General features: G+C 39.3%; 10 protein-coding genes across 11 annotated transcripts; 4 read left to right on the top strand and 6 right to left on the bottom strand.

The window, feature by feature from the left end:
* The first annotated feature begins 31,183 nt into the window (after positions 1–31,183).
* LOC149277624 (homeobox protein Nkx-2.3-like) lies at positions 31,184–32,981 on the top strand. Its single transcript, XM_089502665.1, has 2 exons — positions 31,184–31,547; positions 32,356–32,981. The coding sequence occupies exons 1-2, from the start codon at positions 31,184–31,186 to the stop codon at positions 32,979–32,981; spliced, it is 990 nt and encodes a 329-aa protein (XP_089358791.1).
* Positions 32,982–89,397: 56,416 nt separating this feature from the next.
* Positions 89,398–96,386, bottom strand: LOC149277623 (mitoferrin-2-like). The gene is made up of 4 exons (XM_089502660.1): positions 96,084–96,386; positions 93,334–93,562; positions 90,578–90,634; positions 89,398–89,918 (listed from the first exon to the last, which is right to left on the bottom strand). The coding sequence occupies exons 1-4, from the start codon at positions 96,384–96,386 to the stop codon at positions 89,398–89,400; spliced, it is 1,110 nt and encodes a 369-aa protein (XP_089358786.1).
* A 344-nt stretch (positions 96,387–96,730) lies between these two features.
* On the top strand, positions 96,731–115,274 carry LOC149277622 (ectonucleoside triphosphate diphosphohydrolase 7-like). Its single transcript, XM_089502672.1, has 13 exons — positions 96,731–96,761; positions 100,950–101,094; positions 101,299–101,481; positions 110,195–110,400; positions 111,207–111,357; positions 111,682–111,785; positions 112,268–112,327; positions 112,744–112,892; positions 113,002–113,168; positions 113,302–113,626; positions 113,708–113,793; positions 114,300–114,461; positions 115,043–115,274. The coding sequence occupies exons 1-13, from the start codon at positions 96,731–96,733 to the stop codon at positions 115,272–115,274; spliced, it is 2,001 nt and encodes a 666-aa protein (XP_089358798.1).
* A 2,985-nt stretch (positions 115,275–118,259) lies between these two features.
* LOC149277621 (V-type proton ATPase subunit e 2-like) lies at positions 118,260–120,286 on the bottom strand. The gene is made up of 3 exons (XM_089502657.1): positions 120,183–120,286; positions 119,258–119,305; positions 118,260–118,353 (listed from the first exon to the last, which is right to left on the bottom strand). The coding sequence occupies exons 1-3, from the start codon at positions 120,284–120,286 to the stop codon at positions 118,260–118,262; spliced, it is 246 nt and encodes an 81-aa protein (XP_089358783.1).
* Positions 120,287–124,605: 4,319 nt separating this feature from the next.
* COX15 (cytochrome c oxidase assembly factor COX15) lies at positions 124,606–128,131 on the bottom strand. The gene is made up of 6 exons (XM_089502653.1): positions 128,087–128,131; positions 127,457–127,624; positions 127,238–127,319; positions 126,877–127,031; positions 125,458–125,571; positions 124,606–124,737 (listed from the first exon to the last, which is right to left on the bottom strand). Exons 1-6 carry the CDS (start codon positions 128,129–128,131, stop codon positions 124,606–124,608), a joined length of 696 nt encoding a protein of 231 aa, XP_089358779.1.
* Positions 128,132–132,234: 4,103 nt separating this feature from the next.
* Positions 132,235–140,061, top strand: LOC149277619 (copper homeostasis protein cutC homolog). Its single transcript, XM_089502664.1, has 8 exons — positions 132,235–132,307; positions 132,809–132,868; positions 132,942–133,151; positions 133,390–133,425; positions 133,499–133,632; positions 134,466–134,493; positions 139,236–139,341; positions 139,950–140,061. The coding sequence occupies exons 1-8, from the start codon at positions 132,235–132,237 to the stop codon at positions 140,059–140,061; spliced, it is 759 nt and encodes a 252-aa protein (XP_089358790.1).
* A 4,394-nt stretch (positions 140,062–144,455) lies between these two features.
* On the top strand, positions 144,456–162,481 carry LOC149277618 (ATP-binding cassette sub-family C member 2-like). 2 transcript variants are annotated; one of them, XM_089502659.1, is made up of 31 exons: positions 144,456–144,497; positions 146,569–146,742; positions 147,173–147,319; positions 147,499–147,633; positions 148,378–148,488; positions 148,744–148,799; positions 149,143–149,371; positions 150,031–150,200; positions 150,719–150,896; positions 151,510–151,764; positions 151,907–151,972; positions 152,162–152,299; positions 152,651–152,797; positions 153,079–153,163; positions 153,323–153,389; positions 153,698–153,824; positions 154,755–154,931; positions 155,073–155,240; positions 156,351–156,534; positions 156,907–157,000; positions 157,126–157,237; positions 157,387–157,606; positions 157,903–158,057; positions 158,274–158,429; positions 158,781–159,107; positions 159,402–159,503; positions 159,627–159,770; positions 160,554–160,712; positions 161,297–161,463; positions 161,871–162,065; positions 162,352–162,481. In XM_089502659.1, exons 1-31 carry the CDS (start codon positions 144,456–144,458, stop codon positions 162,479–162,481), a joined length of 4,617 nt encoding a protein of 1,538 aa, XP_089358785.1. The 2 variants fall into 2 exon arrangements, with proteins under 2 accessions (XP_089358785.1, XP_089358784.1); XM_089502658.1 differs by having other exon boundaries at positions 156,883–157,000.
* A 4,683-nt stretch (positions 162,482–167,164) lies between these two features.
* Positions 167,165–196,081, bottom strand: LOC149277617 (dynamin-binding protein-like). The gene is made up of 16 exons (XM_089502671.1): positions 195,937–196,081; positions 195,437–195,559; positions 192,187–194,172; positions 175,045–175,241; positions 174,362–174,461; positions 173,912–174,059; positions 173,390–173,407; positions 173,078–173,277; positions 172,501–172,631; positions 172,218–172,322; positions 171,130–171,258; positions 170,052–170,384; positions 169,604–169,783; positions 169,181–169,379; positions 168,521–169,080; positions 167,165–167,350 (listed from the first exon to the last, which is right to left on the bottom strand). Exons 1-16 carry the CDS (start codon positions 196,079–196,081, stop codon positions 167,165–167,167), a joined length of 4,740 nt encoding a protein of 1,579 aa, XP_089358797.1.
* A 26,720-nt stretch (positions 196,082–222,801) lies between these two features.
* On the bottom strand, positions 222,802–233,685 carry LOC149277616 (carboxypeptidase N catalytic chain-like). Its single transcript, XM_089502670.1, has 9 exons — positions 233,463–233,685; positions 230,865–231,061; positions 229,586–229,741; positions 228,752–228,934; positions 227,942–228,053; positions 226,137–226,276; positions 224,466–224,565; positions 223,563–223,681; positions 222,802–222,930 (listed from the first exon to the last, which is right to left on the bottom strand). The coding sequence occupies exons 1-9, from the start codon at positions 233,683–233,685 to the stop codon at positions 222,802–222,804; spliced, it is 1,359 nt and encodes a 452-aa protein (XP_089358796.1).
* Positions 233,686–250,401: 16,716 nt separating this feature from the next.
* Positions 250,402–278,112, bottom strand: LOC149277615 (ectonucleoside triphosphate diphosphohydrolase 1-like). The gene is made up of 10 exons (XM_089502669.1): positions 278,016–278,112; positions 260,832–260,959; positions 258,904–259,021; positions 257,376–257,526; positions 256,547–256,706; positions 255,370–255,603; positions 253,504–253,764; positions 252,475–252,588; positions 251,092–251,229; positions 250,402–250,605 (listed from the first exon to the last, which is right to left on the bottom strand). The coding sequence occupies exons 1-10, from the start codon at positions 278,110–278,112 to the stop codon at positions 250,402–250,404; spliced, it is 1,605 nt and encodes a 534-aa protein (XP_089358795.1).
* Positions 278,113–288,358: the final 10,246 nt, after the last annotated feature.

The raw sequence follows: 288,358 nt of genomic DNA, 5'->3' as shown, positions 1-288,358 counted from the left end.
TTGTAATGTGTCTCAGTTCCTGATACTCTGGATGTAGTAACGGTATACAGAAAGTGCGACTGGGGAACAAAGAACACTATGAAAGCAAACACCAGAACATCAAAGTTACCAAGTATCAAAGAATTTAGAAAATTATCATCATGAATACTTCAGAGAGTAACCAAGAACCCCTCATTAGGTTCAGCATATTTCAATCTATTTTATTGGAGTAATCAGCCCTATTTATTTATTTATTTTCAAATGAAATATCAACATTGATTTGTTTCTTTTATTTCTAGAGTAACAAAGGCATTCCATGAAGAGCCATTCCTTCCCATTGCAAATAATGGAAAAAAATGAAATAATTTTCAGCAAACAGCAAGAATTGATTAGAAAGTAAGGATTATTTAACTTAGGCAAATGTGAAACTTATCCATATAGAAATTTTATATATTTTTTGCAACACAAATGTCATAGACACACACCTATCAAAATGACAACACAGCCTCCAAATGTACAATTAGAAGATCTTTATCTGATCTGGTAAATTTTAGAATTGGCTAAGCAATAGCTCGACTTCACCAAACCTAATGGCACCTGCCGACATAGCATAGGAAGTTCTCCAGCCCTTTATCCAGCATATGGTACGCATGATGTACCCCAAACATGATGTAGTCATACCACAGAACCATCTTAAATATTTGCCCCTTGAGATATTATAGAAGAACCATCTACATGGTGCAAAAACTACCCCATAAATACATAAACAAATAAGAAAAGTGGACTACAAAGAACTGAGCTGCCTTCACCACAGGACATATGCCCTATCTGATGCCTATTAGTAGCTGTCATCTGGCTGAGCTTTCTGGGAGTAATAGTTTAAGTAGTATCTGTTGCTCAGCCTGGCATTAGTGGGTTCATAGAAATGCCCACAAACATAATAGAAGGTATTTGTCTCGAGTGAATGGCGGGTCCGCATCAAACTAAATCCTTCACACATTGCACTACACGCTAAGAAACTGGCAATGCTTGCGATCGACCAGCAGGGAGAGTTAGCGTCTTTGTTCAGGGTATTTGCATAGTACTATAAAAGCAAATATATTTCAAACCTTCCAAGAGGATGAGGTAGATGTAAATTCTGCTAGCAGTAAACGTTTTAGTGCGGTTACTTTTCTGTTTACTATATTAATCAAAGAGAGATGAGTGTACAATGCCCACAGCACAGAAGAGCTTACAATCTAATAGCGATCTGTCAGTATTACAAAGAAAAGAATCCGCTGTGATGCGTATCTTCGGCTTTTCTATGTATGAAGGAGCCTAAGTGCAGTTGATAGATTGTCATAATAGATTTTTCTCAAAACCCATGACGTTGATCAATACCGTTGGCTTCTTCACTTTAAGGTGAACAATCGACCAGCTCCCACAGTTAACGTAAAACTCTGCAGATGAAATATTGGATTAGCTGATCTATTCTTTTGATGCTGGGGTTGGCTGCATTGTCGCAAAGTGCAAATACCAATAAAATGATCAAACTGCCACCACACAAGAACAAGATTCGGTGCGGGATCTTTCAAAATTCTTTTGAAACTAACGCACGCTGTACAATATGGGATTATTTTGTTAACCGCTTCTACTTCTTCATTTACCTTCCCACCTTCAGACTAGACGGGCCGAAGGAGTCTTATCTGCCGTCAAATTCTATGTTTCTAAAATTGTGGCCATTTGTAGGTCTTTGAGTTTATACTTTTGCAGTAAAGGATTATCAGGTCTGCAGCAAGTTTTATTTTTTTATCTTTTAAAACAAGGTCACTAAATGTCACTAAATGGTTGAAACTAAATAATCCATACATCATCATTCATTGTACAGCGCTGCGGAGTATGATTGTAGTATATCAATCAATAAATAATGGTGATAATCATCCTATAGTCCCCTTGGATGTAAGCCTGACCTGTGTAGGGGGTTTTAAAGTGCTGTAGCCACCTGTCCATTATAAGTGATATTCCAGTTTTGGTGGGGTCCGGCGTAGGTGCGTTATCATTCACGCTTACACCTTGCATTGTGCAAAATGAAAAAAGACCATAAGATTGGTGTAGAAACCCAAAGTCTCAAAGCCTGGGAGTTCCTAGGAATGTACTGTAAATGTATGACTATGGTCCTTGGATATACAATCCCTTCCTCTGTATACTGTATTTTGTTAATGACGTACATTTTTCTCAATTATACAACAAGCAGCTTTCAGGCTGTTGTTCTGGAGAAGAGACAGATGTTTGTGAAACGCTGATGTGGAAAGAGGTAAGAGCAGAGAAAGAGGGTTTGCACCAGGCGAGACTAAGAAATGTTTTCATTCCAAAACTGGAGGGTCAGGTCAGAGATTGTCGAAATGACCTTTGTTGTAATTATCAGATTAAGTGATCCCTAGTGGCATGTTCTCAAACAGCTCTTTTAACCTTACTGTTGCCCACCAAGATTTTTGGATTAAAAATGTATATTAAAATACAGATACTTATCAGCATTTTGACAAAAAAAGATTTCTGCTCTAAATCACACAATTTATGCGTGCTTCAATGATCTCTTTTTGCGTACACTACTTGAATGTGTAAGATCAGATTGCTCTTTAACTCGTAGCATGGCTTGTAATCACTCTGATGCCTAAAATATACCAGGCATTGTGGATCATGTGTAATGGATGTATCCGATTGTGTGTGTCGGGATTCATAGATGATGTACACCTAGGAACGGTCTTTAGCATCCCAAATCTCTTAGATCAGAATTGGAACCCCAGGGGTTAAACCGAAAAAATCATAAATGGCCACCTGTTAATTCTTCTTTGCCAGCGTTGGTTTGAGGCTAAATAGTTCATTCAGTGCCATTGGAGGGAGAATGCCAAGGGAATTGTGGCTGTAATTCCTTAACCTGTGCCATTTGGCAGCCTTTGTTTTCTAAGCCCACCAGGTGGTGACTGATCACCAACTCCGCATGCAGTATTTGTTAATAGTCTTATTTGCAATGAAGGTGTTAGGCATGTTTATTTGTCTACGCAGGCATGCATTCAAGTAGCCAACAAACAATCTCAGCTGGGAATGTTTTACATTAAAAAAGCTCCCTACATGTATCATATTACCACGCTGTGGGATATGATGGCGCTATATAAAACAATAAATAATAATAATAATAATACAGTGTTAGCGATATTCTGATTTGGTCAAAATGAATAAGTGAAAGATGACATAAACTGACTATGTTACTCCAAGCTCTTAGCATAAGGAAAACATATACAGAGATATGTCTGTCAGGACTTGATTGGAGATTGGTGTGGCAGGTCCTGGGATGCTTTACTTGGAGCAGATTGCCCTATTGGTACCAAAATCCCTGTGCCCCTCTTTCATCCTCTGATGTCCCTCATTTTTAAGAGCCTAGATTGTTTGGTGAGCATGAGGGTATCACATAAAATACCAGAATACTATCTAAAATGCAAAAAAAGATAAAAAGAGGGAGTCAAAGAGTATTCTCGCCATGGGTGACATTCGGTCTGGGATCAGCCTTGACAATGCTTAATGAATGTATATTGCAGCTAAGCAGTTCTGATTTAACTCAAAGCTATTTGTGGTAACAGTAATTAAAATTTAATTATTACACATACAAACGATTTTTGTCTGTGAGTAAAATCCATATTATTATTATTATTATTATTATTATTATTATTATTATCTTGTATTTATATAGTACCAGCTGTGCTTCTTGCAGTAAATACATTAAAAGGCTCTGACAAAACCAGAACTGACTGCATGAACATCTTTTCGTATGTATGTGCATGATTTTTGTGCATGAAAATGAGATCATATTCACCAATTCAATTACAAGCTAGTAAAAAACTATACATTTTTTGTTTTTCATGTTATACAAACCCTGGAGGTGGGTTGAAGATTGTTCACTTGTTGATATCTTGTACTTTATGTGAGTGCAACTATTAAAGATACAGACACATTTGGCTTGAAATACTACACTATATTCCTGTTTATTTTTTATCTACATATATGAATATTTATGAAGAATTTCTACCTGCAAATCGACATTTTATCCTTTTTTTCGGGTTATTATATTCCTGTATTTGAGGGTCACACTAAGTGCATGTATCACTTTTTTTTGTTAAAAAAAAGTTTAAACCCAATGTCGACTGTATTTGTTTTCTCTTGGACCTGGACCAACCATCGAAGGAGATATTATATTTAATCTACACACTAGCCAACAACGTTACATGGAACTGTGGCTTGAGTTATTTTTAAAACCTTTCACTTTTAGGGGGCCTGCCGACAATGAAATGGTTAAAGTGTCTACAAAAAAATGACCCATACAAGCATCTGTCAAAAATAACAATGTTTTCACGGGGTAAATTAATTCTTCCTATTGTACAGTATTGCAAAACAAGGGAAAGGAGATGGGAGGTTTGCACTTATGTCTGCTCCTGGAATAATTTGTTCCTGTGTTTGCTGATAAGGATAGTGGTGGAGTTTGACTCAGGAAACCTAACAAGATCCCAAATGATAAACTCTGTCTTTTAAGAATAAACAGCTGGGTGCGTGCCTGCAGCAATCATCAGGTTCTCAATGTACTCCAGAGCACATGCCACGTCTATTCATCCTTTGCAGTATTTATTCTCAGTAAGCCTTAAATTTGTTGAGACATTTTTAAGGCTGACATTCTAACAGATAATCGCTTTTACGCCAATGGCGTCTCCAGCAATCATATTTAGAAAGGGCACATGGAGGGACAGGGACAAAAGTTGGTGGGCAATTATACAATGGTCCAGCTTGCCTCCTTCCTATCTCAGTGAACCATTGTGAACCTTCTAACTATATTAATGGTGTTTGGTGATCTGAGCCCAAATATAATATATATAAGGGTCACACTCCACCACACATCCAATGAAGATCACTATTTAAGTACAAAATGATATAACACGTAATTGCATAAAGTAAACCCCAGCATACGCTAAAACAGCAGATAAGAAGGCATGACATACAGGGGATCTCCCAATATTTTGTTAACAAGGTTGTCTTTATCTGGCCCATTAGTCATGGTGCATCTCTTAAATCCAAGTGAACTGTGCACAATACCCCCACTGTATAACCATTGCTGAGTGTACCTAAGGATAATTGCCGTCCCATACTACGTTCTATTACCGGGCTATTGCCAAACATGTCCTCCATTAAGAAAAATAATAAGCACCCTCTTCACTACATCGTTCCTTATTACTACACTTTGAAAGAAAATAGAACTAAATTCTGGAGACAGGGAATACATGAAATTAGCTAAATTCTGCCAGATAGGGATATTGTTAATTTAAGTTTTAAGTATTTTATGCAGTATTACGGCCAAAATGTTACTTGAAGATAAGAGCCTGCTTCCACATTAGAGTGGTACGCTGTTATGAATGTCTGATTAATCGGTTGGTATATGCGAGTAAATCACACTTTATTTAGTATGCCATTGTTGCCGTCTAAGACTGTTTGTCTTTGGATTCTATTCACTGCCGCACAATTATTCAGTTTCCATTGTAAAGCAAGGATCAGAGATTTCTGGATGATACAATCTAGTCTCTACCACCTCTGCTAGAGGGTTGTTTCAGCATCTTACTGATGAGCGGTGCCGCTGCTGTACATGTGATGCTTGTATGTAGAAGGCATTGTTTTATTCTTTCATCTGAAAAGTCTCTTCACATTAAAACCAACACAGAAACCTTTTTTATAGTTTTTATGGAATCTATGAGTGTCACATGGCAATTAAACATTCCTGGAAACAAATGAATGAGGCAGCAATTGACATGATTAAAGAATTGTTTTTGGCAAAGATTTGGACCTTCAAGAGCAGTAGGTGTGATGGTAATAACGCTTCATTTAGTTACAAAAAATGCTAAAATCAGCACAGCAGATTGAATGGCACCTTAAAAATATCCAGCGCTAGAGGCGTGCTGTCTAATTCGACCAAATCCCAATATTATTAGGGTAAGGCTAGTGGTATACTGGCTGAGGTCCACCAGTTCCATGGAGCATCAGGTAACAGATGGTATTTTGCTCCACGGCAAGCCACTGCTCCATGGGTCGGTTGGGGGATCTTCCTTGGAACCAGCTTATATACACCACTACTAGACTAGCGGCACAGTCTCCATAGCAAACTGTGCCTCGTTATAATGGAACGCAACAGGATATGACATCATATCCTGGCGCTCACCATAAAAGACAGTGGGTTGCAGCTTGGAGCTACCCTAGGTCAGTCCTAGGGCCGTGGCCAGCCAATATACACCATAGTTAGAGGGTATGCCAGAATTAGTTTGACACACACAGCAGATACAAAGAGCTCTACTTAGTTTAGATGTTTAAATTGTGCCTTTATTGGATCTGATGCGTGCTTACAATGTTAAGTGTGTCTATGGGTCAAACCAAGTTGTTGTATTAGTCCATCATTGTACAAGGACTAGGTAGCCACAGCGTACAATACTTCAGCCAGTATTTCCTGCAGCGAAACTTATGTTCTTTATACCTAAAGATAAAAGAGCAGAGAGGGCACTTGATGATACATATGTAAAAGAGGCTGTTTAGTATATATTCTTTAGTCACAAAAACTACGTAACTCATTTGATTGAGAAAAGGAAGTAAGTGGGATAATCATAAAGATGTAAAATATTTTCCTGTGATTTACTGATAAAACGTATAACATTTTCAAACAATTGTATCTGCAGTCCTGTTCTGTTGAGTGCTCTTCTCTTTCCCATATCTGTCAGCTAAACTCTTGAGATTTTATTTTACAGCTTGGTTTGGAAAAAAAAATGTTCTTAGGATACTTAAGAGAAGAGAATATATATGTCACGTCTCCCTAGTGCTTAAACATACAATGACAAGGTAGATTTATATCAGGGATATGTCAGAAATGTCCTTATGTACAATGTGGAAGAATGGCTAACATTAACCAGGTAGATTGCATTATTGAACTTGATTTTCTATATCACCAGTATTTTTAGGTTTTTTTATTCTATGGGTTCTAGTTACTGGTGGCAGGATTTCTGGCACCCCTCTAGCCCCCATTAACGAACATACAGACTTCCACACAGACACATACGTACTGTCTATTGTACAGCACTGCAGATTATGATGGTGCCAAATAAATCAATCAATAAATAATAATACTAACACACAACTCACTAACACAAACAGTCACATACTCTAACACCACACACTAACATTTACACACTCTCTAACACTACATGCTTACACCATACTGTCGCCTTAGGGTGCCCCTGATTCCACTGCAGATACTATTATATAACCTTCAGATTCGGCAGAAGCGAATACAGTTGAAAACGCATTTTACACATTTAAAAAATCCATATTTTATGGTACATTGAAATGATTCAAAAAGGTCAGACACATGTCTTCTAACACTTGTGTCATGCCTTTTCTTGGCACCTATTTCAACATTTACTTTCATATCTCATGCCAAATCCTGTGCAAACCATCTGAGTAATTTATATTTTGTCTGAAGTACAAATATGGCAACAACAAATTCTCCTTTGCATAAACTTATAGTTTTTTTCGCAAGCAAATGACCAAGCCCTGAATATTTCAGCAGCGTTGTGACCGAAAACCCTTGGTGGTTTAGTGAAGTCTAGAATTAGGTTTCAGCCAGGAAAATAAATCAACGATCAGAACTATACTGAGCAATAAATAAACGGAACGTGTTTATCATGTGCTAAGACTGGTTTCTCTCATGAATTGTGACTCATACAGTGACCATCCAATGCCACGAAGACATGTGACTACCCATCCATCCGGCTGCTCCGAGGAAAGTGTGAATCATCAACAGGGCTTTCTTCGTCTTCTCTTATCACATGGGACGGAACACCTTAGTTATGAAAGAAGGCTAGAGAAGAATTTATTTACACTAAAAAAAAATATTATCATACAAATACATATGGGGACAATACCAGCCGCTCTCTGACCATTATTAGGACTGTACATAGAACAAGAGGTCATACATCAAGACTTGAAGAAAGGAATCGAGTCAAGAAGGACCTTTTCCACTTTTTTGAGGCACAACTGGAACTTGTATCTTCTTTCAACCTAAATTACTATGTTACTATACCCCCTACCCATTGTCACTAATTTCAATAGTTTGGATATATCGCTTCCCACTTCCTACTACTTAGCATGTAAGCTCTATGGGGCATTTTTACCCATTGTACCCAACGAAATTGTCTGCAGACACTAATTGTCCAATATTCTTTTTTATTACACTGTTAACTAGAAGGTGTTAAGCTCATCCACTCTAAGTATTTTTTTTTTGTATCTTACATTTAGTTTGGGAGTTACAGAGTTAATTTGCGTGGCGTGCAAGTAATTACAGATGATATCTCGTGAAGTGATTTGCACCTGGCGTCTCCAGAGTGTTAATTAGCTTGAAAGTGAAATGAAGCCCTTTAAAAATCCCGTCAGTCTGCAGTTTGTTGAGAATGATGTAAAGAAATGGCAATGAGAAGCCAACACTAATTCTTGCACACAAGAGTTGAAGGGGACAAGAATTCTTGTTCTTTTACTATGTAAAAAGAAAAAAGAAAATTGGGTGTCCAACATAGAGTATACTTGGTTTGTATCATTGATAAATTGTATACTATTTATTATTATATTAGAGGGCAAAACACAAATAAATGATGTGACAGCAGTTGAAGTGCCTTTTTTGGAAGGTTTTTTTAGGAATAATTTCATTTTCAAAGTAACAAGTGTCATCTCCATTCCCTCAGTCTTATAGCGGTCAGCTGTATTAAGGAGATCTACTTTCCCAATTTTACAAAAAGACGCATTAAAGGAAAGTTTGTGTTAAAGATCTGCTGATATTGAAATATTCCGACTTTTTGTTCATATAATGTATCGATATGTATCTGTGTTTAACACTTTTACTGCATTCACCACAGGGGCTCTATGTGCTACAGAGTCATAGAATACAGGTGGCATATGAATGAGTAGGGATTTAAATCATTCCGAAGGAAGCTTGTTAAAGTGTAAAGGATACTAAATCCTAAATCTAAAACAAGAAAAAAAAGAAAAATGTCAGCGCACTAAAATAATCCCAGGCTCTAAATCTAAAACATGACCAAGGATTGCTTAAATCTGAGTCTTTACATCAGGGAAAATGGGCAGACTACATGGGTATTTCCCATCAAAGTCTATGTTTATATATATTATATCCAAGCATTTTTATACTTACATTCCAACAACTAAGGGTACTAGTGCAGAAGAGTTGTTTTATTTAGATGTGGTTTAGAAGTTAACTTTATTATGCAGAGTAAATTTCAAGCCTCCTAAGGTCTGATATGATGAAGACTGCGGAGCCTTGTAAGTGATGATATAATTTAGAAATCAATGACAAGGCATATTTATTCTTAATATATAGTTATGTAGATTAAGATAGCTGTGTTAGTCCAGTAGTGTAAATTATATATAATTTAATATATTTCGTGGGCCTGTTTTCTGATACAAACAGTGGGAGAAGATTACCGGGAATCATACAGCATATGAGAGGGCTTCTTTTTGAACTTAATTTATAATATTTCGTGGGCCTGTTTTCTGATACAAACAGTGGGAGAAGATTGCCGGGAATCATACAGCATATGAGAGGGCTTCTTTTTGAACATGTCCAAGAATTCCCAATAGACATTAGGCACAATGGTTATAGGATCCACAACTGGTACCTCTATCATGGAATCTATGACTTAATGTTATGTATACATGATTAAAAACAGGTAGCAGTAAGATCCTCAGATGCCACTCAAATGTGAGGTGGGTGATTCACTTTGAATGGATAGGATCCTGTATGAACTATGCCAACTGTAACATGATGGTGAATCTGGGACATGTGGTAACCCTATTAGATCCTCCAGGGGCCCAGAGCACAGAGGCTTCCGTGACAAAGATTTTTGAGGGAAATTATGCCAAATTCCAATGGTTTGCCATCAGCTGCAAAGCAGATGGGGAAAGCTTTCTTTCTAAAGCGGCAACCTACATCCAAACCCCAGCAGCAATGGAATCAATGGAAGCCTAAGTGGTCACAATGTGACCTTCCCAACCATTATTCTCAACTAACTTATCAACAGTCCAAAATGTGGTCCATTGAGACCAATCATAATAGTTGTCATGGCAACCCTACATCCACATGTTTAGTGAAATCAACTTAAACTTTTCACCATACCTGGCATAAAAAAACTGCATAAAACAGCTTACATTATCTCCACATTTTAGCACCTTCAATAGACTAAATAGCCAATAGATTTATTTTTATGCCTAAACAATAAAGTATACACATAAGCCTAGAGTATATATATATCCTAAATATTAATCTATATATTAATTAATGATATATTTATATATATATATATCAACCTAGGATACCCATTACAATAATGTATAAAGCTGTTTTAATGCAAGATTAGATCCAGAATATCATTATATATATATATATATATATGTATATATATATATATATATATATATATATAAATATTGCACACAAATTATAGTAAAACCAAGAGTTTGGTAAATACATATTAAAAAGGTTCAAGAGGGTGTTTAATCCATGACATGTCCAGTTTCTATTGTATATACTTAAATAATGTCATGGATATATCTGACATGGCCCATTTACTTAATAATTACATATAGTGGTGGCTGGCAATGTAATAATGATCTACTCAAGCCTTTGGGGTAACCTTGACTCCATCCTCTAAACTGGAAAGCAGCAATGTGGTAATTATTATTATTATTAAAAATAAATACATGGTGTTACACATTTTTCTTGTGTTTAGTAATCGCACAATATGTCTCATTTTGACCAGCACTTAAAAAAACATGCAGAAGAACTGACTGCTTACACCATTACTTTTCACAAATTGACATCACAATGTTAACAAACCTTGTGTGCGGCCTCTGACGGAAAAGGGACTTTTTGTCTATATAATTTGTGATAACTCAATGTTTGTATGTTTAAGAAACAGAATCCCAAACAAATGAGACCATGTTATGATTCTAAAAAGGACTTTAAAAGACTGATGTGTATCTACATAGCCACAAAACAGGCAACATTTCTGATTGAAATCACAACTGTAAAGTTTTAAAGTAACAAGATTTACCATACAAATGTGTTCTTCCTAAGCCCTATACTTGGGTACTCTCGGGACTTGACCGCAACACCCATGGTGTAAACTACAGTCTCAGGTATGGTCAGATTCTGTGGGGTTCCTATCCTCGTGGTGTAAAACAATTCCGGAGAACAGTTATAAAGCAGGGGTGAAACTCCTTTACCACCGTATAGTCTTCTTTTGTCCAGTCTAGGCCAAACTAGAATAGTGGTTGGAGAGCAAATATGCAGCACTGATGATAAATAAATACATATATTCAGATTTCTCTCTGTTTTTGGGTACAATGTCAACATCCAATCAGATGTGTTCAATAGAATACAGTTACTGTGCACAACAGTGCGAGACTAGCTCAACCAATATTGGACAGTATTAAATAACATGAATTTTAGCTTTTACCATAAGGCACTAAGGAAGCAAAATGACCTAACAAGTTCAAATCTATATTTTGTCCTTTCCTGATTTTTTTGTTTGAAGCTCAAGGTACTGTACATGTGAAAACCTGGAGGTGAAATCCATGTGTCAAACAGTTCATTGAGAAGCTGTGGTGGACAACCAAGTCGCCATTCTTCATCTGTGGTCCCACTCCTCAGATGGAGATGCAGATGTCTTTGATATTTCAAGTGTACTGTTTTTATTGACTGTACATTGTGAGGTCGTAACATTGGTTTTTTTTGTCTCAACTAATCTGCCTGACGCTGGAACTCTTGAGTGCCTGGAGCCTTTATTTACCTTCTGGATGTTCTACACCTCAGCATGCTAGCATTTTGGCCTCTAGGTGAAGGATATTTTTTTTTATTATACCAGCTCGGGCTGGAAGTAGCACTTCTTTCTTTTGCCTTCGTGTATTGCATATTTGCACAAGTGGTTTCTCCCATTTTTTTTTGATTAAAGATTAATTTTATTGAACTCTTTGTTTTCTATGTGCACTTGGAATACCCCAGCGGAGCCGAGTCCTAGCTAAGAATACGGCTTTTTGGGGCAGTTGACGGACTGTCCTACTAGCATCAATCTTGCTTTAATGATTTCTGAGGTTTCACTCTTAAGGGGCTACGAAGATCCAGCCTTTTTTCCTAGAAAAGGAGGATGGGTTTTTTCACCTTTATTCTTGCTGGAGCTGGTCTCACACTTTATTATATGTTTTATCTTTCTGCGGATGAAGATTTCATCACCCTGACCAATATTGTTTTATTTTTTTTGCACTAGAATCTTGACTGAAATTTTTTTTTTATGTTTTTTAAAATAATTTGATTATTTTTTAAACGTTCGGTATGATAAAGGCTCTGCTTATTCCAGTCAATACATGCAACGATATTATCACATGCCCTCCAAATGCATACACATTCCTCCATGGAAACACTTCAACCTGGGAAATGTTTTGGTAATTTAACCACCATTCTTTCACTGTTGAGCAGATACGATCTTAAGAGCACGTTATGAATTGTTTCCCAGTGTGGAGGAATTTACGCCTGGCTTCTTAAAATAAAAATGAAAAGAAACGTACAATATGCTTCCTTTAAGTTTTCTGACATGATAAATGAAGTATTATTGGTTGACCGGATTTATGACATTTCATTGCTATTAACTCTTTGCATGCTAGAGGACCAGATCCCTTGGACTGTTCTGCAAAGCTCACAAATATTAGATTGTAAGCACTAATGGTCACTGCCCTAATCATCTTTAACAATTTTGTTTCAGCTGCTGAGGGCCCCCAGCCATCCAAGGGAACCCTTGATGCAGGTATCATCCTTTTCATCACGTGTATTTGTGATGGGACCCCTATAAAATGTTTTTCATGGGGCCCCTAGAGCTAGCTAAACCTAGAGCCGCGAGGAATGCATCCACAAAAGGCAATATAAAAAGCACAAGTGTTATGGCGAGCTGGCTCCTGGGATTGTTTTATCCCTGATCATCCATAATAAAAAGAACTTAATGCTCTCTGACACCAAGGGTTAAAAGCAACAGTCCAATAATGTCTCCTGACTTGGTTATATCGTTGTATAAAAAGTTTTGCGCACATGGCATATCCCATTGTAAGTTCATTGCCTCCTGAACCTTGAGCTGGTGTCAAAATCGTAAGGAATGGTAAAAAAAAAAAAAAACTGTCACGCAATCTTATAATAAAGAAAATGTCCTGTCAGAGGCACCTTGACCTAAAGTTTGGCATCTGGATACAGCCCCGTGTATCCACACCCATAACTGGTTTCTCCAATGATGTATTTCCATGCCGTTTTTAGACCTACATTTTGTTAGCGGCAGGAAACAGCCCCTTCCTCCTTATAAACACAAGACTAGGTCACTGGCCAGCCGCATTGCCAGAACCCAGCCACATTTGCATCCATCCATCAAACTTCGGTGTCAGTCCTGCTCTTTCCTCGTTGCCGTGGTCCAGCGTTTGTGAGAGGAGAGGGAAGTGACACACACGTACTTCACTTTAATTCCACGCCGTTGACTAATTCTTTGAATCCGACAGGATTTACAATGAACAGATTTATTCAAATGTCTTCATGAAAAACTGGAAAGGTCACCACAAGGTTGGACAAAGAAAGCATATATGGGTGTTAAGATGGAAGGCGGCCTTCAAATGTGGAGTGTGTGTTGTAGTGATATATTTGTAATAAAATAATTACTTTTTAGCTAACAATAATAATAGAAGTGTTGTATGTGTCCAAAAAAAAGCTTTGTGTCATTTTGTATATGCAATATCAATATAACTACTACTGGAATAGTTAATTGGTAGTATTTTATATTTTTTTTGTGACATAGCTATAACAGCGCACAGGAAGTACTACCATGGAGCCTGGGTCATCAAAGCCTTTTGGCCACCACCTTCCCTTGAAGGCTCCAGTGGTTCCCGTCTTCTGAGGGAGACATAAAAGGAAGATACCGCCTATAGCAAATATTGGCGAGTAGGCCCAGAAAAGGAAGATTGGAGATCATGGTCCACAGTGGCCTTAGATGGACATCAAGAAGAACCGATACCTAATTCTTCATTGTCTGATAGGAAGACCTGAAACTTGAAAACGCTTGCAGATATTATTAAACTACCATTATTTAGAATTGGCTGACTATAAATCATGTAGAGTGTCTTTTTACATTGTAAGGTGGGATACTAAAACGATCAGCGGTGCAATTTTCCACTCGTGGTATAGCAGGAGACAACCATACTGTTTTCCACTTGAGTTAGCTAAGAGCAGGAAACTCCCATTACAGTGGTCACCAAAGCACTGGAAATACAAAAATAAATTAGATGGAAAACATTGTATATTCCAATTAATCTTGTTTCCTTTTGGCCCGTGTTAGTAACAAGAACAGACTACAGTGGAATTTGTATGCGTGAATGGACTTTGGCTACCATGTGACAGCAATATGGGCTTGTCGAGGTCTTATCACAGAGGTCTATTGGCTAAACTGAGGGTTTCTAGGCAAGTTGAATATTTTATCTACTTCACAATGCATTATGAAGTTTACCTGCCGTTGGGCATCTCCTGAAAGAAGAGCTAAGCTAGTCATGCAAAATATATAGCTCTGGCAGTGAAAGTTCTTGAAAGTCATCAAGCAATAAGGCCACCTCAACTCTTGTGGAAGAGAATCTCTCTAGCATCACCATTTATAATTGAAGGTGATGTTGATGAGTTGAAATGCTCAATTTACACACTTCATTTGGTAAATGTTCCTGGTGGAGTATTATCCGTGTTTTTTCTTCATTAATACTTGTGCATTATTGTTTGAACAACAAAGTTTGTCCTCTCTCTCTCTCTCTCTCTCTCTCTCTCTATCTCTCTGTAAATTCCAGTGTCCATCAGAATTTGTATACTATGGAACAAAAGAGCATGTTTATTCTTCTTCAGTGGCCTCTTCATTTCTCAGATGTCCACCACACAGTGTGGTATGTTATGACAAAAGGATCACTCTATGTATATACTGTATCAAGAACCAGAATACTAATACTAACTGCCTATAAATCAATATATTACTCTAAAATCATAATCACATTGCTCAACAGCTCAATATCACTCAAATTATTCAGTTTTATTATCAATTTTGTCAACAACTAGGTTTAGTGGAAAGAGGAGTGACCTGCCCATGCATGTAAGCTAGGTGGTTCCCTTACACACGCTGCGTGGACGTCAGCTCTGCTAACTTCAAGTCCCATTTGTAACAGAACCTTGTGAGGAAGTTGGTGTCAATGATACCACTAATACATCCTACCCTAAGGAACTGTCATAATAGGAGGTCAGCACTGATCAATGAGTGGTCCATGGTACCCAACCAGATAGTGTATGTTTAGAACACCAATTATTACACCAATTATGTTTGTTGTTTCTTCTATGTACGTAGGTATAAAGATTAATCAGTTATTTTAAATTAAAAGTTACAATTATACAATGTTAGACAAGTTTATTGATTTTAGAGAAGTGCTGTATACTTATTTGTTTGTTTGTTTGTTTCTCGACTTTTTATTGTCCCTAATTAAAGCTGTCACTAAGGCATTGATTCCATAGGCTTTTATGGTCCTGTTCCATCTGGACTTATGCAAGTTTGCTTTTTTACCTTATAATGCAGTTCAATGGTACGTCGATTCACCCTGAACTACCTTATCATATAAATGAGCTACATAAGAAACCTTATGTATGTAAAATGACCCAGTGAGAGTGAGGGGTTATTTCTCTCCCTGGTGATATAATTGTCCATCATTTATCTTTAAATGAGCATCAGTTATCTGCATTCTTTTTTATTTTAAGCCCGAGGTGCCATAGGAGGTGATGTAGCCACAGGGTCCCCAGTATTCATCTTCTGGGGCCACACTCCCCAAAGGGTCAAAAGACCAGCACCCGGACCACTCTGTCTTGTCAACTCAAGACCAGAAAATGAAAGTTTCTACCACTTCATCTTTGCCAAAATGCCTCCAACCTTTAACAGCACCATTTTATGGTATTCCTAGGTATGAAAATATCCCATATTGTTATATCTAGGTGAAATAAATTGATACATACACTTGTAACTGTTGTTGCAGTAATTAGTAATTAGTCACATTTAACATTATCCGCTATCTACCCAGTCATCAAATGAAGTTTATCAGGCTGCCTTGGTGGGCTTTATTCAGCTAGGGATTTCTTTTGTGTTTTCACAAACATAATTTTGTATATAAATACTCTTTTTTTTATTACAAATATAACTATGTACAAAAATACACACAAATGTTAAAAACCAAGCTTATGTCAAAGAGTACACATCCTACTGAACATATAATAAAACTAAAATAATTTAATATGGAAAGTCACTTCTAATGAGAATAATATACATGGCTCAAGCATTATATTTATTACATAAACCTTCAAAACAACAGAAAATATAGTCATCCTTGCAATGGAGTCCAACCAAATGTGTAATATGTGTAGGATATCAGAGGCTCTCTTCTAGCATTTACCCCATATTGTTGTATATGCATCAGGAAGGGCTTCCCAACTTTCTATTATAGGGATATCAGCCCAAAAGTGCTGCTTGGATCCAGAATATAAGACAGGGGTCACAGGTGACAAAAAGGCAGCACTCAGCAGTTCTTCCATATCCACCATTAGAGTGCTTAAAGCTTTCTCATGTTTAAATGCTTTTGTTTAATGGTTTATCTAAAGCCAACTTCTGTTTCTCGTTCCTTGTCAAACGTTGCCCCAGCCTGGGATGAAAAATGTTCATTTTACAGGGAATGCAGACTGTCTGATTTATGTGGGAACTCAGCAGAGAAGAGCAGATGGGCTGGGGGCAGACTCTCCCTCACCAGCTCTCCTCCAGCTCCAGGGAACAACCAGGATGACCCACCCAACAGACACAGACTTACACAGTAAAGGGGTTTATAGGAGCCCGGGTCCTGTGCCTCTCACCCTGCCTGCAGACTGCTTTATGGCTCTAAAGTAAACACCATTATTTGTCATAACTGCTTGTTACTCCATTAACAATGTGAAGATTTCCGGAATTACAACTGGGAGAGGAAAAAACCAAAACAAATTTCCTTGTAAAAATTGCACACTATGGTGAGATAATAAAAACTGATTTTTCCTCCGGATTTCACTACGAACATCCCACTCACCCACTACCCCAAAAAAAAATGTATATATTTATATATATATATATATATATGATATGCTATAGAAAATTTGTAAAAAATAACACACACACAAACACACACATACATGTGTGTGTGTATGTATATTTTTTCATGCAGTTTGCAAATATAAATAATAGTTTATGAACTCTAAAGAACAGGCGATACATCGTATGATTATATTTTTCTGTCGAGCATGAGTATTAGGAAGGTGCTGCAAGGCTTGGGTGGGATGAAAACTAAAACTAAAATAAAAGTTTAATAAATAATTACCGGCAAACACCTATTGCTTTTGGTTGCTGATCATACTGAGGTAGCCAGGCTTCCTTGATATGAATTGTATAACAGTTAGAGCAGGACCATATGGCATGCTTCATGCTCTCAATGACAATGAAATTTACTGTTTAACTTAAATTATCAATAATTCATCATGAAGGAGCACGTGATGAAAGTAAATTTTTCTGATGATATTTATGATTTTAAATATTAGACTTCTAACAAGATAGTTTAAAAAATGTGTATCAGAGGTCAAGGTAAAGCCAATGTATTGTAGGGGTGGAGAATTTAGAGGCCATCAGCACTCAAGGAGTTAAATTCATAGCCCAGGTAAGATTCTGATCGCCTTGAGAAAGGATTTAGTAGTCTGTTTCTAATCCTACCTTGTTTTTCTGTTTGGTTATTTATGGTTTAAATACCCTTTCAGGTGTTGCCATTGCTTTGCAAATTTAAACAAAGAGTAAAGCCACTTGGAGCCAGTGATTTAAAGAGAAACCTATGTGATGGGGTAAGGGGAAGATGCTGTGGCTGATAGGGCTGAGGAAGTACCCCACCAGGTATGCAGTCAGTGAGCAAGCAGGCAGTAGATAGGCAGGAAGGGCAAGCAATGGGAAGAAGTCAAGGCTGGGAGCTCGGGGCTGGTTTGTTTGTTTACAGGTATTAACACGGCTAATTTACAAAGGATCCTTTTAGCTGCAATCAAGGGCCAGTAGGTGATACCCTGGGGACTAAAGGAGCCATTAGTGTCTTTGCTTGGCCAGTTTTTAAAACCAGTATCACTTCACTGAAACAAAAGAGGAGTTTAATGTCTATATTCATGTAACTTCCATTAATCTCTCTAGCACTTCAAAGCAAATAATTCACAATTAATTGACTCCTGTATTTTTTGTTTACTCTCATTTTTGTTTTATGTAAATTACTGTCTCTATAGTTTTAGTACATAGGCTATGTTAAAATAGTTCTTATTTAGTATTCATGGGATATATTTCAGGTTATGTAGAAACAGAATGTGATACAAATTTTTATAGGTGGTTTCATCCCCAACATAAGTAAAAGTAAGCACATTTTAGATAAATATCCCAACTGGATGTTAGAATGATTTTATTATGATAATATTGTGATACAATGCATGTCCCTTTGACTCCACTACTTCCCTAGATCTATATTTCATGTAATGTAATGTGTTCACAAAAATCCTCATTATATCTATGCCACTGGAGCAGTCATCAAAACTTCCTGTGCTTGGGACTTATTTTAAATAATTGTTCTTCACTATTAAAAACTGCTCCCGGGAGGGCAGCCATTGTCTTTCTGGGATAAGAGAGGAGTAAATTGTAGAACAGGTAACTGACAAATATGTAGGTGTTTTTTTGTTAATTTGTACTGTATACCTTATCTTCCCTAAGGTAAAAGGAACCCTTAATTTAAACCAAATATATATAAAGCAATTCCACCAGTATAACCCACTTTTAACCAATGCATTCAGTTATTCTGATCAAAATCAAAGATTTAAAGCCATAATTACCTTTCCTATAAGATAGAACCAGAGAGGGTTGTGAAAGTGGTATATTATATTTATATTATATTTATTAATATATAATATGTATAGCTTGGAGAAAAGAAGATAAAGATGAAATGTGATAGAAACGTTTAAATACTTGTTGAAGGTTTATTTCAGAGGAGACATGTTAGACCAAAGGGTCGTTATCTAAATCTAAAGGGTCAAGGGTTCAGATCTAATGTAAGAAAATTATACTTTATGGAGGGGTGGTTGATAAGTGGATCAGCCTTCCAGGAGAAGTGATAGAAGCTAATACCCAGAAAGAATATAAACATGCATGGGATAGGCATAAACCCCCTGAATTAAAGACCAGGGACAGATTAAAGTCTGAGTCTTTGCATCATGAAAAAAATGGGCAGATTATATGAGCAGAGATTATTAAATGCCATCAATTACTATGTGTCTATGTTTACATTTTTGGTTACTATCTGAAGCCAAGATTTGTGTTACCTAGAATATCAAGGAATTCAAGTATCTATTCTGCTATATATTTTAGATATCACCAATTCTATGGAGTGTGTTGAATGGGATGGTAGTGCACACTAGGCACAATGGTCCTGTCCCTCCAAGCCCCCAAACTTAATTATAATCCATGTTACCAAATGAGCAATTTCCATTCAGCACATATATATAAAACAAAGAGCTGTATTATTATTGGAAGCAATAGTCCTAGTAGATAATAAAGCATCCTACAATAGAAACACACAATTTATTTTAAGAAATCCTTGTATGAGAAAATACTAGTTTCAGATTATATTTCTCTAAATCAGGATAATGGCATTGACAGTCTTAACTGGGAAGAGAGACCAGGGTCTCTCCTGGACACCCATCCCCAATACTGCTAATGTGTGCTCTTCCATATTTCTGGTTCGAGAGCAGTAAGGAGACACATCCATTACCCTAATCCTCCTGTCTAAACATTCTGCATGAAGCAGGGGAGAAAACAAGGAGCATGGTGTAAACAGAGAACATGGAATTCATGTAATGATATAAATAAAATAACCATTAATATGGTAAATTATTGGATGCACTCTTTTGGGCAACACAGTCTGAGAGTGTATACATGGTTCTGGAATGAATATAGCTTTAAAGAAAGTTATAAAAAAAAAAAGGATAGGTGTTTATTTACAGCCCTGACATTAATTAAAGATGGGGAACTCGTGTGAACTTCACGATTAATTAGGAAACATTCGAATGTTAATAATTCACGGCAATCCTGGCAATAATATGCTTGTTAAGAGGCAGATGTTATCAGGTAATAAGATTTCCAGACTGTTGACGTCACTTCAGTGCAGATTGCATGTCCCTGTGTTTGCATATTGTGATTCTAAACAAAATGCATCAAGCAAATATCCTTAAATATGCTTCTAGGTCTGTGTTTAATGAATATCAGTGATCAGCATTAAAATGGTTACTATCAAACAGGCAGAATACAACTCCTATTAAGATCACCAAGCCACTGTTGTATGGCTTGTGGATGGTTAAGCATATTGGGAGTTATGCACTAAGCTTCAATGACAGTACCTGACTATGCCTGATTGATAGGATCATAGTGTAGTAAAAATGTACATGGTATGCAGTTTTAACTGTTGGAGTGCCAGAGTAGATATGCATAGTTAGCCTCAAATGGTTAACAAGCTACATCATAGGATCGTGGCATTGTGGTTTTCACATCGGTTTAATAAAAACATACATATATTATACACTCCTCTGCTACGTGGGATGTCTATATGTTTAAAGGGCCATATGGATTCTTAATACAGAACTATCATTTCACCTGCCATCCAAAGGTTTCAGCCTCTCAAACTGTAATCAATCAGATAAGATGCTGTCTGAAGATGTCACAACTAGAAAGCTAAACTCTGGACAGAATCACACGCACGTTTTTATATTTTGTAATTATTATTTTTATTTTATGAAGCATTAAACCATTTGCACAGTGCACTACAAGAAAACATCAAAATAGAATATTGATATTAGTAAATTATTTATATTGAGTCAAGACTCCTACTATATCGTGTTGGGTAAGATTGCCATCCCTTCGACATTTATTATTATCGAATAAATATATGCATCTAAAATAATAATATATTTGTAAAGAACTGGACAACCATAATATATCCAGAATTTATTTCATGCTTTCATTTCATAATATGATGCCGTTAAAATAATAATATTAATTATTAGATTTATGTATTATAATATTAATTATTATTATTATTATTTTCACACAATATTGCCATTCATAGGGTTAATAATCGGTGTAGCATTTTGGTTGTTACTATTTAAATGCATCCATTGACAAATTGAAAATACAGTTCATGGACTTTCTACTTATCCAAGATGTTAATATCGTTACGAAGCGCAAGTAAAATAGTTCTAAACAAAGAGGGGGAAAAGGTATTTCGCCTATAAATATTCCTATTAATAATAATATTTAATTATACTTTATTCTACTGGATCAAACTCTTTCAGTTGTGTCAGAGTGAACAAATCTCATTTTGTAATTAATATATTAATTTGACCTACAACTTTACAAATACTGCAGGGAAGACACTCACAATAAATGCAAAATACAGCATAACGTAAATATAAATAAAATCTGTTTATACTTTATCTAAATATATGTCATTTATTAATCAAAAGAAAATAACTCTTCAAACATTACACACACACATATATATATATATATATTATGTACATGCAATAGATACATACAATAAATCGACGTCTCAGTCCGGAGTGGGACCTTTAACAAGATTATATATATATATATATATATATATATATAATCTTGTTAAAGGTCCCACTCCGGACTGAAACGTCGATTTATTGTATGTATCTATTGCATGTACATAATATCGTTATATATATATATATATATATATATATATATATATTAGCAAGTTTTACAAATAAAATTATCCATTTGTTAAGTTAATTGTTATTATTTATTTTTGTATATATCATTTTTATTAGCAAGTTTTACAAAATTACCCATTATCACTGATCTCACTGGTAAAAGTGTATGCAAAAATATATAGCTTTAAGAGAGGCCAAAATATGCAATTATTTATTTTCGTACTTGAGTGAATTCCTGACATATATTTTTCCTGAAGTATTAGCAAGAGCAGAGCGGACTTATTTATTTTAACCACGCAGAGAAGACATAACCAAGATCCCCTGACAAGATGATAAGGGCAGATCCCAGGCCTTGGTGATCTGATCCCTCTGCTGATTTCTTGTTGATTAGAAGTACTTTACTCCATACTCTGAGTGCCTGTGAACTGTAGAAAAAAGAGAAATTCGTGAATATTTTATCTGGCTGCATGCTGATGATAAGACTTTTCTGCGATGACTTCTGGAAAAAGACACATACAAGCTACATACAAATTATTCATTCATTTGTTGGAGGTAAGTTGATTAGGTCCTGTTATTTAATCAATACATTTATAGGGGCACTTTGTCTTTTACCAAAAAAACTATTTTTCAAAACAACTAATTCTCGATAATAAAATGTTCGTAAATATGTCTGTGTTTCAATATATAAACTTATATAAATATATGTAATTTATATGATCCAAAATATTTTCTAAATATTAAAATTGGAAAACAAAATATAAAATTCAATTAATGCTTAATGCTTTTATTTATTTATGTTTTTTAAAAAAGCGAATTGGTGCATATTTTGGACTTACCCTAAATATCAAGAGCACTGAAATATACATAGGGGAAGCACGGTGTTGAACATTGTTCCAAATGAATTGTATCATGAGATGATCCTGGGACTGCTCCCAGCTAAGCAGCCAGCTCTGCCTGAGTCTGGATGGAATATGTTTACATTTAAGGAACATCTTGACTGCTTCTAGTAAACTCCATCAGCACAGAACATTCTTCACTCAGACTGGAGACAAACCGCCTGATTTTTACACTAGACAGGCAAAGACTACAAAAGAATGAATTTAAAACCCTTCAATATTTTCTGTATTAGTAATAGTAATCAGAGATCTGCCTAAATATTTGGGGTATAAAAATAAGAACAGAAGTTCCCATAAAGCATATTTTTAAATGACTTGTCTCTTGGCAAGACCTGCTTTGAGGATCAAAACTGGTAGAGTAATAATGTTAATCTCTACCCATTTGTACATACTTGTTTAACTAATTGGTCATAATCACCTTAATCTATATAAAAAAAAAAACTTTTATGTACTTGTTCTGTGTATCTCGATAGGCAGATGCATAACAGCATAGCTTTAAATATATACACACTTCTTTTCAGTTTTTATGATATTGTTCTTCCTAAAAAGAACTTAGATGCAGAAGCAAAACCTAAATTGAGTTTTTATCTATCTAGATATAGATAGTATATAAGATACCAATCTATCTAAATATAGAAGCAGAACATTGAGCATGACTATCTAGATATAGAAAAACATAAACAGATTAGAACTGTCTCATTATAGGGCTTTATAGTTTACACCTTATAGCATAAGGTATAGGTAAGTGAGTGTGTAAACCCCCGTGAACCTATATCTACATTTATACAGATACACATAAACATTCATGGGCAAACATATCTATGCTTTATATTTTTATATAATTATTTCATTTGCTGATCTGGAATTATTATGTCATATCATTTTTTTTTTCCAAAAAGTGTAATATAGAGATTGGTTAAATTGACGTCTTGCCTCATATTTCTGCAGAATGAATGTTAGCTGTCAGAATCCATCATTATTCTCTCGATATCACCGCGTTATTCTAGAGGTTTTTGTATATGATACATTTTCATATCTTTTCATTCCATCTAAGTAAAAATAGATCGTGCTTGGGTATGATCAAAATAAAAAAGTTCACAATGCGCATTTTAATCCTCATTAAACGATTAATAAAGGCTGCTTATACGTACTGATTTATGCATTTTATGATAATAATAATAATAATAATAATAATTGTTTTTATTTATCCTAACCATGCTACCAATGAATGAATGCAGTTTCGTTATACCATATATAATAACAATTATATATATGTATATATATATATATATATATATATATATTAGTAAAGAGGGTAGTAACAGATCAGAATTTAATACGGGCAGGAAGAAGTTAATTTACAGCATCCGTTCATTATTATTATTATTATAATTATTATTATTGTTGTTCTTGTTATTATATTACAAAATGATTATTGTACCATTTTTAATTGCACAAATGAATATGACATCATTTTGACATTCCTTTGGTAAAATGCAATACCTAGTTCAATAGTATTGAATGGGATCAAAAATATTGTAAGCGCGTTTGAGCAGGGCCCTCCTCACCTGTTGTCTCTGTAAGTCAATTTGTTATGTTGCATACTACTTGTCTACCCATTGTACAGCGTTACGGAATTTGATGGCGCTATATAAAACAATAAATAATAATAATATATCTACATGAAGACAGGTAATGATCATTAAGATATGTGGGAGAGGATGGACAGGTGACAGATTAGAGTGTCACATTATCTGCAGATGGAGGGTAGAGAGGTAGATACTTATCTGATCGCCTTACAATGAACAAGTAACATGCAGGTATTTGTCCCTGGCGCCTGGTCAGGACAGGACAGCAACACAGCAGACAGAGATGGACAATGGTATAAGAATATATACAAACATATACTAAGGTACACAAAGGGCTACTTTCCCTCATCCAGTTAACCAGGCAGAACAGGAGATTGAAATCCCTAGCATTAGAGTGCATTCCACTTATTAAGGATGTATATCCTTTTACTGCCCCTCTACCCCTGCAGGATTGAATGGGTCTGCCTAAACCTCTTTCCTAAATGTTTAATCCAAAAATCCGTTAAAGAGACTGAGCTATGTAAAATTCCCTTACATGCAATGGTCAGATCCAGACACATTGACTCTTTCTGTAGGATGAAATCTGGTAAAAAGCAAAACATCTACACAGAAATCCAGAAAAAAAACTGTCCTTGCAAGAATGAATGAGTTACCAGTTTACCATCAAAATGTTGAACATTTCCTTAATTGATTTTAGATTGTCACTACAATATACACAGTACAGTATTTTTATTATTATTATTTAACACATTGGAGAGTTAGATTCCTAAAATGATTTTTGAGATGACCAAGGGAATTGGTCAGGAATGTTTAATGTGCAAGAATTATATTATGAACCTGCAGACCTAATTACATTGAAAGCAGCCTTTAGTTTTATTATTCTGCAAGTACTAGTATTAACAGAACAAATTATCATTAATACATTCTAGTTGAAAATGTACCGTATATATAGTTTAAATATGACTGGTTGATCTGGTGGGATGTTGTTGGTTGTCCATAAAATATTTCTAATATAATATTTCTAAATATATGTTTTGTTCTCACTCCAATTTAATATATAAACCCTTTACACGTGAGAAAAAGACATTCCCATGATGATACAAATTGGACATAAATAACTGTACATACACACCACACAAATCCTGTGTTCTTTTATATGAATAGCAGCTGTTTCACTGTACACACAAAACTGGTTCCAATCAAGTTAGATACAATCTTGTATTTGTCAAAAGATACACTTCTTGTTTCATTTGACATTAAAATGATGTATCACCACTAACTCATGTAGCCCAGAAAAACCATAAAACAAATGATATGTTTTACTTTGTGACATAGGGAGCCTCCCATTTCCCTTTTGCATTCAGCACCAACATACAGATATCATTGCACTGTAAAAATTCAGGCATAACCTTAAAAAATATGCATTGTGTGTTTTTCACAAACAAACCATTTCTGTTTAGATGAATAGATGAACTATGACGTATCAGCAAATTGTCAAATTAAGAAAGAGATTTTTAAAATTGTAATAATTCAAGTTTATCCTTTTCTTTACCAGCTCCACAATTACAAGTGTTCCTTAAAATAGCAGATAAAACTCAGGATTTCTCTGAATTACGTTTCTATTTTTAAATTTTAAAGTAATCTAATGCAATATTTTAAACTTCAAGGAACTGGAGTATTATCAAAAAACGAAATAATAATGATTTTAGCAGTGTGATTGTACTTTTAATATTCCAGATAACAATGATTTATAGGTTTCCTTATCTTGGTTTTGAATAAAACCAGATTCTATTCACTGCTTTGCCATAAATTTGAAATTGGACAGTAATCTTCGTTATTATTTAGGATTAAGATGAAATTGTAAAAGGTGCACTAATCACTTAATGGACTAGCATTAAGGAAAATCTGGATTAATTTTGTAGGCGAAAACCTAGTCAAGATTTACGAAAACCTTGTTCAGATTTATACAAATCCGTTGACAGAGGGTGATTTCTATGAGTAGAAATATAACATTTATATATGTGACAAGCATTAAACAATTTCATGTGTAAATGTTATTGTCATTTGCATATCGCTATATCACTATATAAAAGCTTGTAATAAAAGCTATATATATATATATATATATATATATATATATATATATATATATATATATATATCGAGATACATAGATAGATACTTTTGTTCGTTCCATACAGAATTAACAGTCTCATATTTAAATATATATATATTGTTGGCGCTATATAAATAAAAGATAATAATAATATATACAAAATAGGACTCAGTTACTTTTTATTTAACTTTTAATTTAACTTCAAGGTATATGGATGTAAAAAATAAACTATTCTACCTAAAAAAAATAAAAAAACGGTAGTGCCTCTTGCTTGTAACAGTAATTACTAATTAATAATAACTGAACATAACAGAATATTGACATATACACACAAAATGCCTGTAGATCTCCACGAACTTTTCTTTATGATAAAGACGTCTTACAAGAAATATTATGGTAAAATATACAAAATCATGGATTTTATAGTTGTCTGCAAATACATTTCTGAATGCTGACAATGAAATCTACAGAATGTAGCCCAGTAACTTATATTTCTTTCAAATGTAGAATACTGATATTCCTGTTTATAATGTAATCACGTATTTAACAATCTATGTTGTCTTTAATATTCATCCCACCAAAACATTATATTTATATATATATATATATATATATATATATATAGATAGATAGATAGATAGATAGATAGATAGATAGATAGATACATATACATTTGTAAGTATATATAGTTTTGTATTATTACTCTTCCATGGCCTGGGGTTGCATTTATCTGCAGTTACAGGAACTACCCAAAGCTGCGAGGAAGGCCAGACAGCCCCAGAGGATGTAACACTGATAAGAACCTAATTGTTATCAAATATAGACAGAAGCCTGACAATAATGCCCCTGCCCCACATAAAGATAAAGCCGTCACATTCATACTGTCCTATCTGCCTCTCCCCATCACAGACACCCACTTGCCCCAAGAAGCGTTTCCGTTATTAAAGTGAAAGCCACACGATCAGTCCTCAGCCCTCACTGCCTCCATTCGGTACATCCAGACAATAAGGTTTGATACAAATCTCTTTATTATAAGTCAGGACTGGAAAGTAAAACATACAGGCAGGAGGAGGAAAAGCCTTGAGTAACTTACCTTTCATTGAAGATGCCACTTGATCACTCCCAGTCCACGATAAAGCTGGAAGCAGGTAGGAAGTACAGTGCCGGGTAACCTGCTGCCATGCCTTTTTGTTTGTTTTTATATAAAACCACATCACACAAAATGCAGCCCAACATCAATACTGAGATATATATATATATATATATATATATATATATATATATATATATATATATATATATATATATATATATATATATATATATATATTAAGCCCCAGCATAGTCGTTGAACTCTTTATATGTAAGAAGTGGGCCTGCTCCCAAAAGCTTACAATCTATTAGAAAAAAAAACGTGAGATACCAAAGGCACTCCTTTAATACCTGTGCACAAGTTGGAGTAATAAAAAGCCCCTAATGTGTATTGGAGTCAGGTCGGTTACAGGATTTGTGCATGTCATCTTAAATTAGGGATGGTTATAAATTATGCATTTGCCCGGGTCTTAGTTTTAATGCAGCCCTAAACACGTGTGAGTTTTAAAAAATATATATATGTGGGAGCAGTAAGTGTAAAGTGTTTTGTGAATAGTAAATGTACACATATTACTTACCAAGGACTCTTCAGGTAAAATTACAGTCTGATCGCTGTTCTTATAATTTTTATTTTATGGTTAGTACATTATTCTTTTTATTCATAAAATCACCAATATATTGTAGCAAATTATTACTTACAGTTCCTGTATTCATCGGGATTATCCATACACTAAACATAACATATGCCCAGATGAAGCTGTTCAACTGTTGGAAACGTTGGCCATTATTAAATATATCAATACATTAACAATAAATTACCTATAACGAATTTTGCGTCGTCATAACTGATACAGTGTTCCCCGTGTCCAGTTATTCACTACTACTATAATTGTTTGGGCTGATTTGTGTTATTAGTAATGCATTATTTCTTGGTTACCTTAAAATCTGCATGCATGGAAAGTTATAAGCCACAGTGGCTTCCTTGTCACTTTTTGCCCACTTCTAAATATAGCACCGGGGAGGAAGTGGGTTTTGGGTTATCTGAGGTCTCAGATTGTGTAATTGTCATGGAATCGTGTTCAGATTCCTCTTTGGTGTGGGGGGCCACAATCTGTAACCTGTCCTCAGTTGCAGAAGGGGAGGGTCCTACAAGCTACTTACCAAGTGATGTTATCTGCTGGTCACTCATGGCTGCTGGAATTTTAATGGCTGGTAAAGTAGTCGCTGTCGTCTTGATTGTGTAGATTATGCTAAATAATTACAGACTGTACAATTATATCTCTTGGGCTCTGAGACTGTGCCTTCCTGTCTTTTGTTCCTAATGTATCATACAAGGCTAATGCACTTGATATTGTGACAATATTAGATGATTTTAAATATGGTAACCCATCATACAGCGCTGTGGAATATGATGGCGCTATATACTACTACTACTACTAATAATAATAATAATAATAATAATAATCCCATTTACCTAACGATCTTATATTTGGAATGTATATATATTGAATGTAACAGAAGGAATTTCTGTAGCGCATGAAACATTGGATTAAACACAGTGTTTGTCATATTAGTTATTATTGTGGTAGCCAGCAGGCTAAAGCAATACCTTTCACCTGTCAGTTCATCCATAAGTGATAGTGTATGGTCACAAAATACCCTCTGGAATCCATTAGCAGACTAATTATACTTACACACATTAACAGATATGAGTGCCAGAGGGGGTACTTTGCCCATACATAGAAATAACCTTTATATGTTTACTCGTACAACCCTGCAGAATAAAAAGGTACTATATATATATCATGGTGGAATATTTTCTAATTAATGGCCAGCACTGTAAATTGCACGCACTGCCCTCTTGTACACAGAAGTCCTATAATAGTTAGATTATTATATTCACTGCACTAAGTGTATGATTTATACAGGCTTGTTTACTTTGCCCATGCTGTTTAAGCATGTATTATTACTGTGTGCTCTTGGCTAAGCAGATCATATCTCTTCACATGTTTCAAGTGGCATTTTATTTGATCGAACGATAAACAGTTTAATAGCCCCACGGTTCATTGTCTAGCAGTCACATACCTGGGTGGCAGGGTGACACCACTCACTCTCCTCATATATATTTCCAAGTATTACCTATGATTACTAAATTACTTATTAGATTTTAACTAGCGTTTAATTACTAATAACTACTCATAATGCAGGAAACAATAACTAAAATGTCAGATTTTAGAAGGCAGAGGTATTGCTAGTTCGGTCATTATGGAATATATTATTTCAGAGATTAGAGATTATAATGTTATTCCTGTAAAGAATAGAAAACTGAGGAGGGAATCGGTGGAAAAATATTGTAATAATAAAAATAATAATACATAAAGTGGTGGAAAAAACCCAATACAATGTATGCGTTATCACAGCTTTTCTTGAAGTAATCAGTAATCCTGATAACCTTATACACGTGTTAATGCCCATGACATCATTTCTAAAATTAAAAAGATTTTTAGCATTTTTAGAATAAGTGATTTTTGTTCTTTCTCTCTATGATTATAAGGTCTAAATTGAAAACAACGAGAAACATATTAACGATTCATTGCAATGAAGAAACTGCCTGAATACATTCTATTTTATTCATGACGATTGAATACCCTACAGAACAGATCGAGTCCTAAAATAATTTGTTTGCATGTCGAAACAATTACAATGCTCTAATTTCTACAGCACATTCGCTTTTAATTAGGACATTTTAAGTAAATCTTAAGCATTGTTGTACTTTTACCTAAAGGGTTAAATCTGCAGGTAAAACGACTATGCATTAGAAAAGATCAATCTTTTATTTAATAATTTAAACCACAAAAGATTAATTTAATTTTTGTGACTAAAGAGTTAAATTTGCATGTAAAATCCCCAATGTTTTAAAAAAAAAAAAAAGATCGGAATTTAAACCACAATAAATGTATTTTATTTTTACTAAAAGTTTAAATATACACGTAAAATCACAGACGTTAAAAAAAAAATCAAGATTTTATTTTAGACTTTAAACTATACAAAGGATTAATTGGTTACAAAAGGGTTAAATCTGCAGGCCTACATCTCCTGGAAGCCAACTCCATGGATTCTTCCTCCCCTTCATAGATTTTCTACAGACTCTTCCGGTAAAGGGACTGTGGGGAGGAGACTTTTACTTGTAAAACTCCAATTAGATGTGTTTTTTTTTTCTCTCCCGGATAAGGGAGACTAACTCTCCTTAACACTTAGCTATGACGCCATCAGGGGGGAGGGGCGTGAGGAGCAGGCAGTAGCCAACCCTTCAGCTGGTCTCTGCTCTGTCTGTAACAAAACCCAGACCACCAGACCCAGGGTAATGGAGGCTATTTAGACAGGAGCAGAAACTCTTGCATCGTTTATCAAAAAAAAACATCTTTTCACCATCACAGGAGACTCACACATTCCCAGCAGAGGGGAGCTCTGTCTACTCCTCCCTTCAGAGGATTTATTGATTATTTGTACTTGCAATTAAGTTCTCCTGATGATGTTACCAAGCCCAATCACTTCCACACCTTTCTCTGTCAAAGACATTCTAAAAAGGGACCACCAGGCTCAACAGCAGATATTCCACCACCATCAACCCCAGCAACAGCAGCAATTCAGGGCCCACCTAGCACAGGTTCTGGACCCTGAGTTCTCCTCATGCATGCCAGTAGCTGGAGAGAATTCTGCCTATACAGGTGGGGAGGATAAGCTGCCCTATTTGGATTCTACAGGGGCCCCTGGAGGACATGGAGATATTGGGGTCTCTCCTGAAGGATATGTTCATGGAGCCCTCAGAGATACTTGTGATCCTAAAGAGGAAGAAGAAGATGAAGAGGAAACCCAAAGGGACACTAGTCACAGTAAGTAGATACTGCATTTAACTGCTTTGACTGTTTTAGGGAACCACAAAGGCCAATATTTTTTATTTTTTATTTCTTGTATAACAAGCTTTACTACGATTACAAAGCACAAAAAGTTGGGCTTTTCATTACCTAGATTTTTAACTATGTGATTAATATGTTACAATCACCAAAAATAGATACATGTTAGAAGAATTGTATTTAAAAAGTAACTTAGGTAACACAAGAGTTACTTTGAGTTATTAAAAGGAAACAAAAAATACACCGATTTGGGAGTTTTGGATTAAAAAAAAATACTTAATCCTTCTAGTCGGGTTGGATAAATATTTGAATGATTTCGGGTGATATTTCTTAACGCGAATAATCGGGATTTTTTTTTTAAAAAAAAAGGAAAATAGTTTGGTTGGGATAAACAAGTGTTTTGTTTGCAATTTTTCAATGTTTCACGAAGAAAACATTTAAAATAGAAATTCTGTAAGTTATATGTGACATCTCTGTCTATTAAAATATTGAGATTTTAAATCCGTTTGAATAAAATATTGTAGATTGTCGTTAAGGCAAACAGGGTTTTAAGATGTAAACTATGGAATGTCTGTATCTGTATATTTTTAACTATATGTATGTATATATACACCCTATTACAGGCGGTAGTTTTTTTTAGGTTTCCTACATATATCACAGTCTATAAGTGATTAGTATTAACAGAATCATTAGGAGTGTCTCTGTTGTGACTGCTGTTCATAATGTATGTGGTCTGCTGGGAATGTCCTGCTCCTGCAATGAGTGTATATGATCTTTTTATATGCAGACACTTGCTTTATGAAGAAGTCTCCTGATAGTGATGAGAAACACGAGGACCCAGACAGGCCCAAACAGAGGAGCCGTAGGAAGCCAAGGGTTCTTTTCTCACAAGCCCAGGTCTTTGAGTTGGAAAGAAGGTTTAAGCAGCAAAGATACCTCTCAGCTCCAGAGAGGGAGCACCTGGCAAACAGCTTAAAACTCACCTCTACCCAGGTGAAAATCTGGTTCCAAAACAGGAGATACAAGTGTAAGAGACAAAGGCAGGATAAGTCTTTGGAAATGGGCAACCATCACCCACCCCCACCCCGAAGAGTGGCAGTTCCTGTACTGGTCAGGGATGGGAAACCTTGCATTGGGGGTGCTCAGGGTTACAACACAGCCTACAATGTGTCTGCCAGCCCTTATTCATATAACAGTTACCCAGCCTATAGCTACAACAACAGCCCTTCCTACAACACCAATTACAACTGCACTTATTCTGGAATACCTTCTATCCAACACAACGCAGGAGCAAATCCATTTGTGAACATGGGCAATTTAAGCCAGCTTGGAAACACATCCCAGCCTCAGAGTCACACAGGAACATCAGTACCAGCTTGTCAGGGAACATTACAGGGAATCCGGGCCTGGTAGGACTTACTAACATCCAGAATGAGCTGGGTGGTCTGAATATGACCAGCTCTCCTGTCTATAGAGGACATTGGTGGGAGCAGACGACAACCTAGCTTCAGGATCCAGCGGATGCAGGAGAGTCTGTACAGTTCCATCTGTAAAGTGCAAATCCCATCATCCCCAGACATCCTTTAGAGCTTCATTGGTTGGACTTAAGTGTTGTGTGGCCTTGTGTGGACAGTGCAAACGGTGGATTTTCTGTTATGCAGATAATGTGTATCTAGAACCACAGAAGATAAAGAATGAGACGCACTAAGGTATTATTGCCCCCAACGCCATTGAACCCTTTGCAGTAAAATCTGTTCCAACAGGGCTGAGCTGCTACGGACAGCAACTCCCGCTGTGATCTGCACGATGGGATTTGTAATCCACTGAAGCTGGGTTGACATTAAATGTACAATTCACTGATGTGTATAGATTCTGTAGGTATATATACTATATTAAATGTAAACTTGGATTAGGATCTGATCCAAAATGAGAGTATTTTTATACATATATATATATATAACGTCACTACAAAAAACAGATCTGCAGGTTAAAAAATGAGATGGAAATCTTATCTGTCTGCAGCTGCATGCAGATCACTGACGCACTAAACCCGATTTCAAGAAATACATTTATGGATATTCTGCAATACGACCTATATATCCTATGGGCACTCCTGCCAGGACATATATATTAGACTCTATTATTACAAGGTGACAAAGTGAGACCCTTTCATGCATTCTTTAATGAGTTGTGGTGCTATCTGTCTATTTTATGTGACATTTTGTGTTTTACATAAATACCAGAAAATTCACTAATGTACCTATAGCATTCTATGCTTAAAAGAAACACCATACATCTAAAGCATTATGGAATCAAAACACCCTATTGCATTTAAATACGATTTTTGTTTGCTCGAAACCGAGCAACTACAGGGTTAATTTAAGTAGAGTTAGTTTAACATAATGTAATGTTTTCCGTTAACATTAAAGGCACAAATTGTATAATCTTGCTAGGGTGTTTGGCATAAGCTAACTTGAAAGGTGAATCATTATGGTTATATTTTAAGAAACTCTGTGAACCTGAGGAAGCTTTATTAACTCTTTGATGATGCTTTGCTTAACAGTCTGAAGCTCATTGTGTTACAGCTTGCAAAAAATAGAAGGTCTAGAAGGTCTACAATTTGTTAATTATTTGTGAAGAACCATCATATCTACCTAAAACAGTTACTATTTCTCAAAAAGGGAGCATTTTCTTTGCTTGAACTATCCTTTAGCAATTGTCTCCTTCCCTACAACTATTAAAATGTGCCTGTTCCTTTAAACTGCACCCCTGATTGGAACCTGCTCTAGTTCTTGGATAAATATTAAATACCCTGCCGTATATTTTTTTAGATAACAGTTCCCCAATTTTAATCTGATTCTTCCCCTCAACCAAGAGTCAAATGAACAAATACTAACTGTAAAATGTATAGTTATTTTTGTACATAGTACCTTTGGCTATTATAATTTTTTCCATGCAATTGTATGTTTAAAGTATACGTTAAGTGCACTAGAATGTAATAAAAAAAAAAACTAAAGGTGCAATATTTTCCCTTCTATTTGATTGTGACAATTGTTTTGCAAGAATCATAATAAGGATCGCTATTTGTTGGATACTCTAGAAATTTGTGTATATTAATTACATATAATTTTGAAGTATTAAAGAAGAATATGAAATTCCAATTCATCTATCTTTTTTGCCATTGTGGCATATGTGTGTGTTTGATATTCGTATGTTATCTGCTTTGTAAAATTAATTATTAATTATTAATTTAAACAATTATCATTAAAGAATACTCCAGGTAACACAATTTTAAATTTTTTACTGAAATGTTTAAAACCTCAGATAAACTCGTGACCTAACACTTCCCCATGCAGTATTTTTTCACATAGCTTGTTTGTTTTGGTGCTTTTGTGGATTTCACTGCATATTATTCTTTATTACACTATATTTTTCTTTATTTTGGACACATATATCATATTATAGCAAATTTACAGGTTAACTAACTTGTAAGTGTGCAAAAGACTTATATATATATTCTACACTGAGGTCCTCCTTCTGGTTGAGGTCCTCCTTCTGGTCCAGAATCTCTTCTTGTTCATTGAGGCTCTCGAAATCCTTGGTTTTGTGTTTCTCTTGTCATTTAGTAAAATGTCTTCCAGGGGCTACTTGGAAAGGGCAGACCTGCCACACTCGGGCTGATTGTTAGTATGCCAAGGAGTGTGAATGAAAAACATGACAAAATAGGAGAGCTCAGAGAGGTGCCATTGTAGGAGCCGGGCTTCAAGTGAAAGGAATGGTCCGAGCTGGTAGGAAGGTGGGAAAGAATAGCTTTTTATTGGATTCAGGAACAAAAGGTGTGTGCTAGGAAGGCTAGCTCCTTAGCAGTAACAAAAACCCCCAAAGAGTCTAGATTGACGTTCCTCTATATCCCCCATTGATTCCCAAACCAAGGTTATTATTAAGCATTCTGGTTAACAGAGGGATTGATAATGTGTTTAGTTTGTTCCCTGTTCTGAGAGGGGAGAAAGAAGGAAGAGGGAGAAAAGGGGGTGGAGGTGGCTGATTAAGAAGGGGTTTTCTGACAAGGAATGTCCGAGCTGGGCTATTCAGCAGGAGGCTGGTGGTTTCAATGAGGGGTCATTATTGCAACATGTCTTGCAATTTCTCTGTGACAGGGAAAGGAGGGGGGGGGCAGGAAAGACAAGGAAAAAAGAAAGACCCCAATCTGTGTTACTACCAGCGAGTCACAGGCAATAGGGGTCCAGATCATTCTCACAAGTCATATTAAGATTCATTTTTCACAATTAAATAATCCATTATTTTGATACCCATCTGCCAATTCTCAAATGTCGATGGCTAATTTAAATATTTATAAAGAAGATTCGAAAAAGAGGTACAGAGTATCATGTAAGTGGGTTGTATTTAACCCATACAGTACTAGTTGCAGCGAATAGACCAACACCGTTTTGTATTTTTTTTCTTAACCTGCCCCTAAAAGGGTGGATGTCTGGGCAAGACTTAAATCAAGAAAATTATGTTGTGTTACTAATTTTGCCTTGGGCTGCTTTTGTAGAGTACAAAAAATCTCCGTTTATTTGACTTTTGCGAGCTCTCTTTAAAGTAATATTGTAGCTGAGTTCAAATCCCCAGCATATGAAGGATTTCTTAATAAAACCTTGTCACTGATTGGAAAAGTAGCATTTGTTATTAATTCAGAGAGTACATAAAAAAATATAAAAGGGATTTGGACTAAGCAAACCTTGGTTTATCAATTTGGCACAAAATGAAAGTCACATATTAGATCTTTTGTATAAGGTCCAATCCAGACTCACAGAGCTCCAGAGTAAAGCAAGGGTGGTCGCCGACCAACTTGGAAAAAACACATGATATTGTAATAGTGGCAACTGTCAGGTAAGGTTTGACATCACCGTCCAAAGGAGTGAATGGAGAGAATTACAAGAGGCAATAGACTGAAATCCCGTTGTCCGAATAAGACATGTATTATTTTCTCAAAAAAATGTAATAAAGCTCAGCAGAATGACATTATAACAATATCATTATAACCATATATTTTCTATTGCAGATTCCATAGACCTTCCTAAATAACAATAAAGCAGATATCACATTTTTTAAATTAAATAATTGTTGTTTTAATATGCCTCCAAAGAACATATATATATATATATATATATATATATATATATATATATATATATATATATATATATATATATATATATATATATATATATATATATATATATATAAGGTTAGTACAGCAGTGACTGATGTTTTTCAAATCTCCGACATCTGACAGATTTATCTCCAGCTCTGTGGCAGGTGTCAGGGCTGCCATTTAAAACGTTTATTGTACATCAGAAAGAAGACATTTAAATGTGAATTTCAATTAACCTATGAAAGAAAAATAATTTTTAAGGCAAAGCAGTTTTAAGGTAAAAGTGTATTTGTCAAATGTCTTTAAAACATTGGGATGTTAAAGGATTAATAAAGTTGGAGTCTGTATAATTGTCTCAAAGTGAACACACACACAGATCTGATTGAGGTTATTTTAGACAAAAATAAACAATCCTTGACATCAATGTAATAGTCAGGTTTTTAATTGATTTGGTCTTAAAGAGAGTTGCATACCCCTCACACACCCATAAATTTTTTTAAATTCAATCATTGGAGTCTATTGACTTTTAGAGAGGGGGGCTTCTGAGAAGGCCTCAAAAATAGGGGGCTTTTTTCAGATTAACATTATGACGCATTGAAAATTCCTGTTGTAAAAATAACCTATTCTGAGTCAAAATTGTACCAACATAACAATAAGAATAATTTGTTTTGGGTTATTGCAACTTTTCATAATAATAATGAGCTATTAGGCTTTTTAATAGTTAAAGTCAACTAAAACTTTTTTTTTTAATAACAGCTGGTAATTTCTATACTTAATATTAATGTCCACCAATTTTGTTCATATTTTTCATGTAAAATCTTCATATTCCCAAAAAACAAATGTTCTAGATATTACCACACTAATACTTTAATTTAAACATTAAAAAAAAAAAAAAATAACACTCTTCATACTAAAATATGTGTCAAAATGATGTGTATAGCTACTTGGCAGACATCAGGGCATTTAAAACAGTACTACTGATATAAGTCAATTTACCTTGTAAACTAATAAATGCTTATATATTTGACACAATTGCTCCTAGTTTAAGTCATTGCTTCCAATGCTTACAATCATTTACAGAGGGGTAAATACAATGCGAACTGTTTTTTCCCTGGTAAAGAATCTGCTTACAAGCATACAAAGGTTTCATGGCAAAAAGAGAATGTGGCCAATATCCCCATTATTATATATTGTATACCTGAATATCTTGCATGGTATCTACTGAAAGATCACAGACCACATCTTACTACTACAGGGATATTATAGGTAATTGGAGTTCCTCCTTGTAAGAGTTATTCAAAATATTTAACATTTAATGTCTTATCTTTTAATAAATGTATATATTTTTATTTTCAATGTTGCTCTCACATTGCCTTATATCTGCAGTCCCTTATAAAATATTTTATTTGCATTAAAAGTAGCCTTGTAAGTAACAAAAATATTGAAAATAGGGAAGAGAGATTATCTCTAAAAAATCATTAGTTGCGATTTATTACATTTTACACAAGTTATTTGTGTTTAAAAATGGTCATACCAACGTGATATAATTGTATTTGTTAGGTTATTTACAAATTTATATCAATAGCTCTCACGATATTAGTCAGAAAGCGTTATTATATTCCACAAAGTGAAATTATACAGCAGTATAATAAAGTCATCTTTATTGTACTGTATGGCACAAATGGTTCTGGAGACCAGGTAGACCATATTGTGTCTTCTCCGAAGGTTTTTTCGAGAAGAGGCAAACTTGATCTTTTAAAAAGCTGCAAGAAAGAGATGGGCTTTGATGCCCATAGACTACAAATCTTCCAAATCATATCACGCTCAACCAGGTCATGGACTTTCAGAACCATTATTTTAATTATTTTAACATATATACCCAGAGTACACCCTATTCAGGCTCCTTGGCACTTTGTCATCAGGAGAGGTAAAAAGATGCAGTGACTGGGTTTACAGAAGTGACTATATATATATATATATATATATATATATACATATATATGTTACATATTAATAAATACAGTGTTGAACCTCACTGGGCTTTTACCTGTGTCTGTAACTATGGGTGGATGTCTTACATGGAGATGAGTGATTATAAAGATGCCCTGCGGTTCAGCTTTGGTGTCTTCCAAGACAAACCAGTTCCTTTTATCCTATATCAGGTAACATTCTGAACTGTGGTACCTGCAGGAGTACTGGCAGCAGAATGACACTCCCTAACTAGCTGTCTTACCACACATGAATCACCATTAAGGCATTCTAGAGTAGAGTTAAGGAATTAAGGCCATTTCTAATGTGTTTCTTGAGAAGTGTAAACAATCAGCTCCTTCCTCTCCCCATCTTCATCCCCCAACAAATCTGTGTTACTTCTGCTTTTCCTAGTGGGGACATGTTTATTGTGTGAAGTGCCACAAACATCCTTTGATTGTACAGAAAGAAGCTGGAGACAGGGTGGCTTTGAGAATTCCTACCTGACTGCTGAAACACTTAAGATTGTATCACTTGGGGTTTGACTTTTCCATCATCTCATAACCTCCACCCAAACTATTGTCTCCTACTCTTGCACAATGAGAAGATATGGGAGGATCTTGAAATGAGATACAGCAAAATTATAGTCTCAAAATTTATAAGGAGTATTTCAGGATTGTTTCCAAAATAAAAAGGTTAAGAAGGAAGATATGAAAACCCCCCTTATATGGAAATGTATTTTTTACCAGTTATTCTGTGATACAAGATCATGTATCATATTGTAGCATCCTGTCTCATATTATGCCAGTTATAGAATTATTTTACTTATGATTTCTACTACCCAACCATCCAAGTTGAAGATGGTATAGAATTTAACTATTTTAGGTCCACATTCCCATGCATTAAGCATGCTTACCAAGTTAATTAGCTTGCTCAAAGAAGTTGAGAGCTGTGAATTCTAATTCAACTATACCATATACACTACATTCTGTACAACACTGGAGTCTTTCCAACTTAGATGATTTCCACATGATTTGGACACCATTATAGTTTATGGTGGAGTGTTTTGTTCCTTTATCATGACAGCACAGAAGATGGACTTGGCCCTTGGACATACTGGACATAGTAACATAGTAACATAGTTCATAAGGTTGAAAAAAGACCAAAGTCCATCAAGTTCAACCTATATACATATTGTGTCCCTACTGTGTTGATCCAGAGGAAGGCAAAAAAACCCTTATGAAGCAGATGCCAATTGCCCCATACCAGGGGGAAAATTCCTTCCCGACTCCAAATATGGCAATCAGAATAAATCCCTGGATCAACGTTCTGTCCCTATTAATCTAATATCCATAACTTGTAATATTATTGCTTTCAAGAAACACGTCCAGGCTCCTTTTGAACTCTTTTATTGAGTTTGCCATAACCACTTCCTCTGGCAGAGAGTTCCATAATCTCACCGCTCTTACTGTAAAGAACCCCCGTCTATGCTGGTGTAGAAACCTTCTTTCCTCCAACCGTAGAGGATGTCCCCTTGTTATAGATACAGTCCTGGGTATAAATAGGTCCTGGGAGTGATCTCTGTACTGTCCCCTTATATATTTATACATAGTTATTAAATCCCCCCTAAGCCGTCTTTTTTCCAAACTAAATAACCCTAATTCTGATAATCTTTCTGGGTACTGTAGTCCTCCCATTCCCCTTATTACTCTGGTTGCCCGTCTTTGAACCCTCTCCAGCTCCACTATATCTTTCTTGTACACTGGTGCCCAGTACTGTACACAGTATTCCATGTGTGGTCTGACTAGTGACTTGTACAGTGGTAGAATTATTTCCTTGTTGTGGGCATCTATGCCCCTTTTGATGCACCCCATGATTTTATTTGCCTTAGCAGCAGCTGCCTGACACTGGTCGCTACAGGTAAATTTACTGTTAACTAAAACTCCTAAGTCCTTTTCCATGTCAGTCGTCCCCAGTGTTTTCCCATTTAATACATATTCCCAGCCTGGATTTTTCTTCCCCATGTGCATAACCTTACATTTATCTGTGTTGAACCTCATCTGCCACATCCCAGCCCAAGCCTCCAACCTATGCAGATCCATTTGTAATCGTGCACTGTCCTCTATTGTGTTAACCACGTTACAGAGCTTAGTATCGTCTGCAAAGATTGATACTTTACTATACAATCCCTCTACAAGGTCATTAATAAATATATTAAAAAGAATAGGACCCAAAACTGACCCCTGTGGTACCCCACTAGCAACAGTAACCCACTCAGAGTATGTACCATTAATAACCACCCTCTGTTTCCTATCACTGAGCCAGTTACTTACCCACACACACACATTCTCCCCCAGCCCAAGCATTCTCATTTTATGTACCAGCCTTTTATGTGGCACCGTATCAAATGCTTTGGAAAAATCAAGATATACGACATCCAGCGATTCACCCCGATCCAGTCTTGAGCTCACCTCCTCATAAAAGCTGATCAGGTTAGTTTGACAGGACCGATCCCTTGTAAACCCATGCTGATATGGAGTCATACACTTATTTTCATTGAGATACTCCAAAATAGCATCTCTTAGGAAACCCTCAAACAGTTTACACACAACAGAAGTTAAACTAACAGGCCTATAATTCCCCGGGTCACTTTTTGTCCCCTTTTTGAATATTGGCACAACATTTGCTATGCGCCAGTCCTGGGGAACAGACCCTGTCACTATAGAGTCCTTGAATATTAGAAATAGGGGTCTGTCTATTACATTACTTAACTCCCTTAGAACGCGGGGGTGAATGCCATCTGGACCTGGTGATTTGTCTATTTTGATTTTTTTTAGGCGGCACTGCACTTCTTCCTGGGTTAGACAGGCGACATGTACTGGGGCAGTTATCTCATCCTGCTGTATATTACCTGGCATTTCATTTTCCTCTGTGAATACAGCAGAGAAGAATATATTTAATAGATTAGCTTTTTCCTGATCCCCGTCTATAACTTCTCCCTCATTACTTTTTAAGGGGCCAACGCTTTCATTTTTAACCTTTTTACTATTTATATAGTTAAAGAACATTTTGGGGTTTGTCTTACTCTCTTTGGCAATGAGTCTTTCTGTCTCCACTTTTGCTGCTTTTATCTGATTTTTACATATTTTATTTTTTTCCCGATAGCTTTTTAGTGCTTCCTCACTGCCTTCCTGTTTTAGTAGCTTAAATGCCTTTTTTTTGCCATTTATTACCCCCTTTACATTTTTATTTATCCACATTGGTTTTCTCTTGTTCCTGACTCTTTTATTCCCATACGGTATGTACCTTTCACAGTGAGAATTTAAGATATTCTTAAAAATCTCCCATTGAGTGTCTGTACTCTTGTTTTTGAGGACATTTTCCCAATTTACAGTGTTAAGGGCTTCTCTTAGTTGATCAAACTTTGCCTTCCTAAAGTTCATGGTTCTTGTGGCTCCTCTAAGAGTTCCCTTATTGAAGGACAAGTTATAATGTATCATATTGTGATCACTATTTCCTAGATGTCCCCTGACCTGCACATTAGTTACTCTGTCAGGTCTGTTGGTTAATATTAAGTCCAGTAGGGCGCCCCCTCTGGTCGGGTCCTGTACCATTTGGGACAGATAATTATCCTTACTTATAGTCAGAAACCGGTTTCCTTTATGAGATTCACAGGTCTCTGTTTCCCAGTTTATGTCGGGATAGTTAAAGTCCCCCATAATAACCACCTCATTGTGATTTGCTGCCTTGTTTATTTGCTTTAATAATTGATCTTCTGCTGCTTCCATTATATTTGGTGGCTTATAGCAAACCCCGATCAGTATTTTATTATTTTTCTTTCCATATATTTCTACCCATAATGACTCCACATTATCATTTCCCTCACATATATTCTCCCGCAGTGTGGCCTTTAGGCTGGACTTTACATAAAGGCAAACTCCTCCCCCTTTTCGTTTTTTTCGATCCTTCCTGAATAGACTATAACCCTGTATGTTAACCGCCCAGTCATAGCTATCATCCAACCATGTCTCTGTTATACCCACTATGTCATAGTTTTCTTCAGACATTATTAACTCCAGTTCGTCAGTTTTATTGGTCAGACTTCTGGCATTAGTAAGCATACAATTTAGAGGTGTATGGTTTTTTTCCCTATGAAGCCTATCCCTATTGACTATTCTAACCCCTCCCTCCGCTCCACCCCCAGGTACATTTATAAGCCCCAGCTTTCTATCTACACTATCTTCCCCTTCTATATTGTAGTTTCCCTCCCCCCCTTTACCTAGTTTAAACACTCCTCCACCCTTCTGGCCATCTTCTCCCCGAGCACAGCTGCACCCTCCCCATTGAGGTGCAGCCCGTCCCTACCGTAGAGCCTGTATCCGACAGAGAAGTCGGCCCAGTTCTCCATGAACCCAAACCCCTCCTTCTTACACCAGCTTCTGAGCCACTTGTTTAGCTCCCTAATCTCCCGCTGCCTCTCTGGTGTGGCACGTGGTACAGGTAATATTTCAGAAAATACTACCTTGGAGGTCCTTGCCTTAAGCTTGCTACCTAAGTCCCTGAAATCATTTTTAAGGACACTCCGCCTACCTCTCACTTTGTCATTGGTGCCAATGTGCACCATGACTGCTGGGTCTTCTCCAGCCCCCCCCAGTAATCTGTCAACCCGATCCGCGATGTGCCGAACGCGAGCGCCAGGCAGACAACACACTGTTCGGCGATCCCGGTCTTTGTGACAGATCGCCCTGTCTGTCCCCCTAATAATTGAGTCCCCCACTACCAGCACCTGTCTGGCCTGCCCTGCGCTCCTCCTTCCCTCCTTACTGGAGCAGACACCCCAGGCATTCCATTTCTCCTGAAAAACGTTATCTTATTTCACATAAACAGCTATGATATACCATATATATAATTCTCCCAACTCACAACTAATTTTTAACCCTTTATCTGAAGCTCTTAGAGCAAAAGTTGTGCAATTAATGCATCTCCATACTCCAACTGATGAATCCACAGAAGTCCAATTAATATAAACATATGAAGTTTATTGAAATGATAATAATAAAGCCAATGGAGAGAAGTTATATTAATTAGACTTCTGTGGATTCATCAGTTGGAGTATGGAGATGCATTAATTGGTCACACTTCTTTCTTCATTGCTGGGAACTGGGAACACCATAATTTTGCACCCAGCATTCAATGTTCAAGGCACCATTGTGGGATTTTTGCTCAGGTAATGTGACCAACCACACTGTGTTTTTCTATAAGAATGCAGAAGTAACCGATGGAGTTTCGGAAGGAGGAATTTCGCAGTGTGAATATGGCTTTAATTGATAGAAAAGGTGAGTTAAATGTAAAGACAAAGACTAGTTCATGAAAAAGGATACAAGATGGAGAAGGGTGAAAGGGAAATATATAATAATAAAGTGATATAAAAGAACTTGGGATAAAAATAGGAAAGAGGGAACTGAAAATGAAATGGCTGTTGGAATTATGAGAAGAAGGGAGGGCATTGAGGCTGGTAAGAAGGAAAGGGCATACAAAAAGAGTAGGATAAATATGTGAATGGACAACAAGCCGCTATCCTGTTGTGGACTAGGTCCCATCATGGTCCGCTAGCTAAAAGTTGTTTCCGCATGATGAGAGAAGTTATCTACAGTACATGGTGTGCCAGAGGTTGCCTATCCCTAGTTGATGCCCACAGGCAAGAAATCTTTTATCTAGTGAGAAGTGCTATTTGTTCTTATGATTTCCTTAAATCAATAATCTTGTTAAGTGATGTTCCCATAATCAGCAAATCTTCCTGCAGTCTAATATTATTCACCCTTAACCTGTCAGATATTAAGAAACTTGGAGGGTGGAGAACATGGCCCCACACATAGAACCTGAATCATTCAGTTCTGTCATATGTGCATTAGCTAAGACCTCTTCGACACTCTTAAAATTGCTGATGATTAGTGAATGAAAAGAAGGATATTCCTCACTAGAGCTTGAGAAATATAACATAGGAGAGCCATAATTATAGTTTCCATTGTTTGTTTGTGACTGGTAAAGATCTGTTCATATTAAATATCATCATGCTATTGCCCCTTAAATTGTTGGACAAAACACTTCCAACAATAACTAATTAGAACGTATCATTCTCTATAATTTTACAGGACAAATTAGTATACAGTAGTCACATAGAAATGTAATACATACCATACTGTACAATAAGCAAGTATTGCATCTATATTAAAGTTCCTTAATTAACATGTTTATACAATAAAGTAAATTCAAGTGCTTTAATTAGTTTTTTTAACGTATGCAAACCTGGTTATTTATTCTGTTCACTTGAATCAGGTGATGTGGGACTGTTAGATGACAGTGGGTCACGTTCCCCCTGGCTAAAGAAAACTGTCCCTTTATGGATACAGTTGAAGCTATAGTGTTAAGTGAATTACTACTTACATTGTTTCTGAGCACAAGATAAAGATGAGGCACAGAATTAGCAGCATTGTTAACTAGATGGGCCAATTGGCTCCTAATGAAAATCAAATACATTTTAGATAGCAGTCTCAGTCTGTGAAAATGTAAAATGGAAATCTCCACTGTGGCGTTTGCTTTAAATATAAGAGATGATTTCATTTTTATTCCTTGGTTCAGTTTTTGTTCTTTAAACAGTGTATAAAATAAATAAGTAAACATGTCTAGTTTTCCCAGGGCTGAAGACAGATGCAGTGATATATGAAGGATACAGGCACCAAGTTGGCTAGAAAGACCAGGGAAAACAGTTTCTGTTTGCTGGTGCAACCATGGAAAAACATGAATCTAAACGTATTAATCAGAGGACAGAGAACAAGCTCTGGCAGACCATGGAAAAGAGAGGTGGAGTTACTGCATCTCCTGATTTTAGACCAGGGGACATCAGGAGATGTTATTGTCTCTCAACAATCAAGTTTCAGATTAACTGCTTGTGTATTGAGCTTGAGCATCTCATAGAGATTTATTCACAGAACCATGAGTTGCAGTTGACCTGAGATGTCACATTTAATTTTGCAATCATAATTATTCATACAGAAGGGCCAATCATAGTAAGTTTCTCCTGTCTGTAAAGGACAAAGCTGGACCTACTTAGTGCATTGGTAGAACTGCTGAGAGTTCTTCAATAGCTATTCTTTACGCAGGGTCAAAACTTTTGTTGTTGCAGGAGAAAATGTATACAGGTCTTGCAATTTACTGGGCAAGCCACAATAACACAAGCCAAGCCATATAGAGACTCGGCTTACATAGCCAGCAAACAAATCAATTTGACTGACCCTTTGAAGACAGAGATCCAGGAAGGCCTATCAGCAAAGGGTATCTTTTTACTTCCACTCATCTACAAGGTACGGTTTAGGAACGAACCCGCACATTAGTAAAAGGTGTATTGGTTTGCAAGTGATCAGGGCTCTGTGGTCATTTCTCATGCAAGAGAGAGACAATAACTTTCAATGACTGCCATATACAACCAATGCAGAGATGAAGCACATCACCCACACAAAGCAGAAACCTAGACATGTCTACGAACACCATTAGACAAATGCTCTGTCAGGCAATCTCGATCAAGACAAACAGTCCTTACATTAAAATAATTCAGGATAATGTAAAGGTCACAAGAAAACAAAGTAGCAAAGCCTAGGTACCAACCAAAAGTTAGGGATCACAGTTATCAGGCATGTATGTACAAGCTAACATTAATGTCAAGAGATCAATCAGAGCATGAATGAAAAGTAATAGAAATATGTCAAAACAACTAATCACCTACTCAACTGAAGTAATCGTCCCCTACAAGATACAAAAAGGGCTACCAGGATACAGGAAGCAGAGAGCAACATCACAATGATTGATAATATAGTTACTTCTCCTCTTTAATAGAAAGAAGAAGACATGGCTGTGTTTAGCTCCATTAATGTAACCTTATATAAATATGTTCAAGTTTTGAGCTGAGATACCTTGTACTGATACAGAGGAGTAAGTAGGTACTGGCTGTGGTGACATAAGTATTGTTGTCAATGTTTTAGCCAGTTGAACTCTTCCTGTATTACATGTCTTTTGATACGTTAACGAGGGCACACCTACAGTGATTCAATATGCCTGTTGAATGCAAAATCTTCAGTTCAGTTTCTCTCTGCCCACCATCCTGCGTGGATGGGGTAATCGGTGGTGTGCTGGGTTATGTTGGACCTTTAGGTTGCAGGTTAGTCTTGGGAAGTGTTGCACTGTATGTTGGGCTGTCACTCATTTATTGTATGTTACTGTGTTTTTGTCTCTCATTAAATATCTGTTAAAGTAGACGAGCCTTTGTGAGATATATTTTTATATTTGGTTTAAACACCACACTGGCGGGCTAGTAGTATTGAGTTCCAAGAAAAACCTAAGTCTTGCATTTTGAGGTAATAACAACTCATACAAGTTGTGATTCCAAACAAGTCTAATTCCAAACAAAATGTAGCAGGATACTTATCCTGGCCTATATGTCTATACTGTAAATGCCTTAAAAATGTAAGTTAAAAATAGATTTAACCCTTATGCTGGAAGTAGTTATCCAAAGATGTCCATCTTCATATACTAGCTGGTGCCGTGCTGGATTATGTCACACAAGCCCTAGTGAGTGGATAGAGATCAGGGTTATTGTTGAGAATAATGGGGTTCTGCACAATCTTTCACCAGTGGCACTTAGGCAGATGAACCTGCCTTAGTGTGATGAAAGCGGGCATCTCTGCAGCTGCTAACATAGACAGAGCTTTAAGATCATTTTCATGGGAAATTGCTGGGTTTAACTCAAAGTCCCCAGGAAGCAACATTTCACCTAGCGATTACTGCCTAGACATTGTGCTGCCTGGGTCCAAGGATGAAACGCTGCCCCCCTCATCAAAATCACACGCCCATCCATTATGCTATATTACTCTCTCCTGCTCTCTAACACATTTTCACCATCAGGGGGTACAACGAATGCTGGCTTTCCAGGGGGCCTGCTTGGCTCCTGTGGCAGTCCCGCCGAGTTTGTGATCCCAATACCACAAGACCACTAATTAGAGGGAGCTGGAGGAGAAGCGCTCACTGGCAGAGGTGTCGCTAGTCTGCAGCGGCACAACGTGCGGCTGCAAACAAGGTAAGGTAAGGTGTATTCTGGGAAAAAATAATTACAATTTGTCTGTGCCATATTTGTCCTCAAGAAGCTTGTCTGTGGCATATTTTCCCCCAAAACGGCTTGTCTCCGTCACCTTTGCCTCAAACAGCTTGTTGGTGCCCCAAACACGTTATATGTGCCATATGGTCCTTCATACTACTTGCATGTACCATCTTTGTCTCCAAACAGTTTGTTTGTGCCATCGTTGCCACAAAACAGTTTGTCTTTGATTTTTTCTGATGGAGGCCCTGCTCTCACACTCACACTCATGCTTTCATGCACTCTCTCAATGTCTTCCTACATAATCCCTGTCCCTGTCTCCTTTCCTGCATGTAAAGGACTGCTCTGTAGACCACATCCCATAAAGTCTAACTGGCACTGGCAAAGGCCCTCCACATGGCTAGTCCTGGCACTGAAAGAAACTAGGAATGTTCCGTAGTCAATCATGGGAAGTTTTCAGGCATGGTCATATTCAAGCACTGTGTTTGTGGTGTGCTGGTGGTGTGCAGACGACAAAGAAAAAGCATTCTTATAAAGGTCTGTTCTGGTGGCTACACAGACCTCCACTATTCTGGTATCCTTACTATGATCAAGGTCACTAAGGTAAGCCTGAGCTTGGGGCAGTTGCTGTATTTCAACATAAAAGACAGTACTGACAAATAAGATCAAGGGAAGTCACAGTATGATACTGTAGGTTGGGTTGAGGTTGCTATTGGCTTGGCCATTTTTTATAAAGGTTTTCAGGAAAAAAGGATATGGGCATTGACAGTGTTTTAATTTAACTGGAGCATCACAGGTATGTGGAAACCACATTCACCTGGAGGAAAACAAAGAATAGTTTGCATAGTTTCATATATGACTTGTATGGGGCATGTTTACTAAAGACGAAGTACTTTCCAGAACTAAACTGAAAATATTTTCATTATGGAAATCCAATCACGAGAAGATGTGACTTTCTCATGGAACTGTTTGTCTACTTTAATAATCATATATTATATATGATGTTTGGTGTAAGAAGTGACCTTATTCATCTAGAATCTACATCACTATTCAGGATGGCTACTAGGGGAGTGCTGGAAGTGGGCAAAAATGTCTAATCAAATAATAAGAAGATTATTATATACAAGTATTTATTAATGCACAGCTATTGGAATGTTTGAATACAGAAGCAGTTCTGCTTTTAAAAGAATGATTCAGAAAAATGAGGAAATATCTATAATAAAAACAGTGAGTTTAATTATTTAGCGCTACCGACGCTATAGAAATCTAGAAATAATAATAAACATGTATCTTAAATATAACACATTCACACTGGCAATGATTCAACATCACACATTCAGATAGGTCTATCTTCCACACTCCAATGGGACCTCATAGCTCAGTGGAGCCCAACATTGGGGAGCTCTCAGTAGGTGCAGTTTGATGCTTTACAGCGGCTGCAGGAAGCTGCCATCTTGGAAACTGTTCATCGACTGTTAAGAACTGATTAGAGGTACAGTGAGCTCTCACGGAACACTGCTTTTTGTCAGAAATAAGTTGTCTGTCTAGACAGTGGTGAATGAACACAACTGACAGAAAAAAAGAGTGAGATAGAGATAAAGAAAGCACGTGACAGACAAAGAGCAGAAAGACAGCTATATAAAGTTATAAACACACAGACTCAAACAACTAACAGAAAGTTTCACGCTCAGATAATATGATGTCATATCTATGTACTCCATCTCTGAAAGACTTGTGGAGCCTGGTCTAGCATGCTATGGAGGCTGCACAGTCTCGGCACAGACCTTCATAGTGTATCTGTACCAGATGAAGAGATAAGTGGTCTTGGTTGTAACTGGGCCATTGAGCAGTAGCACCCCGAGGAGCTAAATACGGTAATAGTACTAGGCTGACTAGGGCCATTATACCCTTGATCATGAGGCAGGGCAGCTGCCACCTTAGATCTGCCGCCCATAGCCTAATTGGCTTAGGCCAGAATATGCTATGGGTCCTTGTAGCTAAAGGAAAACATGGTCGATAAAGAGTTGAGGAGCCATTAAAAGGACACCACCAATGAATAACCCAGAGATCTCTCTGTTGATATGAATAAAGTCTTTCTTTTTTTCAATTCTTGTATCGAACAATCCCTGACCACACATTTTACACATTTGTAGTCCATAATATATTTTGTATTATTATATCACTTTCCCTTGCCAGACCACCACATGTGTCTGACCTATACTATTTAAATTTACCATAACTCCCAACAGTCGTTGTTTCTGCAGGACAATTTTGAGACAATTTTGAGACAATTTTAGACACTGCCTTGGGCAGATGTCTCCCAGCAGGCAGCGGGGAACATGAGCCTCTTGAAGAGAACCTCTGATCTCCTCTGACTGGGTCAGAAAGCTGTAAAATCAATTGAGGTCTGTGCTATTGCAGCTCCCACTCGGCCTCACAATGCTCTGAAGCTGAGCCACGACCCCTGAGGTGGCTTCTTGGGTAAGGTTGGCGGGTGACCACACCTCAAGCCACACCCATTTCTATCACTGACCACACCCACTTCCCTGTTATTATTATTATTTCATATTAATAATAATTTCTCTATAAACCCCCCAATGTTTTCTATACCATTGGACCTTAACAGTATTTGTTTTATTATAAATAGCTGTTTATTTTTGGTATGCCTATACAAAGTAAAGGAAGCAGTGCATATATTTGTATTAGAATGTACAGTATATAACATGGAAGCTGTTATCTTACAAAGGAGGTTTCATGGGAAAAATAACACGTTTCTTTGAGCTTAAAATACAGTGATGTATAAAGTAATGTGCATTAGCATTTAATAAAACCTTATTCCATTTTGTTGCAATAAAATTACTTTATCTACAGAGCTGTTGGTTGTTATTGCAGCCAGACCACACTGAGCTGATTCTTTATGGGAATGCTAATGAAATCCTGCTTGTACATTGAAATCCCCCCCCTAGACTTTTATTAGTCAGAGTGTCCAGTTGGTATTTGATAAGGAGTCAGGGTGTTTGGCTGGTAGAATAGGGCACGATAACAGAGCTAAAACACATACAAATGACCAATAGTATTAGTCATTACTATTGCGTGGTAGTGTTTCCTACAGCATCAGCTCTTGCACATGGGATTGAGACGACAAACCATATGCCCTAGTGGGTACTGGGTCAATGGGAGTTTGCCATAATCTCTATTGAACTAATAATACAACAATATAATTCGTACACAATGTTATTTTTGGCCTTTTTTTTAAAGAACAGTATAAAAACTAATAACATTATAATAAAGCAGTACAGTGTAAGGCTTTCTTTTCAATAAAATTATAGGTGATCAGTCAGAAGCAAGAGCAACTATATGTCTTATATGCTACCTATAAAACCCCACATTTTGTATCATTTAATGCTGTTTATGGTGAATGTCAAACTAAATCCCTGCCAACATTAATACAAGACAATCAAGGTCAAAGTCTGCGCAGGTCACATATTGGATTTAGGGCAAAAGCTTAACCACACTGCCACCTACTGCTCAGCAGGTAAACTGCGCTAAACCACACAACATTGGAGAAGTAATTACTTATCTTGCAAAGTATGTTTAGTGTGGACAGTAACTATATATAAAACTCTGTGTTGCAAGAAACAGAGAGACAAAGGTACGTGTATAAACTCGTATATATATATATATATATATATATATATATGATGTCAAAAAATAGAGTATTGCAGAGTATGCGGTGATACCTTTTTTATTGGACTAACATAATATTAAAAAGACAAGCTTTCGAGAGTTATCCTCCCTTCATCAGGTCTGAAGCAATACTAATCAACATGATAGAGGTTACAACTTAAAACAAGTGATGGTATAAGGGGGGGGTTGAGTGGGGTGTCATAAATAATAGGTCTGGAGGTGAGAAATGCAGAGAGGTGGAGAGATAACCCAGGGACAGAACAAATAAACTTAGGGAACCAATAACCACAGTAAAACATCAAAGATAACAGCAATTAGACATTGGATGACTAGATGAAGTTCATATGAAGTTCTGGTAGTGTGTAAGGAAACCAGAATCCACATTAAGTCCCTCTTTTATGGTGTTAAAATGTGTAATCATTTTCATCTCAAATGTTTTTCTTTCCTGAGAGTCTCTGAAATTTCCTTTGAGTACTTTAATTTTTAGGTTTTGGTACCGGGGTGCAATATTTTTCTTCCTCATGGTTTTTGATGGAGCTTCCGTGCAGGTTCATTCTAAGGTGCAGCTTAAGCCCAGTTTCTCCAATGTAGCACCCTTTGTCACATGCAGAGCATTGTATCATGTATATATTTTATATATATATATAAACTCGTATAAACTCGTATATATACGTGTATAAACTCAGAGTTAATATGATTACTGCAGAAAATATTAACTGGCATAATTCATAGTTATTGGCATAACCATACACAATGAATGATTAAGCTTTGCCTAACGTATAATTTTAAACAGAAATTTATTATGATTAATAATACATAATTTAACGTTGCAGTACATGGTGATAACACCAGTCTATGTTTTAAACACCCATGTCTTGTTCATTCTGTGTTAGCTTAAAATCCCTGAAAATACTTAATTAAAGTATGAGCATGTAAGAGACTGACTGAGAAGGATCATTGCAAGCTTCACATTTTCCTGTGATAAATGTTAGCCGGACCATCTGAAGATGTTTATCCAAAGAGGAATTTGATATCTATTCTACTTAATCATCACTGAATACTGATTCTAATTCTGGAAATTTATCCAGCGTAATAACCAGTATACATAAAAATGTGATTTACAAAATTCGCTGTTTAACGAAAAAAATCACAAAGTGCCCCCACATGCCTATAATTTGTTGATGAATGGAATTTTAAATAAATATTTTATGGAAAAGAATGTTTAATATACTAGATTAAATGTATTATATATCCCCATGTGCAGACACACACACACACACACACACACATATATATATATATATATATATATATATATATATATATATATATATATATATGCTTATTATAAAAATAATATGGTTCCAAATATATAGAGGTATAGAACATTAAATATACCTGAACAAGTTATCCAAGCAGTTTTAAAGTTTCGCAATTGAATTCAGTTATCAATTTTTCCAAATTAGCTCAATCCTTCAATATAAATATACAGATGTATGGGGAGATGATTATGGTTGTGAAATAATTCCGGAATATTTATGCATTTAAATCAAATATGTTCAAAATGCCACTTCTAATAAACATGAATTCTAATTAACAAATCCTAATCAAGAAATTATGTCATACATGATACATCACATTAATACTTAACTTGTTTTTACACTAATCTCCATAAAAATATCGAATATAAATAAAATATATATATATATGCCAAAATTGTAATTGCACAACAGCTATACAATATGTTATAAACGAACACAACCCTATGCTGTGATAATAGACTGTGATGTGTTACCTGTGTTCTCATATGTTGTTCTTTGCAGGCAGTCAGCACTGTTCTGCTCTGGGGTCTCACACCATTCACTTTGTACAGACTGATGGGGATATATCCTTATCAGTGGAATTGCAAAACCATTCCAGAGAAAAGTGTCCAAAAGGGGGCGCTGTAATACAGACAAACTACGCTGACACATAGCCCAACCGCCCAGGTCCCTGTACTGTGAGAGATGCACATCCCCAGTAAACAATAAATGCATATGTGTTTGTAACGGAATCATGAACTGGAAACTCAGGAATATTTTTTTCTCCTCTTGTGGGTTGTCAGGTAAACTTTTGTGTTCTGGCCAATGTATATATATATATATATATATATATATATATATATATATATATATATATATATATATATATATATATATATATATATATACACATAATACTTAGAATTGTTTATTATGCTTTTCTCTAAATAGTTATATATTTTTGCAACTAAAGCCACCTACTTGCAAGAGATTTTGCAATTATGTAACATCTACCCATCCTGTAATTCCATTATATTCCGTACACAGATAAACGACAACCCAGTAACACGGTCTATGTATATATCTCACAGAATCACTCAATTATTTTTACATGGTTACCAAGAAATATAGCTAACAAAGAATAGTGAGCACTCCTATCACCAAAACCCTTACATTAGCAATGTAATTTGTTGCCAATATAGTAAAAATGTAACTAGATGATCTTTGATTAATTTTCTTTTCACACATATTATATATATATTGTTGGGTTAATAAAAGAGCCAGGAGGATATGTAGTTGAATTTAATATTAATCTCACTATATACATTTAATACGCAGAGGACTAAACTTTATTATGCCGCTGGATATTTATCCAACCAGGATGTCTGCCTTTTTCCTAATATTTCCTATTTTCCAATATCTCATATTGGATGGTGAACTGTTTGTTCTCAGCTGGGGGTCTTGTGATTTCCAAGCAAACTACAATAATCTAATGGAATGCCTCATTATACTTATTACTTACTGCAATATGTGCTCCCCAATTTACATACATCTGCTATTTTATACATAGCATTAAGCACAATACTGAAGTTGAATTGCAAAAGTGTTTCCATTTACATATCACATCCAAGGCACGTATACTGTGACACAAAAGAGATCACATTCATCAACAACATAAACAAGTATATACAGGCATAACAGGTTTATAATCAATAATAAAACAAGTGTACGTAACAAATGACACAGCACATCACCAACAATCAACTATATACAGACACAATGACACAACAAATAAAAGCATGAGAATCCATAAAAAAAAACAGTAAAAAAGCATGGGTCTGGCTCAGAAATGACACCAGGGGTAGAGGGTAGATGAGAAGTGGGGTACTGGGAAAGGTCCATGGGCTGATGGGAGGGGAGGAGAGTAGGGCTGGTAATTAGGCATCCTCAAGAACGTCAGTGATGGAACAGTCTTTAACCAAGGTGAGGATCAGCCCAACTATCTGGGACAGTGACTTGTTTTCTTTACCAGATCCCACAGTTCTTTGCAAACCACAAAGCATCCATAACAAAAACCATAAGGCGCATTACCTCTGTGGCCCCCTCCACTTGAGTTCATAGAAAACAGAATTATATGAGAGTAATTCCCTGTCCACAGAGCTACTGAGGCTCCCTACAATGCCTGTGCAGAAGGACACTGCCAGAACCTACTGTATGTAATGAGGTCTGCTCCATGGTAATGCCCTGCAGGCAGTGTCTGTAACTGCACAGTAGCCTCCTTGCATGCAATAATCTCTTTATATTTCACATAGGCACAGTTAATAAAACTACTTACATAGTAAAATGTTTTTAGAAAGATGAGTGGAGTGTTGCCAAATTACTCCAAACAAAATTTGGCTAATATCCCATCTTACCATACTTTATACAGCCAGAAAATGAATAGCTGTTCAGAAACACTGAAAACAAATTAGTTTAAAATGAAATCAAATACCTACACAGATGGATCATATCAACTAAAGAACTTTAAGTAAAATAGGCAAAGAAGGTGCTAGGTGTTAATTTTGGGCAAATGTGCACTAACCTTGCATGAAGTTTATTATTATTATTTTTAAGATCCCACAGAATAATCCACACTACTGGCTTACTTTGTAAATGTGGATTCCCAGCTTTAAATCAGCAAACAGGAATCCAGTAACAGAAGTGGATTAAAGGGCTTTTCAACTAGCTCCAGAAACACAATGTAACCAATAATGTAAACACATATTTTTATTGCATTCAATTGTTGAAATAAATTATTAACATTGATTATAATAGAATGTACAATTATGTTAAATAGCTAAAATAGCTGATGACATGAAAAAAATTGTCTTTTTATTTCCCACAAAAGTTTGAGTTCACGTGACCCTTAAACAAATTATGAAACACCTTATCTGATGTTCTGTAACCTGCTAGTAATACTAGTTGTAGTTAATTCAGAAGGCATATAATGTGTGGTCTACTAAATCAACAATGTTACACTATTTTTCATTGAAATATGTTTATACAAACCAATATTTGCATGACCTGAAAACTGCCACGGTGGGGACGGGTTCACAAATGCCCCTTTTTTTAGTGGGGGAGGTGGGTTGGCTTTTTGGCCCCTATCTCTCCTTGAAGGCCGCAGCGGTTCCCCTCTTCTGGGAAGGGCTAGATGATCTGGCCTTCCTTCTGGCCATTTGACCAAGGAGGCAAGGAGGTGGTTACATATCCCTTTGGAGACCCAGTGACCACTCCGTTCACCCGCACACTTTCACATTTATGATTGAAACACAGCACTGTTGGCTACAAAAAAAAACATTAATATGGCCCTTCCCATGGGATACCCATTAGGTGGGATTGTAGTACATGCATTACTGTAGATACATTGAAAGGGTCTGACAAAACTAGAATTAACAGACAAACAGATATATTAGGTAAAGAAGGCCTTGTTTGGATGTACATATTGATTATATTGGACTTGTAAACACATGATATTGGCTGTTTAATGCACTCAACTGTAAAACGTACAACTTGGAAAACGACAAATTCAATTAAAGTAAAATAATATTCATACTGTCACCTAAAGCACAACATACAGATCAAATATCTCCTGCTACCCGAAGCAGACTTTATGTGATCGGCTTTAGGACGCAGGTATTTAACCAGGTAGCTTGTTTTTTTCCCCTGTGACTTTGATAAATGATTTAACTCACTCCACTTCCTTCATACAAAACATAAAAGCATAAACGTGGCTATAGAAGCATAATAATTGGCTGAAATATTATAAGAAATTCATTGGAATTCTGTCCATCTCCAGCAAGTAAGGTCTTCCACTTGGCCTGCGACATAAAGGCAGCAGAGCAGCTGTAAGGGTGAGGCTCGTGTTTCTCTAGCATTAGGAGATGTCAGGTTTTGTTTAGTTAAGACGCCTGAAATAGTTACAATTGTTGGTGCTGCCAACAGGTTTCGGTGCTGATTGCATATTTTCACCATCATTTCTCTTGTCTGTTTTCACTGAGGCCTGATGCGCCTGAACATTTTCCCTGCAAGCTGGTTTCATAAATCAGGTGTGCGATTTGCTCACAAGGGAGGGAGTCTATTATTTCTGTAGGACAAACAAAATAAAAGATCAGTTCCTGTGAATGATGAAGGAAGGGTGGATGTAAAACTTCCAAGATATTTGTTTTTACCTTAATTTTTTTTAAGCACAAAATACTTTAGGAAACCTTCGGGCCTCAGACCCTCTCCATCAATACGTACTATTTATTATGTTAAGCAAATAAACCTAAAGGCGTCATATTATTCTTTCTGCGGAAGGTTTAATCACATAAAAGCAGCACAGAAACCTTCAAAGCCATCACTTTCTATGACAATATCCAACCAGTCCCGGATTTTTGTGTCACATGGAACCTTAGAACTTATGACTAAGCTCCATTCAAGGTGCGAAACGCGTTAAGCCTTATCGCTTGTACCTCTCTTGATGTTTTCTCTGGCACCTTGCAGCACATTGAAAGAACTTTGCTAAAGTTATCCACATTTTCGCTTCCTAGTGGTGCTCATAGGAACATCAGATACCCTCTGCACCTGGTCCTATTCAATTTGTCAGGTGAACTTATTGGACTTGATGCCGTTTGATAGCTGCTACAGGAAAATGGTTACTAAGTGGAACAGCACCTCTAAAGCGTCATCCATCTAGAGTTTAAATGCTGTGTTTTTCCCCAAAAAAAACAATTTTCATTACCGCAAACACAAGCCTATTATTTTATATACTATTATTTTATCAGAAAAGCTAAATATACAGGATTTACTTTAATACTATTATATAACTTGGATCCAAAGATGGGGAGTTTGAGAAAGTAGTTCTGCTAATGACTCTTGCCCGCTGCAAAGCCTGTTAACCTGTGTTCGGCTTCATGAAGTTGTATGCCATTACTACAATGTGATTGACAGGACTACTCCTGATGAGGCTCAAACGCCATTCCTATTCCCAGAAGCACTGCTTGATCCGTGATCTGGAATCGCCCCCCTTAGCATTGTGTAACCATGGGTTTGAAAGGATAGTTCAGCCTGGAGCAGGTTACCTTTTTTTTCATACAATAAGGAGAAGGAATGCCTAAATGTGGATAAAGGTAAATGGCAGGAGGCACTTTAAGCCCCACTTACCTAAGAGTCTGGCAATCAGATAGGACAAGTCAAGAGCAACAGAAGTTAAAAGTCCTGCGTATCTGCTTTGACCCCAAGAAGGGGGATCTCCTATTATTCAATGCAAAACATACAGTATTGTTGGTCAGTTTATAACAATTGTACATGTTTGAATTAGATGGATTATTACCCATCAGAGCTGTTCCAAGAAAAAAAAGAACTGACAAGGATGTCCGCACCTTTTCCCTTTTTTCACATGTTTTTATTGCAGTTGCACGCATGCACATTAGGGTGCCTAGAGTAACATGGCCTGTAGGCAGCAGTTAAGCTGACACTTATCCATTATATGCTTTATATGCTCTCTAAGAAAACCTTTTTTGGTTGAGTGCCAAATATGTTTTGGCCGTCATAGTGTGGGTGGTCCATCCCTAATAACAGCACTTTTACCTTTTACCTATTGTGTAACCCTCTAGATTGTAAGTTCATTGAGCAGGGCACTCCTCATCTGTTGTTTCTGTAAGACAAATTGTTATGTTATATACTACTTGTTGTGTCCTGTTGGAATATGATGGCGCTATATAAAACAATATAATAATAATAATAATAATAATAATAATAATAATAATAATATTACAGCAATGTCCATTTGGCTGGTGTTGCTCCTAGATGCCACTTCTCATGGCATCACCATGATACTTAATTGGTTCCCCTAATTCCAACCATATATACATGTCACCAGGTGTTAACAGAAAAAAATACCAGTTTATTTAATACATTTCTTTTGTTTGCACTTAGAGAAGTGACAGAAATATTCTTAGTCTGAGACAATACCATCCACCTGGTGTGGAGAAAGGAGAGGCTGTCTGGGGTGAGCTGCTTTGTAAAGATGTGTGATCTGCTCCAGAGAGAGAGAAGGCCTGGCCATGCCTTGAAGTGTTGAGTCTGGTTTAACTCACCTATGGCTGATTTGTGTTTTTGTACTTGGAAACAATGTGACAATATGTTTCTGCACAATAGATATAAATGTGCATGTTTGTCATTTCCCCGGTGTATCTGACACATTCCTGAAACATTGGGTCTGTTCACAAAAGGAGGAGCTGGTAGGAGAGTTTGCAGGAACTTAGGTTTCAGTTTCATCTTCCATCATGAAGGGCAAACCCTAGTAAGCTTCTGCAAGAACAACTTGCGTGTCACCTCACTTATTATACTATGCCGGGCTAGCTCATCTCTCCATGCAGAGATATAACACATATATAATATATACTTTATAATACATAGTTAATTCATGGAGTTGAAACCACAACTCTACTGCAAACACCTGTTTTAGTGGATTATGGAATCATCTGAAGGTGAGACATTTTTCTTTGCTGGCCCAATAATCCCCAGTGCCATGTTCTAGCCAGAGGGCGGCCAACCTTCTGATTTACCTGGCTAAAAGTATTAACACATGATAAGTGGTTTTCAGTTTTGGATTCAGCTCATCATTTAATGTGACAGTTCTTCTTTCAGCTCCTATACAACCTATATCTTAATTGACATGATCATATATGCACCTCAGCAATCCACCTTTTATGTGGGTCAGCCATCATAACTAGATGCCAGGAGTCTTGTCTTAGTATCCCTCCCTGTTTAAAAGATACTGAGCTTTCCCGGATGGCACTGAGATCAGTGATCAAGTTATTCTCAAACTAATAGTATATATATATATATATATATATATATATATATATATATATATATATATATATATATATAGTACACTAAGGGTAGCCAATGTAGGACATGCTGAAGACTCATGTAGCCTCATTGTGTTTGGGAGGTTATTACAAATGTTGGTTCCCCTGTTTATTTGCTCCATAGAATAAGTGAAAATGAGTACTGATCTCATACAAACTCACTGGCATTTTCATTTAAGCAGAGGGCATACATGGGGCTGTGGTTGTCAGCATTTTTTGTTACACCCACTGAGTGATGGGCTCATCTCTTCAGGATATAACTTGTGTACTCTGTTCAGTATATTCTTTTTTTTTCTCCTTTCAATAAAAGTAATTCACATAAAATAACTTTTCTTAGAAGTCAAAGTGTAGGAAGGTGGGTTTGTTAGTTACTATGTATTTTTGTTAGTTACTGTGTATTTAGGTTACATTTATCTACTCTCCTGGTTGTATTAACGCTTTAATAAATACTAAGAAGCTGGGTATCAGCCTGGCCATTCCAACCAGTACTGGCTGTGTGAAGGCTAAGGTATTTAAACAGGTGTGTTTTTTTTGTTTTGTTTTTTTACAAAATGCATTTGAATAAGCCTTAAAATAAAACAGAATCTTAATTTCCCCTTTAGGTGCTACAATGGCCATGCATTAATTTGAAATGAGTTATACACACATATATCTGACATGGAAAGAGTTAACAAGTCTGATTAAATGGTTAAATACATTTAACTGCGAATGTGCAGTCAGCAGAAACCAGCTGTGATCGGCGCTGTGCAGTCCTAAGGAAACCACAAAGGCTAAGTAACTGGGGAATTACCCCCTTGCTTTCCGGAGTGGGTGATTATTGCTGGAAGTACTTGAAGAGAGGTGTAATTATATCTTTAAAAATGTACCTATAAATACTCAACGCCAATGCCCTTTCTAATGTATTTGGTTCTATTTGCCTCTCCGAACCTCTAGCACCCCCTATAGACCATGGACTGCATTACGCGTACCAGCGAGATGGGAGTTGTAGTTCACAGTACCTGAAATTTCAGGTTGCAGATCGTTGATTGATCAACAAACAGAAACGAACCATTATCCATAAAACATAAAGCACAATTACCTTGATAATCCGTTTGGTCACTTTGTAGGTTCTACAATGTAACATTCTGCAATAAATTGCTATTCATTTTAACGGAGATCTATCCATCTTTCCATCTATCTATCTACTATCATGTATCAGTTATCTATATCTATGTATTTAGATATGTATGTACAATCATCTATCTATCCATCATATATCTATAGCTATACAGCTGAACCCAATATAAAAATAAGAAAATACATTTATTTATCAATTAATTCAACAAAACACAATTTATACCTTTAAAACGGAAATTACGTTCAAACTAAAGTAACAATAACTACAAGTGTATCCAGTACTCAATGTTCTGGTTGTAACAGGTAATTATGACAGGTTCTCAATATCTGATGTGAGAAAAAAGGGAATTATCTGTTGCCACCTTAAATCAGTAAGGTGTATCCGGCAGCGATCAGACATCATGGGATCCTGCAGTGTGATAACCATCCTGCCTCAGCTCAATGTCACTGTGATTCCTCTTTATCAAATCAATCAAATGCATTATTTGGTGCTTATTTATATTTTATAAAGAGCACAGTAACATAATCAAACGGGAAAACAATCTAAAAACATTTCTACATATATTATCAATTCACATCTACAGTAGAGAAATAAAGAATCTAGGGCAATATTACACTAGTAGGCATATTATTATATATTATATTGAATATATTGCATCAGTGTGCATATATATATATATATATATATATATGTGTATATATATATATATATTATATATACTATTATACATATCCACACACAACAGAAAAATAAAGTACACATTTGTGTCACATATGTTGATACAGACAAAGCAATAGAATCCACAGACACATATATGTTCATACAGCAGCTACTAAAAGGACCACTTTCCCACAGCCCTGACTTCCTGACTCCCTGACCTGGGCTGTGACAAAGCCCCTTGTGCCCAATTGCAGGAGTCCTGCCCGTTCCCCCGGCTGAGGGGAGGTGATCTGAGTGCTGGGTGGTAACAGGACAGCAGGAGGCATCCCTTGCTCGGTCTGTGTTGGGCTCACCCTTTCTTCTTGGTGTCACAAGTGCAGATAACTGCTTTCCTGACCTAATCCTCCTACCAGAAGTCACAGCTTCCTAGCATCTGGAGATCAGGGATATCCAGAAGTAATGCACTAAAATGTCCCAGAAAGCTCCCTTCCCCACCTCGTTTACTATCCAGGATATACTAAAGAGGAGTTGTTCTGACTGTAAAGGTCCTACTGGAGGTATGACAGAGGAGTCCAAGGAATCAGAGCTTGGAAGCCACCCAGAGAAGCCAGGGAAACCTATATTACCAGGAACAGCTCTCCAGAAAACATCCCTGCCACACAGAGAGGTGGATACAGAGATTAGCTGCCCTACACAGGACACAGACGACCTTCCCCTGGACCACTCACCACATGAACTGACACTTTTACAGAGCCCACCGAATGGCTCACCAGGTACTGATTCTGGGGCTGAGGACTTATCCTGGGACCAGAGCCATGAAGAATCAGACAAAGGTTAGTTATTTTTTTCTAAACCTAGTTTATTTAAACATATTACATTTCTTTATAACGTATTGTATATGTTGTATTGCTTTTCTACTAAATTCTTTTATAATGCATCTTAATGAATGGCCAGTTATTTTTGAAGAAGTAGTTAATTGCACTTAATTTCTATTATTTCTATTTTTTTGCCTGGCATTGTAGTTAAGTGGAATATGAAAATACATTTTGTGGATTTTTTTTCATTAAACGGTAAAATATATTGTATGTAGAATATTTTTTCTATAGCTGCACCAATTTTTATTCTACATGGACAAAATCCCATTTTCGGCTATAATTTTCAGTTCAGATTAAAAATTGGTTGTTTCCTAAATGTTAGGTAATTACACAAGTTCTATTGTAAAATACTAAAATTCGAATTGGCCAAAACTGCTTCAATTGCCGAACATATGTTTTTCAAACATTAGAGGAACAGCTGAGATTATAAAATAAAAAGTAAAGGTTGTATGATTAAATAGTACATTGAGTAAACAGTCGTTCTTGGCACTCAAGTTACTATGTGATTCAACTCCCATCACATTTGGCCAGGCTTAGGCTGGCATTGCATTCTTTGTATATTGGTTGACAGCAGTTGGGTAAAATAGGTTTTCATTATTTTAGCTGGTGGCACTTTTGAATTTAATTATATAAAATAATATATAATAAATTATATATATGTTCATTTTGTCTCTGTAGTGAACATCGGAGACCACCTTCTTAGAGACAAGAATGAAGACATCCAGAAGGCTAATAAGAAGAGGTCCAGGGCAGCTTTCTCCCATGCACAGGTCTATGAGCTAGAGAGGAGGTTTAGTCTCCAGAGATATCTCTCAGGACCAGAAAGAGCTGACTTGGCAGCTGCACTCAAACTCACTGAGACCCAGGTCAAGATCTGGTTCCAAAACAGGCGCTACAAGACCAAAAGGAAGCTGATTGCATCTCAACAAACCACCAAGGATCCTCACACCCCAGCCAAGAAAGTGGCCGTCAGGGTATTGGTGAGGGATGATCAGAGACAATACTGTCCAGAGGATGTGTTCACTCCATCTCTACTCTCTCTGTACCAGGCATACCAATATTACCCCTACATGTACTGTCTGCCCACCTGGTCCCCGCATCTCTCACTATGAGGGGCATGAAATCCTTTGGACACTTCAGTGTGAGCAGTCTGACCCTGTACATTGACTGGAAACCCCATACAGAGCTACAGACGCAGAAGTATGGAAGGATGTATTTATTTATATACAATTACCCTAGCCATGATTAACCCATTTGCTGCCAGGACAAACACAGGCCCTAAAGCCGAAGAGGGCAACAAGACAACCATCACATCAGTACTACAGCTAACCCTATTCCTAATAGAAACAGATCGAAAATAAAGTCAACCAGAAGCATATGCAATTCTATCAATAAATATATATATATATATATATATACATATATATATATATATGATGAAATATATATATATATATATATATATATATATATATATATGTGTGTGTGTGTGTGTGTTCTCCCAGGCTGTGTGTATGTATACAAACGGACGACGATCATGCGTCTGTATACTTTTAATTTGCAATACTGTATGATGTACACATATAGATATTTAAATAACGTATGTAAAATAGGGCATCATTTTTTTAATTAAATTACAAAGTAAATTATACTTAATTTTGTAGCATAAATTTCATTTTTGTCTGAGTACTCTGTTCTGCATGTGAATTAAACAGAAAACCCAAATGTAGTTTTGCAGTACTGAAATATTGAGCCATGATTTATGAATTTATAACTTTTAATAAATATAACATGTTAACTATAATTCTCGTTTTCGTGTGAATAAAAAAATAAAACACATATATATTTATTACATTGTGTACTTAAGGGCAAGATTCTTAAATATATTTATCCTTGGTTATTAAATATTATGTCCCATTATATATATATATATATATATATATATATAATTGAAAAAAAGTATTAGTACTACAATATAAAATTATACTTTATTGGACTAACACCGATTTTAAGAACGAGCTATGGAGAGTAAAAATCTCCCTTTATCGAGTTAAAAGCAATATTGACCACAAAGACATGGGCAGCAGTACAGGGGTAATGTGTATTGTAATGTTATATATTATAACAGAACATTTTAAACATTAAAAAGAAAAATATATCTTAGGCAACAGAATATATCTCTGTGACTTTGTAACAACATTTGACGGAGATAAGATTTTTTGCTAGAAACAATTCAATAATAATTAATATGTATTTTAACCTAATTATGATGCTATTGTCTTTAACATAATATGGAAAAATTATTTATTATTTATTATTATTATATACATATACTTATCATTGTCAACATTATTTAATTCTAATAATTAATATAAAAACAAAACGGAATTTAGTCGGTTCTTTCCACGAAATTATAATAACAAGAATGTATTAAACAGTTTTTAATAATTTTAATATTTTTTATTTATATTATTGCCCAGAAAAGCTCCATACTAGTAAAAGTCACTAAGCCTAGATTTGCTTTAATCGTTAGCCAATAATTTAGATATTACCTTGTTATTAAGTTCTTATTATACATTTCTCTGAGAAATATACTTTAGACATTAGAAATTACAGAACAAAATTTAAAAAAATATGCACATTACATTCATAAATATTTCGTTTACCATTTGAAATGGGTAAATATTCACGATATGCTATCTATCTATCTATAGGTGAAATACAGCTCTTATTCCAGATAAGAGGCCTATTGAATGTATGGACCTATATATATTCGCATTGGGCCAAACTACAGTAGTTTGGATTTATTAGGACGACAATATCCCTGTCATGTATTAAGTGCTGGGAGAACCTATTCAAAGATTAATTGATTATACTTATTATTCCCTTTTAAAAATGTATAAATGATCCTATATGCATCCAGTCTTTCCAAGAAAGTAGATTTGCATAGTGCTGCCCATAGGTAAAAACTATACAAGTAAAAGAAAGGTCAGACGTTTAAAAGGGATAAAATTAGACACAGGAGACAAGGGAAGCAATCGTGCAATTCTTTATGTTCTGTGTGGTAGAGTGACTTTATTTGAAGGATTTCAACATATGCATCAAGTGATAAAAAAAGGCAATGTTTTTACTAAAATACAGAAAAAATAAATGCAGATATTAATTATACATAGTTGGATATATATTTTTTTATCTTGTACACAAAGCAAATAAAAAAGACAATACAACACATATCATATATTTATTTTTTTAAAATCTGCTGCGATGTATTTGTTTAAATTACCATCTATACCAGCTTGTGTTTATATAGGTATTTCAATGTATTGAGTTGTAAACTCATAATCTATAAATATTTTTCTGTGTATTACGGTCAACATATTATCCTTACAATGCCTTTTTCACTTACCAAATTTCATGAAACAAATTCCTTTTCAGTTACTTTTTTATTTCGTGACAAATCCCATTAAATATTTAACAAACATCTGTGATCTTCAGATTTAACACTTAAAGTAACAATACAGTTAACAAGGGTATTTCACAAACCCCAGTGATCAGACTCCCATGTATTTATGACACCTATGCGGATCAAAGTAAAACTGGATTATTGCACTTAAATAACATATTTTCTCTTTCTTGACATTACATATACTGTCAGTGTAACTGATGAATGGGTAAGTAAACGGTCAATTTAGAGACTTTACAATTAAACAGCAGGATAGGGGCACATTCATTTCACTGTTAACTCTATAGTAACCATCATGGAATATTTTACTGCAAAGGAAAGAGGGACTGTCTATCAAATGTCAGATTAATGGAAAGGAGATTAACCCGGTATTCTATAAAATCATTCAGGTATTAGTGCACAATGCAAGTCACAAGATAGATTTAACATGTATATAATAAAAATATTTACAACTGAATATTACAGTCCTCTTTCATTTGGTCTCATATAGAGTATATTTATAAATCTACATATATAAAATATATATATATATATATATATGTATAGTAGTAGATAGATACATATATATATATAATCTATCATCTATTTATTTAACGTTATCCATCTACTTCTGTCTCTCTGTCTATTTTTGTACATCTGTCTGTAACAAGCATTGCACCTTATAGAGTGAAATCCAAATCCCTTAATATTATTTTTAAACACAGGTGAAGGATGAGCAAACTGGTTCATGCTTTAGTACAGATACAATAAGCATATCCTAGTATAATAAGTGAACTTTATTTCTTATTTTAGTCTTTTGTGATAACAAAAAAAGTATTGTACAAAGAATAGGCACCAATGAAAATCTACCATAAACCTATTTGTTTCTTTTTGTTTAGCATTTGCATACACACAACCTCTAGAGTTCATCATAAGTGTATTTGAAAAAAAGCCATGTGGGAGTGCAATGTTATGTGACACTGTAGGCAACCTCTACACATGATGGGAGTTGTGATCTACAAATATGGCATGAGAGAAGCCTTCTGTTGTTGAAAAAGTGTGCTTTTTAATCTAGTTTTGCAACAATGTTGCATTTTATAATTTTTTTACTTTATATACCAACTGGGTAAAAAATCAGCAACAGAAAATAGCCTCCCAAAAGCATGTCTGTATGTTTTCACCAATTTAAACTTGTTAGATCATTTTTTCATAGCAATCACAGTTAGCCCATCATTTTTATTGAACATATCCTCATAGTTTTGTCACAATGGTTAAGTTTGGATTTTACAAAGGTTTATTTAGCTGACGATCTCCATTGCTTCTTCTGAACATTCATGTATGAAGTATACACTACTGTCAGTCTTCTTATCATTAAATCAAGAAGTATGGTTTTAAGAAGAAATAATCCAAGCCATACAAATACATTTTAAGTTATTTCCAACTCTATTGTAAGGGGTGTACCACAGCCCCCTGCCGCCCCTACAATGCACCCCCAGGACCTCCAAAGGCTTCTTTGATCAGACATGGGCTCTTTGAAATTGGCCATAATCTATCGTTAATGTATTTTTTTTTTACTGGGCATACCCAAGGTGACATGTCACTGGTCCATATAGATTAATTTAGATCCAAAAGAAGATACATGAAAGGGGTGGGCCCCTGAACACAGGTTGCTGGGGCCCCCAGGTATTAGTACTTAGATGCATATAAATCCACTATAGCATATAAAGACAGTACAGAACAAAAAAATAAAAATCTAAACACCTAATGCATATGCTTGATGCATTCCTAGATTGTCAGTTAAGATAATATATACCCTATTTGGGATGGTCACAGCAAATAGATATGTTTATTTGTATAATTTGTAAATAACTACAATACTCCTTAATATAATAAAGGATTTAGCAGCTAATGTCGGTTTTAGAAAGCACCACTGTGAGTACTGTAAACTACATTACTTATGTATGTACTTACTTATTTACTATTTCTAAACAATAAACACCAAGTATGTTAAAAAAGGTAAATGGTATATATATATTTTAATTTATTTATTTATTACCATATACAGAGGTCTTCTAGGTGCTGGGCCCTATATAGATGTACAAGCTGTGCTCCCCTGCCCCCTTTGAGGAAGTTCTCTTACATTTTCATATTATATTGATTAGAATTTTAATCTTCTAGAAAGTAATCCCCTTCGTTTACATTTTGCATTGGCTGTTTTGTATTAGAACTGCAGGGACAGGTTGGAAACTGAGAGATCCCTGCTTTGAAATCACTCCAAAACAGTGAGCTCCTCTATTTTTTTAGGCTAGTTTGTCACCCAGATATTCAAGAGGAAACATCCTGCTAAAACGGGAAATATCTATAAAATACATGTCATTATATTTAAACATTTTTTGTTTCCCAAAAGATGACAGATCGCACAATACATTTATGTCTGCCTTCCATTGTGGTTTTGTGGAAACATGCAGAGTGTTTTGCCTTTCACTTCACAGCTGGTTACTTGGTGCTGAAAGAGTTTATGACAAAAAGTACAAGATGCTCATCCTATTCGTTTCCGTAATACTGTTTTAAAAGCTAAAGCAGCTATATAATAATTAGTAACAACTTGTATGGAGTTTCTGTTCGACCCCTGCCCAAACCTTTTGCTAATTTTAATGGCCTTCCAAGAGAACTGCTGGTCACTAAATTCCTAGCTGCCTCCTATTGTCACAGGTTTATTTTCCGGTATAATAAAATGTATAGAATACAATAGCAAAAAACAGGCATATACACCAACACTCATATAAGGGTGCAAGTAATCACAGTACCCATATAGTCTATCCACCAGAAAAAGGACGCAGAACACCTTTTCAATGAAAATGGAAATGTATTCCAGGATAAAGCAGGATGCTTTATGCCGGAATAAATTACCATTTCCATCCATCCAAGAGGTGTACATCACACCGGTAGGTTTATTCACAAAACCTGGCCACTCGCTGTGTGTCCCCCAGTGCTCCCATACATTTTACCATTGTGTTTGTGTCCTGGATTTTCATGGATTGTGCCATGGAGTCATGTACTATCATCATCAAATTGGAGAAACCTAGTAGTCCTCTTTATTTTATACACTTAGGCACAGGATGGGACAGTGGAATTTAATTAAATAGAAAACCAGCAAATGAGAAAATAATCCTTTAATGTACAGTTTTGCTTCTTTAACTCATCGTTTTATTAATCTGAGTGATAACTAATGGATGAAATGGATAAAATCTAGTTTACAATGATTAAACCCGCACCACAGTGAATCAGAACATACAGAATTTTTGAGTTGGTATTCAATCACTTTGTAGTAAAGATTAAAAAAACCCAGCCCTGGCACAACATGAGCCTGACAACACCTCAGCCTCAGCTTTTCTAGAGGCTCGAAAGTTGAGCCTGACTTGCCTGCCTGATAAAGGGAGGAAGACCATTACAAATCTTTGCTCCGGCTCATAGTCCCCTCTTTTTGATGAGCCAGGCCATCCTGAAGTTGTGTCAGGAAAAGGTAACCCAAGACCACTTGGCTCCCTGCACTGAAGTGGCCAAAGACCGATCATAGGAAGATCATATTCTTAGAACATACATAATCACTAATTACTAAGTAATCAGCTTTCTTAAAAATTGATTTAATGACAAATGTGTGTGACAATCTATTGGTTTCCATAAATAAATATTGAATAGGAGGATAAGTGTTTTAATAAGTTAAAATGACCTACCTAGCTATACCAGGTTTTGGTAATTCTTTGCCTCAGTAAATAAATTTCCCTTAACATTTGACATACTCGCTACCAGGTCTATAAGACACAAAATTTTTATGCAAAGAAAAAAAATTGCAATGAGTGATTAAAATAATACACACAAAAAGAGACACTTGTGCAGACCGCCCCTCCCCCGTCCCAAGTAGGTCTGGCAATATAAGTGTTAATTAGCTATTTGCCAACATTTCAAATTGTGATGGTAAATTGAGCAGTTCTTTAAAAATCCATGGCGCAAGTTATGTGACTTATTGCTCTCCCAAGAGAGAGGTGTAAAGACCTTGCTGGATTTGATCCATGTTTTCAGTAACTACAAAGATGTGATTATAATTGGTAAAATCATTAGGCTATAGACAAAACTGGTAAAGGAGACACAGCTGCAGCCGTGTGGGAGAGGATTGCTGAAAACTGACCGCAGGATCCTAGATGCTTTGAAAAAAAAAAAAACATATCATTAGTGCACTGAACAGAAAACATGAGATAAACCTTGTAAGCCCACATTTCACCGGGAAGCTGGACATTAATGTCCTCTCTGAGGGCTGTATGGGATTTTAAGCTGTTTTGTCTCAGGCCATACAGATCATTTGTTTGGCTTAAAGAGTGAATATCATCAACAAAGCACCAATGTCCTGCACATAGAGTCCTACCATCCTGGTCATAGCTGTGTGATTTATGATGCTCTCCACTGTTGGCCATTCAAAACTGAACCTATAAATTGTACATGCTTTGGCAAGCCAAGGAATTTGCCTGGTGTGCCCGATGGCCAGTTTTGGCTTGAAAACATACCCTGCGTAAAGCTGGGTCATCTACCCTTACGTTCCAAAGGTGAAAGCAACATTGTATAATTGCCCTGCATTTTCCATTTGAAAAAATTCAGTGCACCATGTGGTACTCATGGAGAGGGCCTTTGGGTTGTTTAACCTACGTGGGCAAAAAGAACATCACAACGGGAATATTTCCACCCCAAGCCACAAATAAATAGAATCTCGATATCATGAAGACATTTGGTGGCATTCTCTAGAATTTGATCGGGTCCTGTTTACATATTCTGTGTTTGTTGAACCTGAATCTGTAATAACTTATGCATTGTGTGAAGTACAGATTTGCAAAAAATGACTTCAAAATTATTATTATTATTGTATAAACTCAGAAATTAGCATTCCAGTTTTTGCTGGACACCATTACTTGAGGTAATGGTTGGCCATGGAGGCCTTCATTGCCTTTGTATCAATGCCACCATTTATTTCAATGTTTCATTCAAAAATACCTTATAATAATCAAATTTTGTACAACATATACCATTAAGGAGGCATTAAAAATGAAAAAGTTATTTGATTTTATTAAACTGGCATTGACGATGCAAGAAAGCTGAAGTGAACTATTTAGCAAATAAGTACATGGAAATGAATATTAAGTATGAATAGGTGAGGATTTACTTTGGAGACGGACAACATTCTTACCAACGCTAGAATGTTTGGTCCTGGTGCTAATGCTATTCAGAATTACAGAAACAGATGTAACGTACACTTGGGGAATTTGCACTTAACTCCAGCAGACCATAAGATAATGGAAATAATATGTAAGGGTGCTACAAGGGTTTACATATCCTTAACAAACAGATCAATCAGGCACCCAGAAGGATCACGCTGCTACGATCCAGTAATGGATATAAAACGTGAAAATTGTTGTACAATTAATACTACTGTTTACTGGAAGTGACCTCTACTCCATTTGCTCCTGGCCTCACATAAAGATTGGGAAGCTCTTGTTAAACACAGACAGGAACCATTCTCAGCTCAGCGCCAGTCAGTCACAAAAGGTATCATCTGTTTGGAGTGTAGAAAGAGGGGAAAGCCTCAATTAAAGTGCTAAAAAGTAAACATTTTATCTCCCGATTTGCATTGTTAAGTATTGAAACCAAACGTAGAGGAGATTGTCAGAATAATATGAGGCGGCTATTCCTGCAGCAACCTTTTATCAGACAGACATGAAGCTGTCAGAGCTGGGTTGGCAGCTGAACTCCGTCAATGAATGATAAGACTGATCTCTGTTAGCACATTCCTTCTATCTGTGCCAGAACCCCTATCCATTCTTTGCCTACCAGAGATAAGGCATAATATTGCGATATAACGGTTAGGTAAAGTAGCAGTTTTATAATAATACATGTCATGCAAATAATTGATTTTAGCTTCTGTAAGAAAAAAACTTTAAAAACAACATAATCCTCATTCTTCAACAAATTTTAAGGCACTTTCAAGCATAGCCTTCTTAGTGCCAATGGATTAAGCAAAATTCATTGAGGATGTTACAGGATTTTATAGCAATATAATATTGCCAAATGAGCTAAAGCCAATATTAAAGAAATATATCTTTGGCAGGTCATAGACAGGGGGAGAACATGTGTGTTTGGTGTTATGGTGAGGTTTTTTGTGGTGCTGACAATTAGTTCAAGCTCATTTGCCTCAAGTGCTGATTTTGTGAAGGTCACACCAGGCTGGCAACCTTGTTCTTTTCAGGGAAGAACCTGTGAAAAGCTGTGTTTGTAGGACACCAATGTTTCTCTTTAGAAAACGAAATGTTTCCCTTAGTGTGTATGATAAAGAGTGTCCAGTTATCCATGAAGTGTCCTCGGCACATGCCTATGGGCTCTATGTGCTTTAACAAGTAATCCAGGCCACCTCACTGCCACCAGCGGCATAACAGCAATTGTTGGCTTGGCTACATCTGAGGCATCTTCATCCAAAATTAGTGGAACAGTTAGCAAGTAGGAAGCTAACCTTAAAAATGTCCCCAAATCATTAAACCTGGCACCTTTTGGAAAAATACACCGGCCTCTAATAATGCCACAAAAAGTGACACTCTCCAGCGTATCTGATGGTCAACTTTGGTCATGGTTCTAAAATCTTTAAAGCAATCTGACCACTTTGAAAAATACAATTTTTAAGTAGTTGAAAGCGCCACTTCTAATATCTTTTAACGTTATTTTTAAGCGGCCCTATAATTTTCATAAAATAACTTATACATTTAAAGAAACAAGACACTTTCTCTGATTCTTTTACTCCCTTTGAGAGCGACTCACTGCTCCTGCAGTAAACTTAATTTCATCCTTTTTACATAATTGGGCTGAAAACTAAAATTTTTCAGTACAGTAGCAGACAAAGGGCACAGGATCTGCTCTCAGGCAACTAGATAGACAACGTTACTAAAGCATCATGAGCTTGATTTAATTATTTGCCAGTAGTGTGGTATTTATGAGCTTCCATTGAGATTCCTTCCTAATTTGTCATATTTTTTTAAAATTGTAATTAAATAGTATGCTCATTAACCTCGTGTTTAGAATTGCACCTTTGAACATTTAAGATCTCTGTGGTTTAATTTTTTTTCTTCAATTGCTTAATTGCTTTTGACTTTTTCATCTTAATGTATGTATGTAGTCATTCCTAGGGCAGCAGTCCCACACCCGCCAATGTACTTTCTCCTACCTGTGCCCTGTTGATTTCTCTGTTACAGATATCCACGGCTTGAGTATAGACTAAAAAGGTGGCTTTACTAAGGTGCCGATGTGTGGTATGGGGTGCCACCACGAGGTTCCCTCCTATGTTATCAAGAAAATGCATGCAGAAGGTGCTGCTCCAGTGTGTGTGGCCACTGGCTGGATTTGTACGCATATGCAGCCGACAGCCGCACTTACACCATTTGGCAGCCACTGGCCTTAAAGTGCCAGATCCACCTCAACATCCAATATTCTGTATTCTTCTATGAAAGAGTAATGTTCTGATTTGTGATTACTGATTTTGAAAAATCCCAAAATAAACTGTTTGATGCTTGCTACGTTTGTGATGTTGCATGTAGAAATAAATTTTTTCCTTAAGTAATAGTTCATTAATGCGTGATCTCTTCTGGTGAAGAGAATCCTGTTTTCGTGGGGTTCCCAGAAGATCTGGCCCTGCCTAAGGCTTTTAAATGTAGCCCCAGAGGAGGAAGATTGGGAATCTGGTTTCCACTGTGGCCCTACCACACCGGAAAACGGTGAAATCTGGCCCTCCCGTTAGCCTTCTGACCAGGGAGGGAAGGGGCTTTTGACCATCAACCAGATGGGGCTCACTGGACTCTCCAGACATACATAGGCAATTCTTTTTTTATCCCTTTAATGACACGGGCTCAAAAAAAACACGGTTTAGGGACCGCCCATTGTCCTTAAGGGGTTAAAAAAGCACCTACGGCTTCAAATTTAGGAAAATTATACAAAAAATAATAAATCATTTAAAAAAAGTTATTTTTGATAAGAACTTTAAAAATAGGCTATATGTATATCATGACTAACATTTCAAAAAATAGCTTAAATTGAGTATAAAATACAAATAATACTAATAATAATAAAATCAACATCAGAAAGTTTTCGATGGTGGATCATTATTATTTTTTCTAAGATACAACAGCTCCTCTGTATTGTTAAAATGATTTATAACTCCTGTTTATATATTTGCAGTGATATTTTCATAGATTACATTTTATTTATTTATTTTTTGCCTTGCCTTTGTTACTGGAAAGAAAATGTTGAACGATTAACATAGAAGTAGGAAATAGTAACTCATTTTTATGCTTAGCTCAGCACTAAAAATAATTTGCTAATAAATGTTTTAGAGTGATGGAAGAAACTAAAGAAACTGTAAAAAAATGTCCTCCCACCCACTCTCCCATTCGGGATATATTAAAATGTTTTAATTGCTCGAGATAACACACAAGACTGGCATTGACATAAATCATCCTTTTCACCACTTTTGCTCTCCTTAGCGGGAAGAACTTTTCAATAGGTCCAATTGTCTCGACAAGTGAGGAATGCATAGCTGGCCTTGTTTAGAGGAACATATTGTGCAGAAATTGACTCCCTTGTACATACAAAAGATAAATGCTGCCTTTTCCCATGGATTTTGTGTTGTTTAGTCAATAATATTTAGAGTAGAAGGAAGCATTAATGTATGATAGATGTATACAATGTCAGGTTAATTATACATCCAATATATGCTAATAATTATAGTAAACGGGCAAGCAGGTTTATATATGTGGAACAAAAAATGTCTAATAATGGTATAATATGCAAATATGTGCATATGATTATTTATTCAGGGATCAAAATAGGAAATAGGACCTTAGTGGCGAGTGAAAATAATAGCCACAAAGCTTTTATTTAGTAAATAGTATTTGTTATAAAAGTAGCCAAATTGCAGAACAACTAAATACATTATATTATGTATATTATAATGTATAAAACTGTTAAGTGCAAGAAAAAATAGATGTACCGAAATCCAATTTAAAGATAAGAATTATGTCCATCTCTCTATAAAAATACCTACAAGCATCCACCTTTTTTCAGAATTTTTTATTATACTAGAAATCTTGGCTATTCTGTTCATGGCATAATCTGAACTAAAGGACAAGATGCGGCATCATGAATATATATGTATATGACTTATGTGAGCAGCTTTATCCATAGAATACGGGCACACAGCATAAAAGTAGACTAAGGGTACACATAAACAGTGCCAAGGTTTATGTATAAACCCAAAAGCTATGCCCCATGTTCTAAAAAAATTCAAAATGGCTTCATAGATTGGGTTTAAACGCATAGATAGGAGTGGTGGACATTTTTTATTTTATTTTATTTATTAACTGCTTTAGAAGCCCCATTTGAACATGAATGGTTTTAAGAATGATTATCTTTTGTTTAAAGAGTACCAAAACCTTTCACATATTTACACTCAGACTGCATTTAGCTTAATATTATTAACCCTTTATTAAATAAACAGCGCGTAAACTTCATAGACCAAGTTCTACATGAATGAAAGCATGTATTTTCAGCTTGCAACTTGAAAAAAAAAAATGGGCCGAGGCTCAAACAAGGTGTGATAAACACGTACGGAAACCTTTTATGAATGAACACTAGTAAGCCATTGTTCTGAGGCAATAACTCTTGAAGACATTTCTTGTACAGGGTGTAGTGTGTGACACTGGTCTATAAGTGCTATAAGATATATGTAAACATGCCCGGTTATGGGAAAATCAGTACAACATGCACAGGCCTGTAATACAAATACACCTGGACTGTATTAGCACCATGACGACTCCCCACAATGTATGGATATTAGGTTAACTCTTTCACACCCAAAGGCTGTGGCTTCCTCCACCCAGAATTTGTTAAAAACATCTATTTTGAAGGTATAGATAATCTCAGAATTTCTTCTTGAATGTGATCCAGGTGCTTGCTGCTGAGCACCTGTGTTCTCTCGGTGGCACTAGGGCGAGACCTTAGGCCCTCTGACTTCACAAACACACAAGGAGTGGATAGCAGCATGGAAATATCCAGCCTCAAATGGAGAATGCAGGTAAGTGTGTTTGTTTTTACATGAATCGAAACATGTGTAAAAGGATTTGAGCACCTGTGCTCTCCCCGGGCTCTTGTTTAGAGCTTCTTGTCAAAGTCAAGACCCAAGTGTCCTGTTTAAGCAGCTACTCAAGGTGTGGTCTATTTGACTTATCATAACAACATGGGGCAGGGAGGTGAAGTATATCATATACCTTATATATGCGGCAAATCTGCTAGATTAAAGGACTCGCGTTACAGTGTTTGTGCTGGAACATGGGTCCTTCTAAACACAAAAACGATCTTCATACCCCCCTATTTGTCATAAAGAAAAATGATATGTCGTATAAAAAAAAGATATATTGTCTGCTCAGAATATATACGTACATATAGTGTGATAATAATAAATAATATTTTATTTAGATTTTTATTTTTTTGATTACACATCCGTTTTGCTGGCCTTTGAACTTTTTGCTCTGCCTGATCTTATCTAATCTTCTATGATTTGACCCAAGACATGTTTAGAGATGAGTAGATTGCTTTAATACCCAAATCCCAGGACAAGGTGTCAGAAAATAATATTGGCTTTGTGACCAAGACAGAAGCCGTGAAAAAAATGAAACCTTTCAGGAGCGCTGCATTAGTTCTGAATTTTTTTTTAAAAAAAATATTAAGCATTAAAAACTTTAATAAATAAACATTTTTTTTTTCATTTTTGTCCTATATATTTACGGACAAAGGTGATTTCCTATTATGCAAACAGAAATAAAGGAATGGCATAAGCTGGATATATTACTCGCCCTCACAGATTCATTATTCATTTTCACACAAAGACCTTTTCATCACATAAAAATAGAGAGAATCAATGAATCATGTGTCTGACGACATCGTCCTCACAGGTATCCACTAAGTAAAAATAACACAAAGACTGTTCATTTTGGTTCTGGAACATTAAGCGTGTTTACTGCTAGGGATGAAAAAAGTACAACAATATATTAATATGCCTGACATAATATACTTAACGAATTGATGCAATAAAACCAGACGCAGAGAGATATGGCCTTTACCAGGTGCACCTGCAGGCAAATGGCCTATTTGCACCATCCATAATATATTCAGAATGTAAACCACACCAGAACTTTGTGGGCCAAAATGTGTGAAAGGGTGTAGTAGTTTGTCATGTGTGTTAAACTGCATTTGCATTGAGTGGCCGATAAGCGTTGATTAATCCTACAGTAGGTACCATTTTACAACACCTATCTGAGGCATAAATATTGGGGATTCCGTCACACTATATGGCCATATATTGCTATGTCAAAGTACCTGAGTTTCGGCGAGACCTATCTAATTTTTATGGCTCCATTGCTTACCAACGAGCTGAATCGTTGGGATTTAACTCACTGAGACTCCCAAGCAATTTAAAGCCTTCGGGTCAGGATCAGTGCTGGCCGGCAGTCCCCGACAGCTGGCATCAGTGCGGAAACTAGTTTGGGTGGCATTAGCACAAGTAGCAGGACTCACTGTCGGCTGGATCCCTGGTGAGTGGCAAGCATATGTCCACCATGCATGGGATGTTACGCTGGTGGCTATCGTAATGTCAGTAGTCTCCGGGACCCCAAAGTTTATCAGTGGATTCATACGTTTACTACAGTGTGCCTTAAAATAAATTGTCAATAGACTGTGGCCTTTTATCGCCATCTCCTCGCCATGCACAAAAATATATATCTGGCGCAAAGATCTGACAAAACAGGTTCAAATGAAATCCAAAGGACAGGAAAGGAAGCAAGTGATGCAAAATGTAACAAATATCCTCCCATTATTACATGTAAGTTATAAGAGATAGAATACATAGAAAGCATCCGATTCAGTTGATTGTTAGTTTGAAGGTGACACCTGTTTCACGACACAATGAAAACAGTTACACTCCTTATCCAGGATAAGATGTGATCAGTTATGTTTTTGCTCACACGTGACTTCATACTTGAAACTGTAGGAAATGTCACCGGCGAATGACACATAGATAGGCGATGATGCATTAAATCCACGGAGTTTACCTACTAATATAAATAGTACGTACTGCTGTGCCATATATAAATATATAAAGATATGTTTTTTATAGTTCTTGGGAGGAAATAAACTGGAAGTTTGTGAAAGGGCCTTTATGTACCAACGTTCATCAGGAGTGACCTACTACTTGAACTTGGTGTAGTCCATCTTACCCTGGGGCACCGCCATGATCATAAAAAATTGACAACTACCAAAGAAGGTAAATGAAACAAATTCACAAAAGAGATTCACACAAATGTGGTTAGGATGAGATCTCAAGTCAAAGCTCCTGCAAAGTTAGTTGAGGTTACCTAAGTTCAACAATAATGTTGTTAACTAACAACTGTTTGTGGGGGAACTCTATGGTCAGTGGCCATCCACCATTTAAAAATGTTTGTGCCAAAATTATTTTTATTGCACGCCTATGTTACACACAGTCATTTGAAGTGTATTATAGGTTTGTGGACATAATGTGTTTTAAGTATCAAACGGTGTTGGTACAAGCACAGAAAATCCATCATTCCCATTATCCCTGGTTTTATTGAAAATCGTGATTTGCTTACCTGTTGTGTTGTTTGCATTGTTGGTAGAGTTGGAAGGGATTTGGAGTTGCAGGTGTATGCATTACCATGGAAAGATTAGCCCATTATAGAGTTTACCCCTTGGGTCTTCTAATCCCAGAATATAACCTGGATGCTTACATTGGACACTATCGCACTTCTGCCCCAAGGCTGCCCCAAGGCTACATCTATCTTGATTGATATTTTCCATATGCTATGATGCATAGGTAGCTCATTGAAACATGAATGCTTTAAAATATGCATTACTGATAATTGCATTATTAGAACCACTGCTGTCCGGCATGATGCACTTTCTATACATTTGCAGGAGTCGCCCAATTACCTCACTATATTTTGGCTAGCGATGGCGAGTGCATGCTGCCTAGCATCTTCTCATCTGACCGACCGCATTTCTATTAGGCAGTAAGAATGGTTGCAACAATCTAACAGGTCAGGTATAGCCATAACTTGTTCAGTGAATGGCAAAAGGTAGATGAATCCACAAAAAGGCATTCCTGGAATTAGGAAAACAGCATTCTAATACTAACACGCTGTGATGAAGATGTGATGACAATTTCCAGAGATCACCTTAAGATACAAGTTTGGGTCTGATATAGGACCGATATTTTTATTTGTCCATTGAAGTAGGCCACAGGGATATCAAATATTTGTACAAAGTGAATTATTGTTTTCAGTCACCTGTAGAAAAAAAAAACGAAGGCATTATCGCACTCTGAACAAGGTTTTATCAATCTATTTCAGACCACGCTAGACACAATCAGTGGAATATCTTCAGCCCCTTAGAACTTAGAAGTGGTCCTCACAAGTACCAGATGTTTAAACTGCTGAAAGTGAGAGGGTCCTCTATAGAAAGGCGAGATCAATGTTCTTTGTTGGCTTCCCTAAAGGTCTGCGCCCCGTGGGAGACGTATGTTTTACAAGTCAATCTACTTCCTAGTGTAGGTTTTACAGCTTGTGGGCAATATTGATAAATAGGTTTTACGTTTTGGAGGTGGATAACGAGACCGTTCCATTAGTATTTGATGTTTGCCTATTTATAAAACCGGAAAGTGATTTTGAAAATAGAAGTACTTTAAGATATTTACATGGTTGTTAACGATTTCTGGATTAAAGAATAGTCACTGACCGTGTCACAGTTTACCCTCCAAATACTCAATAAATATGCTGCGACTTTTCACAATCTAAATAACATTTAGAACATTCAAAACATCCCCTCTTGTTTCACTACGAGCATTCAGAACGTAAATTAAAAATAATGATTAATCTAATGTTTTACCAATCCCACCTTGGCTACTGCAACATTTTTTCCAACTAGCATTACCCTCTTCCCAACCATTCGAAACACCGAGGCCAGACATGGCAATCTATCCTGCGGTTCTACATGAATTGTTGGAAATAATTATATACAGAGACATAAACCTAGTCTACAACAAACTTTCTGCAAGTATGTAAATAAAATCTTTCTGTAGACTTGGATACTGTCTCCTCTACAAACTTTAAGTAACTAGTTATTTTTCCAAATAGCTTTAAATAATTATATTCCTTATGTTTACTTCTCTTGGTATTCAATAAAGTAGAATTCCTCCTTGTTTGGTGATTGAAACCGAATATTTTTGCAGTTTAATCCACTTACTGCGTGGGCCAAAAATGGCTGAAATGATTATGAAAATACACATTACACAGTAGTCAGCATTCTGACAGGAGCTGACTAGGAACTAAAAGAATTTCTGTGTTTAGTCTGTGATATCTGTTCCATTTCTTATTGACACGTGGGAAGATGATACAGTAATTCATAACTTTACCAGCTGTGAGTCTAAGGTATTATGGGAAACAATATATATATATATATATATATATATATATATATATATATATATGTATACCGTATATATATATATATATATATATATATATATATATATATATATATATATATATATATATATATATATATATATAGTTATCTACATGTTTTGTACCAAAATCTACATTTCACACTAACACACTAAAGAATTCACAAACGCGCATGTTACCGTATAAACATTTAAAATGCCTGAAGAAGATACCTAAATAGTATCAAATGCTTACAACATATTATACTTTAGTTAGCCATCAATGGTTTCATGTACAGCTCACCTTATGCGCTACGGCTCTGTACTCAGCTTTAATCACCATTTTCTATTTCTGTGGTTGTTGTGTTAATACCTTTTTTTGGTCCACTTCATTTTTTCAGGTCACAGAATATTAATATATATATATATATATATATATATATATATAGTGGTTATAGAGGCAAAAGTTGATAATTGTTGACCTTATTTGCATGCGCTTACCCAGAATCCCTTGTGGTTGTGGCAGCACCATGAGATTTCTGAGGGAAAAACAAGCCTTATGGCTTGTCTGGTGTCTGTAGATGAGTGTTTAACAATACTTCTACTACATATATATATATATTAACATGCAAGCTCAAAGTAGCACTTTAGAACCCAAAGTCCCACAGGCTCTTTCAGCCAACAAATTCTCGCAGACCTGTCCAGGGTGTAATTTAAACCTTTTACGTGTCAATCCCAGAAAGATATTTTGCCAACAGGAAAGTGAAGATGACACAGGATTAGAGACATTGATGTTTATCTCTGACCTAAAGGGTATATTCCTCTGAAGAGCAGTAAAAAGATAAACTTGAAAGGTTATCATTTAACACCCAAGAGCTTCTTATGAGTCAGTAGGTATATACATATATATATATATATATATATATATATATATATATATAAATCTATGTATCTATGGGGTTAAATGAAATGATCAGAACGGAAAGTCATACTTTCTAGGTTTATTTATGTAAACTTCATTCCATATTGTATCTGCTATAACAAAGTAACTTTTCATTTTCAGCAATTTCCGCTTTTATCTATTGTTTGTAACTGTTTTGTTTTTGTTTTTTAACAATGAACCTTAATAGGTTAGAAGGTAACAGTTCTCCCTTTTTGAGTCAGATGTTCTGGAGAGCACAGAGATCATAGTCCCACGAATAAGACAAAGACCCAGAACAGGACCAGAAATATGCCAATTTTATTTAAACATATTATTTACATGCACCAGAGAATTGCCCACGTTTTTAGTGAGTGTGGATGACCTTACATAATCAAATATACTATTTCTGACAAAATCTCTAAACATCCCAACGTGCCTGCCCTATATTCTCATAACTCCTATGGGATGTAAGGTTTACTGTTCTCTTAGGTAGATAACAGAGTCAGAATTTAGCCTCATAGGATCCTAAGCAATGTGCATATTGAAGGCATCTCACCCCACTCCATCCTCATTTGTTGTGGCATGGAATGAAAGGGCAAGATCGGTGTTGGATTAAAAGATTTATGGGCCTGGAGCTGATTTTTTTTTGTTTTTTTGCAAAAGGCAGGAAGGTGCACTTGGACAACAGTAGACAACAAGCAGGAGGAACACTATCATACATTGTAGGCTACCCCGAGCTCTCCACTTTCTGGGGCATTACCTAGAGACTCAGGGTCAAACCTGGAGAGTTATGAGTATGAGGTTCCTGCGTACTAAACCACCTCCCCTGACTGCCTACTCTTCCAACAGCGTACAACTACAAAGTATTTCTAATAGTGTTAGTATCATCACCTTCTATGCTAATCTGGTCCTGGCGAAGATGTCCCTTATGGTGTAGATATTCCATATATGGAATACATAATCTCACATATAATACTCAAATACTCACTTGTTTTAAGGGAATGTAGATAGGACCATAGGATAGGAACAAATTGTAGCCAAATACAAAATAACATACCAAGGAGGAGAACATAGCACTTCTACAAAATAGAATAACATTTCCTAAAAATGAAGGTTCTAACTGAAGTACAACTTTTTTTTTACAGTAATACTAAAAAAAACTAATTTATTCTAATTGTATCTAATATTTGATCCGACCTGGCCAATCCCCTTCTGCCCCCAGCCTTCGGAGTCTCTCTATTATATTCTATGACTAGTTTAGCCGTTTACTGATAAATTTGTACAAGAGACTTAAAAAAATAAACACGTGATCGTTTCACACCAGGTGGCTCGGGCAGCTGTGAGGAAGCAAGGTTAAAAGCAAGTTCATTTTCTCCAACTCTTTTCTTCATTGTTTCAACAAGGAGAGAGCTTTATTATGGGGGAGGGTTCCACGTGAAAAGGGTTATTGGTTATAAATGTTCCGTAAATTTTCCTGCTGATGGGGAGAGAGGCTTCGGCTTATGCCTTTGTTAACAGACTCATCTGAGGTTCTGCGGCTGAAAGATTTAGGAGTAATGAGGCAGGTAACAGGTGAGGGAGGAGGCAGGTAAAACAAACACTTCCAGGGTAGGCCTAGATTCCAATCCAGTGACTGCACTTTACTGCTCAGATGCAAAGGAGTACTTGAATTAGTGCTTTATATGAGTCGCTCCTTCGTATTCTCAAAGACCTATTATAATATCGGGACGCATAAATTACTAAGGCATAAAAGGTCAGGTGTCTCACCTGATCGCAAATCCCAAATACTGCTCCTTTACCCTGGAAATAGAAACTCTTTATTGAAGGGGCTTGTTTAACCTCTAGTAATACTTTCTACCGTACACAATGTATGTAAGCCATTGTTTCCTGCTTCAATAGAGGGAGTTGTGATATAATACAATCTTCCAAAGGTCAACAGATTAAGTGCATCCTTTAGGTATAAGATTCATGGGCAGCTGAACACATGAATATAACTTAACGGCTCACAAAATGCTTACGCCTATGCCACATCACACCGGATTTTAAGAAACAAATAATATATCTGTAAAGTAAATATGGTGCACTAGATATATCGAGGAAAAGCAATACAAAATATAAAAATGGGGAGCATCCCCCAACCCAACGTCCTGAAGAGCACTCCAAACACAGGCCCTAGAGGTTTGCCCCCCATATCTTAGCATATTGATTAAATCGGTCCTCTATTTTAGCTGATATTTCCTCATATATCCTACGAGTTTCAACAATACTTCCACGCTCTCACTATAGCTAATCGTGTTGCGAAAAGAATAACTTAGCCCAATCTAATAAACACTCTGACTCCTTATCATACTACCTTGTGGTAAGCCATTGAATGGCTTAGTTTCAGTCACCAACCCTGACAGTCTGACTGATGAAAGTCTATGGAGGAGAGGATATCATTGTACAACCAGGACATCGTTAGAATCGCCATAAAGAATCAGCTCAGTGTGGTGTTTGAGCAGAGACAGTCATCCAAACTATCACGTAACTGGTTGCCTCCAGGTCTGCAGATAATGAACAATTTGTTTTACTGTCTGTCTATCATACTATCTGTTAATTATTTAGCATAATTCTTGCACGTAACATTTCTAAATAGAGGAGGACCCTGCAGGCGACCAATAGAGTCGTTCGCACGGCCCCTAACGGTGAACCTACGGATTTCCGCTTCCATCAACCCCTAACATAAAAATGCACTCTTCGCGTTCCTTTTCATGTTGGCTTGAATACGAATGCACAAGTCTAGTATTAACTACATTACCATGTGCTAAAATGCAATCTTTCCATCATTCCTCTCCATGATAGGGCATGTTTTAATGAAAAGGATTGTATTTTCTTAAGGCAGCATAAACAGAAAATTGAAAGCAAGGAAAAGGGCAATTCAAAATAAAAGAAGTAAAATTCTAAAGGACCAGAGATTCCTGAGAAAAAATAAACGACTTTTAAAGTGAAGTTCATCGTGCGATGTTTTGATAAGAGAAAGGAATCTGAGGCAGCCCAAGATGGAAGAAGACATCAGCGTGTTATTCTAAGCCTCTGCTGATGAGCTTAGTGCTATGTGGTGGACAGCAAACCGCTCCTCATTCATGTACTAACTTGGCCTGCTTGGTTTCTGCTTGTTTAAGATGGCGGGAGGTTAAATGGCACAGGTGCACCTGTAACTTAGACCAAACATAAAACTCCAGAGAAGCTCGTTCTCAAGAACGAAAGGACCATGCTGACAAGTTCTTGAAGGTCTTTCTGGAAATGTCTCACGTGCTCCAGCACAGCATGCCTGGCAGTATCACCACCTGGTGGATGCTCCGGTCTTAACCTTTGCGTTCAGTCGCTTTTGTTTTCCATTGCGGCAAAATAAAACCATTATGTGAAGGGGAGTCGATCTTTTATTTTCAAAACATCGCCAGTTCAAAAGCATTTGTTACAAAAACTCTCGTCGCCCACCTGCAAAACATTCTTCGTTACCAACCAGCCTTTGGCTAAGTGTCCTCTGCAGTGGGAATTTGGTAATTGGCCAGCTAGGATGTTTTTTTCCCATCACTTGAAAACAAAGGAAGTAATCTGTAGTTCTTTTATTTTCCTTTTATATACCTCAGTGCTCCTTGACCTATTTAGGCATTTTCATTATTTTTAATGAAATAACTTGAACACAAAATATTGCCAGACATTTTATTTTATTTTTTTTACACTTTATCTATAACTAAATTCCGGAAGAATAGGTTTTAGGACAATGGAGATGTTGGATTTCATTAGACTACTGGAATGTTATTTTACAAGCTTCAGATTTTATCTTTGAAACATTTTTAGATTTTGCCTTTTTAGAAAAGACGTCTCCCAGACGTCTGAATAAGAGGAGAACTACCGGTATATAAACTAGACACAATTAACTTACAGTATGCTGCACAACATTTAAAATAATTTTGTTTAATTTACTTAACGCTTGTTAAGCCCACACCGGCAAGGACGCCCACCATATGCACCCCAGACTGTGGGGCAGTAACTTTTGGGGTTATACCTTATGTCTTTCGATATTCTACTTGATTCTCCAGTAAGAGCCCTTGACCATTTTCAAGTAACTTCAAACTGTTAGAAGGAGCTATGAGAGGCCTCCCCCTGGTGGACATTCTTTATCAAGCTTTGGGATTTCATCCCACAGGGGAGGTCTAGTCATTTTCAGCCCAACATACACACAATTCCGTCCTATCCAACAACATTGGAACCTAAGGTTCACATGTTGTCCAAAGTCTGAGTTACACCAGAATAAAATGGCTTTAGGAAGTGGCCCATAATTGTCAAATTAGAGTGGCCCCTGGGGTCACTGAAAATGACCCCTAGCATCATTCACTACAGAGCTCCAAATTGCCCCTGGAAGCAACATCAGCACAAGTACTGTGAGTCAGGAGCTCCATGAAATGGGTTTCCATGGCTGAGCAGTTGAAGGCAAGTCAAGGATCATAATGCGCAATGCCAAGCGTGGGCCGGAGTGGTGTAATGCACACTGCCACTGGACTCTGCAGCAGTGGAAACGTGTCCTCTGAAGCTTCACTATCTGGAAGGCCTACTGTAAAATTTAGAGGGATAATGGTCTGGGGGTGCTTTTCAGGGTTTGGGCCCCTTAGTTACAGTGAAGGGTAATGTTAATGGTACAGCATACAGACATTTTAGACAATGCTCTGCTTCCAACCTTGGGGTACCAGTTTAGGGAAAGACCTTTCCTGATCCAGCATGACTGCGCCCCAGCGCACAAAGCAAGGCCCATTTGGTTTGACAAATTTGGTGTGGAGGAACTCGAGGGGCCGCACAGAGCCCTGAACTAAACTTCATTGAACTAATTTGGGATGAATTGGAACACCGATTGTGAGCTATTCTTTCGTATCCAACAATGCCTGACCTCACAAGTGGTCTTTTAGATGAATGGGCACAAATTCCCAGAAACAAACAAACCAAAAAATATTGTGTAAAGCCTTCCCAGAAGAGTCGAGTTAAAGCCACAAAGTGGGGTGGCAGCAACCCCATATTAATGCCTATGCGTTTGTAATGCGATTTCCAACAAACTCATATAGGTCAGGTGCCTTTTTTATGTGGTCAGGTAAGCTACAAGAAGGAAATAAATATTGCACATTTGTTTCCGTACCGAATGTTTTTTAAAGAAACAAATGCTTGCGATACAAAAATATTGTTCAGTCTCTGTCACCTCAGCTGCCATTTGAACTAAGCTAAGCGGAGGAAAATTTCGCCATTTCGCCTGCACTAAGTGGCACATTGAGTGAGCTGATCTTCGTTTGTCCAATCAGCTCACTCCTGTCACATCAAGGGGCTGTCCAATGGCTTTGCTTTATCTTTCAAAGAGAAAAAAGCAGACTAGTAATTGAGAGCCTATAAAAGAGCAGAGCAGGCAGGGGATCCATTTATTTCACTGACTGCTTTATGTGACACTGCTGCACTGCATTTGAGTATTTTAGAGGGAGATCCTTGTGTGACAGTGTCTTCTTCTCAGTGTCTACCACTCTCTAAAGTGTTAATTAAGATCATTTAACCAGTCCACTACTTTCCTTAAACCCTTAACTCTTGACCGTCTTTCTTCCATCCATTGTTCTCAAATTCCCTATTGAACTTCTACGCATTTATTTATTGTTTCCACAGCAACCGGACAGAAGAATGGCATTTCTGAAAACGTTGGACTAAATTCGTCCGAACCTCCGAAAACGAACATGATTTTTCCACCGTCGCCCAACTCTAATAAATATTATCACTAAACATTTAAAGCTTTTATCAATAAGGAGGTTTTAAAAAACCTTTTCCACTAGATTTTACATATAGAGGTTCACATAATCACTTTCTTAACAGGGACACTCCAGCCATTATATGTACTTTAATGCATGATAGCTGAAGTATTTTTAAAATTACCATGGCTACCCCCCCTTACAAATTAATGGGAGGAATGCCATAGATTTACCAATCAATCAGCTGGAGCACCGGCTTAGCAAACCTCACAGATGGGTCTAACAAGACCCCCATGCGCAGGCATGCAGATCGCTCCAACTGATTTCAATGGTATCTCTTTCATGCCTCCGATTGGCTTCTCCAAGAAGCTTCTCATTAAGTTCATAAAAAAAAACATTTTGGCAAGTCTTCAGGAACAGCATATTGTGCCTTTAAGTGCAGGAAATGATAGTGTCACCTTAATATTAATTGTATGTTAATATGGACAGATCACTTTCACCAAAGCATTTCAGTTGACTGGGTCACTTAAGTGAATGTTGAAGGCTAGGCAAATTGTATTCACCATGAAGGAAAGTAATATAAATAAAAAGAACAACGCAATAAGTTAGAGTCACTTCCCAAAATTTTATTCTTGCCACATTATCCTTGAAACAAGGGGCAACACACTGAAAACGGAGAGAAATATTTGGAATTTGATGGTCACAGAAAAGCAACAGCCTCAGCTATTAGTGTCAGAATCAGTATATGGACTGTTAAAACAAAGAAAAAATTATTGTGTTATAAGGAGGATCCAAACTGTACCATGAGCCTCAGCTTGGCCAAAGGGGTGTTGATAACACATACAGAACTTTTTAAAAGAAAAGGATAGTTGTACGAGTAAATAAAGCCCAATGCAGAAGCCATTACCCATCAGTCTGGCACCTTGGATTACTTATTCTGTATGGTAAAACACAGCTATGGGTAGAAGGTGGATTTACTGCTTTTTTTTTATTTTTTTAATCAGAAACGTAAAGACTTGGTGTTGATCCATCTGATGCACATTGGACCATTCGCCAATTAAGACTAACGTAAAGGCAAATATAAAAGCTAAAGGGCAAACACAGTCACTTGGCAGAACTTAAAACCTCTAAGTGCATCACATGCCTGTTCACAGTATTTGCCTGAACCCTTCCTATAGCCCACTATAAAAATAATAAATAAATCCCCTAGTCCATTTACTGTACTCTGTACTCTTATTGAGTTAAGGAATGCACCAAGGGGAGTTACGATAAGTTATCAGCAGATCTGGAGACATGTCTCTTGCTAAAGTTAAAAACTCCCAACAGAAGTACACCCCCCCCCCTTGCTCCTCAAGTCTCTACTATCAGGTGTCCATAGTTTAGCAGCATACGTTTGTGATCTCTCTGTTTCATTTTGAGTTCCAAAAAGCGACAAGGAGAAGGCATGTAGACAAGCCTTACGTAATTTGATAGGGTATCCCAAAAAATATACATATTTATATATATTTCCCTCCCCAAATTTTAAGATACAAATATGACTCCAGCCACCAAGAAGGCGGTGTAAGTGCTAAGTAATATGTGCGTGCTGACAACGGCCTTAGTGACTAGCAGTTTTGATGTTTTAGGAAAAAGAGTAAATCGACAGACTTTGGTATGAACGCTGTCATTAGAACCCAAAGGTGAATGCAACAATTTGGGAAGTGCCTCTTTCCACTCGCCCCTTTTGAGAAGTGCTGTAGCAGACATCTTTTGATACAGAGGCACAAGAAATACAGCACAGAGATGGCATTAAACTCCAGACAAAATTAAATCACGAAATAATCCAGCTTTTGCTAGTAAGGTGGAAAAGCTGCATTACGGAACCATATGTCCCATTAATGACAAAGAACCTGTCCCGCTCAGTGTTAAGTGCTGTCGCTATACAGGACAATTGTTATGTTATTTTATCACTAAATACGTCTTAAACTGTAACTACTGTGAGCACTGCCACGAAACAGATACATTCTACAAAAGGCTGTGTTTCCAGAACTGTATTCAGAGAAACAAATCCACCAAACTATACGTGGCTTTGGAGTGTGGTTCATTAAACAGAACTGTCTCTTTATGGTAAGAGGAGCTAAAACAGCAAGACAGCGATGATAATGTAGTTATCAACTGTAATGCGCTGTCTTGCCTGTTGCATTGGGAGAATGGAGGCTTGAAAATCCATCTAATGTTAAGAACACGTACATTAAAAAACAAATTCAGCTGGGAACAGATCATTAACTGTGTCTGGAGTTTCTCGGCAGGGCTCGATGTGGTGTAGGGCTTCAATGCCCTGCCCTCCTTTCCGCCTGTCGTTTGGTGATGATGTATTTGAAGAACTCGTACACAGACCACGATATGGCTGTGGAGGGCATCTGATAGATAATCCTAGCCTGAACACCTCGGAAGTAGGCAGTGACACCGCCTACTTGGTACACCGTCCTGAAGGCATTAGCCATGCCCGTGATGTGTCCGCTCATGTTAGAGGCATTCAAGGCCACGGATTCCTGCGTGTTGAGCAGGGTCTTGCACACGTCCAGCGGTGTTGTGACCGCAGCAGCCACCGCTCCCGCACACGCGCCGGAGACCATATGCGAAGTCGGGTTATATTGTCTGTGAGGATTTAGGTGCTCTTGCAGGAATTCATAGGCCATAAAATGGATGGCCTGGAAAGGTATATTCATAGTCAGTTGGGTTGTGTAGCTTCTGTAAAAGGCACCAGGTCCCTCATTCCGCCACACGGCCCTCATACAGTCAGTCACTCGCCGGTACGGGGAATTGTACATCTGCATCCTTTGCTTGATCACTTGTGTTTGTAGGGATAGCAGCAGCCCAAGGTGAAGAAGGTAGTCCAATCCATTGGAGAAGGTTCCCGACGGAAAGATTTAAAAACAGAAAACAAAAGTTATTAACTCCACCCTACAAAGTTGTACATGCAAAAGATTAGAAGCGGCTTGTATTAAAAGGTTTATTATGCAGAATTTTGTATACAATGAGACAATTATAGAAGTAAAATATTCATAAAGGGTTCTCGTGTATTTGAAGGTCATTGTGCTATATCACATACTACTCATCTTTAGAGATACTGTGGTTTATCATGTTCTATCAGAACACGAAATGTCATACAACATGGGGCTCACACAGCCTGGGAGCATATCTTGCCAAGGCTTCTGTATTTTATGTGGCCAGTGGAAGGGGACAGAAATTGGAGCTGGGGGCAGAAAGACGGATCTGTCAATCTTTAAAACTTGAATGGGGCGAACTAAAAGTGATGGGTGCATCTGACCAATGATAAGGGGTTGGAGTGGAGAACTGAACTGACCAAAGGACGGCACAACAACACGAGAGGATGAAGCAGAAATAGCCAAAGCCCTAGGGGTGACTGTGTTTAGACTACATATCTTAACACTTTTAATATGAATTTACTAGATCCAAGCAAGGCGACGTTATCCACACAGCTCTCACCTTCAGCTGGATTCATGGCGGCGTCATGTAACAGAGTCGCAACACACCCGGCAGCTCCTGCAAGATAAAAACTGTCACAAGTGAGGGAATGAAAGGCCAAAAGCAATACATTTACAGCTTGCCCTATATTATGGATAAACATAACCACTTCAGATGATCAGCCAGAACCCACAGAGTAAACTGTCTGGAACTCCCATCATCCATGTTGCTTAGCTGTTTAAACAGCTGCGGAGCTACCTGTGGGCACCCAGAAATCAAAGAAACCACAGGCTCTTCGCAGCCACGCCAGCAAAGCATTAAAATTATTTTGCAGCTGAAGGCCTATCAACTACCTAGCATGTCAACGGACCCTTTAGATCTCAGGTAGGGATCCAGATTCACATTGATGGACATTAAAAATAATGCTCATCTGGCAGAGAACACTACAATGTTTCATATTAGGCTAAAACCCCCACTGATGGCATAATGTAATCCTCATATACATGTACGCAGCTTTTTGTTTTCCAACTCTTTACGATCACAAAATACATAATGCTCAGTAAAAGCAAAGCCATCTACTCCTAATTAACCTATAAACGACTAGCCCAGAAACAAGAAGGAACTTGCAAATCGTGGGTGTAGCTTTACACCGATTCATTAAACTACCTTCTGCACAGAATATCATTAAAGTGACGTGCCAGCCAAACTATGCACAATAGCGTCTTTAAATATTTTCCCCTTGCAAGGGGCGAGGACTCTGAAGAACCCCCCGCGCATGAGCAGCATCTGGCCTTGCAGGAGATGCATTCAGCCAAATGTATATCATGGTTGTCACTGCACTGCAGCTTCTCCTACAGCTAAGCATAGTTTTTTTCCCCCAGCAAAATGTGTATTTAAATGACATACAAGGTACTTTAATGTGCATTTTGTGTTGGCAGGGCTACATTCAGAGTTCAAGAATAGCCAATATTGGTCAAGGTCAAACGTGCTTTTTTACAGACCTTACCAAGCCAGAGTAATATCATTCAGTCGTACTAATTACTTAGGACCTGACTCCCTTTATAGCCAAAGACTGATGCAAAATGCTAAAGGGCTTTACTGTCAAAACAAACCAATAATAATAATTGGAAAGCTAAAACACAAGATACGTTTGGTGTCACAGCAGATTGTTACAGGGATTGGGTTAAGGTCACCTCTAGCAAACCTGTACTGAAAGTAAGCAGCGGACAACAGTCCCCGGGCCAATTGTCGCCTGCATGTAGACAGCGTCAATCGTTAAGAAGAAGCTTGTAACTTGCAAAGGATGAGCGGCCTTCTCAAAAATCTAAGTGCATCTAAAAAATAAAACTTTGGCTCTTTTACAGCCAAAGTTGTTCGTAAACATGCAGTGAGGCTAAAATCATAGCTACATTCAGGGAATGTACTAGAATCCTGTTAATGCACTTAAGGTACATCAGTTTAGTCTTAAGAAGACAAGTTAACTAAACAAGATGCAAGCACAAGTGGATTTCTGAGAATTCAAAATTCTGCTACCCCCAAAATACACCAAAGACTGAAATTAGACACGGAAAAAAAACTTTTAGCGCTTGCAACAGAGGAGGTCCTGGAACGGCCACGGAGGAGAAGCCACAGCAAGCTCTGCTTTGACGTAGCTGCCCTCGATTTCCAGAGATCCAATGCTGGCATAGAGCTTCGTGCCTTTATAGCAGGCAGAGCGGATCAAATGAAATAAGCTGATGAACGCCTGTGCAGAAGAGTCAAAAAGTCTCAACGCAACATTAATGTTCTCTCCAGTAGCATATCAAATCAGCCGTGCCAAGACATGCGTGTGACGTGTGCTTCACGTTATCAATGTGTTAACATACAAGCGCTATGAAACAGTCTGTTAATGGCTCCTGCGATTCACTGTCCAGCGGCATGTGAAAAAAAAAATCATGTGAATGTAATGGGTGGTCACTACATTAACATCATTTTGGAAAACAGTACAGTCATTGATCGCTTTAGTAAACTTGCTGAAGACGGTTGCTGAAAAACAAGGCTCCTGTAAGACCATTCTTTCCTCTCTCCAGTCTTATGATTCCCACCCCTGCAAATCCATTTAATTTGGAGTCCAAGGGGAAAACACATGATAGGGAATTGGTGCGGAAAGTCTTTGGTGTAAGTGTGTGCGCCAACTACATGCAAGCGGGCACCTAGGACCGCATTGGATTTTTTTCTACAAATTTTGCCCCTTAGCCAACACAATCTGAACCAGGAACTACCTGAACCCATTCACATTAATAATGGGTCCCACAAGAATAAACCTTTAAGGGAATATTCGTCATGCTTGCGTGATTAGAGGCACCCAATGTAATCAATATTTCCTACAGTAGATATTGTTAGAAAGCTATGTTAGTTGGCAAGCTGAGCCCTGACTACAAATAAATGTAGCATGTAATATATGTTAAATGTTAATTAATTTGATTGTTTTGAATTGCAGCATTAGAGCCAATGAGAAATGACTGGCTAAAGATCATGTTGGAGACAAAGCTGTAAGCAATGTTACAAAGGTCTGTCCAGACTGACGCGATTCCTTAATATCATGCTTGCCTGGCAGACTGTAGGAGGAACCAGGTGCCTATAAATCTGTGAGTGTCGTATGCCTAGTGTTCTAATGTGTGGTGTTAGCTGCCTTAGGAAAAAAACATCCTGAAGTGTCTCCAGTGGAGGAATTGGCGTTCTTAAATACACAAAAAAAGAAATTGTTGTTGATTACGCAGGACAGGAATCATCAATACCATTAGCGATATGGCTATTGCCCCCCGGGCGGATTACGTCACTCAATGTCTTTTTAAGTTTTTCGTAGCAGGCAAAATACAGGGCGTGAGCAGGGCCTGCCCCGGTCGCTGTAACATTCATTCCTCTTATTGGCCTCCAGATGCCTTCAGTGCGCATTATTTTCCACAAGGCCTCCATCACGTTGCGATAGCGGGCAGCGGGATCGGGCTGCAGACTCTGCATTCGGGTCTGAAACAGAAAGAAAACTATAATCAGACCACAAGAGTAAAGAGAGTGGAAACAGAAGTTCATTTTCAGCATCGCGTGACTATAAAAAACGACCGGCATCAGACACGCGATAGAACAAAACATAACCAATAACCGAGCCGCCGGCTGGGATATATGCAATATATAGGTGTGTGTGCGTGAGAGAGTGAGTGTGACTGCATTAGATTTCCAGAGCTTTAATACAACCCCAGGTATCAGTTTGCAGTGCATGTCTATCAAGGCGGCCCTTTAATTCTTTAAGTGTCTGGTTTTCTTTATCGCAGCCTTCAGCTAAATCCAACATTGCCGCAGCCTACATTATTCTAGGCCTTTTTTAATGTTCTTTTTAAGCTCCTGTGCCATGTACAGATTAGTCAAGATACCCGTTTACTTAAGGTTTTCTTCATCTCTAGTGTTATACAATGATTGCCAAACAGCCTCCGAGAGGAAAATGCCGCCACTAAGATTTCATAACCACAGACAAATTGCTTAACACCATAATTATAAAGCGCGGCCTTCCCGGAATCATACGCTGGCTGCTCGGTGCGTTTAAGATTAAGACGGCGTCACGAGCGCGACACCCACCGCTTTACTGCCAGCCCTGGGTATCACTTTGCCTCTCTGGGCAATGTACAAGAACTACGTCCTGACCAGGAAGAGGAATCATGCGAAACCCCTACTGAAAAGAAGTGCAATGAATATATAGATGCGCCATAAGTAATATATACCTCTCAAGAGGAATATCACAGCATTGCAAAACCTGCCGCAGGGAGTGTGAAGTCCAGGAGTCTTCTGCACCAACGCCACGGCAATTACGTGCCCAGGTGGGCATTAACCCCCCCCCCCCCGACAAACCCACCTACACAGTATTAACTACATCAAGCAGAACGGTTATCAGGACCAATTGAAAAAAGGAACTTGAATGGGGATACTAGCTGAAGGTGACCCTGGATGCTGCCTCTATAATAGCTGAGACACAGGAGCTACTCACTAAACAATAACCGGCTACTTTTAGACCCCATGGAAATCATCTAATATATTCAGCCACGTAAAGAGACTCTGCAGCCTTCATATATAAAGAGTTTGGGGCCGTGCCTTTAAACCCCCACGTTGCACCTTTTGCAAATACATGGGGTATTCTGCGCTCAGCAAACCAGTGGTTGGAAATCCAACAGGATTTACAGGAACCGAAGTTATTTCTTAACTTATTCGCTGACCCCGGAATAAATCTCACTAGCCCGCGGCACCTGCTTTCCTCGCCGTTGGGTTCTGACCGGCGTTTCTAAAAAGCATTTCAGGTTATGTCTCCTGACCACGTTATTCTGGGCAGTTAAATGTCAAACGCATCAACTCCGTGGTTATGAAACAACCCCTTCAAGACACTCTTGTGCCCCTATTGTCGCCCCACCAAGACCAATTAAAGTTACTTATTATGCATCCCTGAAAAAAGTAGAACCCTTGACTTTGGAAGAAGCTGCAGCTCCGCACTGGCCCACTCTCACCATGGTTCAGTTTTTGCACCGGGTTGGGCGGCTTAAGGGGCTGAACCCGCTGGAACTCGAACAAACCGAATGTGGGCAGAGCGCAGACAAACCGGAGACGTGGGGCAAGAAAAGAGGGCAAATCACGCCATTCCCTCGCAAGGGGGGGGGGCAAGAGCGATAATGTATAGGCGGCACTCGGCGATAACGGGCGTACGATGGCTGGACGGATCCTTTTAAGTGCTTCATACACTGAGAAGGGGAGATTGCTGTCACTATAAATAGAGGCTGATGATAAAACGCAGCGGCTGGCGTGATATGAATTACCGTTAAGGCTCCATACGGTACTTTTCATGCCTTATTAAACTACCGACCGGAAGTACACCGGGTGTTTCCTGATCACGTCGGATACTTTTACATTCTGAGCTGCAGCAAAACTCTGTTACAGAGACCCTCGTCATACAGGCTCCTAGATTTGCACCAGGGGGCAAAAGGGTGACCCCGGATTATCGGCCCCACTCAGGAACCATCTCTGGTTAATGGTCACCTTCCCCAGGAAACGCGCAGCATCAGCCTGCTGACCTTTTTCAGAACATGATACCCAGAAAGACAATGGGGTTTATTCACTAAAGGGAGAGTTGTGGGTTAAAGCTTACTATACATTACGAAGACCCGTCCCCTATAGGTTTTTGCTCGGCCCTGTATAATGTAGACTTAAACCCGTGAGATGCTCCTCACACATTGAATGATACATTATACAAGATCAGCCCAGCCCCGCATAACGTATGGCGAAGTGCGGGGGCTGAAACCACAACTCTCCTGCACTCTCCATTTAGTGAAAAGACCCCAGAGCGAGGGAAAAAGCGCAATGACGGATTTGCCGGCTGCAAGACACCGGCGATGTGGGTCTCCCCCTCCCCCCATGCACGTGTGTACCCCTCCCCCTACTCCCGCCATGTGGCCGCTATGCTGATAGTTTCCCAGGGTCAGGGCGGACCCAGGCCTTGGGATGGAGCTCTCACCTTGACACAGTCCACAGGGTACATGAGGCAGTGCTCCATAATCCCAGCCACGGCTCCGGCCAGCATGTGCGTGGTGACAGCAGAACCCTCCGGCAGCGCCTCATACTCTGGTTCGTTAATCCTGGTCCCCACTTCCCGGGGGCGGCCACTTGATGACTCGTAGGCTAAGGGGGCTCCCACTCCAGCACTCAGCTCGGTGTCAGCGCTAGAGCCTGACCAGCCACGCCGGACCCAGGTTCCCAGCACCCGACCGGGGTCTCCAGCCGCTGCGGCTCGCTCCTTCAAGACGGCCTCCAACTCCATGCTACAGTCCCCGGGCTGCTCCTGGCCGCCGGCACGGGCCCCTGAGCGCCGCAGCTTAATGCGAGGTGGCTCCGATAGCGCCGTCGTGGCCCCCACCACAGCCTTCGGCCTCGGGGCCCAGGACACGCCCACCCCTCACCCATTGGGTTGTCATTGAAGCTGAATGGAAGCGATTGCATAACAGCTTTTGCTGAATGGCTGCCGTTCATGTCCATCATGACTCTGCGCACGCTGATTGGTAGCCAAGGCCTACTTTTCTGGTTCTCCTTGTTTATCGCCAGGGTATTGGTTAAAGGATCGGTGACGGCGGGGTAATAAAGCCCTCTGCTGTATGGCTGAGGCGGATGTCGGTAATAGCCCAACCTCGTTTATTTCGTAAGATCTGAATCTGTCAGTCTTCTCCCAGAAGCACGCGGACGGGAGGAGGATCATTGACATGGGTGTGGCTTAGGGTTGCAGTGCAATATAGTGGGCCTTGAAGTGGAGACCCCAAGGTCAGGGCTGCAAGGTCATGAGATAGCAAAGGGAGAAGGGACAGCCCTGTCTCCTGGAGGGGTGTTAACCCTTCCCCAAACCGCCCGCAGTCATGCGGTATAACTTCATGTTTCTTGGCACCCTGTAAGCCAGCAGAATAGACAGGAGTCAAGATACTTTTGGGCTACACAATGGAATATGATGGCGCTGTATAAATAATGCACTGGGTATATAATAATAAATAATAACCCAGGGTTTTCGTTCTAATCTCAGGAAGAAGGGGTAAAATCTTAGCATCACGCTGTCTCAAAGCTGACTCCGTCACGCTCTCCAGTGATCTCATGGTATCTAAGCCTCCCGATCAGTGCTTTGGCTGACATCCCTGTGCGATTTTTAAATAATGATGCGCCAAGGGTTCTATGAGGACAGGTACCAGAGCCATTTGATTAACACATCTGATGAGTTGTTACATAAAAGGTTGCCCTAAAACAAGGTTAATATTCAGAGACTCTGAAGTATGATAAAGAAAAAACAAGGTTTAATCACTAACTCACACCGTAGTAACGTAAGCACATATATCTGTATATCCGCAGTCATTAAATTACCCCCTGGCGGGTTTGGAGGGATCGTGGCCAGGGAGTGGGGGGCTAGTTGTAATGCTGCTCCTGTCGCTGAGACCCTGACCTTGAAAAGCAGTACTTCTACAGCAAAGACATTTTGGACAATGCTCTGCTTCCATATTTTGTGGCACCAGTTTGGGGAAAGCCCTTTCCTGTTCCAGAATGACTGCGCCCCAGTGCATTTGGGAGGTCAGGCACTGGTGTTGGATGAGAAGGCCCGGCTCGCAATCTCTGTTTCCAGTTCATCCCAAGAGATCATTGTCATCTACTGGATGAATGGGCAAAAAAGTCCACATAAAGTCCCCAAAATTTTGTGGAAACCTTTTTCAGAAGAGTGGATGCTATTACAATAGCAAAGGTTAGATGGGGTGTCAAACTATTTCATAAAGGTGTGATGGTCGAGTGTCCAGAAACTTTTGGTCATATAGTGTACATAGTCTTCAAAATGCAAAAAAGATAAAACCGGAAAATGGTAGGTGATTGAGGTGACAGTCTTTGCTGAAGCCAGTTGCACCAATACAGTATGTTCTATTGTGTTCTAATGAGTGCCTTTCTGTGTGTGTTTTTCTTTTCATGGGCATTATTCCAGGAAACATGGCAGTTTATAAACTCTGGCCAAGGCCTAATTGCCTAGTCCAGAATATGTGGCTGGTCCTTATGGTAAAGCTGGAACCAGAATGAAGTGCTGCTAAGTGAAGACTTTCAGTTGTTTCCTGGGTCCAAGGATGAAATGCTGCCTCCCCCACCAAAACCACATCTGCACCCATTGTGTTATAGCATGATTAATAAAACTAAAATGAAATGATCATGTAGTTACTTGCAAACACACTAACATACCCAGATACACACAGTCACACACTAACATACTCAGACACACAGACAATTATGCTCACACATCATCACCAAGACACTTACACTAACTAAACCAGGCACGTTAACACACAAATTCATACTCACATGCACATGCTCATACCTAGACACGCACATAAACAAACTAATATACCCAGACGCATACTAACAAACACACAAAGCGACATACCCAGACATACACTAACATATCCATACACACTAACATAGCCAGACACACACAACTAGCTTACTACGGAGAAGCCTCAGCCTGTCCTTAATGCAGAACGTACACATGCAATGTAGCATTACGTGACCCAGCTGAACCTTTCCTCCGCCATGGAAATAGAGGAATAAGAAGTAAATCCGGACTAACTTGGTACTAACTGCCTCATTGCCTCCCCCCGAATCTATTCATGGGCTAACTTACACCGTGTCTACCCCAACTCTCCATCAGTCCTCCCATTATCTAAGGCCCTATAATGTGTAGGTGACATTGATAAGTGGCTTGGTACAGTACCAACTTCTATATGGAGAGATTGGGCTCAGTTTGCTTTGTATAGTTGGGACTGCGAGTTAATAAGGATTTGCCATGTATGAAAAAAACACTCTGTACCTACTAAAGCTATTCTAAAAATGAATGGCTTGGCATGAAGTTAGCCCATATTTGGGGGGGTCAGCAGTAATGCACTTATTTTATATGGCCTTAGAATGGTGAGTCTCCGCATCATGCTCATTACCCAGTATGTCTAACTTTGGGCACAGCGAGCATCTATTTCTTCTGTCACTTACCACCATCAGACCAGTATGAGAAGATACAGACATTTCTGTACCACAAGGACTTTCCTTAACCGAGGACCAGAGGGCTTTATGTGTTGTGCTATGAAACTTTGTCAAGTGCCAAGGAATCCCACATCCTCTAGATTGTAAGCTCATTGAGCAGGGCCCTCAACCTGTTGTTTCTGCAAGCCAAATTGGTATGTTACATGCTACTTGTTATGTCCTGTCTAGCCATTTTGCAGCACTACGAAATATGATGGCGCTATATAAAAAAAAAAAAAAGTAATAATCTCTTTTCTGGTCTCCTATGGTAAAATAGTCCTGTACGTTCACTGTGTTCAGTCAGTGGCATGTGTAGCCGTGGGAAAAACTGAATCGGGTCCAGATGAGCAGATAAAGTACAGAAATTAATTCTTCCATGCCTTTGCTTTGTTAACGCAATTTAACCCCTTATGGACCAGGCTATTGTTTGTACCCTTTGTGACCAAGGATTTTTTAATTCTTTTGCGGTGCTCGTGTTTAGCTGTAATTTTCTTCTCTCCCATTTAGTGAAACCACACAAGTTACATATACGGTTTTTTTTCAGGACAAGAAGGGCTTGAGTTCTCTCTCACCTGACTGGTCCCCTAATCCAAGGGTGTCTATATTCGGCTTTATAAAATATTTTGATATATTCTATTTTAATCCTTTATTTGTAATAAAGAATCTATACTGTCTGATGATGTTACATAAACACTCTTTTACATCCCTCTTCTGTCACACTATAGCCACAAAAAACACTGGGTTAAGCAATGTGTAGCGTTGTCAATCCCAATTTGTTTTAGTTTCAATAAAGTTGGTGTAAAAAAAATGATGACGTGTCATTAAGTACATACAATACCGGCTCCCAACTTCCGGGTGGTGAGTGTAACGGTGCTTTTTGTGGTGTTATTTGTCTGCAAGGTGTTTTATTTTTGTGAGGTGCGTTGATTTTTTATATTGTATTTTACCAACGTGACGAATTGGATGATAAGTGTGAAATATTAGGTTGTTTTTTTTTACGAAATCCGACAAATAGGAAGCCTCTATGTAAAAAGAGGAAAAAGTGAGTCTAAGACATTCTGGTTTCGTGTTCGTTATGAGTCTGTCTAACTTTATTTAAACGTGACCAGTGTGAGGGGAATCATTTAAGTGTTCGGTTTGTGTTAAATCATGTATTAAATAAAGCTTGAAAAATCCTAGCTGCTTTGGAAATTAACTCTTTAAACCCTTAGAAATTCAGCCTTTTTGGACATGTATCTCAAAGACTATTAAAGATATATGTTGCAAACTTTGGGGTTACCATAGTAATTTGGAAATGGTAAAGCTGCCATCTAAAGATTAAGCATACTATATATATATATATATATATATATATATATATATATATATATATAAAAATCAAATCTTTTTAAATATGTTGTACAAAATAAAATGGTGGGTGCTCCATTGCTGGCTATGTGTATTTATATTTTGTTTGAACCTTGGCCGTTTACAGCTTGACGTGTCTGAATTTGACTCACCCAGGTTTTATATGGCTGAGGTGGCCCCAAAGTATGTATAAACCGCTTGAGTAGTATGAGATTTCTGGCCTTATCGTTTGAAACACCTCTTGACTTCCTGCCCAGAAGTAAATTAAGCAAGACGCGGTATTATCGGTGGCTGGAGGCAGCGAGGTGTCAAAGTGCTCTCTATTCACACACAATAATCTTTAGAGTTAATGTTCAACATCCGTGAAATGGCAATTTTGTGTATCGCATGGGGGTTGGAGTGTGAAATTAAAGTTACCTGACAGGTGTAACCCTTTTTTTTTTTTCTGTCACAGTCCGAGCCGGAGGAGGTGGCCACCGCGGCGACGGCAATAATGCCCTGTATTGTATCACCTTTTTTGGGGGGCAGGCTGAGGAAGAGGTGACATGTGGCGCACATACACCAAAAGCAACTGACAGGGAAAAAGTGCCTATGGCCAGGTAACTTCTACGGTTTCCATGTTTCTTTATATTACAATACCTCCGCTCAGCTGAAATTATTTGTACCATAAGTGTCGCCTCTGATAAGCTAAGGTTTCCAGAAGACTGTTTGTTCTCCTTCCTCACTTTAACCTACCTTTGCTGATTTTGTTAGGATGGTATTTTCAGGCTATATAGAGTTTACCTTCTTTTTTTCCCCCCCAGAATTAGTTTTTCCTGCTTGTTTCCTGCATCATGGCATTGCAGTTTGCCCTCTGTGACCCAGATTTCTCGCCAACGCGTTGCTCTGCTGGTTATTTTTATTGTGGTATTTCTGCTGGTCCTGATGGCGGCGATAAGTCCTAGGATCTGGAGCTCAGGAAGACTTCAAGATCGACAATTCAGAAGGTTAGTAAATAGGTCATTTTCTTAGTGGAAATTAATAAAATACATATTTTGACCATTAAATGTAAACGGTTCTTGAAATCATTATTGTATTGATTTAGGGTCGAAAAGTCTGGTTTTTAGTGTATTTATGAACGGGCAGAGTTTTTGGACTGCAGAAATATCTAGCAAAAGTTAATATACCTTCTGATTTTCGTATACTGTCGGCCATGTTGACAGTTCCTCTGCTTTTTTTTTCTTCTTTTAGTTCAAAGGATACATGTTTATATATATCAAAAAAATCTAAGGTTGGTACTTTAAAAAAGGAAGTTATCACCTGCATGTTGCATACCTTCCAACAGTCCTGGTTTTGGGCGAGAAAGTCCTGATTTCGAGGCACTGTGCCGCAGAGCTTCCCCGCTGTCCTGCATTGGCCAGTTGGGGAGATCCTGTGATGGCTCGCTCTTTTGGCCTTTTGAAATGTTGGACATGTACACGTTAGGATATGTTTTCATTTATACATTGGCTAGCAGCTTGATTTATAGGTCAAGTGCGCTCCCTATACGAAGATGACCCTGACATCCCCACACGGTGAAACATGGCAGTGACAACATATAATTGTTACTAATATCGGCCATATATCCCACTAGCTCACTTTAATCAATAAATCTATGTTTAATTTAGGTTCTTACTTATAATTCAAACAGCTAGTTCTTTAGCTGCCCCAATGAACGAACCCAGTTGTTAATCGATATTTAAAAATATGTATGTGTTTACTAAATTGGGCAGAGACATGTATTTTTAATTGCCTAAAGAGATACTGCTGAGCAGGATTTTCAGGTTGGGCTTTCCTACTCGTAAAATCTCGGTTTATTACATGTACACATGCAGGGGTGCTACTGATGGGTCAGTGTAATGAATGCAAATCAAATCTCATGGATGGCAGGTGCTGTTATTTCCAGTATTGCTCTCGAAACACCCCAGACCAGTAAATATAGATATGGGACGTATTGTGGATTATTTGTTAGTTAGGCATACATATATATAGGATTTGTATATTTAAGGCTTATATGATTTTCCGTCTCAAGTCGCATTTACTGTGTTTCTAATTAGGTATCTCGATGCCATGGGAAACATTATTTTTTTTTTATCACTAGTATTATTTCTGGGTTTTACCAAATTAAAACTGCTGTTTTAGAGCTAATGGGGCAACTTGAACCCTGCAGTTTACAACAACTAACATTTCTAAATTTCTAATAATACCGGGGCCAATGTGATTAGCAGGAAATCCTACGCGGACTTTAACCTCTTGTAGCTGACGTCATGGAGTAATTCATATCACTATAATTAGTCTCCGATAAGTGTTAATTATCACTTCTCTGCTCGGTGGAAATGATAGAACGTGGGTTTCTGCAAATGAAAGTGCTGTAAATCAGTACATGATATACTGGCCTATGTAAAGCGTACTTTATATTGGGAATGGGTGTGCTTAGTCAGATATAAGAATGTTGTCATATAAATGGAGTTGAATTGGATTTAATACTGGGCATGGTCATACCTGGGAACTTCTGGGCGGGACGTGGCCAGGACTGCACAGTGACGTCGGGCGGCGGTCCTGTGACATTGGTGGGAGTTCCCCCTGGCGGCAGCGGGAAACACCACCATTTAAAGGGAAAATGGGTGGGGAGGGGCGTGTCAAGACCCCGCGACCCGGAGGATTTGGGTCTTGACCTGGAGAACGGGTGCTTCACTCGGCAATCTCCGGGTCAAACCCGGAGAGTTCCCAGGTACGGGCACGGCATTTGCAGAATTTTGCTGGCAAGGATCCGCTTCACCAGTCACTACATTGAACGTTTTAGAAGGGAATCGTCGAAGTGTTAGTTTTGTTTTAATGACAATTGCCAGTCCTGGCACGGCACGGAAAAGCATGTGCTTTACGACAATTGACGTGCCAGGACCGGCACGTCTTTAAACGGGTGCAGAAAGCGATCTACTATCGCTTTCTGCACCCAAAAAGCGTTGCTGAATGCCTCGACCTCGAGGCATTCAGCAACGCCGCGATCGGCACGAAGGGGCCATCTCTGGCCCCTCCACGGGGCGTCAACATCCGCCATACTTTGTATGGCGGCGGACACCCGTTTTAAAAGCGTTTAGGAGGCGATCGACGATCGCCTCCTAAACTTAAATGGTGTCGCTGGAATGCCTCGATCAGGAGGCATCCAGCGACACCAAACACTAACCTTTTGATGGGCTGTGACCGCTCCGGAGAGCGGTCACAGCCGCAGCTGCCGGCAATCTTCGCCATCAAGGAAGATGGCCGCCGTCCTGTAACAGGAACCACAAATTTTAAAAGTTCGCTAGATGGTCCAGACCATCTAGAGAACTTTGGCTCCACTTGCAGGTTGAATACAGGTACTGCATTCACCATGCAAGTCAATGGAGCCCAGCTTTCTAATCAGTGTGATTAGTAAAAATAAATTAAAAAATAAAATAAAATTAATAATAATTAGAAAAAAATAGTAAAAAACAGTAAAATGTAAAAATCATTTCCCACTGATGTCACTATCAGGGGAACCTCCAAGTTGAAAAAAAATGTTAAATTTTTTTTTTAAAAAAATAATAAAAAAAATATATATATATATATAAAAACATTTTTGTGAGCAAGTCCTAAAATTAGCATATTAGCTTAAAACAATTCTCGCATGGAAAGAGTTAAAATACTGGCATATTAAATGCCCGTGGGGTGTCTACTTTTAAAAAATTTATGATTTGATGGGGTAAATTGAATGGGCCGGGTTCAACAACGTCCCAATTAACACGGGGGGAAGGATGGCCACACATCTAATTTCCAATTAGAAAAATGCACACGTACCAAATGTGGCCTTTTAGTTCCCCCAAAAAATGACACACCCATGCATGTGGGGTATCACTGCACTCAGGAGATGTTGCTGAACACATATTGGGGTGTCGTGTGACAGCGGCATATACCAGGAGCTGTAAATTCATACATAAAGTAGGTGTGTGTGGGAAAAATACACACACAAAAATATTACTGCAAACTTTGAAAAAATGATGGTGGTAAAATATGTGCATGCAAAGAGTTAAAATACCAGCATTTAAAATACCCTGTGGTGTCTAGTTTTGAAAAATATATGGTTTTGTTGGGCACACTGAAATGGCCCGGCTCAAAGATGTACCAAATAGGGCATGGGCAGTGGATCCCAAATGCCAAAGTTCAACATTGAAAAAAGCGCATGCCCCAAATGTGGCCCTTTTGCCCCAAAACAGCCAGGCAAAATCATTCATGTGAGGTATCGCTGTACTCAGGAGATGTTGCTGAACACATATTGGGGTGTTTTGTGATAGTGACATATACGAGAACATTTTAATTCATACCTGAATTAAAATGTGTGTGGAAAACCAAATGCAAAAAAATGACTACCACAAAGTTTGACAAAGACTGGTGGTAGATATGGTGCATGGAAAGAGTTAAAATACTAGCATTTGAAATACCCTGGGGTGTCTAGTTTTCAAAAATATATGGGTTTATTGGGCACACTGAAATGGCCCGGCTCAAAGATGTACCAAATAGGGCATGGGCAGTGGATCCCCAAATGCCAAAGTTCAACATTGAAAAATGCGCATGCCCCAAATGTGGCCCTTTTGCCCCCAAACAGCCAGGCAAAATCATTCATGTGGGGTATCGCTGCGCTCAGGAGATGTTGCTGAACACATATTGGGGTGTTTTGTGATAGTGACATAAACTAGAACATTTTAATTCATACCTGAAGTAAAATGTGTATGACAAAACAAATGCAAAAAAATGACTACCATAAAGTTTGACAAAGACTGGTGGTAGATATGGTGCATGGAAAGAGTTAAAATACTAGCATTTGGAATACCCTGGGCTGTCTAGTTTTCAAAAATTGCATTGGCCGGGTTCAAAGATACCCGAAAAGGCACATGGGGGGAAGAATTACCAGATTTGGAAAAAATGGCTTTGAAATAGCAAAACGCTACCTGTACTTATTGCCCCATAATGGGTAGAAAAAAGCAAAAAAACATAAAAACATTGGGTATTTCTAAACTCAGGACAAATAGTAGAATCTATTTAGCAGGTTTTTTCATTACCTTTTATAGATGAGTAAAAGATTTTTCAACTAAAAGTTAGAAACAGTCATTTTTTTCTAAATTTTTCACCATATTTTATAATTTTTTTAATAGTAAATAATATGATACAATCAAAACAATGTCATCTAAAGAAAGCCCTTCTTGTCCTGAAAAAAACAATATCTAATGTGTGTGGGTTCAGTAAACGGGAAAGAAGAAAATTACAGCTAAACACGAGCAGCGCAGAAATGTTAAAAAGGCCATTGTCACAAAGGGTACAAAAAGTAAAATCAGCCTTTGTCTCGAAGGGGTTAATGAACTTATTTTTTCCACCGTCATTTAACTGTATTGATGTGCAGAAAGTCTCGGTCTGATTTCGTAGAAAGGATTGCCTGCGAAGTGCGCACTTAGTTTGCCGTTTACTTAGAACGTTTTTGCCTGTGGCATTTTTTTCATCTGTAGGCAAATGTCACGGTATTCTGTTTTTCTTCTTTCCTGGGAAAGTTGCAAATCTCTCACCTGACTGTTTAGAAGACAAACACCTGTTAAGCCCCTCTTGTTCTGTACCGTCTAGGTGGCATGTGCCAACATATTTTAAAAACATTTCCTTTAAAATAAAACATAATCTGGTTCATATCTATATTAATTAGTGGAAAATGAGCTTGTGGTTACATAGAGAGCAAGCCGATCTATACACTGCCTTTGCAAATTCCTGTCTAAGGTTTAGGTCAAGGTGTACTTTATACTTTGTTTGCTTCTGTATGTGTAACATAGGCCAACTCCACAATGCCACATACTAGCTCTGTATGAATATCAACACAAATGCCGGATATTTTACGTGTTAATGTGGGGATCTTTGCGTTTGCTGGCAGTCGCACTACAATCACTACAATGATCCTTCATCCCAATACCGTTCAACAATCAAAGCGCTGTTGGGCAGTTTCTTTGGATCAAGGTGACTCCAGACTCACGTTACAGAGGAGAGGTTTTTTTTTTTATTATTATTATTCCATAGTTATGATTGTGCTTTAATTAGCCTAGATTGGATCATACCATGCCAGGTGTCTGTGTTCACACCACCTATGTCTGAGATTCACAGCTGCTCGCGGGGTCAGACGTATGGAATGGTCCAGATGCCGGCTTCCTTGAGACGTGTTGAAGTGACTCCGACTTCAGCAGCTGCTCGAGAGATCTAAGCAGAACCCTAAAACATTAGACACGACAAAAGTCCTTTGGTAATTATCCAGGATAAACCGTTAACTCATTAGAGTTTTCCCCAGTTGTCTACCAGACATCAGCAAAACCACGAGGCTGATGATTTCATGGCGCGGACATCAAAGAAAGGCGTTTGCTCATTAATCAGTTGACCTCTGGATGGAACACATTTCAAATGTATTATTTTGTATACTGGCACATGACAGGTTAAATCCAGCACGCATACTTTTATGGAAATATCATCACACGGTGGGTACTAATTAATACTGGAAGGGGGTTTTAAATGTCTCTGCGTTATGCTCCTGCCAGATGTGCTTTAATACACGGATACAGTTTAAGCTTCCGTTGATGGAACCGACAAATCCCGCAGATTATAAACTGTCAAGGTCAGAAACTCAATCTGTTTGTTTCCATTTTCTCTGTAATGTTGGCAATTTAAAAGAAAAAATCATATACAGCATAGATTTCCATTAGCCGCGTCTCCTATTGATTTTTAATTTACTATAACTTCAAATCTTTTGGGTTTTAAAATTCTTTTTTTCCCGTTTTGTTGCAAAGGCAATTTATGAGCTGTAAAATCTCCATATTCTTCTAAAATCTAGTGTGTTTTATTCTAAATTTTCTAAATAAATACATTTAAGGAAAAACATTTAAAAAAATTGGTTGTAATAGTCCACTTAAATTATAAGTGTTCTGACTCGGAGACTAAGTCCGTTCTACTACACAGATACGCCGACCATTGTTAATACAATGGAATGACTCTGTGTTAATCACCTAGCCAGACGCTCTGACTAAACGGAGTGTGTGGAGGATCAGACTTCATTAGCATTGCCATAAAGAATGATCTTGGTGTGGTAACTCAACAGGAAGAGTCTCCTAATAAATCACATCGCTGACGATAATGGCGGCATCCGGATCAGCAGATAAAGGAAAATGAACTGAAACGAGGTTTTTGTAAACACGATGTACGTTACTCTATACAGAAAATGGAACACCTGATGGGCATGTACTGTACTTTACTGAGATCATTTCTGGTAACTTGATTACACGTTGTCTTATTGCTTGCTGTTTCCGTCTTTAAGTTCTAAACAATGTGTCTCTCAAGGAATATATGAATGTATATTTCTTATATCACAGCAACTACACATGGAAGTGAGATTTACTCCCCCAAATCTGTAAGAAATGACCGTAATATAATGTATAGGAGGTAAATACTGCTGGTCACGGAGGAAAGAAATCCTGAACGCTGGATTTATAGTTTGGGTGATTGAGAGAGGGACTGATCCCTGGGATTAGGGATAACTCGGCACTGTAAATATTCGCATTAACCAGATCTGTGGAAAGCGGGCTTAACCATACCCTCTGCTAACTACGTGATTAGGGTCCTGGAACGTGACAAAGGCCACCCGTCTTTTAGAGCTTTCACGAGGGTTCAACAATGGAATGAAGCACATGATGTAACGGCAAGACCCTCCAACAAGAAGTGAATGCAAGCGCCAGATGGGTTCTCGTGTAATGAAATTAGACAAAGACGACTCAGCCGCGCAGAGCTCCTCGCTTCCCTGCTCTGCGGTCTCCATTTTGCTTACAGAAACAACTTCTTAGTAACTAACTCGATTGAGGTTTGACTCGCGAGCTGAGCGCGCTCCAGCTTGGCCACCGCAGAATGGCGGGACAATTGGTTTACTGCTGGTTATTACGACTAACGCAACACTCCGGGGAGAAGAAACCGATCCGGCCCGGGAACGTAATGCTCCTGCCCGGCTAATCACATTGTCCTGTGGAGTCTTAATCGCGTTATGTTTATTCTAATAACAAAAGTAGTCCGTTAGCTCGGGGGGTTGACTTAGTTGCCCAGTGGCTCCATTTTAATTTCTGCTTACTAAGCAAAACCCAAGTGCTGTAGCGGTCCTGTTGGTAGTGGGATCATTAAATATAATAGATGAGCTTTTACTGTTATCCAGACACAGTGTAGATGTAAGCAGAATATAATCAGCTCTCTATTAGTATCCTCTGCGGGGCGTTTGCTGTTCTTATTACTGTTATTCGTGTGCATTATGCCCATCGATCTATAAGATTACCGTCACGCGATACGTCCCGGGGAGCGTAGTCATTTTAATGACCGTGTCTGGCGTTCTGTATAGCGTGTTTACAATTCGGTTATGTGAAATAATTGGATTTAGCCGTATAAATAAACTGTAGCGAGGAGGGGCGAACATTGTAATGTTTTCCATAGGACTGTTGAAGACTTCAAAAGAGTCTTCAACAGCAGATAAGAACCGGTCGGCCCGCTTTTCCTTCTGTAAAGACTCAAACCTTAACCGGTCCTACTATAGGTTTCAGCTTAGATTCAGGATCGCCATATGCCTATCCCATGCATGTTTACGTTCCTTTACAGTAATAACGTCCGTCGCTCTGCTGGGAGGCAGTTCCACTTAAAGTAAAATCTCTGTACGTTGCATTGGATACTTTAACTCCTGCCCTCTGACTATGATAAGAATTTAAGGAATATATGTGGATCTATTTGGGATCTATTTGGAATGTTTCACTAGACACAGACTGGGAAATCCTAGCCTGTATCCGGATAGACGTTATTTCTCTGCTGACCGGCAGGGCCAGCTTCTAGTAACTACTCAACTATTAAACATACATGCTGAAAAATCACAAATTCCTGTTTTTTTTATTGGGTACAGATCTAGTTATCAGGACCGGTTTGCATCGTATGCTCGTTATAGCTGGTGGATCCCAGGCTCTCTAGAAGTGATATTACATTTCCAGCCTGTAGTCCTTGCAAGTGATCTTTTGACCATCATGTTTTACAGGGGTGTCCAACCCGCGTCCCTCCACTTCAAAGAGTGGATTTGAAAATAAAATGAATTCTGCCAACATACCGATTTGACTTTCTGTCCCTTGTTAAGCGACATGCCCCTTTATGAAAGGTGTCCTGTTTTTTGTGAAAGAATGACATTAATGGTTGAGCACTCTATGCGTTTGAAGAAAGTAATGTGATTTATTTTCTGTAGCACACAGAGACAGGGACTTGAATCGTTAGAACTCAAGTCGTTCCTTGAATCTGTATTAAAATGCAATAAATACATTACATAAAATAAAGCTAGACAAAGAAAATTTAGGACATTTTTGTGTTAGAAAAACCTGCTGTCCCAAAACTTCTGTCCCAAAGAGATCTCAAATGAATCTATGATTTTCACATTCTACTGAGATACTTTGTGTATTTAGTGTTAAACGCTGCGTTTAGTAAATTAAAAAGTACAGTTAGAAGCTTAACTGTAAAAATATTTTCAAATAGATAACTTGGGAGCAACTTTAGTGAAAGACTTGCCATGTACCGTATCAAGCGCAGAATGTAAAGCTAGTTTATTATTTCTAATGCACGTGACTTTCCTCCTGATAGATACTTGGACCAGATAGAAGATTTAGAAGCCACTGATACGAAGGACAGTAAATTAAACTATGGCATCGTCATTGACTGCGGCAGCAGCGGATCCCGAGTGTTTGTGTATTTTTGGCCACCGCATAATGGGAATCCTCATGATCTCCTTGATATTAAACAAATGAGAGATCGGAGCAGCAAACCTGTGGTTAAGAAGATCAAACCAGGTAAGACTTTGAATTGAAGAGAATTGAAGACCATGTTTTTTTTTAAATTAAGCAGCAATATTACAGCCACTTTAATTTCTTAGTCACATGCTGCCACCTACTGGCCATTTTAAGTACCTGCAGTTCATAATGAGAATGCAGGAGTTTTCAAATATCGCTATTATCATTGTTTACGTATATAGCACCATCATATTCAGCAGCGCTGTACAATAGGTAAGCAGCATATAACAACCAGTGCATCGCATAACAATTTGGACCTATAGAAACAAACGGCGTGCCCTGCCCAGACACCGTTATTTATGTTCATAGAAACAGCTCATAGTAGGGGCAACTAAGGCAGAGAAATCCTCCATCAGCCGTTTCATAATAAAGTTTGTTGTCAAGGGAAAAGGAATCGGCGTAGAGATTGACACCTTTTCCGACGTTCAGTGTATCGCAACCATGGCTTTTTATAACATGGAATTTAATGGCTATTAAAAGAATGTAAATCCTTTTTTTGTTTAAAAAAAATGTACAAAATCATTATTTTTCTTACGAGCCTTGGGATTGTTTAAATTAATCACCAAACCCGTAGGAGTTGTAGGCATTACTTACCCCTTAACACATCGGTATCTATGTACATGAATTCTTTTTTTAAGACAACATAATCACAAACAAATGGTGTAGTTTTAACTGTAATAACAGTAGTTTGCTTTAGCCAATATCACTGAACCACATCATTCTCTAATGATCCTTATTGCTTCATTTTATAATTTCATGTGCGTGTATAAAATGTGTACTTTTAATGCTGGTGACATACTCCATAGGTATTTCTACAATGGCATTAACCCCGGAGAAAGCGAGTGAGTACTTACACCCGCTGCTAAGTTTCGCGGAGTCCTATATCCCGAAGGATAAGCACAAAGAGACTCCGTTATATATCCTCTGTACCGCCGGCATGAGAGTTCTACCCGAGAGGTGAGGAATAACGTTCTGAGAATCTGTACTATGCTTTTTGGAGTTAATATCATAATCCTGCCGCCCTATTTAATCCTCGTTTCTTTTTAAATAGTTTGCCAACTTCACCCACTCTATACTATATAAAAACTAGCAATAGCGGTGTCTGAGATAAAAAAAATAAATAATAAAAACTTAATTGCTACTCCGGATCCGACAGTCATCACTGAGTCGCATTCTGACATTCATTTCCAAGTTTTTTACCTTTTTTATATTTTTTATAGCACTATATCTTTAAATCTTGTCTAATCTGTAATCTTTTTGTAATTTGGGAACTACCCGCAGCCAGCAGACGGCTATACTTCAGGACCTGGTGAAGGACATTCCTCAGCAATTCAACTTCTTATTTTCCGAAGCCCACGCCGAGGTCATCTCAGGGAAACAGGAAGGTAATTTAGGAAGCTTCATGTACATTTATATGTGTATACCGAAAGTAGAAATCGGGGTGGTAAAAATCAAAGTTCATCCCAAATCATGCTTCAAAAAATGAAAAAAAAAAAAGTTTTTAAGTGTATTTTTCACATGACCAGCAATTTCTGCTTTAAATTCTTCCAAAAATATTTCCTACTTTTGCTGCCATACATTCAGCCTTTCCTAGACGAAAGCTCTATAGCTAGTGAGTTCTATATTTTTCCTGGGGCATTTGTTTTGATATTTATTGGTATGCCTCTTCTGGCAAATATCAAAGTGACTCCGAGATTTGTCTCCTCGGCTCCTAACATCTACACAAAGTCATCAAGCCTTGCCGTAGATATACTCAATACATTTATGTACGTTTAGCACCGAGCAAAGTGTTCTAGAAAATGAATCCGCTGTGCTTGCTTTTCTGCTAATATTGTTCATAGACTTTCCCGTTTCATTGTGTTTTCAGGTGTCTATTCCTGGATCAGTATCAACTTTGTCCTTGGGCGCTTTGACCATGTTGTTGATGGTGAGTAAACGTGGGCTTAAAAAAAGTTTAATTGTCTCGCTGTTCTTTTCACCCAATTTTTCAAAATGAGCATCTTGTATTAAGGTGAAGAAAATGTGATTTTCATAAACCTTTCAAGTGGGGAATTATTGATTAAATATAAGATAAAAGCAACCTACCTTTTGTCCATTGAGTTGTTTGTACATGACTAGCTACATATTTTGGACATATTTTGTATTAAAGTGCTGATGACCCATCGCAATGCTTATTGTGTGATATTAAGTAATTTTTCTGTCTCTCCATATGGTACCCATGGGTACGAAATAAAACTTTATTTATAAAACTTTATTTATAAAGGGTGTTTGGTTGTTTTCGGTCCATTTATGTCATTGCTTTGGTAAACCTTCCAATAACACATTAAATCTGTGTATATTTAGAGCACGATGCTGTTGTTTCCGTGACCATAGGCAAAGAAGAGGAGTCCATTATTCGCAAGAGGACAGTGGGCATTATGGACATGGGGGGTGGCTCTCTTCAGATTGCCTATGAAGTTCCAACTACTATGACCTTGCCTTCTGCAGAACATGTAGGTACACACAGCCAGTGACAGCTCTTCCCACCTGACAACCAGATTGATCAAAGTGAGTTCCTTCTTCTTTTTGGATGGTCACATAACGTATTAAATTGTATTTCAGGAGGAAGCTGCAAAAACAATGTTCGCAGAATTTAATTTGGGTTGCGATCTGCAACATACAGAGCACGTCTATCGCGTTTACGTTACTACGTTCATGGGCTTCGGCGGAAACTTTGCTCGGCAACGCTATGAGGACATGGTGTTCAATGACACCGTGACAAAAAACAGGTATGTACTGTGATAGTGTCTCTACTAGCGTGGGCGTTGGGCATCTTCCTCTTTGGCTCCTACTTTTTTGCATGTTTTAAACCTTACCCACTTATTTTAATGTACTTTTTGTTTTTTTATATGACTATGTCAGGGTTCTTGAGCAGCAGACAGGCCTAGATCCCAGCACCCCATATGTGGACCCCTGTTTGCCCGTTGGCCTCACAGACAAGATCCATAGGCAGAACGCGGACCTATATATTACTGGAAAAGGAGATTGGGACGGTTGCAGGCAGCTGCTGGAACCACTGCTTTTAAAGTCCAATGACACCCAGGCTTATCTGAACGGCATCTACCAACCAGCTATCGATTTTTCAAACAGTGAGTTCTATGGCTTTGCCGAGTTTCACTACAGTTCAGAAGATGTGCTGCGCATGGGGGGTCCCTACAACAGCCAAAAGTTTGCCAAAGCGGCGAAGGTATGTAACAAAAGATGCGTTTCCTTTTACTGTCCTGTCCACAGTGCTTTGGAAACTAAATCCTTACTCTTCTCATTCAAGGATTATTGCAGCATGTCTTGGGCAACATTATTGGACAGATTTAACAATCGCCTGTACTCAGTCCACGCCGACAAGCACAGACTCAAGTAAGTACGGGACAGTCGGTGGTCCATTGGAATACTACAGTAAGGCAATATACTTTTACCTGGTGATATGAAGGTAGAATAATCAAATCCCATTGAACAGCTTTGTGGAATATGATGTTGCTATATATAAAACAAGAAATAATAATAATGAGAAACATAGAATTTGATGTCAGATATAAACCATTCTCTCCCTTTAGTCTGCCTGTTTTTCCTGATGTAAAGACTCAGGGTTAGAGTAGTCCTTGGTCTTGTTTTAGGCATAAAGCTATCCTGAATCTACTGTATTAGCCTATTAACACTTCTGTGGATTACATCTAACCCTCTAGGTGAAGCAGAAACAGAAGTGAGCAGGAATACTGTTAAAACCACCCTTTCCATTTAAGAAAGTCTTAAAGTCTTCCTTAATGTGAAAAATATTTTCCTAATAAAAGAACTATTTCTTCCGTGAAAGATGGGAAAGCCATAGAAATATATAATAAATATATATATGCATTTTATTTTCCCAGGTATCAGTGCTTTAAGTCTGCATGGGTCCATAAAGTTCTCCATGATGGCTTTCATTTTCCAAACGATTATTTAAACCTGAAGACGGCCCAGCTGGTATACGACAAGGAGGTGCAGTGGACGTTAGGAGCGATGCTCTACAAAACACGATTTCTTCCTCTCAGGTAACGATTATTGGGCCAGAGCCGGGACGGTAAAAATGACCATCTTCCACTAAAAAATAGAATCATGCTTTAGAAAATCCCTGGTGTTACTCTCAACCCCAGCCTCTTGTTAATACGCACGTCGCTGATAGACAGGGCCAGGAAAATCTCACCAAAGTTCCCCTTTTCTCATGCGCAATCGTATCTTTTCTGCGCCTACCTAATCCTGGCTTAATGAATGCTCATCAAAGACATGGGGTTTAATTACTGCAGGGAAATAGTAAAGCAGACGAGATCAGGAATAATGTATAGTGAAATCCATGACATTTCTCCAGTCTCCTCACAAATTATATAACGAATTTTGCAGGGTCAGAGTTGGCTCTTCATAATGAATAGGCAAGTTTGAAATCACAACTCTCCTGCAAACTCTCCATTTAGTAAATAGACCGTGAGATATAAAGAATGCTACCGTTATGATAGCAGCAGCCTTATGTAGATGAATACATTGCACATAACGATTGAAATGATGGGTATTACGTGTTCCTTTAGCATTGCAGCATTTTGGATATTTGCTAATAAAGGTGAGTTGTGTGTTTTTTCAGGGATATACGGCAAGAAAGTCCTCGGCCGGCCCATTCCAGCTGGTTTAGAATCTCCTTCGTCTACAACCACTACCTGTTCTTCGCCTGCATTCTCGTGGTGCTGCTCTCCATCGTTCTCTACATCCTGAGACTCCGACGCATACATAAGCGCCAAGCCTGGGAGTCCCATTTTGACTTGCTTTTGATGGAAGAAGGCATTCACACGTTAATAGAGCCCGCCATATCTAGATAAAAGGAATGCAACGGTGGATATCAGTTTGTTAGCACAAGAGAAGCTACTCCGATGCCCGTTGCTTGTACAACAGAAAACCGAAACCATGTTTAAATTGGATAATGATGGCCATAGATTTATTGAAGGGTATAGGAGGCATTAAGAAAACAAATAACCATACAGTATAATATGAACCGATAAAATACAATCCGCCCTTACAAAGCCAGATTGTGTAATAAAGCCTCTGCCTCCCCCAAATCAGCGGCGACCTTTACCCTTATAATAGCTACGACAATAAAAGGGAGGGACGCTCGCAGAGGGGCTCCGCTTCTCCAGTCCAGCGCTGCCTATGCGGCTCGCACTTTCCAAAGACATTTCTAACATCTGCTGACTTTCAAGACCTTTTAAGAAGGTTTTGTGATTTTTACAGCAGGCTCTCTGAATGTTGGACCACTAAAAATAATCTTTGGACTAAGTAAAGCTCTGTAATAGAAGCAGCGATACGTTACAAAAATCGACGCTGCCTGGACTTGCATTTTTATTGTATTTTTAAATTCTATAGACCAAACGCCCTTTGTCAAGCACGTAGGTCCTAGCAACCCCCCCCTGGTTTTCACCATTCCAGCTATAATTGGGAATATCATAACTACCTCTAGGGAAACTGCTTACTTACAGGCTGCCCAGGATTTCTGTAGAAGTAAAGATTATGAGCTGCGAGCGTCGCGTTGTATGATAGTTGGACGTTTATTGAATGCTTTGCTTGGATGTTCTGTTTCAGAAAGACGCTTGATTTATGGAACTGTTAAGGTCTGTATGGGGAGCGACGCCGTACGTGTTTCCAGCTGCTGCAAACTATCACTGGTTTGTGAGCCTCGCGCGTAGTGATCACGGATAAGCCCATTTTGGATACGTAAACAGATTATCCCAGTTACCCTTAGTTTTTAAGCATACATTCCAGTCCATGCGCTGCCCGGTACAGATATTTTATCCTGAACCTGTCCATATTATACTAAACATAGCAATGCCCACCATCATCAGCCAGCCATGTTGATATGATTGGTGCTGGGTGGTTTTTTTTTTTTTTTTTAAATAGTATTTTTTTTTCATTCTACTGCCTGAATCTGGACCAAAAGACCTATTTGTAAATGTTAGATTGTTTCTCATTATATTTATAAAAGCTGTGAATAATTCCATTTGTGTTTTTGGTGATTCTTTATTGTAAGATTCAGGAGAGAAATCCAACTGTTTTCTGCTTTATTATAAAATCGGTTTAGTTTGTTACCATTTCCAGACTAAACAGAAAATGCATGTTTTTTTGGGGGGGGATTTCGGTTTTTGATTGCTCTGCTGCCCATTTGTAAACGCAGTTATATTAAAACAAAACTAGAAAGCTGGATCATTCCCAAAAGAGTCTAATATTAGAATATAAGCATATTTACAAATTCTGCTTTACTCTTACTGCCCCTTTCGCCTACAATTTGCTTTGAGTCAGTTTTAGTTAACCCCTTCAGTCCCAGGGGTTTTCATAACCAAAAGGACCAAAATATTTTTGTCATACTATGATGTGGGCCCCTTTTCCATATTTTATGAACCCCCACAAATCATACATCACTAGGACACATAAAACATACCAATAAAAGAAAAACCTTTTGCCGTCTTGCTTACATTTTCTTCCATATTGTAGGCTCGGCAGCTGAACCAAGACCCGATCTACGTCATACCCCACAGACATGTTTTATGCTCCAGAGGGCCACATCCATGCTTCACATTTTTAATGCTATTGACTCAAGTTGCAGTGATTTTGTTTTGGTTATTGTGGAAGGGTTAAGGGGACCTTTAGTTTTTTTTGAGGCTCGCTTGTCTTGTACTTGAACTCAGTGGTGAGAACTCCCGCCAGGGAACGCTCAATCCCGTGATGGGGCATTCTTTGCAGGACGGTGTACCAGCGTCTGCAGCTGGCACGGTTATACGCCAGGATCAGGAGAATGCCGGGGGAGAGGCTTTCAATAGATGCCGCTGCCTCTGCGTCCTAATAGCTTTCTTCCCGCAGCTTTTAAGGACATCCAGGTAAGTCCTTAGGGGACTGTAAGGGTTAAAATTATCACAGCATCCCTAGCACTTGAAGCGCGTCGAAACAAAAGCAAAAAAATACACCACATAATTTATTAAGACAATATTGACAAAAAATGTACATGCTCTAATATCACATAAATATATTCATCACTTTGTTTCACTTGGAGCTACATTCTGGAACCGGCGTTTGTCCCGACAACAACAAAAAAAATTCCATCTGTTCACTTTGTTTTCTATAATAACTTAAAAACTGACTGTTTGGGTCTTTAATATTGTGACGGCATCAGAAACCCTGTGGATGCACAGAAACGGTCAAATCCATATGCAAGAGAATAAGCCGTGTATCAAGGAATATGTTACATCATGTCCGTGACATAACGCTGTCGTGGTCCGTTTTGAGTTGGCGGTAACCGAATCCATGGTAAGTTTGAAGCCGGGTTCAGAGATGTGAGGATGAGTGTGAGTATGGAGACTTGCTGGACTCGCCCAAGTGGGTTTCTGTGTTCACCTGGTTTTGCACGACGCGGTATAGCCGAAAATGAAACATTTGGGCTCAGGAATAGGGATCATACATCACAACTTCGGGAAAACCTGGAAGTTCTAATGCAAACAAAATACAATTAATTGGGAAAACCAATCATTTGTTGCCTTTTCTCAAGGACTACGATCACTTGGAAGCCATCGGGCTGCCGCAGCATGCCTCTAGACATGTGCAAACACTTTAGGGGGTAGTGACTTAAAATTTGAGGTCGTCACGTCACATATTTAACGCGCCAGTGAGCTTTGTGACTTTTAGTAAATAGAACCCGAAATTAGTTTCCCCCTTCACGTCAGAAAGGGCCAACGTGCCCGTGGCATTCAGAGACCTGCCCCAGAAGGTTTTCAACCCAACTGAATACCATACCTCGGCTGATATTGGCCACTCCGACTCGCTCATTCCCAGTGGAACCGGACGTACCAAATGGTATCGTTTTTCAGTTGTGGTCCAAACAAGGGATTCACTTGAGCCAAGATGGCCACCAGCCAGCTGCAACAGATAATGAGGTTTAATTGATAGAAAACGATGTTTCTGTTCAAAACACGAAGGAGTCATAACTGCACATGAAATAATCCAGGGCTCAACAGATGTACAGACGTTGGGTTTGCTCAGTAAAGCGGGAGTTGGACGGAGAGCTGGGATTTCCGCTAAGCTCACAATGCATGATGAAGACCCATCCTTGGCAGGTTTCTCCTGCTTGAGGGCCCGGGCTGGCCCCAGTTCAATCGGTAAGGGGACTTGAGAAATCTCACTGATTATCCATACATTATACAGGGCTCATCTTGCTGGTGTTGGTCCTTCAAAATGCATAGTGAAGCTACGGGTCTGGGAGCTCATCTTGCCGACTCCTGCTTTAGTGAACGAGGACCCTTTCGGAGGCTGATGGAGCCATGGATAAGAATAAGGAATATACGACAATCCAGAACCAAGCGTCTCCGGCGTTATAGTGTTAGATGCCAGCTTGTAGGCTGCAGTCACAGAGGATGGATGTTTTGTGCGTTACTGGGCCGTTTATACTCCAATTAGAAAGCTCATAACTCGTCTCGCATGCGTAGCGAGGGCTCAGAAATGCTGCCGAAGTAAATAAAACCTCATACTGTTTGACCGAAGGAGTTACGCAAACACCCCGTCTCCCCTTTCTCCTCTCCCCGCTCCCTCCAGGTTGGAAGCTGAGACCCTCTCTACCCAACGCTTTCTCTAGTTCTGTCAGACCCTTTGATTGTACGCACTGTAAATTGTTGGCGTTGTAGAAATAAAATATAAGAATAAATGTGGACAAACACTTCGTAAGGAAAACACGAGACGAGACTTCCATTGGATGAAATTAATTCATCGGGGGTCACCGTGGCCACCGTTAGGAAGTTCACCTTGGTAATTAGGAGATGATACTTACAAGAGGTAGCAGCAGACGGCGGTGGTCACCAGCATGGTAATGATCACCCTGTAAGAGGCGGATACACAGAGTCAGGCTCAGTTTTAATACAGGGGGGAAAAAAACAGTAACCCAAAATGACCCAATCTGTGAAATTATTTGGGATACGGCCGCAGCGATGCTTTTTTTTGCAGGTTGTAACAACGCCGGTATCCGTGGGCCTGAAAGAGACAACCCAGCCATCTCTTGCACCGTGACGCGTATGACAGCTGCACGGCCCCTTTTACAAAGGCACGGGGGGGATTCTGCAGGACCCCTCACATGGCTCCTTGCCATAGCATGTTCACCAATGCACAGGATATACTTACCTCCAGACTGCTCCAGAGATGGCTTGACAAACACTGGGGGCATAGTCTTCATTTTGGAAGAATGCATTTTAAATAAAATACTCCCGGTAATTTAATAAGTATTCTCCTTTAGTGGGGCTATAAACTGTCCATTTATGTATTATTCAGTGCTGTAATAAATATATATATATATGTTAAGCACTAGTTTGCATCATTGAAACAGAATGATCCATTAACCCTTTCACTACCAGAGGTGTCAAATCCAAGGCATACCTCTCTGAAGCACAAAGGGTTAACCTTTCCCAGCAGAAAACCCTCGAACGAGCCTAGAAAATCATTAAATCCTCCAGAAAATAAAAGGCAACAAATGAAATCCAGGAACCGGGGATACCGGAACCCGCTTAACACGGCAGCATCCCTGGTGAGCAGCAGATCTCGTGTCCAAGATGTTCTGCAGCAGTTAAGGCTTCTTTATTGCCTTTGTCACCCCTCCCCCTCCAGACGATGATAATTTAACAATCACTCATTTTGCTCCCAAAACCCGGGTGATTTCACCATTTATTCGGATCTATGACGGGAAATCGGCAGAAAGGTCTCACCCTCGATTAGGGCCCTTTGGCACAAACCAAGGGGCGGCGATCCCGATCAAACCCCAGAAGGTAGTGAAGACGATCATGGGCACGGTGAATGAATGAGCCGTCATACTGCCGCAGCTCGGAGGAGGCTCAATGCAACGAATACACCGTCCGGATACAACGTAACAACCGACGGAAAGATCACTCAGCGATCAAACGATGCTAGCCCCAACACTTCCGGCTGTCACTGCAATCCTGCCCAGGAAGCCCCGCCCACATCAGCTGTGCGGCTTCCTGTCTTCCCCAAAGCCAATCAGCATCGGGCGAGCCTTGGGTTATCTGGGCGAAAGGCCCTGTTGCCGTAACCTACGGAGGTGCGGAACCTCACTCACGGGTTTATTCACTAAAAGGCGAATTAATAGAGTATGTGGAGTATTGTATTTCAGCTCCTTGACTTCCGTATATATTATGAAGGCTTGACTGGACCCGGATAATGTATAGTTTAATCAAAGAAGGATCGGGGGGGGGGGCCTCCTCACACGTTGCGTTATACATTACACAGGGCCAGCTAAGACCTCCTTGCTGGAGAAACTTCCTGGTGTTGGCGAACTTGGCGCCCATAACTAATAATGAAGTGAGAGCCGCTCTTATAATCCCCGTTGAAAGAGCTGCAAGAGTAACATGAAGACGCTGAAGCTGGATTCTTTAATAAAATAAAGTATTACGAGGGGTGTAACTAGAAACTTGTTCCAGGGACCCTCAACCTCACCAAGCAACATGCCCCACAGTTGCCTTAAACGGCTTGTGGGAGCCACCTTTGCCCCAAGCAGTTTATCACTGCCATCCTAACCCCAAACAATCTTTCTGAGCTATCTTTGACCCTATCTTGTCTTTGCCCCAAACAGCTGGTCTGCGCCATCTTTGCCCCATGGCCGCGCAGGCAGCGACTCTCCAGCAGTCATGCGAACCATAATGGTCAAAAACACAAATATGAAGCGCATCAATTGGTATTTATTAATAAAAGCATTCTTATGCGATTGCTTGTGTTTCTTTCCGTTAGAATGTGGCCTCGTACGGTATCAGCACTTCTAGTTATTCTGTTTAGATTATGACGCGTATAATAGTGCATTCTGTTAAAGTGCATTGTGGGGATTACTAGTTTTTTTTTTTACAATCTTTTTATTATTATTATTATTATCCTTTATTTATATAGCGCCAACAGTTTACGCAGCGCTTAATACAATACATAAATTCAAGGGATATGACAAGACAAGAATTGACAGACTAAGACAAACCGATACATTTGGTGGAGAGAGCCCTGCTCGCAAGCTTACAATCTAGAGGGAAATGGGGTGACAAACATAAGGCATAGAGAAAGGGTGAGAGGTATTGTGGGGGTTGTATCGATGACAAGGAAGTTCTAGCAGCTAAGATGGTATGCTTCTCTGAAGAAGTGGGTTTTTAGATGTTTCTTGAAAGTTGGGAGGGAGGGACAATGCTGAAGGTTCCTTGGGAGAAGATTCCAGAGATATGGGGCAGCTCGAGTGAAATCTTGTAGACGGGAAAAGGAAGAGGTGATGAGTGAGGAGGAGAGCCTTAGCCCATGGGAGGAACGTAGGGATCGAGTAGGAGAGTATTTGCTAATGAGGTCAGAAATGTACGGAGGAGCAGTATTATGGATGGCCTTATATGTCAGTACCAGGATCTTAAATTTAATTCTAAAGGTAATTGGGAGCCAGTGGAGGGTTTCACAGAGGGGGGAAGCAGAAGAGGAGCGACGTGCAAGGAAGATGAGCCTAGCAGCGGCATTTAGGATAGACTGTAAAGGAGAGAGTCGAGACAGTGGAGTGCCAACCAGAAGAGTGTTGCAGTAGTCAAGACGGGAAATGATAAGGGAATGAACGATTGTTTTTGTGGATTCTTGGGTGAGGAATGGGTGGATACGAGAGATGTTTTTTAGGTGCAAGCGGCAGGATTTGGCGAGGGACTGAATGTGAGGGATGAAGGAGAGGTTTGAGTCAAGGATGACCCCAAGGCATCGGGCCTGGTTAGTAGGAGAGATAGTCGTGTTGTTAATGGTGATAGAGAATTCAGGTAGTGGAGTGGAGATGGAGGGAGGGAAGATAATGAGTTCAGTTTTAGAAAGATTAAGTTTCAGGTAGTGTTGTGACATCCATGAAGAAATAGCAGACAAGCAATTGGTAATACGGGACAGGAGAGATGGAGAGAGATCAGGAGAAGACAGGTAGATTTGGGTATCATCTGCATATAGGTGATACTGGAGGCCAAATGAGTTGATTAGTGTGCCAAGAGAGGAAGTATAAAGAGAGAACAGCAGAGGGCCAAGGACTGAACCTTGGGGGACACCAACCGAAAGTGGAAGGGGTGATGATGTCTTGCCAGAGAAGTTGACAGAGAAGGAACGGTTAGACAGATATGAGGAGATCCAGGAGAGAGCTGTATCTCGAATGCCTATAGAAGTAAGTGAGTGTAGAAGAAGGTGGTGATCAACAGTATCGAAAGCAGCAGAGAGATCCAGTAGAATTAGAATAGAGAAGTGACCTTTTGCTTTGGCAGAGAGCAAGTCATTGGAGACTTTTGTTAGAAAGTCTTTGTATATTATTCCTCCCCTTCTACCGCGGGAACAATATCTATCTCTATGATTAAGACATTTTGATGCCTGGATACACCGTGTTTGATGTTTCTGTTTCTGATGTTGTTCTAACGCCGTTTCTTTCAGCGATACTGATGGTTCTCCGCATTGTAACAGATATACATGTTTGGAGTTACAATTTATAAACATATTATTTGTATATTTTATGCCCGTTTTAGTGCAGATAAATTCAGTAATCTTTCTTGTGAAGATGGTACTCGTTTTACATCGGCCACTGAAATCTTTTTTTTTTTTGATCCCTTTGTCTTCTATCCCCTAAAAGTTCTTCCCTTTCCACCTTTTCTACTTTATCTAAACTTCCATATGGGTAGTGTTATTCCTTACATTTTTTGGTTTAGCTCTCTTGCTTGTATATGAAAATCCTCGTTTTTTTTAGTACCAGTTCGAACAAATAACATTATCCTCTATCAAGAGTTCTAGATCTAAAAATACAATGCGTGTCTTTTGAATGTTAGAGGTAAATTTTAGGTTATATTCATTTATGACGTCGCATATCCTTAGTGCCCTGCCATATGATCATCGCATCATTCTTAGCCAGTATATGGGTGCACATGATGGGAGTTGTAGTACACAGCAGCTGGAATCCACTCACAATGGATGGCCATTCATCTGCTAGAATCCACCACTACTTCAACCCATTGTCTGGCTGGGCTTGATGGGAGTTGCAGCCCCCAGCAGTCATATTGCCGGATCCTAACACGTTGCCAGAACAGGGATGCGTACAATTATATAGATTTCAAACTGTTTGTTTAGCTTTTTGCTCTTTGCTTCTGTGAGTGAAGGGGAACCGATATTAATGCGTATTCTTTTCCAGCTCCTGGAACAGGATAAAGATGGCATTATTATAACCAAAGGAGAAAAACGGCGTTAACATCGGGCCGTACGAGGACGGATCACTACACCTGACCGCAATGCAACATGACGATGCTGTGTTACTCAGCGGTATTACAGACACAGATGTTACTTGGGATACGTGAAAGATGTACATTGAGGGCTTTGCTGTTGGGGATGTCCGTCTGCTACGTGGTTGACACAGAATACCGTTTCCACTCCTCCCTTATTGTTTTCTCCTTAATAAATAGATAACATCCTTTTATACACCAAGGTGAATCTTGCCGGTGTTTCTCCGGACCTGCAGCAAATCCCGGGGATATAGAGATGTGATTTATGCACAAGATGGAACACGAGGTAACTCAGCTTTAAGGTCTGTAACTCAATCTTTACCCAAGTTCCTTTTACATTCGCCTCGGGCATTAAGAAGGGACTTGGTTTAGGAAGTTGGAAAACACTCACATTCTTCAAAGCCCCAGAAGAAAACCATTAACCACACCGAGTTCTGTAAACAAGTCTTGCACTCTATGTAAAGCTTTTTAATACAAAACTTCTTCAGATCAAACCGAACACATACAAGCGAGCAGCTCTGCTTCATTTACAAAAGGAAAGCGCAGTTTCAGATTTGAATGAAATAAATGTAGTTTTCTCTAATATTTAGTAATAACTTAACCAAAGTAACATCTTCCAGCCCCATCGAAAAACAAAAGGAGAAGCGATGCAAATAATGCGATGAGAAAAGCGCATGGTCCCATCCGGAACTTCCGTCATTCATCATTATTAACACTCGGCTCTCTATAGAAAGTTTAAAGCTTGTTTGTAAGTGCTGCATACACACACGACAGTTTATACAAGCTGCCAAGTATAAAAGAAAATAAAGTAAACTTTTTGAGGGATAATTCGCTGTGAATGTCATGAAAGTGCAGCCTTCCCATCTCTCCATTACTTAGGTAGACGTCTCAATTCATTCATTAGCCAGATAGCCATACTAAGGAGGGCCAGCGACCCAGACTGATGTGTAGCCGCTAAAGGAGTGGGAACATACAGCAGTAATGTACTTATTCCCAATGTAACCTAGAAGAAAAATATATGATTTATGCAAATCAGTTCTCAAATACAATGCTGAATTTTACTACTAAAAACCTATTTTAAGATATTTTTTTTGCAACTGTTACAATTTAGTTATTTCTCAATCATGCGCGTAAAGCTAAAATAGGAATTATTCACTTATCTGATTTCCTCTGTGCAAAAACATTTTGTCTTCAACTAGAACAAATGCCATTTGACAAAAAAAAAATGGCGATTTACCCGTTATAACCAATAATGACTTTATTAATGTATATTATCTATTTATAATATAAAAAGACTATCTGTATTTGGATAGACTGTTGCGCTGCAATTTCTACAGTGCTTTGAAGACTAACTGATGGGACTTTGTACTACAGCGGAAGGCCTGAACATTGTGTCCGCTAATCGTGAGGATATGATAGCAAATTGTATCTTTAGAAGTTTTGTTGAACTACAGGCAGTTCAACTGCACTTTCAGACGTTATATAGTTTTGCCGTTTGTTGTGGCAGTTTCTACACCCTTCGTACGTCTCAATAAGCGATAGGGGTTCGTTCTTCTTTCACCGGTGTACGCTTGCCGTTCCTGGAGCTCTAATGATTTATTATGTTCCATACATGCTTTATAACACTGTATTTTGGCTATTTCTGGTGTAGTATGGAAAATGCATTAATTATTTATTCTTTTAAAGTACATCTACTTTTTTCTTTTGAGAGAGAGATAAATACCTGCATGTAAGCCACAGCGATTAGGGAATTTAATGCCAGCTTTGCTCTACGTGGAAGAGGAACTTTCCTAGAGACATAGTACAGTCCGGTAATGGCAGCTACAGAGCTGATCCCCTGAAAAACAGAGAGGCTGTCCATAGTTAGGATAATTCAAGCTTCTTTCACTTTTCAGCAGCAGGTAACGCTAGCAGAATGCTTGGTTTTATAGGGAGAGGTATTAGCAGTAGAAAGAGGGAAGTTTCATGCCGTTGTACAGATCACCGATGAGACCGTGAGGATAGAGATATGTTGGAGAAGTTCAGAAAAGGCCTACTAAAATGGTTCATGGATTACAGGATAAAATTTACCAGGATAGGTTAAAGGATCTTAACATATATAGCCTGGAAGAAAGACATGACAGGGGGGATATGATAGAAACATTTAAATACATGAAGGGAATCAACGCAATAAACGAAGAAAGTTTATTTAAAAGGAGAAATACTACCACAACAAGAGGAAATAGTCTTAAGCTAGAGGGGCAAAGGTTTAGAAGTAATATCAGGAAATATGAATGTACTAAAAGGGTAGTGGATGCATGGAATAGCCTTCCAGCAGAAGTAGATGGTACAGTGAAGGCGTTTAAAGCAAGCATGGGATAGGCATAAGGTTTTTGATGTTGTTCTAACGCATTTTCTTTCAGCGATCTGATGGTTCTCCGCATCGTGACAGATATACATTTTCGGAGTAACAATTTATAAAAAGTATTTTGTGTATACTTTATGCCTGTTTTAGTGCAGATAAATTCAGTAGTCTTTCTTGGGAAGATGGAACATGTTTTACATCGGCTGCTGAAACACTTCTTCCCTATCCAACTTTTCTACTTCCTCTAAACTTTCCCAATGGGTAGTGTTTTTGGTTTAGTTCTCTTGCTTCTATATAAAAATCCTTTTTTTTTTGTACAGTTCCCTTTTATCCTCATTGGGCAGACTGGACGGGCCGAATGGTTCTTTCTATGTTTCTAATATTCCAGTCTTTTTAGCATATTACGTTTCTAATAGGGAATGTACCCGTAAGGCAAACGTTATGTGCAAAGCTCTGTTATTAAAGTAAAATCATTTTAGGCCCTGTGTAGTGTGACGGCTGTTTGTACGTGGCATTGATGGTTCTTTAACCCTTAAAAGTAACTCTGATACATTGATAAACATAACAGAACTTATGAGGTTTTCATCCATTACCACAGCACAATAACACACCTGCTATTATAACTCTGAACACTAAACTGCCAATATGATTGTCTGTAACAAACTAACAAAGTGTTTGTGTCTTCAGTGACAGCTAGTGAGGAAAAAGTTAAGATTTACATCCAAGCATGAGATTAACATTTCTGTTATTACAGTTAGTGCAAGTATTACGGAGTAAACAGAACTGAAGATTTCTTACCAGGATCCTGTGATCAAACTGTACAGTTGTGGGATTCTCAAAGAAATTCTTTAACGTGGGTGAAAACGCAAGTAGGTCGTCTGGAATCCAGCGATCAGCCATCTTTGGAAAAGAGTTATACACAAGTCCAGCATCTAATCCTGCGACAAATGCACCTGTTGGGGGTGATTAAAGATAAGAACTATTAGAGAGATATATATATATATAGATATAGATATATAGATATATGTATATATTCTTGGAACGTATATGCATTACTGCTACAGTTACCAGGCACAGTTTTAAAGAATTGTGCAAAAAAAGTTCCTTAAATCTTGTCTTCCAGGATTTATTTTGTTATATTGACTTATGACTGATATACCTGAAAGAGCCGTGAGGAAGACTAGACCTGCCGTCCAGTGTGTGAATTTTCTCAGCTTCATTAACTGGTGAGTTTCATGTAACTTAAAAAGAACAGTAAAGACTCAGTAAGCAAATGTATTCGCAAACACAGGGAATGACTTGGCTTTTTGTACAAATCTATTTCACAAAAAAACATGGATAAAAAAAAGCGATGAAATAAGGCTAACAAACATTTTACCTTATTCCTCGGAAGAAGGAGTGATAAGCCAGTCCAGAGACTCGCACAATACAGGACAAGAGCCGAGCCCAAATGGGCAGCCAGACGGTACTGACTGACACGTGGAATATCATACGACTCGGGTTTCTCTTCTAATCCACTCTTCACCATATACCAGCCCAGGAGACCCTATGAGACATAAATTAATGCTATCAATGGGTGATTGTGTGATATTTGCTTCTATAAGTTAAATATAGGTAAACCAGGTTTGTGCTCTGGTAAATTAGAAATAAGTCCTTTATACTTTTTTCTATAAAACAAGTCAATACCACATCCATTTTCTGTTATCAGGGTTACATCTCTTAATCTAAGGTTCCTAATGCAGACTGCGGATCACCAAAAAGTAACGAGTACCATCATGTGTATGCATTTAGTAAGTCTATGTCCAGCTGAATGATGAAAAGCCCTTTAGGTCTTAGGATACACAGTTGAGATAGATGGAACAGGTCCATTAAATGCACAAAGGCAAGTAAAACACAGAGTGTGTAACATACGTGTGCCGTTGAATGGTATTCTAGAATTGCAACAAACAATATTTTTAGATCACTGACATTTAGTGTTTAAGACTCATCAAGATGCATTTACAGTTACCTGAAAACAAACAAAGCCACAGAGGCCGAGAACGCGACCCTTCATTCCCCTGTTGAACCAACCCTTTCTCCAGAAGTAGATGGCCGGAAGAATGTAAGCCAGACCAACCGCGCGCCCCCACATACGGTGAGAATACTCCATGAACCAGATAAATTTGAATTCACTCAGTCTCATGTCATGGTTCAAACTACGGGAAACAAAAACAGAGCTTAAGTCTGGATACGGTCACCTCTTTTCTGTTCATGTGTGAGGACAGCCACAGAAACTTCAATATAAAGGAGAACGCATAATAGGCAGCTTAATTAAAATATAGGTTTTTCTAAAGCTCCCACTGAAATCAATGAGAACTTTTTTTTTCTCTGCATGTACACAAGTGCATATGGTTGTTGGAATGTGCCTTTAATAACTGCATACAGACTCTTGCTCATGTGCACCCAAATGCAGCCACCTTCTCTGTAGTGAAAGGGGATTATAGGCTTTTTTTGTTGTCAAAATAAATATATTTAATGATAATCCATCTCGAGATACAACTCATGGTAAAAAGTGATCTTGCAATTGTATAGACTCTGTTAAAATTCCAATTAATAAAACATACAAATATAAACATGGCTGCAGTTTAATCTGCCTTGATCTTACTCCGGCAGCAATACTAGTGCATGTGCCCTCATCAAACTGAATGTTTTTCTTAGAATGTACTCAATGTACACACTATATCTGTCAAATCATGCTTTACATATGAAAGCATCTAGAACTAAATAAGCACAGAAACCAAAATGTTTTTGTATCTGTCAGAAACCCTGCTCTTACTATGAATAAATTTCAGATAAATTAGTTTCACATTTGGTTATTGGTTAACAAAAACACAAAACAATCTATAGCCTGCTGCATTTCGGGACCTTACATTTTAAACTCTGGAAACTGCTGGTATTTTTGGAATTCAGCTTCCCATTCTTCTTGTGTCGACGGCGGCTTCATTTCTTTTATTAAATGCCAATCAACCATCGAGAGTCCAGACTCTGTTAACCTATGATGTATGAAATATAAGTCATGTTAAGTACAAGATATGGTATAGGTACTGACAAAAGAAAATAGATATTTGTGTGTTTTTTGGATAAGTGGTCATCTTAGCTTCATCATCAGGGCTGCATAAATAAGGTGACTAGAACATCGGAAGAACAGATTCCATTAGCATTTGCGTAAAGAATCAGCTAAGTGTAGTGTTTGAAAGTCAACTGTTGGAGAATGACAGTTTTCTGTCAATATTCCCTTCTATTTATATAGCGCAGTCCCACACATTAGGTCCCACAAGCCTGCAACGTAAAGGAACTGAACTAGATTGCAGTATCCTGCACTGTGGTTTATGCTCACTGACAAAAAATGCTTTCCCGTTAGTCTTCCCCTTGAATCAAACAGATCAGAATAAGCATTTGAAGAACACAATCAATCTCACCTGGTTACACCTCCAAGTATTACAGCCCCAGCTACCATTCCACTGCAAACCAGGAGCCACCGACCCATCATACGGTTTGCAGCAGAAGGGGGTACAGCGCTTACTGCAGCTCGGGATGGGGCGGCCACGTCTGCAACAATGCTGCTTTTCCATTTCTTTTGGATATACTGTCTCCACTGTGCACAGTTCTTCTGCTGTAAATCAGAACATTAAATAACGTATACGTTACTGACTGCATAGTTTCCAAGGAGGACAGTAAGGGATAAAATGATTGCCACATACAAGAGTTACCATAGTTTCATAAAATGACTCATTACACTTTATAAAGTGAAGCGGAGCGCCATAGACAGCAAGTTCTTACATGAAGGAAAGTAGTATAGTATAGTAGATTGAAAAAAGACCATCGAGTTCAACCTTTCACACATACCCAGTTCTAAAGTTCATCCAAAAGTACAGCAAGGACATTTATTTTAAAGAAGTAAAAATGTTGGAACAAGAGATCAAAACCTAGAACAAGAGAGTCAGAGATTGAGATGTAGCCTAAAGAAGTTTTACTTTACTAAGAGGGTGTTAGATAAATGGAACAGCCTTCCATTGGAAGTAAGGGGATTCAATCATGCATTTTTATAGGCATTAAGCTATCATCAATCTAAGGACTGATTAAGATCTGAGCCTAATATTAGGTTAGATCAGACTAGATGGGCCGAATGGTTCTTGTCTGCAATGAAGTTCTACGTTTCCATGATGAGCAAGAAATAAACATTAGTGATGTCCAGATATAAAGAAAAACAAATGGAAGGAGATCAGACTCGCTGCAAACACCGATTACCTGCCCTCTTTCATAATGGATTAGACGCAAGGCCTGCAGTCTGCTCTGGGCCAGGCTGGACCGCAACGTTGCAAGAAGCAGCATCGTATTCGTGTAATTCCAACGCTAATTCCAGAACGAGAACAGAAACAATGTCACCAACTTCATCAGCTGCGACCTGGAAACATGCAAACACAGAACAAATGACTGAACTGTATGCTGGCTGAGGGTAATGGGCGTAGTTACCCCCCATCCCCGGAAAGGAGCAGCAAAGGAAACCAGTTGGTAGGGAACATGCCCTTCTTGTTATGTGTTCGGGCAGATACACCTGTATGCAGGGCTTAACCCATCCACTCCACACTAATACGAATACATTAAACATCCGTTAAACAAACTGCAGCTTATTTACGTGTAAAACGTGAGCACATTATCACAAACGCCACATTTCATTACTAGATACCGCAACTCCCCATACGAAGAACCTACCGGCGGACGTAAAGTCATTACAGGGCGCAGCCATATTGCAATTACGTCATCACGTCGACGGCCGCACGGGCATACCCCCAATACGTAATTGCGTCGTACGCTTTAGCTGGTACTGTCGTTTCGTATTTCCTGCTGTTACTAATGGAACAAAGTAGACATTAAAACGAAGAATTAATATTAGTTCTGCGCTAATTTGAGGGCCGTCCTCTCTATCCGACAATTTAGCGCGCGATGGCGCTGCCAGCCTAAATATAAAAACACGCCTTAACATCGTCCAATCGGAAATGTCATTATTACATCCAATTAACTTATCCTACCAGAAAATGCATCCAATTGGAATCAGAGATGTGCATTCAATGTCCAATGAGTGATTAAGGAACTACATGACTGGGCCAATCAGATACAGGATGATGGAATGGGTGTTCTCTCGGGAGTTGGCCCGTCGGATGTATTCACCCAATGATGGCTGAGTGGGCGGTGCTTGGCGCAATCAGGGAGGTAGTTGGGGAATGGTGGTTGTGGGAGGTAAACACGTAACGTAACAGCAAGTTGGCAAGGTCGCGGGTGAACCCCGTTATATGCCGTTTGCATTAGAATGTTCCCTTCTGCTTCCCGTACGTTTATTTTCCTGCAGATAGAAATGGCTCACATGGGCCAGCGTATCATATCATCTGCCAATAGCAGTGAGCCATATGCCAGCAGACGGCCCTGCGAGTAGCTGCAGGAACACTTTTCACGAGCCCCCAGGAGTTAAAGGGTTACACAGCAGACATTCATTAAGATGTCATTATGACACACCATACTCTTAAGGACGTATAATTACGTTTAGTTGTGTTAATTAAGTAAATAAAGTGCTTTTCCTACTTCACAGTGGAGGACAGTAATGCATTTATTTGTAATGTGTCACTGAATCTCATAACACTGTTTTTTTTGGGGTGGTTTCTCTTTCACAACAACTATTAAAAATCTAAATATGTACATTTGGGATTCTGTCGTTCATTCCTGTTTCTTCTGTAAATAAAACTCAAGTTAGTGGATACGTCCTTTAGCTTTTAGTAATGTATTTAAAGACAGTAAGCAAAAGTACATAGCTGTATATGTATGTATATACACACGCATGCACATATATATACATAAATATTCATATTATTCAAAGCGTTAAACCGGGAATTTCATTAAAATAGCTCCTGCGATGCGGGGATCTCATCTGCCTCAGGTGAACGGCTGTTAGTATGTTAGGTATTGAAGCTTCATACACGTATGTTTAGAAAATCCTGCATTTCCTACATTGTGATAAAGTGTAGAATGTTCCTTAATTTTCCGTCCTTGATGTAAATCTGTGTGTTTTCTGGTATTATTCCTCTTTATTGTAATGTATGAAATTCTTCTACTTTCTCTGGATAGATGGCGGATCAAGGATTTCTAATGGAAGTCTGTGTGGATTCAGTTGAGTCTGCGGTGAATGCCGAAAGGGGAGGTAAGAGAATCTAAAAAATGATTACAGAGCGGCTCCAGCCAATAAATGCACGTTAATGTATAGCCCCTTTTACGGGGTTTAGCCCCTTTTACGGGTTTTAGCCCCTTTTGTAAACACATTGGGGGATTCTGTAAAATGCCCCATATGTATTTGCCCTCCCCCTCAACTATTTTACGTGCAGACATGATATACTTACCACGGTCAGCTCTGGCACAGGCTCTGCGAATACTGTTCCGGCCCCGGTGCTCATGCGTGGAAAGTGCTCCCATTGATGTTATTGGGAGTGTTTTCCTGCCGCTGAATCATCAGGCCATGGCAGAGGAGGGCAGCTGCAGCTTCCACCTCAACTAAGTCCTTTTTATTTATTTGACCTTGAAGACAGCATATTAAAGAATTCACAGAGTACATCAATATGCATTCTTCTTTAGTGGGGCTGTCTAGTCTAGGTATAGTAAAAAGTCCCTTTAAATGCATTCTTGCCTTCCTTTGTAAACTCTGTAGGCGCTGGTCGCATCGAGCTCTGTGCCAGTCTAATAGAAGGAGGGATCACACCTACCATTGGTGAGTATGAGTATTTAAGGGTTGTTACTCTCTTGTGTGTTTATCGCAGGTCACTTAGTAATATACCCCTCAGGTCTGCTGCAGGTGGTAAAGCAGTATATCCAGATTCCAGTATTTGTGATGATTCGACCACGAGGTGGTGACTTCCTTTACTCCGACCGGGAGGTGGAAGTAATGAAAGCTGACATCCGCCTCGCCAAACTACACGGTGCTGATGGGCTGGTGTTCGGAGCTTTGACGGAAGACGGTCGAATTGATACAGAATTGTGCATGGATTTACTTGGTACGTGGTGTTTATATGTGTTGATTTCTCTGATATATGACACAACAGCCCTATTTTCAGGCTAAAGCGTTGTACAGTAAATCCCTTTCGCCATCACAAACTATGCATCAGTATTGGGATATGAGGGTGTACACAGGTGTGGGGCTGTGTGGGCCCCAGGACCCCTCAACAGTTTGACCCCAAACAGCTCTAATGGCTGTGTTAAATAGCTTATCCTTTTATTTTATATATTTTCCAGCGCTGTCTCGTCCCCTTCCCGTCACATTTCATCGAGGTGAGTACCATAGAAAACAAACCCAGTGGTGAAAGGTATGTGACGACAGCTGACATGTATCATCGCCTTGCAGCGTTTGACATGGTTTATGATCCTATGCTTGCCATGGAAACCCTCATCTCTCTGGGATTTGAGCGGGTGCTGACCAGCGGCTGTGACAGTACGGCGTTGGAAGGTCTGCCTCTGATTAAGAGACTGGTGGAACAGGTAACGTTGGGAAGTAATAATGAAACGGTATCCTGCGTTACAATTATTAAACGGGAAGGAGACCAATACTTGAGGATGTTCTCACTGACAAAAAAGTTGCATTAGAAGGTGCGAGTATTTAAAATCCATTTAGACAAACCTGCCGTGCCAGCATGCTCCCGAATCTCCTCTTGCATGCTGTCTTGCATGTTCTTAGTACTTTTTCTTAGTAACCGGTGTGTGTTCAGAAACAGGAGAAAACTGAGCATCTTAACTCCTTGACGGCATGTTATGAAGCATCAGCTTCAGTGAGCTTCTCCTGCCTGAGAGAGCTGACCCCGTGGAACGCATAGTTACGTCAAAGAGATGATCTTATTTAATAGCAAGTCAATAATCCAATCGCAGCTTGTGTACAGAATGTAAGTACATACAACAACAAACCGAAATGTACGGAGCAAGAATATTAAAAAAAACAACCCAGTGATGTTGTAACCATAGCAACGAGACCAAGCTACATCAAGATTCAACTAGGATTAAGAACATACTATCCCAATTTATAACCCAGCTCGCCGTCACCTTTAAGATATCTCCCCACATGTAATATACATTATACAGGGCTAGCTCTGTCATTCTTGCAGGAGAAGTTCATTGTGATTGGATCTAAATAATGCATACAGAAGAATAACCCTGAAATGCTCAGCTTTTGTGCATAGTCACAGGTTAGTGGTTATACTCCTTGGTGATTTTTGTAGGTATGGATGTATGTATATGTCATTTATTAAGCTCCAGTTGATGTACGGAGAGTTCCGCGTGCCTTTAACGCTCATGTAATAACGTTTGTGTCTCTGTTTTAGGCCAAAGGAAGAATTATAGTTCTGCCAGGTAATTCTTTGCTTTTTTAACCCCTTAACGTCCATTGCCGGGTCAGGCACGTCATGCAAAACGGTCACTTAACGACCTATGACGTGCCTGACACGTCATCAGACTTAAACAAGCTTAGAAAGTGATCAATGATCACTTTCTAAGCTTAAACGGTGTTGCTGTAATGCCTCGATGTCGAGGCATTCAGCAACACCGAGATCGGCATGATGGGCCATGTCTGGCCCCTCCCCGGGGCGTCAACAGCCGCCATACATTGTATGGCGGCGGACGCCCGTTTTAAAAGCGTTTTGGAGGCGATCAACGATCACCTCCTAAACTTCAATGGTGTCGCTGGAATGCCTCGATCAGGAGGCATCCAGCGACACCAAACACTTACCTCTTGATGGACTGTGACCGCTCCGGAGAGCGGTCACAGCCGCAGCTGCACGCAGTCCTCACCATCCGCAAGATGGCGGCGGCCCGGGAAAAAAAATAATAAAGTTGAAAAAGTTCGCTAGACGGTCTCCTGACCTTCTAGAGAACTCTGGCTCCACTTGCTGGTTGAATACAGGTACTGCATTCAACCATACAAGTCAATGGAGGCCAGCTTTCTAATCACTATGTGATTAGTAAAATATTTAAAAAAAAAATAAAAAAATTAAAAAAAAAAGAAAAAGCTTAAAAAAAACATGGTAACATTTAAAAATTATTATGCTTTAGAGGAACTATCCAGTTCCAGCAAAATGTAAAAAAAAAGTCCAAAAAGAGTAAAATAAATAAAATTAAAAAATAAAGTTTATTATTATGAGCAAGTGCTAAAATTAGCGCTGTATCTTCCCAAAAATCCTGACGTGGAAAAATTTAAATAAAAGCATTTCAAATACCCAAGGGGTGTCTAATTTAAAAAATGAATGGTTTGATGGGGTAAATTAGAGTGGCCGGGCTCAAAGATAGGGCATAGGCACAGACTGACCGAAATGGGGGGGGGGGGGAAAGCGCACTTCCAAAATGTGGCATTTTAACCTCAAACACCAGACAAACCCATACATGTGGGGTATGACTGAACTCGGGAGATGTTCCTGAACACATATTAGGGTGTTGTTTGATAGTGACGTATACCTGGAGCTATAAATGTATACCCAAAGTACAATTTGTGTAAAAAAAAATGCCAAAAAAATACTAACACAAAGTGTGGCAAAGGCTGGTGGTAGAATCTCATGCATGGAAAGGGTTAAAATACTAGCATTTGAAATACCTTGGGGTGTCTAGTTTTCAAAAATATATGATTTGATGGGGTAAATTGCATTGGCCGGCTTCAAAGATACCCGAAATGGCACATGGGGGGAAGAATTACCAGATTTGGAAAAAATGGTTTTGAAATAGCAAAACGCTACCTGTACTTAATGCTCCATAACGTGCAGAAAAAAGCAAAAAAACATAAAAACATTGGGTATTTCTAAACTCAGGACAAATAGTAGAATATATTTAGTAGGGTTTTTCATTAGCTTTTTTGGATGAGTAAAAGATTTTTGGGGTAAAAGTCAGAAAATGTGGGTTTTTTTTACATTTTTCATCATATTTTATTACTTTATGGGAAATTAGATAATATGGTTAAAACAATGGTATCTGAAGAAAGCCCTTCTTGTCCTGAAAAAAACAACATATAATTTGTGTGGGTTCACTAAATGAGTGAAGAGAAAATTACATCTAAACACGAACACCGCAAAAGTATTAAAACAGCCTCGGTCCCAATGGTACAAAAGGTAAAACACAGCCTGGTCCTTAAGGGGTTAATCTTGTTTTTTGTGTCTATACTACTATAACTAAATCTGGTTTTTGAAACTGGCCGTGTCTGCCAATCCTTATTGGGTTGATTTTTTTGTATTGGGAATAGAGGATCTGAGTGCTTTAGAATGCTCTAGGTTTGGTGGCAAAACCTTCCTGGGTTATGGCCAGATCCCAATGGCAGTATCTCTAATAGAGCGTCACCTCATAGGGGTGGGAAGCGGTGCTGTTGCACACAAGTTGTTTGGCATTTCCAGAACTTGTTTTCTGTTATTGACCCTGTGTATTTAATCTTGCCCTCTTTGGCATTTCCAGTGAACCCGTTTTCTGTTATTGACCCTGTGTCTTTAACCCCTTCGTGACAAAGGCTGATTTTACTTTTTGTACCCTTCGTGACAATGGCCGTTTTAACATTTCTGCGCTGCTCGTGTTTAGTTGTAATTTTCTTCTTTCCCGTTTACTGAACCCACACACATTAGATATTGTTTTTTTCAGGACAAGACGGGCTTTCTTTAGATGACATTGTTTTGATTGTATCATATTATTTACTATTAAAAAAAGTATAAAATATGGTGAAAAATTTAGAAAAAAAATGACTGTTTCTAACTTTTAGTTGAAAAATCTTTTACTCATCTATAAAAGGTAATGAAAAAACCTGCTAAATAGATTCTACTATTTGTCCTGAGTTTAGAAATACCCAATGTTTTTATGTTTTTTTGCTTTTTTCTACACATTATGGGGCAAAAAGTACAGGTAGCGTTTTGCTATTTCAAAGCCTTTTTTTCCAAATCTGGTAATTCTTCCCCCCATGTGCCATTTCGGGTATCTTTGAAGCCGGCCAATGCAATTTACCCCATCAAGTCATATATTTTTGAAAACTAGACAGCCCAGGGTATTCCAAGTGCTAGTATTTTAACCCTTTCCAAGCACTAATTCTACCATCAGCCTTTGTCAAACTTTATGGTAGTCATTTTTTTTGCATTTGTTTTTTCACACACTTTACTTTAGGTATGAATAAACAGGTTCTGGAATATGTGTTTAGCAACATCTCCTGAGTACAGCGATACCTCACATGAATGATTTTGCCTGGGTGTTTGGGGGCAAAAGGGCCACATTTGGGACATGCGCATTTTCAATGTTGAACTTTGGTATTTGGGGATCCACTGCCCATGCCCTATTTGGCACATCTTTGAGCCGGGCCATTTCAGTGTGCCCAATAAAGCCATATATTTTTGAAAACTAGACACCCCAGGGTATTTCAAATGCTAGTATTTTAACTCTTTCCATGCACCATATCTACCACCAGTCTTTGTCAAACTTTGTGGTAGTCATTTTTTTGCATTTGTTTTGTCACACACATTTTACTTCAGGTATGAATTAAAAAGTTCTCGTATATGTCACTATCACAAAACACCCCAATATGTGTTCAGCAACATCTCCTGAGCGCAGTGATACCCCACATGAATGATTTTGCCTGGCTGTTTGGGGGCAAAAGGGCCACATTTGGAGCGCGCACATTTTTCAATGTGGAACTTTGGCATTTGGGGATCCACTGCCCATGCCCTATTTGGTACATCTTTGAGCCGGGCCATTTCAGTGTGCCCAATAAAGCCATATATTTTTAAAAACTAGACACCCCAGGGTATTTTAAATGCTGGTATTTTAACTCTTTGCATGCACACATTTTACCACCAGCATTTTTTCAAAGTTTGCAGTAGTATTTTTGTGTGTGTATTTTTCCCACACACACCTACTTTATGTATGAATTTACAGCTCCTGGTATATGCCGCGGTCACACGACACCCCAATATGTGTTCAGCAACATCTCCTGAGTACAGTGATACCCCACATGCATGGGTTTGTCATTTTTGGGGGGAACTAAAAGGCCACATTTGGTACGTGTGCATTTTTCTAATTGGAAATTAGATGTGTGGCAATCCTTCCCCCCGTGTTATTTGGGACATTGTTGAATCCGGCCAATTCAATTTACCCCATCAAATCATACATTTTTTAAAAGTAGACACCCCATGGGCATTTAATATGCCAGTATTTTAACTCTTTCCATGCGAGAATTGTTTTAAGCTAATGTGCTAATTTTAGGACTTGCTCACAAAAATATATTTTTTATATATATATTTTAATTTTTTTTTGCCTTTTTTAAAACATTTTTAAGATTTTTTTTCAACTTGAAGGTTCCCCTGATAGTGACATCAGAGGGAAATTATTTTTACATTTTACTGTTTTTTTACTATTTTTTTTTCTAATGATTATTAATTTTATTTTATTTTTAATTTATTTTTTTCTAATCACACTGTGATTAGAAAGCTGAGCTCCATTGACTTGCATGGCTGAAATACAGTACCTGTATTCAACCTGCAAGTGGAGCCAGAGTTCTCTAGAAGGTCAGGAGACCGTCTAGCGAACTTTTTCGTCTTTATTATTTTTTTTCCCGGGTCGCCGCCATCTTGCTGATGGCGAAGATCACCGGCAGCTGCGGCTGTGACCGCTCTCCGGAGCGGTCACAGTCCATCAAGAGGTGTTTGGTGTCGCTGGATGCCTCCTGATCGAGGCATTCTAGCGACACCATTTAAGTTTAGGAGGTGATCGTTGATCGCCGCCTAAACGCTTTTAAAACTGGCATCCGCCGCCATACATTGTATGGCGGATGTTGACGCCCCGGGGAGGGGCCAGACATGGCCCCCGATTCCGATCATGGCGTTGCTGAATGCCTCGAGGTCGAGGCATTACAGCAGCGCCGTTTGGGTAAAAAAAAAAACACACAAAAAACCGATCACGGATCGATTTTTTTTTACCCGTTTTAACAAATGACGGTCCTGGCACGTCATTTGTCGTTAACGACATGTTTTTCCGTGACGTGCCCGGACCGGCAATTGTCATCAAGGGGTTAATCTTGCCCTGTTTTCATTACCAGAACTCGTTTTCCGTCATTGACCCGTGTATTTAATCTTGCCCTGTAGGGGGTGGCATCACTGAGCGGAATTTGCAAAGGATACTTGAGGGAGCCGGAGTTCAGGAATTCCACTGTTCTGCACGTTCCACCAAGGACTCCACAATGAAGTACAGGTACAGCACTGTCACAGAGAGAGACATATCACCCAAGTAATATATATATTCACAGTTGTAAACCATATAAAAGAAAATTTGTTCCATCAAGGTTTCTTTAAAAATAAAGAGTATTAAATAAGTTGGAATCCTTTTTAAATATTTGGATACATCTATGCATTCATAGGATATGATATTCACGTCTCGTCATCCTTCTGACCTGCCCGTGCTGTTTGACTCATTAAACATCCTTCTGCACACATTAGAGAGGACATGAGCTGCAACCTTGTGCTGGAAACTGCTGATCAAGTCAGGAGAACCAGGTTCTAACAAACTAATATTTATGCTGCAGTAAGGATAAGCAGCAGAGGGGGATTCTTATTCACTGAAACTCACTTTAAATACATTCTTATAAAAAAAAAGGAAAAGTTGTTTGCAAAGTGTGACTTTTCAAGTTGCTGGGGGTATTGTATGGTTCTGAATCTATATAATAGAATATGTATTTCATCATGGTCTGTTTAGGGACATCAAACATACGGATTATCAGGATCTGGCCTTCCAAACTTTTTTTGTTAATACATACTTCTCATTGTGCGTTCTGTAATGGTTACGTATTTGTCCGCTTGCAGGAACAATTCTGTATCCATGGGAGCGTCCCTTTCTACCTCTGAGTATTCTATCAAGGTTACAGATGTGGCAAAGGTTAGAACCTTGAACGCTATGGCAAAAAACCTCTTGTGAGCTGCTAGGACCATCTGAAGAGCTCAGAGCGGGGCTTGTGGAGGTTGTATCAACACAACACAATTGAAATGAATCTCTTGAAATTAATAATCAATGCAGTGGATGCTGAATGGAACAAATTACTCTGCTGCATGGCCGAATTTGGGATTCCCCCCCCACACACACACACCGGTCCAGAAAGAAAAGTACAGATGCATATAATAAACTACGTTGGGGACGTGGAGAAGCCACAAACACGGCATTATGCTTTAGACTGCAAACATTTTTTACAGACTTATAGTATATTCCAGAATCAGGGAATGTAAAACCTTTGAAAATCATCCATTTCCAAATGAAATTGCATGGACATTCTGGTTTTTTCTTTTTATAAGAAAATTGCGTGCAGTGGAAATTGCATGATTTAAATCACGTTTCAATTAAATTGCCTTACCTTACCTGCAGATTTGATTTTGAAGAGCTTTGTGAGCTGTGGCTGAATAATGAACTATGATGGAAATATCTTTAAAGGTGCTGTTCCACTTACAGACAAAATATAAACTTTTTAGCATGTTAAACAAATAAACCTTAACTGTTCCACCATTTGATTTATTTCTTTTGCAGGCTTTTTTTTATTACTACTGGAACATAAATCTGCTTTTATGTCACATTTTATGTCTAGTAGTATTAAGCATACATTTTTCAAAGAAATTGGGAAAATATGGAAAAGCAGACTTCATTAGTATTGCAATAGAGGATCAGCTCAGTGTGAAGTTTTAGTGGACAAAATCACCTAAAAATTGGTTTAGATAAAAACCAAGTTAGCGGATACAGCACCGTATTTTATCCTTAAGGAGAAAAAAATATTCTTTTCCATAGGTCTTCCTCTTTAAGCATTTCCTGAAAAGTTCAATTTATTAACACATGAAAAATATTTTTTTCAGAAATATTGTGCCATTTTCTTACTTTTTGCGTAATATAATAATTTCAGGCAGCTTCATGTTAGTCGCCATCATCCTTACAAACAATCACCCTCTCCTCTCCTTATCTTTAAATCACTTCAAAGCAGATCGAGCAAATATTTAACACAGTATTTCCATGTTCAGTCTTAGATATTCAGTGAACTTCATTGTAAAGCAGACAGGCAAGACCTATTACATCATAAAGTGTTCAGTGATCTCTTGTGTAGAAACATGACATGGTTTCGCTGTTCTACCCACTGATAAATTTAAAGGGGGAGTCCCATTGAAGAAGAAAAAAATCACATTGAGCCTAAAATATTTTATAAAAGATAAAACTTCCTTTATCTTCAGGCCTGGAGGCTGCCATGGTTGTCAGTCGTGTGATATTTGTGGTCACTTTCTCTGCACAATCACTACATCGACCTGATTTTTTTTTGAAAAGTCCATGGTGATTAAGACGGAGCCATTCTATTGGTTACTGCAGTCATGGTATGATAAGCAGTCAGAGTGTTTTGTCTAGTAAATTGAGCTAAATTAACAAAGCTTGATATGAATATAAATGACTAATATGCAGCCGTCAAAAAACACAATAAACATGTTTTTCATCTGATTCTAGTAATAAAAAAGGTGGGGGTTATCTGTTAACGTTATATTTGCAATTGCCCTACACATACATAAGGGTTACTATGAGTGTAATTACCGGTATTTATTTCAAAGTTTAAAAAGTTAAATAGCAAAACAATGGAAAAGTGCTATTTTTGGGGAAAAAATGGAACATCATTGAATCTTTATTAACGAAAATATTATTTTTATTTTTTTTATCATCTGTATGCCGGTGTTATTCAGAGTCCTTATTTCTGTACACGTGAATATGTTTGGAAATTGTTTTAATAAACGGAACCTTGCAGGTCGGAAGGAAACACAGTGGGAGATATGCAGTGTCATCCTTCGTCAAATTACAACACAAGTGAGAGCTCATGAGTTGGCTAAACCGGGCAGATGAAAGTAACCTCTCCTCTCCTGCACTATGAACAAGGGCCAGGGGGTTCAATGTGCAGAGATAATCTAACAGTCCGTTAATAATTAGGAGAGGCTGTGCCTTAAAGCTCAAATACTGCAAAACATTGCCTACGGACAGCCCATTCCGCGGAAGGGAGGTGAACGGAACACTGTGTTGTATGCATTCCTGGAAATGTATAGGCATCTTGGAACATAATCCGGCAGAGACTCTATCTATCTATCTATCTATCTATCTATCTATCTATCTATCTATCTATCTATCTGTCCATCTCTACCTATCCGTCCATGCATCATCTCTCTCTCTCTCTCTCTCTCTCTCAATATTTGGTGTTCTTCCTACTAAATCGCACTTCACTGCAAAAAATAATGTAATTTACCACATTAGGTAGTACGGCATAGTGTTGTGTCGCCAGTCATGCACTATACACATTTATTGCACCTCCGCTCAATAAGTAAGGCATAGTTTTTTACCGTCAGGCCAATCTCCGCAGTTTTTTTGTCACTGATGTTGGAGGAGCTTATTCTAGATACCTGTCCTTTCAATTCCCACCGTACCGCTCACCCTCTTAATTTACCTGTAGCCAATGAAAGGCCATTGTATACATTGTAAGCCAATACACTGTATTTGCAGCATGCTTACACCTGTTTGGTAGGCCTCGTATTATACATTTGTATTATTTGAGCCTGAGACTAGCTTAGCGCACCGACATTTTTTCTTTTCCCTGTTTGCCAATGAAAGGCCTTCAGGTCTTGAGAATATAACGGAACCGATAAGGATTGTTGACTGAGACAATTTACTTTGGCTGTAACATTTGACCCAATTCATCGATTGTAAAGATGGTTTTAGATTACTTGAGTAAGTATTTTTATTGCTAGAAATAAATCATTGACATGAGCGTTTTGTTTTGTGCGCACACACCTTTAAATCAGGCTCTGTAGCAAACGTAGCACGAAAAGATTTGTGGACAGATATTTTCATAAACTAAGACACATTAGAACTTCATTTGCTTTGATTCTTCTTCAAATACCGAAGCCAGACATAACTGCACAATTAAAATATTAAAGATCTATCTATCTATCTATATATATCTATATATCATCTGTTATATAATACTTCTACTACCCCTATATATATATATATATATATATGTCAGGGGGATTGAAGCCAGACCTATATATTCCATATTTCCATCATTTTATGATGGTTTTACTGTTCATAGACATGCATAGAATAACAACAATATATAGATCTCTAAATGAGACTATAATTATTATTTTAAAACACCCACAATAACAGGTACATTAAAATGTGGTTCCATCTTACTTATCATAATAATTAGTTGATATATTAACTTTTTAGGCAGAGTTAAAGAATACGATATATAGAAACAGCTGCCAATCAACTATAAGACAATAAAAGGATTGTTTTCCAAGAAGAATAAGTCCCCACTTAGGTACATGCTATGTCTCCTAATGAAGCGTTAATAAAAGGTCACCACATTTACCTTCAACAAATGTATTCTCTGTAGAACTTCTAAAGGTACAATGCGGCTGGTTCTCTTCGTTTGGAGATCTACTCATTATTTAAAGCAGTTTGGTGTGAATCCAGTTATAACCAACTCTCACCAACTATGATATGAGTGGAAATGTCCCAAATGTGAACATAATTAATTAACTTTGACTTATTCCTTGTGGTTTTTTTTACACTTATGGAACTTAGTAGCTACCAGAACCCCACATTTCCTAAAACCTACACAAATGCCATCTAATTCGATGTTCAGCCTTGAGTTACACAAATGCCATCTAATTCGATGTTGAGCCTTGAGTTACACAAATGCCATCTAATTCGATGTTGAGCCTTGAGTTACACAAATGCCATCTAATTCGATGTTGAGCCTTGACTCCGGGACCAGAGTTTTCTGTTTGTAGGACTATTTACGGCAAAATCATAGAGATAGATATACTGTTTGCCTGTTAATCATTATTGCATTTTCTTTCTAGCTTTGTCATTATTACATATGCACGAATCACTGTCTACGCCTCGTAACTATGATGTGATACTGGACTCGCTATACAGAACCCCACGGTCTTCTTGAAAGGCCAAAGGGCTAAATGTCGATTATAAACAAATTCCCATCGCAACATCAACTTCCACGTTATTCTCTGAGCTCCGTGCCTTTCCAGGACAAATAACGGGGTTATGGAAATAGTAACTATGGTTAAAATGTAACTGAACTGTTGGGATTATCCTGAACTGAGATGCACCTCAGGAGTCGCATAGAGAAGAGTATGGGTGGAGGGTGACTTTTAACCTGCTGAATCACTGAGAGATAGCGCTGCCGACGACATAAACCAGTGATAATATATAACACGGTTTATTCCCCGTGACCCACACCGTGGCACGGACGCGTTGGGAGCGCACAGCCGGGGCTAAACATGTCTAGAGTTCTGGATGAGTACTGTGGTTCCGTTTTCTGGGTAAGTCGGGGGTTTTCCATCTATACCTTATGTGCCTTTGAGATGCCAGACCGTTAATCGGGGCGACACGTTCGGGATTTTCACGATTTTCCTGATTTAAGTTGCTCTTGGGAATTGTACTGAAAACATGTAGGGGAGAAAAAAAGGCTTATTAAACGCATAGAAACTAAAGCCAACATCGATTAGAAATCTGTATTATACAAAACAAGAAGTAGAGAGAGATTACAAAACGGTAACCATGGTAAATACGTCATTTTAGAAAAGGTAATGAAACCTTATGGTTTTGATGGCAGGTAAGAACCAATCGGCCCGTCTAGTCTGCCTGTTTTTCCTTAATCAGTCCTTAGTCTCGGCTTAGATTCCGTATAGCTTTATGCCCCATACATGTTTAAACTCTATTAACGGCTACCATTTCTGATAATAAACTTAAACGAAGAATGTTAAGATTCCAGTTTTTACCTTAAAACATAACATTGTTGCTTCCCTAAATAAAGTTTATTGAAACTGCTAATAACTTGCAATGTAGAGCCTTCAGAGTCTAAGGCTATCGAGGTAACCATACAAAACCGAATATATATTTTTCAATATAAAATTAAACTATTTGACAAAAAATTGTATTCATGGTAAAAAAGAACTTATAATGTTGGAGATTTATCACTTTTGCGAAATGTTCTATTAAATTATTAATTCATGATATCTCAGTATTAGTTTATAATATCTCAAACCAAGTTAGAAATCCAACTAATTGTGATTTTTTTTTATAATTTCTTCAGTTTTAGCTGATCCTCTCTACAGATTAAGTTTGTTTACTTGTGTAGCATAGATTTGGCTTTTGCACCGTTTGATCAAAATTTCATGTTTTGTGAACATTTGTCAGTCATTTTTTGTTATATGAAACAATGATGTCATTACGGGCACCCGTAAAACAATTATGACCTAAATTCACAATTTCAGAGTTTCCAATGTGCTTTTGAAATATAAATACGGTGTTATCAATTATAAAGTTAAAGATAAAAGCAAATTAAAAGTCAATTCAAATGACCGTGTGTAGCAGACCTTGTGAAATCCACCCGTTATGTTTATTTAGGGAATCATCCCCACCCCGTATTACCTTATTTCACCAGTGTGATGGAAATGAAAATGTCCGGCAGTTTTATTAACACGACTGAGTTGATCTTATTACAAGCCATTACGAATAGGCACAAAACATAACGACCATTGCACACACACAAAACAATACAGTATGCTGAAGGAAAATGTTATAAAATAGACATTTTGAGAATAAAGTGAGACACGTGGGTGTAAAATACAGTGCTTTATACAGTTAGCAACTTCGCCATTCACATATCAGAGCGTGTGTGTGGATTGTGACGGGCGACGCTGCTGTATAAACAGATTAAACAGCTACTCAGGGACCTCATTGGTCTAAAGTGGGACTTGACTTACTGAAGTGTGACTCAAATTCCACTATAAGTTGTGTAAGTGTAGTTCTAGGCTTAACCTAGGGTCCCAAAGCAGCTGTCTCTTAGGCCTCTAGTTTGTAGCAGACCAGCACAGACCTCTCCAAGAGTTCTTCTCCGCAGTCACACTATGATATGACATCATCACCTGACCTAACATGCGTTACAACATGTGAGGAAATACTAGTGGAAAGGTCTGTGCTGCCAGCTGCCTCCATCATGTTGGACCCCATGTTGATGAAGGGGTCCATGGAACAAATGCTGTGCACCCCTTAGGTAATCGTGGGACCTGGGGCCCCATTATTATTTTAGATGGCCCAGATCACCTGTGTTAAAGGTGGTATACCATACATTTTTGCTTAGTGCCCCCAAAAACCTAGAGCCTCACTTTGAAAAGGGATTACTACAATTAAATTACTTAAATGCTTACTAACATTGAGAGAGTCCTCAATAGTCCTGAATTGACTAATTTTCTATACAATAATCTATCCCAAGTTGGGCTTTTCATTTGCTGCTGTCCGCCATGGTTTCTTCGGCTCACAGAAGATGAATTAGTGACGTCTAAGCAGCTTTATGGTGTCTAACTGTGTGTAACGCGTGTTGTGTCACAGAATTCCTCCCTTTTGGAAAGGCCTGATCCCGACCTGCCCGTGTGTTTTGAACAGACCGTCCTGGTCTGGATCCCTCTTATCTTCTTTTGGCTGTGTGCTCCTTGGCAACTTCTCCAGCTGTGCAAATCAAGGACGGCGAAATCTCCTATCACCAAACTTTACATCGCAAAGCAAGTAAGTTACGGTGACACTCAAACGGATGAATATTCTGACAAATCTTTTGATTTAGATTACAAACCACCTTATTATTTTTTATATTATTAATTGTAAATAATAATAATAATAATAATAATAATTTATCTGCGTAATCAATATTTTTGGATTCACATTTCGCAAATGGAACGGTAATACAGCAATTACAGTAATCCTGCATTAGTGGAGGTAAATAATGCCCATTTCATATGAAAACACAATGTATATTTGTAATGGTTTACTAAATCCAATTTTATTTAATCAAACGTAAAACTGGGACACATATAGTGTAACAAATATATATATATATATATATATATATATATATATATATAGAAGTAAGAAGTAATATAGAAGTAAGAGCTCTGGGTAGCATGACAATTGTGTTCATTTTTAAATGTTCTCTTTGCAGTGCCTGACGCTGTTACTGTTCTTCACCTCAGTAGCTGGGATAGGGGTGACCGTGGCAGAACATGTCGATGACGCCTCAAAGTCTTCTCTTGACCAAACAATGCCTGTCGTTCTGTATGTTAATCCGCCACTGTTTGCAGTCACATGGGTAAGGCAGAAAGCCAGCTTATACAGTTCCTATTTATTTAATGCTATACGCTATACATACTGATACAAATGTTACTCCTAATGTACCATACCGCTGGCGTGTATCCCACTTAATACACCTTACAAATAAATGAACGCATTGAACCAATACAACAGTCTGTTCTTCTCTTTCTGTTTCAGCTCATGGTGTTATTAATTCACCACTGCCGACGTTATTGCGTCCGAAAAGATTCAGGAGCGGTGTTCACATTTTGGGTTCTTTCTGTTGTTTGTGGAATTTTTCCATTTCAGACTTTGATTCGGAAATTTTTGCAGGTGAGAATTAATATGTAGAAAATGTGGCTTCCGTCAGATACGTGATGGTTGTTGTATATCCAAAAAAGTTCATGTTTAGCACCAAAAATGTATATTGTCTCACTAATTCCATAGAAGGTCATCTAAAGAAATGTGTGGTACCTTTTAGACATCAAACGTTTATACAGTTAAGCTTAAGTTAATGTGTCTGTTACTCTGGAACATATGGAGGCATCACAAATATTGGACTTGGCCAAAACAACCATAAAACAAACACTCGATAATGCAATACAGCCGGACATTAAATATTTTATATACTCTGGCTCCTTATATAATGCCAGAACATACTTTCTTAATGTACACACCTATAGTGTATCATGCACAACATTTCAAGTGACAAAAGAAGGACTCATAACGCCCATCATTTCAGGTGTCCAAAGTAGGACAGATTTATTGGGGCGCGGTAGGGCAGGAGCGTGGTTAGAGGCATGTAATGAAGACGATTGTTGGGGGTAAAGCATGATATAGCGGCGCTTAGCTTCAAAATGTCATGAAGTGCTCAGTGGGCTGGTCGGGGGGATTGCATTAAATACATGCCAGCCCAAGGGTATTTAGTTGAAAAATAGTATTTTGTGGGCTTTAAATGCCATTCAATTCATTACAAGCCTGATCAGACCCATGTCCAAATGTGAAATGTTCTCATAATGAATTCTTTCTTGTGTATTTTATTTTCTTATTGTTTGTTTTTTTGTCTGTATTTTTTAGGGAGATACACCCGATATTCCTAGAGCATGCTTGTTTTTCATCTCCTTCAGTCTCCAGGTCCTCGTACTGATTATCTCGGCTTTCTCCGAAAAGAATGAGCTGACCAAAAAGGTACAGTCAACCCTACGTGACTATGTATGATTATCATGTGGCAAACAAATATTATCTTCTATATGAACGAAAAAATGGATATTGGCATGAAAAGGCTACGACGTGGCATTCCGGGGCCTTCAGATACCGCTGACGTTAAGATGCCTCAAATTTCTTCTGTATTTGGGGTGTATATCCAAATCAATGTAATCACTTGTGGTTTTCTTTTCTTTGTACGTAATTTATAATTAAGGTAACTTTTTTCTTTTTCTCCAGAATCCCGAGCTGACAGCATCCTTTTTAAGCAGAATCACATTTAATTGGTATAACAGGTAAATGCGTTCACTTATAAATATTATGTATTTAGATTGTAATTTGCCATAATTTAACACCATACAAGATAATTAAAGTGAATATATCGAGTACATTTAATATATTATATATATATATATTATATATATATATATATTGTACATTTTTATGTAGAATACATGTTTTTACTCAATTTTATAATCTAAATAATATAATATATATACATATATAATAATAATCTAAATAATATATATACATGTATATTTAACTATTTAATATGTTTGGAAGGCCTGATGGATTAGGGTTAGCAATTGGGGTTTGGAAACCTTTATGATGAAACTAATACATGACTGTAATTACTAGCACTGTTATAAAAGGATACAAGAGACCCCTGGAAATGGAAGATCTCTATGAACTTAACAAAGAAGATAGAACGAAAAACATTTGTGAAGCGTTTGAGAAGCACATGAAGAAAGAAGTGAAAGTAGCAAAGAAGAATCTGCAGAAACGCAAAGATAAAAGAATACATAAGGAGAGTGCAATCGAAACGAATGGACTGAGCAAGGGACAGAGCCAAGACATCCTAGTCATGGTAACTATCTCAAGCGCCTCTCTGTGTCTGTCTGCCTCCCAAATCCACACCTCTCTACACACCGCAATGGGATTCCTGCTTGGGCACAGGTGTGTCCATAAAACGCTCTCTGTTTTATAATAAGAAGACACTTAACGTGTATATTGTGGGGACAAATATCTTAACTTCATGTTCTCCTAGTCTACATGAGTGTTCCTCCCCTGTAGGTTGTCTCTCTCTCCTGTTGTGGAGATGCTGATTGTTGTTGATTGGTTCAGATAGCCTTTGTAAGAGTGGGTGGAGAAACAGGAGATACAGATTGGATAATGGTGTCCATCCCAGCGTCCATACATTAACCCTTTAATTAGATATCTTAACTTATTCATGAGAACAGTTCCCAACTTCCCATTAAGACATTTCTCATGTAGACCTTGCATTTTTTATAGTTAAATTGGGATTTTTTAGAGATGTGACATACCTTTATTCTATTTTACTGGATATCTATATAAATATGCGTTTTAATAAATGCTGTATTCCTTCTTTTGAAAACGTTCTTGCTGTTTGGTTGCTCAATTAGACAGTCGTACAGAATCCTATCATTCCTGCCTGTGCTTTGTATGATCTGATGTCCGGTTCTGTTCAGACAGCCTCCACAGATGTGTGTGTTTGTTCATTTCCAGGAGGAAAGGAAGAAAAAGAAGAAAGAATCCACTGACGGGACTGCTAAAGATTTTCCCAGATCCTGGTTAATTAAAACACTCTTAAAAACCTTTCCACGCATGTTACTTGAGTCGGCTTTTTTTAAACTTGTCCATGATCTGCTGGTGTTTGTGAGTCCTCAGATACTCAAGTGAGTTGGGACAATACGAGATGGGCCATGTCACTATCACAAATGTATTAATACGTGTAATCTGGGTTTCGATATGGGCATAAATGGAGCACTGAAATGATCCAACCATGGTGAAAATGCTACTTAGACACGCTAATGAAAAAATGCTTAAAAGGCTTAACCCATTGTTCACCAATTATGTCATTTTTTTAACTTTGTGGTGGTTTTTGAGGGTTTTAAAGCACCAGCCGCATAAGTATCCCGCTTTTAACCCAGCTCTGCCAACAGCGACCCTCTAGTTTTTGAGCTGCAAATATTTGTGTTCCTCCAAACAGTTGCTGGAAATGATTAATTTGTTTTAAGTAGCAAGCGTTAGTTCTACAGGTCTGATTTAGTATATAGATTTAGGGGCTATGAAAACATAGGACCTTCATTATCCTCATCATCATCACAATCAGTTTAAAGCCTTTGCCAAGTGATACTTACATTGTACCAAAAAAACAATATGAAGTATTTGTTCTGTTTTCCTTTTTTTATAGGTTACTGGTCTCATTCACTGGTAATTCTTCAGAATATCAATGGAAGGGATTTTTTTACGCCGTCTTGTTACTTGTGGCGGCTATCATTCAATCTCTCTGCCTCCAGCAGTATTTCCAAGGTTGCTTCGTCCTGGGTATGAGGGTCCGGACAGTTCTTATGGCATCCGTATATAAGAAGGTAAGTTGAGTTTCATTCTTGCTTTGATGAGTGTGGAGTCAACTCATTTCTACAGGAACTCCTAAAACGATACCATTCCTGTTAAAAATCCTACCAAGAAAGATGAACTTTAACCCCTCAATAACTTGGTAGCTTGTGACATAGGACAATTCGGGCCACAATTTGGACAACTACGTCACAATCTGTAGCGGATAACTTGATTGCATCAATACACGGGTATGGCTAATATTCCAATATCTATATAAAGGCATGGAACTTTAGATGTATTGGTCCAGGTAACTAATTTTACCTTTTTGTCCGTGACAATGATCTAAATTCTAACTTTTTACATAAAACACAGAGTATAGAGCTTTAATTTTTGATGTCAGTTATTTATTCGTTGTCTCTAGTGTAATATTCAATTTTTGCAGAGCCAAACACTTCTTTGAGTGTTTCTGTAAAGTTCTTTGAATATACAGTACATATATATCATGGTATTTAAATTATGTATAGCCTTGCATTATAGTAAATCTGTTGCTAGACCTATCTTCTGGTGCTTCTGGCATGTCTTGTTCACTAAATGTGATCTGCTCGATGTATTCAGTATTTGAGCTGTGGTTTCTTTTTTCTGTAGGCACTGACTGTCTCCAACTCTATCCGGAAAGAGTCGACTGTGGGGGAGACGGTGAACTTGATGTCTGCAGACGCTCAGAGATTCATGGACCTGACAAACTTTATTCACCTGCTGTGGTCATCGCCTTTGCAGATTGCTATTTCAGTTGTGTTTCTTTGGGAGGAACTTGGCCCATCGGTTCTGGCTGGACTTGCGGTCATGATCTTGTTGATACCCATCAATGCTGTCTTAGCTACCAAATCCAAGACACTTCAGGTGACTATATGATTTGGTTAATGAATCCGCCTTATCAAATCACCTGAATCCTGTTACAATTGTTTCCTGTTGATAAAGAATTAGGGAAATACTTTTTTAATATTGGAATCTTGGAAATATAAGGCGTTTGTGTGTTTCACAGGTGAAGAATATGAAGAACAAAGACAAGAGAATGAAAATAATGAATGAAATCCTCAATGGCATTAAGGTGAGATGATAATAACCAAAAATTGTTTATATAAAATTGTTTATATAATAAATTTAATATCATCTGTTGTCTTCGGGGCTGCATTTGTGTTCCTGGTGTCCATTCACACCCCAAAAATGTTCTTCTCTATGAAGGACCACATTTTCATATTTTTGTTTGGTTTTGAACTGTAATCTATTCTTTTTCTAGATATTAAAATTCTATGCCTGGGAACCATCATTTGAGAACCAAGTAGAGGAAATTCGAGAGAAGGAGTTAAAAGATTTGTTGCATTTCACCTACCTTCAGTCCGTTTCTCTTTTCATTTTCACCTGTGCACCATTCTTGGTAAGGTTTATGCAAACACAATTTTCAGTAAGATACTAAAACAAATGGTCAATAGACCGGCTCTGGCCACTTCCACTCCTAGTCTACATTGTGTGACCATGACCAGCCATACCATGTCAGCTGATAGATGCACTCCTGCCATGCCTGCCCTTGGGTGTTGCATTTGACAGTTCCTACTACGTTTATCCAAAAGCTAGAACATATGCCGCTCTTACTGCTGATGCTCATATACTCACTTCTACATCGTCCATCCATAGGCTGTGCTACATGTCCTCCGGTTGTTGTTCACTGTTAGGAAGTTCCTAAAGAAACTTTGATACAAGATTTTGATAATCTTTTTATTTTTCCCAGGTATCTGTTGCCAGTTTTGCCGTCTACGTGGTGATAGATCCAACCAATATCTTAACTGCAGAGAAAGCTTTTACATCTATCTCTCTATTTAATATCCTACGCTTCCCTCTGGCGATGCTGCCAATGCTTATTTCTAATATGGTGCAGGTAAGCAACGAGTACAGGGGTCTTTTTCTAAATAACAGAGTACTAAGTCACCCATCTTTCTGTCAAATGATCTGCACCACTTGCTGTATTATGTAACGAGGTGGGTTTATTGATGACGTTTCATGGACATTGAGGAATGTTGGCAGAACGATCAGGCAAAGGCACTGATGCCCTTCAACTCCTCCAAAGCGTTTTCATTTCCCTTTTACTTATACGAGGATTGTCCTTTAAGTTCTAATATTTGGAGACTAAAATGAAATTTTTTTTATCTGTTTGTGTAGACAAGTGTATCTTGTGGCCGACTGGAGAAATATTTAGGAGGAGATGACTTGGATTCATCAGCCATTCGTAACGATCCTGGTGTTGGTAAGGAAATGGTTTCGTTATAATCTCCGGTGCTCTCTACGGCTGTAACGTAACCTCACAGTATTCAGTTTATCTTTAGAAATTAAGAATTAAGAACATTCTGTAGGAATAGTGTGCTTATGTGAGCGATAATGGTTAACATTTTAATTCACTTCACAGATGCTGCTGTTAGGTTTTCCAACGCGACGTTTACTTGGGAAAAAGAAACAGATCCAGCAGTGAAGAAGTAAGAGCTTTCACAATGTCTGGGGTTTAAAGTTCTCATTAACTGTCTTTCATGCTAATCCTGAACATAAAAAAAGTTTTTTTGATGGAAATAAGAAAACAAAAGCTTTAGTAGAGCATTTACGTTTCCTTCCATACCTTCCTCCATTTCCGTGACCTATGTAAGATGATATAGGTTTATTAGTGTACAGGACTATAACATGTATGATTCTGGACACATTTGCTTTAGTCTTCTTTACTCTTTAGTGTATCTTAGTGGATGTCTAACGTATTTTGTTTGTTTTTTTCCACCCTTTTCTATTCTCTCAGTGTTAACATGGACATTAAAGATGGTCATCTGGTAGCTGTTGTGGGTGGTGTAGGGTCTGGTAAATCATCGCTTGTGTCGGCAATGCTTGGAGAAATGGACCATGTCAGTGGATACATAAATATAAAGGTAACAAGTAGGCGTTAATTATCGCTTGACATGTTTTGGGTATCAGAAGTATTGGCAAAGCATTCCTATGACGAAATGTTGCACGGTTTCTAGTATAAGTTTGCTTATTTTCTATTATGAATAGGCCGAGTTGTTAATGCTAGCCGATGGACCTGTGAAGCATCTCGGTCAAGTTATATATCTTTAAGAGCAAATAATTGAAGTGCTACATGTGGGGTAATTTTGTGTAATTTCTTTGTCTCATAGGATGTATCTTGTCCAGTTCTGGGCTCTGACTTGTTTATGTCAATTATTTACCACCATCGCTGTGCTTGTCTGCCCTTTGTACTATGTTCTGACACAGACTATCATGGTGTTCAGCATACGCACTCCCTTAATGACTTGCTTATCTACATTTACTATGTTGTTACAAAAAAAGTAGAACATAGAACGCGGTAACAAACACTATGGGTTCCATCACTTTGCCGTTGCATTTACCATTATGTTTTGGTGAACAAATATGGACCTCACAGGCTTCCCAAACATCCTTAGCTTAGTTTAGTTCCCTGCGCAGTACAGCTTTAGGATATAAATTACCTACCATTAGCTCTCTAGGTTCCACAAATATTACACTCTATATATACTTTATATCGGAAACTGTCTCAGTAACTTAACCGAACGGAATTGACCCTCTAATCATGGCTGCCAGCCAATAATTTATTATTAGCAATAAAACTAATTTAATAAAATGCTAAAATAAGACAGTTCAGCCTCAAAAAAAATAGAGAAGAAAATCCTGCTGAGCTCTGGCCTTAGCAGTTAAATCCCTGTCTTTTTTTCTATCAAGTGTATATTTAATAAATATTTTTTTTTTCATTATTTGTTGTTTTTTTGGAGTGTTAATTTGCTTTATTTATTTTTTTATTATGTGTTTTTCTTTCCCGTCCATAGGGTTCTGTTGCGTATGTTCCTCAGCAGGCCTGGATCCAAAATGCTTCTCTGAGAGACAATATTCTGTTTGGAGCGGAGTATGATGAAGTGCGATACAAAAACGTCCTGGAAGCGTGCGCTCTTCTCCCCGATCTGGAGATACTCCCTGGAGGGGATCGTTCAGAAATAGGAGAAAAGGTAACTTTTTGGTTCAGGGAGTGGAACAAGCCCATCGGACTGTGAGCCAGATGTATAGGATATTTGCCCCAAAAAACATAAATGTTGCCAACCCCCCCCCAAACCAATGAGATATCTGCTGAATATATATTTATCTAACAGGGCATAAACCTGAGTGGTGGCCAGAAACAGCGGGTTAGCTTGGCCAGAGCTGTATACAACAACGCTGATGTATATATCCTCGATGACCCCCTCTCGGCTGTGGACGCTCATGTTGGCAAACATATCTTTGAAAAGGTGGTCGGCCCCAACGGATTGTTAAAAAATAAGGTAAGTTCGATATAACATTATGGGAGGATCATGCGCTATTCCTGTTTTTAAAGATAAATGGCTTTATTGGTTCCCAAATACGAGATTGGATGGACCAGAATAATCCGATAACGGCGAGAGGTTTTTATCCCATTAGTGTCACATCCTGGGATTCTGTCGCAAGATACCAGGAGCACAACGTGGACAGGTTATAGAAACATTGGGGTTCTAGGTTACGAAACAAGAACAAGAATTGAAACCCACTCAAAGGAAATTGTCTCTGCCCCCTATACTCTGTTATCGATAGAGACATACCTGGGGAGGAATAATCATTCAGATCCTTGGAACAGAACGTTGCATGGATAAGGATTTAAAAAATATATATATTGATTATTTTAATCTGTGAACATCATTACTGAAATTATTGAATTGTATAATTTAGTATTGAGGAAAAGTGCCCGCTTAAGGCTAAATTTCAAGTTGTAGTTGCCATACAAACCAAACATCAACCCGTAAATACCGTCACCAAAACAGACATGTTATAGTTTCTTGGTGTCCCTAGGAGCAGGGTAACCATCTATTGTTATCAAAAGGCTTGCTCGCCCTACACATTTTCCTAATTGTCGGTAATTCCCGAAAAATTGTCGGTAATTCCCAAAAAGATTGGCTAAAACGAGTTCCCGGTTGCGCTCCGTGTTATTTTGCAGCACAGTGTAGCACATCGTTTAATACATCATGAGGGATAAGGTAGGTGGACTTCCCTGTCCTGACCCCAGCGGTAGCCATGTCCTGTCCTGACCCCAGCGTAAGCCATGTCCTGTCCTGACCCCAGCGGTAGCCATGTCCTGTCCTGACCCCAGCGGTAGCCATGTCCTGTCCTGACCCCAGCGGTAGCCATGTCCTGTCCTGACCCCAGCGGTAGCCATGTCCTGTCCTGACCCCAGCGGTAGCCATGTCCTGTCCTGACCCCAGCGGTAGCCATGCCCTGTCCTGACCCCAGCGGTAGCCATGCCCTGTCCTCATCTAGCCCCGCTGTCACAAAGGTCTTCTGCTTTGGACACCTGAAATGTTGGCGAGTATATCGTAGATCATCTGATTTCATGGTTTGTGTTTGTTCTCTTGAACCCGCAGACCCGCATCTTAGTCACGCACGGTGTTAGTTTTCTGAGGTTCATGGATGAAGTCGTCGTGCTGGTGGATGGCAGTGTCACAGAGATGGGGTCCTACAAAACTCTACAGGCAAACAACGGCGCATTCGCAGAATTCCTTAGAACGTACGCGAAACACCACCAAAAAATGGAGGAGGAAGCCTCAGGTGAAACCCCGGAAAACATCAGATAAATACAAAGTAGATTAGGGAAATACAACATCACTGTATTTTTTTCTTGGTATTTTCTAATTTACTTTATACAATGAAACGGGAAAAGCTGGGTTAATTCTGTATGTTCCAACAAATGGCCATAGGTTGCTGTTGACATAACATTTTATTACTATTTTAATATTAAGTTTATTATGTGCAAGACATTTCATTGTGGAAAGACACACGGATATTATTGGTTAAAACCCAGATTGGTTAATATTTAATAATATAATATTATATAGATGTATATCCACACACATTAAAATTAGTTCAGTGAATGACTGGATTCTGTTTGTTTCATAGTGTTTATCGGGGCTGATGAGATAGATGATGATGATGAACCAGCGGCAGAGGTCCCTGATGACATAGTGTCCATGACACTGAAAAGGGAAAACAGTCTTCACCGGAGAAAACTCAGCAGGTGAGACCTTCTTAGACTGATACAGGTCTACCTAGCGTAGTCCTGGCACTTTTGTCCGATACCATCTGGTGCTTACACCCGATGTATTTTGGGTCGTCTGACTCGGTCATTTCCATCGCTTATAGTATGAACGGCACGCTGAGAAGGTCACTGAAAGAAGTTGCAAAAGACAAGGACCTGCAACAGGCAGCAAAAGGACAACATCTCATCGAAAAGGAAACCATCGAGACTGGAAAGGTATATCATTGGGGGTACTTCATAACCTCTTATCTGAGTTTGTTCTCCTGGGCCTGTGAGGACTTCTTCTCTTCTTCTTGTGACTTTCGGGGCTTGGCGTCAGAAATGGTGAGGAGCTTATCAGCGAATGTTACCATTTTTTGACACAGGTGAAGTTCTCTCTTTATATGAAATACCTGCGGGCGATAGGATGGGGATTCAGTTTCTGGATTTTTGTAAGCTACCTTCTGCAAAACGCAGCTTTTGTTGGACAAAACATTTGGTTGAGCGACTGGACCAGGGACGCCGATATCTACAAGAATCAGACCTATCCTGCATCACAGAGGGATATGAGGGTTGGAATATTTGGAGCGCTTGGTGTGGCTCAAGGTAAAAGTCATTCCCAACGATCATGATACATTTTGTTCAGCTAAGCTCCATATTCATGGCCAGGTTGGCGCTCGATGAGCCGCGTTACACCGTTAGGCGTGTGGTAATACTGCCATTTGGGTACAGCACTGTATTCACATTAATGGTAGGACATGTGGTGTCACTTTGGTGCTATTGCCCACCGTCTATTACTCTGTGCAGTTTTAATCTGGCTCTATACTCACAAAGCGTTCTACAATTTACAGAGCAGGAGATTGGTTTTTGTTGCGTTACTAACACGATATCAATACTTCTAGCTATCTTCGTGTTCTCGGGTGCTTTCCTTGTGGCTCGTGGAGCCGTCGGAGCCTCGCGGTTGCTTCATGCACAGCTTCTTCGTAACATCTTACGTGTCCCCATGCAGTTCTTTGACACCACTCCATCAGGACGCATTGTTAACAGATTTGCAAAGGTTAGTAAACTGAAGAATGGTAAACTTAAGCTGGAAGGGTACTTCCCCAACAAGGAGTCTAGTTAGGTTTTTCGTTTAATGTTACTCTTCTCCAATATCCCAACCCATGGTTTGCATAGTCCATGGTGTGTCTATGATATTAAAGCGAGGGTTAAACTCTGCTGGTTTAATATCGTTTCTTCCAATTTCTGATTTTCATACGCAATTTATTCGCAGGATATTTTCACGGTGGATGAGACCATTCCTATGTCATTTCGCAGCTGGATCGCCTGCGTTTTGGGCGTTATCGGTACATTGTTTGTGATCTGCTTGGCGACACCCATTTTTGCCGCTGTTATTGTCCCGTTGGCAATCTTCTACTACTTTGTACAGGTACCGCATTTAAAGATTACTCTTCAACGGCATAAAACAGAGCTCCAAAGACTCCTAACGCTGAAACCGCAGTATATGTATAATATATACACTTTAATCAAAAAGCATCAATATAATATGCATGTTATTTTCTAAATGTTATCATTATTATGATTTATTGTTTTATATAGCTCCATCATATTCCGTAGCGCTGTATAATGAGTAGACCGGACATAACAAGTAGTATGTAACATAACAATTTGGCCCTGCTCAATGAGCTAACCATCTAGAGAAATGTTGCACAATTACGCAGCGTGGAGCCAGTTCGCATTCTAGAAAAAGTTCATTGTTCTGCTTTTTCACATTTTTTAGAGATTCTATGTCACGACTTCCCGACAGCTGAGACGTCTGGATTCTGTCACGAGGTCTCCCATCTACTCTCATTTTGGGGAAACGGTATCAGGCCTATCTGTAATCCGGGCGTATGGACACCAGCAGAGGTTCCTTCAACATAATGAAGACACCATCGATATCAACCAGAAAAGTGTCTATTCCTGGATTGTCTCCAACAGGTGGTTGGCTATTCGCCTGGAATTTGTTGGAAATCTCACTGTATTCTTCGCCGCACTTTTTGCCGTCTTGGCGAGAGACACGGTGGATAGCGGGACGGTTGGGCTATCGGTCTCGGCAGCTCTCAATGTAAGTCTAGATGGTAAAGTAATCGCTACGAAGCTCACTGTTTGTAGCCAGACCTTCTATACTTGCTGACGTTCTATGCTTTCCAGTAAGGCGACTAAACAGATTCTCAAAAATATATATAAATGTAACTTAGTTTTGGATAAAGTGATATTATCTTTAGTCTTCCCGCGACTATGATCTTGTTTGACCTCGGTGAAAAATCAGGAAGATGGTGACCGTGTACAGATGGCTCGATTGCCCTTAGATAAGGAACCGTTCTATTTATATTATACGTTCCATTCTTCTTCTTGTCAGATAACGCAAACTCTGAACTGGTTAGTGCGGATGACATCGGAGCTAGAAACCAACATTGTTGCAGTGGAGCGTGTCGATGAGTACGTTCAGGTGGAGAATGAGGTACGTTTTAGCAGAAGACTGTTAATACACAGTTTTTTTACCCATTTTCTATAGGCCTGTGTGTAGCGGTAGGGAAGTGTACAGAATATATCTTTATTTAATATTTTCGCGGATCTGTTTCAGGCCCCTTGGGTATCAGAGCATCGTCCACCGCAGAACTGGCCAGACAAAGGTGTTGTGCAGTTCTCAGACTATAAGGTCCGTTACCGCCCTGATTTGGACCTTGTCCTTCAAGGGATATCTTGCACTATTGACAGCATGGAAAAGGTAGGTTTTTCTTTAAAATAAACTGTATATATTTAATCCTAGACAAATTCTGGTGGGGAACGATGTTACTTGTAGTCCACAGATAGTTGGTGGTCCACGGTATATAGTTCATTGGATTTGTGTTACTGGATCCAACACAAGTTACAACTTATAAATTGTAGGTGTAGCATCCACAACATAAACATTTGATGCGATATACTTTTGAAAGTATCCCTAATTCAAATGTTTCTTACCAAATTCTGAAAATAAATAGGTATTGAAGTAATAATGTCAGAGGAACTCCATGAGGTACATGTAGCCATACCTGGGAACGCTTGGGGGTTGCCCCTGGGTCTCAGGGCTTTTGCCCAAATCATAGGGTCCCGGGGTGGAAGGTGAGAATATCAGGGTCACATCATCTGGAGCTGACTCTTATTCTTCACTGCTGCGATCATATATAAGACTGCTTTTGCTCCCAGTGTTATGGTTGATATCCCTGCTTGAATGCAGGTCACTCCATTTTGTGTATTCTTAAATAATAACAAGTCAAGTTTTCCGTAAGTAGGTATCAGAGCGGCTAAAGGAGTCTCGGGATCTGCTCATTTAGAAAGTTCTCAGACATGCATGTACCTCAGGATCAGATACTCTGCTCGAGACAACCACCTTTGTCCCAAACTACAGGGAGCTCCTGAGAAATCTAGTTCTTATCTAGATTGAGAGATGTAATTCACGCAAGCGATGGTTTAGGAAGATCAGACGTAATTGGCCGGGATGTTCCTAACTTTGGATGGATCTTTTGTCCAGGTTGGAATCGTTGGCAGGACAGGCGCAGGAAAGTCTTCGCTCACTAACTGTATCTTTCGGATCATTGAATCAGCTGATGGCAAAATTACGATTGATGGACTGGACATTTCCACCATTGGCCTTCATGACTTACGCCAGAAACTAACAATTATTCCTCAGGTAAGAATTCTACCAACGCTTGTTGATGCCGTGTCATTTTCTTGTGTTACAGCATATCCAGCCTGCATTGTGCGTACTGCCATCTTTTTTTTAAGACCACAGTTATTCCGTCATACTGCTTGTAAAAATTGATTTCACTTGTGTATATGTGTTCGAATGTTAAACAGGATGCAACAAAATAGGTGAATAACTTGGAAAATATATGAAAAATAGTCCTTAAAAATAGGTTGTCATATCCAAAACCTGCCACTAGATGGCAGGAGCTGCATTGTGACATACAGTATGTATCAAAGTAGGTGATTTTCTGATCATTATGATGATGGTTATTATAATTAATAATAATAATTAATAATAATAATGCTTTTATCCTGCAAAATTCAACTTCGTGCTGAGCAGCGTATAAATCTGCATGAGTATTCCAATTCATCACACACATATATTAGTAATATGGTACTGACTTGGTGCAGAAGATATAATGGGTGCAAAGCATGCACTAAACAATAGGACTGTTCTTGACAAAGTCAGGTGTAACCGGTGGAACCATATCTCCTCTATATTCTGATCTCTCGTTCCTATTTGCTTAGGACCCTGTCTTGTTTTCCGGCACGCTGAGGATGAATTTGGATCCGTTTAACCGGTATACTGATGAGCAAATCTGGAAGGCTCTTGAACTTGCCCACCTAAAGCCATATGCAAGCGGCCTGCAGGAGAAACTCCACTACCCAGTGAACGAAGGAGGAGAAAACCTCAGGTAAGGCTAGACTTATGGATGGATGAGAGATGCCCGGAGCAATCAATATTATTATTTGGGGGAAATGTGTGCCTTGTGCTCAGGCCAGTACAGGATAGCTAAGCGATTCACCAGACAGGTCTTGGTCAATAACAGCTAAACACGATTACAACCCCAGCAAAGGCACTCGAAGGACCACACTAGGGTATCTGTGCCGAGCAATTCTGTATTTTGAAATCCGGCACCCTGTCTGCCGGTGTTGGGTGCCGGCGATGTGACACCCGCGACTTGTTCCAAACCAGAGCCTTTTGACCAGTACTACTCTAATTTTGTCTTGTGAAGTATGAACATGCGGCTGGTGGGGTATTTGCTGTGTGGGAAAATGACAGATAATGTAAATTTAATTTGGGTTTCTCGTGCTCACGCAGTGTTGGTCAGAGGCAACTCGTGTGTTTGGCCCGGGCTTTGCTCCGGAAAACCAAAATCCTGATCCTGGACGAAGCGACGGCTGCTGTCGACCTGGAAACGGACAACCTGATCCAGAAGACAATTCGTAGCGAGTTTTCAGACTGTACAGTACTGACAATTGCACATCGCTTAAACACCATCATGGACAGCAGCAGGTAAGGACCGAGAAACGTGGCGTCTCACTCACTAAAGAGATTTTTACTGAGGTTCAGAAGAGTTTATTCTCTTTCGACATTTAAGCCGATATCTGGGGCTTTTATCAATGTATATTTAGAGAGCAGAATTAAAAATGCTGGATTAACTCTCAAAAAAATCATTATTGGAGAAATTGTGTACGCATTGCTTGCTTTACCGTTGGAACGGTCCGGATTTAGTCCTCATCATTTGGACCTCATTTGCCAGGCGTTTGCTCACGCTTCTGATTATGCCATTTTCTTTAAGGGTCATGGTGTTGGATGCAGGGAATATTGTAGAATTCGACAGCCCCGAGGAACTCTTCGAACGTCAGGGACACTTCTATTCCATGGTGAAAGATGCCGGCATTGAAAGTCCAAACAGCACCTCTTTTTAGGCCCTGGGAGGCGGAAACGCCACAGAGATCAGACTTTTCATCCCACTCGCGAAAACGTTTATGCTGGCCATTTACATCAAACTGTAGATATCGGTTCTACCTGACGAAGATGAAGGCATTCATGAGCAAGACGGACTCTAGAACCCAGTGAGATTATGCATTCTTGGTACAAATGATCCGGATGCCTACCGCTCCTTGCATTTTTTGAGAGCGCACCGTGTTGTATTACCACAAGGCATCCATGGCTTCCCAAATGGTAGCCTTACTTTATTTCCCAGTGCCAAATGCTCTTTTCCTTTCTTTAGATTGACCAGATAGAATTCTCTCTAATACCCCGTGCAGTGGGTTCTGTAAGAACTCTGTAAGCTTGTATTTACATTATTATTTATACAGTGTATTTTTATTTTTATCAGTGTTAAAAAGTCCCCAAATAACTTCCAAACCAAAACCTCTACATTTTTTCCATCAAACAAGTAGAAAGTTTTGGTATAATACACCTCAGCGATACAAAATGTAGCAATAAATGAAAGGTGCTTAATGGTGCATTAGTGTGGTGGGTTTACAATAGGTAGACACCAATAATCAAGACAATCGTGTGAGATAAGATAAAGCAATGACGAGTTAGATGGAATGAGAGGATAATATAGTGATACGGTCAGGAGGCATGGAGAGAGACAGGAAAAAATTCAGGGGTTGTAGGATAAGAAAGAGGAACTTTCAGGAGGGATAAGGAGGCAAGGATGAGACCTGAGATTGTTGGAGAATCAAAACCTCTCGTCCATGGGAAGTAGGGGTGGAGGGAAAGTCAAATAAATGGAAGGTGAGAAGGAGAGAAGGTCAAGGAGAAGGTGACCACAATAAAGGTTAAGACAGAGAGCAGAAGGTTGAAAAAGAGATGAAAGTCTAAAAGTTCTATATTACCGTAATATTATGTGGTACTTGAACATAAGCTTTGTCTACCATACCATGTTTAGAAACCCATGTACATCAAATAAAAACATTAAACGTGAAACGTTGGATTGCATGTGAATTGGCTCTTACACGCTGTTACACGCTAACAATCTACTAACAACGTTCCTCGAACAATCAGTCCTCATCGGAGACCAAACTGCCATGAGAGGTGCGGGTCCAGGAATGGCTCGTCCCGCTCTGTGTTTGGGGTGGATGTGTGGAAATATACCCGGTTTTGCCCTTGAAATGGTAATTATGCGGGTGTGTTTTTTTGTTTAGCTATATATTTGCGGAGCTATCATTGAAATATATGTAGCTTTCACTTTCACAGTTTATACAAGAACATTTTACCTAGAACCACCTTTTCTAGAAACTACTGGCTATGGATGACCACCTGGACCGGCTGCTCCTACTGACCACGAGTCTTTCGGCTCGCGATTATTACACCGGATATGTGGATTGCAGCAGTCATAAAGCTGGCTGAAGTGGGGGTTGTAGCCGGCCATGGTTGGTATGCCTGGCGCTGGACATTTCATTTGTCTTTACTTTTTATAAGAAACGGGTCCTCTGTGGCACAGTTTGGGGAAGATTCCACCATTAAAGGTATATGCAGATCTGTTTATTATGCTGTACGGGTCAGACTCCCCCACCCATTAGAAATACTGCAAACTATACTGGGAATAATAATAAAAAACAGGGCTAGATATTCCTTTTTTTATTAATCCCGTTTAGGGTTAAGTTCACTATTGCACTATATACTGAAAATTTATATTTTTATTACATGTTTTTGTGGATTTTAGTTAAAAATCCAAAAATAAAATATTTTTTTGGCAACATATAACTGTTCACCTGGACTGCAACTGCTGTGATCCGAACCAGAACCGGACACCAAAGCTGCCTGAGCACCTGAGAGTTGTGGCTGTTTTTGGTTTTCCCTGTTTATTTTTCTGTTCCACAGAAGAACATTTGAGTTATCTGTGGCGGTCTGAAGTAGCGTCATCAACTCAGGGGTATTTATTAAATACACTTCTCAGGGGAGGAAAAAGAAGCAGAAGAGAAGACATGTCTTGTAAGTGCCCCAGATCTGTGGTACCTGCCATATCAAATAGGTTATAAAGGTTATATATATATATATGTATATATCAGAAAGAGGAGAGTTTGCTGTGCACTTTAATTCCAACCCAACTAAAGCCCAGCTGTGATATTTAAATCCCCAATCCAGGAACCAAGACATTTCAGTAAACTGCTGTTGATACAAAAGCACACAATTTATTTTTTACGTCAAAGGTCATGTTTGTTTCACTTCCTCTGAATCATTTCTCATATACCGGCACACCTGCGGGTACAAAGAGTAGGACAATGTTTCCTGACACACGGTCTACCTATAGAGCGACACAGACTTCTACAAAACAGGATTCTAATTAAAACATATTTTAGATTCAAAATATATGGCATTAGTCAGCCATATAGAATAACTAATGGCAGACTGCCCGTGCCAAGTCCCATAGAATAATGGAGGTCGGTCATCACCGTTGGTCATCCTTCCCTATTCCATGACATACCAACAGTAGCCCTGTCCATTGGTCATCACTGATTGGCTGCCTTATGTTCTCCATTATTGAGTGTTATTGTGTTACCCATCGGTCACTTTGTCTGTTATCTCTTGTTTATGTTCATCATTTTAATCCGTTCAACATAAAAGCTTGTGTTTTTTCCCTAATAAAATCTCCATGTAGTTATCCCCTATAACCACATTTCGGTTGGTTCTTGGCAGGATACGCAGGTCACAAAGCGACGCCAATTATTCCAATTCAGTGGTGGGACTTGGGACCCTGAAACCTTGGAGGAGGGATGTCGCCACCGGCGATAACCGGTTATTGCAACCGTTATTCTAGAAAACGAAATTAAGGGCTGACTGCTTCTACAATACATGTGGACTATAAACACATCCAAAGGGAGCACACATGGCGTGCTTGGCTTAGCATATATTATTAGTATTTATTGTTTATATAGCGCCATCAAATTCCGTAGTGCTGTACAATGGGTATATAGATATAATATTATATTAGAAACCTGCTTCCAACAAACAAGAAAACACACCTTATACACTAGCAAACTGTTAAGATCTGAGGTTTATTGGTTCCCTGTATCATTGCACAGAATGACAGACCTGTCCTTAATATTATTCTCCACCTTCAGAAATTAACAGGCACACTATCCGCCGTTATATGTCATCCCCCCCCCAAAAAAAAATTAAGTGTAAAAAAAATACAGGAAGGAATCATAAAAATGTGTGTCCTAACAGAATATGAAAATCACAAAATATAACTGAATTCTCTAAAAAAAGGTGCCTATCTGAAAATGTGCAAAGGCTATGTTTTTAAAAACACATGTACATAGGAAAAATAATATACACATCGACAGAATTTACAAAAGAAGAATGCTGTTGATATATTTCCACTTCATCAGTAGTCAAATCCACTTTCCTGCTCTATACTTGGTACAAGTTGCTGTTTGATACACATAGTATATAAAATTGTTCAATTTCAGGAATTGATTTATTTTTCAAAATGTCCCTCGCCTGACCCCTTACAAGGAAACGTGAATTCCTGAAGGAATCGAACAATACACAAAACATGACTTAAGTTGTACACAAAAACATTTAAAGGTATTTTTGCTTGGTGTTTGTTCAGTTTTATCAGGTTTTTTTTTTTTTTTTAACCAAAACCATGGAATATATATATATATATATATTTGTAGGACTAAGATCTGGAAACTTCTAGAGAGCGATGGGGTTTGTCTTAGCGACGGTTCTAATTTTTTCTTATTATTTCTATTAATAGTAATACTGTTTGGCTATCTGTGATCAGCACCACACACTGAAATGTAATGAGCGTAAGCCACCGGTATAACAGATCTCTCTAATTAAAACCATATTTAATCACTTATCTTGTTGTGAACTCCAGTAATTGTTATTGACAAAACAAAAAATGCTCAGCAAATGTTTGAAAATTCTTAAATGTATACATTGGCACCCAAAATATTATTATAACTTTAAACTGGGAGAAATTTTTTTTTAAAAAAATGAGTTGTTTGGCTCTTCAAATTTATATGGAATATTAACATTTAAAAAACTGTAATTATTTTATATTAGAACACCGCCAGGGTAATAGCAGCCTACGGCAGGGCTTTGGATTTCCACTATGTTACCAGAAGAGACGTACAATTAGAAAATAAGTGTTTACTTTTTAAACATTAATATTCCTTTTTAAAACAAACCTCATGGAATATTTTATTAAGAACCGGATAAGTCAACACAGCATGTTTTCACTCTAAACGCAGAACTGGCCGTACAAGGTTCACGGCGCCGCAACCTGTTTGTCAACATTAATTGTGCTGTTGAGCTGATGATTTGGAGGACGTTGCGTTAATAGAATCCGGGTCCATTCCATACATCTTCGTGATCTACAGCCCAGCCCATGAGACCGAGGGACAGCTGTAGGGAGGACACAAGGCCCTTAGTGCTACAATATATCTTATAGTGCTGCTGTGCTGCCACAACGCCCCATTCAGTAACTGCATGAATTCTCAGGATCCTAAGCCTCCTCGCTCAAAGCCGCGTCTTCTGTAAATGCTGCAATTTCACCAGAAAATAAAAACAACTCAAAATTCATCCTGAAAAAAGGCACAAGTGTTTTTCCAAGACTTCTGGAGGAATAAAACGCTTCCGTTTCACGTGTACTCGGTTTTACGGATGTAGCTGGATGGCACGTAGCCTCTTCTCCCTTCTACTTCAGCCAGCCACCATTCATTGTTCCCATTCATGTCTCTGAATTCCAGAATCTTCAGTTTCTGATTGGCCGACACGGACAGTTCGTTTAGGGATCGCGCCTCAAAAGTGTAAACCGCATAATACACCTGCAGCTGCAAAGGGGAAAACAAGATAAGTAACTCCTAAACTTCAAAAAAGGTAATTCAGGCGTAATTTCAAATTATTACGAATAAAAATCAATAGCAAAGTACCAGGCTACCCCCCCCCCCCCCACCACCCAAAATAACAGAATTAATTGCGAGCAGAGGTGAGAAAGGGAAATCCGTACATTCTATACAAAAATGCATGGCAGGATTCTATACCCTCGGTGCCCGTTGTATGTGGTAAACACTGAGTAAACTGTAAATATATATTTTTTTATTAAAAACCATCCATCCGCTAAGGATAGGGACATCTCTAATGTACAGAACGTCATCTACTTTTTCAGTATGCATATAATGAGCAAAATAAGCGACAAAAGCTTTTAACAGAGGAGAGCAGGTGAAATAGAACCCAGGAGGGTAGGATTGTATTTATTTGCCCCTATCGACATGTGCAGTTTATTTTACCTCCTATATCTCGTACTTGAATATATGTATTGTATTAAGCGCTGCGTAATCTGTTGGCGCTATATAAATAAAAGATAATAATAATGGTATAGCGGTGGGCATTTATCATGCTTTTGCACACTATGATGTTCCTATTCTGCACCAATGAGAATGAGCTATATAGGTGGAAATCTCCGACATGCAATTCCAATCCTATGCCAAAGCTGTATGTAAAGTAAAAGGTATATGCAAATGAGGGAGCCTATGTGAGTTAAGTTATATCTTGCGTCCTTATTTGCCTATAATTCGTTGACTTAGTGATTTAGGAAAACTCTGGACTTTGAATTTAGAAAGGATATTTTCTTGTTTTTCGGCAGAAACCATATTAAATTGTATTTTATTTTGCCGGTTCTGGATTTTCAGAAATCTTCACCTATTTGTGTGAGCATGATGATATTGTAAGTAAAACTATTATTAATGACGTAACGGTCCAACAGCCAGGGCCCTCTCCACCGTCTGTCTACCTGCTGTTTGCTATTGACTGTATAATCTACTGATCAGTGGAACCCGCTGGTGCTCTACTTAAAAGAAGAAGAATGTATGGAAATATTAGAAGCCCCTAAGGGCAAAAAAGTTAAAATAAAGCAATGGTCCCATGTTTGTAGAGAAAGCAAACCTTCACAGCCATGACCCAACTGCTCAGAACAGATAAATCAGTCTATAACAAACCTGGTTCCCTTCCGATTCACAATCATCTTCCTCCAGGTCAACTGAAAGAGGAGAACGAGCTTTCCTTCGATATGCTTTAGGATTATCTAAGACGCGTCCTTTGTCTCCGCCGTTATGCCCATTTTCCGGCTGGCTTCCACGGCGTCTGGGTTCTGCCGGCTTAGTGTGTGGAGCAGGGTCTGTAGCAGCTATGTTCTCTCTTGAACCTCCAGGACCCTTATCATTCGTACACGGGGGCATCGCAGGATCGGTTTCAGACGCTCCTTTTGAAGAGTTGGCACCAGAAGACGCTTGCTTGGATGTAACACTGGAGTTTGATAGGCTGCTGCCTGAAAGCGTGGAATCAGAGCTGGATTTTGTTGAAGAAGTTGTCGTAAAGGTGACAGATGAGGAGTTGTGGTTGAGTGTTAACGTGCTATTGCTATTCTGTCTTGAGAAGTTGGGAGATGAGCCGCCGTAACCAGATTCAGTGGAAGAGTGGCTGCCAACGGAGACATCAGAATGACTACGCCTTGGGTTATACGGCTTCAAGAAAGAGCTGTAAACAAAACCTTTCGTGACTGCGGATACAAAAAACAGAGAGAAAAGACACCGTCAATAATCTTGAAACTGGAAAAACGCACTTAATAAAAAGGCGATAAAGAAATAATAAAATGTTACCTCCATTGTCGATGAGCCATCGATTCTGACTGCCCATTGGGTCTTGTTGCTTTATCACTCCAACAAGGTCACCTTCCTGAACGGAAACATCCAGATCCTGAGCAGCATTAAAGTTTCGATCGGCCTGGTAGAGTTTGTCTGGTGGGTATCTCGCCAGCAGAGCTGTCCGATGGTCATCCAACTGTTGTACATATTTGGACTGCGAAAAACAGCCGTAATAACAACACGTCAATAGATGTAAAATAGACATATCCTATTAAATATCCTATTAAATATCCATGTATTGGGGACAAAAGCAAATGGATTATTATATCCATCCTGGGGGCATGGAAGAGCGATTGTCTTGTCCAGCTGGTCCCACTGGACAGAGCTCTTCCAGAATAAGACAAGCATCACTTAATGTAAGAGATGGACATTACTCACTGGGCTTGGAATGGTCTTTCGTGCAGACTGGCGTTCAATTGTTTTCCTCTCGAAAGGTTTTTTGACAGGAGGAGGGTTTTCGGGGAAAAATGTAAATAGCTGAAGCTGCTGGAGAGCCTTGTTGTGTTCTTCTTGGAACAGGGAAATGAGGTTCCCTTCCCTGCTACCGATTCCCAGCAACTGAAAAGGACAGATTCATTAAAAAGAATGTCATAATACTGATGATGAACCACTCTATACATTACAGAGAACTACGGTGTTTCTAGATTTGAAAGAACATTTATTATAATAATTTCCTAGTGCCTTATTATAAACAGGGTTCTCCCAACACGGGGGGGGATTAACCTCAAGGCAATGCTCTGGAACCTGCTCTGGAATGGCTCACGCTTTCCAACGGTAGCCCTGTTATCCTGCAATTAAGTACAAAGGTATTGATTTTGAAACTCACTGTCAGAAGAGGATTAAGCTCTTCCAGGGCAAGCTTCACAAAGTCGCAATGGGCATTGGCGTAGCCGCGCACGCAGCTGGCAAACAGCTCCTTGGCGTAATTGTGAAACTTCGGCAGCTCGTCGAGAAGCTGGGCGTTCAGGGCCTCGTAGTTGTTTCTGGCTGACTGAAGCTCCTCCAAGGTCCTCTTGTCCTTCAGCTTCTCTGCACGTTCGGTGCAGTTGTGATAGTCAAGGAGTTTGTCGAAACGTTTTTGGACCAATTTGTGTGGCCCGGCAAACATTGTAAGCAGCTGGTTCAAAGGCGAAATAACCAACTTCTCCGTTCTCTCCTTCTGCAAACAGGGAAAAGTGAAAATTAACACAAATTCTACGCAAAATGTGCAATACAAGTCCCACAGTATCTCTAACAGGGAACAAATTGACAGACTTCATTAGCATTGCCATAAAGAATCAGCTCAGTGACACGACTCAAACCTCTATGTCCGCAGATAAAGAAAGTTTAGTAGAACAAAGTCTGATAAAAGCTGTTTTTTCTTATTGTGTTATTATATTGTGTTATGTTATTTTGTTTATTGGTGGTGGCCATTTTGGGCATGATAGTTAAATCTCTTAATACACTGATTTAAAAGTAATTTTGAAAGTCATTATATATATATATATATATATATATATATATGTTACCAATATACACTACCATTCACAAGTTTGGGGTAACCTAGAAATTTCCATTAAATTGTCCATTAAAATAACATGAAATGGAAATCCAGCGCAGACGGTGTTAATGTTGAAAATAACTACTGTAGCTGGAAACAGCTGATTTTTAATGGAATACCTTTATAGGCGTTCAGAGGGCTTTAAAAGGCTAATTGATTGTTAGAAAACCCTTTTGCGATTATGTTTTAGCTAGGAATGTCCTAGTTTTCCATGAAAACAGCTCAGTGACCCCAAACTTTTGAACAGGTGTGTATATATTTACTAACTGACACCGTGTAGAGTGCTAACCATAAATTGCCAATTTTGAAGTTATCATATATTTAAAACCACCATGCACCGCAGCAATGAATGGGGAACACTCACAAACTCGGTGAAAAGCTTCTCGCTGATGTGCCTGTGAGCTTTCTGAAACTTCTCCAGGTCACTGGTTCCTTTGTCTGTGTACAAATCCCACATACTCATGGCGGCCAGCACTTTAACGCAGGCGGATTCCTGAAACACATAAGGGAGGAGAGCTTGGGAACGGTAGAGCTTCACACTAGCCGGAGACCGAAGTGAATGATCACAAAGCAGACATTACCCTTCACAGCTGATATTACCATGAAAAGAACCCCGAAAATCCATCCTTAAAAGCTTCACATAGGGACATAGTAGTAGCCAGGAATTGCAACATTTAGCAAATTCATATTTTTCTAAACTAAACAATACAGCTGAAGCTGCCAGTGTTTTTTTTCTGGGAATATTACTGCCAGTGAATTACTATTTTCTTATGCAAATACAGAAAATGTAAATCTTTTTTTTTTTATACAATATATATATATATATATATATATATATATATATATATATATATATAAAAACTTACATACGCACACACAGTGATTGAGTGTAAATGAATAACATGTAAGGTTCATTCATTCACACTGACATCCTGCATGATAAATAATGTAGATTGAAAGCTTATATAACCAAGCTGGTCTGTTAGGGTGAACATTAACACGAGAATATAAACCTCCTTCAACAAATAAAAAAACACTTTACTTTACTACAGAAGATGTAAAGTGACCAGGTGCTGTTTTCGTTGTCATTCCTTAACGATACTAAACAAAAAAAACACTATAAACCAATGATTAACGGACTTTACTCGTATATGACCTTTAAACTACCTCGCTGCAAGCCCCTGCGGGAAATGTTACTGCAGAGTGTAGAAGTACTAAAAGCTTGCGTTAAAACGGCTCGTTTTAAATATTAATAATTAGTTATTTTGAGTTATTTTGGGGTCGCTGCTAAAATGGTTTCTACTTTAAAGTTTACTTTTATCTTTTAGATTCAATATGTAGTTGACTATCCCCATGTTTAAGAGCATAATTTGTCTGGAATAATGAAATACATGGTATATTTCCTTTGCTAGGCGTTGGTAGTCTCGCCCTGCTCGCGTAAAAGTATCTTACTCTGATATGTTGCAGATAGACGGACAGATCTCGAATGAATGATTTGATCAGCCTTTCTTGCATTCTGAAATTTTTCTCAGTTTCTTCAAATGCTTCATCTTTGATCTGTTTCAACAATAAGAGAGTAACACGCTGAGCGCCAAAAACAAAGCAATGCATGGTGATTGTTTAAATAAAGACTGATTGTATGGTGGGCTCATCGACTTCTAGCAAAGCCTTTGGTGTGAGAACTATCGCGGTAATCAGGTACATCATTAACATACAATTGACTAATCCGTATTACCTGCGGGGCAAACCCAGTGAGGTGTTTCAGGTGACTGCTGACCCGATTGGATTTCTTGATTATCGAGTGGATATTCAGTTTGGATATTTTATCGATCAAGCTATCTTCATCTCCTTTGCGATACTTCAAAACTGTCAAAATCAAAAGAAAATAATACATTTTACAAGTAAAAAAAATTTGTAATTCCACAAATGATAAAAAGCTATATAATGTTGTACTGCTTATTCTCTCAAAAACCAGAGGAGCGCACAACCTTAAAAGCATAAAATAATAAGGACCAAAAAGTACACAAAAGCAAGTATTCAGCGCATGCCCAGTGAATCTCATTCATTAACATCATATTGGGGATTCCGTCACACTATATGGCCACATATTGCTTCGCCGCCACTCCGTCAAAGTTTGGCGAGTCCTATTTAATTTTTCACGGCTATATTGCTTACCAAGGAGCTGACTTAATGGGACAGCGCTGCGTTTTAACCCACTGAGACTCTCGAGCAATTTAAAGCCTTCTCTGGACACCATTAATGACTTGATTTACTTCTAAAACAAGTTTCCTTTTCCACTTGTCCAAACTCACCTAGATCTTTCCTACGTTTGTATTCATTGATGTTGACATTTATTTCCTTCACAGTCATTACGGCTTCTTTCAGAGGGGATTTGTCGGGATGTGAATCTGGAGTGGCGCTCAGAAGTTCCATGAGGAGTAGTGGGTAACGCATGATCCTCTGAACAGGCTTGATGAGGAAAGAACCCAAATTAATGTAGTTTGTGCGGCCCCTGCGGGGAGAATGAAAATGATTACTTCATTGTCAAAGGGTATACAAATACGAAGCCAATAAAGCCTAACAGAAGAAAGAGCAGAACAAGAAAATAAATAATAAAACCTCACCATTCTCTGTAAAGACTCCTGCGGCAATCGAAAGCACAAAACACGAAGAAAAGTAGGGTGGGGGGAGGGTGAGGAGACAAAATAAAACAATGTTAGAAAAAAATTATAAAAGAACATTTTTGTAAAGAATAACTAGAAACTTTTGTAAGCTTTGTCCAATGGAACACATTGTAGTTTCATTCATGCATATTTATTCATCTCTGGAATGCACGGCTAGAAACGAATGAAGGACAGGATAGAGGACAAGCAGCTGAAAGTGATATTAAACTAGTGGAACAAAAGGCTGGATCTGGCTGAAAAGAAAAGGCATTTAGAACTGATATTCTGTAATTGTAGACAAGAGGTAACCCGTTAGGACAATTACTCCCAACAACCAGGATAGCCGGCTATAAGTAACGGGTGTTTCCCAAGACCTGACGATGGACACAAGCTTAGGGAAACATTTGGGGAACATAAATTGTTGAGTTGGCCACAAAGCTTAAAACCCCCTTGGCCAAAAACCTGTAAACAGCCATATCGTACTTCATGGTTTCCATGCAGTCCAGGAGGTGCTTCTGGAATCGCTCATCTTTCTCATACGCTTCTAAGAGAGCAATGGTGTCTTCATGATTCTGGCAATACTCTTTGTACACGTTCTCTAGCTCTCCTCTGTGCTCCAAGAATACCAATCCTTTACAGAAAACAAAAAAATATATAAATGGAGTGTATTTTACCAAATCCCAAGCATGTCGAACCATTTGAAACCCATTTATGGCACCATCAGCTATGTGACTTAAAACTTTAAGTCTGGGAATCAAAGGCGAGAAAATGTAAGGGCGAAACGGGATTGTTTCAGGAGATATACATTAAGTCAGGATACGTATAAACAAATTATGGGGACCTTTTGTATGTGAATGGACCCCCAGGCACAAATGGCTTTAATGCCACTTTTATTAAGACAAAATCGAGTCAACATGAAATAAGCTCCTTTACCAGCAGAGTCCGAGTTCTCCAGAGCTGCTAATAATCTCCTTGAAATGTCTATCACAGCATGGATATTTCCAAAAAGGACCTCGAAATCCACATTCCCCATCTGTTAAAAAAAGAGACATAAAAAGGATAAAAAGTAATCAACCCTTCATGCGTCACAAACATTTAAACCTCACTGAAAATGTCAAAATATGTCAAAAAAGCTTAACGTTTTTACAATATTAGAGAACGCAAAAAAAAATGTTTTGCCCGAGTGGAACGACCCTTTAAAAATCGTGCGATGACCAGTCGTAACCCTCCAAGTGCTGGCACTAATGACGATAATACAAGGACAAACATTACGAGCATCCCGAATGTTGTAGGCAAATAGGTGGACTGAGATGTTGTCTCAGTAAACGCAGTGACTTCTAGCACATTTTATTTAAAGGAATAAAAACCACAGTGTTGTGGATCCAACCATGTTTAATGAATAAAGAAACCAAATGCCAACATTTCATGTCACTGGGAATTTTAGTGCACCTACACTGAGATACTGGAGCTTTGCTGGGGCCCCCTCTTGGATTCTGGCACCAGCAGGATTTATTAACTATAGTGCGACCCTTAATTTAAAGCCTTTACGTTTGGGGGGTTTTCACGCATCCAGCTTCCAATTGGTTCCAGAAGAGGTCCATTACACAACAGCTCACCTGAGTTGCCTGCAGGGGAACCATGATGTGCTCCACGCATGCATCCAGGTCTCGGAGGTAATCCTTCTCTGTCTGTAGCAGCTCCTCCAAGACCTTTGACCTCTTCTCCTGCATCCTCTGCGCCGAGTTCTCAACAGCAGACGCGGCAGATGGACTCTCATCCGGAGCCTCTGCTTGGGAAGACAGAAGAGTCATATCTAGAATGGACAGAAACAAAGCGTGGGCCATCAATCAAAGGTATTACAATAATGTGCATCAGCCAAGTGGAAGGTAAGTTTGAGGTCTGGTCCTTTAATCATACATATAATCCTTAGTAATCTTTCCCGCCAGCAATGGGGGGAAAAAAGTTGATTTCTTCAATAATTGCAGAACTCCAAAAACAATGGAAGGAAGTTGTACGTTTCTTGGTCAGGGCATATATATCGTACATGGAATCACGGAAAGTTGCACATTATACACAGTCTTTGCTTCTAATCCTTTAACGAGCACTAGGAGCCTTGGTTCTTAATCGCTCCGAAGACCACCTGCTGCTCGGACAGCGCAGGTCACACACTCAGACCAAACACTGGCTTTCCGCAGCCGTCGTGTAATATTATGTATCGTTTAGGGGGCTACAGCAATATTTAACAATTACACCCTGGTGTTCGTTATTTTGTAGCGAGTATTCCTGCTAAGGACTCTCAATAAATCTACGAAAGCAAATACAGTTTGTCGTTGAGCTCCATTGTGTTGAAGTCAGGGTTGTTAAAGGGTACGGAAACAATGCCGTGTGGTAAAGGCGAAGCTCACACTGCAAGCGCTTATTGTTTTATGTGATGAAAAATTAGAAACACAAAGGGCGCTAAATGAGAGCAAAACATATGAAAAAGGGCTAAAGTCAAAATGATCGGCCTGAACCAATCAGCAGCAATCAGCATCTTAACAGAGGAGCATCTCCCCTTCACGAGTGAGCGCTACGGAATAAACACAACGTAAAGTGAAGGTGGATATTCTCTCAATTATATCACAAAGTATTGAACAAAATGTTTCTGTATGGGCGCCGGGCGCGAGTGGATAGGTTGGGTTATATGTGACTAATGACGCGGATGTATTCATAGCAACAGAACCAAACCGCTGTAAATCTTCATTTTCTGTATTGTTATCTCTCCATTCAAAGTCCTCGCCATCTACACAATAAAACGCGTCAGTCTTCTTATCGCTTGTAAGGCTGTCAGTGTGCTCCAGTGCTTTAGTACATAGACACGCAGATGTCCGATCAGAGACATCTCTTATCTACACCCGCTTCCTAGCTGTTTACAGAAGAGCAGGAAGATACCACTTGAATGGATTTTCAGAGAACAGCGAGACACGGTTTAGAGATCCGCTGGATCCCAGCGAGCTTTGTCCTGCAAGAAGTGCTGAATGAGATAATATCGGGGAGATGATATTCAGAAAGACTTTAAGTCAGGCGTAGACACAGAGCCACACAGAAACTTACAGGGCTCACATTTTGGTCTATTTACTAAAGCAAGAGTTGGCAGGAGAGTTGGGGTTTCTCCAGCAAGAAGGGCAGAGCTGGCCCTGCATAAGTCAATATTAAAGTCACTGAAGGAATCTCATTGATTGCACTATACATTGTACAGGGCCAGTCACACTCTGCCTGTAGCAAAAGCTCACTGGGGTTTTACCTTCACACTGTATAGTGAAGACAAGCCATAACTCTCCTTTTAGTGAATAGACCCCACTGACTTAGTATTAAGCATCTCCCCGCATTAATTATTATGCAGGGCCGGAGTTGGCTCACAGGTAGCTGTTTCGGATTTGACAGCACAACAATTCCTATCATACTCAGCATTGCTGAATGTTGGCTGTGGCTCATGGGAAGTTATTCTTATCCATGCACTATATCTACAGCTAGAGACGTATCTGTATAATATAACAACAACAACAACAACAACAATAATAATAATATAACAACAATAATAATAATAATAATAATAATCTATTCTAAATCTCAGTGACAAAGAAAGGCCACGGATAACTAAACTGGTATATTAATTAACCAGAAAACAAACATATTAAGTATACTTTTACTGGGGATCAAAACATGAAAGTAATATTTCTCTGGTATCTGTCCCTAAAATGTTATTTTTTTGTAGAATTACACGTAAATATTTGAATAGCTTTGGGATAAACACGCTGAGACTGACCGGACAGCAACAAAAAGAAAAAAACAACAAAATACTTTACTCCGTGCCCTCCAGAAAATCTTGAACCTGTCCTAATCCCACAGAAACCGGCCACCCATTCATCCCACCCCTCCCCCGACAGCTAAACCCCGCGCAAGCTGCCTCCTGCCTCACTCCCCTGCTTCCATCCCCCAGCAGTAAAGGATGAAAGTTCATCTGCTGGGGTTTAACCCTATAACCAGAGCACGGAATACACGCTGCAGACGTTAACGTTTAACTCCCCCACAAACTCACGCCCCACACGCTTATCATGATCATGCAGCATGGGGCTTATCATGCGCGCCTCACCCAGTAATCGCACTTTACCTTTCTGCGGTCAGGGAATGCAAACAGCCGGGAAGTCAGGTTCATCAACAGGTCTCAGGCTGCAGGGATCTGCTTTATTCCACCCCGAGGAGAGGACGCGCTCGCTCACCCCATTACCATGTCAATAGCTGGGAAATGCACCCGCTACAACAACGCTGCAAGAGGCAAAGCCGGGAGACAGGGGATTGGGGCAAAGCCCGGAGACAGGGGATTGGGGCAAAGCCTGGAGACAGGGGATTGGGGCAAAGCCCGGAGACAGGGGATTGGGGCAAAGCCTGGAGACAGGGGATTGGGGCAAAGCCTGGAGACAGGGGATTGGGGCAAAGCCCGGAGACAGGGGATTGGGGCAAAGCCCGGAGACAGGGGATTGGGGCAAAGCCCGGAGACAGGGGATTGGGGCAAAGCCCGGAGACAGGGGATTGCTCAGTCCGGCAATGATCAAGCTCAAACAGGCACCTTATAGGTTACGGTGTCTTTGGAGAGGGGAATGTATAGGAAGTTCAGATGAGCCTTATTTAAAATTATTTATTATTATTATTTACTGTTTTATATAGCGCCATCATATTCCACAGCGCTGTACAATGGGAATACCACAAAGACGGTCTGGCACTTTAAACTGATAGCTAGAAAGCGTATCTGTAAGCGCCTTATTTACCCGCGGCAGCCTAATGCATGAAATCAGCCCTGGGTGGGCCGAGCGGCCACTTGGAGACCAAATAACTGCCCAAACAAACTCTCGCGTGGTAGATATGATTCTTGCGGCTTTGCCCTTCAGGTGGTATCAGAACCGTCTGGGCTTTAAATCCGTCGGGTATTTTTCATTTGCCGAAGTATCTTGCGCTGCTACAAAGTACTCGAGTGACCATGCAAAACAAAGTCAACATGTAACACAATCCAAACTCGCGGTGCAAAAATGCAAAGTGCGAGCCTCGAGAGGAGCCACCTGTGTGGATACGGGCCGGCAACGGTGTGGATACGGGCCGGCAAAGGTGTGGATACGGGCCGGCAACGGTGTGGATACGGCCCGGCAACGGTGTGGATACGGCCCGGCAACGGTGTGGATACGGCCCGGCAACGGTGTGGATACCCCCCGGCAACGGTGTGGATACGGGCCGGCAACGGTGTGGATACGGGCCGGCAACGGTGTGGATACGGGCCGGCAACGGTGATGACGGCTGGAAATAGCACACAAAGTATCACCGAAATGCGCAGTCTGAGAAAAACGTTATATTTATTAAAGTATTTTATATGTATTTACTCAAAAATATGACGTAACTTACCTTTAGGACGGACGCTGCAATCAGCTGCAGGAAAGTGCTTAGACTTATATCAATGGGATCGCTTTCTGTGCATGCGCACAGGGTCTCGTTAGACCCCCGGAACACTTGCTAAGCCAGCCGTGAGGCCGACTAGCAGTACGTATACCACGTGGCAAGACAAGAGCAGGGCAAATATGACGGGGCAGGGGAAGAGGCAAACTGGGGGGTTCTGTGTCACACCAGGGCATTTGCAACTCAGTTACCATATGCATTAAAGTGCACCTGATGGCTTTCACACGGTGTAAGAACAGTGTAACAATAATAAATACTACTACTACTACTACTAATAATAATGCAACAGTAATCCAATTAACCTCTTAAGAACAATGGGCGGTCCCTAAACCCACTGAAAATAATGCGTTTTGAGCCCGTACATGTACGGGCTTTGTCATTAAGGGGTTAAATTATACTAAAATTGTGGCAATAATCCTGTAATGAATGTTACAATCAGTCCCACATAGAGTCTGTAGCCGAAATGTTGCTTTTTTTTTTGCTTTCTCTAAATAAAGTATTCCTTTTCTTTGTCCACATAGAGTCTACAGCAATAATACAGACTCTTTAGAAAGTAAAAGGAGGCAAATACATCCTTGATGGGAAACAAAGTTACTAAAAAGTGCAGCATAAAAGGAATAAATACCACCCCAGCAGGGCGGCATTTCCATATGTGAATATTGCAGTATGTGTACAAAGCATTAAATACGCTTGCAATGCAGGCGTATTGTACCGCGCCACTACCTTGAAGACTACCTGGCTACTTAGTTACCCCCAGACTACCCCCCAATTCCCACGGTGCATGAGCTTCTTAACATGAACATAATGGTGGACCCTCTGTGAACCATCTGCAAATAATACTAACAGTTATCTGAGAACTCAGAGGTCCCTTTGTTGGTGATAATGAAAGGCGGTGAACAGATACAGAAGCCACAGGAAACAGGACAGGTTTAACACCAAAAACCTCTAATACTGGAGCTTTTTCCCATCGTGCAGACTGCATTCATTCCTTTACATGCCATTTCCTTAACAATGTAAATGAATGAAAAGCTTACAGACTTTTACCAACATAGCTTACTTCTGAATATTATCTGGTATCGGGGGACAAATAGATACCCAAGCCCAATACATTACATTCAGTTTGATTTATTTTCTATAAAGGAAGAACATTATCGAACATGGCATGATATGTACAATTTTAACGTGTGTATTCCTTTACTTAAAGGGTAGTCGATAAATGGAACAGCCTCCCATCAGAAGTGGTAGAGGCTAATACAGTGAGGGAATCTAAACATGCGTGGGATAGACATAAAGCAGACCAAGACCAAGGACTGATTAAGGTCTGAGGAAGAAACAGGCTGTTTCTAATGCTCCTCTTATTTGAGTAATGGCTCCTTGCTATGTTATCCACCGATTTATAGCTGTTTGCCCGACTACCGAGTAAGAAGCACATGCGCAGGCCAGCGGCGCCCAGAGGATAGAATTAAGGATTTAAAAACAGCACAGCCTATGAATTTTACAACCAATCAGCATACTGGCATCGGTGCGTATATCTACTGGGATACGGGGACCTGTGCAAGGAAAGGAAATCACATAACATTAACGCCAGTGTATAGACACCCCTACAGACACCCCTATGTACAGACAGACACCTCTACGGACAGACAGACAGACACCCCTATGTACAGACAGACACCTCTACGTATGGACATACAGACACCCCTATGTACAGACAGACCCCTCTACGGACAGACAGACAGACACCTCTACGTATGGACAGACAGACACCTCTACGTATGGACAGACAGACACCTCTATGTACGGACAGACACCCCTACATATGGACACCTCTATGTACAGACACCTCTACGTTCCTGTAATAATCCATTTTAAACAATTTCTTTACAGCCATTAATATAATTAGGATAATTAAGAGACTGTATATTAAAGAGTAATTTGCACTGATACTGCAGTTTTAAATATTAATGAATAATCACAGATCTGCTAAGGTTTTTCCCTAATCGCATAAAAACACTACAGAAACTTTTAGAAGTTTTTCGTTTATATGGCAACAACCTATCAGTTGCAGGGACATCTTACTGCGCCTTTTCCCATGAAGGTGCATAAAATGAATGCCACAGAGCCGTCCCAGAATTAAAGTTATTATTTAGCGCCATCATATTCTACAGCGCTGTACAATGAGATACCTTGAAGAATGCAAACACTCCCTGCATATTACAATTACCAGAAATATTGGGGAGTAATCATTTTTGGGTATTTCTGTCCACCTTCCTCTATTCTTTATGTGACCTTAAGCGCCAAGCCTTTCTATTGTGAGAATGTGGAAACGCGCAGACCGGTGATCCAACCTGTTCCGCCAGCTCGCTCCCCACTTCACGTGACGAGGGCACGAAGATATATATCAGCCAACAAATCACTACACATCTGAAAGGACGGATACACTTTACAAGTAAAGCATGGCTCATGCCCTCTGATGCCACGTGTCCAGGGTAGCCCAGAAATGTACCTACTACCTCTAAGTTGCTCAAAGAGAAACGCATTACAATGAAGACGCAGAATTTTATTTCAGTAAAAACAATATTTTCTCATAATTGCGTTTTTCACTGAGATTTTAACAGCCCTTGATTGTGGATGATCACTCCCATGACGCTCATCCAATCCCTCCCTGCACACATAGAAATGTCACATTCTGCTTCTCCAGGGAAGTGTAACAAAATCCGATACATTTTATTACTTAATAACAGGATTTAAACTGCAACAAAAGGCAATTCCTTTAGATAAGTATTAGTCACTGCAGGCAGGCATTTCTTTCCAATGACTAATTATCTTATAGTCACAAGTCGCAACCTTGTTAAAGGGGAGGAAAAACCTGTCCGAGATGTCTTTTGGCAAATGAGAAGACAATGACCTGGTTTTATCATATGGCAATATTCAACCTGGTATGTCATTAACCATGTGAATGCCACTGCCCTGGTTTATTCATCACACACACACTACATGAGGGCAGAACTTTACATTCCCTGGCCAGCAACATGTTAAATGTACATGCGTCCTGGAGAAAAATGGAAGCTGTGGGCACCCTTCTTTCACATGCTGCTGACATGAAGATGAAGGCTGTGATCCGGCAACATGTAAGTATTAGATTATGTTCAGGAACCATGGTCGATATAACCAGCCTGGTCTCAGCTGGGATGTCATCGATGTACCCTGAATCTCTGAAAGTCTGTCCTGGAGTCCCAGAGTCTCTTCCTGATTTCATTGTAAACAGGAGGCGCAAGCTTAGTATTCTCTAAGGATTTCACAATGTCTCAGCCTTTCCAGCTAATACTTCAAAGACGAGATCCCGCCAATTCTGAAACGTTAGGATATCCATGGCGACCACTATTAAAGCGTCAGTAATGGCTGATTTTGTTAGCAGTGCAGAAGTGATTTACCCGGCTACGAACCATTCATTCTGTCGGTAACGTAGTCTACTGATCAGGCTATTCCGTCTTATAACTGATGGAGAAGAAGATCAAGCAGCTCAGAGTTTTTATGCCCATGAAGTTCAGCTATTTTTATGGGAATTATTATTTTTCTCCAGGACACACATACATGTCACATGTATGTGACCAGCACCTGCGAGATGTATGCCTACCTTGCGTTATATTCTGTGTTCAGGGCTGTGGGTGAGATAGAGGTAAAAACAGGCTCTGTATAGAGCCTCCCGCTGGATTCATGAACTGGTTTGGTGTAAGAACCAGTTGGAAAGAGCCGGTTCATGTATCCAGCAGGTGAAGCCCTGCAATGCCTAGTGGCTCTAGTGCCTATAGTTAATGCACCAACGAAGCATTGACCCTAGGAGTAAAAGGCGAGCTATAATAGTCCTATATCAGGGATCCATTTGGGTTGCCACACATCTATTCATTCTATGTGAAGACCAGTCTTTATTATACTTATTGTCCGTTAGGTCTATAGCACCAACACATTCCGCAGCATTGTACAGAGAGGATATAGAAAGCCTCAGGAAGCTCCGAAGGTGAATACGGCACCAGCTACCCGATCAGACGATTTAGCAAACAAGAAGGGAGATAAAAAAAAAATCTAAAAAAATAAAAAGCAGAAGGAACATCAAAAAAAGTTTATGATAATTGAGGCCAATCCTTAAATCTAGATATTTTCCAGAGTTATAAAACGATTTCCAAGATCTGATAACCTGCTAGAGTCCAAGAGACCAACCCTTCGTCAAACACAAACCTGAACCTTCCACGGTTATACTGATTTACAAGCTGCCAGCAAGCATTTCCATGACGGGACATGCACAGGTACTCAGAGGGTTAAAGTGAAAGTGTGAGTGGAGGAGGAGGAGAAATTATGTCAAGTGAGTGGGGGAAAGGGGGGATTTTAATTATGTAGACAAGACAAGTTTGGTGGAGGGGGAGGTGATGAGGCCGCTTTTATTTTAAAGAATAAGAATTGTGGATACCGGACAAAAAACACAATTATCCAACTTGCAGGAAAAAATACTACGGAGTTCAGTGAATAGTTTAAATGGCGATCACAGGGATTAAGTGAGGAAAGTTTAAGGGATCGTAAAGGAGAGAAGGGTTAAAGCCAGTCGTGTTCCTGTGATACAAAATTATATTTTTGGCGTAAGGCTCCAGAAACCCTAGGGTGGCCTTGTTAACATGTAACTATAGTTTTTATTTGTGATGTTGCTTTTCACATTTATATCAGTTTCATATTGGTATGACTAAACTATTTTCAGAAAACTATACAAAAAGATGAGGCCGTCTGAAGAAGAGACAACTGAAGTCCCAAAAGCTTATCTTCATATCCTTTTCTAAAGACTCCATTTTCTCTTGGGCTAATACGGCTATATCCACTTTTTTATGTACAACAGTATATTCTTGTTACACTACACACTACATGCATCTGGCACCCAGACCCAAAACCTCCATCATGAGGGTCATTGGAGACTAAGACCAGCACAGAAGTTTTGTTCTTGACTAACTACAAGCAACACTCCACCATTACTCAGAAAGCCAGTGAGCTGCCCTGCTCTGTGATCAAATAAGGGGACATCTTAGCCCCCAAAGTGGGTGATTAGAAAAGATAATTTTTATCTTATGTCATAACCCATTTTAACCATCACTACCTCCACTGCCTTTTGCGTCTACACATAATGCCTGCAACTGAACACATTCTACATCAAAATAACTGGGAAAATATTCATGTTATTGCTAATGTTGGTTATGAAACCCTTTTAATACATACCTTGTTTTTTTCTTCTGTTTACCACAAATTCTGAATGCCGTAGGCTGCTGGGAGCTGTTCGTCTGTATATACTATTCCTTTTCATGGTGTCAGCGCTTGGGACATATTCGAGCCTTCTGTAGGCCTCTACTTCATGAGATGGTGGATGCCCCAATGAATTTAAACCTTTTTGATCACCATGTTGATTGTACCCAATGTCAGGTTGAGCAAGTCGAGTTCCAGAACTTATATTTCCATACTTATGGCCATCACCCTCGAGAAGCTGTAGATCCCAGCTCTCAGGTTTGTTAAGGTCATCAGATGTCATATCAGAACATTTTTGATCTTCCCTTAAGCTCCAATGTTGATCATCCTTCCTTTTATCCTTTAGAGTTTTTGCTTCATTTTCCAAGCCATTTCTACATTCCAAAGGTTCATCTTCTGCCCATCGATCCATGCTTCTTGTTTTGTAATTTTGACTATTTTCACTCCTTACTGCATTTAAATGGACGGAAATTTCTTCAGGAGGATTGCATTCAAAATCATAACCCATCCGCTTGGAAGAGATTTGAGGTTCTGCCACAAACTCTAAAGAATGACTTCTGTCCCTCTTTATGTCCTCAGAATATTCATAACAAGCATTTGGATCCTCAAAACGATTAGCAGAACTGGTACCATCTATAGTATCACAATCCAAAGGCTGGTAATCGTAGCGGCGCCTATTGGTCCTTTTTGCATGATCAGAACCCTGTTTGAATTCTTGGACCTCGGAATAGTTAGGTTCTAGCCTGCCTTTTCGACATTCCATGTAATAAGCTCCACTCTTGTTATATGGACCTCCACCATATCTACAAGAATTTGCATCCAAACTCTCGCCATTGGTGTAGTAACCCTTCATCCTTCTATAGTCCACCATATCATCATCAGGCCTTTTACGATCCGCATATTGAGCAAGGTGATAGTCTCTGGTGTCAGGGTCTAGGCTGCTTTTCTTTAGATAACGGCACATATTATACGGGTCCAGTTCTCTGGGGTGATTTCCATAAATTCTTTTTTCTGGATTGTGTTCCCTATTATATTGGCCATCGTGGATCTGCTCGGCGTAACGAAAGTCAGATTTGCGAACAGGAACATATTGCGAGTTACTCCCCTTTTGATCAGGATACAAATATCTAGAATCATTGACGGCATCATAATACATTTCTATGTCACGAGACCTACCTCCATCCCGTCTATCGATCTCAGGATTTTTACTTATGTTTTCCCAGGTATCATAATATTTGTCCGCGTTACTCGGAACATTATAATCCCCGTTCTGGCATCTCCTTTCATACTGATTATCCATATATCTATATCCCCTCTGAGTCCTCCCATCCAGGCTTCTGTCATTGTGATATCGCTCTCTTCTCATGGGTGAACTACTATAATAATCCAAGAATTGATGGTCTCGGTTGTATTTCTCCTCCATGAAGTTCAGTTTCTCACGGTTCTGACACTCTTCATATTCCCAGCTTAGCATGCTGGGGGTTTTCCTGATCGTCGCAGTTGCACGTCGGTGTGCAGAGCACACATTTCAGGCGCTCTGCACCGTATCAGGCTTAAGCTGGTACTCTAATTTCCAAAGCTCATTGTTCATACACCAGACGCAGCTCGGCAGCTTGAAACACAATCTGGAGCCTGGAAGCGTAGTCTCCATTGAAGCGTTTACAGTCTATCCAGAAGTGGTTCTTCTTCTAGCTTTCTCCGGCATACCTGGAGACGCTCCCTTCTCGAACTTCTTACTGAAACTCAACTCCTGGGTTTTTTTTTTCCTTCCCTCTTTCTCTTTACTTTTAGCAGCCAATCAGTAAGCATCTAGTACCTCTCCCACCTGATTCCAGAATTAATTAGTAACCAGGGTCATGTGGTCAGACTCTTCAGGAGTTCTTTGCTGTGATTGGCCAGAAGACCTGCTCTTTTGCATATGAAGGATGGTTTCTCACCAGCAGAACAAGCTTAACTGCTTTGTTATGATAAACTACTAAAAGAGGCTGGCGGAGGCTTTGCTGTGTGTCGGGCAAGGAAACAAAAAGCAGGAACCCTCATCTCACCCAGTCAGTTATGCAGAAAGTTTTCTGAGAACATAAATTTAAACAACATACATTGTTGCTGCGTCGGGAATACTAAACGGGGAATGATTCGCAGGATACAAATTATCATTAGGGACTAAGGGAGATTAATATGTACGGCTCAGAGGAGAGGGAGGATATGATAGAAACATTTAAATACATAAAGGGATTTCACGGATTATAAGAGATGAGTATTTTTTTTAAATCTTTAGACGGTAGGTCACAATATAAATAGGGTTTTACTTTACTGGGAGGGTGGTATATTAGTGGAACAGCATTCCAGTGGAAGAGGTAGAGGTTAACAAGTAAGGGAATTTAAACATATATGCCATAGGCATATTTCTATACTGAATACAAGGCAAGACCTAGCAGCAACCCGGGAATCTGAATTTTCATGCCTCTAAAGCTGTGCACGCCTCTATTTTTTTACATTTTAAGGACAAAATAAGGTTTGCTGTTTTTAAAGCAGGATCAAAAAGCAGGATAGATGGGTTATCTGGTTCTATGTTTCCAGACTTGTATTATATAAAGACACATAATGAAGACTAAAACTAATATAAATATTAAATTATAGCGTATTCTCTACAGTTTGGCTGTCAAATCAACACATGACATCATATAATAAATAAAACACAAAATATAAATAGATTTATTTTCCAAGGGCGCAAATATCACACATATTTTACAACTTGAATTCTTAAAGTAAACTTGAAGTAAAAAAACGAAATCAGAAACAAAGGGGATACATGTGAGGTTTAATTCTGGATTAATACTACTAATAATAATATGTACATTAAGTACATCCATTACTTTTAACCGAGCTCAAGTTCATACAGTTTGGTATAGTCTGCAGACGCAATCCGTTGGCATATTTTTTACAAATTTACTCCAGATTTTCCTCTGTAAATTCGACCTTCTTTGTCAAAATTCACAAACCCAACGTTTTACGCAGAAATCTACTGCCTAAAAGGTGAGATGGGTATCTCCTACATTGCCAGTGAATGGGTCAACAGGTGAGTAAGGGGGAGGCATGGACTTTTTTTTTGTAACAGACGAAACTGATAAACCTTCATTCAGGCAAAATAAACCAGGAATCAGTGAAACCCCAGCAGACAATAGACATGTCTGAGCGGCTTTATTCACTTTATTCACTTGTGGAGGCAGGTTTCCTAATTGTTCCTGTATCAGTTTGAATTCATCATAACAAAAGGAAATAAACCATTGATAAAAAAATGAAATCCTCTTTCCTACAGGAGAAATAAAGGCTGTTTATCTTGCTTTTGTGTCCAGGTATCTGCGGGCATGATAATACATTACAGCCACACTTCCACATGCTCCTTTCAAATGCTTAATTCCCATCTGAAACCCCTGCATTCAAAATACCATACAGCAATAGCAGAGAAGAGGCAGGTAAGGCACTTCTTCACTGCAGAGGTTTCTGGGGTCACCGCAGAGGTTTCTGGGGTCACCGCTGAGGTTTCTGGGGTCACTGCATAGTCCCTGTACATTCAATACGAACAGATCGGTTTAGATTCTTGTTAACAATGGAGTTGGAATTTAAGAGGGGACTCGACTTAAACAATTAGGTTTTTTTTCTTACTATTTTTTGGTAATGCAATATTTTAGCAATTATTGTATGTATGGATATGGTTATGTATGGACTAATGTCTGCCAAACTTTCTAAATCCACACTTCCTATTTATATGATTATGGGCATCTCCAATGTTTCCGGCACACACCAGTAGGATGCCTCGTGTTAAAGGCGTATGAAAATAATTGACAGAGTGTCCTTGTCGTCAACACTGACCAAAGGGAACCAGTATTTTCAAATTAGAGTTAGGTGTGTTTGTTGATTGCTCTGTATATCACACCAGAAATTCTATTATCTTATGTGGAATAAGCCAGCCTTTTGTTTCTGCATTAGATATGGAATACAAAGAACAAGACTAGTTAAGATTACAATGAAAAGGTGGCCCAACAGTGAGCCCCTGCGCAGTAGAGTCTCATTCTTCCTCACACGTGCCATTACATTGGAAAGGTCTCCATCAGAATATACGACTAATTGGGCAAATTTTCCAATGTATGAGGGAATTTACAACCCCAGATATACATTTTGGTCTTCATCGACTGACAAGGCCGATGAAGACCAAAATGTATATCTGGGGTAGCCTCATCCTTTTCTCTTTGGGAGAGCCTCTAGAGATGACAAAAGAGAGAAACAGATTTGTCTGTCTGGCTCTTTACTTCTACAAAAATGTGTCCAGCCCTGATATTGTACCTCTTCCCGAGTTTTGTCTAAAGGCTGTCTTGTACAGCGGGCGATTACTTTCAAGGGATGCATGTATAAAGTGAAAATAGAGGCAAAAGTGATAATTGTTAACCTTATTTGCATGCGCCTACCCAGAATCCTTTGTGGTTGTCAAAGCACCATGAGATTTCTGAGGGAAAAACAAGCCTTCTGGCTTGTCTGGTGTCTGTAGATGAGTGTTTAATAATACTTCTACTATATATATATATATATATATATATATATATATATATATATATATATAGGTAGATATGAAATAACAGTGACCAACTAGAACAACTATGCCATTTATTTTTAGTTTACCACTTTTGTAACTAAATGTTGGAATACTTAATGGTGATATGATACAAACTAAGACAACGATAGATTCTTCCTACAAAAACTTTACGTTTTTTATGCGATTAATCCTTCAGAGGAAAGAACATGACAGTCCTTCTAAGGTTTAGTTGCTTAACATACTAGAGCTAATTTTTCAGAACAGTCCTTTTGCATGTAATTGAGTTTGTTTATATGTTACGCTTACAAGAAAAAAAAAGGCAGCATTATATAACAGGACAAGATACAGCTTGTTGAAACTGTTTGTATCTCGTACACAAACGTGACGGCCTGGCTAGCCGTAACCTATACACTAGCCGAGCTGTGTCAATAAATCTATTTACAATAAGCCTTCGCTACTGAAATTCATAAGTCCTCATGATCTGGCGGCTTTAACGCTTCTGATTATGTCACAAGTCCATTCAGTGACTCATAGGAAACGTGCCACATGGACCAAGTCATCCATAAAACCCCTTGTCTTCACATGGAAGCTACATGTTGTTCTAATGAAAGACACGTTAGCTTTGTCCTTGTCATTGTGTTCCATTAAATGCACAATATTGCTTGGTACGAATCCTGCGCAGAAACAAATTATGTTCTGGGTAATTACATGTACGGTATACACACGCTTAACGATGAAAGCACTCATGGCTAAGTGATGTCTATACACACACCTACCTAATCCATAGCCACACACACACCGACGTATAGCACCACACTCAAATGCTCTCCATAATGCATACGCACCCCGGAAGCATTCAACCAGTGGTGTGTTACGCCGTCTCACCTGGGATTACCTCCATGGATGTCACCTGCTGAGGAGTACCTGTCCTCTGCCTTAGAAAGACACACAATATATTGTTAAATATAACATGGAGGTTGTGATTGTCATCTCCCCAACTAGCCCATTGAGTAGTGGTGCACCAGGAGGTTTTTGGTTGGTCTGCCCCTGACCTCCGACCTGTCAGCAACACTTGCTTACCGCATATCCGTCACATCTACAACATTACAAGCGGCCCCCACACGGGTGGCTCTAGCTTCCAAGGGGACCTAAGTAGTTTCTGCATTGTTCTAACCCACCAACACCCCAAGAATCACAGATCAATGGCTCTTGTAACCAGCTGCTTAAAGCCAGTCCAGAATATTGGCTCAAGACCACCACACAACACAGTTATCCCCATCCCACAGATCACCCACCAACCTGTTTGCCAACATACAATGGTTAACGCACAAACTTTACATTGACTATATAAAGTATAAACTCAAAACCAGCTCTTTCGCAGGGTAATAATTTTACTTGCATATTATATATTGTAAAAAACAGCTAGAAGAAAACTGTATTCAATGGAAAAAACAAACACACCCATCGGTATAAAAGTTATAATTACCTAACCTTTCTCGCAATCATCACTTTAACCCGAATAAGCACTATTTACCCACAAACTGATCGAGTGAAGAATCTCTCATACCTGTCTTTTCTGTAGATGCAATCAGGATAATCTGATTGACAATCATGGTCATTCTAGCCCAAGAATTCTCAAATATCTGCCAGAATTTGCAGGGTGAGTTTACATATAGAGCCATAACAACAAGGAAAAAAAATACTACATCAATATTCAGAATTTTGCTTAAAGGCGTAACTCATTCCTAATATCCCATCTGAATGCTGGATTCCAACCCAAATACCTTCCTAAAAAGCATTTTGTGATAAGTGACACTGCTTTACATTACAGGTAAAAGAAACAAAATATCTAATTATCTGCATCATTTCCAACGTATAGAACAATGTACATTTGAAATGGCTTGACACCTGCTACATGTGAGTAACATTCCTTTGCATGAAAGGTCAGCGGTGAGGAAACTAGGTGTTGACAGGTTTCACAGGAACACGTAGTGTTTGTGTCGCTAGCGTTGTGTACACACATACACCCAGCAGACATGCTTATGTCTCACACAGTAAGACCGTGAGCCGCGCACCCAGGCGTGTCCTGCTGACGAGCGGGGTTGGGAATTCCTGATGTGAAACCTCACAAGTATGTCTATACATGAGGAACACGGCGTGAGTTTGCTGTGATCTTCTGACACTGTAGCATCCATACAACCACAGACAAAAACCCGACGACTTATAATCAGCTGCATATCACACATAATGCACTTGGGGTGAAGCAATAAATCAGTGGGTCTTAATATGCACCGATACACACATATACACACGCTTTCTCTCTCTCTTATTTACATATCACCTTATCACCGTACTAGTGTTGTTTTGTTCCACACAGACTTTTGAGAAAATGTTTCATTGATGTAAAATCGCCCCAGAGTCGTCATTTGTCCTTCTCCTGTCCCTTCCAGTACAAAAGATGACCATTTTATCTTTGATAAGATTCCAGGGCACATAGATCACCATGTATTATTATTATTATTTGTTTTATATAGCGCCATCAAATTCCGTAGCGCTGTACAATGTAACATTTTAGTTTTTTCCCTTGTATCACTCTGATTTTTAATAAAATGAGGCAACACATGCGGTATAAAACAAGGAAAAATATGTGCAAATAAGCCAAAAGCTTTGAGAAGTTTAAAAACATGGCGGACCTTCTAACATCAGCCCCTGGGCAGTTTCAGGTGAAAGTTTTAACTCTTTTTCCTCTGCACATTTACCCCGGGGGCAAGAGTGGTGTCTGAAGGATTCTAGAGTGTACGCAGAAGTTGTGTTCCAAAAGTTTAAAACAAGTACATCAAAGGAGCTACATAAAGAAAGTTGTAGTCAAAGTACATGTTCTAGAAAAATAATGTTTATAAGAAATACCCGGTGCACGAACTCAGTTAATTAAATGACTGTGTCAGGAGGGAAAAGGTTTGTTATTTGATCATCACAAGTTAAGGTAATTTATTCTGGTAATGTGTTAAATAGTTCTTCAAACCTCTCCGGATTAGTACCCAGCCCGCTGTGTAAAAATGTAGAGTAAAGGCAAGGAGAGGTTTCTATGGAGCGGGGAATGTACAAACACACCAAGGTATTGCTCTCTTACTGGCTTCACAGTAATTGTTTCTAGCCAACTGTGGAAACCGAGCCATGAATGGGAGGAGATGGCCGGGTCACATTCTGCAGATTGTGGTAACAATAGCAACGTGGTTCCTGCACGGGGTGTGTTTAAACACTTGAAAAAACACCAAAAAAGTGGGATGGGTATAAACAGAGACAGCGATTCAGACCATGACGGAGAACTTAAAAAATTCAGACAATTAGCGATCATAACAATAAAACTATTGACAACATTCATGATGGAAAGGAAAACATCGACTCTTACCTTTGAGCTCCTGAAGCTCCAGACCCAAACTTTCAATGTTTGAGTCACAAAACTCTAAGTTTTCGATAGTCTCCGCTCTTGTTATTTCATCTTGGTCTTCCTCAAGCATTAAGCCGAGCTCCTCCCGCGTCTTCCTATAAGTTTCCAGTTCTCGTTCCACTTCTTCGATCTTTAAGAGCAAAAACGGGCACGGAGAATGCCTTTCCTTTTCCAGCGTGTTTACATCGTCAGTGGAATCTCCATCATCCTGAACATCGGATGATAAAATGTTTTCAACTGGTGTGTCCAGTCTTGGTTGTGGTTTCGGCGATGGTGTATTTCTCCTATTGCATGGCGGAGGTAGCGGTGCAGGTCTGGATGGTTTGAACGACAAAGCAGGGGACGTATTCTGTGTGCGTTCGTTTCTGTGTGGAGTGGGTTTGACGGATAAATACGTTGTTGAGCTAGCTCTTGAATGAGGTCGGGGCGGTGGTGGTCTTAGTATTCTTCTCTTTTCTGGAGATTTCTTAGGCTTGGTCAGTTGAGGTGATCCTTGAATAATATCCGTTTCTGAATTGTAATCAGGAATAGAAAAATGTCTTGAGACCTTTGTGTTACCATTTCCTCTGGGATTGGAAAGACTTTTCTCGAATTCTGATAGCTGCTCCGACAGCTTAGAATCTAAATCAATTAATTCAGTTCCGCTCGTATCCTTATACTTTTCCTCACCTGGGCTCTCCCTTCCGGTTGTTAACGGGGCAGACCAAGTTCCAGAGCTTTTGTGTTTATATTTGGAGGTAGAAGAAGAAGAAATCTTAGATTTATGCCTTTGATCCTCTACCCAATTAACAACATCTTCACAGCGCTGGCTATTTTTCCATTTACTTTTTGGTGTTTCAGCGCAATTGTTCTGAACTCGAGCTTGTTCGTCTGCGGACATTAAAGAGAAAGCCTTCTTTGAAGACCATTTCTCCTGCGCACCATTAAGTAAATGCTTTTTCCCTCTTCTTTCATGTAGATCTTCTTTGCTCACTCGCACAGGTGTCTGAGGTGAAGAAGAACTGTAGGCCTTACTCTGTGGACGAGGAGGTAGCTGGGGTTTTGAAGAAATGCTGTTTATCGTCTCATAATCGTCATGGAGCATTTCCTTGTTACACAGATGTGCGTCAAAGTGTTCCAGTTTCTCCTGAGAGCCACCAGTTGTGGACGACAAACTATTGTCTAGATGAACATCCCAATAATGTGGATCTGTTTCACGCTGTACGTGCGAGGAGGAAACATCAAAATAACTTATAGGATCGTAGGGAACATTGTCTGTCTCGATTTCCGCTGGAAGATCCTGACGAGGAGCCTTTTCTGTACCCTCAAATTTTACAAATCTGTGAGGAAAAATTCCCTTTTTGCCATACAATTCTCCTTCCAGCCATCCATCTTCTAATGTTCCAATTATTTTAATCCTGTCTCCCACATCAAAATCAAGCTCCTTCATCTCCAAAGCTTCAAATTTATAAAGTGCAATAGCAAAAATGTCTTCGTGGCATCCCCCTTCTTTTGTGTTTTTATTGTTCTCTTCCCTTTCCACAGGGACCTGGGCTATCCCCATTTTATTACGTTGAAAATCCTCATTATTCACAGCCGGTACAGCTTCACTGTCAGTAACCCTCAGAGGGCTCAGCAGCTCCACAAAGCCTTCAGGAAATATGCCCCTTCTTTCATTCAGCTCACCCTCAAACCAGCCAGGTTCAGGAATTCTGGTTATGGTGATAATGTCTCCTTCTCGAAAGTCTAGCTCCTCTTCCAGCTGAGCGGAGAGTCCCATAATAGCTCTCGCTTGGCCTATTGCGTAGTTTGGAAGATCCGATGTGAACTTCTGACAAAGTTTACGGCTTCTTGACGACAGGATAAACTCCTGAATGCATGATAATGGAAAAAATCCTCTTGAACCCCAACAATTCCTTCCCTGCAGCCAACTCGATGCCAATGAGCCCTCCAGGACCACAAGGTCTCCTGTAAAGAAAGAGAAAGACAACTATTTAGCCAATATCTCATTTTTGATTATTTTCAGTACTAAATATTTGCTATGCTATGGTGAAAACAGCAACATTTGTGAAATGAGGAATGAGTTGCAGAAATAATTACGATGGGAACATGGAGGGCTTCAAATTAAGAGAAGGTAGTCAGAATGCGATGACTTTTCAACAGGCACATTATTCTCTAATTTCTGGAAATCATAGTCAATGGGTGCCCCCTACTGGTGAAGATATGCATGTCATTCTTTAATGACCAAACCAATTCATAACCTACAATGACATTTATAAAACTACTTGAAAAGGGTGACTAAATGACGCAAGTCTAGGCGAGGGCGCATTTCAAGTAATGTTGTATTGTATGATTAGAGCAACCGATGCAATGTCCTGATGGAGCCATTCCATTAGCTGCTATTGAAAAGTAGACCGAGTTCAAACTTTGTAGCTTTTTCTACATAATCCCCAATAAATTAGGGACCCATATATACACTATAAATAGGTATATCTCAATACTTTTGTCCATTTAGTGTATCTTCTAGATGGTAACTTTGTTATCCTTCTTAGGTCCTGTTTACCAATCGGAAAATGCTGTGGGATATAATGCTGGTATACAAATGAATAAATAATAGGAAATTATTTCAGAAATCATTTTCATTTTTGTCAACCAATTCTGTAGCATCAGAAAAACTTGCACAACTGCAAAGCAGGTCCCGTGTAATGCCATAAACAGGTAGTATTATTCAGTGAATTAAAAAGAGAGATCATTTATGGATTTTTTGCCTTAAGTGATTTAAATTCATACACCGACTTCACTTGACTGTGAATTACAGACTTTCAATTGGACTGTTAAACATATTTACAAGGACAGATGACACACAAGAGGATTGGCGGCTGTAATCCAAAGTATAATAGGGCAAATTACACTGATTAGGCAAATCAAAGGTTGATCTCAAATGTTCCCGTAAATAACAAGTTCTTAACATAACTGATAAGATCATAACTGAAGCTGTAGCCAATTATTCTTGAAACGTGGCAAGATCCTGCATTTTTGGTGCATTGTTAACATATGTAAAGATTCCACCTCTGGTTAAAGTTTACATTACAATACAGAAGATAGTCACCTCTGTAGGGCTCAAAGTTGAGCTCAAGAGCCCATCAGATGCCCCGAGGATTAGCAGCCAACGGACGACGGCAAGCAGTAAGTATCCCAGATACACGAAAACGAGACAAAAAGCAAAACGCACCTCTTTGGAGACTAAGAGCCCCGGGCTCGTGGGACGTGAAATCACTGACGCAAACATACAGTCTCTCCCCGTGTTTCATGCTGGGGACTGTCAACGCCTCCACGAAGCTAACCGGAAACTGCCCTGCAAATGTCAAAATCAATAAGTGGGTTATTGATTACATCAATCAGTTACACTCATTATTATTATACTGCTAATTAGAAAAGGGTGGGCAGATAAATGTACATTTTACGGCAGTTAACATCCTAACTAATTCATATAAAAATCAAACTTAACGTTGCGTATCAGGGACAGGTATCCGGTGTGTGGTCTTAAAGCTGCTGTTCCACTTAGAAAAAGATAAATTGCACTCTTTAGTGAATTCAGCAATTAAATATCATCGGGTCTGTCGTTTTATTCTGTCTCCTAATGTTTTAATCTCATGAAAACAATACAGAGGTTTTCAAGAAGCTTTTTTCAGTTGTTTATGGCAAAAGAGCATGTTAATGATGTTCTATTACCTGTGATCCCTCCTTTGTTCCCAAGGAGCCAGAACTCATCTATGACACTCGAAACCTCAATGACATCCCCAGCAAAAAGCGTCAGCTCCTCAGCCACGCTGGGGCAAAAATCAAAGATTGCACGGACCACAGAGCCGACCTCCATCCCTACGGATCGAAGAAGAAAACTTTAAAATAATGCTTTATTGGGACAAAATGCTTTAGTAAGGTCCTCCACACCTCCGTATTTGCCCCTTTCCCACTCCCGTTACAATACTTTAATACGCATTTGTCTTTGGCGAGGCTGTCCGGGAGATTAAACCCCCACATTTAAGGAAAAATAATGAAATATCTTCCCAAGATATCGATAAACATCCGAGACGAGGAAAGTTTCCATCCTATACGGGAAGGATAGCGTATCATATCTAGATGTAGTTTGCGTGTTGTAGAAGTTTCACCTTATCTCAAACAGTCCTTGCAAATTTGTCTGTTTCTTTCCAATAATAAAAATACATTTTCAGGGAACATACATGGGGGTACCGGCGCATTAAATAAACACGTTACAAGAAGGATTTTCGTTGAATATGAGGAAGGAAATAGGAGGAGGATATACTTTCCTGTTCAATTTCATCAGTCATCGGGAACTTCCAAAGCAAAAGCAAAGGGTTAAGTGCCAAGATGTAAAAAATGAATGTGTTATATTTGTCGGGGAAACGGTAACTTCATCTGTCTATCGGTATTCAGTATAAAAAGGGACGCTGCGTATGTTATAGACAGGGTATGGGGTAGAGAGATTTGGGTTATAAATGTGTGATATTATGATCATAGCTGGTATCCAAGCATTACGGTTCAGATAAATGTTCATTATGATTAGGGAATTCAATTAAAAAGTAGGGATAAAGGGGGTTATGTATACATTTGTGTTTATTCAGTTTTTAAGGGCCGAGCTGAACATGTGTAAAGGAGTTAGGTAGCTCTCCCTTGAGTGAACATAACTTAATGCGAGATCTCCAAAGTCTCCTCACACATTAAATTATACATTACACAGGGCCAGCCGAGTCCATCTTGCCGGTGTTGGCGTTTTATAATGAATAGAGAAGAAGTGGAGGAGTTGGAGCCATAACTTTTAGTAATTAGAACCCTTAATGACATAATGTATGTAAATAGGACACTTGGAATTAAGAAAAACCACTAAACCCCACTTGGACAGCACCGCATCATAGTATCGGGTCCAGGCTTATGAAGAGACAAAAGGAAAACTGTGGCCTACAAAAAGTAGTTACGCTTCGTAGAGCAGGGGCTCAAATCGTAGGAGGAAAGACGTTGGCTTTTGGGTAACAGTCCTCCGTTATGAAAGTCTTGTTAATTGTGGATTAATTTTATTATGGGGTACGGGGAGACAGTAAGGGGTCTAGGTAGTAGAGTTGGAGTAGATATAGCCGGGAGGGTGATTTATTAACTTAAAGGACATCACAACCAATATCCGTGCGGAATCCATAGCTGCGGCCTGAAAGCGTTTGTCTCATCTTGTAACATCCCATGGCCCACTTTGTTCTCCATATCTCAGGATCTGTAGCCACACACATTGTAGCTTTCACATTTAATAGACATATCTTACAAATCTAAATGACATGAAATGCAAAGAAAAAATTAATCCCTCCAAAGCAGCCAATGGGCCTTTTGGCTGCAAAGTTATTTGGGAAATGCGCCAAAGGCGTTCTCTTTCCAGCCAGAACCGCACATTTAGTAATGGCACAGATGTGTGGGGGAGGACCAGATTATTATAACAATAAAATACCGGGACACAATTCAGCTCAGCTAATCATGTGCAAGGTTTAGTTCCTATCCCGAGGCTCTCCAGTCTACTCTGTATCAGATAATATTAAATATTCAGCAAGGAGACTATATCTCTGTCCTCATTTTGCCGTAAAGGTACTTTTTTTTTTCATTAAATGATTTGTGAAAGTCAAATGCTGACTTCTCATCATTAGGAAGAACAGAGCGTACGTCAATTAACCCCTTAATGCTCAAAATGCATTGTTTTCAATGGGTTTAGGGACCGCCCATTGTCATTAAGGGGTTAAAAAACTAAGAACAGTCCATTCTTAGTTGCAAAAGCAAAAAAAAAATAAATGTAGCCATGAACAAACAAAAACATGGTTTTCCTATAAGCTTGCAATCCATTATACGTTAGTTAGCCAATAAAGGTATCATCTTTACCAGCGATGAGTTTGGCAATAATTAACCCCTGACACCCATTCAGAAAATGAGATAGACTGCATAACCATTCTAAGGACTGATATCCAAGCTAAATATGTGCAGTCTGTGAATACATTGTGTGCTGTCTCTATGAACTCTCTGATTTCATTAAATTATACATTAAGAGCTCCTGCTGCATTCCTCAAACTGATTAACTCCGGCATCTGTAGACTCACAGCAGAAGGGACAATATTCCAAGAAATAAACTTTTAAGATCAAAAATCATCACGTGGTGCTTCCACAATAGACACAGATTCTCTGTTTCTGGCTGATTTATGGCCGCTCTGATTATAGGATTTAAACATCTTACTGACTGCAGGACACCTTAACAAAATATCTAGCGGTTCAGTCAATCAGTAGCGATGCAAAGATCAATTTCTCCAATATTATAAAAAAAACGAGTCTGTTGCGCTGATGAGAATTCCCAATGATACGCAATGAAAATGCATTTCCAAGAGATTTATCGAGCAGATTCCGGTTTCACTTTGGCCAGAAAATCTCAGAAACATCCACAGAAAAATAAAGCTGGAGATACCGTCTTAATGAACAAGCAAAAGCAACTAGTACTAGAATAGTATATATTTTTTTGTTTATACAATGCAAAGGTACACCCACATGACCCTAATGGGAAATTTATATAGATCAGCCCTTAAATCTTCACCCATGCCCTGTCTGTAACGGAAATATTCCCCTTCCTTACTTAATTGAAGCCTTTGCTGCAAATACTCTTTAAAGAATTTTCTTTATGGACTTATTAGTAAAGAGCTATCGGGCTTAGCCAAGAACACTTTTGTCCCATCTGTCTTGGTTTTGACTAGTGGTCCAGTTTAAAACCTTTCGTTATTTATTACTTGGAGAAATCCCTAATCACCTGACTGATATTAGACGAATGTACAAGAAATATATTTTTAGTGAGTCGTGGAACAAACCCAGAAAAAGCGGGATAACGGGAGAGAAGACAGACTGGCCCAGAGACATGAATATTTATAATTGTACTTGGACAGTATAAACAAAGATGTCCCGTCCGCTACAGCTGGAGACATGGAGATTTATAGTTACCGGTCACACATTATGTTATGATCACCTCCTATTATGAGACACTTCTACATTTTTACATCTCTACTAAGAACCTTCTACCCCAGGGAAATACCCTTTATGATCCTTGTCTTTTTAGCCTAACTAGCCTACTTAGAAGCCCACCTAGATCACAGACTGAGGTCAAGCCACTTATCCCCTAAAATCTAAATTCCAGGTTCTAGGGTGAATGTTTTATCTTTGATATAAATTAATACACTGCACATTAATACTATTTGTACATTTTGCTAGACCCTTTTTATACTGCTTGAGTAATAATATACAGTTACTTTCGCTGTTGAAAAATTGGGAAATTTTAACATAATGCCAATAGGTGATTATTGGGCATAGTTCTATCAGCGTTGGTTATGTACCATTAAATAATACCGTGACAATAAAATTGGCAAGACCTACACCATGCCTTCAGTCCTAAGAAATAATAATAGGGCTCTTTGTTTTAGTCTCGTATTTCAGACCAGGCACTGAAAATGCATTTTATTCCTCTAACTGGAGTTATTGGTCAAAATTAAGTCATTTCAATGACTGACAAAAAAAAGGAGTACGTTTAAAGAGGACCTTCCACCATTTCTTATAACCATTCCCGATTAAAAAATTAGTTTTCAAAAATGTTGTATTGTTTTTTTTTGTTTTTTTTTTAAATGATCCTAGTTTTCAGATAACACAATGTTTTCAGACAGCTGCATATTAGCCATTTGTATGTGTTCTAGCTCTGTTATCTGAGCCCAGTCTGCTGGACAAATAATAAATCCTTACCATACTGCCTGGTGGTAAATAACAGAATGGCTCGGTCTCCGTCAAACTCTCTAACTAAAAAAAAAGCCTATGGAGAAAATTGTTTAGCAGGAGTTCATTGCTTTGCCATAAAAACGAGCATGAAAATCACCCAAACTATCACGACTGACAACAATGGCTGCCTGCAGGCCGAAGTTTACTGGAGCAAAATAAAATAAGAGTTTTCTGCAACGCTAATAACATTACTGTATACGGCACTGTTTATCCTTAAAGAAAAAGAAGTCATTTTCTATAGGACTTTTACCCAATACTGTAGCAAATACCTATATACACTACTGTTCAAAAGTTTGGGGTCACTGAGCTGTTTTCATGGAGAAAAGGTCATTTCTAGTTGTAACATAATTGCAGAAGTATCAATTAGCCTTTTAAACCTGGATTAGCAAACGCACCATGCCACTGGAACATATGAATGATGGGAGTGATAAAGGGCCTCTGTACGCCTATGAAGATATTCCATTACAAATCCGCTGTTGCCAGCTACAATAGTCATTTACAACATTAACAACGTCTGCGCTGTATTTCTGGCCCATTTCATGTTTTTTTAATGGACAAAATTTGCTTTTCCCTCAAAAGTGACCCCAAACTTTTGAAAGGTAGTATATAGGGCTGATTATGAGAAACAATAATGTCACTAATGTCACAAAAGTAATCTCCTCTCCCACTTTATCGATCAGATACAGCAGACGTTTCCTATTGACCTGTTTTTTCCATTTAAAATCTAGCGGTTATCAGATGACACGAGAGCCTTTCTAATACCAGAAGCCTGCGGAGCTTATCTGCTTCTCTGAATAGAGACCTAATCAATTATTTACAGGTCACGGTCATCCAATACTAGAGCCGATAGACACCTGTGTACAGCCAGGGCATGAGACGATACGGAAACGGGTTATTAAGCAGGAGAGACATATAAACATACCTCCCACCTTAACAAAAGAGCTGACCCCCAGACTATTCAATATTAACCATTTAAAATACTACAAGAGATTCATTCCGCTCGAGGCAAGCCGGGCCTTCCCGTCCAACATCAGTGTCTGACCTCACAAATACGGGCAAAAATTCCCAGAAACTCTCCAAGATCCCGAGAAACCTTCCCAGAAGAGTGGAAGCCGTTATAGCAGCAAAGGGACCAACTACATATTAATGTCTATGTATTTAGAATGTGATGTCATCAAAGTCCCTGCTGGTTTAATTATTTTAAAAAAATCACCATTGTGTTCTTCGGGGATGAATAACTAACTGACATTAAGAAACAAAAAGTCCTCATACCGAGCTACTTCACATAAAACAACAGCTAAATGGTAATTCAAGTAAAGACATGTGTTAAACATTAAGTACAGGGGGGATTGCAGTATAGAGAAAGAAAGCCTTCCTTGTTTTTATGTTATCTTATAAAAACCACATACTACAGACTCCATTGTATAATGGGATCAAATATCTCCAACCTATTGTACCCTTCACACATTATTTGTAGAGTTATCACAGCGAGATAAGTCTATGAGCATAAGGAGAGATATATCTCCTATCGGCAAATGTGAGATTCAAAAAGACAAGGAAACTTTAATCAAGGAGCGAGGAAAAAACTTGTCATAATATAGAACGTTTTGACGACATGCTGGCTTAGAACGGTACAAGTTACTACACAGAACATTTTCCCTTTATATATTCGCAAGTGACATCTTGGAAAAGGAAACATCTTGGGCGTTAGCAGCTTAGCCCTGGAGAGAGAGAGAGAGAGCAAAAGCTGTCCGAGTTGCAGCATGTTTACGATCGTAAGTGATTCAGCCCGGAGCAGACAGAGACACGTTCAAGCACTTCTCATCCATGCTAAAGAAAATAGTAACTTTTAGTACCTTCACATTCACCGATTCTTTAGTATATATCGGTAAATGCTGTAGAAATATATACTTTCTAAAATTTTATTTTTTGGGGGGGGAATTAAACCCCCCTTCCACAAATATTTTTGAGGGAAAAAAAACCTGTCCCTTAAAAAAAATGTAAAAAAATAAAATGTGAAAAGAAAAAAAAGAGGAGTAAGCTAAATAGAGGGAAATACCGATTGAATAAACAGAATTCCTGCCCTGTTTAAGGCCCTCAAGCAATGGAGTTGTGTAAATCTGCTCGGATGTATGTAAGGAACATACCCCTTCTTACACACGCCAGGTGACTACATCCAGTCCTAATGTATAGAAAGTACAGTAATGTATATATGTACAGTCCTCCAAATAAAAGGCATTGTAGAATGCTGTGGATATATTGGTTGGGTCATCTTTTAGAACCCTGTCCACTCCTAAGTTCTACCTAGCGTAGAATCCTGCGGTATCTCCATATCATGAAGGTCAGCGTGTCTCTGCCTCAGATCATACAGCTAGTCATGGGACCATTATTGTTTAGGAATGCCAGGAAAGCTAAAACAAAACAAAAAAACAATGCTCGTAAATAATATAAACAAGCTACAGAAGAGGACGGTGTGACCAGCTCTTGCTGCTGATTCAGCTGGCTTCTTTCTCGCTTTAGAACCATCTCGTAGTCACAACGCACAGCTTTTTACAGCCCTCCTGGCAGGTCTAACCCCAACTGATCTGTCTATTACTGGCACGCGGACCTAAAAAGCGCTTTCAGTACTGGAGAACGCCACGGGGAGGCATGAACCTTTCCCACATTTCAATTCAGGATTCTAAAAAAAGGTTTCAAATAGAATCAGTGTCCATTTAGTGCCGGAGAAATATATAGTTTGTTCTTGGCGCCAATGCGCTTGTGAGATGTATCTCCTCGTTTAGAAAGCTAAAGGTATATTTAAGACAAACTCTACGACCATGTCGCGGGGTAACTGCCATGCAACAAATACGTCAACTGGGTAATTATAGTCAAAGAGCTCGTGGATTTCAGAGATCACATAAAGAAGAAAAGTACAACTTAAGTTACACAAATCACATGGATTTCTAAAAGATTTATGCAAGATTTGGGAAAATTACATTTTTAAGCAACAGACTTAAACGTAATTGTCAGAAGATGCTTAGAACTCTAGTCTAGAATCCTGAATATAACAGACGGGTTCTTTATATTTCATATGAAGTCTATCGAATAAAATGCATGTATTCCGAACATCCCAAATCGTGGTGTTTGAAGGAACTTTTGTACTATGACCAAAACACTCATGAAAATGAGTAATGCAAAACATAGGGTTAACGGCAGATTTTGTTGCTGTGCTGTTAAATTTCTTTCGTTTCCATGGGCAACCTGTCACTTGGTTTACATTACTGCCTTCTTTTAAGTAGATGGCAGCTACATAGGACATATATGAGCCTTGGCATCTTAATATTTTTCTTCTTTAAACGTCCATGGTAATTAGCCTGTCGCCAAGTGGATTAACGTTGGCTTGGAGACCCTGGTTTCTTATTCCATCAAAATATTCTGAGTCACCTGTGTTCATGCAGGGATTTCACCAGCAATGCTAAATATGTACCAGGTGGCAGGCCAGTATATTATGAAATTAGTGAACAACATGAAGCCATCTTCAGATGAAGGGACTTTAAGATTCCTTGACTGGTGTAGAAACCCTGAGAGCACCCAAAGCTGATAAAGAATTAATTATCCCCAGCGTATTAAACATCTCGACCAGCTCATAATATCCGTTTATTGCTGACGGGTTATTTAGTCTCACGTCCAATTACTGCAAGAAAAATCTACCCAAATGAACAGGGTTTCTGAGATGGAACGCCATACAACAGATGTTTTTAAGATCACATATGGCATCGAATGTACACGCTTATCTCTGATGACTTATTGTTAGGGTGGATATTCAATGGTGATATGAACATTTACCACTGATTTTAAGCAGCAATCACATGTAAGAGAAGAAGCGGAGCTGCAGAAAAGGAGACAGGGAGACACTGAGTGTTAGAGAGAGTAAGAGTGCGAGAATGTTTTTTAATTTTTCCCCCATTTTTCATCATATTCAGACTTTTTCTTTACTTAAGATCCAAAGTTTGAGGGTCTTTTTATAATCGTGAATATACGGTATATGATATGGAAAAGTGTGGTTAGCTATGACAGTTAGCAACTTGTAGAGTCTTTTAAGATCTATCCAAAACACTCCAATGGGTATCGACAAGTCACAAAGGAAAATACAGTATTGATGTTTCCGTGAAGAACATGAACTTCGTTAATATTTGGCGCTGGAAAACGTTCAGATAGCGCATTATGTACGCACACAGAAGAGGCCCACACGTCTGGGCTATGATGCTGGAATCTGGACCCTTCACAATAGAAGGTTTATGAACCCAACATTGGTGGGGCAACGTGGGAGTGAATTCACGGTATAGATGAGCAATCTTTATGAATAGGCCATGACAAAATGCTTGAACTTTTCCATTTCTAATAATTATACCAACTGAAAGAGGCTTATTTTTATTTCTGTATTGGGAAAGTATCTCAATTGATGGAGACTGTCTTTTAAAAGTGAAAATGCTGGTTATCTGTGATTCTCCATAAAATATAGTTTTCACAGCAAAATGGAACAGAAATTTGTATTATTCTGCACTCATAGCTCTACAAAGCATCACTTTGTTAAGACTCAAAGGGGGGCTTCAGCCTTTATATGCACTCCAGCTACAGTACTGGCTCTGTTCAGACCCCTGGAAAGAGTTCCCATTGCTTTCAATGCAAGACATTTCCTGTCTCCGATTGGCTGTTTCAGGCAGCCAATCAGTGGCAAGAATTATCAGACCACAAAGGAAAAGGAGCCGGTGCAGCAGCAGGCCTGCAGCTACTACCTCAAGTAAGTGTTTTTTTGTATTATACAAATTAAAGTACTCACAGGACTCTTTAATATGCATTCTTCTTTACTCTGTGTGTCGGGGACGTCAAGCAGTCTCTTTAAGAAGTTCTTTGCTTTCTTCTCACAAATATTTTATCTCAGTAAAGTAACATTCTGCTGATAAATCTAAACATTCACTTGAAAGTGAAACCTGAAGTTAAACGTGAAAAACAAAAAACATTTATTGGGAAATGAGGTGGGCTGACCTCTCTATCACCTGCGGAGTATGATAGGAATGCTTTGAGGTATTTCTTACTGCTTTGAGACTTGGACTTGCTGCCAAATCTATAGGGAGTAGACGGACGTCAGTATAAGCAGAGCCCCTGCACGGTTCCAGTACATTCAGGACGTGGATGTGATTTATATATTTAAGATGTAAAAGTGTTTTTCATTAGAGTACCTGTTTACAATTAATATATAACTGCCAGATGCATTTAGAGAATTTAGACTCATCCAACAAACGATGCCTGGATTGCAGGTGGATGTCCCTTTAAAGGGAAAGTTACACAAAGTAAGAAAAAACGGAGCTTTGTTTCTTGATAATATTGTATTTTACAGTGTTTTAAAAATCAGCTCCTGCTTTTATGCACCATAATAATTAAGCATTCCCTTTAAAATTATGAATGAGGTGAAAAGCTCAGCATGAAAAGCTCAGAGCAGAATACAAAGATGTCAACTCTAGACAACCCCAGAAATTTTATAATTCCCCCCCGACAAACTGATATTTGTGTTAAAACCATGAGTTTCAGGGCCAAACCCTTAGCACTTCTAGGTGTTTATCAATGGGAGCACCTTCCTGGCACTGATTGGCTGATTTAAGTAGCCAATCAGTGGCGAGAAGCGTTTGACTATGGAGGAGGCAAGAAGGTATAAAATACTTAAGTTAATTTTTTTTAAACTTTTTAAAGAATTTATATTAAAAGTACGCATATGCAGTCATTATTAGGGAGAGCGCATGGGACATTAAACTCAGATGTGACACTTCATCTTTAAAAATGAGAAAATTCTCGTTACATTGTCCTTAAAAAATAATTACATTTTAAGGAACATTTCTACAGCTGCCAAATATTTTACAATTTAGTACTGAGTGCCATCGAGGAGTTATTTCATGATACACTGAATAATAATAGTGCTGCCTTGGCACAGAAATACACAATAGAGCGGTTCGTTCACACTCAGCTACCCTCAGCTACCCTTCTAGAATCGAGACGATTATCTCGTTGAGAGGATCAGACACGTGCAGATCTATTTCAGTCCATCAGCCACAACTAATAGGACTGAGTATAACGTGATACTGTTACAGCTTAATCCGCTTCAAATGACATCTTTAGTAACTCATCCTGTATGAACCTTCTTGTTGAATGCATTGCCACACTTATATTGTGTCTTACACGGCTTATATATAAGCTTATATATGGGGTATAGATTGTACTTATATCGGGGTTTATATATTTTACTTATATTGGGGCATATATATTTATATTGGGGTATATATTTTACTTATATTGGGGTTTATATATTTATATTGGGGTATATATTTTACTTATATTGGGGTATATATATTTTACTTATATTGGGGTATATATATTTATATTGGGGTATATATTTTACTTATATTGGGGTTTATATATATTTTTTACTTATATTGGAATTATTGCAATAATGCAGAATTAATAATAATAATAATATATTTTATTTATATAGCGCCAACCGTTTAAGCACCGGGGTATGACAAGACAAGAATTGACAGACTAAGACAAACGGATACATTAGGTGGAGAGAGCCCGGCTCGAAAGCTTATATGTAAATGACTTTAAATCCTATCATTATAATCTCATTTGGGGTACCTTATTATAACCCACGCTTAGGTGCAGGTAAGGGGTTCAGATACACAAACAGAATAATGTATCTGATCCTCTCGGTTCTTGTACTTGGAATCCACACACAGAACCTGTTTCTGTTTCGACCCGTACTGAGTGTTCCTCCTACTGCACAGCTCTTTGAAATACCTGGGTTTGCTCGATGATAAGACGACCGCCAAACTTTGGATCTTAACGAAAGAAAAAAGAAAAGGCCTGAATATAAGATAATGGAAAAAAACTCAAAACCATTTTTTTTTGCTTTCATTGCTCTTACACGTTAACTTTCTCTAACACTCTCACGCTCTCTGTCAATGTCTCCATACCTTCTCCTCCGACCACTTCCGCTTCTTCTCTAGCCTTTCCTTGTCTTCTGTCTTTTTTCTTCCTCCGCTTCTCCCTGCTATCAGCTGTTATTTAGGTTCTTTTGCGGGTGGGGAGATGCGGAGGAAGAAAGAAGAACAAGAAGAGGCAAGAAGACAAGAAGTGGAACTGCGGAAAAGCAGACAGGGGCACGGAAGCGGTTAGCAGAGAATATAGGGAGACATTGAGAGTGCGAGAGTGAATGAGAGTGCGAGAGTGAATGAGAGTGCGAGAGTGAATGAGAGTGCGAGAGTGAATGAGAGTGCGAGAGTGAATGAGAGTGCGAGAGTGAATGAGAGTGCGAGAGTGAATGAGAGTGCGAGAGTGAATGAGAGTGCGAGAGTGAATGAGAGTGCGAGAGTGAATGAGAGTGAATGAGAGTGCGAGAGTGAATGAGAGTGCGAGAGTGAATGAGAGTGCGAGAGTGAATGAGAGTGCGAGAGTGAATGAGAGTGCGAGAGTGAATGAGAGTGCGAGAGTGAATGAGAGTGCGAGAGTGAATGAGAGTGCGAGAGTGAATGAGAGTGCGAGAGCACGTCAGCCACTAGGCTTAGTAGGCTGTGCTGAATAAAAGTCGACTTCAGTTAAAAATTGTTTTTTTCAGATGATTTTTTTTCTTGAGCAAATACAGTTTCTCGGTATATATATATATATATATATATATATATATATATATATATATACACACATATAATCTAAAAAAAGAATAATTAGTATATGCAGGGATGGTTTTCCAGATAAATATGTAGGCCACCGAATTTTAGGCTTCTACACAAATAGAATCGTGTGAAACCAACAGTGTTCAAAAACTTTTTCTGTTTCTATGACAACAATCAGACGCTGCATTTAAGTCGCATGACAATTAAGAATTCCCTGAAAAAATTCAAATGAAGAAAAATGTCCAGCATGCCGGGTTAAAAAGCCAGAGTACCAACTGAATGCCTGTATATTCCAGACTAGCTTGGTCTAGAATGAGGATACGCAACGAAAAGAGTCTCAGCCAGCAAAATCTAAGTTGTTAATGGATCATGGGAGTTATAGTTCGTCAACAAGCACTGAATGTCCGACACCATTATATGTCAACGTTAACAACGAGTAGAGCAATAACTAGTGGCTAATAGCGGCCGCGGGCCAAGATGCTTCATAGAACCAGGGAGCATGCCATATGGCCCCCGCCATCAGGGCACGTGGGCCCCCACCATCCGGGCACATGGCACCTGCCATCAGGGTATGCTGTGTGAAGGCGGAGAAGGTTTATGAGAAGACCCTACTTGTCTCGGGTTCTACAACAATGTCATCAATGGTGGGGGGGGTCTGCTTTTTCACATAAGAATGTTAATAAATTGTATCCTCGGAAAGCAAAACAAAGCCAGGCTGACACTACTTCACAGCAAGGGCTGTCATCCTACCAGTCACACAGCACGACACTGCCGGGGCCATCACTGACCCTTCTTAAGCTTTACAGGATTTCTCAAGACAGAGGTGATCACTGACAAGAGATTCTGCAGCAGCTGAGGTCCTCCAATACCCACAAATTGCTTCTTCACTAGTAGTTTTTCCGCCCCTGCCTGTATGTACCTTGGGAGGATGGTCAGTTATTTACACCCTGCTGTTCGTTTCACATCATTAGTCGAAATACTGCACCCTCTCCCTGCAAACAGAATGAAGCCCCGGCCGGGCTCCGGGGGGGGTCCTCGTGAGAGCAGATCCTGCGCCCCAAACAGCGGTGTGGCGTGCGGGGGTGACATTCGATGATCATCTACATACAGCCCCGGGTCAATTAGTCCCGATGGGGTTTAAAGCGTCCCCGGGCTCCCCGCACACAGACCCCCCGCTCCTCCACCCAGGGGCCCCGTGTCCTCCTTTGGGGGTCCCCCTTTCCTGTAGGGTCCCTACCTGCACGCAGCTCCCCTGCTCCGCTCGTCCTCCCCTGGGTCAGGCTGTCACTTTCCTCCCCTAGCAGAGGCTCCAGCAAGTCAATCCGGCCCAGAGCAGCCCCGCCCGGCTAGTCATGGGACAGCCCCCTCCCAACGCTGCTATCCCTCTCCGCCCATCCACGGAGATCGTTTCCACCCCATGCCTGCCCCCTCAGCCCCGCTGTCGGGGGCTCTTGTCATCCCTCTAAGATACCCCCCGTATGCACATACAGGGATAGGCTATTAGTAAAGGAGTAACAGATCGACCTCCGCTGCTGCACAACCTCTTGGCACGGGACCCGCAGTATATGGAGACTCCTGTATCTCCGTAGGTTCCGGGGGGGGGGGCAGCTATATGAAAATAATTCATTCATGTGAATAATGCACACATTTCTTATATTTAAACTTTTAATGGTTAATCAAGTTTGGGCTGTCGTAACGGCAGGCAGATGATTTTACTTGCCCCTCACGTGCTGTAAAATGGACGTAGCCGGGGCAGGACTGAGAATGAAAAGCATGGAAATATTTGGACACCAGCCCCATGTATTTTATTGCAACCAGGGGCAATTTTTGTCCCACTGTGCCACCTTAGGCAACCTTTCCTCCCAAACAGCTTGTCTGTGCCATCTGTTCCCCCAAACATAACAGTGCCATCGTTGCCCCCAAGCAGATTGTCAGCCCTGTCCGTGCCCAAAGCAGCTTGTCTGTACCACCAAGCAGCCTGCCTGTGCTGTCTCTGCCCCTGAACCGCCTGCCTGTGCTGTCTCTGCCCCTGAACAGCCTGCCTGTGCTGTCTCTGCCCCTGAACCGCCTGCCTGTGCTGTCTCTGCCCCTGAACAGCCTGCCTGTGCCATTTCTGCCCCAAACACCTATAACTCAATTAATTTACTCCCTTACCTCACCTACCGAATTCTGGGGTCCAGGGGCCAGCCAAGTAATGCTGATGATGGGAAGCAGGAACCTGGGCGGGAAAAAAGTTTATGCAGCGATAGGCTGCGGGCCTGTGTTAGGCCCTCGGACCGGCCAGCCTTCTAGGAAACCTCCAGGTTTCCTGGTAGACCGCTCCAGCCTTTGATGTAGCTATTTTAGCCCAAAACAAAATGAAGAACTTCTGAGGTCCTGGAAATTTATGTAACTTTACATCTTTTTCTAGTTGGCCCAAAGAAAGGTGTGAAGTTCTGCTAAACGCTCGATATGCAAAGATATTGTGCACAGGGGCGGGTGACGCGTCCGTCTCAGGATACCAGCGTCCATTACAGTGTCCTCCACAAAGAGTGCTGCTGCCTTCCTCTGGTCCACCTGCATTCAAGCAGTTTGATACAATACATCTGCAGACTCAGTAAAACTCATCGACTTCACTATGTAATTGACTGTATTGAGTCTATTGACTCCGTATGAGAGGGGCTTGGGTGGCCCTATATAATGTATAATGTGCATTGTGTAGTCTCACCTTACCACCTGTTGCAAAATAACTTTGCTGCGGGGGTTGTTTTTTTATCGTACATGATCAAGACACTGAGTTGGAAATTCTCATTTAGTGAATAAAGCCCTAAATCAGTGTTTTGTCATTCAGCAAATCGTTAGGCTTGCTTATTGCTGCATGCTTTGCTGCCAGGTGTACTGCGTTCGGTCCTGCAGGCACACGTCCATGCTGACGGTATGCTAGCCTGCCGAAGAAAATCATTTATCATCAACTAAAAAAAGGAGTCAAGCAGCTCTGCAGAATGTTTTAAGTATTTGTGTAAACACCGCACAGCAAGGCGTGGGAGCTGGTGGTGTCTACAGAAAAAAGGAACAGATGCAAAAATGTGAAACAGAAGGAACCGGATTACACCGACCCCACAATGTTCTGCTCCATGACACCACAAAACTGTGGTATGATGTCATGTAGGACATATTGGTAATCTTGGTTTGTTACACTATTGCACATCCTGAGTATCCATCAACTAATATTTTTCCTCTTTTTTCTTCTTTCTTTTCTTCATTTTTTCCGTTCTATTCATTTCCTTCCTTTTCTTTCCTTTATATTCCTTTCTTACTTTCTTTTTCTCAAATCCCAAAGATATCCCTACTTTACTCAGGAGTCATTTTCTATGTTGATAAGCTTCATTTCTTACACTCCCAGTAAGATATGAAGTGCCTACACTGCCTCTGTTATGACTGGTTATTTAAACCTCACTCCCGAAGCAGCCTGTACCGTGTACTCGGGTGCCTTATTACTAGCAACGTGCAAATATTATTGGCCAAGCACTCATTACGGTTCAAGTGCCCCTGATGTGTCTCAGATTGCGGACCTTTACCTGTGACCTGACCATGGATTTCTCTTAAAGCCCATTAGCATTCTGTTTGCTGTTCCACAATAATATTGTTATTGTTGATTGTTACTCTTCTCTGTGTAATTTGCTGGCGCTCCATAAGTTTATATAAGTAAGAGACCTGTCACTTTAGAAATGGGTTCCTAGAGTGAAGATCTCTGCCTGAGGGCACCGGAGAATAACGTAACAATAACAGTGAGAGACATAAAGGCTTCAGCGACACGGCTAAGGTTACTCCGTGTGTATTTATAGTGTGTAGCAGGCCCGGACCGGCCATCGGGCAAACCGGGCGTTTGGAGCTGATGGAGCTGCAGCTCCAGGCCCCTACTTTAAAATAGGCCCAGTCAGGGCCGAACTGACTGGGCCTATGCCTCTACGGCCGCATTAACGCAGGGCATAAGGGGCACCTGCCCCTTAAGCCCGCCGCAACTGCGACCGGGTCCCCCACTCTAAGGGGTCGGGAAGCCCCCACCAGGGCCGGCCTTACGGGTGTGCGGCCGCACAGGGTTTAAATTAAAACATCAGGGGGGGGGGGTTTGTTACTTTATTTAACATCCTCCATGTTAAATAAAGTTTTTGTTAACTTTATTTAACATGGAGGATGTTAAATAAAGTTAAAAAAAACCCCGATGTCCGGGCCTGGTGTGTAGTATTTCCAGTGTATAAGGAAGGGCTATTGGCTATGATTACATTAGGAGTTTGCAAAACAGAAACAAAGTGTGGTGACATCAGCTCATTTATTCTATGCCTTAGCAGTTGGGTTTTGGGTTTCTGGTTTTCTTTCTCCGTCTATCACTATACCCGAAGTTTGTGAGATGAAATGTATAAACTTTTCTATGCATTATCAAGGTCAATAATGCTACCAAACATTACAAAGACCCTACATGATGCATCGTTAAACTGGTGACATCAAAAGCCGCAGTACCAATCGAGAGGTCAGTCCGTCGTAATGCATAGACAGCTGAGTTGAGTAACCCGTACTTTAGGGTATTTTTTTTTTCTGTTGGGGGACGACCCGGATCCTGCCAGAAAGCCAGGGCCAGCAGTTCCCCCTTGAACTTCTGTGGGGGAACCACCCAGATTCGGTCAGAAGGCCAGGGCCCCACAGTTCTCCCTTGAACTTCCACAAGGGACCATCCAGAAGGCCAGGACCCAATGATCACCTTTTGCCTCTATATCCACTTTATACATGGATCCATTGAAAGTAATCACCCGCTATACAAGACAGCCTTTAGACAAAACTCAGATAAGAGATGCAATAGCCAGATCACCACTCATGGACAGCTGATTTTTTTTTTTATTAATATTTTGGAAGCACAAGGTGTCATGCTTCTCTTTGTGTGCTCCGTGAATTCAGTGAAGAATCGCAGCGAAGCTCCAACCCAATGTAAAACTGTTTGCCAGGCAACTCCCCATGGGGTATGCCAGGGCCTTTCCTTCCCACACGGGCCAGAAGGCCTGCAGGAGGGTCGGATCTTCTTGGTTCCCTCCGAAGAGAAGAACCACTGTAAGGAAGAGGTAGGGAGCCACAAGGCTCCCTACAAATAACTGGAATCCAGTGCTCCAAAAACATCAAACTAAAACACGTCCAAAGAAAGGCCGTGTATCAAAAGTCCGTGAATTCCATCCTAATTAAAAGGTACAACTAACGGTGCACTAAGGTGCACTAACGGAAAGCGCAAATAGCGAAATAAATAAGTGTCCAGCCATAGCCGTGCAGCAGAAAACAAAAAAATTTGTTCACATACATCCATAAGAATCAGGGAGTAAAAGGTGCTTCTCTGTAGCAATGGCTTTTAGTGTTGCTTATGCTAACACATTCACAACAATTGGTGCAGGGTTGTGAAGGTGACCCAGAACTATACCAGGGAGCAGGCATACACCTTGGGCTTCAATGCTACCCTGGCCCTAAGGCTGTAAAGTACTGCATTTGACCTTAGCCAAAAGTCAACAGACTCATCCTTATTAGGACTCATCAGCATGAGGTTGTCATACTGGGTTAACAGTTGAGGCTTGGGGTAGCCAAGAAATACCATTACATAAGTTATGGTGGGTAAAGGTAATGGAAACCTTTCCACTTAAATTTAAGGGGTAGTAGAAGTATTATTAAACACTCATCTAGCGACACCAGACAAGCCAGAAGGCTGGTTTTTCCCTCAGCAATCTTATAGTGCTGCCTTAACCACAAGGAATTCTGGGTAGGCGCATGCAAACAAGCCTCAACTATTAAGCCAGTATCACAACCTCATGCTGACGAGTCCCATTAAGGACAAAACAGCTGTCCATGAGTGGTGATCTGACTATTGCCTATTGCATCTCTTACCCGAGTTTTGTCTAAAGGCTGTCCTGTACAACGGGCAATTACTTTCAAGAGATCCATATATAAAGTGGATATAGAGGCAAAGGTGATCATTGTTGAACTTATTTGCATGCGCCTACCCAGAATCCCTTGTGGTTGTGGCAGCACCATGAGATTTCTGAGGGTGTCTGTAGATGAGTGTTTAATAATACTTCTACTACTCCTTAAATATCGATTTGAAATATTTTTTTAATTTTCAATAAATACAAATGCTTGTCTATTTTAAACAATGAAAACACACCATACAGACCATTTGTGGTGCTGTGTTGAGTAATTTAACAATTTCAATAAAAATATGGATCCCTAAGCTAATGCGCACAATCATGGCTTATCTGAAACAATGAAAATATGTTCAAAATGTATTCAAATAAAAAGGGGAAAAGTTTATGACATTCATTTTAATAGCTTAATTTCATTCACTAAAGTCCTATGTTCTGTATAGGCTGAAAATGCGGTTGATAATCTGATCCTGTAGAGTTTTTTTCCACCCTCTATACACAAAGGCAGAATGATGGCTCATTCATCGCAACACAATAAAATTCCTCATGTAAGTGTGTTTTGCTTTTGTTCAGCGAGAGAATGGCACATCACACAGCGACTCAGAAAGACGGTCTTACTGGAACCATCTGTGAGCGGCTGCAGTATTGGGTATCAGCAGATCAAATTGTTCCTGGTGCGGTTATAATGTTTGTATTTCTTTACAAACAAAGGCTTCTCTGCCTTTTGGCTAAGATCAAGTGTAGTTCCCCTTGTGGTGGGGGGGATGATACTGGCCCTCTGGCCTTAGGGTTCGGGAAAGCAATGGAGCCTGAGGTGTTGAATTGCCCCGGCAGAAATGCTGGAGTCACCGTGTGTGGTATTGCACGCCACTGCACACGGTGAGCGCAGGTTCTCGCTGGCGGCCTACCAGCACTACTCTTCCCCATGTACCATCAGGTCTTGGGGTTAAGATGATTTATTTTTGAATCCGGCAGGCCAGCAATGGCCTGTCCTTAAATTATTTTTATTTAATTTATATAATCACATCGTTTTTTACACGAGTGCCTATTAATTTCCCTTTTATTGAATTCACGGCTTTTGACATTCACGGCTTGGCCCCCACGACGTTTTGGCACACGCTTTTGTAACCACGTTTTTGGACACTGTTTTCTTTTTAGAGGCAGTGAAGCCTGGACTTTGCTGGAGGAGGATTGGGAGCCTTCTGGACGCTTCCTCTCTTCAAGAAGGCCAGCAAGGAGTCTCACTCTTCGGGGTGAGACTCAAGATCCGACCCTCCCATGGGGGGGTTGGAATTTGTCCGAGCTCTGCGTGAGGGAACTCGGTATCGTAGTCTGGCTTCTGCTGCCTTTGGCACAGTTGCGGCACCCAGGAGCACGCATCTCGGGCTCACAAAAAAAAAATAAAAAAAATTATTTACTGAGTGTAGTAGTTTAATGGAACAGCCTTCTGTTAGAGGTGGTAGAAGCTAACACAGGGAAGGAATTCAATCATGCATGGGGTAGGCATAAAGTTATCCTGAATATATGACATGAGCATGGATTTGGTAAGGTCTGAGTCTTAAGGTATAAGCAGACGTGTCTTTATTGATTATCTTAATTGGGTAACTAGAATCAAAGCAGAGAGATCAGACACACCACTTGGTGGATAGATGGATAGACAGGTTAATGAAAAAAGACAGCAAACATTGTTTTATAATACAGCATTTAATAAATATATTGTTACACATATCCATTTAAAAGACAGTATATAAAAGCACAAAAGAATGAAAAACTACAAAGTATATAAGTGATCTGTTTGATCGGGACTGTATAATTTCAGCTCAATACAGAGATTTATTAGTCTGATGGGTACGTTGACAATAAAAGGAGTGCGGGTGTCTTGGGTGGAGATACAGTCCCTCTATCAGTTAAAGGGTTAATGGTGACCTTTGTAGGTTCTGCGGCGTGATTACTGCTCCTCCGGAGACATGCCTGTTTGTTTCCTAACCCCTTCAAAGTCAGCAGTATCTGTTCTGCTTTGCTTACGCTTCATAGGCAACGCAGGCATAACCGCTGCTTCACAGGCAATGAACGGGTTAAGGATTTTGGCAAAGCTCCCCCAGCAATCTGTTTTTCATTTCTATGCGCACAACATCTCGGTTCACAGCAGATACAGTTTGGATTTGTACGTTCAACCTTTCCAAAGCAATCTCGAAGATGTCCTCCTTCAGATTTAACCAAGTTGAAGAATTTGCAATTTATAAACTGAACTATCTCCAAGGGGCCCCTTTTCCTCCCCTGGTGCCCTTCTTTTGGATTAAGCCGACGTAGAGATAAAAACTACAAACATGGCCATTGGTTTTACACAAAATTCTTTCCAGGGCCACCATCAAATATCTTGGGGCCCAGTACATGCTTTACACCTGAACGCCATGCCCATCAACCTTCCCCATGTTCATGCCACTTTCCCTATCATTGCCCCGCCCATTACTCCGCCTTAAAATCCACCCATAAGCACACCTTATGAGAACAGGGGCAAGCCTAGGGTTGGCAGGCATATGGGTATAATATTTCTTCAAGCCCCTTATAACTAACACGCATACATTCTAATACACAGGCTCACTTTAATACCCACTTACTCTACCACCGTAGCTTTACACCGCCTCTCCACCTACCAGGCCCTACAAACCCCTAGGCTTACCCCTGACACTCCAACACCATACACTGACACTCAAACTCACACACATACACTCATGCTTACACCATACACTTTATAAAACCATACTATAAAAGACACACACATGCTACCATCTAATGCTCATGGCCTGCAGCGCCGGCCTAGCAGTATGTCCAGGGGGTTGGTGGAGCTGGTGCTAGGGGCGCTATTGCACAGGTAATGTAAAACCCCCAGGAACCAGCAGTGCTCAGGTAAGTATAACAGGTAAAAGTAACGTACAATAACAGGTAAGTATAGCTAGCAAGTTTACAGGCACAATGTACACACAATGTATATATATATATATATATATATATATATCTGCTTTAGTAGTTACTAAATCTCTTGAAAATGATAAAAATAAACCCAAACAGAAAATATCGGAAGACAAGTTAAAAGGGTGAAAATGCTAAATGTGGTTTTAACTTTATACAGGGATGTACTTTAAATGGCCAGCAGAGGGCAGTACACAACAGCTATTTCAAATAAATAGATCACATGAATATTCAGCCGTTCCATGGGATTATCCTATTTAATTGTGTATTACGCAAAGCAAATTCTTGGTTAATTCACCCACTGAGGGAGATCTGAGTCTTTAGAACTCCCTCTAAACTTCTAAGACCCCTGGGTGCAGGCGTCACAGGGGGTCCACAACCACCAGCCCTATAGTAATAAGTGTGGCTTTCCAGCTGCATTTCTATGTCATTATTTGCATGTGAAAAGCAGGCATGTAAATGAATTCTGTACCGAGCAATACAATCTACGGCAAATACAGGCCAGAAGTACACCAAACTAATACACTGGCATCATTCATTTAACTGGATAGGTTCATGTACTGTACTATTATAGCAATACGAAATAAAGTATGCTTGCATGGTAAAGTGGCAATCTGATGCTAATTTGTCCAAAACTTATTTTTATCTTCATTCATACATTGGGCTTACTACATGTACCATGTTTCATAACGTGTTTTAAAGCAGAAATAATGGGCAGGATAGATGGGGCTAATGATTCTTATCCATCATCAAATGCTACTGTATGTGTCTATGAGTTGCCTGGCCCTGGTTTTATCTGCGTACCACAATGAGAACATCCTACACACACATAAGAACACAAATATTGTGTAGTAATCTTATAAAGGTTGAATTAAATGTGTAATGCACTCACATTGTGTGATACTGGGAAATAATTGCAGGGAACTGCTGGGTATTTAAAAGGAGCTAAAGAACAGCAAGAGTTCAGAGTCCAGGCATCATCACCTCCTAAAAGTCAAGCCAACTGTTTTACAATATAGGTCCCTGTGTCTTCTAAGGCCTTAGGAAAGCCATAAAGCTTGGTCTGCAGCTGTAACTTTGGGGTGTAATAGAAAGCGTATGAATGGATGTAACCATATTGAGACAATGGAGTTTATGAGGGCTCATCTTCAGATGTGGTGAACTAGAAACACGAAGAGAGACGTAGTTTTGATGGGTCCTAGTTGTGAGAAAAAGAGTGTTTTTAGTGTTTGGTTTTTCCTGAGCCATATAACAACATTAATTACTGAAAGGGCTGATACAAAGGAAGTGTGATCTTCATTCATGGGTAGGCTTTTACGATCTAAGATTCTGTACAAGTTGGCAAACCTTTTACTCAACTCAGGCTTTCTAATTTAGCATGTTGATAGCACCACCACTTACCTCTTACCATGTAACTAAAAGCTACATACCTCCCAAGAATGTTTGCTCAGTATGCGTGTATCGCAAAGTGCATAGAAACACTGGGAAATTGGTTTATAACTTAAATCTTGTTGAAGAATTAAATTAATAAATACGGTAGCTTTCTGTAGGTCACAAAGTTCCATAAAAACAATTGTGTTAATGTCCTGTGCCTGAGCAATACCTCTAGCCACCACCTCTAAAACCAAAGCGCCCCTCTTTAGCCATCTGAAATGTTGAGAAGTATGAAGGCCCAGACCGGCCATCTTTGAAATAATCATGGTCATAGATACATGACACAAACTTTTATCTACCGGTAATTACTGCCAAGCTTTCCCACCTTTCCCATGCCCACCTCTTTGCATTTGCTTGTAGGCACACCATTCCTTTTAACAGCGGTATTATTAGATGTGCTGTCATCCCAATACTCATTGATGTCATTTTATCTTATTCTTTCCTCTGTACATTTAATTTCCTGGGTTTATGCCACAAGATAATAAAACGTTCCTGGCAAATACTAGCAGTAAGACACTTTTTTACACGATTTAAGGAATTTTTGTGCTTTGAACAGTAGTAGATATTATGTTTCTGATTCTAAATTAAGTTTTAAAAGTGTTGAACTCTGCAGAGTAGGTTAAACTTCACCTTTAATTATTGTTTTGGAAGGGATCGTTTCCCTTTAACGGCTGTATTTTCACATTTTGTGACTCGCCTCATTGTCAAAGGACAGTAACACCAAAGGTTGAGCTGAACCAATATTTGTTTTTGATAAGAATGGAACACACTGATTGAGTAATATTCAACCCCAACATAACGACATCCATCAGTGGCTAATCCTTATTTATTTATTTAGCCCTTATGTATGAATAGGGCTATTCCTTGAATAACCTTCTGATTGGACAGAATGTTCTGGTCTCTTGGCCAAAAGCTTAATTATTTTACCTTGTTTAAAACGAGATCTGCATCCAAGTCAGAGGGGTAGATTTTATTCCATTACTACTGTATGACTATTCATATAGTGCAGAAACATCTATACGTGTTCATATAATTTGCTATACATACTTACATAGGCACAACGCCGATGGGGGTAACAAGGGAAAGTGGTCACATGGGCTACAGTTGGTTACGGTGCCCAGGACCGATGACATTCCTCTCCTTCACCTAATCATTTACCTGCAGAAGTGTTGCAGGATGATGATGATGATGATGATGTTGGTGGGGATGATGGTATGGGGGATGTTTCCTGACAAATATTTGACCTTTCGTGTTGCCATCCCCCTAACACATCCTAACACTTACAGCCATTTGCACCTTTAAGGGCAGTGGCTGCCCGATGACGTATTTATGCTCACGCACGTGGTGTGCAGCTTGGCATATTCTGCCGGCCGACGCACACTGCAGCACCTGATCTGCTACCGGATGATTCTATGGTGCTGTCTGTCACCGGGCATTTGCCGGTTGTGCATAGATAGCTTTGAACTTGGGACTCGGGGAGAAGCACCGGTTCTTCGGGTTGACACCCAAATCCCCTTGACACACCCTACTCCCCGCCCATTTTTCCCGTAAATGGAGGTGTGCACCGCACTGCTAGTAGGACTGCCCACTGACAGCTTCTGGACCGCCCACAACATCATCGGGTAATCCAGGCCTGTACCTATTATGATAACCTAGATCATTAATATAATTTCATAATATCGTTTAGATAATGTCATAAAAACTAAAATGGTAAATAGTAGCAAAATCTTGCAGTGTAGAGACCGACCTGTATTAAAGACACAGCACACATTTAGCTGTCCCTTTATACTCGACAATACTGAAGGCGTAACATTAGGTACGTTCTGGGTGGACATGAGCGATAAATATGCCTACATCAATCATTCAAATTGGACAGATGTAATATGATGTAATATAATAGAATCTTGGGGCCACACTGAGACCAATACCAGACTGGGGTCTCCAACTGCAAAACAGCGATGCCAGAGATATACATTTGTAGTTTGTAAAATCATTGTGCAATACAGCCGTATTCAGTGATTATTATTATTATTATTATTATTATTTATTGTTTATATAGCACCATCAAATTCCGTAGAGCTGTACAATGGATAGACAGGACATAACAAGTAGTATGTAACAGAGACAACAGGTGAGGAGGGCCCTGCTCAAACTTATTACGCAATTATTGGTTCAGCTGATCTGCACTTAGTTGATCATCCCCCAAATAAAACATTTACGTTGATCCCTACTCGCCACTTTTAATGTATTACATAATCCAGAGCGCTTACACGACATCGAGTGCAGACTGCTGACCGTTTCTGCACGATTCTGCTGCAGACGGCATTCAGCAATAATGCTAAAATCAGGCTGAATGGATTCATTGAGAGACATGTTGTTTTTGGCAGACTTTAGAACAATTCTAGTAAATGATAAATCCTGCTAATTCCTGGTGTTGATTTAGCTTCATGGTCGTGCTGATAAACACCTATAAAGCAGGGCCATCTGAGGTTCTCCAGCTACTAGAAATTGATGGAGCTTCACTTTTTTCCAATATGAATTATCAAAAACCGCTAAAAGCACAACTGATGGAAAAACAAATCATTTTATAGTTTTTTGCCCCAAAGAAGCTGAGATCAGCGGCTGCCTGTGGCACGGCTGGTATTATTTAATCAATTTCCTGGCCTGACAATCGCAGATAGAAAACTTAGTGGGGAGGAATAATAATACAGATTCTGAGAAAAGGGCCGGCCCTGTTTTGAGAATTAGGACCGGCCAGGGAGGGACAGTTGCCCCCTTACCCCAGGAGCCAGCCCAACCTTGTATAGAACTGTAAAATGTAGTATATGGTGAAAAGTGTCAGTGGATACAGTTACTGTCGTCACTCGGGGGAGAACCGGCACAAATTGGTAATTTTTAAGTACAGCAAACATTTAGTTTGCTTAAGCGTGGCTGTAAGTAGAGAATTTTAAACGTCACAGATCTCGTCTATGCGAGTTCACCGAGTCTACGTCCGCTGTTAATGAATCATTTTGTCAAGAATTTAGTTGTTCCCACAGGGTTGAATCAAGTTGTTTAATTCACATTTAGTTTTTTTGGAAAACACAAACTTTTGTGAAGTATCGTTGTCAGCCCTTCTGTGGAGAAACGTGACTCCATAAAATGCTTGCGCGCCCTGATCCTCATTACCCTGCCCTGCATTGGGAAAGTTCCTGGTTCCTTGGTTCCTTCCGCAGCAATTCACGTTCAGTTAGTTATGTGGATCTTAGTTCAGCGTCAAGTTAACCTTTGAGGCCATTTGGTTTTCTTGTGCATACTTAGGAAGCCCATGTACATGGGAACGATGTGTGGCAATGCCTAGTTCTCCCTCTTTTAAATGTTCTCTGGGGCCCCTACACATGGCTAACTAGATATGGCCCTCCATAAAACCCCCAGAAGGGGGAGAGTTCCCAGGTATAGGCCAGGGCTTATTCCGCCATTCTGCATATGTAATGCGTACACTTTGCACATGTACATTTCCAAGAACATTCTGAATATCGGTCAATAGGTTCCAATATCAGGGGAACTCAAAATCTAGAATAAACTAGATTCAGCATTTAAAATAATCAATAGCAACACGATTCAGGAATATACTATAGAACACAAAATCAGGTTCGTACTCACAGGCCCTAATTTCAATATCAGGTTATAAGATTATAGAAAGCTTTGCTGACAAACCCTGAAATGTATATCTTATCAGATCTGAGAGTATCCGGTCCCAAGTAGGAGAATATGAGAGTACCCTGTCCCTTCACATCCGAACGAATGATTGGTAAAACTCTTGCCTTGGAATTATTATCTGTAATTCAGTAACGTACATATATATAATTGTTCATAAAACTCATAAGGATAAATACTACATTGCTGCCCACAGAGGCTAATATAGATTTTTATTTTACATATATGATTTTTCAGAAATTGCACTATATGGGGAGCTGTCCACAAAGAGTTTAATAATGTTTTTTTATATTTATATATATATATTTAGTTAGTTTATTTTGTATTTTTTTCTAAAACTTGTTCACACCAATCTGTGTCACTTGACATGTAATACAAAATTATCAAAGTCTCTGGTTTTTCCTCAAGAGTCTTATGGAAAAAAAATATTCAGTAATGTAGGTCGGCATTAACAGAAACCTGGTTTTATTTCCTTTCGTTCCAATCTAGCTGCAGACCTGGAGGTTGCCATTCTTGCCAGTGATATGATATAGTCTAGCAGAACATGATAACAGAGCTAGAACACATATTAATGGCTACTATGCAGCTTCCGGAAAAATCTATATTATGCAAAACTGGAACTTTTCTATTAAAAAAAAAAAAAAAAAAAAAAGAACCAACACAATACTGTTGAAAACCTATTTTTAATGTGATACTAGTAATAAAAAAACTGTTGGGAGTTGAAAATGATGATGTCCTGTAAATGGGGAGATTGTTGGGAAATGTTGGCATAAATCTCTTTTTAACTTCTTAGTGCACATTTTAATACTTCTCTGAACATAAATACACAAAATATAACAAAATAATTAATATTGAATAGCTTAATTTTTTTCTTTCTTCTGTAATTTTGTTGATGGCTGTTTTCAGTCCTTTTATTGGTGAATCAATCTTTCCTCCGGACAAACGCTGTTGAATGACCTTCAGGATATAAGAGGTAAGGTGTGGGTGATAACCGCCATAACTTGGTTAGGTTCTCATTGTCTTCTCTTTCTGTCCACCGATCTTGGAACAATCTTTCTTATGTGGTTTTTGCCATTCATATTTTTATATGGGATCTTTTCCCTTGAATTTGATACTTTTACCTGTTTCAACTGAAAATCGAGCTGGAAGAAACGAATGGATATCACAGTTAGGCTATGGAACAGTGTTGATGAATAGACCTAAAATACCCTGGTCTACTGCCGTTTCATTTAGTGTATTGCAATTTATACAGATAATTGATATTTAAGTATTTGTCTGAGACTGTAGTAGTTTGTGATCTCCATACCTGGGAATTCTCTGGGGTTGACTCTGAGTCTCCAGGCGAAGCCCTGCTTCTCGGAGTCTCTGGGCCAGTTTCTTCTTTCTCCCGCAGGGGAGTAACCATGCCCTCTCCTTGCCTTCTTCTCTCCCATTCACCACCCACTAAAGACTGTCGGAGGCTAGTCCCACCCCTTATTGAAGCCACTCCCTCAGAACATGGTATACACGCAGTGTCCCGTGTTTATTGAGACAGTCACAACGTTTGGCCACAGTGCACTATCTCTAATAGAGTTTTGGAGTTTCACTTCGGGTTTGGGCACCTTGAGAGCTATTTGGCTATTATTGAACTAGTCCCGTAACCTGGGCCATGCACTAGGTAGCTTTTTACTCCAACAATTGGTGGAGAACTTCTGATGCCCAAAATGTATCATGTTTGGTTCTCTTAATGATGACATGAGGATATTGTAGAACAGTTGAGACTACAGGAACGTACCCGCGTCGCTGCCCCTGGACTAACTGTCGCAGTTGAGATCTTTGCATAATATCCATCTGCCGAAGCTGTTACACTGTATGTGTCGGGCAGCAATAGCCTAAAATAATCACCACCAGTGCCTGGGGGGAAGAAAAGACACAAGGTGACAAAGGGTTAACTGTGCATGTCATTGCTGCCAGGATGGTGCAAAGGAGCATAAGCCAGTCTTTAAAAATATCTTTTTCTGGTAAGTTTAAAAGCAATTGTGTCTTACGGGCATATTGTAACTGTGCCATTCCAGGATTTAGCAGGTTTTTATATGAATTACATTCTCTGGTTTTCTCTGGTGATGTCATATTAACAAGTCACCATATTTGCCTTATAAGGGAATAGAAGAAATAATTTCAACAAAACTTGAACTTTTTTTTTTTAATAAAACTGCCTATGGCTTGTGGTTTAAGGTTGTTTGTTTCTTTTTCAGTGCTAACATTTTGTAACTATTCGGTTTAAAAATTCATGACTATTTTACTTTGGGAGAGCTCAATTCATAGGAAATTCATTCTCCTGCCCACGACACACCTCCATTTTCCTTTCTTCCCTTTCTGAAGCTTAAAGAAAACATCAACTTCTACCAAAAAAGGAGTAATTTCATAGGGAGGAATAATCTTTCAAATCCTGAGGACGGGATGTTCGGATAGCTGTTGCCATGTTATTTATAAAGTGGGTTCTAATACGTGTATATTGCGTATGGTAAGCAATGGCATGGCTATTAGTGGTTTTTACCTTATTCTGTAAGGTTTGGGAAAATAATAGATCCCCTTTAATGCTTACATCATAAGAAGAGGAAGAGCGATGGGCTTGGTGCATAAGAAGGGGTAGAATAAAGGGAAGCACCAAGGCTATGGGGTATTAAGAATGCCTTACCAGAGGTAACATCGTGATCAATACCACTAACTGAGATGACTGCATTCGCTATTCCATTATTATTTTCATCTGTTACCAAGCCTTTGATGCCTTGGTGAACCTAGAAGACAAAACAAAAATATGCGTTTAACCTATATATGGGATATAAATCTCCTAAACTCAAACATCCAATTCATGAAAAACAAATATTAATAATAATAAATATTAAAAAAATTGTATAATTTATTAAATTAAAAGGTTCCCTGCCTAAAAAGCGTGTCCTATCCATATCATAGCAATCAATATGGACTGGGGCAAAAAAGAGCCCAAAAGTCACAAAAAATAAAGAACAAAGAACCCAACCAGGTTTTCATTGATATAAAATGATATCTTTTTTTTGATGACTTGAGGCTTATTTGAATTTGGTGTTTAAATGCTATGGATACTATGGATCTGGCAGAATGGTGAGACATGTTAAGAGACTGTTACACGTGTTACTATGTGACATGCGGTATCTGTAATGGGTGCTGTATGGCGTTATAGGGCATATAATATAAAAGTGGTCACTGAGCTCAGCCTGTTCAGTGTTTGCTACCCCAGGTTGTATGAAATGTGAAACGGGGCAGTGAACAAAGTGTGTTCTGTGTGCGGTTAATGTGACCCGCGTTACATGTGGAGTATGATGTATAAGCTCAGTGTTTCTCTACTTCCTCTCTCAATCTCCTCTCAGCAGCTACCCTGTTTAGCTCTGTGTTGCGCATGTATATTCTCAAACAGAGAGCTGTTAGTGAATGGGATCCATTTACTGGAAAGTAATAGTCCCTGATCATCGGGGGCCCCGGAGTGTTTTTATTGCATGTAGTGGCCGCTCTGCAGCTTGATGCTTGAGGACAAATAGGTGACATTAAGTGGCAAAGTGAGAGGGCTGTGGATGGCTTTGCGAAGGGTTAATCCTAGTAACACATAACTGTGATAACTGCAAACTGTTGTGAATTTAAAGCCACTCTCCCGAAAATGTTTGCTTTTGCAGCATGCTCTTGGTTATACCTTTTTAGAGAGTACTTAAAGTTCTCAAAGTACGGTACTTGTTTTCTTTTTTTTTTCTTTATAGTTTTTGCACAGGGTTCATAGATTGTCCTTCAACAGTCACAAGCTCCCTTCATATATTTTAGTTGTTATACAGCGGTAAATCACAGTATTTGGTATGAGAAATTGACCTTAATATTTCCTGCAATTATGACCATGTAAGCATGCAGTTACAGGTACATCGCCTACAAAATCAACATGAAAACGCTCCACGAAAGTGTCAAGTTTGGTACGAGATGTTAATCTTCAGGCCGAGGAAATGGATTTTAGTCCCACTACCAGCCTATCAAGTTCCTCCGGCTGCCACCTACGTCCACCAACCGTATGCCCCATGGGTGGAAGCGTAGAGCAAAAATGGTGGAGTAAAACCAGAAGAGGCTGGAACTCCTGTTGGGCCAAGAATTTGCCTCATGCAGCACCCCTGAATAAATGGACCTCTAAATAAGTCTTGTAGAAAATCAAAAGACGCTTGTGTTGGTGAGGACTCCTCAACAGAAAGCATCTAGAGACTAGCTGAATAGATAAAGAGCGCTAAAAAGACTTTAGCTCTGATAACGTCACTCTAGTGATAAGATACGGCGGATGATGACCGTGTGAAGGTTTTACCTCTTCGATGTATGTGATCAGAGCTTCACGATTCCCGAGCCACTCTCGCTCCAGTTCTTCCTCCCGTGGGAACTTGTTACAGCTTAGCTCCAGCGTAATTTCAAAACAGTTTGTGTGAAGGTAGTTAAAGTCCTGCATTCCTGTAAAAATGACATGAAAGATTTAGATGTTAAAAGTAACAAATAAAATCCAGCTCCAATTCAGATCATTCCAGTTGACCCTTGTAGTCCAAGTGGGGACACGACCACCGGAAGCTCCCGTCTAGACGTTTTTATGGGTTTGTGTCTCTAAAACCTGTAGGATCTTTGGGATTACAATGGAGTCTGACGCGTCAGCCTACGAGACATCTTCTACTTCTATGGCAATAAAGCCGAACCATGCATTTTTCTTTTGTCCCTACCAGACTACCTTGACTACCAGCTAGAATGAATGCGGTCCGACAATGAGGGTTTTCTTTTTGTTAATGATGCAATATGACGAATACATTTTAAAGTATGGATGTTCACAAGTAACAGGGTCAAGAATACACCATCAGGAGCTCAATAGGGTTGATATAATATAATTGGGGGGGGGGTATCAAGCAGATCCTGGGAAAAGGATCCCATAGCATGCATATAAGGTGGGTTTTTAGTCTCTAAACATTATCCCATAGGTTTCTTTAGCATATAGAGCTTTAAAATGCAACAAGAAAGTGTAGAAAAGTTACAGATCCTCTAAAAGACTCAGTCAATTAGATTTTTAGTGTGTTGTACTATATTCTATAATATATTGTGCTTAATAATTCTATAGGAAAAATATTTTTGTTCCATATTAACTAAATGTAACGCTGTGTTAAACGTTAAGACTTATACAGTATATTTTATACACCAAGCTTAATTAATTAATTTTTTACAATCCCAGAAATAATCTCTTCAACAATCTTAAACACCGGTATTTGCCTTGGTTTGGCCTAAATTGACCTCAGCACAACTATTGTTTTCATGCAAGCCTTTAGAGACCGCGAGCACAAATTAACCTGTTCCGTGCCAGAGGAGTAGTCAACCCAAAAGAGTAAAGAGGTTCAAATAAAATGTGAGTTACATGAAAATCCATACGTTCACATATGTTTGCTAATGCCAACATAATTCTGTTTTACTTTGTTTTATTCCTTACAGCAGATATATCAGTAGCATAGCTACCAAGTATCCTTCTTTACGAGGGACAGTCCCTCCTTTGGCCATTGACAAGCATGATCAGAGTTGCAACAGCTGTTGGCTATTCCACCGTAGACCGAGGCTGGATCAGCTTTGAGAGGGTTTTCTCTAATATTCTGCTGAAGTCACTAAACCAAAGCTCACAAACAGTCAGCTCGTATGTTCTATTTTAAATATTTTATTGGTTTAGAGGGTAATGCCCTGATCACATAGCGATTCACTGGCTGAGAAGGATATCACACATCCCTATTGGCATCCTTTAGAACATGTGTAGGTGGCTTTTTAAGGCAAATTAGTTGGAATCGTTTCAGAGTATGTTTAACCCCTTAATGAGAAAGCCCGTACATGTACGGGCTCAAAATGCATTGTTTTCAATGGGTTTAGGGACCACCCATTGTCCTTAAGGGGTTAACAATGGAAGTGTAATTTAACATTAGCCTTGTTAGGGTCTCGTCCCATATATATATATATATATATATATATATATATATGTATAAATTAGCAATCATAGTAGACCAGCTTTTGTAGCGAGAGATCCCAATGATGCAATAATGTAAGTTATTGCTGCACACTCCATATGTTGAAACAGGTCAGTGAATGTTTAGTCCTCACCTTTGCTTAGTGAATACCAAGAGGCCCCATTGGTGATTCCATCTGGAAAGTAATCCCCACAGTTCCACCCTTGGTGCATCCAACCATGCGCATAAGAATAAGCCTTCGCAAGCTGCAAGAAGAGACAAGAAATCATTAAAAACGGATAATCTAAGCAAACAACATATTTTTTTAAACGCTAAAAAATAAGATAATGCTGCCCACGTCAGATCTGGCCTCCGATCTTAACGTCTGTAAGTTAAAACATTTCACAAAATTATTATTGTGGGAATAGCTATGACCGCTTCCCTTTAAGGTAGTTTAAGGGTATATTTCTAGCTGAGAAACCTATAAGCTAAAAAGATCTATTAAAAATATATATTTTTTAGAAAACTAACCAAAACAATTAATGACTTAATATGTTTCAGGTGGAGTGGTAAGAAAATCTTCCACCGTAACGAAAGCAGCACATTTACAAATATTATCGATCTGAAAAGATCCACGGATCATTGTATTTCAAGCCAATGTAGGGACAGAGGCGCTTGGCATAATAACTGTTTATATGACGTTCAAAATTTTATAGGAAATCCGAATATCCTATTTGGACAAAAGTACTGGGACCATTGCCTTCCCAGAAGAGTGGAAGCTGTTATTGCTGCAAAGGACTACATATTAATGCCCATGTATTTAGAATGTGATGTCATCAAAATCCCTGTTGGTGTAATGGCCAGGTGTCCCAATACTTTTGTCCATATAGTGTATATTGTACAGCCCTGGTATATGGAGTTATAATAAATACATTTCACATATATTATTACATATTTGAGTTACCTTTTTAAAAAGCTTGTCGTCGGGTGTACCTGTATAGCCAGTGCGTCGATAACCTCTTGTTCTCAGATCTTTGGATTTATCGTATGGGTAGTTGGCTACTACAGCCCCGCCATGTAAGTTTGCGGAAAGCACAAAATTATAACTTTTCATCCATTCGATTGTTACCAATGTCTCCTGTTCTACCTGTAAACCGAAATATTTGTGAAATAATCATTTGTATTGTATGGTTACTACGGTAATTCTTTCAAAGAGGTTCGTTTTCACAAACCAGGATGAGTGATATAAAAAAGGTAAGTTTTTCCATATCAAAGACTGCCTATCCACTTTAACTACGTGAATGAGTCTTGTTTTTTCAATTTAAAACAAAATTTAATGTATCTTTTGCAATAAGTAACTTCCATGTAGATTTAAAGTGTAACCGACATAAAATAATATATCAGTGCATATTAAAGAGGTAGGAATCCATCTATACATTGGGTTGGCCATAGTTCTTGGTGTTTAAAGGCAATCATGCTTGTGTTTCAGTGCATTTCCCGATGGGTTAGAAAGTAGTGGTAGAATAGGAACAAGAATCTCCGGCACAACATATAGAAAAAGTTATGTCTCGCTTAAAATGGACCATGTTATATCTCACATAATGATACTGGAGCCAACAAGTGATTTGTTAGCTGTTGTGGAACTGAAATCCCATGACTCTTCTTTTAAACATTGCTACAAATCTTCTGAAGGAATGATTGTTTAGGATCACGGGTTAAGTAGCTAGCATCAGCTGGTTAGTTTGTTGGCTTTCCTTTGATCTGGAACCGTGAATCAGCTTTCTGATCCGAGTCCTACCTGGTTTCTCCAGTTGTCTGGCAGAGGAATGTGATGATTTTGTCCTCCATTTTTCTCATTGAAATACATGACAATATTGAGATCTGGGAAGTTACGATTAAGATCCACTTCGTTGATGTTGTTTCTTCCAGTAAGATATCCATTTGTGTCTGGTCCCTGCACAGCACATTATGGGTAAATTTAGGTAGAATTATAGAATTCATGCAGTTATAAAAAAAAACACAGCGAAGATAAAAGTAATTCATTGTGGTCTCCAGCAAGCCTGGAACACCCCCCACATTTAACTGTTGCGCTCTGTGCTACCCCATACCTCCCAAGTGTCCCCTTCTGGGAGGAATAGTCACAGTTTGGGACCTAAATCTCGGTGTCCCCCTTACTTGCCCCTGATGCCTTTCTTTTCTGGGGAGCTCAGGAAGTTTTAGTGGGTGCATCATGGTGTTATTATAGTCCTAAGATCACAGCGCATAGATTACATTTTGCAAATAAACAATGTAATTATTTTAAATACCCTTTTCCGTTGTATAAATAGGTCCCAAAGCTAAATAAAAACTAGTAGTAAAGCCCCGCCATGGCCACGTCCCTTCAACTCTTTGGCCGTTTGAAAACGTCTCGGGCCGGCTACCCTGTGCCTCCTAGGATGATATTTTCACTACGCAGCCCTATGCTGAAGTGCAGGTCGATCAAAGTCAAATTATCAAACAGCTCTTCGTATTAAAAATCATATTAAATAATCAGATGCAGAATGATACATCGCTGTGCTAAAGTCATTGCGATGTTTATTTATTTTGTATGATACATAAATCTTTGTTACTGGTTGACATGGACCATTTAAACTTTGGGCTTCTTAAAATCTGGAACCACTTATGTTCATGAACAACGGAGTAAAATGTTATGTACAAAGTGCACAATAAATCTAATAGGGGACTGCAGATCAATGGATGAAGATATGGTTTCCATATCCCATTCGCTTTAAAAGAGCACTTTAGTCATTTACAGATTGCAGACCCATATAGGTGCCTTCCTGCGTTCCTTCTGAACATCACAGACCTGACCCAGGCCAACTGCATTTGCTTTTATTAGAAAATATAGAAATCTGAAACGGAAGCTTTTGGGTTTATTTCTTTTTATGTAATTTTAGTAATTGAGGTTTGGACTGAAGAAGGGTTCGTAATCTTTTTCTTGACAGTTTCTAATGCATTAGATGTTATTCTGTCAAAATTGCTAAAAAAAACAACCCCCAAAACATACAAAAAGTCAAATATAAGTATTGAGTAAGTACCTGGTCTGCTGCCACTTCATACCCGTCTGGATTCATGGAAGGCATGATATGGATCCGCGTGTCCTGTATTAGCCTGGTTATCCGCTCATTACCATTTTGATATTCTTCACATAAAAACTCAGCCAGTTGGATCAGGAGCTCTCTCCCGAGGACCTCATTGCCATGCATGTTTCCAACATACTTAAATTCTGGCTCCACTAAAGGAAAAGAAATGACACGTGTGAATTAGATCTATGTACCTGCTGTCCTACATAACATTTAACCTTCGCAATGCTAAACGGAGTCACATTTTGATTACTTAAGCTGAATCTTGGACACCCAAAAATGCATATATATATATATATATATAAAACAAACCAAAAAGCATTGTGAGCTCCTAGAAAAGGTGAATATCAGCGCAGAACAAATGGACACATCTTAAGTCCCCTGAAGATGTACTGTCTCTCCTAAAGATGCATGTTTGACTTTGGGGTCTATTCACTAAAGGATTGGTTGGTATGAGAATTTGCAGGACAGTTCTGGTTTCTACTTCCCTCGATTCGCTAACCATCTGCACAATGTATGTTTTCATGATTAAGGATAGTCGCTGATTAAACTATACATTACACAGGGCCAGCCAAGCTCTTCTTACAGCAGACCCTTATTGGCTGATGGACCTTCATAATATAAAGTGAAGTCAAGGACCTGAAAACAACTCTAACTTTAGTGAATAAAGCCTAGCACTAAATGCACTAGCAATGCGCGTAACAAACTAACGTGAATAGAAGCAATTACTGTCTAAGTGTCCTGATGGACAGCGCCTCCAGGCAAACACTACTTGCAATGCCAACACCTATTAGAACAATTACACAGCTAATCAATGCAAATTGGGGGTCTTAAAAGCAACACATATCATGTCACCTGAACAATGGCGACCCCAATGTGCTCCGTCACCCAGGCTTAAAAAAAACATGTAGATCACTATCTCTAAAGTCATTAATGAACGGGGGCTGTTGGCCAAAAAGAAAAAAAGCCAATAAAAGGTAAGGGTGCTATGTCAGTCAAGAGATAAAAGAACAATACTGTTTGAAATGTAAATAGCCTTTAATGATTAACTAAGAAGGCGCCTGCAGCAGTGGCCAGGAAATATACATACAATCTCATTAAAGGACCTCTTTGGTAAAACGAAGTTGAGTCTTGTCTTAATATTCACGAAAAACAAATGATGACGGACTCTCGAGAGGTCAATGTTGATATTGATCTACTGCTTTCCCTAATCCAACATTCTAAGTTCCATATGGTTAATAAACACATGTGTTTACAGAATAAGCAAGGCCATTGGAGCAGTCATCGCTTCTTCCTGTTCGCAGGGTTCCTCCTCTCCATTTAAGCTTTTCCTCCCCTTTGTTGGGTTACTGCACTACCCGATGAAAGTGATTGACTCTTTTGGACTTAGTAAGAGAGAGGTGAAGAAAAGGAAGACGACTTAAGGACAGGAAACTCATTTTTGTGCTTCCTTTATCGCCTTCTCAACTTCCTTGGGGCAAAATACTCAACATCAAAAAATATATATATATATATTCCAAGACAAGTATATTGATGGAAAATAAAAAAAAAAACATGTTTTAATCATTTGATTTATTTATATAAGGCGGCAGTTGGCAATTTTACTGAGTTTGCTAGGTCGCACGGACTCCTGATTTAGTAGATAAAACTCTAAAAATGGGTCCATGTAAAAGTAGTCCGATCACAGTAGCCGATACACTCAATGGTTGGATTAAATGGAACTTTTCTCCTTAAATAATATAACACAGGAAAAAAAATTAATTGTAGATTTTTTTTCCCCGTAAAATAAGACATCATACTGTAGGATGTGTCAAACTTTTAGATTCAGTAATTTAATGGGGGGCTGAGATTTCAGAGTAATATTACATTTTAAGACCTTTGTCCCCAATGTCCATGTTTAATACCGTTTGATCCCTGTTGAATTGTGAATACCTATGTATTAGTTGGTTCGCAAAAAACGGCCACTTTGTGTGACAAATTAAGCCTTAATCCAGATAAAAAATCGATGTTCATGTTCTTTCTTTGCAACAAAGTTACAAAATGAAGTAACAGTGAAAATGTTGTGCCAAATAATATTATTTTGCTGATTCTGCTCACGCTCCAGTAGTTAATTTAAACCTTTCTTTAATAAACAGGAGTGAGAAGGGAGGCTTTAAAACTAATCTGATGCTGAAAGGAAAAATATTAGTAAATAATAATAATAAAAAAAATAAAAAACTGCATGTTGCTTGTACATTGTACAGAACAAGGTGGGTATTTCAGAAAGGGTTAATTAATGTCTATACCTCACATGTAGCAGTGACGTTTTTTTGTTTGTTTTTAGAAATGCCAATATACATATGTATAATTGTGTAAAATGTGCTTAAAGACACAAGTCCGGTTTATTATACAGAAGGGTTCTTATTGTATTACTCATTTAAAATGTAAAATGCAGAAATGGAATAACTTATTAAAGTATGCAAATTCCCCCCCTTAACATACATTTTATTGAGCTCAAGAAAAAAATAAATTAGTGTTCTTTCTGCGTAATACCAGCTAATATACAATACTTACGGATTTCATGTCTTCCTGGATTATCACTAAATTCGATGACGTAAAGGTGCCTTCCTTGGACACTTCTTCCAATACTGTAAATCCTGGTGATGTATGGACACTCATTTTGTACGTTGAACAGCGCTCTCACCAGGTCATCGTAGCGGTGATGGAAAAAATTGAGCGAGGCTGATAACTGACACAGGAGTAACAGTTTAAGAAGCGACCGTAATCCCAAATGCATTCTTCCTGCTATGGTTTCTTTACCACTAAATTTCCATATACAAAGTAACACAGCTCTCCTGTTTTCTCTTTCGCAAGTGTGAACTACAACCAGCCTGCTCCAGTTTCAAAGGGAAGTGCCAACCCTCTCCAGCCTAGTGGATAGGAGCCTGAGAGGTGGACTGTATAAAGAGCTGACTTTGATCGGACTCCTCCCTGTATAGCTCCACAGCATCCCACACCATGATTTACAGCTGTGGATTCTGAGTTTTTTTTGTCCCATGTCCACCCTCCCTTATCCCCTTGGGCCCCCACACCGGCCAAGGTGATCCTTTCCTTCTTCAGCCTCGAACGCTGCACATGTTGCAACCTTCGTTCATTCATTAACTAACCCGCAAACTGACCCCTTTTGTCAATTAACCAGTTCCTTTTCAGTAATTCGTTTCCAGGAGGAATCTAAAATTGAAAATGCAAGTTGTGTTCATCCAACGCAACATTTTGTAGCATTCCTATACATGGATAGTGAGAGCGGAAGAAAACCAGTTGGTCCATCTACCTGGTTTTGAATCAATTTTTACTTATTAATCCTTCAGGTATCCTTGATGCACATCCCAAGTTTTCTTGAATTCCTTTACTGTGTTTCTATTTCCACTGGAAGCCTATTCTATTTTGTCAAATTACCCCCGTCAGCCAGAAACATTCCATCCTGTCCTCATCTTTTTATTAAACGCTATTCTATCAAAGAATATCTATAGTAATTCCACTCTCTCTGTGTTTTTAAAGAGTGTACACCAGGGAAATGGCCAGTGGGATGCTGGCCAACAGTGCCACACACTCGGTCCGGGAGGGCACTGGAGTGGCAAATTGGGGGCATAAGTGTGCAGTCACCAGCTGGATAAGCCAGGCCACATACTACGTGCGGCTACACATACAAAGCCACTGACCACACTCACATCATCATACGACCTCTGGCCTTATCAATGGCCATCATCAATGTCAGTCTGGCCCTAGTGTACATATTATGGTTACTAAGTCTTTCCAGGTATGGTCTGTTGGTCACACTCAACATATGTTATGGTGGAGACAAGAAAGCTAATAAAAAACCCTCCACTTAAAGGTAAGAAATAAGGAGACACTCCAAAACACATCCACCAGGCAAGCCTAAAAACTTGCGTTTCCACAGAAATCCTATCTAGGCGTATGCAAGTACAATTTTAGTGGTGGTGCTTTGAATACTTGTTAAATTACATTTCCCTAGTCCGGGAGTACGAAGGATATTAACACACCTGTGAACATCAAGGCTCTCGCAGCCCTCTCTCTTTGGGTAGCGGGTTGGCAAGCCTGCTGACATCATTGGGTGGTCGGTTGATGTCCGTGGGCTGCCCTGCTGCCGTCGGTGAGCGGTATGTGGTAGTAGGGGCAGTGGGCAGGGAGTGGGTGCCTCCACGCTGCTCCCACGGAGTCTCTGGGCAAAAAAAACTGAGAGATCCCAGGTATGGATATTAAGAGATAAAAAAAATAATAATTAAAAAAGTCAAATAAAGCTATAGTCATGATATAATCTTTTGAGGAGGACCTATAGTTTCTAACCCACTTTGGTCATAGACAAAGACCACACACAGTTCATGCATGAGACTCTCCAATGGATCGCACTATATTTCTATGACCCTGTAATGCATCTGTGAGGTACAGAAGGTCACTTTTTTTCCAGTTTAAAAACTGGAATTGACAGGTCCAGACCATGACTGTTCAGTTAATGCCAGACTTCTAAGAGAAACATGTGCTTTAAAATATCCCTTTTGCAGGGCCAGTAATAACTACTCATAATTGCTGGTAAAACTGTAGAAATCCAAGACTTGCTTTAAAGTTTAATGGACCGAACAGCAGGTGTCCCAATTAACACATACAGGTATGGTGCAAGGAAAGAGACTGGGACCACCCTCTTACCTTACCCACCTACCCAGACACTTTGCTCAACTTCAGTCCACTTTGAGGGGGTGACATGGGAGGTCTGTGCTGTAATAGCAGATATTTGGAGATAGCTCTGTGCCATAAAGGGTTACAAAGACAATTCAGAGGACTTTGCCAGGTAATTAAATGATGCAGGATCTAAAGCCATAGTAAAACTCAGCTGAGGTATAATGTCTCTTACCAGGCATACTCATAGGACAGATCTGCACATATTAAATCACATATGGCGAAATGCATTTGCTATTTAAGGACTCCTGTCCGGTACGGTATCACCCAGATTGTTTCATTCAGTCGGTGTTTCATAGAATGACTGACGTCAACCACAAGAGTGTCAGTCCCCCGCATAATGTTTAAAGGATTTCATTAACATGTAAAGATCTGCTAGTGAAGCAGACATCTGCTATTCTCTTAAGAGATTAATAGAAATTTCCCCTTACCTGCCGATGCTCAATTCCTCCTGCACACCTTCTCCCTTCTGTCCACTATTTGGGAGAGCCAATGGTACAGCAGCCAGTTCCGGTGGGTCTACGTTACTCGCGTTACACACACTCACTCTAACACCATACACTAACACAGACACACCCACTGACCTTATGATTTTTATCATAACGAGATACCCTATCTTATAGGAAAGTTATTTTATGCAATTTATTTTAGAGTCTAGCTGCAGCTGACCCTTTTTTTTTTTTTTTTGTATTGTATTAAGCTCTGCGTAAATTGTTGGCGCTATATAAATAAAATATAATAATAATAATGTACATCTATATCAGGGCTGCACAACTGCGGTCCTCGAGTCTGCAAACAGGCCAACATTTTTGGATATCCCAGTTGACAACACGTGTCTCAATTAAAACTATATGTCCGTCCGCAAGCAGAAGACCTTACTGGTCTGGTTACATACATATATATATATATATACATATATATATATATGTATATTGAAGAGCCCCAATTGAGTTCCAATACACAAACCATTGTTTGCTTAAGATATGCCTATGAGTGTAATGCAAATAAGAGAACGTATTGTTGCATTAGAAACAGAATTCCTAGTACTGTTCGATGCTCTGACCTTTTCTAGAAATAATTCCTTAATCGTGTACATTTTGCACTCAATTATCAGTTTTTGTTTGGGAACACTTAGTTATCATGTGACACTAAAGTAGGCACCGTTTTTTTTGCCATAGAAAAAAAGCCGGATGAAAGAACCTGCCAAGGTTTACTTGCTTAAGTTGCTGAAGCACGTACTTAGCGATTGAGTGTATCTGGTTCCATCATATAATGCATTGTGTAAAACTGATATTTCAATAGTTTTAAAATTTGTATTGATCAACTACTACAAAGTTAAATGATGCCCCCATCTTCAGCTGCTCGGATATGCAGGCAATGGCGGCGTTAATTGCGTTACACACAGAACAAAGGAAGAAATACTGGCCAGAGATCAAAGTCTAATCTCCTAGGATGTGCTTCAAACAGCTGTGCGCCAGTGCTTAACAATTACATTTTTAAAATGGTTTCACCATCTAAGGTCCGCTTCATTTTTTGCAGAGACAGCAGCCATTTTTCCTTAAACATACCTGCTGTACAAGTTTGCTAATAGCAATGACAACCAGGTCAGGCAAGATAAGCATGATAACAACGTGGCACAGTTGCCAGGGCCAAAATCTACTTGTCGGATGTCAGCGGTGGCACTCAAACCCTCAAAAAGACACTGCAGCCATCATATACACTTTAATGCATATAATAGTTGAGTGATATGCATCCCCCCCACTCTCCAGCTATTTTCCATGCAGGGGGTGCATTTGGCCGATCATGTGATGTACTTACCTCCAGCCAACTTCAACGCTGGTGTGGCAAACGTTCCAGAGTTATCAACCAGGAGCAATTGTCCCCAGAGCCCTACAAAACTCTCAGAGGTGGGAACGAGGCAGTGACCCTGCAATGAAAGTGGCCGCTCACACACACTGTGCGTCCAGTATCTAGAATGCGAGGGTAAAGGAGTGAGAGACAGGATAAAGAGTGAGTATGTATGTATGTTTTTTTATGTACTGTGTAGTGTTAGCATGAGTGTGTAGGTGTAAGTGTGTGTTACAAAGGGAGTCTGTGTTAGCATGAAGGTGTGTGTAAGTGTGTCTGCGTGCGTACATGAAAGTTTGCGTGTTAACATGAGTGCATATGTATGTGTGTTAGCATGAGTGTACAGGGGTGTAAATTTGCAATAGCGTGCGTAAATATATGGACCGGTGTATATGTTAGTTACTGGGGGCGAAGGCCTATGGGGCTACTTGGCTGAGCCTACCCCTCACACCAGAAGGAGCCAGCCCCCTGCCTGCAGCCAAGTAGGGCGTTTTGCTGCAGGACTGGAGCTGCAGCGTCTTCTGAAAGTAAGTTGTTAAATGTTTTTGTATGCTTAAACAATGCTCAATGAGGAATCTCCACTGCTAAGCCAATTTGCCTATTAGAAATTGCAAATTATTTTTGAAGGGGTAGTTTACTCATTGTGACAATGGCCATTGTCCCTATTTATCATTGACTCCACGTGACTAACCGAAAGAAATTGTTTAATAATTTATTTTTCCTTTCATGGAACAGAATGTAAAATTTTCATCATTCATTGCACGGCGTTCTGAAAATAAGTCACCTACGAAACAAGATTTAGTTGCTTCTGCTAAATATTATAAAGATTTATTTGTTAATACTAATTATTATTTTCATTGTTATTATCATTAATATTATCATATTGTTCCAAAATGCTTTCGTGAATGATTTTGTATTTCTCACTAAAGCCACGAAGAAAGGCTACCTTAAAGATTCTGGACGTGAAATAATTGTATGACTTTCTAATAAATGGAAATATTCTGTAAAAGACTTGACTATAAAAGTAATGACATCTGTGCAAATGGAAGAGAATTCATACGGCGCAGCTTGGAGCCGTGCAACAAATGACTCACCCTTTCTGGCTCTTTCGTATAGATTTGTTTTCTATTCGGTAAGGAAATATGGCCACATTCCATGAGTTTTCTGGAAAAAAGTTTATATTTAAACTGTGGTTAGCATCTGCTAAATCAAAAAAGTATCATACGGGAAGAAAAATGTACTGGACAGAAAATTGTCTTATTAACAAAGGAAAATCACCAATTATAAGAAATAATATTAATTATAATATGAGGAGTAGGAGGACAGCATCTTACCCGTTTAACACAGCACTGTAATTCTTTAATGAAATGTGGTATCATCTTTATTTAATCATTTTTTAAAGCTATATTTTCTGCCTTACCTGATCTCCTACAATGGCAAAGACAGGATGTTAAATGCAAATTGATTACCCATAATCCTTAAGTTACATGTGCGGCCACAGGCTGGATAAGTCTGGCCGCATGCTACACATTAACAAAAAAACATAATGTGCGGCCACTCAAATCCAGTCGTTGAACGCAATTATGCCATTTAGACTGTAAGGTCGTTTGAGCAGGGCCCTCCTCACTTGTTGTCTCAATTTATTATGTTATACATACTACTTGTTATGTCCTTTCTACCCATTGTACAGCGCTATGGAATTTGATGGCGCTATATAAAACAATAAATAATAATAATAATTTAGTGGCTACTTTGTCATCCTCAGTCCAGTCCCAGTGAGAAGGATGGGCCTGGGCCTCTGCTTCTCCTCTTGCCTCTTCTTGTTCTTCTGTCTTCTATCTTCGTCCGCTCCTTCCAGTGTCTTCTTTCTGTATCAGCTTTGTCATGAATCTGGTCTCCTGGTGCGCTTCCACAAAAGGGTGGAGCTTCCAGACTCACCCTCTCCCCTGATTGGAGTAATGTGGGAGAGGCTGTCCCTTGTGGCTCCACCCCTTTTCAGGGGAAGTGGGCCTAGAGGCTAGAATAATGCAGAGAGGTGCAGAAACGCTTCTCTTTCTCCACGAATCTATCCCGAAAGAACGTGTTAAAGTGCCGCCCGGGTCCCATGCAATGAGACCACATGGTAGCTGCAACAGCACAGATCTCCAGTGATTTTACAGATCCCCAACTGGCCTTTCCTCCTCATTGTCTGCTAATAAAGAAGTCCCCGAGACTCAGTTGTTACATTTGGGGGTATGTCCAAGTAGGAAGTTGTACTCCACCTTCATTTTAAGTACGCTGTGGATGAGTCTCTAACTGTACATGTTTTCCATAAGGCTGTGGAGTGTAGCAGGTATAACACAGTAGGGTCAAAACTCTACAGCGCAGCGATATAACGTAACACTCTTGCACTAAACGCGGCATCTCCGGGGATACGCAGCAAGCAATCGACTTATAATAATGGGAGCAACCTGAAGGTCTTATGTTAGCTTGTTCGGTCTTAAACATGCTACTTAACTGCAACTCACAGCTCATTCAGCCATTGTAAGTCTGTGTGCGTGATGGGAGTTGTAGTCCAATGGAAACTTGTAAGGGCCACTGTTACCCAGCCCTTCCTTAAGTAGTCCTTATTGAAAAACAAGTGTTAGTTTTTGGGCTGCTAATTACTCATCTAGAGCCAATGTGTATCCTATCTAGAAATAATTGTTAGCGGCAAAGAAGATTAGACTTTTTCAAGAAGCTTATTCATGAAGCAGTGAACTTGCAGCTGAGTTAAGCATTTACTGTTTCCTGATCCCGCTGCAACACTAACCTCAGTGAGCTTTTCCTCCAAAAGAGGGTGACCAAATGAAGAACCAGTTTACAAATGGGTTAATCTGTTTGAGTGACACTCTGAAAGGAACCCATACTGTTTTATTTTATTTATTTTAGTCCTAGTGGAGTTAATGGTTGGTGTGGAGATTGTCATTTCCTGCACTTTCTAGGATTCTGGCTGTGTTCCTAAATCTGGGCATCATAGGTCAAATAAGGAAACAGAGCAAGCCACTAACAATACACAATAGGACCAGTAGGTGGCAGTATAGCATCCCAAATCACAATGTTGTATAGTGGCTTTAAAAGATCAGTTTTCATGAGAATATGTCATGAGTCCACATTAGTGAATAAAAAAATAGCTATATATTTAGTAAGCAAAAACCCTAGTAATTATATTGCTTAATATTTTGCTGTTGCGCTTTTATTGTAAAAAAAAAAAAAACAACAACAAAAAAACAACCCTTTTTCATCTAAGAATGAATACTTGTATGAGGCTTGTAGCATCTCCTTTTTATTTGAGTGCTTTATATATATAAATATGGCAACCATATAGAATTAATGAATATGTTTTAATGTTACATGGATGACAGTGATGCAGTTAAATACAATTAAAATACAGAATATATTGAACTTGAAAATCATGAATATACACTCAATGGCCACTGGGTACACCTGTTCAATTGCTTGTTAACACAAATAGCTAATCGGCTAATCACATGGCAGCAACTCAATGCATTTAGGCATGTAGACGTGGTCAAGACAACTTGCTGAAGTTCAAACCGAGCATCAGAATAGAGGAAGAAAGGGAATTGAAGTGACTTTGAATGTGGTATGGTTGTTGACGCCAGACAGGCTAGTCCGAGTATTTTAGAAACTGCTGATCTACTGGGATTTTCAGTCACAACCATCTCTAGGGTTTACAGAGAATGGTCCGAAAAAGAGAAAATATCCAGTGAGTGGCAGTTGTGTGGACGAAAATGCCTTGTTGATGTCAGAGGAGAATGGGCAGACTGGTTTGAGATGACAGAAAGACAACAGTAACTCAAATAACCACTCGTTACAAGCAAGGTCTGCAGAATACCATCACTGAACGCACTACACGTCGAACTGTGAAGCAGATGGGCTACAGCAGCAGAAGACCCCACCGGGTGCCGCTCCTGTCAGCTAAGAACAGGAAACTGAGGCTATAATTCACACAGAATCACCAAAATTGGACAATGGGAGACTGGGAGGGGGTGTAGGGGCCCCAGTTGCTTTGCCCAAGGCATACAATGCTGTTAAAATGGCCCTGCGTTCTTCCACTGTCTCTGGGTCAGTTACCGGCTTATCTGGGCCCAGAGGTGAATGACAGTGTGACCTGGTACTCATGGAGCTGTTCCAGTGGTGTTGAGCCGTGTAATCATTTGAGTGTTTGCTTATGGCCCTCAGGCTGTGCTGGAGCCCAGCTAGGGGTAGAAGGAGGCCATGCAGACGTCTGGAAACATTTGGACACTGACACAATTTTCATGATTTTGGCTCTGTACTCCACCACAATGGAGTTGAAACGAAACAACCAAGATGCGATTGAAGTGCAGACTTTCAGCTTTAATTCAAGGGGTTGAACAAAAATATTGTATGAAACGTTTAGGAATTTAAAACATTTTTATACATGTCTCTTTATTTGAAGGGCTCAAATGTAATTGGACAAATCAACACAATGACTGCTTGAATTCTGGAACGCATGGATGGTTTGCCAGGCCTTTACTGCAGCTGACTTCAGTTGTTGTTTATTTGCGGGTCTGCTTCTGCCACAACATAAATAAACACTAGTGGCATATTGGAAGCCATGCAGGCCCATACCATCACACTGCCTCTACCGTGTGGTGTGCTTCAGGTCATGAACCGTTCCGCGGTCTCTCCATACTTTTTCCCCCTATCATTCTGGTAGAGGTTGATCTTAGTTTCATCTGTACAGTGAATGTTGTTCCAGAACCGGGCTGGCTTTTTTAATTTTTTATTTTTTTTGGCAAAGTCTAAACTGGCCTTCCCATTCTTGAGGCTTATGAATGGTTTGCACCTTGTGGTGAGCCCCCTCTATTTGGTCTTGTGAAGTCTTCTCTTTATGGTAGACTTAGATAATGATATACCTACCACCTGGAGAGTGTTCTTCACTTGGCTGGATGTTGTGAAGGTGTTTCTCTTTACCATGTAAAGGATCCTACAATCATCCACCACGCTTGTCTTCAGTGGACATCCAGGCCTTCTTGTGTTGCAGAGATGCGTTATATTTTTCTTAGACTGTACCAAATGGTTTATTTGGCCACTCCTAATGTTCCTGCAATTCTCTTATGGATTTTTTTTTTGCAGCCTAAGAGTGGCCTGTTTCATTTGCATTGAGAACTCCTTTGACCGCATGTTGTGGGTTCACAGCAACAGCATTCAAATACCAATGGGCCAGTTGTCGAATACTTTTGGTCCCTTCAAGAATAGTTGGCTACGTATTAAACAGCTCTAATTCCTAAACCCTTCCTCAAATCAAAGCTGAGAGACTGCACTTTAAGCCTATATTCACTATTTAACTGTAACTTGAATTTATTTTGGTAAAAAGCCAAAATGACAAAACTTGTGTCAGTGTCGAAATATTTCCAGACCTAACTGTGTGTTTATGGTCAGTGTATATGTGTGTATATGCTCAGGCGTTTGTAAAGGCAGTGCATTTTTTTAATGGCGGGGTGCATCACTGCTTAGCCCAGGGTCTGATATATATATATGTATATGTATATATACTTGCATACATAAGCAAGTTAAGCCTCCTTGATCCATTAGGATGGAAATGAACATTGTTTATTAGGGTCCCCAAAAACCAAGAACTACCCCAATAAAGGAGACCACGGTTTCCACTGCGTCCCTGGCAGATTTGGTGGATACTCACTCGGCATAAGTGTTGTCAGACTCTTAAGCTGCTTAGGAAGTATGACTATTGGGACAGACTCTGAAGAGTTAAGTGATGCAGCCTTGCATTTACATACTTAAACTCTTTTATGCTTTGGTTGCTATGGCAATAGATGCACAAAATCTGTGCCATGTCGAAAGACGTTATGTGTCTCCAGTATAATTTGCACAAGGACATGGTATGACGCATTATAAGTCAGCATCCTTCGCTAGTCTGTCATCCTAGCAGAAGGGAGTTGGTTGGGTGTAACAGATGTCACTGTCTGCCACTGAAATTGGCAATTATTAGCCCTCTCTTCCTCCCAGTCCTCCCCTACGCTAAGTCTGCTGCCCGCATCCCGTCACTAACAGTCAGATTCAGGAATGTCAAGCTCCAGGCCATAACCAGGCCATAACCAGGCCAGACTTTCTGCCAGCGCAATCAAAATGGTTCGAACTGGTTTAATCAAAACAAGGATTTACCTAAATCCTGGTCTGTTTTTGGCCTGAGAGGCCTGGGGTTCCAATTGCTTTTGCTTTGACAGTCAAGTACAGTCAAGTTGAAAATATGTGAGTTACATTTGAGTTTGAGTTGCACTGTGAGTGTGAGGTTAAAAGGACACTCTAGCCATAATATACACTTTAGTGTCCCTTTTGCAAATGCATTGGGCGATACTGCAGGATCTCCCCATCTGCCCCTTTCCTCACCCCTGCTATTTTCTATGTAGGAGATACGTTTGGCCGTCTCCCCTCATGTGATATCACCGGTGAACTTGGCAAACACTGCGGGAAAGTGACCTCCATGCGCATGCACAAAAAGCGATCCCATTGAGTCAAGCAGCGAATCACTGGCAAAAATCGTCAGACCAAAGAGGAGGAGAACCGGGCGGGGGGTAATAAAGCTGGTCATGAGGGGACTGACCACTGTCACCTGTCCCCCATCCCATATGTGCTGTGGCAAAGAATAATAATCTACCAAGCACGGTGTCACATCCCGCCACTGGTGCAGTGGGCCTGGGGCCTTGTCTTAGGGACCCACTACTGGCGGGTAGGTAGCAAGGTCCAGAAAAGATCCATACTTACCGGTCCCCAGCTCTCTGCAGGAAGATCACTGGGGAAGCCGTCTTGTTGGCACCCTGCTGTGGTCTTTTGATGTGAACTGCATTCTCTATTATTATTATTATTTATTGTTTTATATAGCACCATCAAATTCCGTAGCGCTGTACATTGGGTAGACAGGACATAACAAGTAGTATGTAACATAAGAATTTGACTTACAGAAACTACAGGTGAGGAGGGCCCTGCTCAATGAGCTTACAATTTTCCTGATATGTTTTTGACCTTTATTTTTGTCCTTTCCCCACCTTAGGCATGGTGAGCTGTGGTGGGATATTAGTTGAATAAACTTGAGACTTATACCAATGACTTTTTCCCTTGTGATTTGGGATTGAGAGCTCTATAATGTATGAGCCATTTGTTGCGGAAAGTCCCACAGAATGGTCCATTCATCCTCAAGAATTTGGGTGCCGGGGGGGTTAGGTAATAAAGATCAAAGTTGATGTTGCCAATAATGACAATACAAGCACATTAGCTACTTTTGATGTTGCATTGATCGCAAATGTTGAATTTATCCATAAAACCATTACGAAATGCATCAATATAAATACTTCAGATCAAAATTTATGTTTTACTTAGCTGTTTAACAACAAATACAGATTTTTGTCCTTGACACGGAGGAGGCTTAATAACTGTGTGTACCATGACGGCTTCAAAGCGCAGTAATTATACATGTTGGTAGCATCGCTACAGCTGCGATCACCAAACAACCTCCCTTTTTGGAAGGTTTGTTTAATAAAAGTGAGAATTTATGAAAGCAGAGTTTAAATGAACTGTTCCTGTGCCAGATGAATATTTACAATGTGTTACTCAGGCCCTTGAGAGTTTACTCATATGCAGAAACCATATTTGGTGCTTTACACCGATATATTTATTAATGAAACGTTCAGTAAAAACTTTACTCAGCTGGGAATATCAGCAGAAAAAAAAGAATTTTATACAGAATATTATTATAATCCCACACAGCAAGACCGGTAGAGTTGTTTAATTGATCGAGATTGATCTGGTAGCCTATTTAAAATGTCAAAAATAAGTCGATCAAACGTTTTTCTTTTATAAAAATAAAGTTTAATCTGTCCCACGCTGGAGATTCCATTTGTTCAGCCATAACATTTTATCCAGAGTCTGTTCCAGAGATAAATGCAAATAATATACACAGTACAGTTTAAATAAATTGAAACATTAACTCTCCTAAAAGCTCTATCAGTGAATATATTAATAAGTATAGTAGTATTGAGATCATTTCATAGAAACATGGGACCATAAATGATGGGGGGGGGGGTCAAACTCCAGCTTGGGGATCCTAAGCAGAATTGCAACTGTATGAGGATACCTTTGATTGTTAGAGAGAATCATCTGAAACATTCCAGATACACGTCCAACTAGTCCTGGTGATCATACATGCAGCCCAGATCATAGGGCAGGTCCATGTTGCATTGTGATCTTAGGAGCGCTGGCTTCTTGTGGCTCATGGGTGCACTCATTTAAATTGGCACTTTTGAAAACTGTTGCCAATGGCATCTGTAATTCATTACCGTGCGTAAAGTGTTTGTAATCGTTCATCTGGGCTATTTTTATGAAAAAGTTCCTTAGCTCCACAATGTTTAACACAAGCTTAGCGAGTTATGCAGAAAGCAGGTTTTTTTGACTCAGCCTACAGGGGGCGCCAGTATTTACTGTGTATAGCGGAGGCTGCCTTGTCCGAATTTGACGGAGATTGTTGTGCTTGAATTCCGAAACCAGTTCTCGTTTTCAGACGGTTCTTCTTTGACTGTAATTACTGAACGAGAATCACAAACTACCTCAGGCTTCTGACAAGTCTAAACTTGTCAGTGTATTAGTAAAGGTCACTAAGTATTTTAAAACGTTACTGAGTTCTTAATCTGTACAATTATCCTAACAATTTGCAACTTTACAGTTAAAAGACAAGAAAAAAATATGGATTTGGTTTGATTTAAAAAATTTACAGGCTTTTTTTTTTTTTTATTTAACTAGGTCAGAAAATTTCGACCCTGATTTTCAAGTAAACCAATATTCTTTTTATATCAGCGCTACGGAATTTAATGACACTATATAAAACAACTTCCGCTCTTCCGGGAAGGCTTTCCATAAGATTTTGGAGAGTTTCCGTGGGAATTGTTGCCCATCATCCAGTAGACCATTAGTGAGGTCAGGCACTGGTATTGGATGAGAAGGCCCGGCTTGCAATCTCTGTTCCATTTCATCCCAACGGTGTTGGATGGGGTGGAGGTCAGGGCTCTGTGCAGCCGGTTAAGTTCTTCCAAATCAAACTCTTGACCTTGCGTTGCGCACTGGGGACAGTCGTGCTGGAATAGAAAAGAGTCTTCCCCAGTTTTCAGCCCTTTTTTATGAACAATGTAAACGTGTAGGCACCAATATGGCAACTTCTATGTATTTAAGATAGTTTGATTCAATCCCCAACGTATTCCATGCATTATTTACCCTTAGCTTATGCTTAGCTGGGATAATTGGGCCCATAGTGGCTTGTTACACGTCAAGGTCAAACACACAAACGAAGTCTCTTAACAAATGTGTAATTAGATAGGTGTAGATAATCATATACAGAACCAGGGGCCACATTTATTTAATGAAATCTACTTAGCATTTTGAACTATGAAATATGTTAATATATTATTTTATTTCTCCTTTGAAAGGAGAATAAATACCACCTGTGGTAGGAATATACTCAGCACTGTATATGCAAACGTATTCTTATTAAAGAGGAAATACTGCAGCAATGTATTGCGCATTCATCCTTTCGTAACATTTTGTAAGCACCTGGCAGCTGAAATTGCCTTTCCTATTATAGAAATTTGCAAAATGTTTTTGATCTGTCGTGAAACCAAAAAATCTAATTGCTTGTCTTGCGCATGTACAAACCGCAGGTCTGGCACAATTCCCGTACTTTATTTATATCGCACGTCAATATCTTGCGGCAATTTGTATTTGGGGGGGAAACTTTTCCTGCTAAGATAAACCAGAGAGTGGTAGCCCTACAAATCTGTCTTTAATTGATTAGAATGGACAATAGTCGGTAAAAAAACCCATTTTGATGCATAAACCTAATGTATTATGGACATTTCTGTTTCCTGCCAAAGTAGAAAAGGAATATTGATGTTTTCTTAACCAGTTAGTGACTTTAAAATGGTTCAACTATAAACAAGTTATTAACTAATGACCTGGAGCCAATGCGTCTTGTCATGAATTGTTATTGTTGGATAGATTCTTGTTGATATAATTAAGCAAAAATATTTTCAATATTTATCATACTGATTTAAAGGGTAACTGATACTGGTAACAGTATGTAAACTACCATTGGTTTACCCTTTAAATCAGTATAATATAGAAAATGTATGCAGGTTACAGAGCTGGTTGCGGTTTACATCTCCTAGTTTGTAATCAGGGATTTTGAGGATAGTTTTAGAAACTCTGCATTGTCTTGTTCATTCTTCAAAGACTTATAAGAAACCCAGCACACTTACAGCCGTTACTGGATTGCATAAGTAAAATGGAACCCGGCACATCCCTCCAAAGTGCAGGTTTTCATGGAACAGTCTTGATTTTCAGGAACTGTCCTGAGCAGCTGCCACGCTGTCCTGCTTTTGCCAGCAGTGGGGATCATGGGCCGCTTGGGGAGAACCTTGATCTCCTCTGACTGCCACATTAAGCTGTAAAAACCCATAGAGGGCTGCGATGCTGCAGCTTCCACATAGGAACCTCACATAGCTGAACTCTGTGAGGTGGCGCTTTAGGTAAGGTTGGAGTGCAGTTCTGCCCCTGGTCATGCCCAGTCACCGCTATGGCCCCACCGTCTAGCTACAAACCCAAAACAGAAGATATTAAGCCCAAACATGGTTTGAAACTTGAGATGTTGGGTGTATACTTTAATGCAAGCGGTCAATAAACCTACTCTTCTGCGGTGTGTGGCCACCTCCTGGATAAGCTGGTGGTAAAGTGAGTGGGAAGAACTGTTGGGTGCCCGATGGACAGTCTGCAGAAATTACCATCCTCCGACTACAGAAACAGGAAGCGTGTCCACCCGGATACGTCTTTCTAAAGACCTTTCTGCAGCCTCACGTGTTCCTGGGTTCCAAAGAAATATTTGTATGACCTCCCACCTGTCACCAGCAACCGCATCTCCTGTGTGCAAATCTGAACACGTTGCCATGAACAGAGCCGGGTGAGACGTGAGATTTGGTCCTTAGAGAGTTTCCATGAATATAACATTATTATTGTCACGGTAACTCCTGTGGGAATGCCAACGCCTGCCACTGCAGTGTAGAAACTGACAATATCTGTTCGCGGAAATCACTGTCACAATCCACGAGAAGTAACTGAATGTGGAAATTCCGAGCAGAAACCTGTGATTTTGTTTTTTTTAAAGGAAAAATTTCCACGGGGCATAAATTGCCATTTACATTTTGGAATGCGGATGAAAGATTTTACTCTGTACCCTATGACCTGCATAGAAAAGAATACATTTACAACATAATGTATATGTTATACAATTTAATTTGACCATTTTAAGGTGGCAGAAGTGGCCATGCTTCTGTAGATGTTATAGACCAGCAGCTGAAACATACCTACATAGAGGGGTCTATTCACTTAAGAGACAGTGGACAGGAGAGTTGTGTTTCAATGCCTTGACTTCATCCCCAGCCTGTGCCATCTATGTCGGAACAAATCTTAACAGTGCTATGTTTCTCCCCCAACACCTTGTTAGTGCTATGTTTCTCCCCAAACACCTTGTTAGTGCCATGTTTCTCCCCAAACACCTTGTTAGTGCCATGTTTCTCTCCAAACAGCTTGTTAGTGCCATGTTTCTCTCCAAACAGCTTGTTAGTGCCATGTTTCTCTCCAAACAGCTTGCCGGCTTACCTGGCTGAAGACTTCTTGCTTTGACTGGGCCTCGTTCCCTCCACAGCTCCATACGACGGTAACTTGCTGGCGGTTACATTGGTCTCCCGGCGCCCTTACCTCCCAAAGAGTTGAGCCCGTTTGTTCCATTCTTCTTGGGGCGGGTAGGGGAGGCGTTTTATGCTGCCCCTCTAAAGTGCCGACCTAGCTCGCTTAGGCCAAGATATATCCGGTGGTAATATAATTAGGCCTGTAGTGATATATTTCACATAATTCCTACTTAAGCTCCAGTAAAGTCATTGATGCTGGAATTATATTGTAATACATTTTTAACTCTGGGCTGTCTGGACAAATGATACAAAAATGTACTTTCTGTAGTGCATGTGCTAAGGAACTCCAACCATACATTTATTTAATCAATACATTTGTCTGTTACATAGGCATCTTACTGTCTGGGCTGAGCCGCAACAGCCAGGAGATAAAGAAACGAGAGACAGAGAAAGAAAAGTAGTAGGAATATTTTTGTCTTGAAATGTCTCTTGGAACGAAAGTCATTTTCAGAGATTAACCAACTTTAAACTTCTTTATAACTCATAATGAACGACAAACTGAAAACGGATGAGCTCAGATTATTAACATAAAAAGAAAAAAAAAAAAAAAAAGAATTATACACAAAGCTAAGACACAGTGTAAGGTCTATTGGAGAACACACCCCACAGTGAAATCTGGTATTGTGTGTTTGTTGTTATAGAATTGTACCGAGATCTCGAGTACACCAACAGTAGCAAAGGAGTGTGCCTTTCTTTTCAGGGACAAAGAAAAGCAACCTATTATAAAGGACTAGGATTTATAAAAATACAATAATAGCGCTAACTATGATGTAACCTGAGATCAGTTTTTGTAGCTTTGACAAAAAGCCCCATTTGTATGTCCGTTGATTTGATCCCCTACTCACAGTCTTCTATTGTATCTTGAAAAGGCAATGTTAATACAATCTTCATAAAGCATGAAGTTAATAAAAAAAATAACCCGTTCAAGAGTTCAGTTCCACATATATAGTTATTTCATATTTCAGACTTTTAAGTTCATTGTGTTCATAAAAATGTTGAATTCTTCTTGATAAAACCCAGCCTGCAAGAATCTTTTTTCCTGAAACAGCAGACAACTGTCCGTAGAAGTACTCAATTAACCGCTGGCAGTGTCTTTGTGTCTAATCCTAGATGATCCCTTTCTGTAGACATGGTTTTCGGAAGCATAACCAGCAAGTCAAAAGGATGAAAAACAAAAGTATGGAGAAGAACACCATAAGTCCAACATAACCACCGTGAGACAATGGTGGAGATGGAGGCAACTCAGCTGGGATCATATTGGTCAGATTTAGCATATACCCCAGAGTCCAGCCAGCATCGCTTCCACCGACCTATAGAAGGGGAGAAAAGTGGTAAGCAGGTTTTACTACACAATACAACGCTAAGTTTGAAGCTTAATTTTAGGAAATTCTAACTGCTTTGTGTTTGGTATCTGAAACCTGGGGATTAAGTAAAATTGGTTTACATTATTTTACTAGTCTGCCCATTTTGTTCATTTCTGTTTTTATTACAGAAGTATAGAAGAAGAACTTCAAATGCTCACTAAAAGCATAACATCTGTGCGCCCCACACCCTCAACCCACATTCTAAAAGAAACCCATTTGTTTGCCCCACCTTCGAGTTCTCCAGACTACTACTGAAATCTCCCAATCCCAGGATTTAAGGATAAAAAGAAATCTAAAATATAGGATCATAGAATCATAGAATCTTTTCAACAGGATAGATAATTCAGAATTATTAATGTGATCCCATTGTACAGCACTATGGAATGTGATGGTGTGTATATATATATATATATATATATATATAATAATTACCTTTCCCAAAAAGCTGATATCGTTCCAATTTTTTGCTGTAAAGCCATATCCATATTCAAGGAGAATTAAGATGTAGGCTCCAGAAAAGCAATATTCACTAAGATACTTCACCTTTACTTTTGGGAATTCTGCTTTTACCTTGAATGTAAAAAGGAAAATTGTACAAACATAAGCTGTCATTTAAAACACCTATAAAAGTTTAACACATAACCCCATTCCATTATGTTTTAGATTCTGCCCTAAACCCCTTTATTTATGGGGGTTTTATGTATAATATTTTGCTACCTTTCTTTACAAATAATTACTTTTTCAGTTTTAACGTAGGTTTTAAGATATTGAGAATGAACAGCTAGAATGGGAGGGCACGGTAAATGCTTGTCAATGTATTTTGAACCAAAAATTTTCAATTGCTAAAATTGCTAAAAATGGGGAGGGGGGGCTGAGAAGACATTTTTGTTCTGGCAGATATACCTCAAATTAGGCCATGTTCGAAAAGAAGATCTTAATTGTTAGGGTCCCTTTAATGCCCTCCATACGGCAGTAGTCAACAACAAAAATACAGCCATAGTGGGATGGTGGGCGCAGGAATTTGAATGGGGGGCCTTTTTTGTGTCAGCTGTTGTGGCCACCGCAGCAAGAACCCCTATCGGTGTATGTTAAATCTCAGCTTGCAGGCAATGACAGACAGAGAAAAAAAAAAAAGATGCTTGCAAAGCGTCTGCATCTTTTATCTCACAGACGGCGTGTGCTGTTTAATAACAAACGAACTGTGCTGTGAAACTTTGCAATTCACTTTATTTTTAGACAATCTTTCTATGGAAAGGTGCCAGTAGACTCCTTGAGATAGCATAAATCAAAATGGCCAACACAAATCTTTAGACCAACATAGAGTAATGAAAAAAAAACTCTGAGTAAAAAATAGATAATTGCTGACACTTGTTAACCCATTTATTAGATCCATGTCTGTATATGTAGGTGTCTGCACTTTTAAGAGGTATAGAAAACAGTAAAGATTTTCAAGACAAAGCAGATGGCACTTTTAGCAGGTTCTCAGATGTCCATATCAGGTTGTCCACTGAGAAATTATCTCATCTCCCTAAGCTTGCGTTTTCCTAACACTAAGCTGCATATTTAATAAATGTCAGCTTAGGCTTCAAGAGCTCCTGGGACCAACATCATTTCCGAAAACACAAGATACCACTCCACTACCAAGAAGAACCCATTGCCATGTGCTGCCAACATAACATGACCCATTAAAGAAAATATTACACATCTAGACAGACTGTACTCTTCTTATGACCCCGATGGTGAGCATTAGTCCATATAGCCGGTGGCATGTATGTTGCCCACTTCTGGCCTCAAATAACATTTAAATATTCTCACCTCATCCCAAGGTCTGGAACAGTGTTTTCGGACCCGTTCTTTAGCCTCATCAAGAGAGACCTGTTCCTTGTTGATCTTTAAAAAATCCATCACAAAAAAGAAAGCAGAGAATGCCTACGGTGAAAAGAGAAAAGAGATATCACAGATACAGTGTATATATTTTTCAAAAAACATATAGACCAGTCTTCCTTTCTTATATACCGTATTTGCTTGAATATAATACCCCTCAAATAGATGTCTGACTACAAGACTAAGATCCAGATCCCCCGCAGCACTGCTGGGAACCTGGATCCTCATCTCTGGCAGCGGTGGACGTGTGCACGATGTGCGCAAACAACCTCCGTTACTGCTGTTACTTCTATGATGGAGCGCCAGCATGACATGACCTTCCGGTGCTCCACCATAGAAGCCCTGGCGGAAGTCCCGGGCAGTAGCAGCGGAGGTTGTCAGCCTTCATCGCACAGACAGGTGAATCCCCCGCAGCGCTGCAGGGGACCTGGATCCTCCTTTTTGGCAGTCGCTGGACATCTGCGGGATGCTCGCAGACAACCTCTGCTGCTACCAGGCAATTCTGCTGGGGCTTTTATGACGGAGCACCAGCGCGACATGGCCTTCCGGTGCTCAGTCATAGAAGCACAGGCGGAAGTGTCGGGTAGCAGCAGAGGTTATCTCAATCATAGTCTTTGTTAAATATGAAAAAAACTTTACATGTGAATTAAGTGTTAGGGTAGTCTTATATTCAGGCCTTTTTCCTAAATTAATATTCAAATTGTGGGAGGTCATCTTATAGTCGAGCAAATACGATATATGTCAGAGGTAACAGTTCCACTGCAACGTATGGTTTAAAACCTCCCTACAAAACAGTTATGTTACTGTTTTTAGAGAATGAACTGTGTTTTGGGATCAGTGATTTAAATAAATCTTCCAGGGCCTAGGCACACAAAACAAATAAATACACACATGATAAAAATATATGAAAAATAAGAAGAAAATGTTTGCATTTGAATGCGATGATGAAATGGCGCTTACCCCAAATTTCCCTTGTAGCATTGGCTGAAAAATACCATTAAATGAACATGTAGAATAAGTGCATTGTGTTATGTTGAAGATTGACTCAATGTTTCTCTTGCATAGGTCGTAATCTCCTGTCCCCTTTATCTCAAAGTTCATTGGTGCAGCAAGTGTTCTGAGTTCAGACACACAGGGACTGCTGTACAGGTCAATTGTGCTCGTATTCCGTCTATATCCTGAGTTAAAGCATGGATCGAAAAGGGTGTCATTGTTTGTATTCTGTAAAAGAAAAAGATTCATCAGATACACCAAATAAATAAAAAAAAAAGTGGACGTATAAACACTTAACTTCAAAGAGATAGCTGCAGGAACGCAATTCATGATTTAGAATGCTTTTTTAATGAAATGAATTACTTTATGATGTTTTGTATTAGGTCTGGTTAGACATAGAATGACCCTGAAAACCTAGAGTATAGGTGGAGAAAGAGGAGACAGATTGTTGCCAGTGTTCCAGTGTTCCTTGGACAAGAAAAATAGATTGTGCCCTCGTTAACATCTTCTTGCTGCCTCTCCCTTGACACATTCTCTTCACCAGGAGATGGCTCATAGATAGAATGCTTTGTTTGATATGATAGTTTGATGTGTTCTGGGATGATGGTCTGCAGAGGTTGCTTGCGGCTGACTTCTGTGACCCAAGAGGAATTTGGATATGTTCCACATCTTGTCTCCAGTTTTATTCAGCGTACCCACCTCCATTTATTCTGCAATGCAAAGTCTGAATCCACTCACAAAAACAACAGCTATCACTGGCTTACAAATATAATTCAAATTATTTTTGGGCCACTGATTTCCCATTCGATATCTTTTTATATAGTAACTTGAAAATAGAAAAAAGAAAGAAAGGAAGATCAGATGAGCTTTGCTTCTTTTGAAACAACACTAAAATACGCCAACTATTTGAAGCAACTTTGGAGTCTAGAATTTAAAGAGGAAAAAAGAAAAGAAACGTAATTGTTGCCATTGTTCTGCTGGCAGGAAGAATATGGCTGAGTTAGGTTGAATAAATGGGTTGTTTCTGAATGATTTCAGGATGCTGAAGTAGAATAACATTTGGTTTAAGAATAAAAGCCGTTTGAGATATTTTAATTAGCTTAAGGTCTTGTAGGTAGGAACTGTAGCCTCACGAGTAAAATGAAACAAACATTTGATAACGTTACACTTGTCTGACATTCAATCCTTAGATTCACCAATTGGTCTTCATTCTAATTGAATTCATAACCATGGCAATAAAAGATGGCAATCTTGCTTATCTTTCAAATAATGTGAACAACAGCTGGCAAATCTACCTAAACCAATGTCTGCAACCAAGCACGCTTACTCAAAGCTCCCAAAATGACGGTGTAGCAGAGACCTAGAGTACTCAACTCAACTAAAATTATCACAAAGCCAATTTAAGAATTTTAAAACAGTGATACAGTTTAAAAAAATGTAACTGTATTTTTCAATGGAAAACTGCATCTTCCAATTAACAGTACTGTAGCCTAAGTCACCAGAGCTCCCGCTGGCAGAAGAGGCAACAATCCAGAGACAATAGGAATGACCTTATAACTGCTTTTATGGAAAGTTAACTGTAGGAATGTAGATGTCATCAATTTTCATCAGTTGTTTTGGGGACCCCCACAATCTTTTTGCTTGGGTCTCCCTTAAACACGAAAGTCAACCCTACAGGTCGGAAATAGAGAGCTCCAACCCTCTAGAATGCCTCTGGCTCTACCACAGTTATTTTATAATTATTGTCCAAATACACTCTCTCTCTGTCACTGATGCACTGAACACTATCAGACATGTTTCATTATTGATAACTAGTGAAAGTAGAACACTTACTTTTATGGTTTCAGCTAGATGCAGCCGAAGTGCTTGATCCTTCCCGTAACACAGAAAGCTGTGCGTGTAGACATCGTACGATTTACCGTACAGGCGGAAGTGTAAGGAATTTTCTTGAGATTCAATTTCTTCATTGGATACAAAAGTAATCTGTGTTGAGGCTCCTCCAAGATCCAGAGCACCTGATGTTTCAGCCTTTTTAAAATTTGGCAAAATATTGAACCTGCTTGAATCCTTGAACAAAGCGAAAGCAAATAAAAAATGTCTTAGAGTCTCATAGATCGTCAATTAGACATAAACATGTTACTTTAGATCTCCTGATAGAACATATGTGCCATCATGATGAACCATTAAACTTCTTTTCTAGAATTTTCTGTAGCTACCCAGCAATTAATAGCTAATTGACGATCTACACCTTCATGTCTCAGTTGAACCCTGGAGATGACAAAGTTATCTTCTCCTGCAGAGAGATGGTCATTTTAACTCCAAGGGCCGGGGGATTAGAGATTTATTCCCTAAACTACGAAAGCTACGAAAGAGAACTCTACTTTATATATTTATTTTCACTTGCAAAGAATCACTCACAACTCGCATACACTCGCATACGAGTTTGTAACAAGTCCCAGCTTTGTGCACAATGGTGAGGGCTGATATTTTAATCCGACGGGGACTGTGAGTCTTCATTTGACACAAAAGTTTTAAAGTTGCAAGCACTGGCAAACAACTTGTATGTTTGTGAATACACACATTGTTTTGCAGCAGGTGACTTGAATCTGGTTAACTGAGGTGACCACCTGACCTTTTTAATGAAGAGATGCAGAATACCTTCTATAGATCTAGATTAAACAATTTTGATAATATAGATAGGTCCATGGAGTGGACTCCTCCACAGAAATCATTCTGCTGTTGCCTCCTTTCCCTCAAGAACATGCTGCTGCCACACCCTCCTCCCAATCTTTTACTTCTACCTGTTGCCCCATATACCTCTACTCCCCCCCAGCAAAGCCTTTTTTGTTTCCACCCTCTACCTCCACCAGTCTTTTACTCCGTGTCCCACCTTTTACAAGACAGGTCTTATCACTAGGCACATTAGCCAATTTATAAGAGTATAATGAATATTATTTAAAATGAGAAAAGATGTAAAGGTGTTGCCGATATGTATCACATAGGTACTAACTTGTATAAAGTTGTTTAACAGATAGTTAATAGTAATCCACCCATATGCTCCTTCTTCTTGTCCTGTGATTATTCTGGCACCCTGAAAATCAAAGGGAGAGGAACGCAGAGTGTTCTCCACCGATGACAGGACCTCTTCAGCCAATGTGTGGTTAGCTAGCCTGCAAGAGAATTAAAAGGCACAGTCTAGTCCTCAAAACTGTACTGTCCTGTACTCTAATACATTTTACTGCATACATTTCTTTCATTAATGAAGTTATAAAAATTAAACACTTAACACCCCCCCCCCAGTTGCCTGTACGGAACCAGGAAATTAAAGCGGAAAGGATACTCTCTGCACATGCTCACTAGCGCTCCTACTGGAGTAAGTGGGAATAGCATCAGTGGGAGGCCAGGTCCCAAGGAAGGTTGATAATCATGTTACTTGCATATTATCGATGACTAGAAAGACCCCCATCTGAGTCTGAGAACTACATTAGGCCATTGGCAGACTATGACCAGTGATATTGTTTCACTAGGTTAACATTTAAAACCTTTACTGTCTCTTTACACTGATCTCGGGGGGGGGGGGGGATTCCTGCTCTATGACCTCCAGAAACATTTTTATTCTACTTTCTCTCATTCCTGTTGGCGAGCATTGTATTAATAATAGATGTGCTGGGATTTCCTTATTTTATCTTAGCCTGTGTGGCCATCTTCACCACCACAAAAGAAACAAAAGAAGGAACTCTAACAAAAAGGGAAGAAGATTTTTTTTAGCCATTTCAAACGCAGGATTTCCTCTAAATTCAGACAAAAACACAACATTTTTCCATGATTCATTCTCTTACCTGAGCAATCTCATCCCAGCTGTTGCCCCTAAATAAACTGGTGTTTCCTTGTGCCGACTCTGTGGAATCACCTCCTTGGCTTTGTTAATGCACGTCTGAAGAGAAAGCCCGGCCTTGACGGGCTCTTTGAAATAACTGGATACACCATTCCCTTATAAGGAGAAAAGTAAAACTGGATTATGAGATCGTTTGCTACGCAGAAAAACAGCCGCTATAACAAAGGCCAACTCAGGTGTAGCCCGAGAGCAACGCGGAGCTTATTGAACAGACCACCAGGACTTCCATTATATGAAAAGAACAAAAACAAGAGACATCTACTCCCTAAATGTAAACATTCATATATAAAAGTCTATTGGTAAAAATTGCAAGCCAGCTTATTTTATTCAAAAAATTGGTCGGTGCATTACTGGGTCAGAATGGCTCATCTAACACGATCTTGCCCGTTTAACACTTTATTAGCCAGGTCATGAGGCTCCAATTTACTATATAACCACCTGCCCGCCTTACCCAAAGGGCCACCTCCCAGTGCTCAGCTTCATGGTGTCATAAGGAGGTCACATGGGAGCACAGACCTTCGTTGATTTTACAGTTTCCTGGTACAGACAGGAGAGATCAGATGATCTCCCCATAATTCCCACTGCCTGCAAAAGACAGACAGCAGGGCAGCTTCCTGGGACAGCGAGGTGGTCCCAGCATCTCAAAAGCATCTGGATTGCTGGTATGAAGAAATTGCAGGATGTGCTGAAACTGGAAGAGGGGACTCAGAGGACACAAGATGCTAGGACCACCTTGCTTAAGGTCCTCAAAGATGGCCATAGCCATCTACCTACCTCTCTACACAGTCCATATTAACAAAGCTATGTCCGGATCACCAGTGATTGTTTGTATATAAGGTTGGTTCCTGATCAGTGCCAGATGTATGAGCTTTGTTCACTCTTCAGTCTGACAGCTAATGGGCTATGCTTCTCACACCTCTGATTAATGTTTGGCTCTTATACATGAAGCTGACATTTGGGGATTAAATGAAATAAACAGTGCAGAGAATGACATACACAGATCCGATGAACTTTCCTTTAAGTTCAAACTAAACTCCAAGTTCATAGAACATTAGTCAGGCAGGGATAGAGGATATACCCATAAAAACATATTGAGTTTGTCTACCATCAACTTTGTTATAGCCCATTAAATGTAAGACTTTATTCAGGCAATGCAAGGGTGGATATGCAGGCTGGCTAAAAAAAAAAAGTCCCCCTTTATTTTAGAAAATCAGCTCTTATAATAATGTTTTGAGTTTTTCCAGCAGCACCACTTTTTTCTCCTGCTCTCAAAACAAGGGCAATTGTGTGTAATGGTGACATTTATATAAACCCCACTGCCAAAAATGTAAGTAACAACACAAGGAAAGGATATAGATAATGTGATAGATGTCAGCAAATGTAGCAAACGCTGGATGAAAATCTAATTAAAGGAACACTGTCTATTTTATTGTTATCATCGAAAGAGAATACACATATGATGGAGAACTAACCTTCAACTTTGCATGCTTCAACTTGTTTAACAACGCCGGTATCGTTTTCTTTCTCTGCAGGCCAGTTGTATATATACAGGCTGGTATGAGAGGAGCCAGCATCTAACACAATGCCATACTGAAATGTAAACACACAAAACATATATTCAATGAAAGAGTTTGAGAATCACCCCCCAAAAAAAACAAAAAAAAAACAGAAACAAACAAGCATTATCATGTATTGTCTCCATTTCCAAAGGTGCAAAATAATACCAGTAAAGTTTTAAGTAATTTAGTAAAATCCTTGATTTGTAATTTATGCATAAAAGGAATTTGAATGAAAACAATCTAAATAACATATCTAAAAAGCCTCCGGTTTCTTATTCTGGAAAAATAACTTAATGCTGATGCATAAAATCAGACAACTAAATGATCCGGTCTACAGTTATGCACCACAAAGCCACAGGTGGTAAGAAGGACAACTTCAAAAGGGATGTCCTGGGGTGAAAAAAACATATCAAAGACTCACAGCCAAGGTCCGGAATTGGAGTATCTAGAAAACCGGAAAAGCAGTTCCGAGGTTATGACTTACAAGCTTGAGTCTGATAATAAATGCCGTGCTCCTGATAATACATGTGTACCTTTCTGTGACAATTTTTCAATGTGTGGATCATCTACTTAGCTCATTACAGCAAGACATGAGCCTACTGAGGCCGCTGATTTGTGATCTTGAGCCCCATGACACCAAAGGTTCCCATGTCATGGTGATCTGGAGGTTGCTATGGTCTTTCTAGAACACTGCATTTTGTTAATTCCACTGGACCATTTCTCTATAATTATGTAGAGCAACTCAACGTTAGCATACAAGTCCTTAAATATTATATCAGGCTACAATGAATGGCACATGGTGGTCCATGACCACTAGCAAATGTAGTAATATTTATTACCAGGTAGAGGCTTAATCCAATGATATTGCTTAGGAATGAAAGGAATTTATAAATCGTTCAGCTTCCTTTAGTTCAGTTCCTTTTAGCTCGCTGAATGAAAGTTATTAGTTCAATGACTCTAGTGACGCTTTCAATTGTTGTCTGTACAAACTGGCATGAACACCTAGATTAAATCTATATTTGTTTTTTGACTACATCACTTTATAACAAAGTATATCCCTTTTACATGCTTTCTATGTAGATTTTATTGACCCCCCCGAAATGATACTTTTCAACCTTAACCTTAGCTCTCGGTTGTGGTTGGCCACTTGATACATACATTTAAATTTTTTGCCCCCAAAATAAAAGGGTGGATTATTTAAAGAAAATATTCTACATCTATAACATGAAAATAAGCTTTCCATAGAAACCCCATTTCTGACCCCTCTTACAGTATGTAAATTCTAATAGCAGAATGGTGCATATTATGTTACACATTCCTCAACTTGTTAGACTTGGAAACCATCCCAGACTTCCAGCAAATGGTAGGTTATAGTCTCAAGTTGACACTAATGATGTTCCCTCTCATGTGTAATAGCTCCATGATAAAGAAAAGCCGACAAGGGAAGATAACCAATGTTATTGTCTGGGTTCTTCCTTATTAATTATGTTCTTGAACTGCACAGGAAGAAAGCTCTGTGTAATTTATTGGTATTTCCACTGACATGTGTTCTGGGTATGTTAACGCTTTATGTTCTTCAGGGGGAAAGTAATCAGCTTAAACTGGCTATACGAGTCAAGCTACAATACTCCAAAATTACACACATACTCAATTTTTACTCCAATATCAAGTTAATGCATTAAAAGTTGGTGCATTAAAAACAAAACAAAAAAAATTATATAATATATATATATATATATATATATATATATATATATTAACAAACGGCAACATAATAAAACAAAAAAAAAATGAAAAACAAAAATCAAGAACGTTAAACCACTTTCAACAGTTTATCTTACCTTAATATTCTTTGGGAGAGGTTTATTCTGCACAACAGCAGTTATAACTAAAGCAATAACCACCAAGGCTAATGGAACTCCTAGGATGAAAAAGATCTTCTTGTGCCATGTCTTCTTCTGTTTTGCAACTGCAAAAGAAAATAGTGGGAACAATTTGAGAGAAATGAACCATCATAAAAACCTACATTAAAATACCTTTCCAACAAACTTTAGGAAATAATAAAAATGTTTGCTTAGGATTCTTAACTAGTTCAAGGTCAAGCCTTCAAGAGAATACCATTTCCAATAATAATATCAGTCATCTGTATTCGGATTTTATTTGTTACGAGCCAATATTCATTCTTACCGAGAAACTAAATTTACTCTGCGTAACCGATGCCATAAAGAGAGCTTTAACAGTATAAAAATATAGTATTAGACTCTCTACAGCTTTCATCAGATGCATTGTTTCTCCATGCAATCCATTCATTCCTATTTTTGTCTTATCTGTTCCCATATTTCTGGCACACTGCATAATATTCCTTTCTTAAAGGGGTAACACGCTCATTTTTTCTATTGGGAGCACTCACGGTCCCTTGTTCACTTACTGCCTGGGAGGGACTAACCTACCGAGTCTGGAGTGGTGGGGATCTTCCATAAGTCGCTGCCTACATGTTCTTAAGGCGAGTGGCTTCTTGGTGCTCGGAGAGTCCTGGATGTAATTTACAGAGCACGCTCAGACAGTGACCAAGTTTATTTCTAGTATGCATAAAAATATCCCCGGGAACACTTTGGAGTCATTCATTTTAACTATTTACTTTGTCACACGTAACCCATAACCATGTGTCTAAGTGCTGCTAGTCAAGCTCCAACAAGCTCATATAGGTCTGATGGTTTAGTGTCTGCATACTTTTGATCATACAGTGTATCCGTAACTTAACACGCGGAGGAGCATTGCCAGTCTTTGGGGAGTTAAAACTGAATGTACAGACAAGACTCCATCTAATGAGAATTCTTTTTCAGATAAACTTGACGGGTGTTTCTGCAGAAACACAAATAACTCAATGAATACACTTTTTGGGGTTTATTCACTAATGGGTGAGTTGGCAGGAGGATTGTGTTTTACTTTGACTTCACTATACATTATGGAGGGCCATTCCCTAAAAAGCTTGGCTGGTCCTGTATAATGCATAGCTGAATCGATGAGATTTCTCAGACGTCTCCTCACTGATTGAATTAAACATTATACAGGGCCAGCACAGTCCTTCACTCTAGACAAACCTGCCAGTATTGGCCCTTTATAATGAACTATGAAGAGAAGAAGTTAAACCCAGAGCTCTTCCTTTATCGAATAAATGTCACTGTAAGCTTTGGCTGTAACAATAATTAGGCTAACAGAGTTTAGCAGTTTAGTTGCCATCTGTAGGAAACATTTCAGCCGATATGGTAATTGTCAAGAACCCACGATCAGCACACACAGCGTGTAATGTACAGTTGCACTGTTAAGGAGGAAGGATATGAAAGAAAGATCTTATCCAGTAAGTGTCCAAAATGCAGATGAGGCTTTTATGTAAGGAAGCAATATGTTGTTTTCCGGTGGAATGATGTCAGAGATTTAAAGAAGGAATTCCCTGAGCTTAGCCTTGCACATACTAACAATCTGCACTATTCACTTTCTTACACAAAGCACATTCTTTCCATCTGGAAACATTCCCACTCCTAGTAACAGTGTAATAAAAAAGAAACACAAGAGATAGATTCGGTTTCCACAGCTGAAGGTCTTTTCCTCAATCCAGCTCTATTTACTTGAGAACAAGACACTGTCTTTTGGCATTGCCAGTCATTAAGAGTAAGTTCTGTAAATTATGCAACAACAGAGCTCTTCTTCATGAGATATCAACTATTGCCTAACTGGCATAGCCTCGGGAGCTAACATGCATTGAACTGGGCTATGACATCATAACTTTTCACTCATCATGGTAGATGGCAGCCGCAAAGGTGCATTTGGCAAGCTGAATACAATAAAAAAGGACTTATGATGTTAGACCGTGTATGAGAAAACACATAAACCATTAATATATGAACAAATTCCCAATTAATCAGCTTTTATACATTTCTTTCCAATGTTCTTTGTTAGTGAAAATAAAAATTGCATTTCATTTGTCTTTTTTTACTTTGTTTTTGAAGAATACATATTAAAAGTACTCACAGGGTGTTTTAATATGAATTCTGCTTTATGTTAAGTGTTAAGTGTTAAACCTTTTAGTCACAAAACAGATGTGTTACAAACTCAGAGTAAACAGACACCTGGATACATTTTGGTTTAAATATCTGGCTTTGTAACAGGTTTGGATAATCCTTTTTTCCCCTTTTTTGTGTTTTAAAATGACAGCCTCCATATAAACAGATGATGGTTTTGATATTTTTCATAGCTCAAAGAAAAAAACACTAGCAAAAAAAACCTTCCTACTCCAGATATGTTTTGACAGAAAGGAGAGAAAGAAGAGCCTTAAGGTGTCCTGCGTTCGTAAAACAATCCAGATGCCTGCACACCTTATAGGCAAATCCGACAATCTGTTATTATTAATCTCGTAATGCGAGGTAACTGACTTTTTCATAAATTGGAAGTTGCTCGTTCTTACAGTAATACTTTCAAATATGCAGTAAACCACTATTAGGATAAAACTGAGGTGCCCTGGGGAGATAAGATTTCCAAGAAACACTTTGATGCATATGTCAAAATATAGAATACCATTCTGAAAAGTGAAATTGATTGGGTGATCTCATTTGTCTGAGTAGAGTATAGTTTGGCTCCCATCCCAATAATACTTTAAAATTAGTATTTCCAAGATTAAATGTAACCAAGACTCGTCTTTCAAACACCGCTGTACATTTTAGTTGATTACATGTTTTATTGAAGATATTTGAGGGGGCATATTTTTTATGCACTCTGGAGGATTCCAGTGCATTTTGCAGCATTGGAAGTAGGTTCCCTACAAGCGTAACTTCAGCTCGCATGGCTGCAAGTTTAACAACCATACATAGTACATAAGGTTGAAAAAAGACCTAAGTCCATCAAGTTCAACCCTTCTACCTAACCTTCCTACTCTTGATCCAAAAGAAGGCAAAACAAACCCTAATTAAGCTACTTTGAATTCTGCCATCAGGGATAAAAAAATTCCTTCTTGACTCCAAAAGGCAATCGGATTTCTCCTTGCATCAAGAAGCTGTAAAATATTAATTCTATTTATAGCCATGCGATATATGACAGCAAATATTACAGAGATCATTAGTAGCAGGTGCCATTAATGAAGCATCAGAAGGGCCAGCATTGCATTAAGACACTATGTCTAGTTTGTTCCGGACCCCTCTATAAGGAGGGAAGAGGAGAAAACTGATTTCTGAGGTGAATTTTTAAACAAAATATCTCCAGCAGCAGGCATGACAATTCGCCTTTAAAATAAAGCGTTGGAGAGGTTGGTGGAAGGCTTCGGCCTGTTTCAGTACCAGGTGTAAGTGCTTTTTTTTGCCACACTTAAACCTCAGTTTTAGTCAGTCTGCATTATTGACCTACGTTCTTAATAATTACAGGGACAGCTTGATGTCCCAGCCTGCCTTTCCAACATACTTTGTTAAGTACTTTATTATTTTAACAGGTTGAATAACGCGTATTAAAAGCGCTCGACTTTTAAGAGAAGCTGCAGTTCAAGGCCTCCTCCAAGGTCGCTTTCTGCACATGCAAACAAGGGGTCTGGCGGAGAGTACACCACGTGGACACAAGTATTAGAAGATGCCTTCAACTGAACCCCGCAAGAAAAGGGGTAAATGCAGAATCCCTCCATGCATTAAAGTGCATAAGATTGTGGAGTGCCCTTTTAATAATTTTTATGTGTCAACAATACATAACAATTTAAGCAAAACCAAAAGTAAAGGTCTGACCCAGGAAATAAAAAAAAAAAAGATATTTTCCACTGCAGAAATGTGAACCAGAGCATAAAAACCTTTTTAACATTCAGCACCAATAGCAGCCTGCGTGTATAAATAAAAGATTCCGCAGTCCTGTGTTATAGACAAATAATAATAATAATAATAATATGCACTTATGTAAAGGGTCGGTGATATACAAATAAAAGATAAAAAAAAATAATACATGTACTCGAATGATAGTCAGGATCTCAGTACGTCCTTCACTCGTCTCTAGATGCCTGCGGCAAAAGTCTAACCTCTCGCACTTGGGCTGTGAGGGTCATGAAAGCCCCGAGCACATGTGTCAGTTTGATAAGAAATGTCAATGCCCCTGTTTTCTGGGTCAGGTATGAAACAAACGATATTTCAGATGCGAAAATCATTTTGAGAGTTACTTTAAAACCTGTGCTAGATTTGGCTAAAAATTACGTAACAGAAGGAATTTTGTTTACCACCGTAAAATGGTCTGCGTTACCTCAATAGAAAGAGATTAAGATCGTATACGGACATCCTATATTTAGTTGAACAGTATTCATAAAACTGTCATAACTTTGCATACCTTTCACAGGATTCATTTATCAATTATGAGTATCAATTACACTCATGATTGTTTTGCACAGAGGCTATTTAAATAGTAAAAGACTCAAGGAGCTTCAGGGAAAATAGCTTGTATTGTAATGAGGGGAAACTTCTGTCCTAATGCTGGCAGGGGACACGTTATTTCAGTGAAGTCTGCATGACATTTGTGTTCAGGGGTAGATGTCCTGCTGTTAGCTGCGTACAATAGCGACACTTCTGTTTCACTAATCTCAGGGGTGATCTGCCCTAGGGAGCACAGCAGGAATTGCCCCAGGGTTAGTCTGAGTTTAATAGAGTGGGACAATAGTCTTTTCAAAAAGAGTCATGTCAAATATGTCTTGAAATGCTAGGCCTCAGACTGAAGCCCCCCCTTGAGCTCTGTATAGCGTTTCTATGTCAGCCAATTGCATATCTCTAAACAGTCATGTTTTTTGTGGGACAGTCAATTTTTGGGCACTGCCTCAAGGCGTGGGAATCATATGCCGCTGGAGAGATCCTCTTATCTTCCAGATTTGCTGGTGTGTCCAGAGGCAGGGAGGGGTGGAGATGGTGGTGGGGAGAGCCAGGTCTGTAGGTTAGAGGGGTAAGAAGGGGCGGAAGGGCTAGGGCTGCCCACCTTCTTTACCCAAAAAGCCACCTTGCGGCATTCAGCTTCAGACCATCACACGGTAACCACATGGGAGCTTTAAAAGTGCAGCCCTCCTTATTTTACAGCTCTGTAGACGTAGATCAGATAATCCCCCTAACATGAAACCACTGTAAAGTAGTGAGAACTGTGATTTTCTTACTTTGAAGAAGAAAAGAAAAAGCAGACACACAGGTAAAGGCATCTCCCGCAGGTAACAGAGCTGGTGGGAAAAAAGGTGCAGAGAAAAGGAATCCCTCCATGGTTTTGGAGAAAAAGAACTTAACAAATACAAGGTAACACTCAGCCTTCATATAAATTGTCTAAAGTGCATACGAGGGCTTGAGTATACGTCCAACATGCAGTGTTTCCTTGAATTTGCTACAAATATCTTGAACTTATGAATGAAGCCAAAAAATATTTAATTTATGTTCAGACATAACAAAAAGCAGTACGTATTTTCCTCAATGAGTCAGTAAAGCACCTGTACACAATTTACAGACTTAACTGATGACGTCTTTATACGAAATTCTGGGGCTCACATAAAACATTTTGAATGAATGAAACCACCATGTCTACAGGCTCGCCTATACCCAGAATGTGTTACTCACTCCATAAAAGACAATACCCAATCAGTTCCTTCTAGATACACTAATTACCTCCATTCAGCCGGGACAGATTTATATGTAATCAGCTAACATATTTACATGTTCACTTATCGCGTGTAATCAGATTTTTATATATTTTCATTTCTCGTTGATTTGTGACACCGCTGCATGATACGTAACTGATTTGATTGGCAGCTGTCGCCTTTAAGTGTCTGGCACTTGCGTAAACTCTCAGTTAAGATAATAAATACCATTATGTTACTAGGCAAATCATACCAGAGAGACTGCGATTTAGGAAGAGAAAGCTACAGTGTCCCAAAAGAAACTTGAGTATAATGGAAAGTACTCAGCAAGGAGTCAAAATTGATTGTTCCGGTAGGGTTGTGTAGGCCAATTTAAGAAATATTCATAAAAAATATTGCAAACTAGTGTTTTTCTTAATATTGTTAAAGGGACAGTTTAGTTGACTTATGTACAAAATTAACTTTGTGTAGCTGATGGTAAGCAGGGGTAACTAGACACATGTGTTGTGACGGACACTTCCGTAAATTCCCCAACTCCAATGGCATTTATAAATCAGCTAGGAGGACAGCATCCAGAAATCCCAACAAGTACAGTGAAGACATTTGGCAATGAAAACCATTGCACCACGTACTTAAAATTCCTCAAAACCACAGGCGGCAGGCAGACATCACAGTGATACAAAATCCACAGACAATGAATTAAATGCGGACAGTAACCCCAAAACATCCCTATAAGGTCATTCCAAAAAAGGCCATGTAATATATCTGCAATTTCACTCAATTTAGAAAACGTATCTTGGTAAATAAATGTGTGGCTAAAATAACAACATGTCGTTTACTCAAAGATGAGTCTGTATTAATAAACTTTTGTTCTCTCGCCTCCTCTGTGCCAGCACTACAGCCAGCTGTCAGAATTCTTCCAACAAATCCAAGTCTATTGGCAGCTATGGTTGAGTTTATTAACAATGTAACCAGACAACTGGAGCTAATTATTTAGGCGAATGCCCTGAATGACATCTCCAATATGAGTTTTGAAGCTGGGCATTAAACACATGTGCAAAATGAACCAGCTGCCTCTGAGTGTGATGGGGCGATAGTAGTGATGGCTTTCAAAAAGCCTGTAGTTTAATGCAGGGTTTAGAGAATATTTACAGTTTTCCCACAAATGTCTTAAACATAGCATTACTGACTAAATTTAGTTAATAAAGATGACTTGCATTACCCTGCTGTGCTCAGATGGACAATGTACTCAATTACTGTCTTACTAATAATCACTAAATATCCCACTTGAACACAAAGGAAACCTAAAAGTAGGATGACCAGATGTCCCCAATGTTAGAGGACAGTCACCTAATTGAGACTTCTGTCCCTGGCTATTATCTCCCATCCAGAAATATCTCTTAACGGCTTCTTAAGCATAATGGAAATTTACATTTAAAAGTAACCCGGTGTTTTGCTTCAAATTGTTTAAATTGCCTTAAAATGGATCTACCATAATGAATATCATTAGAAATTACGAGAAATCTTCACCAGCCATTGTAGAGTATTATTATTATGTAAATATAAAATTTGAGAAAAATTACTTAAACAGTTAATCAGTGTTTCAATATTCATACATAATTGCATAAAAATCTTCCCCAGATTTTACTCAAATGTCTGGCCTTATTGTAAAGGTTTGCGCTACTCTTTATAAAAGATACATTTCAAGTGAATAGATTGAATTTGCCCATTTATTGTTGTTCATTCATATGCTTTAACAATAACCTCTTCTGGTTATAAAAAAAGATTTTGATCATTTTAGGAACCCGGAAGTATATTATTAAAGCAGGTTACAAATGCTTAAAGCAGCCAAGTAGGAAAAGGAAGACAGAGGTATACTGGAAAGACTATGGTCTAAAAATAAGCAAATAAAAGAACAAGTTTATTACGAGAAATATCTGGGAAATTACACAAAAAATGCCGAACCATGAAAGGAGCCAGGTGATCAGTAAGCCCCCTACTCTTTTTCCCATGCTGCTGATAAGCCGTCTAGAAGGTGCCTCTTATTATATCACTGGCTTATTGCTAGGCCAAAAAGAAAAAAAGAAAAAAAAGATACATATGTGGACAGTGTGCCCCTCAACACAAATCTAGGAGGGCCTCAGAATTCTGGCTCCCATATGATGTCATATTTCATACATCATTATCTATGTCAAACCTACAGAGGCATACAACGCCTGTCATCAAGGGCCACAAACAGGATGGGAATTCTGTGTATTCCAACCCGAAAACGAGCAGTTTAATGAATATTTAATTTACAAGCTGTTCTCAAGCTTGAGCCCTTGAGGACCGGTGTTGTACGAGACAAGGCTTTGCTTCTTCGAGTTAGACAAGTAGGAACAGGCTCTGTGATCACTTCTGACACACATAGGTATACACATAAGGAGGGATAAGCCCCTGACAATGGAATTGTGCGAGCACACATTGCCGTTTCTTTGTAGTTATTCCAGAACTCAAAGTGATTAAGGCTAGGTTTCCACTTGGGTTTTTGTCCTGCGTTTTTTTTCTTGATGAAAAACGCCAAGAAAACTGCCACTGCATTTTTCTGCGTTTTGGCGTTTTTTTTTTTTTGGAGTTTTTTCTGGCGTTTTAGCCTTTCTGTGGAAATTGCTTTCTTTGACCTTAGGCAGTTTTTCCAGCCTTTACAAGTTAGAAGTTTCACCCAGCTAAAAGGGATTAGGATAAATGGCAAGTATCTGCCCCCTGATGTCATTTACTTGGTAGAGTTCTACTTAAACACCCCGGCGGACCCTTTTGTCACTTTTATGTGGTTTGTAAGGCATGCTTTATTCCGAATGTCTGCTCCTATAGGAAGATTGGCCCCAAATGATGGTGCAAATTGTTTGCTGTTGCTTTTGGCAGGCACGATCCCTTTGGTTTGTTTTTAATGGCATGTTTGTTCCAAATGGTGTAGAATTCAATATGAACTTTGTTTTGTGTGAAACTGTTTGTTTCCAGCCTATTTCTCGTAGTTCACACAGATACTGGGTCCATCCTCTGCATTGTAACTGTGGAAAAAACGCCATAAAAAACGCCAAGGCAATAAACCCACATGGCTTTTTCATGGCGTTTTTTCTCTCCCATAGACTTCTATTGGAGAAAAACGCCAAGATTTCCTTGCAAAAAACGCCAGAGTGTCAACATGCTGCGATTTTGAAAAACTGCCACAGAGCCCAAAAAAGCAGAAAAACGCCAAAGAGGACTGAAAAAATGCCAAACAAAAAAACGCCAAGTGGATATGGCATTCTGCGATTTCCTATTGAAGAACAGCTAACATCTGGCTGCTGCGTTTTTCCACTAAAAAAACGCCAGGTGGCGCTATTGGCGTTTTTATGGGCGTTTTTAGCTAAAAAAACCCAAGTGGAAACCTAGCCTTTGGGAAAAACAACAAAGTTAACGGCACAGCCCTTACGAAAAAATTACTGCAGTTTTTCTGAAGTAATACTGCCGTTTTTTGGACATGAAAAAACTGCAATACTGCACTTTTACTGCATTTGTACTTCACTGTACTGCAGTTATTTTTGTACGGAAGTACAAATGCAATAAAGCTGCAGTACATTGAAGCACAACTGTAGGTTTGCAATATAAAAAGAAAAGTGCAGTAAAACTGCAGTACAGTGAAGTACAAATGCAGTAATACTGCAGTAAAAGTGCAGTATTGCAGTTTTTTCATGTCCAAAAAACTGCAGTATTACTTCAGAAAAACTGCAGGAATTTTTTTGTAAGGGAGTTTTCCGGCGCAGATTTTCTGTCCTCAAACTCTTATATAAAAATAAATAAATAAATAAATAAATACTTTCTAAAGAATGCAGAGGTTTCCACTGAGATCACAGTGATTCATAGCCATTTAGCCCAAGAAAGATAATGCATCAGCTTTAGCACATTGTTCTACACCCCCAAAGAATGTACTACAGACAAGACCGTTTAACAAAAAGAACCGCAGTAGCATTGAAATCTTGTATTGATCTAAACCTTCAGCTGTAATTGACAAAGCCCACAAAATGAATGGGACATGCGGCACCTGCAGAAAACATTGTTAGACGTCCTCTAGCAGGCATTGTATTAGTCATAATATAGCATTACTCATGTGGTTACGCTGTTGTGAGATTGTTTTCACATACTTGGTTACTGTGCTGTCGAACACAGTCTGGCAAGCCTAGTACTGGAATCACCCCATAGTAAAAGTTAGAAGCTCTGACTATAAGGAGATCCAGTTTAAAGAAGATTTGACAACCGTTTTAAATATGCATGTCATAGGCATATGGCTACGGACAATATCTTATTATGGTTAAGACCAGACCAAGGACTTATTAAGGGAAAAATGTGCGGTCTAAATGGGACATGACATCAAATTCTGCGATTCTAGGTTCCTAGGAGGTTAAGCCAGCTTGCTTCCTTCCTATGTCTATGTTAGGCGAGTTGCATTTTGCTCGGCAAGCAGGCGGAGGTCTTGCTTGGGCCGGGTTTGGCTAAAATTCCATTATGGCGGGCTCTCCATCTCTTAAAATACAGAGAAGGAAAAAGAAAGGTTTGTTCTTTGAAAGAGCAGGAAAGAATCCACCAAGTGCGGGAAACAGGGCAGGTAGGAGGAGGAGAGAAAAAAGGAGAGTCAAAGAGAAGGCAAGCAATAGGTTGGGAACAGTGAAGGAAAGCGAGAAGGGCAGTCACATAGGTTCCAGGCTCAGGCTCCCCAGTGCCCTCATCTCCTCAGGTAGTCAGATGACATCAATGGGTGGGGTCAGTGACATCTGTAGGAGGGGCTAACAGGGACTAACATCATCCATGGGCAGGGAAGACTCCATCAATTGGCGGGGCCAGTGATACTGCAGGTGGGACTTGCCCCAATCATTATATATATGGGAGTAGGAGGAAGAAATGGTCACGGGTGGGAAGCGGAGCTTGGCTAGGCACCGCTCCGTCCACACGGAAATTGCGGGCCGTGACTCGGAAAAGCTTTGCTTTACCATAGGGGTTCCTAGGTATGTATGTTTATATATAGGATTCCCAAATCCTATAACTAAACAAACCCATGTAACTATGCGTACAGATTAAAACAAGCACTATATGTGTTTTGAAACCCAAGGCCATGGGGGAAAGCATCTTAGTTTCATTTTCTGAAGACCTGCATGATTATTCCTCGCTATTATGTTCTCTCCCCCCACTTATGAAGATGGCGATTGTTTTTGATAGGCTCGGGCAGCCTTTGCAAGGATGAGGAGGAGAAGGAAGAGAACGTCAGGACAGGAAATTGATGTGCTATGCTATGGTTATGTTAAATGTTTACACTAAATATCTCCAAAATAGTTACGCCGACAGCCAGTCTATAAGCCCAAGCTATAGTTTTACTTAATGAGCTATTATGCTGAACGCTATAACAGCAACGGTTCCACTTGAAAAGATACTAACAAAAGTACAGACTGGAGGAAGATAGTCTTCTACATTTTAAATTAGATCACTTTTCTAAAGAGCCTAGTCCTTTATACATTAAAGATGTTGCATGCCCTGATTTATAGATGCTTGTTAAAAAAAAAGCCTTTTCTTTATGGGAAATGCAGCCATGCAACGCCAACACAAAACCCCAGGCTTAATTTACTTAAACCGTCTGTAATTTACACACAATTATATATCTTCACGCATCATAGAGGAGATGCTACTGATGTCTACAGGTATAGATAGAATAAACCAAGCTTTCATGTCCTAAAAAAAACCAAACACACATGAAAAGGTAATACAAAAGTACATTAACCAATTAACTACCAGAATGCATTGTTCTAGGTCCATGATAAATATCAATGGGAACGCAATACACAATGGGACAATGTGTTCTTCTAAAGCAGGACACGCTGATGTTGGAACACGTCCAATGATACAGCAATGTGCTGGATGGTGAAGTAAGCGGCAGGGAAAACCAAAATATATATCCCCTATACCAAATCCTTTCTTTGAATACAAGGGACTCAATCGGTTTGCGTTTATATCTAGATAATCTGGCTTTGTTGGGGCCCTCGATGCCTGGAAAGCAGATACAGTGAAAACAAAGTTAAAGCTCTTAACATTCCATGTTTGCTAACGAGCGGTGCGTGCCAAGTATCCTCACTGTGGTTCTCAGTCCCAGCATGCTATGGTAGTGGAGGCAGGTGTGCTGATCATTTTTTTGCATCACATTTTAACCCAATACACAGCCATACACTGCCCATTCCACACGTAAACAGTTAACTATCATATAGATATGCATACACACTCAGATGCCCTGGAGTGATGCCTGGATGAACAAAGCATATAGGCAAATATAAGTATATAGTAAAAATAATATGAAATAACATGGGTATATCAGACTCACTACAACAACCCTCTAATAAGGATGAATACACAAACGTTTACCATGAATGCATTTTGAAGTATACCTCCCAAGTGTCCCAGCTTTCAGGTGCCAGACGTTGATGTAGAGAACATGGACCAGTTGCATAGGCCATCCCTAAGAGCTGCTAAATCAGTGGAGGACCCTACTTGCATCTCCCACATGGCCCACTCGTGACGCTGTGAACCGAAGTGCTGCAAGGTGGCTCTCAGGGTATGGTGGGCAGGTGGTCCACCCCGACCGCACCCCAAGGGTCTCATATTTGTACGCCTGAAATATTGGGGGGGGGGGTATGCCATTAGTCTCTCTCCTTGTTGTGTCGCTGATTAAGTTGGTCAGGGTGGGGTAAGGACAAAGGAAATAACTTAAGGACAGGAAGCTCATTAGGTATGATAAACCGGCCACAGATCTCAGCTTCCTTTAATTACTAAACAAAAAGAACAAGAAAAGGATACTTCTCTTAAAAAGCTGTGAGGAAAACAGCTCCCCTTTAAATTTCCTTTTCTTAGGTAAAATGAGCCACGGAGCACTCCATGCAATGTGGCGTTGTGCGATAACTAAAATAAGCATTTTTCTCCCCGTGCTGCTCTGTTTACTTCACTCAACACAAGCGGCAGAAAACAGCCATAATACTTAGTAAGTCTAATTAAATATGCCAGTGACTAATACAAATTAAACACCTTGTACTCGTTATGAATGCAGCGAGCGTTTGCTGCTTATCCTGCTTCAGTTTACAAAGCGGATTTATAATTGGTTGGTACGGAACAATTTTGTAACATCTAGAACTCTGTATGGGTTTTAGAATTGACCAGTCAAGAAAACAAATAAAAAAAAATAACTGGAAAAACACATACATGGTGCAGGTGAAATGATTGTCCTTGGGTTTCTATTTAAGCCACATATCGATATTATATATATATTATTTATTGGGTTTTTTAGCGCCATCATATTCCATATATTTGATGCACTGCACTGGCAGGAGATGGCATTCCATATTACATCCATGATAAGCAAGTTTTTTTAAATATTTTTTGGGCTAAATTTAGCAAGATGTACACATTACAAAACTCCTTGGAATTTAAGCCTCGGAGGTAGCAGAGATTTGTGAAAGGTTTTGCGACGCGCAGCAAACTGTGTTTTTTTTTTTACATAGCTCAGGAAGGGTTAAGCGGATCATCCTTGAGCTCATACGATTAACTCTTGCCAATAAATTACAATCTAGAAAAAGCAGAAAGCACCTGAACAAATGGGATTGTTCCCACGGACCCAGCGATTAAAATAATTGCAGCTTTAGGTTTCATGTCTAATAGGTTATAGATAAGATGTACGGCAATGGGAACACATTTTTCTCCCTTGTACGCAAACCTAGTGATGAGGACATGGGAAAATGCGTTTATTTGGCACAATAACCCCCACCAAGATAATATATTTAACAGCCTTTAAACAACTAGGATTTTTTTTTATTATCATTGCTCTACTTTTAATAGTTTAGGGTGTAATGGTGTGTCTCGCACTTTTTAAGTCTGTGCCACTCGCCCTTCTGTTATTGTTCAGTATTTTATATGTTGTTTATAATTTCTTTTTTTAGTTCTCGCTTTCTCATCATTAGTTTATTATATGTCAATTTATCAATAATGTTCTATTATGTTTAGTTTACCTTCTATTTCTATCATGATTGCCCCTTTAAGGTTTTGTTGTATAAAATTGACCTTCTCGGGCACTCTGCCCATGCTGTTCCCCAAGGAAGCAGACAGAAAATCTGAGAAACGCGTAGGATCGGCTGCATACTTTTTTTGGAATCTTCTCCTCTCCATATTAGAAGCTCATTGGGGTTGGCTCTTCTTAATGTACAGGGAAGTCATGGAGCTAAAACGTAACTCTCCGTACAAAGTCAGGCTGAAAGGTGTAATAAAGTTATATCTTTAGGAGTCTTGGTGATTGCTAAATTAAGAGACCATGTTCTCCTATGTGGCCGTTCATCATCAATAATAAAACATGGACTGACCCCACAGCACATGCCCCAATGCTATATGCCCTTTCAGACAATTTCTATACTTTACACATAGTGACGAAAGAGTTAATAGCAGAAATATAGTGCATACTTTTGCAACTATATACCTACGTACGTCAGCGACACTCTGTTTTGTGATCACAGCTCTCCTCATATTTGCGTCTACATGCATGCTATTTTAATCTTGGATATTTTTAATGTAGGCACGTGTAAAAGAAGTGATTTAATATAAGCATAACCAATATAGTATTAATTCTGCGGAATCTGGGATTGCAAATTTCAGTCCTTCAAGTCTCATAATGTCTAAAACAGCAAAAATGTAAAAAAAACCAAACTATAATGGAATCGCAAGTTATAATATGTGTTTCATTATCTCCAATACAGAAAGAGCCTTGCGAGGGTCTCTGTGTTATGACGTTCTCATGCCCCCTGCACCACAGGCATATTCTTACGTTTATTATTTCAGTTTAAAAAAAAACAAAACGTGTGCAGGATATTGAAACGCCACTAACCATAAGTTCCAAAACAGAAATCTGAAATACATGCGTTAATACGACACGGGGCCCCTGCCCCAAAAGAATGAGAGATACATATATTATCTTTGTCTACACATTTCCATGTACAGACGTGTACCGTGTTAGCCCTAGAAAGACAGATAGAGGTATTATCTCACGAAATTAATGGACGTATAATGGATTACAAGCTTTTAAGACTATCTAGGTCTCTTCTTCAGGCATATTATACTTAAAATTAATCCTGGAATCACAATATGCAGATCCATATTTTCTGTGTGAAATGTTCCACAGAACACTTGGCTCTGTTCCTTTCACACTTGGCTCTGTTCCTTTCACACGTGGCTAGCAGGCTAGTGTGCCATAGGTCCAGAAAACACTTTCTGTGCACGCACGCTGGATTCTGCAGGACCACACCAAGCATTAATGGACCACTAAGCTATCATATGCATTAAAGTGGCCATTTAAAAAGTTGTGGACAACAGAAAACCATACAGGGACTGTATATAACCTTTGCTTCCTTGACTCTTACTTTGCTCCAATCGTTGCCAAACAAGCCCTCATTCCATTATTTCAGCGTCAATCCCTTGTAGAACAAGCTGCAAATCAATCTCTATTAACATATCTAGCGATGGAAAAACCTATGTGTGCAGAAGAAAATATATAAACATTTTCTAAAAATGAAGAACAAAAAGTGCAGCGACTGTTCATTTGCGGTTTCAGTTCCTTTTTTATTTTTATTTTTATACAACAATGAAGTCTTAACTACAGCAGATCAAGGAATCGTAGAAAACCAGAGACTAATCACAGTTCATACAGTGCGGCAAGATATACATGAGAGAAGAATGCTAACAGGCACTGGGTGTTACATATACAATGGAATATCATTGTATATGGAGTGTCAAATCAACATAGTATAAAATGTCTTAAGACAAGTGCACAACAGAAGTGAACCCAATGAGCAGCGCTCCCATAGAATTACTTAGAATGTTATCTGTCGAACTAAGGAAACTACATTGGCTACCGGCGAAGCAACAACAGAGTTTGATGGCACAGTGTAAAAGTGGACAATTAGATATACAGGAGAAGCTCACTTTCTTCTAGAGACCTCCGTTCCTCCTTAACTGCCTTTGCAACAGTGAAGACATACTGCAAGGGAAAACCAGACGCCTGTTTACCTCCCTCCATCTATCAGGACAACAGAAGACCACCCTACATTCAGGCAGAAACCAAAAGACTTGGCCCTACGACAAGGTACCCCCAACTGTCACTTAATCTCTCTATACTTTTCCTTACAATCCAAGCCCCACTCTCTTTACCTACCTATTTATGTGATAGATAGATAGATAGAATGCATTGAAAGAGAACCATGCGAACATTAAAAGGACTTAAGACTGCTGTGTTTAGTATTTGTAAAGATGCCAGAAAATCAAAGCACCACCAGCGTTACATTACGGCGGAGATACAGTCAGCATCCGAAAAGGTTCTAGCAGACATTAGTGAATAATAAAGTGACGCACACACTCCAATTAACATAAAGGTGCACGTTAACACCACAATGGATCCGGTTATAGGCGAACACCTCACAGGAGCACTCCAGCCCTACTTTTGCCAAGTCATATGCGTTTTACTGCATATAAAATTATTGAAGGCATTCATGAGCTATTTTTTTTTAACATGGGCAAAATATCTGTCCACCTCTTAGTATGTCTTATGGAAGTTAAAGGTTGTACATGTTTTTCCTTAAATCAATCAACAGAACAAACTAAAGCTTGAAATCAGAATATGGTATACTATAAACAACTTGGCGTGTATCCTTGGAATTGAGACACTTTAAAATCCAGAAATGTATTAAAACACAAGAAGTGATAAGACATGGCTAAGGATAGTGGGAGTTCTAGTTCACAGCACATATAAAGCCCCCAGTGCAGCCATCACAAATATTAGATAAAGTGATGAGGAAATCAAATCATCATAATGACCTCTATATTGTTTTAACAAGTATACTAAAACAACTAATTTTGGCACATCTACTTGGAAAAAAGGGTTCTAGAGAAGTCACTTAGGGAAAAAAATACGTAAAGCATCATAACGATTCCATCAAAACAAATTAAAAGTTACGATGTATCCTATAATAGTTAATTATTTGCATCATTTGACGTCACGTCGCAGATCCCCTTGCTTTTTAACACAAAGTAACCTGTGAAATCCCCAATAAGCCATACCTCTCAAAGTTATTTCTTTCCTTGCTGGAGAGAGTAAAACTTACAAGAATCTATAGATCGCCATATAAAAAAATGGTGATTTTTAATGTAATCTTTTTCTGGCTAAAAAAACTTTTTTTTTTTATTTCTAAGACACTGACATAGCCAAAGAATTGTTACCGAGTATTAATCCTCACAAAGCTAGCGCTTTAGAACATAGCTCTTGATTTAAAATAGGCATAATTGCCAAGTTTACATACATCAGAGTAATTATACTCACAGGGGTATCTGCGTAATATGAAGCGAGATCCGAGCGCACGCGTCTCCCTTTCCAGGTCGTCATCGGGAGTGGTACAGTTACTGTCATAAGTTATCATGCGGATAAACATTCAGAACATGAAATGATCAAACTATAAGTCAAGGGTGCGACCTTCTAAATGAGGCTTTGATTGCTGAACGCTGTGCCATTAAAGGAGTGCACATCCCACCAATATATGAGCTCGGTGTATATAGCAGCACGTGTGTTTATATATGTTTATTTATACATTTATTTAATTTCCGAATCAGTATTCCAATACATAACAGCTTAATATTAAATGCCGCGGAAAATGTAACAAATAAGATTCAGATCAATCCCTCAGGACTGCAAAGCCATTGGTTTTTGGAGATCCCAGCAGGAACCTCGATTAATAATTAATTAAGCTACTTGTGTTCAGGAAAGGCTAGGAAGGATTCTTGGCTTGTTTGCTGGCCTGATTTACAGCGTTAGGGTCCTTATCTGTCCCCAGAAACACGAGAAGCCGCATGAGTTGGGGTGGTTTGGCTTGCGGAGGGGCATTTGTAGGGTGATCGTATTAGGACGTGGGATGTATAAGTGAGTGATTCTCTTTAGTAAGCTTATACATCCAAGATAATATATGTAAGTTGGTCAGCACCATGTGAAACGCCAAAGGGGCTATTCGCTAGAGGAAGCGTTGGGTTCCAGCCTCTTTACTTCACTATGCATTATGAAGGTCCAACCTCAGTTAGCTTCTCCTGTACAATGTATAGTCAAGTTAGCAAGATTTCTCCTGACACACTGAATTATACATCATACAGGGCCAGCTCAAATTGAGAAACTTGCCAGTGCTAGCCCTTCACAGTGGATGAAGGGAGTGAAAACCACAACTCTCCCTTTAGTGAATAGACCCCAATGACTGGTGTGATCAACCTATCGCAGATTGAGGTCACCGTGATAGCCCCTTTATAATACGTAGTAAGATACGTTTCATATCACGTGAAGTCACGGTTTAGTCAGTAAAATGCTTGTGGGTCCTCCTTGCAGCACCGTTCTACCCAGCAGGTGCGATTTGTAACAATTATACGAGAAATCACCCATTTAACCTGGATTCACATCTAACAACTAACAGACATCGTGCGGCTGAATGGCAGAATGAGCAGCGCGCCTTGTAAACGTTTACAAAAATACCCCGATGACCTTAATTCTGGGCCGGTTTAAATGCTAATTTCCAACCTACGAAGCTCCGGGGTCAATTCACTAAAAGCCAGGGAAAAAAAACAAGTTATGGCAACTATCATTTAATCTGAAATTAGCTTAACATAAAAGGGGAACACACATCTCACGGAATTCACAGTTTGCGTGGTTCTCAAAAGCCAAGCAAAGCAGAGCTCAATATAAACTGAAGCAGGTCGCAGGCTTCCTAAATCACACATTTAGGAAGCGCCCAGGAGCCGTCAGTATACGTTCCGTGTTCCATGCAGTGTTCTAGAGCACAGTACAGAGGATAAAAGCCCAGTCTGCTTGGCTTTATATTCCAGAATTCCAGCTTTAGTGGTTTCAGTAGCGGTTCTAGGGCTCAATGGCTCTACACCCTCTGTGCCATCCTACCCGGTGGTCCCGGGGGTTAATGCATAAGGATCTGTGCCTCCAATGCATTTCCCAGCAGCGTTAGTCGGGGGATCCTAGACTAGAGATCAGAGAATTCATCTCTTCTCAAAAAGAGGGGGCAAAGCGTGACATCAGGTCCCTGCTGGTTAAACTACTGATGTTTTAACTGCCAAGTAATAACCCGGCCATTACCACCATGGAGCTTACTAATAATACACTATCCCTTGTGACAGATCTGAAAGAGATAGTCTTCAGAATTCAGATCTTTAATTAAAAAAAAAAACAAAAAAACATCAGTCCAATAACATCACTTTATAATGGGGGCAAGACTGGTGACGGCATGGTGGCCGCCTGATGACATATCCAGTGGCTGGCATTGGCCAGGTGTGCCAGATGGCCAGTCCGGGCCGGCATTCGATATATAAAGTCTCTCGTTTTCCCTCTTACAGATCTAACTTTTTTGAACCACAAGCATAACATATGATAGGAACCGTACAAGACATAGAACAACAAAACGAACAATAAGGTAAATACTTCGCCATGACTGATTAGATTTTAATGAAACGGCGTCATATAAATTTATGCATTCCAGACCTGAGAAAATAAGCATTGGCTTCAAGACATGGAAAAAAATATAAATTTTTGCATTTTTAGATACAAGTTCTGGTCATTTCAGTGAGCACTATTTAATTACTTTAAAATATTTAAAAAACGTTTTCATGGACGGATATCCTGTATATTTATATATATATATGGCTTTCTTAGCAATATAATTAAAACTTGATTTAATTTTTGGAATCTAAAATCATTAAAAATATAATTTAATTAAATTATTTTGAAACAGAAATAAGAGGTTGATTATATATGGCTAACTTGTTGCATTGATTTGTTTGTATATTTTTCTTTTTTGTATCATTTTCTTTGCTTAGTTTACACTTTGGCCGGACATTGTTTGAACGGTGAAACATTTGTAGGGTTTTATATAGCCTTAATGTGTGCGTGAATCCCCAAAGTGCTTGTATTCTCTCAGTCACATCTATACTTTCGATCAGCAATCACTTAATCCCTATAGACATGGCATTGCTGTAACTAAATTGTAGCTGTTATGATCTAGGGATTGTCCTAAATGTAATGTTTGTTGATATAAAAAAAAATTAGAAACCCCCAAAAAATCAGGTAAAAAAAATAAAATACATTTTTTTTTTTTAAATGCATCAAAGTTAAATTTGAAAATTTTTTTTACCCTGATTTTTAGTCTAGAAGGACCATGTACATGCTTTGTGATGAGATTATAGAAATCATGAAGAATAGTTCAGCAACGCCACATGTGATTTTGCAGCAGGAAAAATGGCCGATGGACCTAATGTCTCATAAATGCCAGTAATTTCTACGCTTCTGTTACAGTAACCTAAAGCAACAAAATCTTCATCGATTCCCCATCTTCATCAATTATATCCCAGAAATACAATGCAACGAAACAACGTTAAACGTGTCAAGTAAAGGTCATTTATCTAGAAACGGAGGCAGCTCGGCGTTTCATTGTTTGCATTTGCTCCGATATCTCCATATCTCACACGTACCGCCTGCCTCGCATTTATATTTGTGCTTTTGTAGGCTACAGACTCACACAAGACAGACGTTCGGATGACATAAGTGAGACTCAATGATAATATCTATTCCTATTGTGACAGAGCCCCCGGAATCGTTACATAGCACCCCAAATATTGCCGGGAATATATCCTGAGTAGCCCCGGGGAGATGCCGAGTGATATTTTATTCTGTGTGTTTTGGGTCCCTGGGGTGGTGCGTTTGGAGAGTATGGTGGGTCAGCTCGCCACTCCACCTTATCATTCTTGCTCAGATATGAGGGCTGAGTATTCCAGACCAGGAGATCCAACACTCCCTGAGTTCACTCACCTGCATCTTCTAATTAGAAAGGAGCGGGTTAAGTGCTCTGTCTGCACAGAGGTATAGAGACGCTTTGTTCTCTGGCTTAAGATAGCGAACGGCTTAAACCTGTGGTTAGTGACTAGCTGATGAGTTGTATCTAGGCAGCCGGCAAGCAAGAAAAGAACTGTTTAGCGAGTGATCACCAGAGCAAGGATTTTGTTTTGTTTGTTTGTTTATTTTGATAGACTAAAGGACTGTGTGTTTACGGTGATCCTGGGAAAAAGGTACAATACCAGAGGAGATGTTTGTCACACATTATACACAGTGCTTTTCTTGGGTAATTTCATCTATTACGTATTAAGGGTGAAGATAAAATGATGATCTGTCATCTATAAATGCATGAATGGCAGGCTTGTGTGTATGTGTGTGAGTGAAAGTGTGTGTGTGTGTGGGAGCATGGATGTGTAGACATGTGTGAGTGTGTGTGTGTGAGCATGGATGTGTAGACGTGTGTGTGTATATGTATGTGTACACGTGTGAGTCAGCATGGATGTGTAGATGTGTGTGTGAGCGTGTGTGTGAGCATGGATGTATAGATGTGTGTGTGTGTGAGCATGAATGTGTAGACGTGTGTGTGTATGCGTTATGTGAGATTGGTTGTTCGTAGGTCCAAGTGGGCCTTCCCTTTTCTATTGTTATGTTTTATTGATTCATCTATCATCATATTCTGCAGCCATGTACAATATGTATCACAAAATGAAGTTGGGTAAACTGTAGGAAAGTTTGTGGCCGCGCATGATATATGTCTGTCATTAAACTTTTTTCTATATAAACCTCTGCACAAAGTTTTCTGTCTTACAAAGTGACATCTTAATCATAATTATACACTAATTTCACTTATAGACAAAGCCTAATAAACCCAAATCTAGTAACCAATTTTAATGGTAAATGGGGCCATCAGTTTTCTATTTGAAGTGAATAAACAATGGTCACATCGCCGTCCGGTTATTGCTGAAGCTTCCACTTTAACATCACACACCCTTCTTACATACAACCTGGCAAACGTGTTCCGCTGGTTCACGCGCCAGCCTCATCAACCTGGAACCAGAACAAAATCCACTTTCCGCTCTCTTAAGGAAATGTCTGTAACCCAGGTACGTGCGGCAGTACGTGAACAGACACATTACACATGCGTGTGATAAATATTCATGCGATATCAGGAAACCAAGCCCAATTTATAATCCTGAAACCCTTTCCCCATAATTCTCTGAAATGGACCCAAAAAGAGAATTGTTGGTTTATTTGCATGTAAACAAATGGAGGTTGTTAAAAGCTGAGTTTATAATAAATAGATATGTTGGAATTTCTAATAAATATATAGATAAATTGTAAGAGAAAACTTTTCTTTTAGCGACTTGCTGGGAGTTGGACATGCGCACAAACAATCCACCTTGCACACCAAAATGTAATGCGGAATTGTACATCTGCCCTGCTCAGTGGTATATTGTGACCAGGGCCCGGGGCAGAAGATCTGGGGTGCGAGTTACACTATGGAGGTCTGTGCCTGGCCAGCACCGCATTCACAGCAGGATTTTCCTATATTGTCCCAATAAAGGCATCAACTTTAACTAACGCCTCCAGTATTAAGTACTGTTTAAGTGGCAGATATTTGGTTTGTAGTCTGAAAATGTAATATTAAAATAATATTATTTTAAAATGAATAAAGTTATATTTTTTAGATCCAGTGCATTAAGTCCTAATTAGTCAGAATGTTCCGATCCGCAAGGATTTCTAGGAAGCCCGGCACAGGAGATGCCGTTACCACGATTCCAAGAAATCTCATACCACAAAGTTCCACATAATACTACCATGGAAAATCCAAAGATCTATAAACTGACCCAAAAAACGATGAATAAAAGAATTATATAGTAATAAAATCCATCGATTAGTGATTGACATATAAGGGTAAGAGTAGCCACAGGTGCCACTTCTAGCAAGGTAGAAATTCGGCCCGTCCGGACTAACAGTTTTTTCTTGCTTCCATTCAGGATGTCCACATGGCCATTACATGCATGTTTCAACTCCCTTAATGTATTAGCTTCTACCACTTCTGCTGAGAAGTTGTTCCACTTATTTACCTTCCTATCGGTGAAGACATATTACATTGATCTATCATTTCTCCTATGTAATTCTACAGATCCTGTGCGCTGGGTATACAATGATACATAAATTAGGGATGCATTTCCCCAATTTCTAACGCCTATTAAACATGTTCCTCCCCAATCATGCAACCGCTTATTGGATTCCCAACAATACCGGTATTCCTGTCCCAAAAACATTTGTTGTTGAACGTCAAGAATCATTTAAAGCCAGTAAATAAATATTTACACAAAATTAATTTGGACAAATACGCAGTAATATCTGTGCCCAGCAGGGAAACGAGTTATACAGGTAACTCACGGCATAATAACGGGGTAGAATGAAACGCTTTCAGCAAGAATGCTCCAAGGCTATCCGACGGCCTCGCAAGGTCATCGTGTTCCCAAAAATGATAAGAATATCTATACCCCAGGAATACGGCTCACCCCCCTCTCTGATTCATATTGGGAACTGACATGAAACTTGAAATACAGACCACATATTACAGATCTATAACCCACGCCGCATAAAAGCAATAGACCGATGCGATTTAACACTATGCTGGACTCCCACCCAGACCACCATCAAGAACCCCAGAAAGATACAAGAATCCCACCCAAACCGCGGTTTATAAAAGGTGTATTTATGGTACCATCTGGGCAGAGGGATATTATATACAGAATATTTAGCATACCTAGGGTCATACCGCTTGCAGGGATAATTAATGTAGGAACTGCTTAGTTAGCATTACATACTGCCTAATGTATACATTACATACCACAAGAGTGACGGCCATTCATAAAGCATCAAAACTAATCAGCGCTCTGAACATTGTTTGTGTGAATGCACATTATACCATACGTCCGCGGAATAGGGGGCTTCTATAGAAATCAATAAATAATAACAATCATTATAATGAAAAAGTTACAGCCCATTGTGAAATATCCTCTAAAACAGGAAGCAAGCAACGGCTAATTATACATCTTATACATCATACAACGCGTAGAATGTGCTATAAATATACAGCATGTGTAACTATGAAGCAGAAAATGAGTAACGTTGTTTTTATGAGTGTGTGTGTGTATATATATATATATATATATAAAACTAAATGTGTATATATATATATATATATACACATATATATGTATATAAATAAATGTCTATATGTATATATATATAAATAAATGTATATATAAATAAGTGTATATAAATGTGTATATATATATATGTGTGTATATAAATATATGTATATTTAAATAAATGTGTACAGTATATATATAAATAAATGTATATATATAAATAAATGTGGATATATGTATATAAATAAATGAGAAGGCACATGAAATTGTATATATTATATACATGCACATAGTCACACATACCATAACACATGTATAGCATATGTAAGTATAGTGATGCCTGCATACCGCATACACATCCGATCAGCGGTAATAAACTTCGCCTGGTGCTTAACTGTCTCATCTCAGATGAATCCCTGTTTAAACTCCCTCGCTGTATTAACCTTTACCACTTCTGCTGGAGGTCTGTTACACTTGTCTACCACCCTTTAAACCCCCTGAAACAGCCCAAACAAAAAAAGTTTCCCCCTGTGTCCTGACCACTTCTCCGACTGTAGTCAGGAGCTTACGAATGGGGTCAGTGTAAAGAAAGGGTTAAAGGGTCAGGGTAGCGTAGCTTGAGTGCAACACCTCCGGCACTCAAGTGGTTAATGAGAGGTAGAGGGGTTAACGCTTGGAGTGCCTGGCTGGAAGAGGCTGCAGAGCACTGTGTTGCGCGCCCCTCCGGCCCCCGAAGCCTGGGGGTCCTCCTTACCCTTTGGTTCTTCCATCAGTTCAGATCCCTGCTGCTTGCTCAGCCTCTGCCTGCCGCGGTCTCACTGACAGATGCACACGGGACTTGCCTATTTAACGGTCCGTGCATGTGGGTGGACTCAGTTTTTTTTTCTAGCGTTGACATGGGAGATCCCGGTGACAGCGGGGTCAGCTCTGCTTCACGAGAAGACACGGGGCCTGCTGGAGGTCGCCAGGAGATCCTTATCACTGGGAGATCCCCTGCCTGGGGGGAATCCTTATCTCTATCAGATCACCAGCAGGAGGGAATCCTTATTAATATGCGATCCCCAGCAGCATGCAGTCCTTATCGTTGAGAGATCCCAGCAGGAGGGAATCCATATTACTGCGAGATCCCCAATTGGATAGAATCCTGATCACTGAGAGATCCCCAGCAGCATAGAATGCTGATCACTGAGAGATCCCCAGCAGCATAGAATGCTGATCACTGAGAGATCCCCAGCAGCATAGAATGCTGATCACTGAGAGATCCCGAACAAGATGGAATGCTGATCACTGAGAGATCCCCAGCAGGATGGAATGCTGATCACTGAGAGATCCCCAGCAGGATGGAATGCTGATCACTGAGAGATCCTCAGCAGGATGGAATGCTGATCACTGAGAGATCCCCAGCAGGATAGAATGCTGTTCACTGAGAGATCCTCAGCAGGATGGAATGCTGATCACTGAGAGATCCTCAGCAGGATGGAATGCTGATCACTGAGAGATCCTCAGCAGGATGGAATGCTCTCTTCTCTCTATCCCTCCGCGTTTAAAGCTCCCCAGCCCATATCCTAATCTTCCCTGCAATGCCGGGCAGGAGAACCGCAGATCGGAGCCCAGCGCAGCCGGAGGCTGTCACATGGAATAATAACCCCGAGCCGCAGACAGAGGCCGTCATTATTCATCCTTTGTAGACACCGGAAAGAATGCATGTGAGAAAAAAAATCCCCGCTCTTAAAGCGGCAGCCCTGCCCCGCGTGAGTCCCGACAATGCCGCCTCTTTCATGTTGGGAATAAGAAGATCACCTTTCACTGCCTGTAATGCCGGCTCGCTGCAGAGCTGTCATAACAACCGCCGGCGGATGGCACCGGGGGGGAGTCAGGAGCAGCCCCTACTCACATATAGAGATATACATCGTGTGCCTGGGGAAACCGCAGCAGGAGACCTGTTGTTGGGATGCAACTCCCATCCCTCCCAGCCACCGTGGCGAAGGGGTTTATTATTATTATTATCTTTTATTTATATAGCGCCAACAATTTACGCAGCGCTTAATACAATGTATATATTCAAGGGGTCTGACAAGATGAGAGTTGACAGACTAAGACAAACCGATACATTAGGCGGAGAGAGCCCTGCACACAAGCTTGCCGTCTAGAAGCAGGCAGAGGGCTGCAGGCTGTCAGTAGAATGTTTAGATTCTTCTTTCTTTAATGACATTTAGAGCAGCAATACCTGACAGGACTCACTTTACGGTTACTGCCCCCCCTCTGTGGTAAAAACAGAACTATAACCCCTCACACCATATAGATAACTTCAGTGAATGATGTTAATACTTTCTGTATGTTTATTTACTTATTAGGGAGCCGCAGCATGACTTCTAGGAATTCAGGGCCCCAACTTCTATGGGGCAAGGCGGGCAGCTGCCCCGGGCATCACTAGGTGAGGGGTGCACTTGGGCCAGGTGGTAGCAATCCCCTCGTGTGTGACATCAGCATGGGGCACGACCTCTAATCCTGCCCCAGGCACCAAGTACCCTAGTTACAGATATGCAGGAAATATTTTCAAAATGCGCAGGGCCCGCTTTCTCTAAGTCCATATGTCTGTGGGAATATGAAGCCGATATATTAAAAAAACCAGTAATAGTACAATGTAGCCGCAACACACAGGTCAGCTTTACCGCATCTCACGCTATTCGTTACTCTCCAGAACGTTACTGCGGTAGCTCCGTAAAATATCCGGGGTGTTTCTCCAGCGTTACTCACAAGACCTGTTAGATCGATGGAGATGGTAATGTCCCTGATATTTAAAGCTTGTATTTCTAATGATCTCCATTAGAAGCAACATAATTTTGTCTTTAAAAGAGGGCTGAAGAACCCCAAAAAAATCATAATTACTATTCATAATTATTTTAAATAGCTGTTGTGATGGTAACGGATACTCGTGGCATTTTAGTAAGCCAGGATCATTAGCTGCATTTGCCACCACGGGCCAGAGGGTGTTTGATGAAGCATTGAAAGGTTCTTGTAGATCCCATCCTTAGATAAGACGTTCCTCTCCGGCAGGTCAGAGGACATTTCTGCAGCTTAACTTGAAGGCCTTAACTATACTTCATGGAGGGCCAACTCGGCCCTTGTTACAGGAGAAAATCTCTAGGGTTTTTCACATGAAAGGACCCCAGGGTTGATCTTGGATGGTATGTTATGTTCAGTATACATGCTGACCCTAGCGAATATCATTTGATGACCTGGCCAAAGATACCATTACTATGCAGTTGACACGCATTATCTGTCCTTTGCATTGAGGTTACAGAGACAGTATCTCTCCTTGTAAATGCTTAGTCAGACTCCAACAAGAAGATGAATGTCGGTTGGCTGAAAGCAGAACCTGCTAATTATGAGAAGCCGGGCTGGACTGGTTATGACGAGGTGACTCTGGCACTTTAAGGCCAGTAGCCAACTGATGACATAAGTGTGGTCAATAACTGGGTTATGTGTGGCTGCATGTTACATTTTTATGCTCACATAGCCAGACAATGCAGCACCTGAACTGCCACCAGAGCGGCAGATTGAGTATGGGGTACCAATGGCCAGCAGCCCACTGGGCATTTGCCCGTTGTGCCAGATGGCCAG

This window comes from Sceloporus occidentalis, unplaced genomic scaffold (assembly GCF_023333645.1).
Source record: "Sceloporus occidentalis isolate IW3139 unplaced genomic scaffold, rSceOcc1.0.p SCAF_208, whole genome shotgun sequence".
Classification (NCBI taxonomy): Eukaryota; Metazoa; Chordata; class Lepidosauria; order Squamata; family Phrynosomatidae; genus Sceloporus; species Sceloporus occidentalis.
This window is presented reverse-complemented; position numbering and strand designations above follow the sequence as displayed.

Excerpts from the sequence above, each read along its gene's own strand:
- LOC149277621 (XM_089502657.1), bottom strand. The coding sequence starts at position 120,286 with ATGACGGCTCATTCATTCACCGTGCCCATGATCGTCTTCACTACCTTC. Across the intron at positions 119,306-120,182 it reads CCAAAGGGCCCTAATCGAGG|GGTGATCATTACCATGCTGG; the intron begins GTGAGACCTTTC and ends CGCCTCTTACAG. Across the intron at positions 118,354-119,257 it reads GCCGTCTGCTGCTACCTCTT|CTGGCTGGTGGCCATCTTGG; the intron begins GTAAGTATCATC and ends TATCTGTTGCAG.
- LOC149277617 (XM_089502671.1), bottom strand. The coding sequence starts at position 196,081 with ATGGAGGTCGGCTCTGTGGTCCGTGCAATCTTTGATTTTTGCCCCAGC. Across the intron at positions 174,060-174,361 it reads GGAGAACTCGGACTCTGCTG|GATTGGTATTCTTGGAGCAC; the intron begins GTAAAGGAGCTT and ends TTTTCTGTAAAG. Across the intron at positions 172,632-173,077 it reads CAAACGTAGGAAAGATCTAG|TTTTGAAGTATCGCAAAGGA; the intron begins GTGAGTTTGGAC and ends TGATTTTGACAG.
- LOC149277623 (XM_089502660.1), bottom strand. The coding sequence starts at position 96,386 with ATGGAGTTGGAGGCCGTCTTGAAGGAGCGAGCCGCAGCGGCTGGAGAC. Across the intron at positions 93,563-96,083 it reads ACCCTGTGGACTGTGTCAAG|ACCCGAATGCAGAGTCTGCA; the intron begins GTGAGAGCTCCA and ends TTTCTGTTTCAG. Across the intron at positions 89,919-90,577 it reads CGCCATGAATCCAGCTGAAG|TGATCAAGCAAAGGATGCAG; the intron begins GTGAGAGCTGTG and ends TACAAACACAAG.
- LOC149277615 (XM_089502669.1), bottom strand. The coding sequence starts at position 278,112 with ATGATAACTTATGACAGTAACTGTACCACTCCCGATGACGACCTGGAA. Across the intron at positions 260,960-278,015 it reads CATATTACGCAGATACCCCT|TTGCAAAACAGAAGAAGACA; the intron begins GTGAGTATAATT and ends TTTCTTTTGCAG. Across the intron at positions 252,589-253,503 it reads TGCTACAAGGGAAATTTGGG|GCATTCTCTGCTTTCTTTTT; the intron begins GTAAGCGCCATT and ends TTTTCACCGTAG.
- LOC149277619 (XM_089502664.1), top strand. The coding sequence starts at position 132,235 with ATGGCGGATCAAGGATTTCTAATGGAAGTCTGTGTGGATTCAGTTGAG. Across the intron at positions 132,869-132,941 it reads AGGGATCACACCTACCATTG|GTCTGCTGCAGGTGGTAAAG; the intron begins GTGAGTATGAGT and ends TATACCCCTCAG. Across the intron at positions 133,426-133,498 it reads TCCCGTCACATTTCATCGAG|CGTTTGACATGGTTTATGAT; the intron begins GTGAGTACCATA and ends ATCGCCTTGCAG.
- LOC149277616 (XM_089502670.1), bottom strand. The coding sequence starts at position 233,685 with ATGCATTTGGGATTACGGTCGCTTCTTAAACTGTTACTCCTGTGTCAG. Across the intron at positions 228,935-229,585 it reads CAGACAACTGGAGAAACCAG|GTAGAACAGGAGACATTGGT; the intron begins GTAGGACTCGGA and ends TTCGGTTTACAG. Across the intron at positions 224,566-226,136 it reads TGATCACATACATCGAAGAG|GTTCACCAAGGCATCAAAGG; the intron begins GTAAAACCTTCA and ends TTTGTCTTCTAG.
- LOC149277622 (XM_089502672.1), top strand. The coding sequence starts at position 96,731 with ATGTCGGTAATAGCCCAACCTCGTTTATTTC. Across the intron at positions 96,762-100,949 it reads AGCCCAACCTCGTTTATTTC|TCCGAGCCGGAGGAGGTGGC; the intron begins GTAAGATCTGAA and ends TTTCTGTCACAG. Across the intron at positions 101,482-110,194 it reads CAAGATCGACAATTCAGAAG|ATACTTGGACCAGATAGAAG; the intron begins GTTAGTAAATAG and ends TCCTCCTGATAG.
- COX15 (XM_089502653.1), bottom strand. The coding sequence starts at position 128,131 with ATGAAGGGTCGCGTTCTCGGCCTCTGTGGCTTTGTTTGTTTTCAG. Across the intron at positions 127,032-127,237 it reads CTTCCTCACGGCTCTTTCAG|GTGCATTTGTCGCAGGATTA; the intron begins GTATATCAGTCA and ends CACCCCCAACAG. Across the intron at positions 125,572-126,876 it reads AGTTTGATCACAGGATCCTG|GGGATCAGCTCTGTAGCTGC; the intron begins GTAAGAAATCTT and ends TCTGTTTTTCAG.
- LOC149277624 (XM_089502665.1), top strand. The coding sequence starts at position 31,184 with ATGATGTTACCAAGCCCAATCACTTCCACACCTTTCTCTGTCAAAGAC. Across the intron at positions 31,548-32,355 it reads CCAAAGGGACACTAGTCACA|ACACTTGCTTTATGAAGAAG; the intron begins GTAAGTAGATAC and ends TTTTATATGCAG.
- LOC149277618 (XM_089502658.1), top strand. The coding sequence starts at position 144,456 with ATGTCTAGAGTTCTGGATGAGTACTGTGGTTCCGTTTTCTGG. Across the intron at positions 151,765-151,906 it reads CCAAATCCAAGACACTTCAG|GTGAAGAATATGAAGAACAA; the intron begins GTGACTATATGA and ends TGTGTTTCACAG. Across the intron at positions 158,430-158,780 it reads TCTTCTACTACTTTGTACAG|AGATTCTATGTCACGACTTC; the intron begins GTACCGCATTTA and ends CACATTTTTTAG.